The sequence below is a fragment of the Trachemys scripta genome, chromosome 18, assembly GCF_013100865.1.
Source record: "Trachemys scripta elegans isolate TJP31775 chromosome 18, CAS_Tse_1.0, whole genome shotgun sequence".
Classification (NCBI taxonomy): Eukaryota; Metazoa; Chordata; order Testudines; family Emydidae; genus Trachemys; species Trachemys scripta.
The window spans coordinates 8,181,761-8,470,118 of NC_048315.1; the positions used below are offsets into that span (position 1 = coordinate 8,181,761).

At 43.2% G+C, this 288,358-nt stretch overlaps 5 protein-coding genes and 1 long non-coding RNA gene across 36 annotated transcripts in view; 4 read left to right on the forward strand and 2 right to left on the reverse strand.

Annotated features, from left to right (window-relative positions):
* The first annotated feature begins 3,166 nt into the window (after positions 1-3,166).
* VEZF1 (vascular endothelial zinc finger 1) lies at positions 3,167-19,443 on the forward strand. 5 transcript variants are annotated; one of them, XM_034752386.1, is made up of 7 exons: positions 3,167-3,438; positions 9,498-10,303; positions 10,963-11,026; positions 12,054-12,237; positions 13,898-14,038; positions 16,300-16,344; positions 16,656-19,443. In XM_034752386.1, exons 1-7 carry the CDS (start codon positions 3,406-3,408, stop codon positions 17,081-17,083), a joined length of 1,701 nt encoding a protein of 566 aa, XP_034608277.1. In that variant the 5' UTR covers positions 3,167-3,405; the 3' UTR covers positions 17,084-19,443. The 5 variants fall into 5 exon arrangements, with proteins under 5 accessions (XP_034608277.1, XP_034608279.1, XP_034608280.1 ...); XM_034752388.1 differs by having other exon boundaries at positions 3,168-3,438; positions 9,498-10,216; XM_034752389.1 differs by having other exon boundaries at positions 3,172-3,438; positions 9,498-10,195.
* An 8,627-nt stretch (positions 19,444-28,070) lies between these two features.
* On the forward strand, positions 28,071-145,439 carry CUEDC1 (CUE domain containing 1). 7 transcript variants are annotated; one of them, XM_034752491.1, is made up of 13 exons: positions 28,071-28,197; positions 52,199-52,360; positions 54,013-54,096; positions 111,985-112,619; positions 119,806-119,933; positions 127,038-127,164; positions 129,363-129,546; positions 132,950-133,033; positions 135,295-135,381; positions 137,612-137,705; positions 138,751-138,809; positions 140,160-140,230; positions 141,066-145,439. In XM_034752491.1, exons 4-12 carry the CDS (start codon positions 112,329-112,331, stop codon positions 140,225-140,227), a joined length of 1,122 nt encoding a protein of 373 aa, XP_034608382.1. In that variant the 5' UTR covers positions 28,071-28,197; positions 52,199-52,360; positions 54,013-54,096; positions 111,985-112,328; the 3' UTR covers positions 140,228-140,230; positions 141,066-145,439. The 7 variants fall into 7 exon arrangements, with proteins under 7 accessions (XP_034608382.1, XP_034608378.1, XP_034608383.1 ...); XM_034752487.1 differs by lacking the exon at positions 54,013-54,096 and adding an exon at positions 99,956-100,055; XM_034752490.1 differs by lacking the exons at positions 28,071-28,197; positions 54,013-54,096 and adding exons at positions 49,532-49,548; positions 99,956-100,055.
* A 10,373-nt stretch (positions 145,440-155,812) lies between these two features.
* Positions 155,813-160,015, forward strand: MRPS23 (mitochondrial ribosomal protein S23). The gene is made up of 5 exons (XM_034752644.1): positions 155,813-155,944; positions 156,559-156,735; positions 158,050-158,127; positions 158,236-158,359; positions 159,526-160,015. The coding sequence occupies exons 1-5, from the start codon at positions 155,901-155,903 to the stop codon at positions 159,676-159,678; spliced, it is 576 nt and encodes a 191-aa protein (XP_034608535.1). The 5' UTR covers positions 155,813-155,900; the 3' UTR covers positions 159,679-160,015.
* Positions 160,016-162,447: 2,432 nt separating this feature from the next.
* CCDC182 (coiled-coil domain containing 182) overlaps positions 162,448-288,358 on the forward strand; it is a 129,969-nt gene continuing 4,058 nt past the window's right edge. The window contains exons 1-9 of one of the 10 annotated variants that reach the window (XR_004643430.1): positions 162,463-162,589; positions 165,215-165,596; positions 165,700-165,810; positions 261,475-261,570; positions 261,676-262,308; positions 274,654-274,712; positions 276,286-276,363; positions 283,055-285,609; positions 287,541-287,588. Coding sequence is in view for 2 of the 10 variants with exons in the window: in XM_034752642.1 (XP_034608533.1) it covers positions 206,172-206,310; positions 261,475-261,570; positions 274,654-274,712; positions 276,286-276,363; positions 283,055-283,267 (585 nt within the window). In the remaining 8 variants the exon portion in view is untranslated. Of the gene's footprint in view, positions 162,590-165,214; positions 165,597-165,699; positions 165,811-174,315; positions 174,397-206,110; positions 206,311-211,774; positions 215,760-253,602; positions 253,642-254,778; positions 255,233-261,474; positions 261,571-261,675; positions 262,309-274,653; positions 274,713-276,285; positions 276,364-283,054; positions 285,610-287,540; positions 287,589-288,358 lie in introns of those variants that run through there. The other 9 variants (XR_004643426.1, XR_004643424.1, XR_004643429.1 and 6 more) reach the window with 9 other exon arrangements.
* Positions 265,940-269,130, reverse strand: LOC117867520. The gene is made up of 3 exons (XR_004643432.1): positions 268,869-269,130; positions 267,579-267,668; positions 265,940-267,060 (listed from the first exon to the last, which is right to left on the reverse strand). It is a non-coding gene; the product is annotated as an uncharacterized LOC117867520 (long non-coding RNA).
* The window catches only part of MSI2 (musashi RNA binding protein 2), a 388,856-nt gene continuing 376,966 nt past the window's right edge, over positions 276,469-288,358 (reverse strand). For 7 of the 12 annotated variants that reach the window (XM_034752631.1, XM_034752630.1, XM_034752635.1 and 4 more), the window contains 3 exons: positions 286,674-286,882; positions 284,846-284,923; positions 276,469-281,161 (listed from right to left, as the gene is read on the reverse strand). In XM_034752631.1, coding sequence (XP_034608522.1) covers positions 284,882-284,923; positions 286,674-286,882 — 251 coding nt within the window. In that variant the 3' untranslated portion in view covers positions 276,469-281,161; positions 284,846-284,881. The remainder of the gene's footprint in view (positions 281,162-284,845; positions 284,924-286,673; positions 286,883-288,358) is intronic. The other 5 variants (XM_034752638.1, XM_034752632.1, XM_034752637.1 and 2 more) reach the window with 2 other exon arrangements.

Genomic DNA, 288,358 nt, shown 5'->3' on the forward strand with positions numbered 1-288,358 from the left:
TGCTGCTTTATTTCAGCAGGGATGATGTGTAAACATGTAGATAATTGCTAAGGGAGGGGGTGAGAGGAAGAGAACTTGTGTGCTCAGTTTGGTTTTTAACAAAAAGGGGATGGGGGACATTAATTAAAAATGGCCTTTCTAGCTCCCAAGCATATTTGACTTTCCTGAGTGGTGCATCTCATGGCTTGAAAAGGCTAAGTGTGAAAATGAGCATTCACTTGGCATTTTGTGTTCCGTAAACAAGGCTGTTTAGCACAGACCAGCCAGAGAAGATCAAGTCATCCACGTCTTGACAAAAAAATCTGTACTGTAAGAGTCCATAGTGGGCTACTCTCTTTAGAGACTTGTATTTTCAAAAAGCATACTAGGCTTTTAAATATAAAAATGCACATCTCTAGCACTTTCTGTCCAAGGATAATAAAGTGTTACAGCAGTGATCAACCCCAAGTGGTCAAAAGTAAGTCAAGTCCCCAAATATCAAGAGACTGGCTTTAAAAATCATGGGTTTTTTTAAATAATGAATGTTGGCTTCTTTTTATTTGCCTTCTAGTTTTGAGCCTTTTAGGGTTAATGTTTTCACGCTTTTCTCCGCAACCACATGGTCTAGGAACTATTTTTACATAAGAATCTGTGCTTTCATTAAATCAATTGACTCCAGGAGCTGGGTCTTTAAGAACAACCGCAAATATTACCAGATTTTGTGATAAAATTGCAAGACTGAATCAACAGAATTAGTTACAGCTCACCATGTTTGCATAAAGTGGGGAAATATTTCCATTTTACAGAGGGCAGAGAAACAGCATACTACAGAAACTAGGTGATTTGCCCAAGGTCCCACAAATCAATGGCAGAGATGGGAACAGAGCCTGGGTCTCCCTCAGTCTACGGACTAGATATCTATCCTTTCTAGATACTCTCCCCTCCCCTATTGTGAACAGTGAAACATTAGCAGTGAAATATTACTGTCAGGGAAGTCTGTGTGTCTTTGGATTAAACATATGTAACTTAATTTTTATGAGAAAAAAACAGGTTTTCAATATGTGTGTGTGTGTGTGTGTGTGTTGCTGGTGGGGGAATAGCATGGAAAACCTACTATGCTGGGGCCCTCTTGAGCCCTCCTTACTGAGACCAAGCTCCCAAGGAATCAGTGGTAACAAGCCTGCATTTCTTATACACCAATTGTGGTCTCCCTTCCTAAAGCATGAATGCAAGAAGCTGATGGATCTTGTACTCATTGTGCACCCAAGACTCCAAATCACTGGGATCTTGGCCCGAGTAAAGAGGATTGACTAGGGCTAACCCAGGAGGGTTTTGCAACTCAATTCCCAATTTCTTGGGAAACTGTCCTGTTCTGTAAAGTGCCACGTACAGTGGGTATCCTTTAAAAAAATCCATTCGCTGTGCTTCAATATTTGACTTTACCACTGTATTTGTGGTATTTCCTGCACTTAATGGGGAAACACTGTAAATGTACAACAGCCATCTGTGATGTCTGTAACGGTGCCGACTACACTTTCTGTGCTTTTGTTTAGAGAAGGAACATGCATACAAATAAGAGCAACTAAAGTAAGCAAAGGCAGAGAGCAGTAAGCTCAATGCAACAGTTAGGTCCCAAACCTACTAACACTTATGTATGTACTTAATGTGACTGCTCATGGATTTAAAGATGAACACATACTTAAGGGGTTGTGGGATTGTGGCATTAATTTGCATCTAGATGATGCATTAGAGATGCCTTGGCTACAAACGAGCCTAGTAAGTTAAGTGCTTTAATACATATATCAAGAAAATATAAATCTCATGGGAGGTGGGTGCACTTTGGATAATCCAGAGAAATTGCACTGGAAAACAGATAAGGGGCACAACCCTCTTTTAAAATAGCATTAGACTACCTACCTTTTGAAGAAATAAAGGACCGGCTTTGCAAAGGTGTGGTCATCCTAAGAAAATGCTTGGGGTGGAAGTTGGGAAGAAAAGGGGGGACTAGGAATGGAAATATAGAACCCCTGCAGTCATGATGGAGATTGCATCTGCAGCTGCAGAGGAAAAAGTTAAAGGGGGATTTCAAGCCACCCCCAGTGGCTGTACCTATGCAGCTATATGAAAAATGCATGTTGAAGTTTGTTTGAGCAACACAACCCACAATGTTCTATTAGTGGAACCATAGCATACATGTGTGTGTCAGATGATAACCAATTGAACGATTATTGCGGAAATACCGACCCAAGACTGTTAGCTTGATGTGGGACTTTGTGATGCTAACAACACGAAATAAGAGATGGCCCTCAAAATAAGCCACAGGTGGCCTCAGTAGATAAGAGGGAGCATTGGATGGTGAAGTGAAGCTGAACTAAAAGTGTAGCACTTTTTAAAAAATTATGATTATGTCCAGGTTTTGAATGGAAACAGACATGATACTGCATCAACAGGCCAGTCTGGATGTTGTTGGGGGGGGAAACACCCCTAACTTGTTGGTGTCATCCCTCCTTTGACATATTTATGATGATATGCAGGTTTCACATGGAAACAGGTACACCTTGCACAATTTCCGTGAGCTGCCCTGGATGCCATCATTTGGGATAAAATTGTCTGCCGCTTTGCCCAGGGTTGTATATGCCCCCCCCTCCTTTCTCTCCCTGCTGCTTCTCTATTTTTAAAGGGGTTTTACTTAAGAGTTAAAACATTTGTTTAAAGATGCTGACATCATGCCTGGGAAGCGCGTGCTGCAGAATCTCCACCTGCTGGTGCAGGTGCTGCAGGGAGGAGCAGGTTCGCCCCCCCCCCAAAAAAAAACTTTTACATTTTCCTAATTAATGATGGATTTGTTTATTGTTTCCCTCCGATCTATTTATGATAGCAGGAGGAAGGGGTCATGGCTGGGTTTTTTTTGGGGGGGGGGGAGAGGAGGGGATGCTCCTTCCCCCTCCCCATATGCCCTGGGGGGAGGGGGGACAGGAGGTGACCAGCCCTGGACACTCTCCTCTCTCTCCTCCATCTTCTCTCCCGAGCTCAGCTTCCCCAGCTTGGGACGGTCCCATTGGTAGGGCCGCGGGGGGGACGGGCCAGGCTCCGGGCGCCATTGGGCTCCGGCAAGCGGCTGGAAGCGGCGTCCCCCCCCGCGGCGCCCGCGTGCCAAGCCGGGTGGATTCACCCCCGCGAGCTGCGGGGCGCCCGCGCTCCTCTGCAGGGCTAGGGCGGGCGGCGCTCCCCGCTCCCGCCTCCCCCGCTCCCGCAGTGGTGCGGCCCGGAGGTTAGCGGAAGCGGCCGCTCGGCGCTGCCATGTTGAGCCGCCGCCGCCGCCGCTTTGTTGTCGGCTCCATGTAGCTGGGGCCCGGGGGAGGGAGGGGGGATCGAGCCGGAGTCGCCGCCGCCGACCAGGCCGCCGAGGCCCGGGAAGTCCCCGCCATGGAGGCCAACTGGACCGCGTTCCTCTTCCAGGTGAGGCCGCGGGGAGGCCGGACCCCCCCTTCCCTCACCGGCCGGGGCCACTCCGTCCCCGGGCAGCGGCCGCAGCGCAGCGCGCGGTTTCCAGCTAGGCCAGTGGGCTGTCAGTCAGCGCGGCCGCCCGGCCTCCCTCTCCCCCCCACCCCCCCCGGCCGGCGGGGGAGGGGGGAGCCGCGGGGGGAGAGGGGATCCCGCGCTATAGCGCTGTGCTGGGCCGGCTATAGCGCGCCTGGCTAAGCAGCCTGCCCCCGCTCCTTGCAGCGGCGGGGCATTCATGGGGACGGAGCGGGGGGGGCGTCTCGGTTTTTTTTTCCCCCAAAAAATTGTTGCCCTCCCCATTTTTTTTTTTTTGTAAAAATGTTTTGCCGATATTTTTACCCTTTGTTGCAAATCATCATCATCATCATTGTGGGGTTCCCCCTCCCCCAAAAAAAACCCACCTCGGTGGAGCACACACTGTGCATGGGAGAGAATAAATTAATCCCTCTTGAAACAGCCGGCCTCGGTGACGGACGAGGGATGTTGTCTTAATTTAAAATAGGGTTTAATTTAAAATAGGGAGTGGGAGATGGATTTTCCTAAGAACTGAGTACTGAAGAGAATAGTAAGAAAAAACACAGAAGGGGAGAGTAATCCCTCCACTTGCACACTGAGTCACTGGTTTTGTCTGTCTTCAAGACAGCCCTAATGCTCAAAAATACAATACAAAGTTTGTATAATACCGAAAAGGAAACTGTAAAATACCCCAAAACTCTCTTGCTCTCCTGTTTGTGGACTATAACCTGGATCCTTCACTCACTGGCTTCTTCTCTAAAACCTTCTGCCACTTTGTAGCTTGAAAATGTGAAATATGTAATTGCAGCCCCCCCCCCCCTTCCCCCGAGGGGGAAAAAAAGCCACACACATCACCTTGTGCAAAGAGGATTATTTTACCTTGAAAATTACAAACCTGGACCTCTTGCTTACTCCTTGTCCTGGCTGGCTTTTTTTAAAACAACAAAAATATGACATTTGCTTGAAAACCTGAATGGAATGAATAAATCTGTAAAGAGAATGCAACGTTTCTTTTTAAAGGAAAAATAATAGTCTTGCAAGGACTAAGAGATGAGTCACTCACTTGGGTGCTCTGCCTCTGAAAACACGCTTAGAATGTTCTCTTAAGAAGAAAACAAATCTAACAGTCAGAGCTATTGCAAATTCAAACTGTATATACAAACTCTTATTTCGTATTAAATCTTTTTGTATTCATTTGTACAACAGATATGATACTATAAGATATAGTTCCATATAAGTGCCAGTGATGACACACGCAGTTTGGATAAGGATTTATAATTTTTCTCACTCTAGTGGGAAGTTGTGATTTGAACATAGATAAACTTCTTAGTAAAGTTCTCTCATTCTAGGGCCACCTCCCTTTCTTGAGTTAGTAGTTATTCTGTCTCTCCTCAATATACGGCACTCTATCTTTAAATATATTTTCAAGAACAACTAATCTTAGTGTGGAGTCTTATAGTTTATTTTATGGCTCTGTCTTTTCACAGATATTAAGCATCATTAATTTAGTTGCTTCGTTGTTTTTTTTGTTGTAAGTGCAATGTACTTTTGAAATACTGACATCAAACTTTTTAGTTTGTTTTTGTGGTAGGTATTTCTTCATTTGATTAAGGATTCAGCAGTTTACCTTCTCAAAAATATAATTAATGGTGCATAACTAGTGAGCATCTTTGTAAAGATTTGACATGGAAATTCCTTCCTCTTCCGTCCTTCCAGATAATAAAGCTTTAAAACCTTGTAATGACTGTTTAGTAGGTCTTGAGTCATTTTTTATAAAACAAATGCTTTACATACTGTTTATCCTAATGTACCTAAACATAGTGGTGATTGGGGAAGTTATAAGTAGTATCTTCTTGTTACTACCCCATCCCACCAAAACAAGAACAGATCATTAATAGACTCATAATTTAAAATCCATTTCACAAATCTGCACCTTTATTTTTGTTTGGTAACTGTTAAATATCAAATACTGTGCTGATAATATAGAGAGGCAATGTTTACTTCACATGGTTTTCAATTGTGACATCTGTAGAGGAATTTTTTAAATAATTAAAGGGAATATTTAAAACCCTGTGTGGATAACTGTAATTCTTAGCCAGTTGGTGTTGGGGAAATGATTAAATGTCTTAATTTTAGTTTTAATGGCAATTAAATGTGTACAGTGAATTTTTATTCCCCTTTCATAATAAAGATATTGATCATGTTTAGGTGTTACTTGATTAATTTTACCTTTTGAAATGTAGATTATACTGAATAAGCAACTTCAGTTCATTTTTTTTTTTTTTTTTTTTTTTTTTATTAGTTTTCTAGCACATGCATATTTTGAAAACCACTTTGTACCCGCCTGGAAAGTGAAAGTTGTATCTGTTAATGTTAGGAGAAATCATCCCTCAAACAGGGCATTCAAGATATGACTCACTAATGCTAATTTGCTGTTCTGACATGAAGGCTCCAGTGCAAAAATCTCTTAGCCTCTGGCACTGGAAGTTCACAATGCCACATCCTATCACCTTGGGTCATGAAATACAGTTTTTATTTTGTTTGCTATCCTCCTGGAATGAAAGTTTGCTTAGTGAGAGAAATGCTATATTTTGCATGGAAGACTTTTTTTCCAGGCAATCAAAACATCACAAATGTTGACTTGACATTAATGCTAAGTCAAGTAAAACAGTGAATAAATATGACTTGCAAAAGGCAAGCAGCAGGTGCTGTTTCATTGTGTGCATTCCCTCCTATAACAGCAAGGGGAAAAAATACAGCCTGATCCCTCTTTAGAAAGCTTAATATAGAGAATCCTTGGAAACTGAGGAATGCTGCTTGTTGCAGACAGGTTTTGTTAAAAAGGCAATATTGGTAATAACGGTGGAGTATCTGAGAGCCAAGGTAAGCAGCTTTATATAAGAGATGGTTTCATAGCAGACAGCCTTATGAATACATTGTTTCATGTCAGACATTTATACTGGTACAACAGAAATAATTGTATTACCTTGCAGTGCTAATGGTTCTTTAAGGCTTAAAAATGTCCTTAGACTGTATAAGTTTGAACCTTGTCCAAAGGATTTGGACTCCCTATTATCCGATCTGCTAGCTCTCCCTTTGAAATTGTATATCTTGAGCTATCTTAGGATATTAACCACTTGTACTCTGTGTGAAAACACATTTACTATGGCCTGGCTGGAAAAGGCTCTGAACAGAAAGCTCCAATTAAGTGTCTGATTCTGTTGACCAAGATTTTTAAATCTTGTGCAAAGGCAACTGGAAAAAAAAAATTAAAATTGTACTGTTATCAGTACATGAAATGTTCTTGAACTTGTGTTTTATATTGTACCCATTTCGGCATCTATATGTATTACACATCAGCAAGCATCAGTTTATAAAACAGGAGAAAGTAAAATAATACAAAATATCACTTAGGTCATGCAAAAGCTTGATGGGAAAAATGAGCCTCATGCTGTGCTCTAAGTCAGTGGTTGTCAACCTTTCCAGACGACGGGACCCCTTTCAGGAGTCTGATTTGTTTTGCCAACCCCCAAGTTTCACCTCAGTTAAAAACTACTTGCTTACAAAATCAGACATAAAAATACAGAAGTGTCACAGCACACTATTACTGAAAAATTGCTGACTTTCTAATTTTTACCAGATAATTATAAAACAAATAAATTGGACTATAAATATTGTACTTGCAGTTCAGTGTATAGCTTATGGAGCAGAATAAACAAGACATTGTCTTTATGAAATTTTAGCCTGAACTGACTTCACTAGTGCTTTTTATGTAGCCTGTTATAAAACTGGGCAAATATCTAGATGAGTTGAGATACTCCTGGAAGACCTCTATGTACCCCCAGGAGTACGTGTACCCCTGGTTGAGAACCAGTGCTCTGTTAGCAAACTCAGGCTCTGAGGGAGTTCCACACTTGCACCATTTTCCAAGAATACCCTTTCTCCCATCTTCAAGAATGCATGTTTAGGGTTTAACTGAGGCACCTTGGTATGTCCACACTTAGCCTAGTAACACTCAACATATTTGTTGCATCCAAAGTTTCTGAATAGACCTAAAAAGTACAGGGAGGTGGACCAGTCACCCTAACTGCTTGTAGTAATCAAAGCAAGTAATGCCATGGACTTTCACACAGAACAGCTTGAGCTAAGCTGTGAACTAGTCTCCCACCAAATAGTATGGGAGTGTTGCAGAGCGGGCATTCTCATCCACATGGGCTAAGACTTGTGTGCACTTTCAACCCATTTTCAAAGAACACCATTATGGTCTGAAGTTTCAGGGTTTGTGAATATGGGAAGACAAAGTGAGTACATGAGCATCCTGAATGAATGTAGTGTTGCATGGAAGTCTTAAAACTCCTACTTAGATGTACTTAATATTGTAGTCATTGCTTCTGGTTATTGATGTGCTGTAGAGACAAAAGAAGGAAGGCTTGGATGCCACCAAAATAGAAAGTCACAGATTGCTTCTGTAAATAGTAAAGTCTTCAAAGGGCTTTAAGCAATTGGCTATTGGGTAAAGCTGAAAGGATATGAATTTGAATGTGCTTAATAATGGTACAATCCTGATTCAAAATGAAAGCTGACAGTCCTGTAGGCTCCAAATCATTACCTAGTTTTAGTCAACCTGCAAAGTCCCAAATGTGGCAAGACCACGTAAAATGAGGTACATATCACTTAATAAAGGAAAGCACAGAGGAGTAGTTTTGGAAAGATGTGGCATTAATAAAAATACAAGTTTAAATAAAATCAGGTTCATGCCACAGGCCTGTTTTGTTGCACTGCTGTAACTAAATCGATTTTATAACTGATCTAGTTATACTGGTGCAAAGCCCTACTATAGATACCCTTAAACTGATTTAAATCATGCTTATAATTATTTGGCTTAATGTTACTTTAAGCTAAATAATGTTAAGCATGGTTTAAACCAGTTTGAGTGTCTTTAGTAGGGCTTTGCACCAGTTTAACTAGATCCATTTTAAATTTAATTACAGAAGTACAAGTTGTCCAATATAAACACCCTGCACCATGTCTGCTACCAGCCTCAGGTAGGAGAGGGTACTGGTAAGTAGAGGGATGTTCATTGTGGTATGATAGCAGAGATTTTTCTAGTGCTGCCCTCAGAGATGCAGCAGTCCAGGTTTGTCAGCATTTATCAGTTTAAATTTTTTGTTTTGTTTTAAGAATAACTTCTGTTGCAAGTCGATGCTCCAGAAATCACCAGATTCCTACCAGTGCTTATTGACTAGCCCCTCTCTTTTGTGAAAGACTTGGTGATAAAGAGAAAAGAAACTTGTCTTTATTCTCATCAGTTTCCATAAACAAAGAGCACGATAGAGCATCTTAGCCATTGTGTTAATGCCATGGGAAACTATTAAATATATAACTATAAATCTAGCATGTAACAGTTCTTGAAACAAATTATTTAAATGCAGTTCCAGCACTGACAAAGTAGTGCAAAGAGAGGGATTCAAGTAAGATGTCTCATTTCTTCCTGGTTCACTGTGGCTGCAGTTTAATTTTTACAGGGTTTTTAAATGTAACCATCCACCAGGCTGATGTTAACACTTGTCTGGCACATTGGTCAACCCCTTCAGTACATCCTTAATCTGCCATCACAGATCTGGTATATTCTCCATATGATCACTTTTATGTAGGGAGTGTCATTGAGATAGAAATCAAGCAATATGTTAAAAGGCCTGACGAATACCTGGTAATTTGCTATAAGAAATGTTGCCCTCAGGATATTTAAAAATTGTTTCATGTGATTTGCACTTTCCTACACCTATGTACTGCAGAGTCTGTGCATAACACATGGATTTAAATGTAAGTGGTTTATCCAATCAGCAAACCATTGTAGTGAGACTTGTATAATTTCTTGCACTTGTTAGTTCAGTGACTTTTTGGTCTAAAATTTGCTTTCCTTTGCCTGTAAATGTTCTCAGCATGTCAAAGCGAGCGCCCTCCAACAGAAATTCTGAAGTGTGAATGTTTGATTTTAGGCACATGAAGCCTCACATCACCAACAGCAGGCAGCACAGAACAGTTTGCTGCCCCTCCTGAGCTCCGCCGTTGAGCCACCCGATCAGAAGCCGATTCTACCCTTACCAATAACCCAGAAACCTCAGCCTGCACCAGAAACATTAAAAGATGCTATTGTTGGGATTAAAAAGGAAAAACCTAAAACCTCCTTTGTATGCACCTACTGCAGCAAAGCTTTCAGGGACAGCTACCATTTGAGGCGCCACGAGTCCTGCCACACAGGGATAAAGTTAGTGTCACGGCCAAAGAAAACTCCCACCACAATGGTGCCCCTAATCTCCACTATTGCTGGCGACAACAGCCGAACTTCATTGGTTTCAACTATCGCAGGCATCCTGTCAACGGTCACTACATCTTCCTCTGCCACCAACCCCAGCAGTAGTGCTGGTGCAACAGCCATGGCTGTGACTCAGACGGTGAAGAAGCCCAGCAAGCCTGTTAAGAAGAACCATGCTTGTGAGATGTGTGGAAAAGCCTTCCGGGATGTGTACCACCTCAACCGGCATAAGCTATCCCACTCAGATGAAAAACCTTTTGAATGTCCAATTTGTAATCAGCGCTTCAAGAGGAAGGACCGCATGACCTATCATGTGAGGTCTCATGAAGGTGGCATCACCAAACCATACACCTGTGGTGTTTGTGGAAAAGGCTTCTCGAGGTACCATGTAGAAAATCCCAGGCGAGCTCAAGTATTGGCTTTTCGTAATCAAGAAGGGTTAAACTATCATAGCAAGGGGCTAGGAGAACCAGACATCTTAGAAGATTGGTGAGGGGATAAAGAGCCTTGTTTACTTAGGGTGTGGGTCTCAATCTAAGACTATTTGATCATGACTAAAAGTTGTCACTGTTTTATGGTTATTCAATGTTCTGAAATGACCTGATGGCCTCAATCCAGGTCACAGTGGAAAGGTGTCCGCATCACCATTGGTGCTAGCTGGACCCCTTGTTAGCAGTCTTTGTAGGGGTCAAAGATTGAATGGGGCATGGAGACTGATCTGTCATCTTGCCTTTAACATAACCCCTTCCAGATCAAGATTGAGGTTCATTGGCAGAGCAGTGTGGGGGAGCTTGCATTGCTGCTGGCTGTGCTGTATCTGTTCTGTGACTAGAACGAACGTCAATCTCTAGGACTGTTAATGCAACTCCTTTTTACAAGTACTAAAAATTCACTAACTGTAGCACTTCCAGGTGTATAATAGACACATGGCTGAGTTTTAAACTTTGCTGGCTGGGTCCTAGTGTAATCATTTTTGCATTATTCTAGCAGCGGGTTGTTTTATAGGTAAGGGGAGATTTTTTTTGTCCTTGAAAGGGAGGTGGGCTGCAAATGGCAATCAATGCAATATTCAGTGCTGCTCGCCAAAGAATCCTTGCCGTCTATTTGTAACGGTACATGTTCTGTTCTGTACCTTTGTTCTTTCACAGGCCTGATCACTTAAGCTGTCATGTCAAACACGTTCACTCGACAGAGAGACCCTTCAAATGCCAAGTAAGGGTTAACATGATTTATTAACAGCATAAGTTTTATTGTACAGTTAGTCAATGTCAACTGAGTATTTCACCAAGGACTGTGTTGATTTACCTAGTTCCCTTGAATGCAAGGTTTGGAATATGGCTCTGTCCACGCTGCTTGTAGTTAGTTGGTGTTGTAGTTAGGATACCAGTGTAGAAGCAGCTTAAGATGATGGTGTGCCTACCATTTGTAAGATTAGAGGCTTATTTGCTCCTTGAAGAATATTCCCAAAACCCTATTGTTCGTTAAGTTTGCCTTTAAAAACAGTGTGACTAAATCCTCAAATTGACATTGATTGCTGAAGTAATGTGTAGGATTTGTTTAGCAATGCTTATAGGCAAAGGTGGTTATGAAAATAGAGTATTTTGCTTGAAATTGAAAGGAAATTGTCATGGTGAAAGTAAGTTGAAGATTAAAAACAAGAGGCAGAACTTGACTAGTGTTGAACAATCAACTCTTCTATGGTTTCGCTTGGAATCATCCATGCACGTTCCAACCTGTCTCTAGTGACTCCTCATATTATAAGTAAATGCTTTGAATTAAAAGAATAGCTCTAAAGAAATGCTTTGTTTTCCCTTTCCTGATTTTTGGATTGGAACTAAACTGAGTAATAAAAAATAATCATAACCAGAAATATACAGTGAAGCCTGTATAAGAGACACCCTTGTCTACTGTAGGTATTTATAAGCTATCTATCACTTAGGTATGCAAGACAATCTTTTATTTTAAGAAATTGCTCCAAAGTAGGCCCAGTAGTATAGAGTATTCTTCTGTTCCACACTTATCAGAAGACCATTTCCATTAAGCAATTAGATTATGTTCCGTCTCTTAAGTGGTAGCTTGAGATAGGCTTCACTGTAAATCCATGTAAAATCAAAAGGTTTGTCAACATGCCTAAGGTATGGTAGCACCTAGAAAATAAAATATACTTTTAAATGGGCCATGTGGTCCCCAGTGGAATAAGATGGTCTACACTTAAAAAATGCTGTTGTCCTTCATCTAGACATGCACTGCTGCCTTTGCCACCAAAGACAGACTGCGGACACACATGGTGCGCCATGAAGGAAAGGTATCGTGTAATATCTGTGGTAAACTTCTGAGTGCAGCGTATATCACCAGCCACTTAAAGACACATGGGCAGAGCCAAAGTATCAACTGTAATACCTGTAAACAAGGCATCAGTAAAAGTAGGTGAACGTTTTAAAAACACTTCAGTAAATGTATTCTAAACATTTTGCAACATGAGTTGCCTTTGACTTTCTTAAAATGTAAAATACACCTGTGACTCAGTTTAGGTGTTTGCATCTATCAGAGAATAGATCTTTGAAAATGGATTCTTCATGAAAAACTTCAGATCGGGGGTATGTGGAACTGGTCTGGAACTAGGAGTATTGTCTTATCTCTTAGCGGAATGCCCTGAAGTGAGAGAAAATAGTTCTTCACTTTTAAGTATGAAGATCCTAATATCTTTGTCTTTCAACTTATGAGTACAATTGGATACATCCTGAATTACTTCCTTAACCGCAAAAAAATAAATAAATCAAAAGGGTGGGTGGGAGGGAGTGTCCAGGAGTTTAAATCAGTAACAGAATGTGTGTAGATTTAAAAATGACACATTTGCCTTTTATAGCAAAATATTTGAAAACTTGGCAAGTCTTCTGTTCAGGATTTCGAGCTTGATCTAAAGCTCAGTGAAGCCAAAGACTCCCACTGATTTCCATGAGCTTTGGATCAAGGCTGTCAGTGTTTTTTCCTTGAAGCATTGGACAAAACAAGCACTTCAAGCAAAGCATTTTCCTGCATTGCCTGATGCGTTTTGGGCATTGGTGATATTTGGCCTATGATGTACAGGAGATCAGACTAGACGATTGTAATTCTGGCCTTAAAATCTGTGAATATCCTCAGCAGAAATGTTGAATCCTGAACTTTGGAGTGGCAAGTAAGTGAAGGAGAGACTGGCTTGCTCTCTCAAAAGTATATGAAATTTAAATCTACACATCATGTTGGTGATTTAGGCTGGGATTTTCAAAGGAGTCTAAAGGAGTTGGGTGTCTAACCCCTCTAGGTTCTTTTGAAAATTCCATCCTTAAAACATTCAAACAGTGTTTTGCCTTTTAGTTCATATTTAATGTGTTCTTTTATTCCCAGAAGTTTGAGGACAGTTGGAATATCTAGTAAGCATGACAAATATTTACTAAATTGGATATGGAAAATAAAATTAAAATGTGAATTATTTTTGGAGTAGGGGTTGTTGGAGTCTGTCCTCGTTCCCACAGTACCAACTACTTTGCCTTTCATTGTCAGTTCAGTGACCCTAAACAGCTCGCGGGAGGTATTATGGGACTCACAAAAGGCAGAGATGAAAGTGGCAGGAGCAGCAATGTGGCCAGGGAGTAAATAACTATTTTCTGATGTGAAGGTGAACTAAAAATGTTTTTAATTTTGATTTCAAGAAGGGGTGAGAGGTCTTTCTTTAAGTAATTAGTGCTGTGTTTTCACACAACTTGACTCAGCTGCCTCCTTGAGATCTCTGGGAATTTGATCTGTATGAGTACCATAGAAGCCATTTCATTTTAAAGTCCTGTATTTCATTCTCTTTGTTTATCATCCTTGAGATGTCACTCACTCTGAAAGAGAAATCAGGCAGTTGATAGCTTGCACTTCTCTAGATCTTAGAGAGGTAATTTTACTGAAATACAGCACTAATTAAATGTTTTTAAACACTATCTTTCTCTTTTCAAGATTCTGAACATGTTTTTAACTTAAACAAAAGCCTTCATCCTTTCAGTAGAAAGGAGCATACATTTCCAAGGTGAATTTGTGTGTGTTTTTACTTGACTGGCGTAGCATGCATGAGCGAGGAGACCAGCAACCAGAAGCAGCAGCAACAGCAGCAGCAGCAACAACAACAACATGTAACAAACTGGCCTGGAAAGCAGGTAGAGACACTGAGATTATGGGAAGAAGCGGTCAAAGCAAGGAAGAAAGGTAAAACAAAATAACATAATCTATTATATTGATGTACTTGGTTTTTTTTAAACTCTAATCTGTTTTACAAAAAAAATGTTAGAGAATGTGAAATGGCAAAAATTGACACATGAAAATTAATTCTTGGTCATAAAAATAAAAGCTAAAAAAAATCGGTGATAACCTTATGTAACATTCACTTAAATGATCTTCTTTACTACTTATCTTCAATCAGATTCTGCCCTTGAATGTGCACATAAGCCTCCTTTTGCAGTTAATGGGAGCTGTGCCTGTACTCAAAGGCAGAGTTTGGCCTTTGATTTCTGTGTGATTTCTGGACCTTGTTTAAAACATCAACCAGTTGTTAGATCTCACACATACACGTTTTTTGTGTAGACATCAGTTTCCGTTTAAACACTTTTCATATCCCCTCTTCATATCCCTGTTCTTCTTTCCCATTTTATTTCATTCACTTATACCCATCGCATAACTGTATTTGTCCAAAGTCTGGTGAAATTCATACTCCCTTTTTTTCCATTGCTTGGTGTCCTTCTAATTACAAAATTAACTAGATTATAGTCACTATTGCCAAGATACTGCTCACTTCTACCTATCCTATTGTATTGAAAGTTGAATAGTGCCCTTTTGTTGTTCACTGTGCCTGCTGTGTAAGGAATAGATTGCTTCAGTTTAGTGTCTCATTTGGAGTGTAGTTTGAAATCTCCAGTTACCTCTAGTTTATTCTTTTCACAACCCTTTGGTTTCTAATTTCTGTCATGTGGCTCCCTCTGATTAAATGTTTTATGATGAATTCCTGCTGTCTATTTATTCCTTTTAATTAACTCTTAATTTTGAACAATAAATATTCTCCACCCATCTTTCCCCTCAGGCTCCTCACAATTCCTCCATATTCTATCAGTTATTCCAGTCCTCTCTTTCTGGACAAGGCAGCTAGCTCCCTTTCTGATTGTTGCTGCCACAAAGATTTTTCTAATTCAATGATAGGTTGTTTAGAAACAGCCTAACCTTTTTTCTTATAAACAGTGATAACTGAAAACTATTAGAATTTACCTGGTTAGTGCTCCAATGCTATGGGGATGAAAGACTTAGGAAAACCAGAGTGAGGCTTGTTCTACTCATTCTCTTCTATATCTTGTTTCTACTTCTTTCTTTCTTACCATATGTATCTGTCAAAGTGCTTTTTACAAAAACAATTATATTAAGAAGAGGGTGAGGGGCACTGAGGTGGGGGTGGGAAAAGTATTGTGCCAAGTTTTTCAATAAGAGTCAAACTGATACTGTTTAGTGAAACCTGTGGCGCTCGAAGAGCACCCCTGATATCTAGGGAGAGGATGGGAGGGTGTCATGTCTAAAGAAATCACTCTGTTTGGAAGATGAAACTAGACCAGTCAGTTCCATTCTTGTTCATGGTCCTTTTCATGCTGGTTCTCATTAATTAGCACCACATGTTGTGTTGGTTTTGCAATACCACAGGGGAATTTTTAAATTGAACAGTTTATTTAATTTCAGGTATTTGTTGTTATAATTGTTTTAAATCCCCCCCCCACACTTTTTTCCCCTCCGAACCTGAACAATCAACAGTGACCCTCAAATGGGGCTAATGTAAAAGAAAACACTCTCTTAATACATTTGAATAGCCTGCATGGCAAGGGTGGACTCTTGGCTCTTAGTTTACTTCTTGAAATATGGATATAGACTGAGCTTAGTGTCCTACTCTACAAATGTGAAGCAAGGCACATTTTTAAAAATGCCATAACATTGATATGGAATATATTTTTTCGGTTTCTTTAGCAGTCATCCCTTTCTTTTATCCGCGTCCACCAACCCGCTTCTGTTTTTGGAGCGTTGTTCTATGGCTAACCAGCAGGTGGTGCTGATATCTAATGGAGTCATCTGCCTCTTCCATGGAGCCTGGCTGTATCTTCTCCACAAAGTGTCCAGCCCTTGCTAGACCCAACTGGGAACAGACCCAGGATCCTCCATCTCAGGGCAGGGTCCTCTTGGTTCTTGCCTGTTCAGCCATAGTCTCTGTTGCGAAACAAAGTAAAATATTGGTGTGGAATTGTAGTTAATGTAAAAGCTGAGGAGATAATGGGGGTTATAAGATCTACTGACTGGGTATACTTGAAAATTGCTAAGATAAACTTACCACGATCAGTGGAACAATTTAGCGGAAATAATTAAGACTGAAATAAGCAGGTAAACATTGAAATTAGCTTTGCTTATCAGTCCCTAATAATGACTTTTTAAAACCTTCACAGAATGTCAATTCACCTTTGAGAAGGCTATAGAGTACGTACCATTCGGTATGTACACTCTCTTCTCTACTTATAATGTTCCTCTTGAGAGGATTTTTCTGATTTGTACAATACTGTTTTTGTGAACATCAAAACCCTCTTTATAAGACAACCTCACTTGACTTCTCAGGAAAGAATTTTGAATTCAAATGAGCTGCATGAAAGTTATATTTATTGTAGGCTGTAGAATGTTAACAGTTAATTTTCTTTAGAAAATATTAGTAAGTTATTCCAGAATTTGTTCTTGTTTTTTTTTTTTAAATCTTGTCCATGTTTTTTTATGTGTTAAAACTTTTTGTCTTTTTATGTCTCATTTTTAGAAGCTGCTAACTTGTGCCAAACCTCCACTGCTGCTACTACGCCTGTGACTCTTACTACTCCATTCAATATAACGTCCTCTGTGGCTTCTGGGACTATCACAAACCCAGTCACAGTGGCAGCTGCAATGAGCATGAGAAGTCCAGTAAATGTATCAAGTGCAGTTAATATATCCAGTCCGATGAACCTAGGGCATCCTGTAACTATAACAAGTCCATTATCCATGACATCTCCATTAACGCTCACAACACCGGTCAATTTACCTACCCCAGTAACTGCTCCAGTGAATATAGCGCATCCAGTCACTATAACATCTCCTATGAATCTCCAAACACCAATGACGTTAGCAGGTCCATTAAATATAGCAATGAGACCGGTAGAGAGCATGCCTTTCCTGCCTCAAGCCTTGCCCACGTCTCCTCCTTGGTAAAGAATCTGTAAACAGTATTAAAGGGGATTAAAACTGAATCCTTACCAGCAGGTTTTTTAGTTGTTGTTAATAATAATAATAATAATAATAATAATGTTAATAATGTAATAATAAAGTCAAACTAAATAACTGGCTTAATGTGCACCAGTTAAAGACCCTAATAGCATCTTTCCCTGTTGATTTGGCTCATCGTGTTCAAACTAGAGTTTGTAATTTATCACTTTGTTTAAAGCAAGTTTTACCGTTAGCTGACTATGATGATGTTGAAATAGGACAGGTGGTTACTTGCCACAGTTTAAAAACCAGTCATTAAAAATCAGCATTACTGTTTTATCCCAGAAATTATAAACTAGGAAATGATTTTAATCCAAACACTAGCAAAGACCCCTCCATATGCTTGACAGGGTGGATGGCTAATTTTAACTTGCCAGTTCTAAATCCACTGATTCAGAGCTAGTGTAGTATCTTTGTCTGTGTTAATGTTTTTTTTATGAGTAAATGCATTACAATGTTGTCATTTTTAATGCATTTTGGAGAAAATATGCATTTTACCTTTGGGAATATGGTAATTTCAGGCAGCATTCCCTATGGGAAAGGTGATACCAGCTCTGATATGCAAAGCATATGATAACTTATCATTCTAACTTCAACATATAATAGGGATTGTGACCTGATATTTGGAGATGTAAATATTACCCAAAATATTACCCTAAGGAAACGTAGCATTGTAGTCAACTTTTTTTTTTTTTTTTTTTAAACTGTTAATGTTTGGTAAGAAACAGCCATGGCTGACAGAAGAGGAGTTGAAATGTGTGTAAACATGGTCTCTAAACAGTCAAAACCCTTGGGACTCTTATCTAGGAGCAAAAGGATGCTTTGAATCTTATAAAATATTGCTTTAAGCTGGAAGACTCTGGAAGCGCTGGGGTGTGATGTATATGCCCTCTCTCTCCCAATCAGAACCTGTTGATGTTGCAGCAGGGGACAGACGTGTTAGTTGTTCACTAGAAGTTTTTGTCTTATATTAAATTGTATACAGTTTTTATTCTAACCACTAACTAGGTAGGATGACCCTTCAGGACAAGCCAAGAGCGTCTTTAATTTCTCCCGTATTTCTTAATCAAGTGTTGTGCAGATCTGTTCAACTTTGTAAATATTTTCAAACATCATCATTTTTACTTTATTCTTCTATTGTGTTAACACATTTCTATCAATTTGTGGTGTTTGTGGCATGACAGTCTGAGCTGTCCAGCCCAGAAGTACTCCACAAATGGTTACACATGTTGAAACTACATGTGCTTTTTATTTCTTAGACTGTTTATCTGTACATAAAGTAGAAAGCAAAATATAGGGAAACAGATATACTTTTTAGACTATCATGTCACATATTCACATTTTTAAAACTTTGTTTAAAAAAGACACCCTAAAACCAAGACTCTACGTTTAAAAAAAAAAGAAAAAGAAAAATGTAAAGAGTTGAGCTGTTTTTATCTTAATGAAGTTGAAAGCAATGGAGATTAGTGTGTACACATCTTACAGAATCCTAGCAGGATTGACTAGTCAAAATGGACTGCTTCCGTTGATACCCTGCCATGTCAGTACAAGCAGCAAATACCAGATTTCTAGGTCAGGTGACAGGTATCTGTTTCATTATGCGAAATCGTTCTAGGGGCTTGGACTACATAGTAAAACAAAAAAATAGAACTTAGTGTAAAATAATTTTATAAATGATCTTTTGTACTTTAGGACATCAAATTGTACAACTTTTGTATATATAAAAGCTTAGGAACTTTCTGTTTAGCAGAAAGGAAACACATTCCTACACTTTTAATGTATATGTTTGTTATAATGTCCATGTAAACATATGCCCTATGTTTGTGCCTTTTAATTAGTTTGTCTCAATAAACAAAAATGTAGAGAAGAATATGTAGCTATGACTTTGTTACCACTGTTTTTACTCCAACAGTACAAAGATCTTTGTTTTCCACAGTAGAGCATTGCATGCAGACAGCTACATGAGTTAAACTGATGTGGCCAAAGTGAGGCATGTAATCAAATGCAGCCCAGCAAAATCTGTCACTATCTCTCCTTAGCAGCCTAATCGTGATCAAGCATTGCATGCTGGGATATGTAGTCTCCAAGCCCTACACCTTTGTATTACAGATGAAAGTGATATCAACTTGCACCATTTTTACAAACTAGGTACAGCCTTCTAGCACCTGGCAAGCTGCTACTGTGACTCTCAGTTGGGTGAAGTTTGGGAGTCCCTGAGCTTAAAAAAAATAAAAGCATTAAACAATATGGAAATGTGTACTAGAAATGGTTATGAATTAATTATATAATAAACAACTGTGAGACTTCATTGTATGTTGTCAATTAAGGTAATATTCAGAATGAATCTTTCAGTCCGCTTCTGTGCCCTGACAGTCACATTTCAGTTCTTACAGAGGAACAAACTCATTAAACACATATAAGGAAATTCCCCATTGTGCTAGAGAATGGATGTTTCTTGAATAATTCTGAAACCACTAACCATACTGCTCTTAGCAGAAAGTACACCTGAAGAGGCAAAGGGTATTGTCTTTCCCTTTTTTATTTTAACTGGCTCAGCTCAAAGTTATCTGATTTACATCTAAAAGGCTGCATTAACTAATCTTCAACCTGTCTCATTCTTAATTGGGTAAACCGTTTGATTTTTACTGAATACAAATTGTTCTCCTAAGGTGTGCTTCTCCACTGTCCCTATTCTGACAATTTTACTTGTATGGCCATCTCACAGAATAATTTATCAAAAGTAGTTTGAAATAAAGTTAACTAATTACACTTCATGGATTGCATCCTACCTTTAACTAAATCAGTTCATCTAAAGTATAGAAAGATAACAAGGTCAGCCACTGTAAATATGTGATGTACTATGGATGGATGGCTTATGGGGCAACTTGAGCCATTTCACTGCTGGTCTAACTTTATTTTAAATGACAAAGGCACAGTGGAAATTGTTAATCCGGAGCAGCCATCTAGATTTGTTCTCGAGTTAAAATTTCTATACAGTTTATATTTAGACTAGTTAGGAATTAAGGAATTGTTATGCTAAATAATGCCCTTGGCTTATCTAAGCCAATATCTTGTTTCTAAAGTAGTTAGCATTCCCCATGCCTCAGAGGAAGGTGCAAGAGCTATGCAGTAGGCAGATAGGGGATAATCTGCCTCCTAATTGTGATTGTGAGAGAGTGACTAACCCTGAAGCATGAGGTTTTTTATCCCTTGCAAACTTTCTGTGAAATCCGGGCTCCTCTGAAGTCTGTGTTAAAACTCCCATTGACTTCAGTGGGGCCAGGATTTCACTTTATTTGCATTAAATACTGTCCTAACTGGATATTCTTATCTGTATAAACATCCAATCCTTTGAATCTTGCTAAATTCTGGGCCTTGGTGCCATCCTCTTGTTCACCTTGACAGTTTGTCTATTAATGCAACCCAGTGAAAGTGATGTCACCTGAGTTCTTTCAGGGTCTGTCTGCCTGGTTCATCACCAGATATGACATGTCTTATTTTTTAGAATGAATAATACATGGATGATGGTGTCAGAGGGAACATGTTAAAGGGTGGGATTTCATAAGCACTTGGCAGTGAACTAATGGCTTCTGGGGACTAAAACTGTCTTCAATCGAATTCTCAGAATGGCTTCTCCCAGAATTCAGATCTAATCAGTGACCTGCAAAATCCTCTGCATGCAAGAAGGGCTAATGTGTTAGTAGGCTCACCTGTGATTTTAGAAGCTATGTTAAGTGAAAGTAAATATTTATGGCAGAGGCTATGGTGGGAATCAGCTAAACCAGCATGCCTTGGAACTTAGCCCTGTTTTTCTTGTGCATTCAGAACTATAGACTTCAATGGCAATTTTGGGTAAGCAGATAATTTAGGATTTGGCCTTTCTGTAGAACAATACCTGCTACAACAAGTAATCAGCATGGTTTTTGTTTTTAATAGAGTGTGGATCATCCTCCCTACGTGTAAATAAGTAAACCAATCTTCTACTTTATACACTTACTAAAGTCAGCTTGAAGTAATTGTGGGGCAAAGATCGATGAGTTAAATCCTGCTCACTTTGAGTCACGTGAGTAAAGTAAACAGCATTAGCATTCTGTTAAAAAGTGTCATTCTGACTCATCTACTTGTACCAGTATTCTCTTCAATCAAGGGGTAGCTAAGACAGAACTGGAACAATACGCCCAGTGTAGTGCTATTAATAACAAAACAAAATCTTCATCAGTAGTTTACCTTACTGTAGAAATACATTATTTGTATATAATGTCATATGTTTAATATGTGCTCAGTAATAGATAAAATATTATATTATGTCTGTGTCAAAGAGCTTAAAATCCGTTGGCATAAGACAGCAACCCAGCAAAATAACATAGCTAGCAACAGCACTTTCTATACTTGGAATCTTTGTTTGTGATGATCTATCTTTAAGCACACTATGCTTTTCTATAGCATCTTCCATCCCAATATCTCAAAAGTCCTTTCTCGTTAATTAAGCACTATAGCCTCACGCAAACATGGGCTGGTAGTACCCCTTTTTACAGATGGGGAAATGAAGGCATAGGGAAGCAAGTTGACTTGCCCAAGTTCACTGTGCCAAAACTGTAAAAGACTTTGAACAAGTAACAGTCTCAAAAGCAGGAAAACCCACTAACTGAAAAGAACGTGATTTGCTCTGCGTGCAGATTTTGACTTTGCAATTTAGGGGATGTTATTCCTCAAAAAATACACTCTCTCTCTCTCTCTCTGCAATTCAGTTGTCAGTGCACCATTTAGGCTCTGTAAGGTCAGATGAGGATGGATGGTGAAGTACAACATTTCAGGTGTGGAGCAATTCTAGGAAGGAGGGCAGTTTGCTGAAAACTTGAACTGACTTCTGCATTTTCTTCAACTAGTGTGTTTACAAAGATAGTGTGATCATAAAAACAGCTGAACACATCCTTAAACACCTCAGTGCCTGGAACACTCCAGTTCTAATCTTGGCTCTGGATGCGTGGGGCAAATTACTTCATCTGTCTGCACCTGTCTCCCTATCTGTAGAATGGGGATAATAATATTAGTCGCTAGGGCTGGTTAAAATTGGGAATGCTGCTCTGCAATAAATAAATATACATTTTTCATTAACTGATTTTTGAGTGGTGTAGCATTTTTAATATCACAATTTGCTTTTTCTATTAAATGATTTGAAATTAAAGGGAAAAGGGGGGAAGGAAACCTCAATCCAAAATGTTAATTTTTATTTGTTTAAAATTCCATGGAGATTGAATCAAAATGAATTTTGTTCATTTTGGATAATGTTATCAAAAATTCTGAAATGTTTGATTTATATGCACTTTATAATATTATTCAAAGAGCCACATTTCATTTAAAAAACAAACAAAAAAAAAACTATTTTATTAGCCCTATTACCTTACTCCCAAAAGTTCTATGAAGGCTGGTTAAAGGGGTTGATTTCCCCCCTCCATTTAGCCAATGTAATATCATGGCACTTGAATGATATCCCCCCAGTTTACACTGGTGTACATGAGAGGAGAATCAAACAGAATGCTTCTAAAGTGCTTGCATTGTGTGGCAGTACAGTCCCAAGATATTAGCGAGACAAGGTGGATGAGGTAATCTTTTACTGGATCAACTTCTGTTTGTGAGAGACAAGATTTCATACATTCTAAGGCCAGAAGGGACCATTATAATCATCTTGTTTGACCTATATAGCAAAGGCCATAGAACTTCCCCACAATAATTCCTAGAGCAGATCTTTTAGAAAAACATCCAAGCTTAATTTAAAAATTGTCAGTGATGGAGAATCCACCACAACCCCTGGCAAATTGTTCCAATTGTTTTGGGCTTACACCGATCTGAAGAAGAGCTCTGTGTATGCTCAAAAGCTTATTTCTTTCTTCAACAGAAGTTGGTCCAATAAAAGATATTCCCTCGCCCACTTTGTCTCCCTAAAGTTCTTGAAAGATAGAAGGTGGGGAACGCTGTGTTAAAGACAGTAAAACATTAGGGCCTCAGTCTGAAAACACACACAGACAACTTTACTCATGTGAGTAGTACCATTAAACTCAGTGAGATTATCCATGTAGGTAAAGATACTTTGGTGCTTAAGTGTTTGCAACGGTGGGGCCTTGGATTGTAACCATTCTGGTATGAAAATAAGGACAGAGATGGTGTCTTCTTTTATGTTTAGCACGAGGGTCTGATCCTAATTGGGGCTTCTAGGCACTATTGAAATTATGAATAATGAATTGAAGCAATAACAGCCCAAGAAACAATGAAGAGAATCAATATTTTAATGCTAATTTGCTTGGTGTGTCGAGGTCTGAAGTCATAAAATATGTTGGTGCTACCTGAGGAAATAAGGGTACAGACATGAGAGATATTTTATACCTGATCAGTCTGACAAAAGATAGCCTTCAGAATTTTTCCTCCACCTGGATTAAAAGAATATTTTTCTATCTCTGCAGTACAAATCAAATAACATTTGGCCAATACTGAACATCTAAAAAGGAACTCTTTAAATAGAGTAATTGATTTTTCTTTTACAATAAATATTTTTACAAGTGTGGCAAAGAAGAGACCTTCATTATATTTGTGTTTTTGTTAACAGGGTTTTATTATAAAAAAAACAAAAACAAACTTTAGCCATTAGAATCAAGGTAGAGTGAAGGAGTTGCTCATTGATTTAAATGGGAGTTAGATATATAAATACCTTTGAGATCTGTGTCCTAGTGATTGGAACCTACTAAACTCTCAGTTCTCTGGGAAAAGGACTTTATGGAATGCACATCAGCAAGCACATTAGTGGTGCTAATTTATAACAACAGAGCAGGTGATTGGGAGTCAGGACTCCTGAGTTCTGTTTCCAAATTCCAAATTGATTTGCTCTGTGATTTTAGGGACAAGTTACTTAGAGCCAGATATTGAAAAGAGCTCAGGGCCTCATTTTCAAGTGCTCAGCACCTGCAATTGGAACTAGATTTTAAAAAGAAGTGCTCCCATATCAGTTCCTAAAAAATAGCCAGATTTTAAAAAATTCTTAGCATCCAATAGGCAGAACTGTTGGAAATCTGGCCACTTATTTTGATGTCTAAATGGCAGCTGAGCTCTCTTGAAAAATCTGACCTCAGTTTTGGGTGCTGAACCCTTCTGAAAACTCTGACACTTAAAAATGGACCTACTATCCACTGCCTGGAAATACTGTAAGAATACTCCCTCGCTTCCCTGTCTGTAGAAATAAAAACTGAATAGTTACTAAGGGCTGAGTTTTCAGAGAGGGGAGAATGGAGAGGGTTTGCTCAGCACTTTCTGAAAATCAGGCCCCTGTAAGGTCTTAAGTTGAACACTTAAGATCACTAATCTCTTTGTCAATGTAGGACTCTATTTTAACCCTAATATTAGCCATTTCAGATTGTAAAAAATGTTTAACCAATTTATGTGGTCAGTGTAATCTTTAGAGTACATCTTGCTTTGTAAGGAATATGTGATTTTTTTCAGAGAGAAAATAATACCCCAGTTACAGCACATTTTAGAGTCATGCTTGAATCCTTGACAGCTGTTACATAAAATCATACACATTCCATGTTTAATATGTGAGCTCCCTTTTCAAACCATTGTCCTATTAGTTTGATCTGTTTAGATTAAAATGCACTCACAGAATTCCTTAGAGTTTTATATTTCTCACTCCCATCATTGTAAGTGATCAGTGTCGTTAACAGCTAATCCTAATGCAACAGGGACACTGATGCACACAGCAACAGTATAATATTACTAGCATAAAGTTCCATCAGGCAGTTCCAAAGCAGCAAACAAGAGGTCAGCCAATGGCTTACTGCAAACGCATTAAAATGTCAAAGATAGTGCTCAAGCTGGTCTGCATTTAACTTGGTAAAGTTAAATATTTATAGCAACATGTACTTGACAATTTTAAAAGTTATAGAAACACTCTCACTAACGTTTCCGTTATTGATGCCTATTCCCAAGTATTCACAGTAGAGCGTTATGTATTTTTATCCAGGCTACAGTTTGCTTAGCTGCTAAACAAAGGTGAAAAATCGCACTGGGGTGAAAGTGACCTCTGTGCAAAGGGCCATGATATAAGATCCTTGTGTCCTTACATTCCCAAGGTAGGACTAATCAGTGCATAGATTCTGTGTTGGTCTTTCTGCACAAGAATGAATTTCACCCACCAGACCAATGCACTGCTTAAGACCTTATCAAATCTGCTTCCAGAAGGGGGGTTAATGCAGAGAAATTACCCCAAACCTACCTTTCATGTGATGGTGGAATTCTGACAAGATGCTCTTGGGAGCCCCTCGAGATCCCCTCCAGTACTGGTATGGAACTAATATTATTATTAATCGTCAGGTTTATTACAGTGATGCCTAAGGGCCAGCCAAGGACCAGGCCCTGTGCTGGGCACTGTACAAACACAGAATAGTAGGCTTTCTATTATAACCAGGTGCTCAGACACTTTGGTGATGGGAACCATATAAGAATCTTGGTAGATAGCTAATTTGGTACCTCGGTGTCTGGTTCAGTGCCACCTGCCCAGATACAGTGCTAATGGGCACATGACCAAATTATTCAGGGCCAGATCCAGCTCCCGTTAATGACAATGGGAGTTTGCCACTAAATAGAAATAAGAAGTACTGTATATCATTGTTTTCTGTCACATATTCTTTCCACATACATATAATGCACGACTCTCAACAAGAATATATATCACAAAACCATTCCTGCCTCCATTTTTGTGACTTATTTGTAAAGTTACTAGTCAACATGTCCAGCCTTGATTGATACAGAGGGTCATGTACAATCTTTGGCTGTCCCATGCACATCTCCTATTGCTATGCAACAGGATCAAGGATGCTATAAGGATAAGACATACACACACACTTTTTAAATGTACCCTTCCAAGTTGAGTTCTTTTAATATAGACCAGGATATTACTTTATAAAGTTAATCATACTAAAAACACAGTAAAATTCTCCAATTATATCCTGCAACCATTGTCCCTTATGTTATAAGCATGGGCTAAGCAGGGGCAAAGAAGTGTCATACTTGGATGGGAGACCTTTAAGGAACTACTAGGTGCTGCAAGAAGTAGTGTTGATGACTCAGTAGCTGGGGCACTCTGCCCCTGAATCAGTGCTAAGCAAATGTTCCAGCACAGGTCATTGAGGAGCTTTATATCTAGATGTGAAACCAAGGTCTTAACCACTTGTCATCAAGGATATCATTCTGTCCTTTGGTAAAGAGGACAAGTTGTGTATATTCTACTTAAGTTTCCCCTGTAATTTGTTAGAAAAAATCACTTCCTGTCCTAAACTGTTATGATGTTGATGGGAGCTGTCAAAAACACTGCCAAGTTACACACCAGAGATGACACCTTTTTATCTGTGGTTGAAGTGATCCTTTATTATAGACTGCATCTCACATGAAGCCCTTAGGATGAGGGGGAGGAACTGTCCTCTTCTTTATTCTATATCCATGCCATGTTGGTGCTCAGGAAAGCTAGTTGCGTTTGTAAAGGGGATGTCTATAAATTAGGTAACACTTCTTTGATGATTTTCAAGACCTCCACACCCCTCGTTAATACTGAAACAAACATGCAAAATTAAGGACCCTCCTCCCCCAATACTTTATGTAATTTACGGACAATCCCAAAGTGTGTTGGGAGCCTTCAGGAGAAAAAGTGCTATGCCAACATAAGCTCATTCCCAGAATGTTGTTGAGACAAATTCTATTCAGGGCCTTAGACCCTACCTATTGCTATGGTAACTGACAACCTAGAATTTACCTGACCCTTCTAGAGAAGCTTCTGTACTGGATTCCATAGTCTCTTCAGCATTAGCACCACAGTACATGGTGGAGCATTACTCCGAGCAGCAACCAGGCATTCTAAATATTGGGCCATGGGGCATCACCATAATATAAATATTTACACCTCTGCTTCTTAAAAGGTATGTTCCACATTCAGCATAGGCCAAATGTAAATGCTCTTCTGATCCTAGTCAGTAGGTACATTGTGCACATTATTTTAAATTCTCTGGCCCTTTCTAGTCCCTTTAGCTTCTGTTTCCTGCCACTGCACGTAAAGGTCACTATCAAGAAAGGAAACAGGAGGTACTCTTCTGGTGGAATTCTATTGCAGTGGTTCTCAACTGTTCCCACACTGGGATCCTCCCCCATTCCCTTTTCCATAGGGGGCCTCCCCACTCTGGTGAACTCCTCACACTTTGCAGGGCGGAAGGCTGTGCAGTTCTGAATCTCTGAAGCCTGGCTGAGAACTCTCCTCAATTTCAGGGGCCTGCTTTTGGGGATGCATTTGGCTCATTGTGTTTTCCCCAAGTCACTAGGGTACAACCACGTCCCCTGCCATACAAACACTTGCTCTCAGGTACAGGGGTGAGACAACAGCTGGTGCTTTGCAATGGGTCCTGGGAGCCTGAATTTTAATCGAGACACTGACTCCACTCTGTGACCTTGGGCAAGTTGCTTAACCTCGGTCTCCTTCAGTTCCCCCTCCTGTGCCCTGCCCCAGGGGGTTCCCTCATGGCTAGAGACCCGGCACTGGGCGGTGCATTGGTCCCACCAAGTCTGGCCTGAGGAAATCCCAGGGCTCTTGCCCATGGATGCTGCGCCTGTCTCTACCCCCCCGCCCCCGCTAGCTCAGTCCCACCGGCGGGCCGGGCACGAGGAGCTCGTTTGCACTTCAGGCAGCTAGCCGCTAGGAAGCCGCCGGGCTCGCGTTTCCCTCCCGTGCTGGAGCCTGAGCAGAGCCCCTGCCATTTCCGAGGCGCCCCCCTCTCCATTCCCCCCCTCCCCCCCCCCCCCGCCACCCGCACTCGCGGCTGCGTGAGGGGCGCTCGGAGCCGGACTGCCCGGAGGCGAACTCCCGCGGAGCTCGCGACCGCGCGCGCGCGCCGCCCCCCCCCCCGCCGCCTCAACGGCTCCCGGGGCAGCGCCCGCCCCCTCAGCCCCCCTCCAGCTGCGGGCGGCGCGGAGCCCGCCTCTGCCCCCGCGCCCTCGCCAGCAGCCCGGGGAGCAGCCGCCGCGGCAGCCGGGTAAGGAAGCGGCAGGAATTGTCCGTCCCGTGCCGGGGGGCGGGGAGCGGAGCTACCTTTGTGCGGCCGGGGCAGCCCCGGCTGGAGCTGGAGCCGGACCCTGCGCGGCCGCCCCCGCCCGTGCCAGCCCGCTCGGCCGGGCAGTGCCCAGGCAACGCTCCCGCGGCTGCGAGCGGGCGGGCGGAGCCGGGCAGAGGCCCTCACCGGGCTGGGCTCTCCCCGCCGGGCGGATTTCCCGGAGGGGGGGTTCCAGGCTATCCGCGCCTGGCCAGGGTGGGATGGGAAAGGGAGCGGGGGGAGGGCAAGGGGCATGGCTGGGGAGGGGGGGGGACTTCTTCCCATGCTAGGGCGCTGTGGCACCTTTCCAGTCCTCCGGATCACGGGCTCCGTCTCTAGCCACATCCCCCGCTTAGCTGGATCCATGTGTGAGCGTTTCCTCCTCCTTCCCCTAGGACCCTTTTGGGGTGGGGGGTGTTCTGTGGGACAGACAGCAGCCAACGGGGGGGGGGGGGTCTGTGAGTGAACCCCGGGACTCTTTGTCATTCTCTTTCCAAGCAGAAGAATCTCCCCCCACCCCCAAATCGCCACACTCCTTCTCTGGAGCCTTCCTAAGGTTAGCCTGGCTTTATTTACAGGTTGTTGTTAAGCTGTGTGTCTCATTTCCCAAAGCCCCTTTCCTTTGTGTTGTTTCAAAATATTCTTCTTATTATTTTTTGCAAAGATCCAAAAAAAAGTTGAATGACTGGAAATCAAGTCCAAAAACCTGTAGCAGGATTTGGTGTTTTGGCTCCGTAGGCTGTATAGTTTTATAGCCTGGGCTGTTTGTTTTAATAGATGGCAGAAGAGGAATGAGGCATGTTTATGGAGGGGAAGACGTTGTGTTGTTCATTGTTGATATGGCTTAAAGGCTTAAGTCCATTAAAATCAACGGATCAAAAAATCTGTCCATTTTCCATCACCTGGGACCAATACTTTACCAATGGGATTTCTGGACGATTGCCCCTTAGTAAATACAGGAGTTCAAACATGCACCCAATGGCAAACTGACTTATTCATATTTATTTTGTTTGTTTTAGAGCTGTACTTTTATGGCCCAAATAGTTTCTAATTGTCTGAATCACCCTAAGCCAATCAGAATGCTGTGTTTTGGTACTGGTATCATAGTGCTGTTCACATTTGTCTATCAGACAAAGTGACACACCATTAACCATATGTTAGGTAGAATATAAATAAAGTAATTGCTGTAGGATAAATGTATGCCACTCTAAAAATATATGCTCAAGTTGCTGTCAAATGCTTTTGATGAGTTACTTTGCCTTTGCCATGATGTTTATTGAGTGATATGAAACCATTATTCTGCAATGTAGTTATATTCCATAGACCTATGTCAATGAAGTTGTTCTCATCCAATCAGGTCACCAGATGGTTGACCTATATATCTGTATTCAAAACCAAAATTTTAGCAACTAAAATGTGAGGTATTCAGGAAAAAAAATTACAGTGGAAGTCTTGTAGTAGATATATGAAGATAGTTTTTCATAGAATGACTTGGCTCTTAGCTTCAGTTCACTCGAGCTAAATTTCCATTTTGTACAATGTACTGAAACTGTTTGGGACTTTGATAAAAGTTAAAGATGGAAAAGAACTAAAATATTATGTTAATTTGTCTACCCTTCACTGCATAGGATTGTTTTCCTATGGTATCTTACCTAGCGGCTTCTAGATTTGTTTTCAGACCCCCCCACCCCCATTTGAGTAGTTACACTGAGGCCAGAGGACTATTCACATGACTAAGGCACACAGCATAGGGTCCTAGATCTTAGACTTATGGGTGTAATTTTTAATATGCACCTGTGGGAAAGGTTTCTTTTTGACAGGCTGAGCCACGGGAGTCTATTCTCTCAGATGATCAAAATTTACCTTTCTTTATAGATATAAAAAGTGCTGATGGTGTACCTAGGATCATACCAAACACAATGTAGAGGTAGTTCCTACCTGGAAGGAGAGAATTAGAATAGATAGGGTGAACTGAGCAGCTCAGAAGGGCTTAAGAATGGCTAGGATGTTTATATCCTGCAGTGGTCTACAGTAAGCTGTGTTGTTTGGGACTGGCACACTAATTATTGTTGGCACTTACTGCATTGCTGTTTGTTATTTCAAGCAATTAGTGCCCCCTACATGTTTGCATTCATTTATTTTTGCATAAAATAAAACAAAAGAAAAAATCAACATCATGGCAGTGGTGAAAGTAAATGCTTCTGTGATAGTAAGCAGACTCCGGGCATGGTCTGTATCGTCCTCTGTATTTGGACAGAGCCTGGCACAATGGGGCCCTGATCCTGATTAGGGCCTTCTGGTGGTACTCTAATAAAATTAATAATTTTGTGCATTTGGAGATTGGCTGCTGCTTCTCAGCTCCTCCAGGGTTTGCAGTTGCAAAGCATTTACCGCCTTTCTAGTACCCATTCCTCTCCCAGAAACCTATTCTCACTGGTGGAGGTGCTGTGCATACTACATATAGCTATATACAGCTAGCTTGGCCGTACTTTTTGGGCCAGCTCCCACCAGATTCCACTACCAGCTTCCCGCAGGGGGTGCAGGCATTGGTTGCTCAAACAGCGTAGTGATGGAACACAGTATAAATGTAGACTAGGAAATGGGAGGTTTTCTAGCAGCCAACCACACACTGTCTCCTGCTGTAGCTGGCTCCTTCCTCTTTGACAAGGAGCATGTGAGGGGACAGAGTCTGGGGTCTAGGTCATTTCAGGGGGTGTTGCTTTTAATTGCCCCCAGTTTGGTTCCTTTGTGTCTCTTGCTACAGGGGAGCTCTGTCTGCTGAACTGAGAATGTTATATGCTCATCTTTAATCTGAATAGATCATTCTAGCAGTTGTGGTGAGACCTTAAAAGTGATCACCTCTAATGCTAGGAAGTGGGAATGAAGCACTTCCCAATAACAGTCACTGGGAGTGCTGTCCTCCCCTGCTTTCCCAGGTTCGTAGGGTGCAAATGTTTGGAGATTAGAAAAATCCTCTAATTGTAGGCAGAGCTGGTAATGCTGTCTTCTGTTGAGGTTACTTGACATTTCCCATTACCATACCCTGTTTTCAGTTACATAGAGCTTTTCCAAACTTTAACTATTTGTGCTAAAATTTTACATGCTGGGTGCCTGTCTCTGGCTCATTTGTTTTTAGAAAATTTCAGTCACAACAGTACAGCCATTTCCAAGAATGAGGCAAACCACATATTTTCCCTTCGCTTACGTTAAAAAAACTCTGGAGATCTTTTCTTTGAACAGCTCTAGGGTTCCAATACTTTGGAGCAGCAGCTTGAAATTTAGCAGGGGGATGACCTTTGTATCAGGGATGTGCCTTTTGCCATCTCCGTGAAAATCCACCCAAATTTGACCAAGTTCCCAAATAGAGACTTCTTTGATGTTAGCAGCCAAAATCACAGAAGATTCCATCCTCACTGAGCCTCTTGCAGCTTCTATGTGTGACTGTGCATGGATCATCCCCAGAGACTGTCTGAACATGCTCCAGCCTGTAAGGCCTACAGGCAAAGCCAGACTTTCCCTGTAATGGCTGCTCCCAGCTCCACTGGGAGCTGGGTGGGGCTGGCCCTGGGAGCTGAGGGCAAGGAGCCTGTCTCTCCTGTGCCCTCTCTGACACTTAGGCATGTGGAGAAGGAAGCTGTGTGAGTCAAATGCAAAGGGGACAAAAGCCATACAAGTGAGGAAGGAAAGGAGTTGATTGGGATAAGGAGTCTGGGACTGGAGAATTGGTGAGAGAAACTGGGCAGGGTGAAAGGGAGGCTGGAATTGGGAGCTAGGGAGGGAAGACTGGGACTGTGATCCAGTGAGGGGAAATGGGGAGGAGAGGATTTCAGTGCTTGCAGCAGTCTGAGAAAAATGTGAGGGAGCTGTCACAATCTGGGAGCAGTAACTTTGTTAGAACAGTCTTTAAGGTGCACTCCTCAGTCACCTTCAGCTTGACTCTTAATGGTTTTTGTGTTTTTTTTTTTGTTTTTGGCCAGGTCTTTGACTCTTTGTGACCCCCTCCCCATGCTCACACTTTAAACACAGTGGGACTGAGAGCCACTTGGCTGGTGGTAACACTGAGATCAGATAATTAGCTGGGGGGGGGAGAGAAGAGACTGGGACTGGCTGGACAAGGAGACTGGGACTAGGAACCAGTAAGGGGAGCATGGACGGGGGAAAATCTGACAAGGAGTTGGGCTGTGGGGAGAGAACTGGGACTGGCTGGGCAGAGAGACTGGGACATGGAGCCAGGGAAAGGGAAGCTGGGGAGGGCATTGAGGGGGAGACTGTTATTAGATGAGGAGCCCAGGGCAGAAGACTAGGAGCCTTGGGGGTTGAGAGGAGATAAGAGACAATAGGATAAGACGGGGGTGGGAGGATTGTGACTAGCTGGGCAGGGAGCCTGAGACTGGGATTGGGTAGGCAAGGAGCCAAAGATGGGGAAGAGACAGGACTGGAATGGGCAGCTTGGATGGGACTGGGTAGAAGGGTTTAAACTTGTGGGGGAATGGACAGAAGAGTCTCTGCTTTCTATTACATTCCCCTCCAGAGTCCAGAATGGAACCTAAGACTCCTGAGTCTCACCATACTTCTGCTGTCAGCCAATATCTGAGAAATCCACTGGCAAAGTGTGTATCTCCTCTCCCTCTAATGTTGGCCCACACAGAGGATGATTACCTACTGCTGCTATCAGTTACTCCATTAGCGCAAGTGGCAGAAGTCTGTGCAGTGGATCTAAAGGTTCTAACTCTGATGGTGACCCATGTGGGTGTCAATATGATGCCATATTTATGGCTTTTGCGTTTCTTAAAAATCTAGTAATTGACACGCACACAAGAACCTATATTAAAAGAACATTATTAAGGTTCCAAAGTCAAGCATTCAAAAGTTAGGGAATGCCAGAATTAAGTTGCCCCCTTGTGCATATACATTATGATACAGTCTTTAATTACATGATCACATACTCTTTTGTCCACAGTCTCTTAACACAGTTTTGTGTGGAATACATACATTAATTACAGTGAAAAGGTCAATTTCTGCAGCATATAGCTCTGCCGTAAACAGCATGCAATCTAAATAGGCAAGACAAAGGGCTAGAGGGCTAACAGAGGCACAGGGTGGGGAAGTGACTTGCCCAACTACGATCACACAATAAGTGAGTGGCAGAACCCAGAACTGATTCCCAATCCATTGCCCTAACTACTGGGTCACACTGCCTCTCTTGTATATAAGTATGATTGCTGGAGTAGGAGGCCAGCACAGGCTAAACCATTTGCTTCTGTTTTGAGAGAGTGAAGTGCTGTGCACTTTGCGTGACTCTCTATCTTGTGTTGACTTCCCGTGCAGTTGGCATAGGGTGTTAAAAATTAGTTGGACCAACTTGTTGTGACCTGTGTCCCCTTCCTGGCTATCTCCAAGCACACCCTCTGTGGTCTCAGATTTCATGCCTTTACCTATCTCAGGGTGGAGTTGTGCAATTCTTTCATTCCTAGATTGGGCCCTGGCTTACAGTATCCTGTGTATTCACTGCTTTTACCCTGCAGGTCCAACTGAGTTTGGGCACCTGCAGTTCTTCCCTTTGGGAGTCGCTGACCAGTGGCATACAGTGGCCAGACAGTCCCCTTAAACCAAAGCACTGTTTATTTTAGCAGTTAGAGAGAGAGGATTTTAAAACAACAGTTTACATGCATGTCTGTCTAACTTAGAGCCATACCATCTCCTGATGGCGAAGTAGGCAGGCCTAGCTTCTCCAGACACCTCAGCAAAGTCTCACTCTGTTTTCCCCCGAAGGTTCCTTTTAAACCCTGCTATAGTTCTTTTGTGTTCCTTGGCTCTGTCCTTGTGGTGCAAACCAGTTCTGGAGGTTAGCTGGAGAGGAGGCAAAAATCATCAAAGCTAATATCCTGGCATTGTTCCTTAACAGCTCTTACGTTTTTGCTGAGAGGTGGCTATCCTGAGCCATTTTTATCCTTGCATTTGCCTGTTTTCCTAGACAGTCCTGCATTGCGGTAACTCAGTAGATTCATGTAATAAACACTTAGGTAACCAGGCCAATATACAGCATTCATAAACTACAGAGCAACTCCAAATTCATCACAGAGGGATAAATGGAGGATAAGAGGAGTCTTAGGAAATCCTTTTAATTTTTATTTTTGGGGGGTGTTTAAATTAAAACATTGTACAGGTTTGGGATTTTTCTATCTAATAGTCCAAGTTGGTACCACCTGTCATTATTTAAAAAAATAATTCTTTGAGAGGGACAGTAGGACTGAGCATGCTCATTAAGATCTGTAACCCTTCCTATTGATTTCCATTCTGTCAGAACACACGATAGGCTCAGAACACACATAACTCTTGCTGTAACCTGGTTTGTGCTTTTATTGGCGCAATATCCAGAGGGTCTTGATGCTTATTTTAAGCGTATTGTTGAGTTGCCAATCAGTTATCTCCCAGGCTTTGCTTTTAAATCAGGGTTCACAAAAGTGTCTTTGGGGCAACAATTGGAACTGCAAAGAAGTGTGAGCTAGTTGGTTAGTTTGTATTGGTTCTAATTACTGCTTTCTCATGCTATTGTTGTGTAGCAGGTCAATGTAAATGATCAATTATATGCAAAATTGTCTATGCAATTCTTTTAGTTGAAGCTTTTGAAACGTGCTGGGATGGAGACTTGAATTGTGTGTCTCAAGCCTGGAAACATATGCCATAGAGATTCTGTGCTGTACTATGACTTTAGTGGTCTCTCTTGCTGTGTCTGTAGTACAGAATTTTGGAGTTGCCAGCACCTCCCACTCTTGCAGTACCCCACTTGGAAGATCTTCAGGATCGGGGGTGCCGTGCACCACCCTGGGAGCAGCCAGGAGAACAAATTGTGACAGAGTTACAGTTCCATCCTTGCTGTCGCCTTGCTGTGGGAGGGAGGAAGTAATTTCACCCCTTTTCATGGAACGGTTTGCTCCCTGCTGTGTGCCCAGGCAGCTCCTTTGGCCAGCGAGTGGGGGAGGAGGTGGAGCCAGGCTCCTTCCATTCACTGCCCACTCTCTTACAGTGGGAGCATCAGGCAAGTAGCCTCTGTTCTCCTTCTCCCCACCCACATGCAGGGCCAGCACGGTGCTTCCACTAGGCAACCCTAGGCAGTCGCCTAGGGCGGCAGGATTTGGGGGGCAGCATTTTGCCTCCCTCGGTGGAAATTCGGCGGTGGGGGGTTCTTCCGCTCCGGGTCTTCAGCAGAAATTCAGTGGCGGGTCATTCACTCACTCTGGGCCCCGCCGCCGAAGTGCCCCAAAGACATGGAGCGGAAGGATCCCCGCCGCCGAATGCTCAGAGGAGGAGCGCTGCTGCTTAGGGTGGCAAAAACCCTGGTGCCGGCGCTCCTGCCCACATGGCCAGAGTCACAACCTCAGCAGACTTCACTCCCTGCCTGGCTGAATAAGGGCTGTGACATTCTATTCTGTAGAGATTGAGGAGTTCCAGTTTCACGCTAAGGCTGTATCTACACTGCGAGCTAGCAATGTGATTTGTGGCTTATATAGACGTACCTGAGCTAGCTCTCATTGAGCTAGTGAGCTACAAATAGTAGTGTAGCTGCAGTATGGGTTAGCAGCGCTGAGTACGTCCCCACGGGTTTCAGGCAGGTTTGTACTTGGGGCATCTAGACCATGCTGCCACTGCCCATGCTGTCATGGCATGAGTATGCCTACATGGGCTGGGTATCATATCCCTAGCTCATAGGGACATAGCTTAAGTGTGTTAAGGCCTGATCCAATAGGAGTTGAAATCCAATTGCAAGATCAGGCTCGTAATGTGCATTCCAGTAATGCTTCCAGTCCTGTACCTACTGTGTGCATGGAATACCCATGGAGCTCAGCATAGGAGCTGCCTGAGGAGTGGCTGCAGAATTGGGGCTGTAGTATCAATAAATAAAGCTTTTCATGCGTAACCATTCCCCTCCATGGATTAGGTGCAGATTTCAAAGGGTATACGGTTATGTGGAGCGCCCTACCAAATTCACAGTCCATTTTGGTCAATTTCACGGTCATAGGATATTTAAAAATAAAAAATTTCATGATTTCAGCTATTTAAATCTGAAATTTCACGGTGTTGTAATTGTAGGGGTCCTAACCCAAAAAGGGGTTGTGGGGGGCTCGCAAGGATATTGTAGGGGGGGTTGCGGTACTGCTACCCTTATTTCTGTGGTGCTGCTGGCATTGATGCTGCCTTCAGAGCTGGGCAGCTGGAGAGCGGTGGCTGCTGGCCAGGAGCCCAGCTCTGAAGGCAGAGCCACTGCCAGCAGCAGCAGCACAGAAGTAAGGATGGCATGGTATTGCCACCCTTCCCTCAGAGCTGGGTGCCCGGCCAACAGCCACTGCTCTCCAGCTGCCTGGTTCTGAAGGTAGCGCAGAAGTAAGGGTGGCAATACTGCGACCCCTCTAAAATAACCTTGTGACCTCCCTGCAACTTTCTTTTGGGTCAGGACCCCCAATTTGAGAAACGCTGGTCTCCCTTGTGAAATCTGTATAGTATAGGGTGAAAAGCATACAGAAGTCCATATTTCATGGGTGGAGACCAGATTTCACGGTCCGTGACGTGTTTTTCATGGCCATGAATTTGGTAGGGCCCTAGTTATGTGGATAGAATTATTTTTCTGGTAGTTTCTCAGACTGCTGTGAAGTCTTTATGTTGTGAACACAGTTCTGTTATTTTACTGGGATTTAAGAGAATAATGCATTTTAAACCAATGAAATCTTAGTTAAGAACATCCTGGAGTTTAGCTTAAAAAATGTGACACGGATCCTTTGCATGCCAAAGTATTTGTGGTTAACCCTTGAGCTCTGGAACTATTTCTATTTAGAAAGGTCTTGGACTTGATGTAGAACAACATAATTAAAAGATTTTTTGGAGATGACATACACATGAAACTGACCAGCAAATCATTGCAATGATGTTTGTCTTCATTTCCCCCTAAACTGGCCTCATTTATGTTTTTGGCTCTCAGCAAAAAATTATACCAGCAGATTAGCCAATTGATAAACTACCTCTGAGAAAATGTTTGAGAACAAACATTTCCTTCAAAAAATGTCAACGGCCAGTTGGGTGCATGCATTGCATGGCTAAATTTTTTTTTTTTTTGAAATATCCACTTTTTTAAAAAAAAAAAAGCTCGCAAAATTACAACACCTTCTAACAATGAAAACACAGCATTCTGCTGTTACCAATAAGAATAAGAGTAGGGGGACCAACTGGTAAATATGCCTTTAATAAAATAAGGATTAGGGAGCTCCTGCTGCTCCTGGGAAAATTGAAAAAGTACAATGCTTAAAACAGCCTGGGTTTGCCACTGGGATGTGCTGAGCATCCTCCAAGATGCTCAATGCCATGAATGCTAGTGAGGATTGAAGATAGTCAACACCTCAGAGGATCAGACCACAAATAACTGTTTTCTGCCCTTCTTACATATCTGTTCCCATCATTGCTAGTTTAGCAAATTAGGATATGGCTATTTTGAAAAGATAGCTCTGGCTATTCAGTGTATCCCCCACTGAAAATAAGGCTTTGTCTTTACTGCCAGTAAAAAAGTTACTTTTATGTGCACTTGCTATCTCTCTCTAAAATCCTACTGGAGACAAGATGCAGCTCCACCTGTGGTTAACTTCACCCAGCTACCCTTTGATTAAAAATTATCATGCCTTGTCTCCCCAGGGATTTTACAGTAGGATGAACTAGCATGCATTTGCTAACTTGCGGTAAAAATGCACCTTTTTCAGCCATGACGACAAAGATTAGTTTCAGAGGTATACATTAATTTCTCTAAATAGTCCATGTGACTAATATAACCTGAAATTGGCTCCTGACTCCTTTATGATTCCTCTCTAATCTAAACTATCTAGGTGCTATTATGGCCTGCATTACCATAGTATTTGAGTGTCCCAGAAGTATTCCTTCTCACACGCCACTGCAGGGAACGTGACAGCACCCAGAAGGTGTTAGATGCCTTAAAGCAGGGGTTCTCAAACTGGGGGTCAGGACCCCTCAAGGGGTCGCGAGGCTATTACATGGGGGTCGCAAGCTGTCAGCCTCCACCCCAAACCCCACTTTGCATCCTGCATTTATAATGGTGTTAAATATATAAAAAAGCGTTTTTAATTTATAAGGGGGGTCGCACTTAGAGGCTTGCTATGTGAAAGGGGTCACCAGTACTGCCTTATAGAATGTAAAATGGATCAGTTCCCATCTAGGCCAGTTTATACTGAATTAAGAGTAAAATCTGTGTTCCATGACATAAATGGAATGCACTGCTGCTTAAACCCCCTTCAGTGCTCATGTGAGCTATACCTGGCGATGCCAGTAAGTGAATTCTTCTGGTGACGTGTGTGTGTGTAAGGTGAAGCCAGCGCTTCTGCAGAATCAAAGCTGTAAACACCAATCCTTTCACTGGACAGCTTGTGTGTTTTGTTCAAAGCCTGAATACAGTTTTGCAGGTTTTTAAAAGAATTTTAGTGTTCCTTGCATGGTGTAAGACCCAAGTTTGATGCCAGAATATTTTGCTGGTTGCTTTCTGCTCAGGAAGCTTATACAAGGTTATCTAGTCCAGGGGAGTTCTCGAGGTCCCTTCCAGTCCTATACTTCTATGAAACTGGAGGGAATTCAGAGAAGAGCAATAGAGATCATTAAGGCTAAGAAGCCTGAACTGAGGAAAGTTTGACAGGAGGGTAAATGTGTTACTTGCCAAATGATAATTAAAGCACCCATTGTGTTTGGAAATGGACCGATGGCTCTTGACAGTGGCTATTAACAATAGGGTTCCCTGAATCAGTGCTGAAAATGGTTTGCAGAAAGCATTAGTAGGGTTCCAACGAGCTGCCATTGTGCTTTCTCCAGCTATGCTGGTCTTGTATCTGCTAGGAGTGGTTTCACAGGATCCATTGCTGACAGTTGTCATCAGTTGACCAGTTGCCTCGTTAAGAGTTAGTTTTTTTGAGGTAAGAATAATCTTCAGAGTGGTAGCCGTGTTAGTCTGTATCAGCGAAAACAACTAGGAGTCCTTGTGGCACCTTACAGACTAACAAATTTATTTGGGCATAAGCTTTCATGGGCTAAAACCCACTTCATCAGATACATGGAGTGGAAAATACAGTAGGCAGGTATAGATACACAGCACATGAAAAAATGGGAGTTGCCTTACCAAGTGGGGGGTCAGTGCTAACAAGTCAATTCAGTTAAGGTGGAAGTGGCCTATTCTCAACAATTGACAAGAAGGGGTGAATACCAAGAGAGGGAAAATCATTTTTGTAGTGCTAATGAGGTCAAGAAGTCTGAGTCTGACTCCAACGAGAAACTGCAGAACTGGAATTAATTTGCAAACTGGACACCATTAAATTAGGCCTGAGTAAAGACTGGGAGTGGACTAATTTCCCTCTGCTGATACTCACACCTTCTTGTCAACTGTTTGAAATGGGCCATCTTGATTGCATTAGCTTTGTGAGCTTTTGCAGGCCTCGCTCCTGGTCTGGAGGAGGGGTGAGTGAGGATTTCCATCTCTGTCCTGTTAAGTCCTTTGTCTCCCTTCAGAATTTGCCAGGCGTGCTGCATCCAGTTTGGTGGCTTTATTATGCACACCTCCCTTCTAAGGATGGGACTCAAGACCATCCATTTGTCTTAAGTAACGTCCATCAGAAGGATGACAGCGTTCTGTCGCTACCATCTTGAACAGCATTTCAATCAGTGACCTCAAGGGTGGGCGAAATGGTTCAAATGGTCCAGAAGTTCCCAGAGCTCAGCTGCATTCGGGTGCCCTGAGTAACACTTCTCACATATGGTTCCAATTAGGATAAAATATCCAAATCAGGTTAAGTGCCTCATGGTGTGAAAATATTGAGCGAGGCGAAGACAGATGTAAAGATTCTGCAAAGGCAATTTGGGGGGATTGAGCTGCACAAAGAATTGATGCATTATATTCTCTCCTAAGGGAGACAGAGAAAATTTAGTCAATAAAATCTGACATTTCTTCGTGTCCACAGCTCTGAACACTTCTGTAATGGCTGCAGATATTTGCACTGTCTTTTCAGCCAGATGTCTTTGCTGGCTGTTTTTATCATAAAGATCTGCAGAATAATGTCTTAAATCCAAAATAAATTAAAGGCGTCACCTCATTAGTGATTCTGATTTTTTTTTTTAAACTGGGATTGACCGTTAGCTTCATGCCTTCTCCTGAGCTCAAATCGAGCAGTAACGTAACCAGTTCTGCCAGCTCAAATCTCAGCAAGGTTTAATTTAAATCTAATTAGCTGAGCATGTGGTAAGGTTGTCATAGCATGCTCCGACGATCTTATTGTCCGTGAGTATGGAATTCTGCCCAAGTTAAGGCTTCTTTATGTGGCAGGTAGTTTGAATGTGCCACAGCAGTGATAGCTATTCATTTATACAGTTTGGAACATACTTTGTATTTTATAATGTTAAGATCAAGCCTCCCCCCTCCTAAAAAATGGCATCAGTATTAAGGCCTTCTCTATATACACAAGTTGTACCTCTATAACTATCCCAGGATAGTTAATGTGGTACAACAACCCCTCGTATAGACACAGTTATACTGGTCTATAAGAGCTTATACTGGTATAGCTATTCCCATAGGGAAGGGAAATAAAGGTATGAAGAACCTTTATACTGGTATAACTGTCCACACTAGGGCTAGGTCTACACTATCCGCCTGAATTGGCGGGTAGAAATCGACCTCCGACAATTGATCCCCGAATCGACGCTCTTACTCCACCAGCGGAGGTGGGAGTAAGTGCTGTCGACGGGAAGCCGCAGAAGTCTATTTTGCTGCTGTCCCTACAGCGGGGTAAGTCGGCTGCGATACGTCGAATTTGGGTATCTTAAATCGACCCCCCCTGTAGTGAAGACCTGCCCTAGGGGTTGTACTGGTATAACTGTATAGAGTATATAGAGTAGAGAATATAGAATTGTGATTGGTTACCAATACTCAGAAACTGAAATATCTGTACTGATACAAAATCTCTCCAGACCAGGCCTAAAATATATAATGTAACAAAGAACAAAACTTCCCTAATTTATGCTGATTGTAGCAAGGGCCTTTTATGAAAGAATTTCAGTATTTGTACTGACAATGTGTATTTATTTCAGCTTATATAGTTCACCTGTCATTCGACCCTGAGCATGTCACTTCTTGCCTAAGTGCCTTTATTTCCCCTCCCACCATTAGTCAGGGTAGGCAGGTCCCTACCCTTCGAACACCTAGGCTGTGTGTTCACTGTGAAGAGGTGTGTTTTTACATGGAGATAGCAATCCCGATATGAAACCCTAGTGGAGACAAAGCACAAATAGATTTTACCTCAGTGTTGTTAGATGAGGTCGACCCTATGTACCATGTGGGGCTTACTTATGTGTATCTCTATCCCTGCAGTAGCAAGGATTGACCCCTGTACTGCTCTTGTACATGGCAGGTTCTCTTTGGCTTACAGGAACAGTGGAAAGTAACTGACCACGGTCATATCAGATCATTGCTGTTCCTGCTGTTACCGAGGGGTTATGTGTAGAAGCAGCAGCAAAAGCATGATCCCTCCCCATGAGGCCTTTCCAGAGGGAAAATAGCTCAAAACAGCAATTCCTATGCCCATTTTGAAAAACCCTCCAATTTTCAAGTTGTCTTCACCTGATTTGCTGCATCTTCCACAGGAGCCAGCCATTAGATGTCTCACTCTCCAATTCTGACCTGCAGAAAATGTGAACCATTGACCTACAGTTGAAAGGTTCTGTGTCCCATTATTGATTGTCTCAAGCCATCTGCCATTCCCCATCAAAAAAGATCAAGCTATAGCGAGGGCCTGTCTACATTGCCCCACAGTTCAGATGATGGGGATGTGACTAGCAGTGTGCACCGAAGTGCTGCGCTGTAACTCCCCACTGTGGATGCTGCGGGTGTAAACCAAAAGGTTCCTAGTTTGCGTTAACGTAGGACTGCATTAATGCGAATGGGGAACCTTTTATTTCGTGCCCGCTGCGTCCAGGTGGGGGAGTTACAGCAGTGTGCACAGGTTTTCACACCCGTGTAATCCCAACTGTGAGGCAGCGTAGATATAGTCTAGATGCAGTTCCGGCATTCCCTCTCCCTCCTTTTCTCATCGGTCATTCATTCCATCATGAAATTCAAACTGCTATACTTTGCTGCACGGATTTATATAACTGGAAAACAAAAATGATAAAGCATTATGAGGACATCTTCTCATCAGTTAGATCAGCCTTCGTCTAGCCTGGTATCTAGTACCTTTACATTTCAAAGGCTTTCTCTAAGCAAATCGTTAAGAATTTGTAATGAAAACTGGATAAAAATGCATTTGCTCCTGCCGAAAGGTATTGTTCACAGATTTATATAAAAATTCTTGCCAAGTGGGAGGAGAGGCATTTTTAATAGCTGAGCGAGATCCTCAGATGTTCCTCAAAAGTTGGAGGGCGTTACAATAAAGGTGACTGGTCCAATTCATAGTTTGGGGGTGGGGGCAGAGGTGGGAAGGGGGTATATATAACTCTTACTGAAGGGTGCTCATCATCTATGATGGGATCAAAGAGCCTGATCCAAAGCCCATTGAGGTCAATGGAAAGACTCCTGTTGACTTCAGTGGGTACGGTGGATTGGGCCCTGAATGCATTCCAGCATTTTACATGGAGGAAAAAAGACCATTGAAAGCTCTGCTAATTACCTATAAAATTGTGGGGCTGTTGCTTGATTTTGTGTTTGCGCCTGAGGGGACATTAATCCTCTTTGGAAAATCAGCTGCATTTTTTTTTTTCCAGCAGGTGAACTTTAGAAAATATGCTCTTCAACTGGCAGCAAAAGCCTGGCATGGATTTCTTTTTCTTTTCCCTTTAATCAAAGGTTATATTGATGCATTACAGAAGAGGGATTTAGTGTTTCAACATTTGTCCTTGCAGTAATTCAAGCTGAGCAGTGCTTTGTGGCAAAGCTGGTTGCCATGGTGAGTCTTTGCTTCAGCAGCCTAAACATTCAGACTAAAAGGAGCCTTGTCTCTAGTGGTGAACTATTCCATGCTCTCTCCAACCCATAGTCAATTCGAACTGCATATAGGTAATTAAGACTTTTAGCTGGCTAAAGGCCTTCAAAGACATAGGTTGCTGTTTAAGGGGTTCTTGTGCATTTTTGAAGGCTGGTCCTTAAAGAAAAGTCCTCTAGAACTTAATAGTGATGAATTTGAATTGAATGTTATAAAGAATTTCTACAGTTCTGTAGAAATTACTCTAAAACCCTACAGGGCCTAGATTATCTAACATTAGGCTTTCATATTTGACAAAGTCCTTATTTAGGCATCCAAGAAAACAGTCTAATTTCCAAAAGGGTGGAATGCTTGGCAGCTTCTCTTAAGTCAGTCCTTCTGAAAATCTGCCTGCTTGCTTAGGTGCCTAGATATGGATTTAGCCAAACTTTAGGTGCCCACGCTGTTTTTTTTTTCTTTTTCTTTCTTTTCCTTTTTTCTTGGAACAAAACTAGTAACCTGAAGGACTTGGACATCTCCCTTTAGCTCCTTTGTAAAAAACCCATTAAAAAAACAACAACTCTGCTATAGAATTTAGTAGAAAATGAGGTTCTTTCTGTAGGATTTTTAAAAACCATCCTCTTATTTTACAGCAGAGTTTGAGTGCTCTGTTAAGTTTGGATTTATTTGGATAGAATTTATGGAAAGGTGATCTTTTTGTGGCAGGTTAAATGACTTTTTCCTGAAAGCTGTTGACATTAAGAGCTTCTAGGACATTGGGTTAGGAGGTATCTTTATTTCATACTGTCTCTATTTATTTGTTTTGATTGATGAACTTCTCAATAGGTGCCCATCACATGATATTGACTCCCATTATGCACATTGTTACATTATATCAGTGACTGCTGATCCCAGTTGAAAGAACAGATAAACACCCACCAGCAAACATAATTATAAAATAACACTTCTCCATTTCCACCCAGCAAATGTATTAATTCCCTCAGCCCTCCTTGTTGGGTCTTTTGCTCTTTAAACTACAAATGTAATATGAAGGAACTACAGGAGCCCAATAGCATCCAAATAACCATATGTACTGAATATACACAATATGCAAGGACTAGGTAATATAACTGTGGGAAATGGTTTTTCCTTTCTGTGAAAAAATTTGAAATTTTTCCCATCCCAAATTGAGACAAAAATTCAATCTTCAAAATTTTCACAAATAGAAAATCTGAATTTGTTTTGGATTGGGTCAATTAAAGCATTTTGCATTCAACCTTTTAAACATTTATTTTTATTTTTTATTTTTACTAGAAATCAACTTTAATTTCAAAGCAGCTTTTAATTTTGTACCAAGAAATAGAACTTAAAAAAAAAAAAAAAAAAAAAAAAAAAAAAGGTCCAAACAGGATGTGTTGACCATTCGAACATAAGAATGGCCATACTGGGTCAGACCGAAGGTCTATTCTGTCTTCTGACAGCGGCCAATGCCAGGTGCCCCAGAGGGAATGAACAGAACAGGCAGTCGTCACCAAGTGATCCATCCCCTGCCGCCCATTCCCAGCCTCTGGCAAATAGAAGCCAGGGACACCCTCCCTGCCCATCTTGGGTAACCTTGGCTGACCATTGCTAACCTTTTTCTTCTAAAAATTTTTTGAAACAGGAAATTTTAAACCTGTACTTTCCTGTGAACAGTTTTGGTTTTGATGAATTAACATTTTCTGACAAAAAATCCATTTTGTTAAAATGACATACTGCTGCTCTGATTGAATTTTGGCAGCTTCTAAAATAGAAGATGGTGAATACCACTATATGGCTCACTAACTATTTAAAGGGATATTACCTATTCTTGTCCACTACATTCCTCCCCATAAGCCTGGGTTTTGCAATGTCTTCAGCAATTTGAGAATCTGATGCCCTTGTTGGGTGAGGAGCTCTGTTTCTCTGTTGCTTCGATCAGTATATTGTTGGGTGCCTTGGATTTAAAAATATTTTAACAAAACACTTTAACTTTTAAAAACAAAATCCTGATAATAAACAAATAGTTTTAATTGTTTGCTTTGGACATATTTCTCCTTCTACTGCCAATAGCGTCAGTGGAAGACGAGTGCTCCAATAACATCTTGTTTTGAAAAAGATACATTTAGAAATGAGCTACAAACCATCCAATTGGCTGAATATTATTAGTGACTTATCTGTGTATTTACATAATACTGCATTATTTCTGGGTGACCCAGATCTCTGATTATTGATATGTTGGCATGGAATTTGCCAGAGTTTGATTCTACATGCAGCATAGAAGCAAACAGACTGATTTTCTTTTAACTTGATGAGTGAGACCTAACATCCCATAGGGAGCTGCATTTCTGCTCTCCTTTATATATTCGGATGTTGAAGGAGAAAACAGAATTCTGGATTTAGGCCTTAGTGTTGGAAATTTCTACCATTCTGTTAGTTAAATGAGGTATTTACATGGCCCCCTTACTGCAGTATCTGAGCATCTTACGCAGATTTATGAAAGTATCCATGCAATGCCCCTTTGTGCCCCGAAAAACCCAAGGCACAATTAGGTTATGTAAATATTTCTGCAAATTCCTACAGAGCTTCAAGTCCCTGGCAAGTTGTCATTAGGCTCTTGGGGTCTCAGAGATCAGAGCACAGGCTCTGACATGGTAGCAGAATCCTAATTATACATATAAAATGATGGGGTCTAAATTAACTATTACCACTCATAAAAAGATCTTGGAGTCATTGTGGATAGTTCTCTGAAAATGCACGGGGTGCAGCGGCAGTCAAAAAAGCAAACAGAATGTTGGGAATCCTTAAGAAAGGAATAGCTAATAAGACAGAAAATATCATATTGCCTCTATATAAATCCATGGTACGCCCACATCTTGAATGCTGCATGCAGATGTGGTTGCCCCATCTCAAAAAAAGATATACTGGAATTGGAAAATGTTCAGAAAAGGGCAACAAAAATGATTAGGGGTATGGAATGGCTGCCATATGAGGAGAGATTAATAAGACTGGGACTTTTCAGCTTGGAAAAAAGATGACTAAGGGGGAGAATATGGAAACAAAAGGAAGTATTTTTTCACACTGCACACAGCCAACCTGTGGAACTCCTTGCTAATAGGGCTCAAAAAAGAACTAAATACGTTCATGGAAGATAGGTCCATCAATGGCTAGTAGCCAGGATGGACAGGGATGATGTCTCTAGCCCCTGTTTGCCAGAAGCTGGGAATGGGCAACAGGATGGATCACTTGATGATTACCTGTTCTGTTCATTCCCTCTGGGGCACCTGGCATTGGTCACTGTTGGAAGGCAGAACACTGGGCTAGATGGACCTTTGGTCTGACCCAGTATGGTCGTTCTTATGTTCTCCCTTCTCCCCCAGTTGGGAGCAATGGTGATGATCCTTAGGGTTCCAGCTACCTGGTGTGGGGAGCTAATGTTTGCTTTATGCAGTTGTTTGAAATGGTCTTTATTGAGCTTTGCAAGCAGTGCAAAGAAAATGGGTCAAAAAGGCACAAATGGAAGTAGTGATATTTACAGCACAGTTGTGAGTCATGGGTGGTGATTGTATGGTTTTAAGACTGAGTACAGGTTGAAAGGGGAAGTGATTTGCCCAAGGTCACACAGGAAGTTGGTGGCAGTCAAGGCTGGAACACAGGTTTCCTATTGCCAGCCCCCTGTGGTCAATCTGCTAGACCAGTGGTCTCCAAACTTTTTTGATCGCGCACCCCTATCCTTAAAATTTTTTTGAGCACGCACCCCCTGCCGCACTGAAGCAAAAAAAAAAAGCCACTCGAACTCCTACCTGATGAAGCAAAAAAAACCCCACCCCTCCTGCCAGGCACCCAAGGATCCTCTTGCTAGACCACATCTGCGCAGAAAGCCACCCTAACTACCTTGTGCTTACTAGAGGCTAATCAACAGTGGGTAGTAGATGGCTCTGGGCCATAACTGTGCCTCAGGCCTCAGTTGTCTATACAGACTGTAGTAAGAGGAAGACACAGACATTGGATAACTTGAATATTTCCTTCCATAACTGTCACAGTGTAAGAGACAATGTGTGGCCAGACCGCAGGACATAAGAGAGAGATTAGAGTAGTGTGCTGTACATAAAAAGGCTCTAGGACGTACCAGTAAGAGGACAGGGCTACATCAGAAGGCTGCATAGATGGGGAAAGCCAGTTCCCTGCATTGCAAGGAAGGATCAAATGGATCAGAGCTTTCCCCAGCCACCTGGAGTTCAGTTCCTGTGATGTGCCAAATGACCTTAACCCCAAAGGACTTCATTGTTAGTTGAGGCTGTTCAGTACCTTGCAGAGTGGGACCAGATGAAGGTACCAAAACACACTTTCAAAAGTGCTGCCTGCAGGAGAAAAGAGGGATTTCCTGAATAAAAGGTTAGAGAGAGACTGGGTTTTCTCTGTCTTCTTATAGTTCTCATCAGCCTTATTGTCCTTTCACATTCCCTCTTTGATTTCTTGCTAGCTACAACTTTGTTTTACTAGATGTTCTTTTCTTAATGCACATTTTAAAATCTAATTAATATGCTTTACAGTGAATGTTCTGAGTGCATTATGAATGTCTTGGAGATTCTTGAACAAATGTAATCTTTGTGTTAGGGATTTTGTGTCCTCCGGTCATCTCATCTTTTTGAGACATGCGAGCATCTTTGAAATGCGGGGCAAGAAGCAAAGTTTTCAAAGAATACACATTCTTCTGTGGGTCTGCTTTGTACAACACATTTTCCCACATGAATAATGAAGCTCAATATTTTCCAGATTGCATGTGAAACATAAGAATTAGGGTAGGATTGGCAAGACACAAGCAATTTAGGAGCACAGATCTCACTGAAGATCAATGGGGTAGATTTTCAAAGGCACAAAAGGGAGTTAGGCACCTAGCTGACACTTGTGTCTTTGAAAATCTCACCCAAAAGGGCTTGTGGGTGGGATTTTCAAAAGTGCTCAAGTCCCATGGGCACAAAACCCAATGGGATTTGTGCTTCTAGATCACCAGGGTGCTTTTGGAAGGTGACTCCAACATTCAATCTGAGATCAAGATACAGGAGTTTCATAGAAAACTGAGATGCCTGCTACACTTGTATTTGTTTTGCTCAGCCTGATTTTTCACCTTTATAAATGTTCTCCCTGTTTATCAGACCTAGGCTATCCCAGTGATGTTTCCACAGGGCTTAAAACATTGAAGACATCCTCCAATGTTTTGGGTCATTGGTTTCAATGACCCGGGGGTATGTACTACTTCACCCTTCCATAACACCTTTCAGCTGAGCAACTTAAAACCCCTGATAGATATGGTGAATAGATCCTCACCATCACTCAGTGAGATAGGCCACGATAATTATTCCTGTTGTGCTGATAGGAAAACGGAGGCACCAAGAGGCTGAGTGTAGTGCCCAGGATCACACAGCAATCCTGCTATTTTATGGTTGCAGAGCACTGTTCATCCCTAAGTGCTTCCCAAACCATGAGTAAAATTCACCCCTGCACAGAGGGCCCACGGAAGCGTACGCATTACTTAGGTCCCATCTCTTCGGAGAAGTTCGTTGGTTGAAAACCTCTCAGTATTGAGAGCAAATGCATGGGGATTGAATACAGGAGCCCTGAGTTGAAGTCTAGTGCTCAGACCCCCAAACCATGCTTCTCATTCCTATATTCCCTCACAACAGCTTCTTCCCTTTCAAGAGTGCTCCCAAGCCTATCTTCCCTTGGAAGGCTTCCAGATTCCGGCTAGTTTCTCCTTCCTGAGCTTTGAACTCTCAGGTGCTGCGTGTGAAGCGGGTCAGCACCTGCCCTCGGCGAGGGAGGAGAGCAAGTGTTTCAGGGAAGTCCAAAGTGTCCAGATCAGTGTTTGGAGAAGCTGCGTCTTGTTGGCATCACCCTGTTTCTTTCGTGAGGGCGACTCTGGTATGGACTAGTGTGTGTGTGTGTGCGTGTGTGTGAGTGATATTTTCAGTGCTTGAAAACTCATGAGAAGCTTTTTCTTCCCTTTCTTGTATGCAAGTGTCATAAACTTCTAGCGAATTTCAGTTCTACCAGTTTATCCGCTGGGCTTGTAGGTGTATTGAGGTTGAGCAAGGACTTAGCTGTGTAAATAATGGGGTATTTCAGTTTTTTATAAGCAGTCACTCATGTAGTAATTTTATTGATTATTTTTCCTTTCTCCCCCTAATTAGGTTTCTCAGCAACAAACAGTTTTGTTTAAATCAAAACAGATCCTTAAAAAAACAACAACAATATTGCAAACCTTAATCTGAGCACTGGTGAAAAGTTTCAGGTGAACGGCCCTGGAGGGTAAAGTCCTACATATCAGGAGAAGAGGGATCTGTAAGTGTGGCCCCTGAAATTGCCCTGCCATTAGGTGCAACCAGGCAATTCAGTCTACATTCGATCTTTGGCCTCTGTGCTTACAGTGCCAAGTCAGTGAGGGTGGGGAGCAGTTCACGCCAGTTGAGATGACGGTTTATGTGGTGTGGCCATTTATCCACTGGGAGCCAAACTGAATTGGCCAAAGTCATTTTGCCTAGCTCACTGACCTGGCTGGATTTGAGCCAGTGACCTAGAGGTGAAAGACACACAGACCCAGATCCTCCAGGGTACTTAGGCATTTAATTCTCATTAAAACCATTGAGATTTAGGAGCCTAAATTCCATGAGGATCTGGGCCACACACTCTCTCTCATTCTAGGTCAGGCACGAGTTATTGGGCTAGCTGCAAGAATTACTAGATGAAATTGTATGGCCCATGTTACACAGGAGGTTGTACTAGGTAATCTTATGGTCCCTTCTGGCCTTAAAATCTGAGAGTCCCATTCAATGCTGTAGGTACTTTTCATGTATTCTTTTCACCTGCTCCTTGTGAAAATGGGGGCAGCGGGATGGGCGCCCAAAGTACTGCTGGAGGGTCAGATACAGCCAATGGATTCCTAAAACGCGACTGCTGGCCTCTCTCTCCCTGTAAGCACAAGGCGAGGGCTAAGGTGATAAATAAACTGCAGCCTTTCATCCCTCTGCCTCGGAATACTTTCTCTTCCTTTATCTGGGAGATTACAAGCCCCAGCAGGTATTAGCACTGTGTTTATTTGCCATTCTCAACTCTCTGTCCTTAGGCGCAGCCTCCCAGCATCTGGCAAGTTGCCATCACACCGCTCAGTGTCACATTTTGGTGTAAAAGTCCCTGGGATCTTTTTCCGTGAAAGCTGTAAAGCTTTGGCCACCAAGATAATTCCATTCGGCATGAAAAGAACTGGGGGAGGGCGAGATTCGATGCATCCTTGGCCCAAATGCAGTCAGAAATGAAGTTCTTGCAAACCCCTGGGAGTGTTGCCGGCTAGTTATAGCATGTGTTAATTATAGCTCCCACTGCTGAAGGATTGGGTGGAGAAACTGTGTGTCTAGAAAAGCACTCAGGGCCTGCCTTTTTCCAGAGGTGGACTTCAGCTGCAGTTGAGTGCTCTGCACCTTTGACAAGCAGCAAGCCCAGAACATCTAAACAAGGGAGGGGGGAAGGGAGAGATAGCAGGATTCTAGAAAGAACTGCCTTTAAAGTGATATTATTTGTTAATTAACTTTCTTCCTTGCTAGTGTCCTGGCTTTGTTGCTAACTAGCAGTGAATGATAATAGAAAGTCATGGGGAGAGAATTCAGAGTAACAGCCATGTTAGTCTGTATCCGCAAAAAGAAGAACAGGAGTACTTGTGGCACCTTAGAGACTAACAAATTTATTAGAGCATAAGCTTTCGTGGACTACAGCCCACTTCTTCGGATGTATATGCATCGAAAGCTTATGCTCTAATAAATTTGTTAGTCTCTAAGGTGCCACAAGTACTCCTGTTCTTCTTTTTATGGGGAGAGAAGCCAGTTTCCCATCCCAGTGCTGTGAATGATAGGGGTGGGCAGCCTGGAAATGCCCAATAATGGGGCTTTCTCGCTTTAGATTTGACTGTTAAGGATAAGGTTGTGGGGATTCTAGGGTGACCAGAGAGCAAGTGTGAAAAATCGGGACGGGGGTGGGGAGTAATAGGCACTCATAGAAGACAAAGCCTCAAATATCAGGACTGTTGACTATGGCTTGATCTAGCTAGTGCTAGACAAGGGCCTTGAGTCTATAGAGACTGCTCATGCGCATAAGTGCAGGATGAAGGCCTAGGTTAACATAACATAAGATCGGCCATACTGGGTCAGACGAAAGATCCATCTAGCCCAGTATCCTATAAAATCGGGACATCTGGTCACCCTAGGGGATTCTCCTAGGGCTGCTCCTTAATTCCCCCTGCTGCTAACTCCTCAGTCTGCTTAAGAGAGAGGGTGAGGGAAGGAGAGGGGGAGAGGAAAGTGCTGGATGTTGACGGAAATGTTTTTAGATACCTTGGGTTAGCAAAATGGACCCAAGCCACAGAACCTGGACCCAGGTCTAAGATCAGATAATGGGACCCCACCACCAGGATATAATTCGGGGGCGTTTGGAAACCCAGCTTTTTCTGTGTGGCTTGATCTAGCCCTTTAGAAATGTCCACTAAAACAGCAAGATGAACTTTGTCTGCCTAGTTCTTCCTGTTGTGTGTCTCTCCTCATTGCATTTTATCAGCTGCTGAAGAAGGCAAGGAGCTGTTTCCTTGGGAGTCAATGTATTGGGTGCTCCAGTAAACTAGAGAGGAAGCTAATCCCGCCCACTGTGTCGCATCCACCCCTGACTGCTCTGTCTTAGCATCCTCTGGGCAATTAATGTGCTATGCTGGCCATTAGACGTAATCTGAGCCCGGGCTAGGAGCCAGGAATGCCTGAGTTTCAATCACTGGTCCAGCGCTGGCTCTCCCTGTGACCTTGCACAGGTCACTTAGCCCCCAGTTTCCCAACTATACAATGGGGATAATTGCCTCTGTGTTGTGATGGTTAATATTTATAAATGTTGCAACTTTCCCCATGTAGGCATCATCAGCAGGGTTTGAACTGAGAAACTTCAGCACCAAACCAGAGATCTTGGCCACTTGATCCGAAGGAGTAACTCCATCAGCTGGGAGCAGTAGCAGGCAGTTATCCTCTGTGGATCAGCTACAGAGGGGGAGGAATGTGAAACACACTGAACAATGGGTAACATTAAGTTATTACCTAGTAGTTAAAAATGAATGCCTTTGGGTACCATAACTTTTCCTTGTTCCCTGTATCCAGCTTATAGGCACACCTGTATCAGGGCAGTTAAGATGCAAACCAAAGAGCGCAGAATACGAGGAGGCTGTCCAGAATTCTAATCAAAGAACGAATTACAAGCTCTGACATGCAGTCTTTTAAACTAACATCTTGCATACCTAAGCCACAGCAAACCTGGGATTTTCAAAAGTACTCAGTGTTGGCCAAACTGCAGTTCTATAGAAGTCAGTCAGAGCAGAGTTAGACCAGTGCTTAGTGTGTTTGAAAGTCCTGCCTCTAGTGGACAAGAACTGGCTGTTGTCTGGTGGAGATGGGTGGGAAATCATTTTGTAGGCCTGACCACAATTGCTAGAGCCAGCTGTGAGGCAGGCCGGTGAAGTTAGCTTCCCCATCCCTCTCTAGCAATGCAATGCTTCGCTAAGCTACCTCCTGTGCTGTCAGTGCTGAGCAGACACTGCCAGTGGTGCTGAGCTGTGTGCTGGGTTTGAAATGTACTCTCCTATCCACTCTGGGCTAGAGCCGCCTACGCCTTTTGGAGCCAGTAGTGCAGATCACCTCACTCTCCTGTCTCCAGCAGTTCTGCAATATTTCAATCACCCTGCCTTAACCCCACCTAGTTCATTTGTTCAGAGAAACAGTAGGCGCTCAGGACAAATCGGAGCAGGGGAAGGATGGGAGGTGATGAGTTAAGGGCTATGCGTGTGTGAGCTCTGGTGTTGCCTCTAGAATTTCTGATGCTTTAATAAAAGTTAGATTAGAATCTTACAATCGCAGCGCTGAACACTGTGTGTTTGTCTGTGTGTCATTTTGCTTGTGTCAGGGACTCTTTCCTCATGTGGGTTTTCCCCTTCTGTTAGTGGTCTACCTGTTGCGGCGATTTGACGCAGATGCGCTGTCGCTTAGCCACAACAGGAAGAGCATGTGGTAGTGAAGAGCTGCAGCAGCTCAATTGCTTTTTCACGCTGTGGTGCAGAAGTTGGCGAGAGAAGAGCTGAGCCTCTGACTCACCTAGTGTGGCACCTGTTTTGGGCAGCGTGAATGATGAAACAACCTTCTCTTCCTGAGATGAATGTAATGTGCAGAGGCTGGGTATGAGTAGCTGTGTGAGCTGGTGGGCTGAACCACCAGCTGGGGAAGGGAAAATTGTGCTCCAAGCAATGGCACCACTTCATTCCCTTTGCTCAGGATTTTTCTTGACCTTAGAAACCAAGATTCAGAACAAAGTGTCCCACTTGGTGTTGCGGCCCTTCAGGGCCTTGTCTGGCCCTTGTTTCCAGCCCCTCAGAGCCCTCAGGTTTCTTCACAGTCCTTATAACCCTTCTTCCAGGGCTTCCTGGCTGAATTTTCATTACAGCCAGCTCCTGCTTCCTGCCCTGACAGGTGTTGAGAGCGCTTTCCCTGACTCTGGGTCCCGCCCATCTGCTGCTGTGCCCAGGAGGCCGGAAGCTTTATGTGTGGTTCCCTCTAGGGCGTGTGGCTGGGAGCAGGCATGGGAGCTGCAACTACAGCTCCAGTTTCAAAGGGCTGCAGAAGGTGTACTGAGATGTGCACATGCTCCAAGGCCCTGTTACGAGTCCCTATTCCATTAATTTCAGTGGGAGTCTCAAGCATGAAGCCACTGCAGGATTGGACCCACAGAGAGTCAGACTTCTCAGTTGGGCAAATACAAGACCACTTCTGTAAGTCTTTGGGAAGCACATTGGCTTGAAGTAGAATTCCTATTTAGATGTGAGATTTCAACTTGGTGATTGTGCTATCTGTGTGCTGGGACTGTATGTTCAAGATGAAGGCTTTGCTGCAAACTAATCTTGGCTATACCTAGCTGTAGAAAAGGCAGTGCCCTTACATTGTTATGGGGAAAGGGTGTCCACACCAAAGTCCATGCTACAATTCAATGTGGGCAATGGCATTTTGCTTGCTCAAAATAGTCTCCTTTCTAATTTAAACTGGGGAAGTGTATCAGTATTTTTCCGCTTCTCTGTGGGCTATTAAACAGCTACCATTTTCCACCCCAGAAGTGGCTGCACTTCATGGCAAGTGAGTGAACGCTGTATAGTCTATAAATTCAGTCTGTAAATTGCCTGAGATCCTTCTGGATTAAAGGTGCTGGACAAACATACATTTATTGTCTCTGATGCAGTTTGTCGTGTATGAATTCATCTCACATATCTTCCCCCAGACTGTCTTTGCATCTCGTTCTAGCCCAGTCATTGTGGAATTAATGTTGTTATTTATTTTGGGGAAAGGCCTGGGTAGGTAATTCATGTAGGTGGCCAGTATTTTAAATTCCAAGGGCGGACGGCACAATGCAGGAACATTCCACTTGGTTCTAACCTTGTTGCCTGATGAACTTGCAGAGACAGCAGCTGCATGACGATGTCTCTTCACCAGCACGCTGCTTGCCTACCAGCTCATTGCTTTCTCGGTACTTGCTATGCTGCTCTTTGCCCTAAGAGAGCCCAATTCACAGACATAATCAGCTCAGCAGTTACCTGAAACTGCATCCCAGTGCTGTTCTCTTTGCCGTGCCTAGAGCAGTCTATGTATGCTGGAGAGTTTGAGCCACCAATGTGCAATAACTTCTTTGTGCTGACTTTAAACGTAGCTTGTGTTAGCTGGTTAATTCATAAAGGCCATTGCACTCTTTATTTCTTTGGTTCTTGCTTGTTTTTAAATATTGCATGGCATGTATGGATAAGAACATAGAACATAATAACATAAGAATGGCCACACTGGGTCAGACCAAAGGTCCATCCAGCCCAGTATCCTGTCTACTGACCGTGACCAATGCCAGGTGTCCCAGAGGGAGTGAACCTAACAGGTAATGATCAAGTGATCTCTCTCCCGCCATCCATCTCCATCCTCCTGACAAACAGAGGCTAGGGACACCATTCCTTACCCATCCTGGCTAATAGCTATTAATGGACTTAAACTCCATGAATTTATCTAGTTCTCTTTTAAACCCTGTTATAGTCCTAGCCTTCACAGCCTCCTCAGGCAGGGAGTTCCACAGGTTGACTGTGCACCATGTGAAGAAGAACTTCCTTTTATTTGTTTTAAACCTGCTGCCCATTAATTTCATTTGGTGGCCCCTAGTTCTTATATTATGGGAACAAGTAAATAACTTTTCCTTATTCACTTTCTCCACACCACTCATGATTTTATATACCTCTATCATATCCCCCTTAGTCTCCTCTTTTCCAAGCTGAAAAGTCCTATTTCTGTTCTGTAGAATAATTCCAACAAGAAAATATCACTGAGATAAAAAGCTCCTTGCAGGGAGTATGTGTTTAAATTTTGCTCAGATGTATGTGAGACATCCAGGTTTAGCAGTTAGGAGCAGGGCATTGGGAATCTTCCCCCATCTCTTCCCCCGTTTCCTGTTCCTACTTTGATTGTGAGCTTTTTGGGGCAAGGACTGTCTTTTTGTTAATGCATTTGTACAGCACCTAGCACAATGGGACCCTGGTCCCTGAGGGCCTACAGCAATATAAATAATTACATACTAATAACAGTTATTGGCTTGCCCACTGATTGTCAGTGTTCTCTTTGCAACCCTAGGGAAAATATTCTGTACCTAAGATTCTCCATTTGTGAAACTATTTAAGGCTTAGTTGCTTTGAGATCTTTGGATTACAGGGGCTATACAAATGCAAAGTATTCATATTTTTAGTACATCAGTTCACAGTGATTCCCCACTCCAATCTGAAATTCTCAGACTGTGTAAATTGGTTCATCTCCATTGAAGTTAATGGAGTTGTGCCAATTTGTACTAGCAGAGAATTTGGCCTTCTGTTTCATGTATGCTTTGCATGCAAAGGCTTTGGGGTAAAGCTGTAGAGCTGCTCTTTACTCTCCCATGGCCAGGAGATGCATGTTTGAGTCCCAGTCCTGTTCCCCCTGCAGGAAGCATGCTCTACTCCTGGGGGAAAAGTCAGTAGTGATCCAGGTCTGATGCAGTATGTGACCTACTTATGGGGTTATTGCATGGAGAAAAAGCGATGCAAAGCTCTGCGCTTAAGAGGATTTATACGAAGTACAGCTGTGTGGTCTTTGGAAGCAAGCAACCAAGTACAGAATGACAGCATTTCCTGAGCAAGGCTATAAAACAGCTTATTGGTACCAGAGCTTTTTCCAATTGGGATGTTCTGTTGTGTGACAGACAAAACTACTTGATGGTTTGCAGTGAGGAAGGGCAAGATACACACCAAATTGTTATACCTTAACCACAAACCCCTTAGAGATGAACTCGCCTACCCAAGCTCAGGAGCAAAGCAGCTGGGCTTTAGTAGTGGGAGTTTTGTTAGCTTGTTTCGTTCTTGATTAGTAAAACACCAGTGCCGTGGCCAGTCCTGAGCAATCGACTGCCAGCCTTGTAAACCAATACAGCTGGAGAGTATCTCTGAACAGTATATTGTATTTAGTTGTCCATATGTATGGCTATAAAGGGAGTGCCTGCTTGCCAAAAACAGGGGAGATGGATGAACACTCTTATTTCCCTTGCTGAACTTGAACTCTTTTGTGTCTGGGAATTTCCTAATGCAGCACTTTGCAAAGAGTTGCCTACCCCATCTACATACTGTCTGTCTATCCGGGGTATTCCTGTGGCCCCATCACTGTACATTTGAGCATCTCACAGTCTTTAATGTATTTATTCGGACAACACCCTGTGAGATAGGGCAGTGCCGTTATCGCCATTTTACAGACGGGGAACTGAGGCACAGCAAGACCCAGGGTATGTCCTCACTGCAGAGTTACTTCAGGTGATTGGCACTGGGTACCAGCTTGAATGTAAGCAGTGGTCAGGCTTTAGCCTATAGTCCAGGATGGGTGTTGTGTTTCAAGCACCACCACATTTGAGTGAGAGAGTTTGTGTGTGTGGGAGCCAGGTTAGGGGCAACACCTGAGTGAGCCCCCGTTAACTGCAGTGAAGACAAGCCCCCGTGACTCATGCAGGGTTACCCAGGAAACCTGTGGCAAAGTAGACCAGAACCCAGCTTCCCAAAGTCCTCAGTTAGTGCCATAAGCCTAGACCATCCTTCCACCACATGTAGATTCCAAAGCCAGAAGGGACCACCATTACTCTGTCCTCTTGTTTAACACAGGCCCCAGAACTTCCCCCAAATAATTCCTAGAGCAGATCTGTTAGAAAAACATCCAAGCTTCATTTAATAATTGTCAGTGATGGAGAAGCCACCACAACCCTTGGGAAATTGTTCCAATGGTTACTTACTCACTGTTAAAAATTTATGCCTTACTTCCAGTCTGAGTTTGTCTAGCTTCAACTTCCAGCCATTGGATCGTGTTATACTTTTGTCTGCTAGATTGAAGAGCCCATTATTAAATATTTGTTCCCCGTGTAGATACTCATAGACTGTAATCAAGTCACTCCTTAACCTTCTCTTTGTTAAGCTAAATAATTTGCGCTCTTTGACTCTGTCACTAAGGCATGTTGTCTAATCCTTTAATCATTCTTGTGTCTCTTCTCTGAACCCTCTTCAATTTATCAACATCTTGAATTGTGGGTGCCAGAACTGCACACTGTATTCCAGCGGTGGTTGCACCAATGCCAAATACAGAGGTAAAATAAGCTCTCTACTCCTACTTGACATTCACCAGTTTACACATCCAAGGATTGCATTAGCTCTTTTGGCCCCAGCTTACACACAACACAGAGGATAATGGTGTCCCTGACCTGAAGAGTTCACTGGCAACAGAGCACAACTGGCACTTGCACCTGAAATCAGTTTTGCTCGAGTATGCCTTCCAAAACCAATGCAGAGTGCCCTCTATTGGAGGTGCAGGGGGAGAATCTACAGAGGTTGACTGTGTTATCTGAAGCTGTGCTGCTTATGGGAAAAATCTGGATGCATATCCAGTATTTTCGTGAGCAACTATAGTAGGAATAGAAAACTGTTGATGAAAGATGATGGAGATTAATTGCTTGCTCCTTCAGTGCAAACCTCTACACTAGACAGGTCCCCTGGGCATGCAACTTGCATTATAATCATCAGGTATTCTACATGCCGATGACTTGCTGATCAGGCTAGTGTCTCCTGCATTGCAACAGGAGCCCTGGATGCAACTCTAGCATTGACTATGTGTATTTACATTCGCTAATACAATCCCCCTGGCTTCAGATGAAGGCTGGATGTGGGAACTGGTATGGGGAAGAGTGAAGGACTAATTGTTGTGCGGCCGGCACATCCCTCGGCTCGCACTGCTTCCCGCAGCCCCCATTGGCCTGGAGCGGCGAACCGTGGCCAGTGGGAGCCGGGATTGGCCGAACCTACAGACGCAGCAGGTAAACAAACCGGCCCGGACCGCCAGGGGCTTTCCCTGAACAAGCGGCGGCCCGACTTTGAGAAGCCCTGATCTATAGCATAAAATCTCCCGTAAACTCTGGTGGTGTTTGTGTCCAGACACTGCCCTTTACAGGATCAGGCCATCATGTCTTAAACCTGCAGGCCATGGTGGCGTGCTATTTGGGGTCCTGGGATGGGGACATCTCCCTGCAGCATGAGCTCGCTCCATCCGTCCATCCTTTAAAAGACTACTGAAAAGGGGGCGCTCTCTTTTAGGACTTGTCTTCGCTGGTGGATTGCCACATGTTTTAGCCCGAGTGTTTTCATTAACTCAACCCCTTTCCACACACAAACCCATCAGTCGTCATGTGCAACGATGATAGTGCCATGATCAGAGGCGTATGGTAAGCTCTTTGGGCAGGGTGCATCTTTTTGCTTTGTGTTTGTACAGCACCTAGCACCATGGGGTCCCGGCCCATGAATAGAACTTCCAGGGCGCTACCTCAATACAAAGAATAGTATAGGGCATACTGCAAGCAAGCTTGCCTGGTTGCTAATGCAGCCTTTCCAGTGTGGACACAGGTTAGCGCTGCAACACAACCTTCGAGGGCTGGTCAAGCCTGATCCTACAGGGGGACTGAGTGCTCTCAACTCCCATTGGCTTGTGGCTCAGCTGCAATAAGATTACAATAGGGCCATAATAATGGTATGTAATGTTGCTGCTGAATTGTGCTGCTCTTTTAGCACTGGGAAAGTCAGCACAAATTAATTTGAGTAACTAATTAATTAAAATAAACACCAACTTCTGAATGTATCGGAGCCCAATCTCTGTTTCCTGGGTGGGGTGAGAACAACAGCCCTATCTTGTTCTCTGCCCCTCCCCCGTCCCCCCGCTTTATTTATGGTGGGAAGAAAAAGCGACTCTAACTTTCATGCTCCCCATAGTATATTTATTTGAGCTCCAAGGCAAATGAGTAGGAGTGCTGCCCCTTTAATTAATGTTCCCTTTGGAGACAGCTGGTGCAATTCCTTTCCTTTTAAGTCCACTTTCATTTGCACATGGCTTAGTGATCTGCCATTCTTGCAAACATGGAGGCTCTTGGAGTTCCCGCCTCCCACATGGCATAGGGTTCCTCTTGTATTTCTATTTATCAGCAGCCATGTGACAAGTAATGAGGAGCACTCTCCTTTTGATAAGGGATCTCAGAGGGATTGCAGGCCTGGGGAGCCACAGCTGTCTTCTCGCAGAAAGCAGAGTAGCTTATTACTAAATATTCCATGATTTCATTTGTTTCCTCTGTTACTTGAAGCCTATTAAAGTCTAATGGGTTTCAATTTGGACATCAGAAAATATAGTCCAAATAGGAGAGACCTTTTTTATAGCTGCAATAAACTTGGTAGGGAAACTGCATTCATTTTTAATACATACTTTCCTTGAATACAGAGCAATTCCCAGTCATTTTCTATCCTTTCAGTGTGTGGAAAGAGCTTAGTCGTTTCTGCCTTCCTTGATATGGTTCTCCACCCCCTCCCCCTTTTCTCAGCATGTCAGGAAAACTTTTTCTCACTCTGAAAACTTTGCAGAAAATTGGCTATTTGCTTTTGTGCACTGGATTTTCAATAAAGACCGAGAACTGAAGCAATTATTTTTTTTAAAGAGAATGACTTTGAAGAAGCAGAGTCAAATCCTCACAAAGGCCACGGTGTCTCATGCTGAAATTTGTTTGTTTTTTCTTTCCTGACAAATCTGCATTTTCTTTTTGGCAAAGATAATTTTATAGAGATTATTTGCAGTCATTTGTACTGCTATCCCCAAAAATCATCACTTGAGGGGGCGGGTGCAATATCATGGCTTAAAATATCAAGACTCTTTTTTGCAAAGTCATGATATTTTTGGATTCTCTTTATTTTTGTGTTGGAGCCCTGAGGAGTCATGTTTTTAAGTAAAAGGGTAGGATTGATTAATTTAAGCAGGAGACACTAGTAGTGATGAGAGGAAGGATGGGCTAGGGCAGGGGTTCTCAAACTTCATTGCACCATGACCCTCTTCTGACAACGAAGTTACTACATGATCCCAGTGGGATGTGGGGGGGAGAGGAGGCTGGAGTCCGAGCCCCACTACCCTGGGTGGAGGTGGAGCTTGGGCTTCAGCTTCAGCCCTGGGTCCCAGCAAGTCTAATGCTGGCCCAGGTGACCCCATTAAAATGGGGTTTGGACTGCTGGTCTAGGGGTTAGGGCGGTAACCTATTAGCCTGGGACTTAGGAGACCCAGGGGTCAGTTCTCTGTTCTGACAAACTTCCTATGTGATCTTGGGCAAGTCACTTAGTCTCTGTGCCTCAGTTCCCCCTCTCTACAACGGAAATAATAGCCCTGCCCAGGCCTCAGAGGGGTGTTGTGAGAATAAATCCATTAAGGTTATAAGGTTGCTCAGATACTGTGGTAATGGGGGCCAGATAAGTTCCTAGATACTAGATTAGTTATAGGTCAGTTTATAAAATGATGACCGGTACAGAGAAGATAAAGTGGATGCCTCTCTTTTTATAATAGGAGAACAAGGGGACACTCAATTCAAATAAAAAGGCAACAAATGTAAAGCTCTTTTTACATCACTCCTAATTAATCAGTGGAACTCACTCCTTCAAGATGCCATTGAGGCAAGGAGCCTAGTAGGGCTTAAAAAGGATTAGACATTCATATGAAAAATAAGAATATCCTCAATATTAGGGTGACTACAGGTTTACATGGGATACCAAATCCTAATGCTTCAGGAAATAAACTAACCACTAAGTGCTTGGGGTTAGGAAATTTTTTCCCCCATGACTGGGTTATTGCAAAATACTCTGTTAATGGGGAGTCTTATGTCTCTACTGAAGCATCTGGTACTGTCTACTGTCGGTCACAGGATACCAGAGTAGATGGATCATTAGTCCGTTCTCGGATAGCAATTTCCATCTTCCAGCCTCCAAAGTGGTATATAGTAAAATTGGTCTTAAGCAGTGTTACGTCTGTTTTCCTGCAGTAGTTTAGAGCACAAGAGTGTTTAAGCCTAATGCAGCTTCTTCACAGTGACAGTGTTTTTGCCCCTGCAATAAAATGTTATGCACAATTCTGCAATGCTGAGGGAAAGGACCAAAATCTCAGATTTGAGCCTTCGCCGCTGAAAGATTAGGCAAGGCTGAGTTGCCGGAACCTGCAATGTGTGTATAGAAACTTCGCTTAAGTCAATCCACCTGCATTTAAGTTCTGGATCTCGCAAACTTCAGATGATGTGTAGAAAGAAAATCTTTTCCCAGAGAGGAAAATTCTTCTCTCTGTTCAATGGCAATCAGAGAATGTTGATAACCGTAGCCTCTACAGAGTGGGCTATGGGGCCGTTTTGTCTTTATAATACATCTTTACCCCAATATAACGCGACCCGATATAACATGAATTTGGATATAACACGGTAAAGCAGCGCTCCGGGGAAGCAGGGCTGCGCACTCCTGCTGATCAAAGCAAGTTCGATATAACGCGGTTTCACCTATAACATGGTAAGATTTTTTTGGCTCCCAAGGACAGCGTTATATCGGGGTAGAGGTGTATTCTTTTTTAGTGCAGGTTATCCTCTTTGCATTACGAAGCAAAGAAATACTGTGAAATTCACACCAATGCCCTGTAAAAACTCTGTATTAAGGACCTGAGCCCAAGCTTATTGAAGTCAATGGAAAGATTCCCATTGACTCCTAGGGGTGTTGGAACAGGGCATAAGGCCCAAATCCTCAAAAGTGTTTCAGTGCCAAACTCCCATTGAAATCACTGAAGTCAATGGGAGTTAGGTACTTAAATGCCTTTGAGGATCTGGACCCAAGTCCTTTAGAGCCTTTTGTGGGCTCTTTTGCACTAGGATGAAATTCACCATCAAACTCAAAAAAATCTAAAAACGTCTTTGAATCCCCACATTGAGTGGCAATGTGTATGAGATGAACGTACGTATTCTGCACTGTCCTTTGACCTTGCCACAAAAGTAGCTGGGTCCAAGAGGACGTGAAGGAAGTAGGATGAAGGACGGAAAAAGAAAAAGAACAAAGGGAGAATGTAAAAAGGATGGACGTCTGGGATCTTCCCTTTTGGTACCTGGGAGGACATTGTAGTTTCCCTTTCTCATCTGTTGTTGTTCTAGCTGAAAAATAGGCCGTTTCACAATCTGGCCTCCAATTCAGCAAAAACCACCTGCAGATGGAAATTGGGCATCTTCCAATAACAGCTGAGCAGATTCTTCAGGGGTTGCAGCCACTTATGCCATCCACTCAGCCAATGCTAATTGACAGTAATTGTCACATATATATTTACTACCTCTATTTTCAAATATTGAAATAATTATCTTATGTCAACCAAACAATGTGTGCATGTGCATAATTTGTTGCTAGCCAAGTACATGTGGAATGGCAGAAAGTGGTGCCCTTAAAATAACTTTGTTTTGCAATGTAACATGCTCATCTTTATCTGACATCTTTTCTTCAGTCAGAAGATAGTTTAAGATGATGTTTAAAAAAAAAAGTGAACAGAGCTTGAGCATAGAAGTTTCTGGTTATCAGGGAATAACGTACAGATTATCGAGGGTGCAAAGTTTGGTTTAAGATCAGGTGGCATAAGGAATACATAATCTGCAATATCCTCGATTGGGGGTAAAAGGTGATGGGTCAAAGTACAGGCATTGAGATACGAGGGTATGAAGTTCATAGAGTGGCTATGTTCGGGTGTGGAGTATAATGAGTGGATATGATGATGAGGATAGATTGACCCTCATTTGGTGAGATTTAATGTTCAGGGAGTTTATGGAGTTCCAGTTCATATGATCCAACGGAGAAGGTCACTTGGCCCCTTTCTTGTAGTGGGAGAACAATGTCGCTCTGGCTCATGCCTCCTGGTACTGTCGGTGGCCGATGATGTGCTCGATGTCCCTGGACCATTGGATGGTGTCTGAGACCATGTACTAACCTGCTTTCTAGCTGCTGTATTCTTGCATTTGCAAATGGCTTTTATTATTCCAAGGGGCTGCCTCTATATCCCTTAATAGTCCCCGTTTAAGCGAAGCCCAGCCAGGACACATGGGTGTCTGTGCCAGCTGTGTCTGTCTATTGAGATGCTGCTGCCTGTGCTCCTGGCATTTCCTTTCAGCTCTGTCTGGTTTTATTGCTAGAAAATGAGCTCTGACTTTGGGAAATGATATTTCTTCCTTCTGTCTGACAGCTTGTCAATTTCTCATTTGCTACTCTGTCCCTCTTGAAAGGCCACATTGAGGCAGGGATAGAGAGCAGGCCTTTATTAACTAAGGCAAATGGATGCATTTAAGTGTGTGTTTAATTATACATACCTGTTTTAAAGGTTCTTTTGCTGTCTGGTCACATGAAAGCAAATTTCTAACTGACTAGAAATAAGAAAATAGTTAGATCGTCTCTGGAGAATGAAGCATGTCCCATCTGTTAGATAAGTTGCAGTGATATTCAGTCTTGAAGTGGATTTTAACATTTTACCTAATAATAGAGTCAATTATAACAATGTCTTCTTTTTCCCAATATTTTTATGCGGTAGTTTACAGTTGACATAAGTGTAACATCCCCAGAATATGTAAATATCCTTCGGAACATTTAAGGTATGGTGTGCTCATTCTTGATCAGGCATAGCAGCACCTTCAAACCTTATTTTTCTTCATTCTTATGTCAAAGCTAGAGGTACCTGGATATTTCTGGCTCTCTGTTATTAGGTGGAATTACTTTGGAAGCTTGCATTTCTTAAAATTAGATCAAGCAGTGAAATCCAACGTTTTGAACTGGTTCGCTCCCTGCAAACCTTGTCCCTGAATGCTTTATGGGGCTATAAAACTTGGTTAGAAAGTGAGTGATGAGAAAACAAAGGAAGAGCAGGTACAGGGAAGTGACAAAAATTGTTTTCACAGGGGATTTGAAATGAGATGGAGAGTTGATGGAAAAAGCTGTTGCACCAAGAGTATCCAGATTGTGTGAAGGGACAGAGTAGAAACGAGCGAGACAAATGGGGAGATCAGAGAGGGGAATATAGAAATACTTATGTGGACTGGATCTTGCAATGGAGGAAGTGGTGTCAGTGGAGTGTGGGGGATAATGCAGTTGTGCTGTTTACATGGTTGTGGAGGCAGGCTGCAGCTTACTCCACTTGCTGGACTGTAGAGCTGGGATTTACGGAGACAATAGAGGAGTGGCAGTGCAGGTTCGGATGAAGATTCCAGTGGGAATTAAGGGAGTGACGTACCTGGATAACAATGCAATGCATAGGTGAATGAAAACCGTTTTAGTCAAGATTTCTGTGGTAGTACTAGAAACGGCAGTATTCTCTTGGAAATGCAGATGTAGCAGTGGTTTTGTTATCCTGTAGTGACTAAGTCCATTATACTAGCACTGTTTGGAGTTGTTGCCCATGGTCGAGGAAACAGATGTGCTCATGAACTCCCCTAATATACATTTGGGACTTGTTCTCCATTTAACAGGGTTTCTTCCCTCTAAGATTTTAGGGAAAGATAGGGACAAGCCTCCCAATGGTACAAATGCAGCCTAGGTGGTATAAATTTAGAAGCTTAACAAAAATGCAGTTTATTTTGTTATTAGTTATGACTAAGATCGAGGTGATTGGAGAGAGGAAGGCAGAAAGGGAATGGAAAAGAATGTGTGTTTGCTTTCCTGTCCCACAACTATCTAAAGCGGTCCCACGGTACTCATTTGGCATCCTTGCACATAGATACAACTTGTATCGATGCCAGCCTTTCCCCCATGCTGCCCCTTATGCATGGCAGGAGCTCCCTGTAAACACTCGCAGAACCACCTCATTGTCCTCCTATAAATCCCTCCTTAAAACTGACCTCTGCTGTGATGCCTTCAGAAAGCTCGGCTGCTGGTGTGCTGGGAACACAACCTATCATGCTGACCAATATTGTCTCGTTGTTTCCTTGTGCTCTCCCTCTGTTTGTTGTATTGACCTATTATATCTCATCTTATACTCCAACTATAAGTTTTTTGGAGCTGGGACCATCTTTTTGTTCTGTGTATGTACAGTGTCTGGCACAATGGATCCTCTAGACACTACCGCAATACAAATAGTAAATAATCATGTCAACATTTAGGCCTGTTCTAAATTGTGAACTACCATTGGCTGACAGCAGCCTTTGCTCTGGGTTGGCCTGAATATCTGGACAGCAATGCATTGTGAATTATATGTGGAAATTAATTATGCTAATTAAAAATTAAATGGAAGTGTGATGGGGTTTTGGGGAAGACCTTATCCTTACTCAGTGGCCGGCCATAATAAATCAGTGCAGGAGGTGGTGGAGGCAGCAGCAGCATTATTGTTTGTTTGTGTCTAGGCTGAACCCAGAGAGTTCAGGCGTCTGTCAAAATGAGACAATGGAAGGAAGCCATCAGCTCCTCTTGCCATTGAGAAATCTCATAATCTTCTAGCCTTAATCTCATCTATGTGAGGTCGGCCCATCGAGTCCTTCTTCTCCATTCTAGTCTGTCTTGAAGCAGTTCCTCGTAAACTCCTCGCTAATCACATCCTTTTGTATGATAGTTTTAGGTCTTCCAACCCTTCTCTTACCCTCCACTTCTAAGTTTAACACTCTGTTTCCTATATATTCTTCTGATCATCTTTTCATGTGTCAAAATCATGTAACCCTGGACTCTTCAACTTTTCTATAATTAGTACCACCTTCAGACTTGCCCTAATCTATTGTGCCTTTTATTTATTTTTGCAATTTGTCCAAGCTGTGCTTCCAAGTTTGAAAAGGGTTTTAGAGCCTATTTGAACATCACACTGACTTTAAATCCAGGTTAATCTCTCCATATATTTTCCATGTACAATTCTGGTCCGTTGTGTCGGGATGCCAACAGAAACAGAGCAAACTTTAAACTACAACTTTTAGTGAACTGTAGCTTTACCCTCTAAGGCTTGGTCTACACTAAACCCCCCAAATCGAACTAAGGTACGCAACTTCAGCTACGTGAATAACGTAGCTGAAGTCGACGTACCTTAGTTCGAACTTACCACGGTCCAGACGCGGCAGGCAGGCTCCCCCGTCGACTCCGCGTACTCCTCGCGGCGAGCAGGATTACCGGAGTCGACGGGGAGCACTTCTGAGTTCGATTTATCGCGTCCAGACAAGACGCGATAAATCGAACCCAGAAGTTCGATTGCCTGCCGCCGAACCAGCGCGTAAGTATAGACAAGCCCTTAGAGCCCAAATGTACCAGAAGATGTAATATCCCTTTTTTTCAAGGTTCATTGGAAACATTTCTGTTTCTGTGGAGAATGGATATCTGACCTATTGGTGTTTAATTAAATATCCATCACCAGGAAGTTTAGTTTTCCAAGGAGATTCTCCTCCACTGAGCCATGTCACACTGTGTGAGGGAGAATAAAAGAGGAGGGCTATTTAAAATAAGATGCTGTGTCACTGCATAGCAAGAATACAACACACACTTACCGTAGCTGTACCTAGATGTCAGTTCAGTGCATTCACTGGATTGCACGTGTGCCAGTCAAATGCCTTACTGGCTTTGAGACTGAATTACTCAATTTTTTTCTTTCTATCTGCGGTTTCAAGTGATACCAACTTATAAGTGTGATCCTTGCAAGCTAAGTAGGGCCATATCAGGTTTGTACTTAGACGGAAGACTTGTACAGGAAACACCTAAAGGCTGCAGAAGTGGTGTTGGTGACACACTGTTAATCTCTGAGTCATACCTAAACAGTCCCCTCGCAAGTGTATTAAGGTGTGCTGTACTGCTGGAGGTGTCCTCTTTCAGATGGGACTTAAAGGTGAACTGCTAGTGTCTTTTTTTTTTTAATTGGGTTTATGCCATCTTTTGTTTCTTCATGATGTATAAAGAAGTCCCGAACGATGGGAAGGAAAGGAAGGGGTGGAGTTTTTGTTTTTGTTCTGAGAAAGTATTTCTTTCTCTCCCTCCCCTCACCCTTCTTGTGGTTTCCTTTAGAAATACCAGGAATATCAAGCCCGAACTTGAACATCTACACTGCAATTTTATAGCCCCGCAGCCCGAGCCCAAGTCAGCTGAGACGGGCGTTTTACTGCATAGTAGACATACCCTTAGACATGGTGCAGCCATGTGGGCAAGAGACTTAATTTTTGTTTTAAAGCCTAGAATCTGGAGCACAGAATGGCATCCTTGGCTGCACATCCACTTATCTTCTCTCACATATCACTCAGCCCGATCCCTGCTGCATCTCCACCTCACCAAAGAAATCTCCAAACTGCAAATATGACGACAAAAATGCAGGATCTGAAAGATATTTAACATTCAAACTTCTCCACCACCTGTGTCGCTTTGTGTGCCCCCCCCCCCTCGACCAAGAGTGAGTTGCGCTTTCTAAACAAAAATGGTTTATGCAGTACACACGGCCAGAAAACCAAAATTGTTCTCTTCTTTGACTGCGGTTTCAGTGACCTGAACTAAGCGGTTGCAACACTCTGCCCAGTGATTACCTTTAAATCTTTTTATCAGATCTTAATGGACAGGGGCCTGTCCTGGTAAATAATTTACAATGCCCATGAGTGTGGTTTTTACTCTACTAATTTTGTTTCCATAGAAACTTGTGCAATCTTTCTGCTCTATGTTGCCTTAGGCAAATCAGTAATGATTTTTTGCACATTAAGTGGAGGGCCCTTAGACTCTGAAGGCAGGAGAATAACAATCAGAGATGTTTGTAATTGCAAACCATTTAGGTGCTGCAGTATAATACATAGTGTCTTTCCTATGCTGATGGCTTAAGACTGCATCTTAGTACTCGTGGTGTGGTGGTAAATGTGTGTGAGGGTTTTTGTGTAAGCTGCCAGGGTCTGTTAAAATTGTTGGTGTATTTACATGAGTGTGTTGGATATTTTTGTCCAGGCCAACCAGTGCAGCAGTCCTGCTGGCATGTTTGTTTGAAACAGCAACTTGCTTCATTATAGGCTCAACTCTTTTAAGTGCTAAACAGCTTTTGGTGGGGCGGCTGAGTGCCATCAGCTCCCAGTGAAGTATAGGATTGAGCCCCATATCTGTTTTCCAAGCCGTGCACATGTGTATGTTTTTTTGTTTGTTTGTTTGTTTTTGGGTTTGATTTAGATAACTTCAGATTAAGGAAATGACGTATAAAGAAAGAAGAAATAGAAAGTCTTCTTCATGTGAAAGACTCTAATCCCATGTCTGCACTTAAAAGGTTTGCTGCTATAACTATCCTCACAAAATGTCCTAGAACAGATGCCAATATAGCTTATACCAGCTCCCTGAGTGAAGTAAACTATACCAGCAAAAGCACTTTTTTGCCAGTATAACTGCATCTCCCCTGGGGCTTTTGTCAGAGTACCTATGTTGGCACAAGCTGCATCTCTAGCTGATGTTGAGATGCCAGCAAAACTTATAGATTCATAGATTCTAGGACTGGAAGGGACCTCGAGAGGTCGTCGAGTCCAGTCCCCTGCCCGCATGGCAGGACCAAATACTGTCTAGACCATCCCTGATAGACATTTATCTAACCTACTCTTAAATATCTCCAGAGATGGAGATTCCACAACCTCCATAGGCAATTTATTCCAGTGTTTACCCACCCTGACAGTTAGTAACTTTTTCCTAATGTCCAACCTAGACCTCCCTTGCTGCAGTTTAAACCCATTGCTTCTTGTTCTATCCTTAGAGGCTAAGGTGAACAAGTTTTCTCCCTCCTCCTTATGACACCCTTTTAAATACCTGAAAACTGCTATCATGTCCCCTCTCAGTCTTCTCTTTTCCAAACTAAACAAACCCAATTCTTTCAGCCTTCCTTCATAGGTCATGTTCTCAAGACCTTTAATCATTCTTGTTGCTCTTCTCTGGACCCTTTCCAATTTCTCCACATCTTTTTTAAAATGCGGTGCCCAGAACTGGACACAATACTCCAGCTGAGGCCTAACCAGAGCAGAGTAGAGCGGAAGAATGACTTCTCGTGTCTTGCTCACAAACTTGTAACTAATGACTTCTCGTGTCTTGCTCACAAACTTACTAACTTGTTAGTATAGACCAGGCCTAACGTTCTGGATCTGAATTGAAACCCAAGAGAGCAGGTGGGAAACCTCCTGCATGTTAAAAGGAGCAATGCAGAGTAAAAGGGATGACATTCCTTCTTGGTTATGCAGCTACTTATGCTGTAAGGCCCAGCATGAGAAGCTGCAGTTCTTTGATAAAATAGGCACTCTGACGCCCATCACCACTGTATCAATCTGAAGGAGCATAGAAATGTTAACAGGAGTTCAGTTACCCAGAGTTAACTCTGTGCTGTCGCCCACCTGGCCATGACTTATTTTGAGCGTGGTCCTCTCCGAACTCAAGCCAAGATGGTTCTTTAAGTTTCAAACAGTTTTGACAAATTTTAACTTGTAATTATACCAACCAGGGGAAAGTAGTCTTTTGTGCTTCCTGGTCATTATTATTATTTGGACCTGTTCTTGCAAAATCACCCCATCTTTGTTATTTTGAAGGCAAGGAGGACCTGATCTTGCAAAGTGGTGAGCGTTCACAGCTCCATTGATTTCAGCAAGAGTTGCCAAGGGTAAGCCAAGTAATTCCTTATTTACCTGCTCAACAAAAAACTACAGGGAAACAGTCCTTTACTCTCTAGATCCAGTAAGTCATTTCCATCTCCAGTTTCTGAGGCTCTTGATTTGAAATGGCAAATTAACATTTGAGAATCAGCCAAGATAATTAGCCCTAGAAGAGTTTGGGTGTTAAGTATTACAGATTTCCCTTGCCCCCACAGTGGATTATCTTTCATTTTCTCCTACACTTTAGCAGTTGCTGACCAAGTCTAATCTGAAAATTGCCCCAGAGGTGATCCCTATATTTATTCTGACCTTCATTATTGGCTCCCAAGGGTGCTGATTACCTCTGTCTCTAAAGAATGATTTTCTTTTATTTTACACATGGCTTCTTGTTACTTTTGTCTTTGGAACCAGTGAGGTTTTATGCTGGAACGTAGCACAAAAGAAGAGGGATAAGTATTTAAAGATGAGCTTGTGTGACATATGGCACAGGGACTTTGCATTACAACTGCATCTGGGTTTCCCCAAATAGGAACTAGCTTTAAGTACTTGGTTATACAACTGCCTGCAAACCACTGGCTTTGCAATGTGGTGTGTCTGAGTAAAAGCCACAGCATATGTGGGTCTTTATACTGAGCTCAATCCTGAACACTGATGAATATGAAGCGTTAGCGTGTTTCAGATATTAGACAGTGGTGTCCGAATCCAGTTTAAACTAAACAAACAATTCTTTGAGAACTGGTGGAATATAATATACAGGGAAAGGTCCAATCAGCAAATGGCTGCTGCATCTTATTTATGGTTTGTATGATTTAGGAATAATGATGGAATAGTAGCTGAATGCCATGGAATAGGAGGAGATTTTGCACTTAGGTGAAAGGATTTAAAGTATTATATGAGGCTGAGCACTTTCAATACATCCAAAGCTTTTTCAAGGCTGACAAACTCCCTTATATGGATGGTGAGTGTTATACCTGGCTAAACTGAGGCACAGTTAAGTGACTTGCCTAAGGTCTTGCAGTGAGGCAGAGACAGGAATAGAATCCAGGAGTCTAGACTTGCAATCCAGTGCTCTAGCCACTAGACGACACTCTGCCCTAGGGATGCTGGAAGGTGTTGCTGCTGTGTGATGTGCCATGTGGATCTGCAGTCTGTCTCGCTACCTGCTCTGCATTGCATGTTACTTTGCTAATTAGATTGGATGGTAAGATATCTGACTTCTGGAGCCTTAGGCAAATGGTTCAATGACTGCTTTCCCTTCAGCAAAGAATGCCTGCTCACCCCTTCGAAAAGCGATATGTTAGGTATAAGGTACAATGGAGATAATATCCCCATAGTATTTTTCGTAGACCTAGAGGTTTTCCCAGTTGCCTTGGTCCAGAATTTTCTCTTCCTGCTTCCCCACCATTCTCCTACGTGCTGCCTCAGAGGTGGATGTGTTTCAGTGGTGCTGTGTGTGTGTACAGTTTATGAAACACTGTGAGAACCTTTAGGAAGAGATTCCCTATGTCCATACAAAATGTTATTGCTGCAGGGTAATTGCTTATGACAGAAATGGTGGTTTCCCAATTTTGAATCCTGAATGCCTCTTTGGACTCTTCTGGGCTCAAAGAAGGATTTTTATAAGTGAGCCTGCAGATATGAATGGAAGAGTAAGCTGCAGTAAGAAAGCATTCTAGAGCAGCATGTGACATATGAGCAATAACTGGCTTTGAAGTGATTACAAAAAACAGGATCGCTGTTTGACTGTGCATGCCACAGTCATAGGAACATAGGGTTTCTATACTATATCAGACCAGCTGTGCATCTAGTCTTAGTACCTTGTTTCTAACAGAGGCCAGTATAAGCTGCTTCAGAGGACAATGCAAGAAATCCTGCAGTAGGCAGCTATGGGATAACTTGCCCCCATGGAAAGTTTCTTCCTGATCTCTCTGAATTTAGAAATTGGCTTATGCCCTGAAGCAGTATGGTTCATCTCCCTTCCAAAACTCTTGTGTTTTGTTTTTGTTTTTTCTTTTAAATCCCTAATATAACCACTCTGGATATTCTTGTTATTCATATAACATCCTATGTTTTTCTGAACCTCACTAATCTCCTGGTCTCAAAAGATGTCTTGTGGCAATGAGTCCCAACTGGCTAATTGTGCCTCGAGTCCCCTCCTCCCCCAGTACTTATCAATTAACTCCCAACTCTGGCAGAATCTCAATGGATTTGCACACAAGGGGTGTGTGTGTGTGTGTGTGTGTGTGTGTGTGTTTTTTAAGTAACCAGCTGTGACATTGCTTTGCGGTGCAGAAGAATTCTAGTTCCCCAAAATGACTCTTGGGAGATACTTTATACAGAACAGTATCTAGTCTCCTTATTGTAAATTGTAATGAAATTTGTCTCCTGCTTTGAGGCCTTTGGGCTCACAGAAATGTGTGCCTACCACACAGATATTCAAGATGATTCCCCTCTGCCCCTCAAAATGAACATAAGAATGGCCGTACTGGATCAGACCAAGGGTCCATCCAGCCCAGTATCCTGTCTACTTACAGTGGCCAATGCCAGGTGCCCCAGAAGAAGTGAATCTAACAGGTAATGATCAAGTGATCTCTCTCCTACCGTCCATGACCACACTCCGACAAACAGAGGCTAGGAACACCATTCCTTACCCATCCTGGCTAATAGCCATTAATGGACTTAACCTTCATGAATTTATCCAGGTCTCTTTTAAACCTTGTTGTAGTCCTAGCCTTCACAACCTCCTCAGGCAAGGAGTTCCACAAGTTGACTGTGTGCTGTATGAAGAAAATGGTGGTCCTTCAGAGTAACCAGCTGCAGCCTGCTGGTTCTCTCTGTTGTCCTTGGTCTTTAGGAGCAGTGTTGAAATGTTTTAGCTTCACAAACATTTCATTTTCAATGTGTTAAATCTGAGAACTCATGGTCTGCTGCTCTGACCTGTCTGCCTACATTATTTTTACTATACACACAATGTGAATGGAGCATGCAGCACACAATTTACAATACAATAGAACCATTACCTACAAATAAAGAATAACAGAGAAGATAGTTACTGAAAACTGTTAGAGTAAATCATTTATAAATGATATTGTCATATAATAATAGCACTTACCCACTGCTCTTCATCAGTAGATCTATAAGAGTAGTCAGTATCATTATTCCTCAGATTGGGAAACTGAGGCACAGAGACTTGCCCAGGGTTACCCAACAGGCCAATGGCAGAGCTAGGACTAGAACGCAGGTCTCCTGAGTCCTAGTCAGAGATCTTTTATTCACTCTCATTTAAGGTTTCGCGTGCCAGTAATACATTTTAACAGTTTTAGAAGGTCTCTTTCTATAAGTCTATAATATATAACTAAACTATTGTTGTATATAAAGTAAATAAGGTTTTTAAAATGTTTAAGAAGCTTCATTTCAAATTTAATTAAAATGCAGAGCCCCCCGGACCAGTGGCCAGGACCTGGGCAGTGTGAGTGCCACTGAAAATCAGCTCGTGTGCTGCCTTTGGCACGCGTGCCATAGGTTGCCTACCCCTGGCTTAGGAGAATGTTGCAGTGGTGGTGGATGAATTCCCCCATCTGTGCAAGAGCAGCATGGCCCAAGGGAAATATGAATGAATTGTCCCTGAATTCATACCCTGAATTAATTATTTCTCTGCATGATCTTAATTGAGGGCTTAATACTGCAGGGTTCTGTAGTGGGAGTTAAGGTCACTCAGTACCTTGCAGGATGCGCTCCAGGACTGGTAATCACCTTGGGTTTGGTTTTGCTTATAACCCCACTGAAGTTACCTTGCATAAGATCAGCACTGGGTCCCGTCTGAACATAGTTATTAATGTAAATAAACAAAAGGGGCCATATGGGCTAGTGCTCAGCATCCATGTGTCTTGGAGGTATTTGGAAAGCTGTGCAGCCTCTGCCTGCCATCAAATTTCAAAGACCTCCTGCGGGGGCGGAGGGGAGGGGTGTGAGAATTCACAGCACAAAAAGCACACACTTGAGGAAGTGAAACGAACAACTACAAAACTGTGCCAGGAAAGGAGGATCACTGGGATGGGAATGGTCAATGTTTAGTAGCCTTTGATTGTGGCCAAGAGTGACAGCGTGTGATGTTGTCTGTGTAAATCAGTCAGGACTGTTGTCCATTAAGAAGCTTATAATGGACTGTTAGTGACTCACGTTAGTGTCATTGGTTTTTGTTTTCATAAGGCTTTGTCAAGAACATGACTTAAAGGCTGCTTTTGAAGAAAAAGCTTTTTTCCCCTGCTGTCCCATCTCTCTTTTGTGAGGAAGGATGCGCTGGGGAAAATGGAGATTTTCAAGCGATAGGAATGAGTCCTTGAAAACCCTAGTTCCTTTCAATTAAACTGCTTCCACTATCGCTTAACTAGATTCTAGGACAAGGTGTCTCGTTAAATTTCTGTGCTTTGCAGTTAATAAGCGTTCCGCTTGTAATTTGGAAATGCTTGCTTCCTGCTGATTTTGACTCCATAAGGCAATGGCTCTGGAGAAACAAGTGTGTGTGTGCCTTGGGAAGGAATAGCCGCGCCAGCTGTCCATTGCATTTAATGTTCCAGCTGTGCCCTTGAGTTCAGTGGCATATTTAGGAAATTCGTACAGAAATAACCCAGGCCTAAGCAGTGTTACCCAAGGATTTTCATGGCTGGGGATTGGCTGGTTTTGATCACGTGCTCCTGCATTTAACTGTTTGCCTGCTGCATTCTTTGCATCATGCTGCACTTCTGGATGGTTGGTTTGGTTTGCCCTCTGTGCTGACGTGGAATGCACAGTACAGTGAGTTCTACTGTTGTGTGTGCCATGTTTCAGGCTGCGTTGAGGGCCTAATGCAAAGCCCATTGAGCAGCATGGCAAGGCTCCTATTGATTTCAGTAGGCTCTAGATCAGACCCTGATGTAGCACCTTTCCTCCAAGGACCTGTAAGTGTTTTACCAAAGCATGCATTAAACCTCACAGCACCCCATCAGGTGTGTACATACTATTTCTCCCATGTTACAGATGGGTAACTGAGGCACAGGGAGGTTAAGTGACTTACCCGCAGGTTGGTAGTACATCCAAGAATAGAAACAGCAGCCCTGATTCCCAGTCCTCTGTACTAACCCCTCGAGGGCACTTCTTCCTGCTCTTCTCATGCAGACTGACACTGTCCTGTGCACATCTGGGAACAGCAGCTGTCCCACAAGTGTCAGCAGTCAGGAGTGCTACCTGCTCCTGCTGTTGCCACAGGGTTTAAAAAAAATGACAGCAGCAAAGCTAAGCCTACAACCAAAGCAAGAAAAACGGGGGCAAGGCTGCCTCCTGGTGGGCTCACTGGAGCACTGCGGTGCATCATCCCTGTGTCCTGATACAGCACTTTTGGTATACCATGACTGGGAGGAAGTGGTAAAGGCACTTTGGCTGCTAGGCCCTAACAGCTCAAACATCCAGTGGGCCCCAGTAAGTACTTCAATGACCACCTCCCTGCCTTGCTTCTCTCCAGCTATCCTTCCAGCTGCCACAGAGCACTGACCCCCAGAGCAGGCCAGCGTATTCCCCACAGCAGTTAGGAGAATGCTGCTGGAAGGCATATTGGTCAGGGTCCTGGACTAGCACAGGTGGAATGTCTGCTGGGTGGAATGTCAGCCCTGCCAAGGGCATGTGCTTGTGCTATGGCCTCCATGGGGCGGCACTGCCCTCCAAAGTGCATGTGATGTACTGGTGGCTAACAGAAATCTTGTTTGTGATCAAGTAGAAGAGTCATGTTTTTTCCTGGAGGGGAAAGTCCCAAGTTCTGTTCCCCTGCTCCTGTGTTAGGGGAGTGTGGCACAGCTGGCCACTGAACTGTCTTTGTAGGTGGCTGTTTTTGAAGAGCACTGGCGCCGGAGTCTCTTTAGGTTCTGATTTAAAGAAAGCGTGGGAATTCAGTCATCTGCGTGCCCGTGTCACAGCTGCCTGTTCCGTGCGGTGCAGTTCTCAAGGGTGGCATAGAAAAGAGAAGAATACAATGAAAGAGGGGTGTGTGTGTGTATACACCACTGCCCACTGTGCAGGATGCATTTAGGACCTCTCAGCTGTGTATCATAGGCCCTATACTGCTAAGAGCTGAAAGATTCCCATTATCCTTACACTACGGTATTCTACAGTAACGATCCAAAACGCTACCCTACAGCAATGTACTGTAGTGATCTGTGCAATCACTGTACCATTACTACAATATTGTTTTTTTGTAGGATTAGCTCCAGGGGCAGGGACCTGTTTTTGGGGACAGGAGCATCAGCGTTCCACCCCATGCTGCCCTCCTGCTGTGGCGCATAGGGACAATTACGTGGGGCCGCAGTTATTTTTGGGAGTTGGCTGAAAAGGTAGACGATCACCTTCTGTGTTGAAAGGTAAGAGTCTCGTAGTTGGTGAGAGTGCGGGGCAGAGCTGCAGGCTGCAATTAACAGCAAGCTCTGGTTTCAGGTTAGCTGTTTTAATAAAGCAAAAGTCAGATAATTTAATCACTAAATGTAAGGTCTCTTTGCTTTGATTAGAAGAATGATGCCACATCTGTGAAGTTCCTTTAAGACCAGGAATTCCTTGTGGTAGAGCTCTTTGGCTTGTTCTGCATTTCTGTCATCTTTTCCTCATGTGTGGTGTTCAATGCGCTCCATGTTTATTTGACTTGTAAAATAGGCTGGAAACTTAAACTGATTTCAGATGGAGACAAATGCATTTTGATGTCAGCAAGGAAAGCCAGAGGAGAAAAGGTCTCTCTTTAGTCACCTGGCAGAAGGATTTTATATCTGCATCTTTGCTTAAGGCAACCTCTTGCATTTAATTTATTTTACATTGACACGAGGTAGATTTTTTACAGAGATTCATTTAAATTATACAAAGGGATACTGGGTTACTCTTATCACTCACACTTGCTTGACCTATTTTTTTTTTTTTAAATCCCTTCTTGGAAACCTCATTTCATGTTTGAATTCCCTCAACTATTTTAGGAATGTCAGCCTACCAAGATCAAATTACCTTTGATGAAACACATGCAAAGTAGCCTTACAGGGCAAGGAACTTTTTGATTAAGTACCTGTGCTATCTCATTAATATAGACTTAGTTTAGAACTAGGGCTGCAACTCTGCCATGGCAAATACGTGTGAAAACCATAGATTAGTCATGGTAAAAGTACCAAAGGCCAGACATTTTGTGGTGGTTAATCACCCTTGCTCATGGGATCAGTCTACCTTTAAATGTAATTTCTTTTATAGCGGTATGTGGGTTTTTTTTTTTTTTTTTTGGTAGGGCTTGTTTGTGGACCAAATTTGGTCCTGATGTAAGCAGGGTGCAATTCCCCCTTGGACATCTGTGTATCCTCCTCCGATATGATACCAAGGCCCTGATCCTGTAGTCAACTCCATACAGGGCCCTGTGCACGTTTGGCGCCTCATTGCAGAAACAGGGCCTAAGTTTCCAAGCCTGGGTGATGGGGAAGATAGGAAAATTTCCAACAGTGATAGAGAGAGGGAGGACTTAGGGTGGGGGGAGGTGAGTTTAGTTTAGCCTTACGCTTGAGTTGGATTTGGCTCAGTGACTTTTAGTTGAGTTAAATTGCTTTATAAACCTACTGGGTGCTGTGCAGAGCTGACATCTGTTCATCCCACAATGGCCTGCCATAAATCTGTCTCTGAAAAACTGAGTGGTTTAATTGGGAAGAGTTGGAGACAGCTTTATGAGTGACAAATGCCTGGGATGGAGCAGCACCTTCAGTGGTGCTCATTGTTTTTGTTGCCACAATCACTCTTTTCATTTTTAAATTTAATTTGAATGCCAGAGAATCCAAACTAGAATAATCTTGTTGGGCAAAATTCCTTGGTCTTTAACTGTTGAAATATCTGATATCAGGTGAATCCAGGACTTAGGAGAAAGGGAAGGAAACTTTTTTTGTTTGTAAGGTCAAAAATATAAACAAATTGCTACATTTCCTAATATAGAGAGACATATCTAACGCTTTAGACCAGAATTTCCAAAGGAGCCTAAAGCACGCAGTGGATTTGCCATCACTTGAAGTCTTTAAATCAAGACTGGATCTCTTTTAAAAAGATATGTTATAGTTCAAAGCATGATTATTGGGCTGGATGCCAAAACTGTTGGCTGGGGTTCTTTGGCCTGTGTTATGCATATACTTGGCAGAATTAGATTTTAATTTTTTTAAATTATTTTGACAGGTATATAGATGTTTGTTTGTGGGAAATTATGGAATTGGGTAGACAATCATTTAATGAGAGTAGACATTGAGAGTCAAAAAAGTTAAAACTTTATAAACAAAGCACAAATTGTCAACATCACACATTAAAATATACCAAGTAAATACAGTATCCTTAAATCAACACATCATACTTGTTTTTAATGTTCATTTGCTAGTCCATTTGTAATAAGTCCAAAGTCAAAATTCCTGAATTTTGACTCTAATAAGTTCTCAAGCAGCATTTTTCTTTGCCTATCTGTAAATTTTGATTGTCATGGATAGAAATATTTTTTCTTTGGTTTGTGTATGTATTGTGAAATCAATGTTTACTGACATTTAGCAATAAAAATATTATCCTTTGAAGCCTAGTTATGCTGGAGGTCAGGCTAGATGATAATAATGTCCTTTCAGGCCGTGGAATCTTTGAATCTGTCAAGGCTATAAATACCCAAATTTCACTGGAAGTTGGGTGCCTACCACCCTCAGACCCCTTTAAAAAAATCCTGCCTTCTCTTTTAAAACTCGGTGTATAAAATATATTAAATACCCTCTTGCAACACCACTTGTTATGTAGGTAAGATTAGTGAGCCATAAAACTCTGAACTATTGTTACAAAGATACAGCTGGCGAGGGGGGCTGGGGTGCACGCATGACTGTGCACGTGTACTGCCCTCTACTGGTTGGAACTGAAACTTCACAACTGTGTCATAGGCCCTGAATCACTAAAAATTATAGGAGAGTCTACTTTTTCCTCAAGTGTTTTGGGAACCAGAAGCATCTAAGTTCTTTCTCTGCTGTTACCATGAAGTGCTGAGTGATGGTAAGGTGTGGCATAGAGACAGTTGTGAAGTCTTAGGTATCTGTGGATCTGTTGCAGTGTCATAATGGGTAGAGAAGAGCAGGGCACAAGAGCAAACACTGGGAAGTGGATGCTTCTCATGGAGGAACTTAGTATTTTTACTCAGAAAGCAAAGAATAGGTGATTGCCCCCATTTTGGTCATCTCTCCACTCTGGCAAAGGTTTCAGAGCTAGGAATGAAGAGTTAACAGGATTTGGCAACAGTCTAGATTGTGGGAGATGGAGAGAGATGAGTCTAACATGCCAAGTTTGCATGCTTGGGTGATGTGCAGGGCAGAGAGATTTCCAGAAGTGACAGAGAGGGGTGGGCTTGGGGAGGTTAGCTTTCACCATGTTGAATTTGAGCTGGCAGCAGGACGCACAGGAAGAAATGTGAAGGAAGAGCACTAGGGATGAGACTCTGTCTAGGAGAGGAAAAGGCTTGTGGTAGAGCACAGAAATAGTAATAGAAGTCATGAGAACTAGTGTGCCCCCCCCCCCCAACAACAAGGTAGGAAGAAAGGAGGGAGGGGACTAGAGACAACCCCAGGAGCACTAGCGATATTCTTTGGAGTTTAATGTATTGATCTGGGATTTTAAACCTACAACCTACACGTACAGGGTAAGGCAAAACCTCCCCCATCCTCCCAAACAATCCCCTAAAACATGTAATGAGAACTGTGCTTAATTAAATTGGGATTGGGCTTTTATTTAAGGAAAATCAGCCCCCTGCCCCATAACTAGTGTTGAAGCCACATTTGCTTTGTAATGTATCAAGTAAGGGTACGTCTTCACTACCCGCCGTATCGGCGGGTAGCAATCGATTTATCTGGGATCGATATATCGCGTCTCGTTAAGACGCGATATATTGATCTCCGAGTGCGCTCACCGTCGACTCCGGAACTCCACCAGAGGGAGCGGCAGTAGTGCAGTCGACGGGGGAGCCGCGGCCGTTGATCCCGCGCCGTGTGGATCCCAGGTAATTCGATCCAAGATACTTCGACTTCAGTTGCATATCTTAGATCGATCCCCCCCCCAGTGTAGACCAGTCCTTAGTGTTTGATTTCACCCCCAACCCATTTTTTTAGGCTTAAAAGTGTGTTAGTGTTCACTTCCAAATGATGACAGAACTGTAGGATCCTCCTACCACTTGAACCGCTTTTACGTTGAGCCCATGTTCCTATCACAGATGGCTTGCTGAAGAATGTTAGGTGCTTTCCAACCCGCTCTCCAAGAGGTGTGCCACATTGCTGGCATTCTTCTTCTGTTGCCTAGTGCTAAGATAAGTACCATCGGTATTGTTGGGCCTGCTGATGACTCCATACCACTAGATTTCAGCAGAGGCTCAGGGTCGAGAAAATCTGTTCTGTGTGTACTTCTTGTTTTCAAGCTTTCAAGCAACAGATTGCCTGCTCCAGTGCTGGGAGCTAACACTAACTTAATTAACATCACAGCATTGTTTTTGTTTTATAAACACAGCCATTCTAATTGGACGGAAGTGTGGGTAGGAGAACCCCTTCTAATTGCTGGTTAGGAACATATTGGGAAAACCGCAGAGGCGGGGACCTTACGAAAGTTGAGTTGCCTGTTGCTGTGTTCAGTGATGACTGCCGGCTGCTCAGATTTCTAATAGTACTTGGCACTTTACATATTGCCTCTTTATCTTCAGAACACGTTCAGCACCTGCACCCTCTGAAGCAGGCAAGTGGGATTAGACAGGTAAACTGAGGCAGACAAGTTCAGTGCCTTGCCCACAGTGGCAGAGGAAGCCAATGCCAGAGCTGAGATTAGAACCAGCTTCCAACCCTATGGTCCAGTCACTGCAGCTTTACAGCTTATTCTGTTTTATATGTCCCCCATTACTGTAGTGTCTGAGCGCCTTTCATGTGTATTTAATAGAACACCTTTTAATGTATTCGTCCTCACAACATCTCTGTGAGGCAGGGCAGTGCTACCCCCCCATTTACAGATGGAAAACGGAGTCATAGAGAAACTCAGCGACTTGCCCATCGTCAAGCAGGAAGTCTGTGGCAGCGCAGGGAATTTTAACCCAGGTCTCCAGTGCTTAATTTGTGCCACAGCTTGCCAGGGCTGAGCCCTGGCATCTCTAGGCTTGGCAGTTCGTAGCCTCGGCACCTCTGGCCTTGGTGCATAAGTTATGAATATAAAAACGTTGCTTGAGCCCCGGCACCTCTTAAATTACAAATTAAGCCTGCAGGTCTCCCAAGTCCAAGGCTGGTGTCCTGACCACTTGCCCATCCTTCCTCTCTTTTAGCATGGTTACAATGATAAAAAATTTGCATCTCTGCAGAAATTACTGGAGTGCTGCATGCTTTCCTTCCTTGCGTTTACGTTGCAGTAGCATTCAGAAGTCTCCAGCCAGGAGTGGGGCCCCATTGCACTGGGACACTGTGCAAAAATACAATAGATAAGACCATCTCCACTGCATAGCTGAAGAGGAGGGTGTAGCATAGAGAGGGAAGGATTACAGGTAGAAGCACATATGGTTATGTAGACCGTTAATTGCCACCTGCCTAGCCATTCCAGTCAGGCAGTTTGCTGTAAGGCTTCTGGTATGGACAAGTCTTGTCCTGAATGGACCCTACTAGAACTCCCCTGCAAGTGTGGGCATGTCCCCGCCAGCATGACCTCATGCGCATGCCCTGTGGAGGACGCCATTTAGCTCTACCAAATGGTGCTCCCCAGGCAGCGTCTTGCTGTGCGGAGGACACCATTTTGATAACCAAATGGCATCCTCCATACTGCCAAAGTGCTGGTATGCTGTTCTGGTGCGATCTGGCCCCACTGCAGCACAGCCTTAGGAGGGCAGGGTTGTCATTGTGCTGAAATTGCCTGAGAATAGGTAGGTCTCAGCAAAGGCAAAATGTGGAGGGGGCAGGTTGGAAGAAGAGGGGGAGGAGATTATGGCAGAAGCAGCTGATGGAAGCTGGTCTCATTGGCACTGAGGGAAGGAGGTTTCATTAGTAGGGAGTAATGCAGCAGGAAGGCAGAGTTGTAGGAAAGAGATCTTTATTGAGCGTGCACAGAGGCTTGTGTTAAATGCTGAGGGCTGCATTTGTTTGGTAGTAGCCTGGCCGTAGCTTGCAACCCTGAGCCCTTGGTGTCACACCCAGCTAGGTTCCTTCTGAAACCTGATCCTCTTTCCCCATTCATCGTACTATAAAGGGGTGAGCAATGGCATGGAGAAGGATATGAGAGTGGGGGGTGAATAGGGAGGAGCTAAATTGTGAAGGACATTGGAGATACAGAGCAAGCAGGCACTGTGTTTGGAGATCTGGATTAAATTCCTAGTTCTGCCACAGACGTGCTCAGTGACCTAGGGCATGTAGCTTGCTCTGCCTGAGTTTTTCATCTGTAAAAAGAGGTAATGATACCTCATTTCTCCCATCCTGTGTCTGTCTTATCTATTTGGACTGTAAGTTCTTCAGGGCAGCGACTTTCTCTTGCTTTGTACTAGGCACTGTATATATGTAATAGGACCCTAATCTTGGCTGAGACCTCTAGGCGAAATCAGGGGAAGGAGACATGACTGTAGCAGCAATACAAAACTTTTGGGAATTAAGGGCCAGATTTTTATAAGTATTTAGGTGCCTAACTCATGGGATTGAGGCATCTAGATATCTTAAAAAATAAGGCCATATGTACCTAGTGAGAGAAATCTGTTTCTGCAGGGTCCGCACAAAAAAACAAGCCAAGCTGGTGAACACAGAGTGGCTTGCTGATGTCTCGGTTATGGTTTCCCCTGTGTGCTCGGGTATAAGATGGGATAAAGTAAATAAATTTAAAGCTGATTTCATGTTAGGAGGTTTTTTGCCCCACAGTGGTACAGCCAATATTCTTATTTTACTCCATGCCTGGCAGGCAGCCAGCAAAGGGCATTCTATATCTCTCTGGCTACATAGTTTCTATAAGCTCTTCCTCCAAAAGGGGTGAAAGACCATAGGAGAGGGTGTGTGAGGGCTCACAGTTCTTCACACCCACCTCCTTCCTAACCACTGAATCTTGCTAGAGAACAAAGATCCCTGTCCAGCATTCCCCGTTAAATTAATTTCTACTCTCATTGCTTCCTGCTGCTGCCATGTCCAGTTCGTTTTCATTCGGGATGAGGAGGTGGGAGAAATCAGAACTGTTAAACCCAATAAATGAAGATCTCCCCACTTGTTTTGGACCTGTTTTTGCTGCCACAGTGATTCTGAGCAGGTGTGGAGCAAGGAGCTGAGCTCTTCCTGGCTATCCGTGGAGATCAGGTGGTTTTGGTCAATAACGAGTACTTTCAGACGCTTCCTGGATTTTGACTTTGCTGGAGCAGAATGTGCAGGTTATTTTGTTTTCCCTGCTAATAACATCTGGGGATTGTGGTGTGAAGTGCTCTCAACATTAATGTAGGGAGGAAGGCATGTCAGGTGAATGCTTAATAGTCCTTGGTGAGAAAGAGAGAATGGAGCAGCATGTGTGGATGGAATGCCTCATTTGGCTTTGTGTGCATGTATGTGAGAGAGAATGGAGCTATTAGCATAGAATAGTGGGGGCTCACCATCTCTCTCTTCTTTGAGTCCTCCTGGACTGTGTTCTCCCTCTGCTGTAGTCAGCCTCACACTCCTGGTTGTGCCTTTATACAAGATGAAATCAAAGGAGAAGAATGGTCTTCTGAGTAAAGTATTGGCCGGAGACTGGGGAGATATCCAGCTGTACCACAGACTCCTTCTGTAGCCATGGGCCACTCACTTAATCTGTCTGTGCCTCTGTCCCCTGGGAGAATACTTTCCTTCTCCCACCCTATGTCTGTCATATCCATTTAGGTGGTTCTTGCCCTGAAGAGCTTACAGTCCCTTTGTGCAGAGCCCATCAGAATGGAGCCCCAATCTGGTTTGGGGTGTAGGTGCTCGTTTAATGCTCAGAATAAATCCTGCCAGCCTGGCTGGTTTTAATGTACATTTTTTATTTACACATACCTTAAACTGTGTTTTGCTTAATGCTTGCAACATTTCCTGTATGATCGTTCTGCTGAAATCATAGAGCAAATTTAGTCATGGTTAATTTGGAATTCCTGGTGGTCCTGGTAGGGATCTTCTACTGTTAGGTCATTTGGGCATGTGAAATATCAAGAGAGATCAGGATCTTTGTTGTACTGAGAGTAAATTGGGTACTTTCTGAAGGCATGCTGATAGCTCCCTTAACACTCAGGCTGGAAGATGCAGCCCTCGCACATTGTTCCCATAAGCAGCTGTATGCAGATTTATGTTGTGATGCAAGCTGTATTTCACTTCATTCTGGTACACATTCTAAATCTGTTTGCTTGTCTCCTTAATCTCTCCCACTCAGAAACACACACACGCACTCCATTGACCAGAATTGCTTTACAGTTTTCAATAATCATCTGTATTTTCTCCTTTGCCCTGGTCTGAGCTTTACATGATAAGTTCTGGTAAGATTCTGTAATTTATTTTTTGCAAAGGTGTGTGCACGATATGGATTCTTGAACAGGGTATCCTTTCACTTTTAAAATGATTGCTTTTTACTTTTAAAAAGGGCTTAAACCCTGCATTTTTAATATACGATGGAAAGAGCATTAACAGAGATCCTCTTGTACTTATTTTGTTTCCATGAAAAAGGATTTGATAGCAAGCAGTTTTCCCAGACTGCAAAACCTGGTATTTGTGCATGCACATTGTTCTGAGGTGAAACTGAAAAATAAGAGAGGATATTTTAGAAAGATTAATAGGATACAAAGGCTAGATCCTCTGCTTTACTCCCATGAAATGTACATTTTTAATTTGGTAGAGGAAAGTGCTATAATTTTTGCTTACAATCAGTTAGTTTTTAAACCTAATTTTAATTGTATTATAAATGCTGCTGTGCTAAAACTTGGTACTGTTAGTTCCTTCATAAGAAAACCATTTTATAAGAGTCTGGGAGATGGGAGAGCATTCTAAACAGTTTTGCGTAAGCTGGGTTGTGTTTTTTTTTTATCAATGGTTTAGCACATCCAGTCTAAAGAGAGGTTGTCTGATAGTTTACACCCAAACTGTAGATTGTCGAATTTAAAAAAAAACAAACACACAACAATCTTATTCATGGAAATGTTTTCAGAATTTTATTTAAATTATGATTGGATGTTTTAAACAGATATTTATAAAAGATGCTCTAGTAGGACTACAAGTTATTGGGTGCAATGCAGTTATCACGGGGTAAAATCTCTGGCCTACCAAATTCATGACCATGAAAAATGTGAAATATGGTATCTCCCCCTGAAATCTGGTCTTTTGTGTGCTTTTACCTTATGCTATACAGATTTCATGGTGGGAGACCAACGTTTCTCAAATTGGGGGTCCTGACACAAAAGGGAGTTCCACCCTTACTTCTGTGCTGCCTTCAGAGCTAGGCAGCCAGAGAGTGGCAGCTGTTGGCCAGGTGCCCAGCTCTGAAGGCAACGTGGACGCCAGCAGCAGTGCAGAAGTAAGGGTAGCAGTACCGCAACCTTGTGACCACCCCACAATTCCTTTTTGGGTCAGGACCCCTACAATTACTATACCCTGAAATTTCAAATTTAAGTAGTTGAAATCATGAAATTTACAATTTTTAAAATCCTCTGACCATGAAATTGACTAAAATGGGCTGTGAATTTGATAGGGCCCTATCTATGATGCACAGATGGTCACTATAGATCATCATCATATTCCCTTCTGGTCTTAAAAATCTATGAAAACAGGGAGGGGAATTTTTTGTTTGGGTTTAAATACAGTGTTTTACAGCCCAACCATTGTGCTATTGCATGCGGTGAGACAGACTGTATTAGAGTGGGCGGACAGGACTATCTTCATTGTCCAAAGAGAGAGGGATACAGAAAGGAAACAAATGGTGAAAAGAAAATTAGATGTATGGTTTAATAAAAAAAAAAAAAATCCATAGAATAGGCAAATATTTTTAATTGGCCAGTGTCTCTCCAAAAATATTCTTGTATTCTGGACTTTTCTTCCTTCCGTGGTTGCTTTTCATTCTGCCACAAAGACAAGGGATGTACAATTAGGCCCTGATCTGGAATTATGCATGTGAGTATTCCCATTACATTCACAGGCATAAATCTTTGTAGGATTGAGGCCTTAGTTAAGAACTCCTTTGCTTCTGGCCCTGTCCATCCATCTTTATTTACATTCCTCCGTGCCCCTGCCTGACTGGATATATAAACATGGGATCAGTTAGACCTTGCTTTTTGGTCCTAGAATGAAATGGAATGTATATGGGGCTAGAAGCTCATTGTTGCCAGGAGAACTGAATGTTTCCTAAATGCTGTGTATGAGCACTCCATACCAGCCATATGTTCTCCTAGCCTGGAAAGGATCCTTGAAAGCACATCTTCAGATGTGCCTCGGTAACACCATCCCAACCTTTATGCAGCACAGGCAGCTTGTCAAAGGTGACAGTGGGCATGACCTGTCACCTGTGCATCTGTAAATAAGGACTGCAGACATACTTTGATTCTTTCTCTGGTCCTATTCAACGTCTACATGCAGCCACTAGATGACTAGTCGGAGGACATAGATTCAAGCACCAGCAATATGCAGGTGACATATAGCTCTATCCTTCACCACATACAACTATACCACTGCCACCAAGGTGGCCCAGTGCTTGTGAGATCCGCTCATGGATGAAGAACAGCTCAGGTTCATCTTCATCCAGCAAGACAGAGGCGATGCTGGTGGGCAGAGGAAAGGACTTTGAAGAGTTTTCAGCCACGATGCAGTCTCCTGTGGTTGAAGGTGCCCATAATTGGTCAGTTCAGTATATGGCTTAGGATTGCTCCTGGATTCTTTGCTGAAACTAATCTCTTAATAGCAGCACCCACAAGTACTGCTTTTTGCCATCCCCAGTTGGCTGGGGAACTCCATCCCATCCTAGTTAACAATGACTTGGCATTAGTTATAGATGCGTTGTCATCTCCCGCAATGCAGTATATTTGGGCATGAAGCCATCAGCCCTTAGGAAACTTCAGGTTGTACGGAACACTGCAGCATGTATCCCCAGCAATATAGGCTGTCACAAACCCATCAAACCTGCCTTCTGCTCTCGATTCAGTATTCCATGGGAAGCCAGCATAAAGTTCATGCACTTGGTCCTTATCCTGGGCCCAGGCCATTGAAGATATCAAAAAGACTGCCTAAAGCTCCAGAATAAGGATGGGGGTCATCAGCTCCATTCCTCCAGCACCATGGCACTTTGTACCAGAAGGGTAAAACTCATCTGTGCCAGAGACACAGCTTACTTGAGGGCAGATCTGGCACTGTGGAACAAACTCCCCCAATTACTTGGTGCCATGACAAAGTTCCCCATCTTCTGCTCCAGGTGCAAGGTGAACGTCTCTGACTGAGCTTTTCTAACACACACACAGAGCGGCTTGGACATTTGAAAAGCAAATTCCAAAACCCTACCCAAAACAAAGCACTACGCTGCACGCACAGTTCTCCCCACGGGGTGGGGGAGAGTGAGAACAAATCACATGCAACAGATGTTAGTTGTGTTGCTTATGCAAGGTGTTCAGATATCCTGGTGATGAGGGCAGTATAAGAACCCATGTAGAATAAAATAGAACCACAATCTTCTCAGGTCATATACACTCAAGCCATACATCTACATGGTTCTGGGCGACCCCCATCCTTCTAGCACTATGACCTGCTTCCTTGCTCCTCTGCCAACGACAGTGTGCTGTTGAGCCTTCCGATAGGGTTCAGAGAACATCTAGGCAGAGTTGTTTCTCAGCATTTACTTACCCTGTCTTTTCTATCCTCCACTCTGTAAAGTTGCTTTTGGCCATGGCTCCTCCCTCCTTTCATATGACCATTCCCATGGTTTCCATAGTGCATGGAAAGCTGTGCTGCTGAGTGGAGCAAGAATGGAATGTCCTGTAGTACCCAGCGCCCTGATGATACCACCTCTGCAGAGAGCCTTGTCAAGGTCCACAGTGGTAATCAACCATATTGCCACTTGATGTGATAGAAACAACCGAGCTTACTGTGCTAATGGGTGCTGTTAGGGCTCTGTACCATTTACAGTGGGCCTCTGTTCTGTGCTGACATTATTTAATCGTATGGTGACTGCAGAGAGTGTTGGATAGTAAGGTCTGAATTCCACCACTTCTTCAGGGGGTGGGTGAAGCCTAAAAGCAGTTTAAAAGCTGCTGGTGTCTGATGCCCCAGAGAGGCTGGTGGATGACGAAGCAGCAGTAAGAGGACTCTGTGAGCAGGGGGAATCTGCATCGTCCTTTATGCCACAGAGGAGAACTCAGCAACAGGTTAATATGTCTCACTTCAGCAGGTGAGCATGTGGGTGAGCCAGGGATTATAGTAAGTGGATCTCTGTATAGAGACAATTTAGTTATGGAACTGTTACACCCGTTTGTTTGTTTTTCTTTGCGTAAATCTCAGGCAGCCATTTTGTGTTCACTTCAGTGCAGGAAGGACATGTACTGTGCCCTCTCTTCTGGAGACTTTACTTTTGCTCTGTCTTGTCTGGTTGTTCTTTGATCTGAGACAAGAGTCATTCCAGTAGATGGCTCTTTGTGTACGGCTAACCATAACTGTGTTTAGTGCAGATCCAGGCAACTACAAAATGGTTTTGAGGGGTGCAGCTAGGGATGGGGTTACTCCAGAAACCTGAACTCTTGCATTTTCTGACGATTGTGTGGTTAAAATTGTAGCCTCAATGTTATGCTAATGAATGTTTTTTGCACTTGATATAAAATCTAAGATACAAATCGTAATAAGATGCTACCTGGCTTGTACACTTCCTGTTGGATGGGATAAAATCAAAGCCTTACAATTCCCCGTCCTCAGAGGTCCAAACTGGGCAGATTACTCCAAAGCAGGCTGCTGAAAGACTGTTAAATGTTGCACATTATGGGTATGTCTCCCTCTTTGCAGGGGAAAAAACCTATCGTCTTGCTGTCATTGCAAAGAGAGTCTGTTTCAGCTCCTACACTGGAGGAGTATAATGTGTTTGGGAAGCCTGTTATTTCTTATCCCCTTAACTGCTTAATGTGTCAGAGGGTAGCCATATCCTAGTCTGCACCAGACAAATTTACGTTTGCAGACATCTGTGTAAGCAGCATCGTACGTCTCAGATTCTATAATTAAAATGGCCCTTGTGTTCTCCCACCCTTTAAACATTGGGATGTGATGATCTGTCTTTCATTCCCTTTTAATTGCTGAAGAAGTCAGGATTGGAGGTAGGAGAGAGAATTTTTTTAAAGCATTGAATGAGGAGTACATGCCACTTGCACTGCTCCTTCCTATTGGGAAGCAGTGTAGTTTAATAGTTAGAGCATGGGGCTGGAATTCAGCATTGAGCTGTGTTTCTGACATGCTATGTGACCTTGATGACATATCATTTCACCTCTCTCTATCTGTAAAATGTGGATAACATCTACCTCTAAAGGAGGCTAAATTAATGTTTGCAGAAAATGCTTTGAAATCCTGCAGTGCTGCTGTAAGTGCAAAGCACTATTACATTATTATAAAGTACACAGGACAACATGATGGTTAAATACACATGAATGAAAGCTCAGAGCTGCTGCGTCATTGACTCAGGGCCTCAGATGCAAAGATAAGCAGGCTGCATGTTCCTTTGCTAGCTGGAGAAGAGTGAGTTATGTTACTGATGGAACAGACTCCCCTGTGACTTATTTAGGAAATTCCTATCCGTAAAATTCAACGTGTCACTTGGGAAGCCACAGACAAGTCTCAACGCTGCTGCCTGAGTCAAATAGCCTGTCTTCACTAGAGAAATAAGTAGCGTTTAACACAGAGTTGTACTACAGTGGATATCTAACGTGTTGTAAAGACTTTACAAATGATCATGCCAAGCACAGCAAACCATCTAGAGGAGGAGAAAAAAATGTATTCCTTGGTTGGGAAGATATTGACTGTTGCTGACCTGTGGCACAAATAGGATATTGGGGTGCGCTGGGGGGTAAGGAGAGAATTTCCCTGGCTTTCCTGCTAAATCCCAACATCTCATAAGAGGAGCAGTTGTAATAAATTGAAAAATATTGGCAATGGGCCCGATCCAAAACCCATTGAAGTCAACAAGACTCTTTCCATTGACGTTGTATCAGCTCTTAGAGTATTCCAGTATAGCAGTAAGGGTCTGATCCTGGAAATGCTCTCAACTCCTACAGAGAAAAGATCAGCTACTTTGGGTTAGCAATGTAACTCGCAAAGCTTGTGGATGATATAGAATGCAGCAAGAACATAGAAAGTCTACGTGTGCCTGGATAAGGCTGATGAAATGGACGTTGTCCCAGTAACTAACCCGTTACATTTGTAAATAGCACAGTTGCTGTTGGAACATATTTGCGGAGATAACTTACAAGTATAATATGGCAGTAGAAGAGGGAAAAAGGCTGGCCTCATTTCGCTGAGTTTAAGCGATTCCATCTGTTGTCTGAGCTGCAGCGGATGCTTGGGACTGGAATGTTCTTATTTGCCCTTAAAGCCAAGACTTTTCCCTGTGTTTGGAGGCCCGTAAACAGTTGGTCACACCTCTATTACAGCTGTTCCCTTGCTTCATCTAGGCTACTACACCCTGTCCCCTCTCCCCCTCGAGCTGAGTGACTGTTTTTCCAGGGTGAAATTACCAGCTTAGCAGACCAGCCAAGATAATTAACTGCTCACATATGGCATTCTGGACATCTGAAATCTTGATTTTGGAGAGTGAAGTCATTCATGTATGCACAACTTGGAGGCTTTAAGCACTGTGTTTGGCCTCTTCCTTTCATCACACCAATTTCCAGTCCACCAAGGGGTAACTTCTGAGGCCCTTCTGAAAGTTAATCACATTTATCCTAGTCTGGAGCTGGCATTTGAAATATTGGCTCTGTCCCTTTTTATTCTTTATGGAATTGTAATTTATCCTTAAATAGACAACTGAAAGTTCCAGGGTCAGCCTCCTCCTTCAAATGTAGTCAGATGTTGAGGATCTAATCCCAGGAGGTATTAACCAGCCTCATCTCCCAAAGATAAAGATCAGCTATGTAGAGTCAACGTAACTCTCACACACTGGATAAGTTCACAACTCTGCAGTGTAATTCCACAACTCAAATAACGTGTATGTGGAGAACATGTGCCTTCAAACCAAGGAAGTCTTATCTCTCCTCCATTTAGTGTCAGTAATTAAGGACTTCTTTATGGTTCAGTCAGTCACGCTCTTGGCTCCATTTCAGAATGCTGTGGGTTTGAGTTCTGCACCAGGACTCTACAATCCAATACTCGCTCTGCAAGGCATTAGTAGGAGAGAGCCCTTTGCTGTTCCATCTGCTGTGCTTTGAGGTTCCTTCTGCTTTCCTCTGGTGAGAGCTCACCAGGTAAAAATGGAAGATCCTTTCTCCCCATTTCACAGGAGCGCAGAATAGGTGTGCTAGATGATCCATAAATCAGTAAAATAGATGTCACCAATGTGATCTTAGCCTATGCCCCTGCCCCCTGTTCTTAGTAAAATGGGTTGGGTGTGTGAGCATAATGGCTGTCACATTGGCGTGGCTCTCTCAAACATGAGCTGCTCTGCCAATAATGCCTGTTGCAAAGCTTTGTTTTCGGGAGCCCAGTGCTGCTTTTCCCTCAGGTATCCAGCTGGGCCTGAGCAAGTGCTCGGAATGATGTCTCACCCTGCTTCCTGCCGGCTCTTCCCTTACAAAACCTTGAAGCAGGATGCACCCACAAACTCGGCAAAACTGAGGAACGAATCATGTTCTCCTTCAGATAAGTGAAAGGAAAGGAGGTGGTGCCTGGGGAAATTGAGGGAGGTGGAAATGGAATATACTGCTTACTTCCCTTCCCTTTGAGAAATACCATTGCTTTGCTTTTGTTTCCATGAGGTCTCTCACCTTGTTCATCTTCCTGATTTATCACAAACTCCTCCACCCTCCCAGATCCATAATAGATGTATCAGAATTTTAAAACCAAAACATGAGAGGAAGGAGGCTGACTTTGAAAATTCTGACCCATATCTAAGCTTCCTTCAAAGCTGGGGTGTGTTTGCCAACGGCTTCAAGCTGTTAGGAAATCCATTCAAGACAATTGAAATATCGGCTGTGTAGAAGACCAAACAGCGGCCTAGAGATGAGTGCTTTTCAATTGCCAATCAGGTCCAAGGATGATTCTTGAAGGCCCCATCTGAATAGCAAAACCAGCCACATCTGTATGTGGACTGTGAAAAATGGTCACGGTTCTGTTGTGGTAGAATGATACATATGCTGATGCATGGGCCTTTAGCCTGGTTATTATGAGACAGTGACGATCTAGCCTATTTCTGTGTCAACACTAGGCATTGTTTCTAAAAATATCCAACTGTTCTTGGGCTCTTCCCTCTTCCATCACAGTAGTGAGGAGTCTGCATTCAAAAAGTAACTGTTAATGTTATTGAAAATGCACAAAGCAGGAGAGAATTCAGCTCATTCTCCTTTAGCTATGTTGGCTCTTCAGGACTAACAGGAGTAAACAGTAGCTCCAATCATGGACCATTGTGGTAGGTCCTCTATACACAGACTTTGCCAATGAAGCTAGCAGAGAGGACTCCCAGACACCTCCTCTGTAGCGTAAAAAGGGACCATGGCTGTGTAAACCTTTTACTAATTGCAGTTTAAAATATTCTGTTTGGCCAGCCTAGCAGCCTGGGTTTCTTTTGCCAGATGTGTGAAACATGCTGCATAGCACTGGCAGACACAGAGATCTGGGCTTACCAAATCTCCTGAGAGCAGGGGGGAAAAACCCCAAACATATTTGTTGAATATGCTTTTATTAATCTCACATGAAGATAAAGGCTCCTCCCCTCTACCCCCGGGCTTTCTTGGTAAACTCTACCTTTTCAGTTTAACAAATTATCTCCAACTCGGTTGTATTTTTGCCAACATCTCTGTGGAGTGCCAGTTGTTACTGCCAACGCATTGTGTGTCTTCTCTAAGGAAGAATGTGACTGGAGACTGAGTATAAACTAGCAGAGAACCAGTAAATATGGCCTCTGTGAGGCAGGACTGGAGAATAGAACCAGGACTTCTGTGTTCTACTTACAGCTGTCTCTTCCTGTGTGACATCCCGCAAACTGCTTAACTTCTCTGAGCCGTGGTTCACCGATCTGTAAAATGGTTATTAAAATACTTTAGAGGGTTGTTGGAATGATTAGTTAATGTTTGCACATTGCTTCAAAATCCCTTGCTGAAAGGGGCAACAGAAATGAAGTGCTATTAACACGCTTAAATTTTCTTTAATTGCTCTTCCCAGTGCCAGGTCTCTCTGCAAAAACATACACTAGGTGAACCTATCCGTGGATTACTCTGATCAGTTTCTAAGCCCTACTTTATGGTGACAATGAGAATATCTTTTGCTTATCATGTTGGTCAGTAATACACAGCGAGGTGGCGCGTTACTTGATGGGCACAGTGGGCCAAATTGTGCCATCAGTTAAATGTGTGCAGCCCTGCTGTCATCAGTCAGAGGGTAAATGAGACCATAGTTTTGCTCTGCCTCAGTACACCAGCTAGTTCCTGGGCCTTTTATTAATACAAAAGAGGAATGCCAGTTTCCCAGTTGCAGTTACTTAGAATTTTGCTGCCTGTGGAAGCTCAGCCCCAGGGTCAATTTCAAATATATTAAAGCTAATGTTTAAAATCAAATTTACACAAGTTAAGAAGGAAGATACTGTACATCTGGGGTCAGGCTTAAGTTATGAGAGGTTACAAGTATTGGGTATAAGGTTCACAAGATACATACATAGCACATAACCAGCATAGACCCAGATTGGGGTGCGGGAGTTTTTAAAGCATCCATGAATAAGTGATCTCGGGTAAGCCACCCATTACTACTATTTAAGTACTCCAAACACTAGTAGGGTGGTCTAATCAGATCTCTTCTGCTGCGAAGGAATCCATGCTGTTTTCTGTGGAATGCAGCTTGAAAAGTGATGTCTAAGTGCTGGAGTTGTTTTGACTGTACTAATGATCTTATAAGCAGACCCTGTAAAAATCCCCATCCTGAGTAGCTTAGTACGTTGGGCAACTTAATGCCTTGTATTTGTGAAGAGTTTGGAGTGCAGTACATCTTTCGTAGTCCAGAAAGCGTGGAATAGTTTTGTGTTCAGGATCTGTAAAAAACGACAAAGAGTCCTGTGGTACCTTATAGACTAACAGACGTATTGGAGTTGATCTTCAAATTATGGGGACATTGCTGCTGACATTGGAATGAGATTGAAAGGGAAATGGAGATGTTAGGCCAACCAAATGGACAGAAACACATGGGCAGTCTCAGGTAGGTTTGGTACATGGCCCTAGTCTCCCTGGGACAGTACTGATGCAATGCCTTATCCTGGTGCTTCAGGGTGCAGTGCTTCTTTTTCCTATGAAAATTAAGACCACAGTCTTAATCACTTCTCGTCATTTGAAGATGCTACAGTTCTTTCCCTGGAGGGTATGGGAATTAGTCATAGTGGCCAGCCAAATTCCAGCTGGTGTGATTGCTTTCTGCTTGCCATAAAACTCCGTAGGGGCCTGGTCCAAAGCCCATCGTAGGACTCCCCTTGACTTCAGTGGGTTTTGGGTCAGGCCATAGAGTTTCAACAGAATGCAGAATTCTTTGTTTCCTGTTCTAACACTGCATAGTGCTGCCATGGGCTGTTCAACATCTGCCACCTTTCACTATGGACATGGCTGAATTTCACCGAAGAGAGCAGTTCTTACATATAGGAGCTGTATTTTGTAAACGTGTGTTGTGTGCCTTTGGGATGGAAAGTGAGGTATTAATGTAAGATTTGATTGCTGATAATTGTCACAATACTTAATTTGTATGGCTGCCAAACGAGCAGGTATCTCAGCAGTTGCCCAAGGGAAAGACAGGTACCAATAACTAGTGGTTCTGCTTTACCTTAATGAGCAGAATTGAACTGAATGTTATTAGATTTAAACTTGCAAGAGTGCCAGCCCTTAGGAATGCGATTGCACATATGATCAGCATCTGTTAATGTCAGGAGTAGGGGAGAGCCGGAAGTGTTCATGGTGAACTTGCACAAGGTTACAATATTGTGTTTTTCACACCTTGTAAACCATTTTAAAACAGCACCTGCCAAGCCCAACTTTTGGGGCCCATCTGTATAATCCGGTAATAGTCCTGAGAAGAAAACGTGGCAACCATTTAAACCTTAATGAATTCAAACAGGCAGCCATGCACTAATTTATTCTTGTGCAACAGAAGCTGCCTATGGTCAGTTTATCATCAGATATTTGGAGAGCAACCAGCACGTTGCTATATTTCAGTGTGTGAAACTGAGCTCGCCCCATCTTGTCCAGTGGTATCAAAAGATGACACTGAAGGCTGCTTGAGCCAGGATTGTTGCTACTGTATTCTCCCTCTGATTACACATACACAACACAACTTCAAGCCTGGGCTTGGATGAAATAAGTCAGTGAAAAAGCAACTATTGTATGTGCGTGTGTGTATCTGTTACTTTTTTCTTTTCTTAAGGCTCAGTTTAATTTCATCAGCAGAACATAAAACACCTAGCAATTTAAAAAAAATACTTTTTCTTCATGCTGATATTGGTGGATTTGCCTCACAGCGTGTACTGTTGTTAAAATTAATTTTACAGGCAAATGTAAAGACTAAGGAATGTCTTGCAAATATCTGTAGGTGGTACGTAGAGATAGAAGAAGCTTATATCTAGAAATGAACCCACACAACCTGAAAAAGCTCCAACTGGTACAGACATTCAGCAGCCTGTTGTTTAGCACCACAGGTCCCCAGGAACATATTGCCTCGGCACTCAGCTTGCTGCACTGGTTCTCCGTTCAATGCAGAATCCAAATTAAAGTCTCTGTTTTGATATGTATAGCCCTGTGTGGCACTGAGTCTAGCAGTATCAGAGAACTCCCCTCCATCCATGACCTGCCATGACAGCTGCATTCCCCTGGAACAGTAAAGTTGCCTACCAAGAGAGGGAGACTTAGGAGTTCTGGAGCAAGAACTTTCAGAGCAGCTGGACCTAGACTGTGGAACTCCCTCCCAAAAGAGATAAGAAGAGGCACAGAATGAAGCACTCACGGAATTAAGTGCAAAACTAATTCATATTTCTTTGACTTCAGTAACTTCTACTCCCACATGTATATTATATACACACTTGTATGTATAGAAATTATGATATTGTTGTTAATTCTGTTTTTAAATACTATCTATCTGAAGGTCCCCCATTACCGTAGTATCTGAGTACCTCACAATCCTTAATGTGGTCATCCTCGCAGCACTCTTGTGAGGCATGTACGTGTTTGGAAGACATTTGGATAATCCAGCAACAGAGCCACATAAATACCCAGATAGAGGATTAAAATTGTAGTGCTTTGTGAGCTAGATGCAAGCACACGCTCTTTGACACAAGCAGAACCTCATGCCTCCCAAGCAGCCTGTCAGTCTATCAGGCAGATCTGTGTTTGGGCATTTTCTAGAATAACTTCTTTTCTTCCCCCCTCGAGATTTTTCACATGAAAGTTCTTATATAAGAGCAAATGATTATTATTTATTATTGCAGCTAGAAATCCTGTGGGTATTATGCAGTTGGTTTGATTGTAGAATAACAGCATTAGAAAATGATTGTGTTGACTCTGCTCGGTTTGAATATGCAGCTATTAAAAGAGAGAGTTTCTTTCCTGTGTTGTGATAACTTACTTCCGGGTTCCACATCAACACCAGTTCCATGCAGGAAGGCAGTAGCAACATCTTGTCAACCTGTGGTAGTGAATTTGGTCTCACAACAGCAAGAGGGGCAAACAAAATGTGCTGGATTGTGTCATGATCCTTAGCCCCACTCCTGAACCAGAGATCATGCATTGTCTGCTTGCTAGAACAATTTACCTGTTGGATTTTAAAACCAATGAAGTGCTCAGGAAAGGATAGTAGGTTTTATCTTGTTAATACAGAGAGATGCTATCCTCTCTCCCTTGCGCCCCAGAGTATTAAAATGACCCCCTAGAACAAAGTGCATGAAAATGTTTGCGAGATCTAACCCTGCTGTGATTTCACCATTTGAACAGCACTTGCAATATAAATCTCTGGGATCATAATATTGCGTTGTGCTATATGGCAACAAGCTTGAGAATGGAGGGCGCTTTCCATTTGCATGGTAATGAACCATTCTCTTCCAAGGGGTGTCAAAAACAATTGAATTAGCTAATGAGATCTTACTCGAACCATCTGCCAGTCCCCTTCCCTTTCCTTGGGTGGAATGCAGTGCTGTGACAAATAAATGGACCTGTTTGGAAGGAATTGTGATTTTCTGTATTCCTTTGATCAGTGTGATACTTGCTGTAATATCACTTCTCAGGTTTTCTGTACAGGGAGGGCGGGGGTAAAAGGAACTGGTATGGTTGTGACCTGTCAAGTGTGTAGCTTTGGGTATCTAGCAGTGCCAACCCCAAGCATTCAGAAAATCATGAGATGGGCTTAAAAGTCATGAGGGTTTTTTTAAAAAAAAAAAATCAAAAGTGGATTCTATTTTGTTTGTCTTCTTTATTTACCAAGGATCATGCTTGCAAACTGCGCTGTGCAGCCAGGAGGGAGAGAAACTGACACGGTTTCATCTTTCCCGTTTTAAATTGGCTCCAGGAACTGGAGCTATAAGAAGAATACCAAGTTAGAGACTAGCCTAGCAAGATATAGGGGAAGCAAAAGGCATCAGGTGTCTATTTTGGCATTTTACTGAAAGCTTTATCTTCTGGAGTCATGTGATATTATGTGAGGTGATAAATAATATAGGATAATCCTTTCCTGGGAGCAAGGGGCAAATGAAAAACAGAGGCAGGCTCTGAGCAGCCATGAGACTGAACTCTGAGAGTGTGTGTGTGTGTGTGCTACACACACACCCCTGAGTACTATATGCTGCCTTCCTGTAATCTATATAATAGGATTCCAGGATTGCCACTCTGTGTGTCATTTTAGAATGTCTGCTGAGTCAGTGTGAAGCAATAGAAATAGCTACAAGCATGGCTGAGAGCTCTTTTTGTTCAAAATATCACCAGGTTCAGTCATCACCGGGATTCACAGTCCGTTACCCAGTTTTTAAGTTCTAAGCTGTTTTGACTTTATGAATTACACCCATGTGGTATATAGTTACAGTAAGGCGTGTATCTTTGCCAGGCCAAAAGTCTTAGACCATTGTGATAACAGAGGTAACTCAGCCAATCACCATCCTTGCTCTACAGCTATCTTGCATGCAACAATTTCAATGGTTATATGAAGGAAGCTGCACAAAAGATAGATTTCTTGGCCCAACCGCCACCCCTGTGCTAGTCTTCTTAAGGTCCAGGACTCCACTATTTATGACATCTGGTCTAAATGCAAACATAGCTTAGATTTGACAGTTCCCATGGAAAGGGTGGATGCTGACCAGTGTTCTGCCCTCCAGGAGGCTCACTGCCCGGCCCCTCCCGAAGTCCCCAAAGGGACTTACGCTTGGCCTGCTGTACCTGGGTGAATGTTGCCCTTAATGTATAGTTTAGGAACATGAGGTCTGACTTTGATCTCACTGAGACCAGTGTAAATCAGGATTAACTCCCCTGAAGTCAACGTGTACGTGAAAAGAGAAATTGGCTCAGAGCCTCATCTTAAGAAGCAAGTGCAGCATTTAAAGGTTACTTGGCTTTTGAGGCAGTACTGGTCTAGCTTGGGAAGAAACAGGCAAGTATTAAATAGGGGTGAGGCTCCTTTGGTTCCCGCTCCCCTGCTCTTTGGGATGCGGGGCAGGAGACTGGCGATCTTATATGTCCCTCTTTGGGCTACATCAGCTGGTGTGGTGTTGCTTTTGTGGCTTTGTTTTGCTGGCAGAGTAGTATGCAGGGGCTTCCATCCCCTCTGGAGCTCTGGGCACGCCCCCTTCGTGCTGCGACACAGTTTGAAGCTCATCCAGCTACTCAACCAAAAGTGGGTGGGGTGAGGGATGGTAGGAAAAGTTTGTTGAGAGCAGGCTAACGTGGAGGCTTTTGAAGCTTGGGGATATTGTCTGTTGCCTTTGCCCCTGCACTTTGATGTGACAGAACAGTTCCTCGTGCTCTGGGTTGCTGCTCCAATGGTTAGAGCAGAAGACTTGGAGTCAGGGCCCTTGTCTCTGCCACTGACTCACCATGTGGCCTTGGGCAAGTTGATTAGCCTTTCTTAGTCTCAGTTTCCCCACCTGTGAATGGCTGTAAGAACATGTACCTCATGAGCTAATCGCTGTTAGTAAAGCATTCTGAGATAGCGGGATGAAATATGCTATGGAACTACAAAGTATTATTGTTGGGCTAAATTCATCCCTGGAGTAACCCCATTGACTCCAATGGTAAATTCTATCCCATTAAGTCTAATCAGGGTCCATTCATAGTACCCTCCTTCACCAGGTTAATGAAACCTTATGTAAAAACCCTCACAGGTTTATTTTCTCTCCTGATCCAAAGATATTTCCATGGGTTTGTTTTGGTATATTAAGTACTGTTTTGGGGATTTGGGGGCAAGAGAGGTTTTTTTCCAATGTTTCACAGATTTCTCTCTTACCATTCTGCCCAGGTGTTCAACCCTGTTGTACTGTGAACATGAGCTGAGATGTGTCCCGCCCCCTTAGCACGTGGATGTCTTTGTGAACTCCATTTCTTCTCCAGTGCATTTGGTATGTTTCATCTCCCTCTCCTCTGAGTGCCCTCTGCCTTTCCTGACTGGCAAACGCAAAAGCCCGCGTGACTGGAGGCTGAGAGATGGTGAAAATGAGCTGTCTCACTTCCCCGCCACTTCAGACGGCCTGCAGGGCCATCACAGATGCTCTCGCTCTGCATTATTGAAGCTCTCATTCGTCAGCACATAGTGGCACTTAGAGTCAGATGCAAACAGCCCCAGGAGAATTGTTTGTTCTTTGGCGAGCTAGAAAAACTGGTTCCCCGGCACTTTTAGACATTCCCATAATTGAATATAATTTGCCATTAGATTAATATCTCTCCACTGTTCACTAATGAGTCTGGGATATAGCTGTCCCCAACCTCAGCTTCTTTGTGATGCTAAGGCTCTGGAGGGTTCATAGGTAATGCATAATTTGTCCATACTGTTCTCTGAGTCAGCTTAACAGGCTGGATACAGTGACCTATAGGCCAGGTTCTTTACTGCCAAGTAGGACATATCTGGGGGAGGAAGGGAGTGTAGGAGGCAGTACTGTCTAATGATTAGCACTTAGGTATCTGGGAGCCATGACTCCTGGGTTCCACTGCTGTCTTTGTCACTGACTCTTTTGGTGATGTAATTCCTGTGTGCCTTGCTTTCTCTGCCTGTAAAATAGGGATATAATAAAAGTTTGTAAAGAATTTTTGAGGTCCTGAAACGATTGGACAATGGGTAGATAAGAGTTACAGTCCTGATGTTACAAATGGGTAGCCTAAGGCATAGAGAAGCTAAGGCTGAGCTAAGGCATAGTGGGATTAATTTTAATGGGATTTGGGTGTCCAAATCCCCTAAGGTGAATTTTAAAATCTCAGCCCACATGACTTGTCCATGGTGAGACAGTGGAACAGAACTCGGGAGTTCTGACTTTCAGTACCTAGCTCTAGCTACCAAATAATATCACACCATATGATTTCCGGCATCACAAACTGAAGCATTTGAGTACCTAAAAACGTCCACTTTCTACATCTGAATGTTTCCATTGAAGCTGTAAAAATCTATACTGCTTATTGCGCGTTGTTTTCCAGCTGTTCAGTGAGTGTGTTTTTTCTTTTATTCGTTCCATTATTTTACACGAGAAAGCAGTTAGACAGGTTGGTAATGGACAAGAGCGCTCATCTTTACTTTTTGGAAAATCAGCATAACCTTTGACTTTCTCTAACCTCCTGACATTTCCCCAGTGCTTCATTGACTTTACAAAAATAATGATCAGTAGTCCAGTAATTCTAACAACCTCTGATTGCTGTCATCCAGTCTAGCTGGTTTGTATTCAATATTTCCAAGTATTCCTTTACTGTACTTGCTCCTTAACAAGAAATACAAAGAAGACTGTCAACAAACAAGCGATATAAAGAAGTGTCAACAAACAGAATATGAGGAAATACCCCAAAATAACTATTGGTAAAGGTAAAGATCTCACCTACCTCATAGAGAGTTTGTGATCTTAAATTAATCCGTGTCTGTAAAGTGGTTTGAAATTCTCTGATAACAGGTACTGTTGAAGTGCACGGGCTAATAAAGAAAGATATTTTAATGGATTTACAGTAAATTAACCATGATTATCATCACTGCAAATTGTGGCCCCGTACATATATAAACTTAGGGGCACATGAGGGAAAAGGCACAGATCTGTGGTTAAAATGTATCATCTCTGCTCTGTCTAATACTTCTCTTCAAAGGCATCACTGACAGACTGAAACAGACTTCACAGCAAATTTTTTCCAAACTACAGTGTATTGTGTCATCCATGGTTTTGGAAATAGCTGAATACCGCAATCCCTTAGTGTTGTTCAAACCAAGACATGCTGTAGAGCCTTGTTGACGTATAGCATATTGTACACATACCTAATTTTAAAAATATTCTGACCAGAATCAGTCTGTTACTGCACTTAGACATGCTATGCACTGTGGACTATAATTTAGATGAATTGTCCCAGTCTCCCATATCATGTTGACTAACAGCTCCCTTGGAAAGGAATAATTGATATTTGAACAAGCTGACTTGGTCTCTCGCTGACATGGGGCCTGATTTTGAGTAGTGCTGAGCACCCAACTGAAATCAGTGAAATCAGGGACCTCTGGCACAATGTAAATAATTTATCTGAGCACCGATAGTATTAGGCATGCAGCAATTCATAGATTCTAGGGCCAGAAAGGACCATTGTTGTCATTTAGTCTGACCTCTTGTATAGCACAGGCCATAGAAGTTCCCCAAAATAATTCCCCCCTGCAATACCATACAGGTTAGAAGGGTAGTGAGTAGGGTTTGTTTTATCCTACCTCTATTTACTAAATGACCTTTTACAGTTGCATCAGGCATAGCATCTTTTAAACAAGGCTAAACCTCATAATTTACTGCTATTTTTAAAGGATACTAAATTAGATCCCCCTGTATGACAAAGACAGATAATATCAACTGGCTTTGTTTAAGATACATTTAAAATAAAGAGTTTACCACTGGGCCCCTTTTTACAGAAACACGCTCAGAAAGACAATTTTTAAAAAATTCAGAGAAGGTACTTCACTTTAAGCATATGCTACAGTGTCATTGACTGCACTGGAACTTAAACACGTGCTTAGGCTCCTTCCTGAACAGGAACATTTTCCTAAGCTGGGGGCTAAATACTGACATGAATGGGAGTTGTGTCCTAGTAAGGAATGTGTGAATCCTGAGGTCTCTGTCCTACAAGTTGTTCCATGTGGGCAGACTGTGGCCACAAATGTTGGGGATCAGAGATTTAGTAAGAACATGGGATTTGGCCCAGTGTATGAAGACACATGTATGGCAAGCAATTGACTAGATGATTCTAAGCAGTGGCTAGTGTGGTCTGAATGTACCTTCAAGTGACATATTCATATGCGTTTTGCCATGGCGTATAAACCAAGCTGTAGATTTCCCTTGTCTCCAAAGAGCAGACTAACACCCAATCAATGGAGGTCGCTTGCTCTTTCTTTGTGTGGTTCTAGGTGCTTAAAATTCCACTTGTCCTGTAGGATGAATTCCATTGACAACCACTAAGTTCTGGTAAGCAAACAACCAAAAAAGATACTCTTTTATAGAATGTTTGGAATATTGAGGTTCTAAGACTGTAGCAATTGCATTTTTGTCTTTACAAAGCTGTTCTTTATAATAAGCTGCCATGTTTTAGAATGGCCTTCTTTGTGTCTCATGGGGTGATCAGAATAGCACACAAGATCCCTTGCAGAATTCCAACAGTTTAACCACAAGTGTCGGTAGGGTCATTGCTAGATTCCTGTTGTTCCCTGGTCAGAGGTTAGTAATCAGTTCATGAAGAAGAGGCTTCCACCAATTCATTTTTTTTCTGAGGTGGGTTTAAAGAGACTCTGTTATTACTTTTTCCTTTCTTTCACCAACATCAGGAAAGCATAATGATCATGTGTTGGCTTATAATGTGAATTGACATGATACCATCAGCCTAGCAGGTGGGAGCACCAATGAGATATTTTGTTGTTGTTTGACTTGAGAGATCAAAGTGTTCGTAGCACTTTGTGTAGTTACTACATCATAGCTGATATCCTGGCTCGCCACTGCTTTTATTTCTCTTTAGTATTCATTACTTTTGGAAACATCTGTAATAGGTATTTTTATCTAATCAGCACATTAGGTTTTCTGGACTGCACTCAATCTCTTTGTGACTGTTTTGGTAGTTTAAAATAAAATGTAAGTGTGAAGGGGAGCCAGGGGCCAGAATGTAACACTGCAAATGTATGTTTCCTCACCGGTTACCACGGTTTCTCTGACAAAGGAATTCCACTCTCTTGCGATTATGCACCATGGTACTTTGCTGTTTTCTGGAGTCAGATAATTAGATGGTGAAGCAGGACAGGCCTCTTAGTAACTGCTACATGTTGAACAGGTTAACAACCAAACATGCAGGCCTGGGTTCTGTCTACAGTTACATGACTTAATGCCTTTGAATGAACAAGGGGAAAGAAATATGGTCTAGTGGCTAATGCAGGGAAATGGAAGGCATAAGGACTGGGTTTCATTCCTGGCTCTGCCCGAGATCACACAGTGAGTCTGTATCAAGTCCCTTAAACTTTTTACCTCAGTTTCCCCATATGCAAAATACTTGAGATGTAATGCTTGTCATTTGTCAAGCTCTTTTCAGTTTTTGGGTAGAAGTTGCAAAGTATATGCTAAGCCCTGTAAGATGCTGAGTGGCTCTTAACTCTCATTGAAATTAACATCACAATCTCTCTGTTCTCTGCCATGAACCCTAGAAAAAAACTTGACAACAAGTAGTCTGCTAGTGTATCATGCTGACTATATTGTTGCATTGTTTCCCTCTCAGACTATTTGTATGAATCTGTTGTCTCTTGTACTATTTACATTGTTAGGTGTTTGGCTCGGAGACTGTCTTTTTGTTCTGAGTTTGTAGAGTACCTAGCACAGTGGGGTCCTGGTCTATTAATAATAATTAATATGCGTGTCATAATTTTAGGTCCCAATCCTGCAGTTGGATCAGTGTGGGTGCAGGCAATCCTCCTACATGGTTCTAGTTGCAGGACCTCGGCCTTGGTTTGTAAAGGCAACAAATTAGTTTAGGTTAGATTTAGGGCAACAGTCTGAGGAGAGATTATCCATAGAAAAATAAAATCCAAACAGGGACCTTCCTTCTCAAAGAATTAGTGGAAAAGTGTCCTATATATCCAGCATAAATCAGCAACATTAACAAGGCTGAATGCTCTTGTTTTCGTACCATAGGTGGAAGACTAATTGATAAATCTGACGGAATGTGAGAAATGAAAAAATCCCAGCATGTTAAATTCAAAAAGCAGGAGGAATTCCAGCAGAAGAATACATTTGTGAAATGTCACAGTTAACGCATGTCTGGCTTTGCCCAGTAATAAGTGCTTTCCCATGTAGAAAAGTTTGTTCACAGTAAGCACATCTCTCTCCAAAGATTTGTGCAGGATACAGCTCGTATTGCTAAAGGGTAGGTGCTTTGGTGTGAGATTCAGTGATCACTGGCTGACCTATCAGACACTGGGTGAGGACATGGTTTGTACTGCTGTCTGCACTGATGACCGGAACAACTTTACAACAAAACATCCTCCTTACTTTCCCTGCATAAACCCTGATTTTCAGAGCCCTGCTGTTAACCTGCTATATTGGGCCAGAACTCAGGGAAGGTTTGGGGGTAGGTTAGGGAGGGCAGGTTGGTTGGGAGCAGAACTTGACTGAGTAGTAATGTGTTACAGGAAGTTCTACTGATATTCCTCATGAGTCATATTGGCACCTCCCTGTCCTTTTATATTATGTTTGGAGAGAGGCAAGGGACCCGGAGCTGGGAGATCCAGGTTCTGTTTCCAACCTTGCCATTGGGCAAGTCACTTTCCCTTCTCCATGTTTCCTGCTTCCCCAGCCAGCCCACCCACCTTACCCCTACACACTGACTGCCTGCTGGATGGGAACCCACAACTCCCTACAACCACCAACTATTTGGAGATATAGAAGTATCGCATTTGTCATTGGATGCCAAAGACAGCAAGGCCCCCACTACCCTGAATTCGGTGTTGGAAAATGTGTCTTCTCCCCGCAGCCCACCCCCAATATGGATCGTGTCACACAACTACAGTGCTAGATGTCAAGGCCAGGCTGGGGGCGGCCAACATGCACTGGTCAGTTATCAAGCTGTGATAAGAAGATATGTCATGGAGTTAGGGTCGAGCCAAGTGAGGGTATTAGGAAGTTGGGGTCAGGCACTGAGTTGCAGGCAGGAGACATGTAATGGAATTGGGGTTGAGCCAGGTCAGGATACCAGGAAGTCAGGGTCAGGCACCAGGTTAAAGACCGAAAGCAAGTAGTGGACGAACTGGGGTCAGGAGCCAGAGTCTAAGGTTCATGGTAATGCAAGGTCTGGAGCAGAAGCGGATAGTCTTCATAGTTGCTCAGACAGTATTTAGTTTTACAGGGCCAGCCAGCAGAAACCCAGCATGAGCTCCAAATGGCAATGTGTAAGTGTTGGTAGCCCAGAACCTCGATGGTCCCAGATTCTAGTCCCACAGGTGCTTAGACTAGAGCAGCGGTTCTCGAACTTTAGCGATGCGAGGACCCCCATTTTGCTTTAAAATTTTTCAGGGACCTCCAAGCCAACCCGCTCAGCCCCAAGCACCACCCCCACTCCACCCATTTCCCCAAGTCCCCGCCCCACCTCTTCCTGCCCCCCGCTCTCTCCATTCCCCCCTCCATCCATCACTCGCTCTCCCCCACCCTCACTCACTTTCAGTAGGCTGGAGCAGGGGGTTGGGATACAGGAGGGCGTGTGGGCTTTAGGAGGCAGTTGCGGTGCAGGTGGGTGTGGAGGGTGCAGGCTTTGTGAGGGAGTTTGGGTGCGGGAGGGGGTGCAGGCTCTGGCTGGGCAGCGCTTATCTCTGACAGCTCCTGAAAGCAACTGGCACATCTCTCTGGCTGCAGCTCCACGTGCTGTCCCTTCCTGCAAGCACTGCCCCCGCAGCTCCCATTGGCCAGAAACTGTGGCCAATGGGAGCTGCAGAGTTGGCACTTGGGGTGGGGACAGCGTGCGGAGACCCCCCCACACCAGGGGCCACAGGGACATGCCAGCCGCTTCCGGGAGCGGCGCAGGGCCAGGGCAGGCAGGGAGCCTGCCTTAGACCCGCTGCGTGGCTGAACTTTTAGCTCCTAAAATCTCCTGGTTTGGCTTCAGTAACATCCGGGAGATAGAGGGAACGGTAGGAGACGAGGGAGGTGGAGGAGTTGATCAGTGTGGCCCGTGGACCCCTTGGGGAGTACCCTCGGGCACCCCCAGGGGTCCACAGACCCCAGTTTGAGAAACGCTGCACTAGAGCCTTCCTTATGCCGTGTGTTCTAATGTCCTGTCTATGCTGCAAACATCGCTGAATTGAAGGACCATTTACCGCATGGTGGTTAAATGGTGCAAGGCTGGCCATATTTGCGGATACAGTTAAAACATGGTTCGGTCCAATCTGCGTTGCAGTACAAATCCATATGTAACTGTATCAGAGGACAACCATGCAACAGTGCCCTTGCCCCCCAACATGGTTGCTGTTATAATGTAGACATGTTCTCAGTTGGAACCATGTTTACATTGAGTTTATGCTTGGCTCCCTAATGCTGATAAGAGCTAGTGGAGGTGGGGCACAGAGTGTATTATTGTGCTAGGATTAGGTGTTCGTCTGAGGAGGGGGTGGATGAACGCATATAAACAAAGATCCCATTTTTTTCATTGAAGAGGGAGGATGGTCTTATGGCTAAGGTGCTGGACTGGGCCTCCCAAAAAGGTTCAATTCTGTGCTCTGCCACAGACTTCTTAGGTGATTTTGGGCAAGTCATTTAATTTCTGTGCCTCCTGTTCCTTAACCGTAAAATGGGAACAGTGCTGTTCCTGACTCCCACTCCCTCTTTGTCTTGTTCCTTTAGGTCAGTGGTTCTCAACCTATTTACCATTGTGGGCTGCATATGTAGCTTTCTATGTGTTATGTGGGCCACATCCATGCAATATATATACTACCTGTATGGCCCTGAGGATGTCACATGGGCCACCACTGTTTGCTGATTGGTCCACAAGCGGCCTGCAGCCCGCAGGTTGAGAATCACTGATTTAGACTGTAAACTCTTTGGAGCAGGGACAGCCTCTCAGTGTGTGTATATACAACGCTTAGCACAATGAGGCCCTCTAGGCACTATCGTAATACAAATAATTAGGGTTGTCAAATGATTAAAAAAATTAACCGCGATTAATTACGATATTAAAAAAATTTATCACAATTGATCACAGTTTTCATTGCACTGTTAAACAGTAATAGTATATATATGAATTTAAATGTATTGTAAATATTTTTGGATGTTTTTCTACATTTTCAAAATATATTGATTTCAATTACAATGCAGAATACAAAATAAGACAGAAAAAAAGGGGGACATGGGTGCACCCTAGCATGCTTACTGAACAGAGTGCTCCCATGAGGCATCAGTTACAGAACAGGGCATTGTTTTGAAAAGAGACTTCAAACAGAAGTGCAAAATTAAGTGCATCCATCTAATGTTTCTGCTGGGCTTAGTACAGTTCCCTGGAGGGATCTCTACTGCATTGTCATTGTTCTTTGCTTGGATACTGGGCTACTCTGTGCAGCCTATTAAATTGTTTAGAATAACTCAAGGTGTAAAAGCCTGAAGCTTTATTGCTAACATGAATTGGTTAGTATAAGGAACATAACTTTCATGCATAATACATACACATGATAATCAAACAGTTATGCATGGGTGACTTAGGAGGTTATTGCTCTGCCTAATGGTTTTGAATCTGATTACATGATGTTTTGCTAAGGTCCTTCTGACATTTTTATTTTAAAATAATTTGATTTGGGTTCTTTAGTAATTAAATACAATTTCTGGAACAGTTGTCTTGAATTCTCCAACTGCCAATTAAGAAAAAGCCTTTGAAAATGTATATTATGGACCAAAATTGTCCTTGGTGTAAATCTATTAATCAGTGAAGTTAATCTAGAGATGAATTTGGCCCTGTGTCTCCAAATGAAAGGCAGGAGATATATAATCTGTTTATGGTAGGGCTGTCAAGTGATTAAAATATTAATCACGATTAATCGCGCAATTAATCATGCTGTTAAACAATAATAGAATACTATTTATATAAATATTTTTGGAGGTTTTCCACATTTTCAAATATATTGATTTCAAATACAACACAGAATACAAAGTGTACAGTGCTCACTTTGTTTATTTTTATTGTAAATATTTGCACTATAAAAATAAAAGAAATAGTATTTTTCAATTCACTTAATACAAGTACTGTAGTGTAATCTCTTTTATCATGAAAGTTGAACTTACAAATGTAAAATTATGTACAAAAAATAAATGCATTCAAAAACAAAACAATTAAAAACTTTAGAGCCTACAAGTCCACTCAGTCCTACTTCTTGTTCAGCCAATCACTCAGACAAACAAGTTTTGCAGGAGATAATACTGCCCACTTCTTGTTTACAATATTACCTGAAAGTGAGAACAGGCGTTCACTTGGCATTGTTGTAGCCAGCGTTGCAAAATATTTATGTGCCAAATGTGCTAAAGATTCATATGTCCATGCTGAGATTCTGCTCAATAACGATCCAAAGCAGTGCAGACCACCGCATGTTCATTTTCATCATCTGAGTCAGATGCTACCAGCAGAATGCTGATTTTCTTTTTTGATGGTTTGGGTTTCTATAGTTTCTGCATTGGAGTGTTGCTCTTTTAAGACATCTGAAAGCATGCTCCACACCCTGTCCCAGTCAGATTTTGGAAGGCACTTCAGATTCTTAAATCTTGGGTCGAGCGCTGTAGCTATCTTTAGAAATCTCACACTCGTACCTTCTTTGCGTTTTGTCAAATTTGCAGTGAAAGTGTTCTTAAAACGAACAACATGCTGGGTCATCATCCGAGACAGCTATAACATGAAATATATAGCAGAATGCAGGTAAAACACAGAGCAGGAGACATACAATTCTCCCCCACGGAGTTCAGTCACAAATTTAATTAACGCATTATTTTTTTAAGGAGCGTCATCAGCATGGAAGCATGTCCTTTGGAATGGTGGCCAAAGCATGAAGGGACATATGAATGTTTAGCATAACTGACATGTAAATATCTTGTAATGGCGGGTACAAAAGTGCCATGTGAACGTCTGTTCTCACTTTCAGGTGACATTGTAAATAAGTGGGCAGCATTATCTCCCGTAAATGTAAACAAACTTGTTTCTCTTAGTGTATGGCTGCACAGGAAGTAGGACTGAGTGGACTTGTAGGTTCTGAAGTTTTACATTGTTTTGTTTTTTGAGTACAGTTATGTAACCAAAAAAATTCTACATTTGTAAGTTGCGCTTTCACGATAAAGAGATTGCACTATAGTACTTGTAGGAGGTGAATTGAAAAATACTATTTATTTTGTTCATCATTTTTATAGTGCAAATAAAAATAATATAAAGTGAGGACTGTACACTTTGTATTCTGTGTTGTAATGGAAATCAATATATTTGAAAATGTAGAAAAACATCAAAAATATTTAATAAATTTCAATTGGTATTCTATTGTTTATTAGTGCGATTAAAACTCTGATTAATCGCGATTAACTTTTTTGAGTTAACTGTGATTAATTGACAGTCCTAGTTTATGTTTTAAAGTGAATTTCGATCTTGGATTTGGTGACTTTTCCCAATGTTTGATTTGCCATGTTTGCAAAGTGTTTATCTGCTGTACTGAAATTGCCGAAGTTGGTTTTACTTGCTTTCTGTGTTTAGAGAAACACTTAATTATTTATAAATAATAACACTGCAATTGGAGATTTTGAATGGTTTTATTTAGATTGTAACTCTTTGGGGTAGAAAATGCTGCTGTTGTTGTTGTTTATTCAGATGGTAAGCCCTTTGAGGCAGAGGCCATCTTTTTGTTCTGTGTTTGTACAGTGCCTAGGACATCAGAGTCCCAAGTCCATGACTGATTGGGGTTTCTGTGTGCTACTGTAATATGAATAACAATGAATGATTGGCTCCACAGGTTTTTTTTTTCTGGACACGGTCTCTTGGAAGTTATCATATTCCTTTGATTAGGGAATCCAATACTTCCTTTTTAAAAAGCCAACTAACCTCCTCCCCTTAGAGCTGTTATTCCCATGAATTTCTAATGTACAAGGGAGGGATTTATTAAAGAGGAATTTATAACCACGCCAGAAGATAGATATGATGACTTGGAAAGGGGAGTAAGGCAATGTGTTATCCAAATTGTGGTGACGCCAGTTCCTTTTGTGGTTCTTGTTCTGAATTAGAACACTGAACTGCTCTTTCTCAGTAGCAAATCCAAGTGACTGTGTTTATACAAATGTTTGACAGTTCTAAAATCTCTCTCTGAAGCTCCCTCTGCAGAAAACTGCTCATTTCCGTAAGTGCCATATAAACACGTCTGCTTAGTCGCTGTGAAATGTTAATAAATATTTGAAAATACAGCGTTGTGCTGTTTAGGGAGAATGTGTGGCTTAGTGGTTAGAATGGCACTGGAAGCCAGGACTTGACAGACACAAAAACACAATTGTGGTCTGCCTAGTCATGCTTTTCCTCCCAGCTTAGGAGGTAAAAGTATATTTCTCTGTCTACTGATGCCCATTACCATGGTATCTACGTACCAGTTGTATTTCTTTGCCTGGAGAGATGCGTCCAAAGTTTTGGCAGACCTAGGCCCCATTTCCAGCTTTGTTTCACCCTGCTTGGTACTTGAGATAAGTCTCCTTATTATCTGTACTTAATGTGGCTAAGGTAGAATGTAGAATTAGTTTAATATATGCAGCGTCCTAGTCTATCCAGGGAACTGTCTCCTGCCTTAGACCTTGTGACAGGATAATAAGTAATTAACAGCTAATAGGTACAAACAGTCTTTAGCAACTGTGACACTGTTTGTTAAGCTCCATGGCCTTGCTACTGGCCAAGCAGAATAAACATACGTAGTGTAAATGACCTATGTGTGCTGTGAATGGAGCTGGTCAGACCTGAAGGGTTTTTTTTTTGTTTTGTTTTTTTTTAAATGGTGGTGTTTTCCTGTAGAGGGTTGGAAAACACACCCATTTTCACTTTTTCCCCCTCCTTCCCACTCCCCACTTATTTTTTAAATCAAAATTTTTATCTGAAACATTCTTGACATTTTTTTGAAATGTTTCATTTACTGAAAACCATATTCTCTCTCTCTCTCAATGATTTCAAGATAATTTTTGACAAACTTCCTGAAATATTTAGAGGGAAGTCCATGTCTTTTCACCAAAAAGCCCTTCTTTCTATTAAAAAAAAATGTTCTGATCTGTTTTCCCCACGATTCTGTTCCAAGTGTGTTTTGTTTCTTGTTCCCAGGTTACATTATGCTCCAGTGTCTCAGGAGTCTGTCGTGTTGCTGAAGACGTGTCCTGCACAGGACCCCAGTGGAGAACTGCTTGGAACCAGGCCCCTCCATGTTGGCACAACAATTCCTGCTCTTCTGCTGAGGCATCCCGGATGTCTCCCCTTTGTGTGCTGGATTACTGGGCAGTAGCGTTAAAGGATGGCTATGTAGCTTCTTGACCACAAAGCTGGCAGGCGGCACCCTCCCCTCCCACCTCTTCCTCACCTAGGATTTATAGTTTCTTTCTTCCTTTTCTTTTTTAATTTCTAAAGTAGGTTTTAAAAGATTAAACATTTTTCAAAAACAGCTCTCAAAAATGACAAGCCTGTTCCGGCGGAGCAGCAGCAATGGCAGCTCAAGGAACAGCTCTTCCGCCCAGGAACTCAACAACAGCCGGCCCACCAGGCAGGTGCGACGGCTGGAGTTCAACCAGGCCATGGAGGATTTCAAGACTATGTTCCCCAATATGGATTATGACATTATTGAATGTGTTTTGAGGGCTAACAATGGAGCTGTGGATGCCACCATTGACCAGCTCTTACAGATGAATTTAGACGGCAGCGGTTATGATGACAGCTCGGACTCAGATGACAGTATTCCCGCAGAGGTAACATTCATTACCCCCGCTTCTTGCATGGGTTGGGGGCTTTGTTCACTGGCATCCAGGAAAAGGATCGGAGTTCTTGTCTATAGACAGGAACTATGTGGTTGGACTCCTGGGTTCTGTTATCGGCGTTTCCTGTGTGACCTTGGGCAAGCAATTTAGCCTCAATATATTTCAGTTTCCCCACCTGTACAGTGATTATAATACTATCCCGCTTTACAATGTGGCTTTATTAACCAGTGTTTTAAAGCATCATGACATCCTCAGATGAAAGACGCTGTATTAGGCTCCAATTCAGCAAAGCATTTGAGCACACACTTAACTTTTAAGCATGTGAGTAGTCCCACTGAAATCATGTGCCTATGTTCAAATACATTGACTTCACACATTTAAACTTCCGGTTCAGTATAAATACAATGAAGTCAATAAGACTACTCACGTGCTTGACAATTATGTACGTGTTTCCTGTATCAGGGCCTGAGTGCGGAGCATTGCACTTCATTCTTTGAGTTGCATTCTCTCTCTCTCTCTCTCTATTTAGGAAGTGTCTGTTCATTCAAGAAATGTACATGTGTATATTATACCGGTATAATGATCCATACCCAGATAGTGTATTAATTAAAGAGGTCTCTTTTCTCATGTCATATTTGCTGCTAGATTTTACCTTCAGTGTATTCTGAATTTTTAGGTTGTCCCTCAAGAGCTAGATGGATTGGTAGTGGAATATAAACATTCTTTTTTACCTTTGTGATTGGTTCAACTGCAGCTTGGATGGGTGATCACCAAAGCTGATTGCATTTGGCAGCCCTTGCATTGCTTATATGCCATGAGAAGGTGCAGTTAGAGTGCCTGGTCCAATAGCACTGGGGCTGAGGGCAAGAAACATCACCACAGTTTGGCCCTACATTTAGAACTGAGTTAACTGAGTCTTTGTCACTAAAGAGGAAGGAAGGAAACAAATCTTTTGAGTAAGAATTCGTCATATTTCCTTAGTTTTCAGAGCAGAAGAGTCTCGGCTTTGCAATGCTATTGTCACAGGAAATGTCAGCAACAACTATTTAACACATTCTCTGTATTCAGTTCTATGCTCTTTCATTTCTGTGTTCCTCATGTACCTTGAGATTGAAGAGTGGCTATGATCAGAATTTCTTTGCTGTAAGCAGGACAGATGCAAGATCTGATAAAGAGAAGGTAAAACATTGAAGCAAAGTATCTAGAAACAGCATAGCTAATACTTAATGACCTAGAAGGAAACCAAGGTGGTGAAATGAGGATGCATCTAAATGTTATGAGGGGTCTAGTTTGCTCTTAATGTATGTTTACAGCTGTCCCTCCCCCCCGTGTGGGCATGAAGTGTGTGAGTTCTCCATTGCTCAGTGTGTGTTATATACCTTTCTCTGTGTCTTATTTACAGAGGATGTGAGTCCGTTACAGTCCCCAGTTATAGAGCCTGTCTCTTCACCTTGAGCTGTAGATACTCATGTTTCAGGTCTGGCATTCCCTGGTTCAATCCCTGGTGTCAGCCAAGATAGTGGCCATCACATGTACATATAAAGTCTCACTTGGTGAGTTCCCTGTGCTGGCCATCCCTTTCCTATGTCTGCTGATGAGATAAACAGCAGTATGTTCCTATGTTCATAATAAAAATGAAACAAAGTTAAAATTCTGACTCCCAACACTTACTTTCTTTAACCTCTTAGTAGAAAATGATGACACAAGTGCATGAGGGAGAGGATGGAGAAAGGAAATTCCATGGGGAATCCATTTAGTTTGTGTCATTAGCCAGAGTGAGCAGATTTCCAGTCCATAACTGGATGGATGATGGGTAGGACCCAGGGTATCAAGAGAAAATCAGAGATCTACTGAAAAGGAAGTGTTTATTGAAAAAAAACCAAAACAGCTATTAACTGAAGATACAGACAGACTTCCATACAGCTTGATTTCCAGCTTTGTCTACTTTGTTTACCAGGGAACATGCTCCATCTGGAACTTCGTGCAAACACACAGACACATCTAGTGGTCTTCATATGTTCACTTCCAGTTATACTATTGTAACATATGGTGAGGTGCAGAAACTATGTCAAAGTAGTTTAAGAAGGAATTCTCTGGGTCTGAATGAACTAGAACCCTCATATCAGAGTGGAAACTGTGCATGTAACTCTCACTCATTGGAATGAAAAGTTATTCTGCAAACAAGTAACTTTTTAAGGCATGTTGAGTGGCAAAATGCAAAGGCACATGGCTGATAACTTCAGTTGCGCTTTCTGATAGTGTAACCACTCACTCTATTTTGATGAGCTTTGTTTCATAGGAACAAAAAGTAGGAAGAAAAAAACAGTGGGTGGGTGGGTAGGAAAAGTAAGAGCAGAGAGTTCTACCTGCAAAAGCTGATAAGGACAGACTGTGTGTCAGGCTTAGCAAAGTGGGCAGCTGGAAACTGGCTTCAGATTACAAGAGGCTCTTCGACTATTTATGGATTAAAAACAACCTGACAAAACAAGGATTTCTAAGAAGAGAATTGTGGCTTCTAATGTCAAGGCAATGGGATCTTGCAGGTGCTGGGGGGTCTAATTTCTTCTAATTGGAGTCATGCAATCAGGAGGGAGCTGTATTTTTGTGACTTGGGCCTAGATCCTTGTTAACCATATCATTCTGTCTGCTGTAGGCAGCATGAGCACCATCCTCCTCCTTCCCTTCCTCCTCCTGTCTCCAGTTGTATTGTGCCTGCATTAGGTATCAAGAAAGCAGGCTGTGTTCTGCAAATTGTCTACTTCTAAAAAGAAAATGTTCTCATTCTTGGATTCTTCTTCTTGGTCTTTCCAGTGGTGATTCCACCGTCGGGTCACCTGGGACGTTGCCCCACATAGAAAAAATATCTACGTAAAATAAATATCCCTGCCTTTCTTTCACAGTTACCCTTGGATCTTCCAGATGAAGTCCATGGGGAAACCCTAGAACATGGACTGTTTTCAGCAGGGCCTCCAAAGCCAGAGGGCATGCACACTTCAGTGAACAAGCTAGAAGCAACAGCCAAAGCCTGGGGGGCACTTTTAAAAGTGCCCTTTCTGAGTGCATGTGCCCCTGAGGAGAATTGCAGAGGATTACATACCTAAGATTTGCACCTGGAGCTGCCACTGGTGCACATTCACCTCCAGCCCCCCGCCCCCCCCAAGGAACTGCATAGACATCTAACAACATGATGTGTCATGGTGATATTTATAGCAAAGTAACACTGACAAGTGATTAAAGCAGGGGACTGGGAATTCATACTCCTGGGAATTCATACTTAGATCTGCTACTGACATCACTGTATGACCTTGGGCTGTGAACACAGACCCTGTGAAGATGGCCGCAGTGCACTGAACTGATTTTAAATGCCTAAACTACATTTAGGCATTCCTGTGTCCTGTGTTGAAACACCTAACTGATTAAGGGGTTTAAATCTCATTTTCAAAAGGGATTTGGACACTTAGGAGCCAAAATCCCATTGACAGTCAATGGGCCTCTTACCTACTTCACATGGAGAAGTTGGAAGACTCAATTAGTGCTAGTTTGGCAATGTAAGATCCTCTAATGTAAAGTGCAAATTGTTTATTAACAACAATCCAGGACTCCTCATCATACCCACTGATATTACACAGCAATTTGCTGGTGAGCAAAGTGTATTTCTTTTTATAGCTAATTTTGTGGTTGAAATTAGGGCCTGTGGAAAAGGAAGGTCTTCTACCCTTAGCCCTATCCCAACAATAGTGCAAGCAGGCACTGTTCAGGCTCTTCTCCTACATACTACAGCCAGCGCCCCTCGAATCGTGATCTGTAGCACCTCCTGCTATTCCCATCCTGGTTCCTGCATTGCTCAGTCAATGTATCTCAATCCTGAGCGCCCGCCCTCCTCCCCATTTTATTCCAGTCGTGGGTGTTTCCTGAAGAGAACCATCCATCACAAGAGTGAGAGATGTCAATGCTTAGTGTCTCATTTATCCTCAGACTCATTTTCATATGTGATCTCAATCCATATTTCCACAGGGGAGAGGCTCCAGCAGTAACCCAGCTGCTGCACCTATTAAGAAACTACCAAACTACAAGTATCAGAGGGGTAGCCATGTTAGTTTGGATCTGTAAAAAGTGGAAGAGTCCTGTGGCACCTTAAAGACTAACAGATGTATTGGAGCATAAGCTTTCGTGGGTGAATACCCACTTCGTCACGCATGTGTCTGACGAAGCGGGTATTCATCCATGAAAGCTTATGCTCCAATACGTCTGTTAGTATTTAAGGTGCCACAGGACTCTGTACCAAACTACAGTAGCTCAGAACAGTAAATAGGTCTCTAAACCACAAGAGCCCAATTCTAGTGACACAGGGGGCACCTCTCTGTACGTAGAATGTGACCCCAGCTCGTGAAGATAAGTCATCACTATGGAATTTTACGTAGGGCTTGTCTGCACTTAAAAACACTGCAGCGGCACAGCAGTAGTGCTTCAGCGAAGATGCTACATATGCTGATGGGAGGGCTTCTCCAGCTGGCGTAGGTACTCCACCTCCCCAAGAGGTGCTAGTGCTGTCTACATCAGGGGTTAGGATGGTTTAACTGGATTGTCCACACCCCTGAGTGTCATGTTATACTGACCTCATTTCCTAGTGTAGACCAGGCCTTAGGGTATGTCTGCACTACAGGTGCTACAGCGGAAGCATGGCATCTACACTGCTGTAGCATTGTAGTGTAGACACTACAGGGATGGAATGAGCTTTTTTTTTTTTGCTATAGCAAACCACCCTCTTGAGAGACGGTCGTTAGGTCAATGGAAGTGTTCTAGCAATGTCTATACTGGTTCTTGGGTTGGCTTAACTATGTCTCTGAGATGTGAATTTTTCACACCCCTGAGCCATGTAGTTAGGTTGAGCTAAATTTTAGGCATAGAGGAGGCCTCACATTCTGTAGCTTGTTCTGCAAAGGAGCACTAAATGAACTGAGTCATTAGCAGCCAGTAACTGTTTAAGAGCCACTCCCAAGTGCATGTGAGTTGTCAACGTATGCAGCGCTCTGGGTTTTGTAAAGTAGGTCAGGCAATGGGTCAGTCTGGAGGCCAGTCAGTAAAATATGCAAGAAGTTCAGAAGCAGGTTGCAGTTTGATTAGTGAGGCAGACACACATTCGAGTGCATGGTTCAGTCAGTGAAATATGCAGCTAGATCAGTTTGTTTTAAAAGGCACTTGAGGTCTGAGCCAAAACCTCACTGAGTCAGAGGAAAGACTTCCATTGACTTCAGACAGCTTTGGATCAGGCCCTTCGTGAAGTCTGTTCCTGGAGGGCATCGTGGGGATGGGAACCGAGATGCTTTAGGGCTTGCCTACACTTGTGAGTTACTGCGCTGTAAAGCCTCCCCCAGCGCTGTAACTCACTCCCCGTCCACACTGGCAGGGCACTTGCAGCGCTGTATCTCCCTGGGTACACCGCTGCAGGTACTCCACTTCCCCGAGAAGCATAAGAGATACAGTGGAGTGGCTACAACTCTCCCCTGTGAGTGTGTACCAGGAATCAACCTGGCAGCGCTGTACTGATCACTTTGTCAAGTGGCCAATCCTCTCCATTGTTGTGAAAGGCGGCAGGAATGCTGAAGTGCCGGTTTCAAAGCTCGTACCACAGACAAAAAGCAAACAGTTTGCTGTTTGCTTTGAGTGAGAGAATGAATGAGCAGGGGGCCGGGAGTTCGGAACTTGCAAAATAGAGTACTGACACGCTCCAGAAAACACTCTCTCTCCCCCCACATGCCCTGTCACACTCCACCCCACACCCCCGTTTTGAAAAGCACGTTGCAGCCACATGAATGCTGGGATAGCTGCCCATAATGCACCGCTACAAATGTTGCAAGTGTGGCCACGCCATTGCACTGGCAGCTGGCACTGTGGACAGACTGCAGCGCTTTTCCCTACTCAGCTGTATGAAGACAGGTTTACCTCACAGCGCTGTACAGCTGCAAGTGTAGCCAAGGCCTTAGTCTTCAGGGGCAGCTCATAAGTGACATCACTGCTGGTGAGAGATGCAGAAAGCTAGGATCAAATTAAAGACAGTCACCGGAAGCATCAACTTTTAGAGGAGGTCAAGAAGCAGCTCCTTGCCTGATCATGTTCCTCCCCCGAGAGATTACAGAGGAGTTGGGCACCTAACAGAGAAAAATAAACCTGTGTTTAAAATCAGTTCAGTGCACTGTGGCCATCTTCGCGGGGTCTGTGTTCACAGCGCAGGACTGCATGTGCAGAGCAATGCAGAGGTGTGGAGAACTCACTTACTTCCCACCATTTGGGGTGTGAACTGCAGACTCTCCCTATGCTGTGAGGAGAGGGAGTTACAAGGGAGAGAGATAAAGGCAACACCAGGAATGACTGCACTGTGCAGCACTGAAGGCCACAGTCAGCAGCCTGCCAGGAGTTGCCATGCCAACTGCTTGATCCTGGAAGGTGATCACTTTTCTCATAGAAGTCAGAAGTTGCTGAGGGAGGGATTTATTTTCAAAAATCACCTAAGTGTGCAAAGTTCATGTCTTTCAGTGGCACTGGTGTGCCTAAGTGAGGTGCTTTTGAGAATCCAACCCTGAGTGCTTAGCACCTTTCAAGATTGGGACTCTGATTTGCGCAGGAATTGTTGCACACTCTTAAAAACCAAAATGAAATGCACCCGGCCCTATCTGCTGGTGCTTGTACAGTATCTGCTTTGCTTGTTTAGTTTCACCAGTGATTAATACTATAGCTGATCAGCTGAGGCCCCTGAGTCCTAGTGTCCTACTACAACTACAACATGTGTGATGGGAGAGATGTTATCCCTGCCCCTTCCTTCAAGGAGCAGAGATGATGTGTATTCAGCTAGCCATTTTTCCATTAGGTGGTCAAGATGTCTCTGATAACTACAAGTTTCCCACCCACTGATTTATTACAATGTGTCTTAAAGGGACACTGCTGGGTTTGGCAGCCCCACATTAGCTTGCTGTAAAGTATGTGATGGGCCTGATTCTGGTCCCATGTTGACATTACACCAGTGCAGCTCCATGGACATCTATAGAGTTGCTCCTGATTTACACCTGTGTATGTGAGAGGAGAGGATCAGGCCTCCCTAGGCATGTCTTGCATTGTCCAAGCTCTCCTCTGCTGACCCGTGGCTGGTCTCTTATTCGCTCTCCTTCATTTATTTGTGTAGATTTTGGAGCGGACGCTGGAACCAGACAGTTCGGATGAAGAGCCTCCTCCTGTCTACTCACCCCCTGCCTATGATATGCATGTCTTTGACCGGCAGTATCCACAAGCTCCACCGAGCCCCCCTCCCAGGTAAGAGCCACGGTGTGGAGTCCACCCAGCATGAGTCCACTGCCTCGCAGGAAAGAGCCAGGAGCAAGCTTGTTCTGGGTTACCGTAATGGGGAGCCTCTAGTGTTGGGGTCACACTCTGAATCTCTGAAAGGACACTGTTGGGGTGGAGCAAGTGCATTTCAAGATGTTTATCTCACTGCCTGTAGTTTCCTTTTATAGACTGGAGTGGATTTGTTTCCTTAACAAAAGGTTTTGTCTCCCACCCATATACAAGTGTGCTTGGGAATGCCAGGCTATGCATGTTGGCTTGCTGCTATGGGGATAGTTGGGAGGGCCGGGCCACATAGGCTGGCGCATTGCTGAGCTTGAAATGGTAGTGAATCAAATCCACAGGATTAGGAACACCAGTTCATAAAAATGAAGCAAGCTAGTAGGTAACAGAAACATCAGGCTGCTTTCTTTTGGGGCTAGTGATGATGTTGTGTACACTGCCTTGTGGAGGAGGCACTGGTGACTAAGAAGTGCGAAGCACTAGTGATGGGGATTCTGATAGCTCCAGGAACCTCGCCTCCTCAGTGGGGATGTTTACGACAGGAGGGCAAAAATTGGAACCATTTATCTTTGAGCCTGATCTTTGCAGGAGGGGCAGGGTGGGTCTGGATCTAAACCGCACCAGATGCAAAATCAAAACCCGGATGAGCAAAGTTTAGTGCAATTGCAGCACAAATTTTTTCACCCTTCCTGTAGTCAGTAGATTTTGATGGAATGTTCCACCAGAAGGTGTGAAAGACTGTCCTGCAGCCTACTCCCTCAGGATAAAAAGCTTAGCATGAATGGAAAAGAACCATCCTTTCTCCTGTATTGCTAATTAGATGGGCTTGCACACCATTCAATACACTGTCCTTGCTGCTGTCTGCCATATTTTCTATTTCACCATGTTGCTTTGGCCAGAGGTTGAGTGTTTTTGAAGGGCAGATGCGCCAGACACATTCCGAGGCGGCACAAATGGCTTCACTGCGTTTTGGCTGGCCTCTTGTGGGGTCGGCTGGTGAGAGTTAATTAAGATTGGGTGAGATAAAGCCAGAGGGGATGAATGAAGATCACAGCTGGGTGAAAATGTCTGCAAGGCTGTAGAAACCCAACAGCTGAAAGGCCCAGAAAATAATTCGTGGATTGAATGGAATGTCAAAAATTAGCTAAAAGAGGTGAGCTGTTGTTTCATCTAAACAACAGCAGGTGGTTTCTCTCATTGAGCCTGTTGCTATTCATCACTGAAAACAAAGAGATTTTATAGTCAGAAAATCTAGAGTAACAGAGATGGTGGCTATAGAAATTGCACACATGTCTTTAAATGTAGACAGCCCACTGCATTCCTCAGGCACTAAAGCCAGACTTCATTCATTGTTCAATATGTCCTAGCAATCAGTTGTCACATACTCAGGAGTAAAATTTGACCATAACCTGACATGCTGCGCTTGCTGGGAACACCCGAAAATTAAGATCTCTTCCTGTATCACCTTGATGCAAAAACTATCGGGAACCTCCTGGGGAGCAGACCCTTTGGTCCTTCATAGATCTGACTCTGGTGTTTGCTCCAGCTGAAAACTGCTCTATGGTCTGGGGTGAAGCTGCTACGCTTAGGTTGTCTACATGGAACTACAAAGAGTCTGGTGGCACCTTAAAGACTAACAGATTTATTTGGGCATAAGCTTTCGTGAGTAAAAACCTCACTGGAACTGAATTTGGCCACTTGTATTATTAGTGGCTGTTTGAATTATATTGCAGTCTGTGTTAGGGCAAGTTGTTCTGGCAGACCTTCGACAAGATGCCATGACTGTCAAGTCTGCCTGGAGAGCTGTGACAGGTGAAAATCAACCGATTACATTTCCGGGTAACTGATGCCCCATTTTCAAACAGGAAACAACTTGCAGCGCCAACTCCAAGTTCTGCTTACATTCAAGGGAGGAATTCCACTCCTGCAGATGGGTGTGAGAGACAGTGGCTGATCTCTTGACACTCCTTTGCCAAAGCAGCTCACCCGCTGGTTCTTACAGAGTGGAAGCATCGGTGGGAGAGAGAGTCTAACACACTGAGTAAATTCAGGAGTCCATCACTGCACCTGCCTCCTTGTCCACTGAATCGTAGATCCTGGACCAGCCTCAACAGGGTACGCTCTGGCTCATCCAGAGTAGCCGCAACCATAGACAGGCACGCATTTCCTCCATGTGCTGTGACTGTGGAGCAGGATTGCAGACAATAACTCATGTGGTGGAAGTGTGCCCAACCCAACATCTGGAGGGTGGTTTACCCCTTGCCTCCTATGATACAGAGGCTATGCTTTGCTTACGAACCTGGACTGAGCTCTGTCATCTGCATATGAGAGGAGGAGGAGCAATCGCTAAATTGTACTGTGGATTAGATGAGCTTATAGTGAACTGGCCAGTAGGTATGTTCAAGTTGTAATAGTTGTCCACTGACCTAGTAGATATGGTGGAATCAAAAGTGCTAAATGGTGTAATGAGCCCTATACTGCTGAGACTCATTGAGATTCTCCCTTAGCTCGGCTGGAAGAGGCTTGGTCTTCTGGAGCAAGAGGATCCAAATTTTATCCCTCTTGTTGCCGTGATGTTCTGAGTGGCCGTGGGATGTGTATCACTGTGACAGCTGGGGAGTTCCAGCTGGTCCGGGATTTGATAAATTTTCATAGAGCATAAGGCCAGAAGGGATCACTAGATCATCTGAATATCATAGGCCATTAAACTTCATACATTTACCCCTGCATTGAGCCCAGTAATTTTGCTTGGCTAAAGCCTATCTTCCAAAAGGCATCCAGACTTAATCTGAAGACTCAAACCACCACTTCCCTTGGTAGTTTGTTCAAACTTACTGCTAAAAGTGGCCTGTTTTCTAACTGAAATTTATCTGGCTTCCGCTTCCAACCATTGTTTCTTATTCTGCCTTTCTGACCTAGATGAAAAAGCCCTTTTGTAGCTGGTATTTCTCCCTGTGAAGGCACTTAAATATATATTACATTTGTGGTGTCTTTTCTGTCTCTAGTTTCCATTATTCTGTGATATACTAAGAGGCTATCCAGTGCATCTAGGCTAGAAAAGCTTAGTTTTCCCCATAAAGCATAATACTGACATATATATATATGTGTGTGTGTGTATGTATATATATATATATATATATATAATAGAGATGATCAAATAGCTTATCAGTGCAACCACACACCTGTTTGCTATATACTGTAACTCTGAAATCGCCTTTTTGGAATACCAGTGGCTGTCCTCCTGGGGTTCCGCACAGAGATGCCAGCACATTACTGACCTGAGGGCAGCCTTGACAATTGGCAGAGAGCCCGAGGGCTGCGCCTGGTTTGTACAAAATGGATTTATCCAGCTAGCTCATCTTTCACCGTGAAGGCGGCACGGGGCACGCTGGTTTTGACCCAGTATTGTGTGCTGGGATCTGTAGTTGGGTTGGCCCTTCTCTGCTGGTTCAATAAGATCTGCAGCTGCTAAGGAGGCTGGCTTAGGAGAAGCAGGCTCCCCTAGAGAGTGTGGCTGTGAAGGGTCAAGTGATGCAATTCACTGATGTAGAATTGTCCTGGGGGTGGAGGGAGAAATATGCTCTCCCTGTTCCTTTAGTCAAACCCAAACACTACTTGATTCTTCTCTGGCTGATTCCTGCTGTCCCTCTGGCGCCTCTGCAGGATGGGTACAGTCAGAATTTGAAAGGGAAGTTCCAAAGTGGGAGTTGCCTGGGAAGAGGCTTTTATTTGTTTTCTTCCCCGTGTGTAAGTAGTAATGAAGACATGAACATTCACACGCAATCATCATCGCCTCCTACCACCTCTGCTGACTTTTATGCTTCACTGCAAGCCCTGAAAATAAAATCCACAGCTCCTGAGCTGTTAGAGAAAGCAATAAGTTCTTTCCACGTCAGCACGAAATCTGCCAGAGTGGAGCTCTTCACCTCCCACCTCCCTCCTCATCTCTTCTGCCCCCTGCCAGCTTTGTGCCTTCTTTCAAGCTGCCCTGTACTCCTCTCAATTAACGTACACCGGGCCCCCGCTGCCCCTCCAGCTTCAAACAGCTCCTGGAAACCTGACAACTAAGAGCATCCAGACTCCGCTCTGCGTTTGTTCTCAGCGTTCTGCCTGCCTCCCGGTGCCTGTGCGTTGTTAGCTCTTCAGGACAAGGATTCAGTTCTTTGAGCAGTGCATCTTGCTTTGGGTAAAGCACCTTGTATGCTGACTTTGATCAATAAATAATAACTTCTCCTGGGAGGCTGTTAATTGGGGAAATCCTTGACACAGAGGCCAAGCCTGTCCCACATGTGGGGAGATTTGGAATTTGGGGTGGGAGGGGAGGAGATGAAGATCCCAGAAGAAACTCCCTCCCCCTGAAAATGCAAAATAAAAGAAGCCAATTTCAAACTCCCAGAAATGCAGGCAGCACCACTCTAGCAGTGGGTTCGATTAGGCTGTGGAATAGCCTCCCCAAGGAAATGGGGTCCAGTGCTCAGGGCGTTTAAAACTAAGCATTAGGAAAGATACAACCGGGGGACAGTCCTGGTCGTGGTGACCTAATGGGTCTCTTCTGTGTCTGCGTTCTGTGATTCTGGGGAATGCTCTGGCAAATAGCCCCATCAGAACTCCAGAAAGAATTGACCAGTGCAAATGAAAGCATTAACAGACTGATAGGCAAGAAATGGCTGAGCAGGAAGGTCCCATGTCACATTATCCGAGTGTACATATAGGGGAAGATAGAAGAAATGGTGAGCAAGGCATGGTCTGTGCACCCAGAATGTGATAAAGGGCTGAGGATACAGGCTACCCATGTACCCAGACTGCCTGCTGTGATGGGTTAGATCACGGAAACCCCCTTGGGACTGCCATCTGATGTGTTGAGACTACCTCTGAGCCCGTTTTCCCTGACAGGAAACCTTGCCTTGTTTGAGCCAGACACGCTTGCCTGCTGCAAACACAGGCCCTCGGTCTGAACAACATCCCCAAAAAGCTGCAGGCTTAACTGAAAACAGCTTAAGAAGTGTTCCTGTCTCCAACACCCAGAGGCCCAGTTCCTAATGGGGTCCAAACCCCAAATAAATCCATTTTACCCTGTATAAAGCTTATATGGGATAAACTCATAAATTGTTTGCCCTCTATAACACTGATAAAGAGGTATGCACAGCTGTCCCGTTCCCCCCCCCCCCCCCGCATTAATACATACTCTGGGTTAATTAATAAGTAAAAAGTGATTTTATTAAATACAAAAAGTAGGATTTAGGTGGTTCCAAGTAATAACAGACAGAACAAAGTGAATTACCAAGCAAAATAAAATAAAACATGCAAGTCTTAACTTACAGTAAGAAAGTGATTACAGATAAAATCTCACCCTCAGATGTTTCAATAAGCTTCTATCACAGACTGGATGCCTTCCTAGTCTGGGCACAGTCCTTTCCTCTGGTACAGCCCTTGTTCCAGCTCAGGTGGTAGCTAGGGGATTTCTCGTGATTGTTGCCCCCTTTGTTCTGTTCCACTGCCTTATATATCTTTTGCACAAGGCGGGAATCCTTTGTCCCTCTCTGGGTTCCCACCCCTCCTTCTAAATGGAAAAGCACCGGGTTAAAGATGGATTCCAGTTCAGGTGACATGATCACGTCACTGTAAGACTCCAAGCCCTCATTCCTCCCAGCCTGACTGACAGGAAGGCCTGCAAGCAAACAGAGCCATCCACTGTCAATTGTCCTGGTTGATGGGAGCCATCAAGATTCCAAACCACCATTAATGGCCCACACTTTGCATAACTACAATAGGACCTCAGAGTTGTATTTCATATTTTTAGTTTCAGATACAAGAGTGATACATTTATACAAATAGGATGACCACACTCAGTAGATTATAAGCTTTGTAATGATATCTTACAAGAGACCTTTTGCATGAGGCATATTCCAGTTACATTATATTCACACTCATTAGCATATTTTCATAAAATCGTATAGAGCGCAACGTCACACCTGCCATCCGCATACAGCACTGATAGTGATGCCTATGGTGCTGTCAATTCACATTCACAGGTTCCATTTGCAGCCTGTGTTCTTCACCCATTGCTGACAGATTTGACATGCCAAAGAATCGGCTGCAACTTCCAGCCTTACAGCAATTCAGTGGTAGGTTTAGCACAGAGCCGGTCAAAGGACTTCTTGGTTAGTGATGTGCCTTCTGCTCTGTAGTGGCCATTACAACACTGCAGGGGTCACTTCCATTTGGCTCTTGAACTTCACCCTCTGGCCAAATCTAACCGTCAGCAGTTACCCCACAGGGGCTTGTTTTCCATCCTCTTTCAACAGGACTGAAACAGACAAAACTTCACTTTATGTTATCCTTAAAGGTTGCCAGACCCAGTCACACCACTTGGCTTATCAAGTCTTGTATCCTGCCTCAGCTCTGGCCCTATGCCTGAGGGTTTTAAGGAAGCAAACACTGCCCTTCTCTTCTCTTCCTCCCCTCCGCAAAGGAACGCTCCAGGGCAGTTATGCAATGCTGCACTTTGTGGGGTTGAGTGGGTGTGATTTACATAGTTAAGGCATAACCCGCTCAGTGTTGCCAACACCAACACAATATTTGGTGATTTTCTTAAACCTCAGCTCCTTGTGTCATTATCTGAGAATCTTGAGTAACAAAACAAAGTGTCAGGTTTCAGAGTAGCAGCCGTGTTAGTCTGTATCCGCAAAAAGAACAGGAGTACTTGTGGCACCTTAGAGACTAACAAATTTATTAGAGCATAAGGAAACAAAGTGTAAATGTCCAGCAGAGGAAAGTTTGAAAACGTGATGACACCAAAAGGCTCAAAAACTCCACGGCAAATAAAAAGAACCCCAAATTAGTTACTTTAAAAAAAAATTTAAATCAAGCTTGTGATTTTGGGGGGGAAAGGAGATGATGGCTGATGTGATTTTTTGAATGCTTGAGGTGGGCCCTCAATTCCTAGTCAAGTCAGTGGGAATCGAGGGCACTCATACCTTGAGGAGCTGGGTTCTTAGAGTTTGCAGAGTGAGCCAGAATGCTGAAATGATTGCTTTCTCATCTCGGTGTCTTTTTTTCCATGGCCTACAGGATTGATGTACCCAATTCGAGTGGCCCTCAGGTGCACAGACGGTACAGGAACTGGAATCCACCATTACTAGGCAACCTTCCTGATGATTTCCTTCGCATTCTACCCCAGCAGATGGACAGTGTGCAGGTGGGCGGAGAATATGTTCAACTATATAGCACCTAGACTCCTTATGGTGACAAGTTCAAATCCTAGCAGGGCTGGTTCTGTCCTTCATCTTTCTGAAGTAGATTCACTGAGCAGTGCATAGATTACCATGAAGGGGCATTTCCAGTGAAAACCTAGTGATGCTGTGAGATTAAATTCATCCCAAAATGTAAGATGTGCCAAAATCAAATTTTTTACAAACCTCTAGAAATATCAGAACTTAAAATTCAGCTATCAGCCTTCTCCTATAGGGTTTACAACCCTAACTTTGCAGCAGGTGTGGCCTTTTAAGTATAGACAAGCCCTCTGGCTTCCAAGATGCATCATGGCAATTTTCATAGGAGTAGGCATTTGACTGGGCGTCCCTGCCCAAAATTTTCCTTGTCCCCCTCTATTATACAATATGTTGCAGACTGGCTGGCTGCTGCCCTCCTACCCCAGAGGTAAGCTTCATTTTAATGGTGCCATATAAATTAGGGTATGTGAACTGCCTTTGGACTTCAGCATCAATACTTCCTTAGCATGGTCCTAAAACTCTATAGCTGGGCATCTCACAGGGTATCAATTTATGCATCTTGACAGAGCTGCAATAGGGAGTTGTCTCCTGCAAGAAGCAAGAATGACCACTGAGCGAACTACTCTCAGACCTAAATGCAAAGCTTATTTCTTCCACTTAGCTTTCCCACAGTATTTTCTCTGCCCACCCAACTCCCATGTATATAAACAAGCAAACAAACCCAGACCTTAAGATGTCTCTCCTTTAGGCTAGGAAAGGCGAGACAGAAAATGCAATGAAGGGGGCCAAATTGTAAGTACCCAGTTAGACAGCTAGATTCTTCCCTTCCCTTTTGGCTCCGAAGGCACTTCTGCCCCAGTTTCATAAATTATTGCCCTGGAGCTTCATCTTCTCAGGCTATATTACCTTTCTGGGAATTGAAAGCTGCCTGTTCACTGGGCTCTGGGGGAAGAGATGTCCTGGTGCCTTTTTCCTTCCTCAGGAATTGTAGGCTATTGCTTTTTATGGCCCTCTGAGACCAGATACAAATCAGATAAATATGGTAGGCAAGGTGAGATTGCTACTGGATGGAATGTTTCTCCTCCTTCCTATTTTGCATGCACAGATACATGCACGAGCAGGGAAATGAGATATAGAGGATGTTAGGATTTGTCTCAGATAGTGGAATTTGTCAGATGGTAAATTGCATTTTCAGCCCTTAGCTGGGGAAAATAAAAGCTGTGCCACTTCGGCTTCCCTCAGTGAGAGGCTTTGCACTTCTCCCCATGTCAAAGCCAGGTTCAGCCCTGGTTTGATGTTGATTTAGCCATCAGAAGAACGCTGATGATTAATTCTTGTATTTAAAGTGAGGCTCTGACTATAAAAGTAGTTTCATGGGATCATTGTGACTTTCTGATTTCCAGATTAGATGTTCTCAGATTCCAAGTTAAAAAGAAAAAAACACAACCTTTTTCTCCCCAATAGCCAGCCCTGCTGACTTAGCCTGAGATCTGAGCGTCAAGCTGGGTACTTTCCTTTTCACTAGCAATACTAGCAATAAAGCCGGGCCAAACTAAGCCCTCATTGACTCCCATGGTGTAGCCTGATTGCCTTCAGTAAGTTTGCACATGTGTAATTGATTGGAACGTGGTAAATACTTCTATTGATGATGCTCAAGGAGGAAGAGAATCTAGCTCACTATCCCACAGCTGAGTTGGCTCTGCTAGGCTGGCTGAGAAATACAGCCAAGGAAAAATGTATGCACCATATAGTCAGCATATCTGCTGCTGATTTTGCTTGGGAGCAAATATGCTGGGGAAGAGAGTGCCTTTTTCACAGTTGCTTTTCCCAGTAGAGATTTTCACTTTAACCAAGATCAGGGTTGAAGCCCTTTGGTAAGGCTGAATTACAGAGGGGAGTACAGCCTGCTGTTGACCAAACTGTGCTGATTCTGTTGATAGATGGGGACCTTTAATCTTCAATATTGATATTCCAGCACCTTTCACAAGAGTTAAAACCTTGATTCAGCAAAGCACTTATGCTTCAGTGTCATTGAAGTCATTGGGACTTAAACACAGGCTCAAGTGCTTTGTTGAATCCCGGCTTATAGTCACACACACTGGTTACTGTAATGAGCTGCTCAGGGCCTTCATTGACTCTTCCTTTATGTCACACGCTTGTCCAGAGTTCACAAAGTTGCCATCAGACTGTGCCGGGCGAGGGCAGCCAGAGATCCCAGGGCACGTTGGACCAAGAGAGGAAGTGGAAACAGTACCTGGAAGATGAGCGAATTGCGCTCTTCTTACAGAACGAAGAGTTCATGAAGGAGCTCCAGAGGAACCGGGATTTTCTCCTGGCCCTTGAGAGAGGTGATAAGCCATTTCAGAGACTTCTGTGTATGCTTTTCATGTGCTTGAATTCCTCCTTTGCTGCAACTTCCAGCCCTTAGGTCTCATTTTCCATTGCCCTACACCTTGTGTCATCATTTACATCAATACAAAATGAGTGAAAAATGCAACTACAGCACAATGGCAACGTTTTCCTCCCATGTTGCACTTCTGCTGCATTGGTGTAAATAACCTGAGGGTGCAGTGCTATGGAGACTCAGACCCATTGGAAGCTGATGGCAGGGGCACTTTCTGTTCCTGCTAGCCTGGCTTGGGAGTCTTGCTCATGGGTCTCCTAACTCTGCAAAGTCCTTCCATCTTCCCCACCAGTTAATACTCCTTTCATGACCATCAGACCTATAGAAGCATTGGGTGAAATCCTGGCAAAACTCCCCTTGACTTCCGTGAGGCCACGAATTTCATCTATTGTCCTCTGATCCCTCCTCCCACCTCTTCCGAAAGACCTAGACAAAACACTCCATCAGCTGTGATTGGTCTCCAAAGGTTGGGCTTTATCATTACATCCTTGTTCCCCCTCCGCCGATATTGCTGTTTTGATTATTTCCCTTTTAACCCTCCCTGCCTACAAAAAGGATAATTCTACTAGGGTTTGGTATATGATCACCTCACTCTTTTAGCATTGTAACCTCTGTCACTGTAAAATACTGCTGGGTTTCCCAGAACTTCTCACCACCTTCTGTCTAGCGTCTCTTGCTAGCTGTTCTCAGCAGCTTTTCTGGTGACACTACAAGGAGAAGTTCAGTGGTTTTGGTGACTTGAGGTCTCTTGAATTATGTGCCAGCCCCTTGCCAGTTCCTCTCTGCTCTGTCACTTTAATTCTGAACACACAGGCTAATATATTCCCATCTGGCTTATCTCACCAATCATGGTATTTGTCACTCACAGGTCTCACTCTTGGTTTGGGAAAGCTCATCCTAATGCCTTAATTTAAATGCTCAGCCTCCTGTCCATCACAGCCAGAAAATCAGCTGCTCACTTACGATTTTCATTTTCTCTCCTTTGCCATGGTAAGACTAGCATTTTCCAGCCTGCTTCTCTAATCTCTGTCATTAAAACATGGGTGGTGCATGAAGCTTAGGTGAATGAATAGAAACCACAAAATACAACACAGTGTCGCTCCTAGATGGTGATTAAGGGCCATGTGATACATTTCATTCATTGTGCATCTTAGACTGCCTTGCCTACAGCTCCACCTTGAATCATCTGCCCCAGGCCTGCTCCAATGTTCTGAACCTCTGAGCAGCTTTGGACAGACAGCATTCTTTGTTTTCAAAAAGCAGTTCAACAGAGAAATATTTCCATCTTTCCATGAACAACTGGGATTGTCCCTCAGTGTTACACTAGCCCTATGTGTTGGATTGCCACTGTTACTTCTTCTGAGAGGTTTCAACTGGTGCCTTATACTATTGATTGAATACATATATAGTGAATATATGTTCAGTATATATAACATAAGTAGAGAGAGGTGCACATGCTGAGTTAACTTGGCTACTGGTACCTCAGGCTTTACCTTGCCTGACTTTTTACTGAACATTGCAGTAACACAACTTTCTATACAAAATAAATGCACGCACACACACACTGTCCAACAGGTCCACCCAGCCTTTGAAATACTCTTTCTGGAGCAGTGTTCTTCAAGTGAGACTACAGCCCAGTGGGTTTTGCACCTCTCAAAGATGTTCATACCCACTGTGCTCTAGCTGTCTGATCCTTTCAGAGGAACAGTTGTAAAGGAAATGGGATTGCATTTGTTGCTTGACTGCCTTGTATGTTGGTTTTGAAGGGGTCTGAGTTTATACTCTGGGGATTGGGATGTGGAGGCACAAAGTTACCACCAATTAGCTTTATGCTTTACATGTGCAGAACTCTAGCATTCGGAGCCTGCGGCAGTGTTGGGGGCACAGTTCACTTCCTCTCTTGATTTCTCAAGCATTGTGATTTCTCAAGCACTTTTCCTCTGAGGCAGAGGGACACAGTGGAGAGAGCATGTGCTATCCAGCGCAGCAAAAAGACTGAAAAGCACTTGCCCAGTTTTCTTGTGCTATCACTTATTGCCAGCTGGGATCCCGCTCCTCAACAGAACAGCAGACAGCACTTCAGACCGCGTTTGCTCACTTTGCTGACAGATGGAACCCAGAACAAAGCAAACCAGGCTGGGACTGCAAACTTGAAGCAGGCAGCATTGAGGTCTAGCTTAACTGCACTGCTTCAAAACAAAGCTGCACATTTGGGATCCAGATCTCAAATGCCCCCATAGTTTTAGATTAGGAAAGAGCCTTCAGCCCAAGGGTCTTTATTCAGCCTCACTATAAAGAGAGGTGCTTATCTGCAAAATCTGACCCTGGATCTTGATTTAACATACCCAGCATTAGCAGGTGTGTTGATCTGGGGTTGTGATATGTCTTTGAATCCATTTTTTCAGAAGCATGAATATCCTCTTCTGACGCCATCAGAGATGCATGCAGTTAACAGACACGAGGATTATTACCCATTAGTTTTTAATCTTTGCCTGACAAGAGTTGTCAGCTTTTGAAAGTAAAACCATACATGCCAATTTCTTTAAGTGTATTTCATCGTGCTGGTGACACACCAAGTTTCTGAAAATGCTCTCACAAATCATACCTCATTAAGTCCAGTCACAATATATGGCAATTAATTTCAGCTCACGCTATACTTTGGGCCTGATTGTCCGGAGTGCTGATCACCTGCAAGTTCCTATTGACCTCAGATGGAGTCGGGGTACTCAGCATTTCTGACAATCAGGATGCTCTTAATTGGGTGCCCACATGTGGATTTAGATGTCTGCCATTTAGAAACCTAAGGCTGAGCATTTTTTGCCTTAGTTGATTATATTAGGATGGTCACATTTTTGTGCTATTTCTTTTCCATTCAAAAACCCAGCCTCTGGGTGAAGCAGATGCTTGCTTAGTGATTTGGATTCAACTGAGCCCAGCCAGCCCAATTGACTTCCTGTTTTTAACCATGCTATTGATGGGTCTCAGTCCCGACTCCCGGCTATCCAGCCCCACAGTGTGGTCCCTGTAGGGATCAGGCACACTGGCAGAGCAGTGTGGGGAAGCTGGCTCTACTGCCGTCCAGGCTGTACCTACCCTGTGGATGGAGGACTTCAGCCTTCTGGGCTGTCAGTTCTGCCCCTTTCATAAACCATCAAAACAAATTTAAGATTAAGAAAAAAAATTTCCCCTGCTCCTGCCCCAGACTCCCTTCCTCATTCCAGACCTTGTTACACTGAAGCTGTAAAACACCCTTGGCAGTGAGTGCAATGTAATGCCTGGCTAGGTCGAGGAGAATGGAATAAATGATTCAGGGTTCCAGGGCTGATTGAATGTTTTTTATTTTTCAGATCGACTGAAGTATGAGTCAAAAAAATCCAAGTCGACCAGTGTTGCCGTCAGTAACGATTTCAGCTTTTCTTCTATACAACCAGGTAATTTACAAGCCGTGCATGAGCATATGATCACAGAGATCTCCTGGCAGCTGCTCTCGTATTTCTAAGGCTTCTGCCATTGCGTTGTCTGCAGAGGGCCACGCTGCGGGTAGGTCTTCGCTGAAAAAAAAAGGTGTATTCTAACTCAAATTAGCCAGCTTGGGTTAAAATAGCAGTAAAGATGTGCCAGCTTGGGTAGCAGCTCGAGTTCAGCCCCAGGCTGCTTTATCAGTTTTAAGTCGAGCTGCTAACCCAAGTTAAAAGCTAAGCTGCCGTATCTTTACTGCTGTTTTAACCAGAGTGAAGAACACACCTTTTTTGCAGTGGAGACATACCTTGTGACATGAATGGCAGAGGGTGAAAACCTTCCTTTTGTTGGCTATTGACACCAAGCCCTTTCTCCTCTCCAAAATGTCCTATGTTTGGGGCTGGAAAGGAATTCTCCCCCTGGGGGTATAGGCAGGGACGTTGCGGGAGACTTCTGATGACTGTAAAAATAGTGTGATGTGAGTAGAAGTTATGGGGGAGATTTTCAGAGGCACAAAGGGAAGTTGGGCCAGCCAGTGGGAGTTGAGCCCCTAACTCTTGTCTTTGCTTGGAAAATCTCCCCCTTACGTTTCCTATCCTGCAGCAGAGAATTTCTGTTTTCTCTCAGTTGCCGGAGCTGCTGGGAATGGGCAAAATGACCCAGAAAAGGGTGGCACACCTTTGCTAGCCTCTTTGCTACTTCCCCTTACCTACATGACACTGTATTAATAGCGCCTGCGTTATCACAATCCCTCAGCACTCGCAAAGCTTAGGTTCCAGTCAGGTTGCAATAAGGAAACAGTAAGATGCCGTTTTCTACTCCGCTCTCTCTTCTGCCCTAGGCCTAGAGTCCAGCACATGCCTCGAGCTTTGATCAAATGAAACTTGGAAACCATCATTGCTTCTTCACTGGCCCAGGGCTAAAAGAGTCCTCATCATTCCCCTTCCTAGTCCTTTTCTCTCTTGCCACGCATGGCTATGTAGATTTTGCTTGGGAGTGGAGGTAGAATGAAGAGAACTCTGATCTAGTTCCCAAGTATAACAAAACATGCCCTTGTCTAGCCCAGGAGCCGGGGATCATGCCTTGCAGGCATACCAACTATCTGAGTAATCTTGATTAACCTTAGGGACTGCATAGCAGCTGCCCCCAAAGGACAGAATTAGCATTGGTGTCTGTCAGTATCTTCATCTACAGAGCAGGACACAGCGAATGGAGCTATTCATCGAGGCTTGACGTGACGATTTTGGCTAAGGTTACGGAATTTCAATTGTGCCCAGATTTGATAAACGGGGTGGGAAACACAAGGATACGATTAACAAGGAGCTGTGACTCACCCAGATCAGCTGCCTGCACTAGTACAGCTGAGACTTCTAAACTTTCTCCATTCTTAATTAACTGTCTGTGTCATCATGGTAATGCGAATGATCTTGGAGCATGATCTAATAACCAACTGAGAAATAAAATTAGCAGATTGGGTGACTTGGAATCACTTTCTCTCAAAGAAGCAAGAGGCTTTTTGTTCAGCTTTTTTTTTTTTTTTTTTTTTTTTTTGTATGAACAGACATTGATGGATGGGGCCTGATTCTGCAGGGCCTTGAACTTTGTGTAGTCATTTTGCTTTCACTCCTGTGCATCCATTGTGCACAGGAGTGAAAGCTGCCAGGTCAGAGTGGTAGCACCTACAGCTGCTCTGCATTCATTCTGCACAGGTAGCAAAGTTGTAGAGCACTGGAGATTCAAGCCCACAGGCAGGCAGAAATCACCCATCGCTCTGTTGAAATCAACAGAGCCACAGCTGTAATCTCTTATCTGTAACCCTTTTAAAGGGAGGACTGTACTGGAAGCAACTGAATGTGGAGGGTCACTTTGATCCCAAGAGGCCTAGGTAGCACTGTACCTGCTGACCTCCATCCCATCTCCCGCCCAATCTCCCGTCCCCCAGAATCCAGCCTTGTCTGCATCTCACCTGGCTTGTCTCATTGAGACAGAACAGACTATCCCTTTGTGCACTAGGAACTGCTGGTAATTTCTCCCTGGTCTCCATCTTTTATGTGTGCTCTTTTCTTACTCTGTCTTATTCAGACCAGGACAGAGATGCTTACCAGCTGCTTTGTGGCAGGGCCACTGTTTCACTGGAGCTGGAATTGGGTCAATGATGATGATTCAGCTTAGATTCTCCGCACACCCTGCTCCACCCCTACAAACCTCAAGTGACCAGATTTTTGCATTTCAGGTGACATAGCCCCTGTAACCAGCGAGGCCAGCAGTGCTGTGTCTGAAGATGCCTTATTCAGGGACAAATTGAAACACATGGGAAAATGTGAGTTTGTTTCTAGGTTCCATATTGGCAGAGGGACGGCTGCATGGCAGTAGGTGGGCAGGCGGAGGAGGTGAAGCAGCAAGGATTCTTTAGCACTGAATCTAGTGCTAAGGCATTTTTCTGCTAAAGCACTCTGCATGCATGTGTGTGTGTGTATGCATGTGCAAGCCAGTACCTGGGTATGCACAGATCTGCGAAGATACAGGATTCTTACCTCCCCTCCAAGCCTCAGAAGTTATTCATGTTTGTCAAGCCACCCCATGATTCTAACAGGGCAAGGCACATTTAGCTGGGAGTTGAGCTTTTGATTAGAAGGGGCTTTAATGCGTTGTGCTACGTAAGGCTGCATTAAGCCTGGCGAAGATGAACTAGGAGTATCAAATAGGGAAATCCAAATTGCACTAATCCATCTCCAAAGCCTGGAGCAGATTGGGGTTTGATTTCCATTTGCCTTCTGTAATCCTGGACTTCTGGGTCCTCTGCCCCACACTCTGCGCCCATCTGTGCTTTCCTTCTGCCCTGGGTGCAGCCCTGGTCAGAGATGGACCAACCTCCCTGTGCCAGTTGTTTCAAACTTATGAGAGAGCTTGGTTTTGAGGAAGCTGCCATGGTAGCAATACTGGGTGGGAGATGCGTGTCTGACTCCTGGTCTCCTGCTGCCTGTCCAGTGAGTGCCTAGGTGTTGCATTCTGGGTAACCTCAGCAATGTTGTTGATGGGCTTCACAGGAATCCCCCAACCACACTAGCCATGCTAGGCTCATTGCCCTGTTTCTTTCCCAGGCTCACCTCAGTGCAGTGCTGTGCCAGGAATGCCCTCTGCATCCCGAGTCACCAAGCCACTCCCCTTTCCTCAGCACATGCCTTTTCTGGACTCATTCCTCCCACAGTGCCAACAGGAAGGGCGTTAATAAGAAAAGCAAAACTTCAAGATGTTCCTTCCTCTGAGCTTCCCAGCACTTTAATAATAATTGCCTTCCCATAGTACCTGGGAGCCCCTGTCACAGACCAGACCCCGACTGTGCTAAGTGCTGTACAAACAAGAACAAAGGGACAGTCCCTGTCCCCAAAAGCTTCCATTCTAGCCTTGCCTTCCATGTCTCTCTCTCTCCCAGACCGTACGCTCATTGGGGCAGGGACGGTCTTGTACAGCACTGAGGACTTTATCAGCACTTAGCCCCATCTGTCTAGGCTGGGGATGAAAGTGGGGATGATACCAGATCTCCAGCAAGCAAATGGGTTAAAACAGTAAAGAGGAGGCCATGCTGTAGGCTCCATCGCTCATGAAGAGGGGGAGCAGCACTGCTTCCTGAATGAGTTTGTTCTTCAAGTGGAATCGGTTTTTCTTTTCTTCCCACCCCACCCCAAAAGATGACAGATGCGGCTTGGATGGATTTTCTCTGCCACTCGCAGGCAGATCAGTTAGGAGTCTCCTCCAGTAGACAAAGGCGATGAGTGGGGTTTTGCCATATATAGGTGCTGAAACTGGCTAAATTGCTCAGGCTGCTCTGACATCAGATCTGGCATGCTCCTTCGTGCTGCAAGCCTGTGTGTATGCCTGTCTTTGATGTATGTATTGGAGGGCATGACTCTGTAACATGCATTGGATTGGGCTTCCTGGGAATAGAAGCAAATCCTTTCTAGCTTCTGTTTAAATAATAAAATAGAGGCTAGAGAAGGAGGGATTAATAGAGACTCTTCCCACTTTTTTTCTTTCTTTCCAGCAAGCCACAGGCTACTCTCCGGTTGTAAAATAAATTGGGCACCTCATGCAGTTTTGACTGACTCATGGGCCACAGTTTACTTGAGCTTTGTTTAGTGGGGGGGGGGGGGGAGGGAGAGAGGGAATTTGGCTTAGTCATGGATGAAGAATGTCATGGAAATCACAATCAGAAAGTCTGAATAGTCAGACCTTTTGTGTAGTCAATTGAATCCTTCCTGCGGGGATCAAATTATATTCTTTCTGATCATTGAAACTAGTCCGAGTGCCTGGAAAGGTTTATCGGTCCTTGGTTTCCTAAGGCTAAGCAGTAAGGCATTGTGCATTCTGCATTCAAGCAGGCAAATTCATCTTGGTTCAGTCATCCCCTGCCCTGCAGCATGTAGAGGGTGAATCAAAGCCCCATCATCCCAAATGGATGGCATGGGAACTGGGCATCTATCATACTTGTTTGCTATCCACTTTTGATGGCTGATTAAGAGCAAGCCATTCACCTGCCTGTTTCCTTTCAGCTACACGCAAGAAGCTGTTTGAACTTGCCAGGGCTTTCTCAGAGAAGACCAAGATGAAGAAGTCAAAAAGAAAACACTTACTGAAGCATCAGGTGTATCCTTTCAGCATGTGACGCTGTCATCCCACCCCTTGATCACTCTGAGCTTCCCGGGGATGAGTCCCAGCTCCCACAACTTGGAACAAAACTCTGCTGCAGAGGGCTCGAACGAGGCCTATGCCGGGATTCTCCACCTTGGGGTCATAGAAAAGGTTAGGGGGACACAACCATTCTGACCATCCCATATTTCTCAATGGGGGAGGGGGAATTTTAACAGGATGGGTGGAAGGAGGATCCTGGAGGGAGGATCCTGGCATAGGGAAGAGGTTTCCTGGTATAGACAAGGTGGGGAATCACTGGTCTATGCACTACTTAAATCTCACTTAAGCCCTGAAACTAGGGCAAAGATTTGTGCATGTGGAAGGGAGCTATAGCTCAGGGAGAAAACGATGTCAGTAACCAAAAGGTACATGTTTGCAGCCTTCATGATCCAAGCCACAGCGAACATTCACGGCTCATCATGTATGCAAGTTTGGATCCAGCTCTGAACTTCCCTGAAGTCGTGGTGTGTTTGGAGCTGATATTCTGGTTTGAGCCCAGCTAAGAGGATTCATTTGTTGCTGAAGCCCCCTTGAAACTGTATTTTGTGGGCGGAGTTTCTCTAGTGGCATGTTAATTTCAAAAGCACATGTGCTAAATAATTATCATGCCAGTCCTAGGACACTGCTCAATACCAGTGATGCAAGAGAAACAGTGCTGGCGACTCATCCATCAGCTCTTCCTCCCCTTCTTTTCCATTTTCATTTTAGCTGTTACAAGGATAAAGACCTAGAGGTAAAAGAGCTTTGTTATCCCCAGATTCCTCTCCTTAGGGTGGCTGCGTTAATACTGTCCAAAGTATGTTGCCTTGGTACCTGAGTGCCACTGTCATGGCCTCCCTGATCTGTTATGACCCGGATCTCATGCCAGAAAGCAGCAGAATGCAACTGGAAACATACCTGGGAACCACCTCCAACCCTTGGAGTCAATTGTGATGGGCTGTTTGCAAGTCTGTGACTTACATCCCAGTCTGTCGAACATTTTCCTTAACAGAGAGTGCAGGATGGGGACAGCAGCTTCCACAGCTAATCTTCTCGATGACGTTGAAGGACACTCGTGCGGTAAGACAATGCTTGTTTCTGCTAGAGAGCAAGTCTCCAGCTGATTTGCCCACTGCTGTGGTTTGTGGGGGTATGTGACCCCAAATAGCAGGGGCTGCACACCAAAAATCGAGCTTTCTTGCAGATTCCTTTCTGCCTGTGACGCTAGCTGTTCAGAATTTGTTCCCTGAGTCGCCCTTTCCTAACGCAAAGAGCTAGCAGGCCTGGCCCATCCCTGTGGCTAATGTAGAGTGAAACAGGAATGGGGGAGCTCTCTCTGCACCAGGAACAACATGGGGGAGCTCCCCCCTAAGCCAGAGACAGGATGAGGAACTCCCCCCACTTTTTAGCCAGGCTCCTCTCATCTCTCTTCATTTCAAACCTTGTACTGTACAACGGATACTTCTCCACCCGTGTGTTAACTCACCAAGGTATATGAATGAGGTTTGCGGTGAGCAGGCCCTTCCTCCTGGTCCCTTCCCCCATGTGTTCTGGCTGTTCAGTCCCCTGTTCTCTGTTAGTTCAGCTCCTCATCAGATGACGGGATCACCAAGCAAAATGAAGTAGGGCCTCCTTCCCCAAGGGCCTGGAACACCCTCTGTAGGTTCGGGTGGGTAACGCTCGCCGTGGCTTTGCAACAGGCATGCATAGATTTAACACAAGGGTTCTCAAACTGGGGGTCGGGACCCTTCAGGGGGTCATGAGGTTATTACATGGGGGGGTCGCGAGCTGTCAGCCTCCATCCCAAACACCGCTTTACCTCCAGCATTTATAATGGTGTTAAATATATAAAAAAGTGTTTTTAATGTATAAGGGGGGGTCGCACTCAGAGGCTTGCTGTGTGAAAGGGATCACCAGTACAAAAGTCTGAGAACCCCTGATTTAACGGAAATGTAACCCGGAGGTGAAAGGTGTTGCATCAGCAGCCCCGAGACCTGAAGTCCACTATTTGTCTATAGGACAGCACATCAGCAGTGGCCTCTTCCCCGACCCAGGAAAAGCACCACAAGGGGTGAGCGGGGGTACAGTCTCCATAGCCCAGTCACACCAAGGTCCATCTGCTGAGGCAGCCAACCAAGGTGCCAGCTGCACAAGTGGGCACTCATGCAGTAGGAAATGGGCTGATACCCACCTACTCATTTCACGTAGGACATTGAACTGCCATTTAACAGTAGTGGCTTTGTTCACTGCTAGCCTGGGGCAGGTTTGAACCAACCAGTGACCCAAGAATGACAGCCACCCATATCCTTCTGTAATTCCCAGCCCCTTCCAGTCCCCTGACACTGCTGCAGTTTTCCCACCCCAGCTCGTTTAGATATGGGAAGGATCTCCTGGAGTTCTGACCACACAGGTCTGTCTCATGTCTTTCAGATGAGGATTTCCAAGCAAGAAGGCAGCAGCTACACGAGGAAGAGGAGAGGCCGAAAGAAGGACAATAAATGGTAAGAAGTGTTTGGGGAGTAATGTGCAGATAGTTACAGGAATCAGTTCAGCTATCCTGTTGCAAGCCCATCGCCACCCCCTTCCCCACCCCCATGAGTTGAGTGATGTAGATTAGACCATTGGGCCAATGGACAAAGTGCCAGCCTAAGAAAATTCAAATGACCCGTTGCATGCTGTCATGGAGAAAACAAGTAGCTTGAGCTTTTTACCCCTGGTGCTCCAATGCAAAGTTGGATTCAGCTGTTTGTTCTTCCCTGGCTTTCCCAGGATGGATTACTTCCTCTTGTTTCAGCTACAGCTGATAGCACCGGCCCCACAACATCCTTGATGACTTAGGGTGAAAATCACAGTGCCTCAGAGAGGATGTGTGGAGTTTTGTGCTGTGTGTTAAGGATCTAGGTAGGTCTTTGTGCATAAAACCTTGCACATGGGACTTGCATTGGGGTGAATGTCACCCACAGGGACTTATTCTGCCATTGTTGTTCACACGTCTGCCCCTTCAGCCCCATTAATAGCTGCTGTGTGGATAGCAACAGGTACTTTGACCTTTGTACTGAAGAATGTAAGAGAAACTGTTGGGCCAATTCTTCCCTGTTGTTTGCCCTCCATGAAGAACATATGTGGGTGGACTCAGCATGAGGTTACTGATGAAAACCATGCAGAGGCTCCAGTATTCATGCCTGCCTCTTACTGAACTTTGATGCACAGGGAATCCTTATGGGTTTGTTTAAAAACATCCAGTGCACAGTGACAGGCTTTGTTTCAGCACCGTGAGTGAAGCAACTTTGACTGAATACACTTCTTCCTCTCCCCCGCCCTGTCCTTCTCTTCTAGATCCCAGATCCATTGCCTGAACTGGGCTTTATTTGTTAAAGTCTTAAGAAGAAGATGGCTGCAAAGAAAAAACAATTTCCTTGGCTCCCCCCACTATCATCCTCTTCTGAAGTACAAGTATTAAAGTGAGGCACAATTTTCTCTTCCCAGCGGGTTTGAAAACACCTCTTTCCTATCCAGCAAATCCAGCCAAAAATCAGCAGCTGATCTGAATTTTTCTCAGTCACTGCAGTGAAGATAACGGATTTCAAGCTTGTGGGAATAATGGCCTATCCCCCACCCTCTTTGATATAAACATGGTTTGGATATGAATTAAAAACAATAATAACACTACATTGAACAGCTGGGCTCTGGCTTGCCCATTTTTAAACATATCACTGTAGCAATCTGATGTAACTTTACGCACATAAAAAAAGACCTGAAAAATGTTGTTTATTGTTATTGTTACTAAGAGTTAATAAGCCAGGATCCAGATCAGGTAATAGGCAGGATAATATAAATTGTCTTTTTAAAAAGAAACGGCCTTCTCCTGGGCATCTCACATTGAATTAAACCTTTGCCTCAGGCATTGATAAAAATGCCTTGAACTAGACACCAAGCTGGGGCCAGTTTCTCCTCCAATGTACCACTTTCTCTAGCTTTGTGCTGCTGCTCTTGTGATATTATGGTACCTTTACAGAGCAGGAATGGGGGGTAGGGGAGGGCTGAATTTCAAAGCTGTTTAGTTCTCACTGCTGATCTCTGAATTAGAACATATCCCACGGGTTCTCATTTGGATTGTTCATGACAGTTGGCTGCTCCCTATGTAACAGGCAATGAGTTTTGGCGGTGTAGAAACACTTACCAGATTAGATGGGAGGGGATTGTAGATGGGGGCCTTATTTGATTCACCTCTGAGTTTGCACATCATAGGCTAAATCCTGCTTAATGTGAGTCTCACAGTTGACTTCAGGGGGATCAGAATTTGGCCTCAAGTTGAGACATGAGTGGGTTTTCTCTAGCTGAGCCCACATGGGCTATGGGCACAGACCTGAGAGCAGTTCTCATAACATGAAATGAAGAGGAGATTGGTTCAGAGCTCGCCGATCAATGTGAGGATGACATCCCTCCTCCAGGAGAGCGTTTGGAATCTGTTGGAACATTGTAGAGATTAAAAGTAATGCTCAAATCATTGGAATTGAAATGGACACTGTCAGGCTAAAAAAAATAATTGAAAATGAATTCCTTCCCTATGCTACTAACAGCAGTGTCAATAACTGAAATAACTCCCCCCAAGCAAGTTTTCTTTTCTGCATCAATACTGTCTATTTACTTCTCAGCTTGGGCAGAGAGAATAGACTAGTCCGTCTCACTTTCTGGGTCCCATGCAATAGCACAAGCGCTGCAACGTTTGGGTTGCAAAAGCAGCAGGAAGACGCACCGATCCAAGCAATCAGTCCAACAAAAACCTGTTTTCATTGCCTTTCTATTAGGCTTTGTAACAAAAGCCCACATTGCAGGCTTAAACTCCCTGACAGGCTCCTTTCAAAATCTGCTGGAGAATCTGTATGCCTTTGAAGCGTGTGCCAAGACTGATTCTTTTTAAAAGTTGCTGAGCATGAGGCTCTTGTTCCATGCACCTGGCATTCAATCAAGCTACTCAATGGAAACACGAAGGCAGTGGTGGGTTTCCTCGTCTGGGCCTGAGTAATTTGATACACTGTTCAGAACTAGTAGGGATGAGCAAGAGTGGATTCAGGCACACACAGCGCTTCCTTTCAGTGCAGAAGGACTTTGAGTCTGTGTGGCATGGAGTTTCAAGAGGTTCCTGATGAAAGGGTCCATGTGTCTATTGCTGAAGTGACACGTCCTCCTGGCAGAACGTGATTTGGATACTACACTAACACCTCAACTGTTGCTATAGTGCCCACGACCTCCCAGTGAGAACATGAGCTGCTACAAACCCCGAACAGTACAGTGGGCAAGTGCATGCAGGCTTGAATCGGGAGGTGGACAGCAGCCATGCCTCGGGATCCCAGCAACTTTTGAGGTTCTCAAACACTAAAGACCCTCTAAAGACTCAAATCCCCCCCCACCCCCACCCAGAGCCTGTTTTTGGTGTCTGTTCCTTTAAAAAAATAAAAGGGAGAGGAGCATCAATGAGTCTTTTGGTAAAACCTCCTGAGTGGCAGGAGAAATTTGCCTGCTCCAGGGACTAGGACAGTTTCAAGTGAGGTCATCCGTGCTCAGACAAGAATTCAGTGGCTTGGAAGCTTCTGCAGCACGCAGGATATGAGGTTCCTGGAATATGCTTTCGAGGCTGTTCAGAGAAAGGAAGCGACTAAGGGCCTGATATTGAGAGCTGCCAGGCACCCACTGGCCCCTTTGAAGTCAGTGGGCGCTATATTGCTCAGCATCACTCAGGGTAAGGCCTCAAGTGTGTGTGTGTGTGTGTGTGTACATGTACATACGTATTGGTTGCTAAGGGTGAAGCTGGAGCACTACCACTGGAAACAGAGGGGCTTTTGGAGGAGGAGGAGGGACTTTTATCCCCAGCCTTAGAATTGGAAGGTCTGTTTCTCCCCCACCCTCCTTTTCCTATCCTCAGTTGGCTCCTACTTTAATAAGTGCTTGGCTGTTTCTCCCTCTCCTAAAGCAGCTCTGCATATTTGGAAGAAAATCAAGCTTGGAATCAGATCAGCTTGTAAAAGTTCCAACTCCTCTTGGCTACTGAGGGCTTAACTTTGAGATAAGTTTCCATGAATGCAAAAAGGCACCAGCGGCCGAACAAACAGAAGCTCAGACTCTTGCTGGTAGGAAACTGCTGCCTGTCCCAGCAGAAACTTATTTTTATAAGACCTCTTGGTCTCCAGGAAGTGCTTTGTGGATTGGGGGGGAGGAGAGGGGAAAAATACAAATGCACCTGTCCCTCAGGACACACGTGTTGTATGTCAGCAGCTGCCCTGCTGCTAAATTAGTGCTAGGCTTATTGAAATCTTTTACTCCTTGGTCTCTCTCTAGAAATCAGGTTGTTATAGCACAACCTTATGGAGTCATGTTAACTAACAGTGTGTTAACAGTCACTATAGACAAGGACAAGGTGTGCTTAACATTTCATCATCTAATCATGGGTAAATCCGACTAGAACCATAGGGTTAACCACGGCCAGCTGACACAATGCCTAGCACAACTTCTCCCTCTCTATGCTGACTTCTAAGACATCGTGTTAGTTAACATAGCTCCCCAAGGTCGTCATCTTAATGCAATCTCAGGCTATATCTACACTTAAAAGCCTGCAGCAGCATAGCTGCGGCACAGCTGGAGACTAGCCCAGAGGCGGCTTATTGCCTCATTGTTCTATTAGGGCCAATCTGGAGATGTACTGAACACATCTGTGAGGTGCTGAGCACCCTCTATTCCAGTGGTTCTCAACCTGTGGTCGGGTCTTCAGACTGCGTCTAAGGGGTCCGCGAAAGACTTAGACTGAAAACTATGTATACACACAATAGATTTCCAAAGGGGTCTGCACCTCCATTCAAAATTGTTTAGGGATCTGTAAATGAAAAAAGGTTGAGAACCACTGCTCTACTCTCTTCAAAGTCAGTTGGAGGTTTGAGTGCTCAGAACCCCCCAGGACAGAGCCCATACTGAGATGTGACACTCCCCTGACCCACATTGTAGGCATATAAAAAGCCAGACAGAGTAAAGAGTATTTGGTGGTTTTTAGAAACTTAGCATTGTAGTGAATGGGAGGAGAATAATATTGTTACAGGACTTCCTTGAACTGCATTTGATATGCAGAGGGGGTGGGTTTCACATCTTTCTGGCTTTGTTTAGACTAGGATCTAAAGGTAGGTGTGGTGTTAGCATGTGGTAGCTAACAAGTGCTAGCTACTAAATGTCTAGTGTAGACAAGGCAGTGTATATGTTAACTTGCATAATTTAGCATGTGTTAACAGAATACACTGCCTTGCCTATGCAGGTCTTTTAGGACGTGCTAGCTAATGTGTTCTAACAATGCACCTTTAGATCCTAGTCGTGACGCAGTCGTTCTGAATAATGTAACCCTGTAGCCATTTCCAAATGTCCCGGGGGCGCCAAATACCATTGTAATGGAGGAGAAAGGGTGATTTTTTTTTGTTTTCCTTTTTAAAAATTCAGGTCTAACAAGTGGAAAGGCCACAAAGACAGGCTTGACAGCTGAAATGCATTTCTTCTAGAAAAATGTACAATACTCAGTGATGTTTGTATCGCTTCTATACGAAATGGTTTAAAAACCAAAAAAGACTTGTGACGTTTGTGAGTGTTGCTATTTTAGAACTTATTTCTATGAGTATTTTTTTCTTAAAGATGTTTAATAGTAATTCATATAATAAAGTCATGTCGTACTCTTAATGCCTTGGTTTTCTTTGCTTTTGATTTTTTACAGACATGAAAAAAAAATGTGAAACTGAGAATCGAATTAAACACATTTTTCTTTCATCTCAGTTCTGGACACTGCTCTCAATGGCTCATCTGTTACCGAAAGAGTAGCTCTTCTAAGTGAGGGATCTTATTGCCTCATTCGTGATGACTGTGTAGTGCACAATCCAGTAGGCGGCACCAAAGAAACAGGAAGAAAGACTTCTCTGAACAGCCCGACTGCCATAGCAGAGCTCCAACAAGCTCTTGTCAAAGTGATCTGAACTACAGTTGGTCAGCAAATGGCTTTTTCCTGCCCCCCACTGAAATTTTTAGACTGTAACTCCCATGATGCACCACAGTTTCGCCTCATGGAGACTAGAAGCAGTGCATCCTGGCCATCCCTGGCTGTGGTGCATCATGGGAGATGTAGTCTGTATGGGAAGCCTGGCCCATAGAAAATCAGGGACATGAAGTAACAACATTACAACTCCCAAGAGGCACTGAGGTAACCTATCCAAACTGAAATATTTCATTTTATTTTTAAATTGAACATCTGAAAAAAAAAAATGTCCACAAAAACCAGATGCTTTTCATGTAAAACTATTTCAGTGGTTCTCAACCTATTTACCATTGTGGGCTGCATATGCAGCTCTCTGTGTATTATGTGGGCCGCATCCACCCAATATATATACTACCTGTATGGCCCTGAGGATGTCACAGCTGCAGCTGTGTGCTGAATGAGCCGCGGGTTGAGAACCACTGCTTTATTTTATTGAAAATCCAATTCTCTGTTAAAAATAAAAAGGCTTAGATGGAAATTTTTTCATCCGGTCCTAAATTGAATGCCTGGCCAGCTAATGGGGGATGGGGGGAGGGGGGGGTTATAAACTTTAACACGAAATTTTGACTCAAAATCACCCCTTTTTACAGTACAGGAGATCATAAACCCAAGGAAAGCTTTTCCTGGAAATGTGATCCCTGTCATAAGCAGCTCTCCATCCTCTTCCTCCTGCAGAAAGACTCAGAATGCTTTGCCACTGGACCTTGCAAGAGCAGCAGATTGGTGCAGGGAGAGCTAATGTTAGTTGTGGTAGTCACGGACTTGTCATGACTCAAGAACACCTTTTGTGACGGGGCTCAGATCATGGATCAAGAAGAAAATTTTGAAGCTTTATTATGAGGGGGAAAGAGCTTGAGGAATTCTGAATCAAACAAGTGTAGCTTCTGACCCAACTGCCCGCTGTCAAGTCCTGCAATATATCTGTCTCCGTCTTTGGTATGGAGGGGAGCTTCTGGCAGTGACTGCAGGATCAAGAGGAAGCAACATGTCCTGAGACCTGTTCCTTCTGTGGGCAGCCCCTCCATATCAAACATGCATTGACCTACTTCAAGCTTCTAGCAAGTTACCAGTGCAACCCTCGCTTGGACCAAAGATTCTAAGGCAGGATTTAGAGGTGAGTGAAGGGGCTTTGTCTCTGATCGTTCATCACAGCCTGGCAGGCAGCATCACACCCTGGCTCTGTGCAAAGCCCATCTACATGAGTTTTGCACAGGCTGTTGTAAGAGTCAGGCAGGCCCATTGACTTTAAGGAATTATTTCCCTAGTAAATGAGTGATCCTGGCAGTTGCATTCTAGTATATAGGGCATGTACCATTCACACCCTTTCCTCTGACATATGTAGGCATTTAAGACTTGATCCAATGCAAGTCATTCCATTGAGTTCAGTGGGCATTAGATGGAACTCTTAGCCAGTGAAATCAATATCAGATCTTCTGTAGCTGGGCTTTATTTATGAACAAGAATTGCTCACCCAGGCCGCTCAGGGACAGTTGTGACATCAGATGTGTGTGTGTAAGTTCACAGCACATCTACAGTCAGCTATATTAATGTGGAACTGCATTTTATCAAAAATACAGTGTTACCCACGTAATACTGAAAAGAAGAAGTCTCTTGGGACGAAGTGCGTGCAGTTTCTTTAAACTGTTTCGTTGTCTGGAATACACCAACTCCTCCATGTCTGTCAAACGTACATTCAGGCTCCTTCACATTGTCTTCTAGTGGGAAGGGAATACATTTATTATAAGGTATTATTACTGAAATATGTGTTCTTAATTTTCAACACCACATATTTCCACTCACTGGCTGGATCAGTATGTCTCAAAATGCGAAACGTTATTGAAGTAGACAATTTAAAGCGAGGTGGAGCTTGTGAATCTCACTTCCTCAGAGTCAGTGGCAGCATCTTCGCCTTTTCCCAGTGTGTGCTTTGAGTTCTGACACCTAACATCTCCTAAAATTTTGAAGTGGAATCTGGGCAAAACAGACAGTTTTGGCAATGCTGTTGTGCAAATCCACCATGATTCTGGTGCTTTGCCATAAATTTGCCACATTGCTCAAAACTGGGCCTAGGAATGCCTTGTAAGTTGCACAGTTCTGGTCTGTGTCAAGTTTGGGATAAAGCCTGAAATCAGGCAAGTTGTGATTACAGGGGCCAGATCTTCAACTGGCGTATGTAAATCAACATAGCTTATCAATGGAGCTTTGCTGCTATACAGCAGTTGAGGTTCTGGCCCACTTTGTTGAGGAAGATTTTTGCCTGGCTCAGGTAATCAGATAAGTGCGCCTATAAAGATGACGAATGAATGGCCAGAACCAAACACATGATGAGAAAAAATGAATCTAACGTTATGAGGCTGTCTGATTCTGAACTTGACAACTTTTCACAGTTTGGCCTCTGTTCAGAAGGCCTAAATCAATGCTGCATCTTTGATGAATTATTTTTGGGATGAGTAGAGAGGCAGGCATTGCTCTTACTTTTCATGCCTTCATATGCATCTTTTTAAGTCAGCCATTGCAGGCCGCAATACAGTAGGTGCATTGGTACACCGCTGCAGGCTTTAATGCTGACTTATTAGCGTTCACTGGCCTTTAAGACAACACTAGCCTCTTATTCTTGCTCTGGAAGGATGCTCTTGTATTTAAGGTGCAGGATAAATAGACTGCTCCAGACCTAACTGTAGCCAATTAGTTAGGAGCCCTGAGCTCCCTTCCTGAGTGATACTGGCACTTAGATACCACAGTGATAGGACCATACAGGTTCTGGATAGACTCAACCAGTCACTGGATCATTCTGCTTTTGTAACTAGGGGAGAATTATCAGCCTGAGAGGTGCTTTAAGCCAATGTTTGAGTTCCCCCAACACAGGCATGGATTAGCACTTGCAGAGGGGACCATGGGTTGAGAGCGCTGTCCTAACAGAGCTCTCTGTTAATTTCCTCTGAAGCACCTGGCATTGCCTACTGTCAGAAGACAGGATGCTGGGCTAGATGGACCATTGGTCTGACTCAGTAGGGCCGTTCTTATGTTCCTGCTCTTGCCTTCCATGGTGTATTATCCTGTTTGCCTCCTCTGATCTTGCCTTCATTTCCCTGAACTACAGCTGGGTGCTCTGCTGATTTCCATTTGTGTTAGCCCTCCCCACCTCCCTTTGCTGTTAAAGATGTTGGTTCCTCACCAGGACTGGGATTCTGTTGCCTTGCAGTGGCCAATCCGTGAATTGCACAAGGATGATTATTTATTTTTGGACAGGCCTTTAGCTAAGACTGCAGCCACGCAGCAAGGACCCCATGGATGGAGACAGGGCAAGCTTCTCTAGGAAGGGAGATGGTGATGCAGTTTCCATTGCCTGGATTCTACCTACAGAGCAGTAAGGGGGTCAGTTTTTAATATGTTGCTGTTTTATGATGTGACTTGTCCTCTAGGAAGTAGTCTTGAGGCACCCGCTCATTTCACACCAGCCCCTGCACAACAGTGGAGCTTTCAGTCACTGGCAGGGATGCACCCTAACTGCTGATGGAGAGGTTTGCAGTCTCTTGAGCTGTACAATGGCACATTGTGGGGTGAAATTCTGGCTCCACTGAAATCACTAGTGTGGGGCCAGGATTGTACCCAAACCTCCAGCTTTAAAGAACATTAACTAATTCTCCACAGTGGGCTGCGAGAACTGATCCTTCTGCTTATTGTCCTTTGGATTGCTACAGAAAATCCAAGCCTTTTGGTGCCCCTGCCCAGCCAGCCAGCAGAATTCAACTCCCAGCTTCTCTCCCCATTGGAGACTTAACCCCAACTTGTATAGCAACCCATGCAAACAGACCTGCCTTGCAGCCTACTCTCAAAGCCACCAGCCCAGCGGTATTTTGGAGCAGCAGGGAGAAGCAGATGCCAAAGCTGAGGGTCCCTTGCAGTGAATGCTCTGCCCAAAAACTTAGGAGGAGAGAAGGCGGTCTGCAAAGAAACACCCTTAAGTTCAGTCTGTAAACCAACAGGCAGCCAGTGCAGATCGTGTGTGTAAGATTCACCTAAATGTTTTGTATCTAAAGACAGTTGCTGTTATTAGTTCAGAGTTTATTACTGCTCGAAAGAACTTCCAAGGCTTGGAGCTGTGGATAGAGCCGAGGCCTCTACAACAGGGGGTCCTGGTTCTGCTACTGACTGGCTGCATGGCCGTGCCCAGATCACTTCTCGTCTCTCTGCCTGGGTTTTCCCTCTGTACAGCTGCTAAAATAAAGGTCCCTGAACTCACGAGTGAGTTGTGAAGCCGCCTTCCCGAGAAAGTGCTTTTAGATCCTTGGATGCAAAGTGCTAGACAAAGTATTTATGACCTTAATTGTAAAAAGCATGAGAGGCTGAAAATCTGAAAGCTTCAGCTGAAAAAGTGAAGGCAAACTTCCAATTGCAGCAAGTAATTTTCATCATTAACCCACCAACACTGCAGTTATAAATAGTGGGAAACTGGAGCTTTGCAAATGAGTTTCAAGGGTTAGTGCCTGCTAACTCCTTAGTGTGGCCATGAATGCAGTCCTGGACAGCAAGCTGTAGTTTCCTTTTTAATTCTCTGTCTCTAATGGGGGAAGTTTGTTCCTCTGCCAAGAATGAAGTGAGATGATAAAATGGTCCCCAACTAAAACTCTGCATCCAAATCACTCTAAACACGAAGGCGGTTTTGGATCGGGATCCAAATTTTGTTGCTTGAGGACAATCTCTAAGGTAGATTTATTGCCTCTTGTGTTTATAATATTTGAAGATGGATTGAATGTCTTGTGTCTGAAATTAGCATGTGTATTTTTCACATTGACCAATCCGTAATTAGAGGGGAACAGAGGAATGTAGCTAATAAATACAGATTACTTCTTGATCTCTGTTTCTTGGAAGTCAGGTTCATGGAAATACTGTAACAGTGAGAAGGTTATTTATGCACAGCAAATAACCTTGGTGTTGCTGTGAAATCCATAAATGAAATGAAATTAAATTAAAATAAGAAAATCAGGCTGGGTGAGCCAGTATCTGACAGGTTAAACATTACATCTGCTGCCACATGGTGGAAACATAAGGTACCACCTGTCCTGAAGAAAATACCCCCTAATAGCCAGGCCTGATTCTCCGTGGACTAGCCCCTGGGGTGGTTATTTTGTACATGTGCAAAGAGCGTGTGAAATGCTACTATTTGATATCCTTTCTCACCCTCTTCGCACAAGGGTAAGTGACCACGCAAGCTGCAGAGCAACCGAGAACCTGGCCTTTTAGTTTAGATCCCCAGGCTTAACCATTGTCCAAAGTTGTCCTTAAACTGGAGCATTGAACAACTGTCCTCAACTGTAATAACAGAGAGGTGTGGCCTGTAGAATACACAGGTCCTTGTATGTGCTACTCTAGCTTGATCCTAGCAGTGAAGTAGGTGGGCCTTTGTGGACATAATGGTCCCTTCTGGCCTTTCCTACCAATGACTCTCTGACTCCGTAGGTCTCACCTCTATAATGCAACAAAGACAAGAACAGCCTCTGGCTACGCTGGAGCCTCTGATTCAGTTATTTACCCTCTCCAGGCCTCAGTTTCTCTCTCTGTAATAGGGGACTTACCGGTGTCCTAGGACAGGGTAAGTGTTAATAAACATATAGCTGAGTGCACTGAGACCCTCATATGGAGGGAACCATGTAGCTAGGGTACATGCAAAGTATTATTTGGAGGGGGGAGTGTGAAGTGAGAGAGCAGGAGGAAGTGAGCTGCAGCCTCAGCAAGGCTACATGATTCTGAAGCCATCTGGGCTTTATTCTTAGGCATATGGTATGAGCTTAAGGACTTTAATTTGTGTAAGTTGCCAGACATATGGATGCTGTACTCTCGCGCACTCAGATGTGCTTTCTTCCTAAGGGAAAAATTTAGTGCCTGTCACAGTTACTGTTCATTCACTCTCTCATCCTTTTGAAAGAAATAGATAAAAATTATACGGGTGTCCCTCTTCCCAGGATCGTACCTGCCCCTCAGCTTGGATGTCCTTCATCATCCACCAGCTGAGATAGGAGTCTGACCAGGCTAAGGCAAAACAGATTAAACAAATCAATCATAAACGAGGTGTGTCCAACAGGCCTTGCTACATTTTTACATGTGTTTGGTGGGTGTAATGTGGTTACGACTGTTGGCTTCAAGTCTGGGATTTTGCTATCAACATTCTAGACCCAGACACTTCATTATCTTCACTGACAATAATTCTTAAGGCCAAGAGTTTTGGAAGTATGAGCCTAACGCTATACTTAGGCATCCAAATAAGTGGCCTGAGCTGCCTGTCACGGTGTAAGGGTAACTGCACCTATATCCCCTGCCTCCATGGTCCACTCCAGGAGTGCCCAGTCTGGTCTCAGGTTTCTAGCCATCACCTGTCTCTAGGTAGGGACCCTTGTCCCACTCCCCTCTGGCTGGGGTTTTTAAGGCTGCACAGCCCTCTGCCTTACACTGTAATATCCTCAGCAAGCCAGTGGTGCCTAAAGGCCAGTACCTGAGCTTTGCTTTCTCCCCCAGGGCTATGAACAGCATACTGCCAGCAGTTACAAGTTACCACCCAGCTCTTTCTAAGCAAGCATCTTTATTCCTAAGGTAAAAGCATTTCAGAGAAACCATAATGAAAACAATACACAGAATTACTCACACACTACACCTGCCAGGAATTACCCATCAGCTTATGGGGTCCTAGTAGGCCAAAGTCTTCCCAACCCTTTTGCAAGGGTTGGGGCCCTTGGACAGAAGGTCTTGTCTGTTTGCTGGATCAAAAAGAAAACCCCGTGTCACTTCAAGCTCATCCTTTTATACCACAAGCCCTTTTCTTTGTCTCCTAGTCTCTGGAAAACCCACCTTGAAACAGTATATGCAGACCAGTCTGGAGGCGGTATCTCTCTAGAGTTCTCAGTGACTCACCTTCATCAACCCCCTCTGTTTTTTTGTTCCTGTAGCAGCTTGATAACCCTCCCGATGGAGTAGAACAAAATCATACATAAACCATTCATAACTAACTATTGTACAAAGCTATTTCATGGGATTGCAATATCGGTCATGCTACCCACTCAGGAGCTCGCATTGATTTCAAGTGTTGAACATCGGGCGCTCAGCCCTTTTTGAAAATGAGGCCATAAAACGGAGGATGAGATTATCCAAAGTGTTCAGCGTCAGCCGAACTCTGAAATCAGTGGAGCTCCCTATGGGCTTATGGCTGTATCTGCACCCATCTCGGTGCAGGGACTAAAAATTGCACCAACCCATTTTCACTTCTAAATTTTGACATACCTGGTGCTGCTGATTTTGTGATTGCAAACAATCCATCTCTCCCTGTTTCTCATGCAGATTCAAGTGTGTGTGAAAAATCACAAGTGCAACTTTAGGGGCTGGGCCTCTGAAAATTTGCTGCATTTGATTTCCTTTGACATATCCTCTTTTAACCATCAAGCATTCAGGGGACAAGCTGAATAGCCTAAGGAAATGGCAGTTACCAGGCATTGCTGGCAATAGATAACATACTGGAATAGTGCAACACTTAGTGTAATGTTCAGTCATTCATATGACTGTGCCTGGGTTCCTCACTGAATGAATTGCCATTGCCAAAGAAATCGCCCTACTTTGTAAGAATGATTTATTTGCAGCACACAATGCTTGGTTCTCAAAGACAGTGTTGTAATAGCCAAGGGAGTCACTTCCTCCCCCCCCCCAAATGAAAGACACTGTTTAGATATTAAAGCTCTTTTTGTGGAATGGAAGGGTGATCAAGGCAAGGCAAGGTGCGACTGAAATTATATTCCCTGCCGGAGATATTTCGGGATGTTTAATCATAGCGCAAAATGTAATTAGAAACAAATCACAACGTTGACTGAGCAACGAGCCACAGTCGGGCTATTTTTAGACTGCTAGAGAAATTCCCACTTAATACATGCTGTCCTAGTAGTGCTGATTGCATTTGTCCTCCCATGTCCTTTTCTATGTGTGTGACTGGCATAGTATTTGAGCCCTTGCCTTTATAAATATTTCAGTATTGGGCCTTTGAGGCTTTCTATATTTTTTGATATTTTGATTTGAGTGTATGTGAAAGTTGCTGCCTTGATGGTACCGAGAATGAAATATTCTCCTTAGGAATATGGTAGTGCGTAGGCAACAATGCTGTGAACTTCCCCCATAATGGCCCCCTAGGCATGCCTTATCCCTGATGTGGAGGAACCACCCTGGGGGGGAAGAAGGAAAAGGAGGAGGAAGAGGAAGGGTGTTAAGCCCATTCCATCTATGGCTTCTTTTCTGAGGGTGCCCAAAAAGTTGCCAATTAAAAATGATTGGGTGGAAGTTTTATGATGTAGACACCTGGCTGCTAGGAACTAGCATAAGACTAGTATCAGAGGGGTTGCCATGTTAGTCTAGATCTGTAAAAAGCAACAGAGAGTTCTGGGGCACCTTTAAGACTAACAGATGTATTAGAGCATAAGCTTTCGTGGGTGAATGCCCACTTCGTCGGATGCATTCACCCACGAAAGCTTATGCTCCAATACATCTGTTAGTCTTAAAGGTGCCCCAGGACACTCTGTTGCTTTTAGCATAAGACTGCCAACTCATTTCACAATGGCCCATCAAATGACAGGAATTTTCTGTTCCTGTCATGCTGAGCTGGATTTGAACCTGCAACCTCAGCGTAAAAGGTTCACGAGTTCTCCAGTCCCATGAAATCGTATCAGCTCATATGTAGAGGGGCTGCAAAGCTGGCAGAGCTCCTCTTGGGAATATCCCTGTTCACAAGGGTTCCAAAACAGCCCTGTGTCAGACCCCTTGCTGCCCTCAGTATAGTAGCATGCAGGGAGCATAGGGCTATGTTGTGGGACAATGTGACCACTAGCTCCAGCTAATCGGAGCTGCTCCTTCTGGAGCTATTCTACTTTGCACATGGGGCCATTCTGCTGCCGGGTCAGCACAGACTCTATCATGTCTTCCCTTGGGTTCCTACACTGAATTCAGCTTAGCCAGAATTAGGGATCATCTTTTCTGAGAGCAGCCCAGTCCTTTTACAATGGCAGTTGGAACCCACTCGTAGAAGCCCCCAGGGAACGTCCAACTGCCCTCCATCCTTTCTGTTACTACTCAGTAGTCCTCCATGCTCCAGCTGATCTTTCTGCCCAGAGTTTGAGCCTGCTCTGATGAAGGGATTAGTTTAAAGAGCTTGTGTGTGCAGGCTCCGAAATCCTGTGCGCACAGGATCAGAAATTGTGTCTAGGCACATGCATAGGATCTGAAATCGTGTTAAGGATCAGAAATCTTGTCATATCAAATGGGCTTCTGCTCAGCTGGGATCATTTAAAACAGGGTTGGCATGTGAGTGAGGAGATTTCCTGGGGAAGCAGAAGGGGTTGGCACACATGACCATCCCCAAATGCCACATGGCATCCACGGGAGCTGCGCCTGGGTCGTGCCGGCCTCTGAGGTTGGCCTGGAGGTGTCTTTGTGGCATGTCAATGCACTGCTAGGGTTGCCAACCCTCCAGGATTGCCCTAGACTCTCCAGGAATTAAGGATGAATCTTTAATTAAAGATGATGTCGTGTGATGAAACCTCAGGCTCTAGGAATACGTCCAACCATAACGCAACCCTGTGCCCCACAGGGCGCGAGGCTGGGTGGGCGCCCTGCAGGCTCAGTGCCTCCATGCCCAGAGCACAGGGGGCAGCAGCACACGCTTGGGGGCCATGCCCGTGCAGGGGTGTGGGTGCCTGGGTGACAGCCTGCCACGGCATGGGGTGCCTCAGACCTGGGGCTGTCTCTTTAAATAAGGGATCGCAGCAGCCTCCCCATCCGGACCCCATCGGTTGGGGGAGCTCGTGGAATTCCCCCAGCAGGACTCTGGCATCGGCTGCTTCTGCCTGGCTCATTAATCCGCCTCGGGCTCTGCTCGGCCATCGGCTGCCTCTACCTGGCTCCTGGAGCCGTCTCGGGAATCCACTCGGCCGTAGGCTGTATGGGCCTGGCACCAGCTCGGTCATCCGGCCGGCCGCTCACTTCCGCTTCCGGGTGAAAGGGCGGGCCGGGGCCTGCTGGCGGGGAGGCGGTTGTTAGGAACCGCGGTTGCTAGGGGCGGCCTAGGGCGGACGTGGGGAGGCAGCATGGCGGGGAGCCGGCTGGAGAAGCTGGGGACTGTGTTCACCCGGTACGGGGTCACCGGGGGCGGGGCTGGGGACGTTCCCTGGGGGCTTCTACGAGCGGGTTCCAACTGCCTGGGGTGTGAGGGGGCAGGTTCTTCCCCGCCCCGCTGCCAGGCGGTCTGGCCTGCGGGGCCCCTGTTGGCGGGCTCCACCTCCCTCCCCCGTGTGGGGAAAGGTGCTGTTCCCTCGGGGGGGGGGTCTTTTAGGGTCGGGGAGGTGCCCCCTGAAACTGATGTATGTGTGTGTGTGTGTGTGTGGGAAGGGGGGGAATAGTGTGTGTGTAGTGTCTCTGGGGGGGGGGGTACTGTGTGTGTCGGGAGGGGCTATAGGAGGGCAGGTGCCCCTGAAACTGATGTGTGTGCAAGGGAAGAGGGGATAGCGTGGTGGGGATGGGGGGAGATTGTGTGTGTGGGGGGGAGGGCAATATTGTGTGTGTGTGGGGGGGGTACTGTGTGTGTCAGTAGGGGCTATAGGAGGGCAGGTGCCCCGGCACTGCCCAGTGCAGTGCAGGTTCCTATGGGCAGGCTGTGTCCCTTCTCTCTTGGGCCTTTCAGCGGGCCTGATTTTCACCTTGTTCCCAGCTCATGTTCTTCCTGCTCCCTCTGCATCTCTCTCCCAGGACACGGGATCTGCTGCGTTCTAGGGTGCTGGCTGAGGCTCAGAAGCCCTTGTGGTTTGATGTGTATGCCGCTTTCCCTCCGCTGAGGGAGCCCGTCTACCGGGAGCCCGGTCAGCGTTATGGCAAAGTGAAGGATGTCATCCCTCCCATTCTGTACCAAGAGGATGAGATCCGAGCGTGAGTTGTGCCGTAGCCTTCCATCTCTTTCAAGTTTTCCTGTAGTACAGTCACAGTAGTATCTACACCGGGGGTGGCCAAACCATGGCTCATGCAGCTCTTTTACAGTTAAAGTGCGACTCGTGGAGACCCCCACACTCTCCTCCCATTCTTCACCTACTGGGAGTGTGGGGGAAGAAGCTCGGGACCTCTGCATTGTGGTGGGGTAGGGACTTCTGCCCAGTGGGGAGGAGGGTCTCGGGACTTCAGCCACATGGGGCGTGCCTGCTGGGCCTTGGGGCTTCAGCAGGAGTGGGGCAGGTGCCTCCTGCGGGGCTGAAACTCCAAGCTCCAGCATGCGAGCCCCGGCTCTCAAACTTCTGAAGATTGTCATATTCCACTCAGAGTGTCCGTGAGTTCTGATCTATGCCCTGAAACACCCAGGAGAGGTTTCAGTTTCCCTTTGAAATTTGCAGTACACTGCAGAGGGTGGCACTAACAGCTATCCAGCAGATGTACCTAGCTGTCACATCTTACTAGAGCCATTGCTCCTGTGTGTAACTTATTTATTTGTTTAGAATTTTTAAAAGTGTCTCTTTCATGTTTAAAATGATAGATTAGGAGAAAAATACAACTGCTCTTTAATCATTGTTTACCTCTGGGATATTTAATTAACTCTTATGTGCTTAGCTGTTCATTTGTACAATAGGGAAATTGTTGCCCATGATCCTTCAGTCTTGTGTATGTGTTTATAATCACTGAAGTAGACCTGAAATCCATCACTTTAGATCAAGGCTGGTTTACAGTGGGAAACAGGCATCTACAGCACCACTTCAACCACCTGGAGCTCTTGTGAAGCGCTTTGTGTCAACAGAATGCTTGTAACAGTTCAGTGTTCAAGAACTAGTATAGTTGCATTTATTCTGAGTATCAGTGGCCACAGGTTCTTGTTTATAACAGGTTACTGGGAGCAAGGGCCACCCAGGTTCTATCCCTGTCATGGTTATTAATTTGTTGCGTGACCGTTGGCAAGTCATTTTACCTTTCTGTGCTTCAGTTAACCCATCTTTTTAAAAAGTGATAATATTTCTGTGCCTCACAGGTGTGTAGAATGGTTTAAAAAGTGCGTGTTAAAGTACTTTTGAGATACTTGAATGAAAAACAGTATGTAAATGTAAAATATAGTGAGTGGGAAGAGTAGTTAGGGAAATCATCTTTGTTCTATCCGAAACTAACTGTTCTCTGGCTTTACAAGTTCATTAACTTCTCTGCCAGAACTTATCACCTATACACGGATTAATGAGAAATTCAAACTGTGTTTATTTTATTGAATAGGACATTTTATGAAGCATATGGGAATGATCCAAAAGCCTTTGAACTGTCACAATTAAACTTTAAATCCACCTGCCAGAGGTAAGCTCCATGTTAGAATTAAGTTAGAATTAGGTCTTCAGTTTGTTTAATTAATGGAATAAAATGTTTTGTTACTGTTTGGTAAGTAACAAACATCTTGAATTCTAGGTTTGTTGAGAAATTCTATGAACTGCAAAAAGAAGGAAAAATTGAGCCGGAAAAATTGTTTGAAGAAACAGGAAAGCAGCTTTTAGCAGAGGGGATCGGTCTGCGAAGAAAAAGAACAGCAAATGTATGCACTATTTAAAAAACAACAACTCAGAAAGGTGGCTGATAAATGGATACAGAACCACTTTTTAGGTCACTAGTTTATATGCATCCCAGGTCATTAGTGACAAAGGCATTACTGTTTTATGGCACCTGGGTGTCTACATAAATTGACAGGAATTGGGCCCCCTTCTTGAAAGTTTCAGCAGAAAAGTCAAGAATTGAGTTAGACCTGGAGAGTTAACTCCCCTCTCTGCCATAGAAGTGGTCATACCATGTCAAGGTTGAGGTACATTTCTGGGACAGAGAATGCACTGTGGCTGAAAGGAGGATTTCAATCTCCAGATCTGTCAAGCCAGTACCTTTCACAAACAGTGAATGTAAAGAACGATAAGGGCTATTCTGTCACTTTGAAGTATACATTGACATATTAATCTGCTTCAGGGGAAAATATTTTCACTGTTCTTAATTTATAAAAAATATTTCTCCTATAAAGGTGGTCCTAATGTGTCAATTCCTAATACATTAAGTGCCTGCAGTGCTTGTAAAAGGTAGCAGTGTTGAAATAAATGATCTTTGTGGTACAGAATGTATATGCTTATAAGAATATTCTATTAGCATATACATTCTTATGGCAGTATGCATGATATTGTTATAGAATACAACATATACTATATAACTGGGATATAATTGTGACTGGTAAACTGAGCACCAGCACTGTTTTTTCCGCTGCAAAAGTTGCTGAGGAGGAAGAAAGACGTGGTTCAAGTTAAAGTGTAGTAGGAAGAAGAATTGTTGCTGGGTGAAGAAAAGTTGGAAAGATGAGAAATTCAGTTTAGTTGTGACCTTTCTCTCTCTCTCTCTCTCTCTCCCTCTCTTTCTCTTCCCTACCCCTTCCCCTCCCTCCCCCACCGTCTTTCCCAGATCACTGACAGGTGGCAACCCCTTTCCACTTACATTTTATGCTTCTCACATTTAGTGTCTTGAATCTCCTCATACCTTAACTCAGACTAAGATGATAGTAAATTATAGTCTTGATGCTTTATTTCTTCAAGTGTCTATGCATTGGGCTTTTCTGGGGCACACACTGGGACCACAGCTTTCTAATTGACTTTTCATGAAACCCTTGGGGGGAAAGTCAGCACTCTTTGTAGCTGTACTTTATGGTGATCATCTTCCTGTAAACTGTAGGTAGCACAATGGACTCGTCAAGAGGCCAAAATCAGGGATCTTGTGGAAGAAATGAATCTTCAAACCATGTTGGAGGAGAGACAGGAACAGAAGCAAGACCAGGAGGACCATCTCAAATCAACAGACGTGAAGAAGGAAAATCCCTTGTCCTAACAGTTCTATGTTTGTCAGCATTATTGTCTTGGCACGTGTCGTAACATGTTTATAGCCTCTGAACTGTTGAATGCCAATCGTCCAAACTGTACAGACTCTTTGACGAGAAGATATTTACTCAAGGGAGGCACAGTTTAGTTGTCCAGCATTGATGCCTGTGACCCTGTGCAGGACACTTAACTCTTCTGCCTCAATTCCACATTTGTCAAGTAGGAATAATTCTTTACATTACAAAGGTCTTGAGGATTCTTTTTCTGAATTGCGCCCCGAGATGAAAAATGTATTAGAGATAATAATGGCTTAGACAATTAAACATTTTCATTAAACTTACACCTTCCTCAAGTGTGTCATTTCTTTGTTGCGGTGGGGCTTATCTTCTCTCGTCGGATAGGATGAATGGTTTTGTGACTGTCTCATCATTGTTACATAAGCAATTCTTCTTTTACTGTAGAAGTGGTGTATGCTTTGTAGCCTTATCTGCTGAAATATCTGCATAAAACAGCGACTGTCATCTTTTAACTTTTAGTAGAGAAGGCCTACTCTTTAACTGTATATATTGAACAGGGCATCTGTTTGGCTTCTAGTTACATTCTTCTACTTCACTACTTTCTTTATTCATATTCTGCTAAACCATAACAATACCCATAAATGTAATCTTGCAATGGGCCCTTGCTGTAACTCTGTAAGGCAGTTGATAATCATCTGTGAAGTAAAAGGTCCTGATTACACATAGTTATTTGAAGAAGACAGAGGCATGAGCTTTTAGTGAAATAGCCTGGGAAAGAGGAGTCTCTTGGCTTTGGGGGTGGGAGGTGGGGAAGAGAGAAATTATGAACACAACTATGGACTGGTACTGAAGATTAACCAATTAGCTAACAATTGTATTCAGAAAATGTCTGTTCAATATTTGTTAACGTCCCCTGTTTACAATTAGGGGTTTTGTGTTTCAATGTAAACCAAAAACAATGACTCAAACACCTATCCTATGTATTTTAACAATCAGTTTAAAACAAATATTAGACATCCCCCCCCCCCCCCTCTTCCCTAGAAAATGGCAAGATTCCTTTAAAGGGATTTTCAATGGGTTTCATGCCTAGGTAATCTATGCTTTTTCCTGTTAATATTCTATGTGTTTCAGTTCACTGTCACCTGTAGCAGCAGTACCATAAGCATTTTTTTTCTCATATGATGACTGTGTGTACTTTGGCAACACAGGATGCAAACAGGAAATGGGGTTTAAAATGCTTTTGAGTGTAAACTCTTGTATGTTTCATTTCTTTTGAAAAAACTGCATTTTGCTCAAATTGATGTAGCCACAGTAGAATGGTGAAACTACACCAAGAATTTTCAGCACTGCTCCCCCCACCACTGTTCTCCTGTAAAGTTAGATGGCATAGTTGTAAAAAATTACACTAACATTTCTATGGTGGTTACTGCTAGGCCACTTGCTAGTATAAACAGCTGAGAAGGTCATGGGTTCATCAAGAGAGGGACCAATAGTTCTGCATCTCCTGCAATGCAGTGTTGTCTCCATTGTCCTGGTCTGGACCCTTGTCAAGATGTTTATGGAGACAGTTTATTTTGAATATTCTCCCCTTTGCATTTATTATTGTGGAAGATGTTCCTCAGCTGTAAATAATTAGATGCAGTTTCCAAACAAAAACAAATTAGTGTGAAAGGAAAGGAGTCATGAAGTGAAATCACATATAACTATTCATCTGTTCGATTACATGATCTCCTGTTTAGTCTCTATTGGTTACTTCTATAACAAATTGCTATACTTAGAAATGAGAGGAAGTTTTTTCTTTTCAAACTGCTGCTATAGCAAGGTCCAGCCTTTATTTACTCAAGCTTTGCTCTCTGCCCCATCCATCCTTCTAAACCAGCATGAGCAATAAAGATGTCTGAGTGCAAATTCAGGGCTAGATTAAAACCTCTCAATCTGCCCTGAGTATGTAGTTATATGGCCCCAGGACCAGACAGGAGAAGCAATGAAGACTCGGAGTCAATATTTCTCCCCCACTTCTCTGGGGGAGAGGGGAAATTATGTTAGCCCATTTTGAGGAGCAGTCTATTCCCACTGTGCCCCTGACCAGCTGCTCTGGCCACTCAGTGGAGGGAGGGGAGCCAAGGTCTCTCTCATTTCCTGCCTCCTCTGCCTCATCTTCCCCCCCCCCCCCCATTTGCTCACAGTAGGGAGTAGCCGGTGAGTAGTCCTGGCTCTCTTCCCCATGATTAGAATCACAATCCGAGGAGGAGATTAAGGGAGGCATTACTTCCCTTTTCTCCCCTGCATGACTGAATAATGGCTATAACTCTCCAGCCCCTACCAATCAGTTTTGATAAGTATACATAAGAAAGGATCTTTTACAACATAATACTATACATAAGAAAGGATCTCTTCTGTACTGTTGCTGCGTTAGATTAGTAGTGCTACATGTAGCCCAAACTTGATTTATAAACTAAACTGCTGTGACATGGAAGATAGAAAGGCGATGTGTATGATAACAGTGTCATTTGGCTGTCAGATTTGTGATCAGTGACATTTGACACTGTGCCATATTCCAATATCATGTAGCCATAGGTCGGCAGCTGTATAATTCAGTGGAGTGCATGTGTGCTATTATTCTGAAGTGGGTAATATGGCCCAATTAACTGGAAAGATTAGAAATGTATAAGTGAGTGCACATGTTAAATGAGCAGGCAGGGGTCAGGTCTCCCTGGTGATGAGGGAGGTAGTAGGCCCTCGCATGGCATAGATAGGGAAATTGCTTTTAGGTAGCTTGCAGTGTAAAAATAGCCTTTGGAGTCTATAGCAGTTTGTTGGCTGACCTCCATATTGAGGATGCTTCCAGCTGAGACAAGCAGTTGGGGTTGTTCTACTGCACTGAAGATTTGTTCGGGCTGATAGGTAATGGGGAATTGGGGCCATCAGTAAAAGACATGAAGTTAAGTATTCTATACAATCAAGAGAAAATACTGCTGAGAACAGAGCTCCATTTTTTATACGTAACACTTGATGGATGCATTTGCCGTGTTCAGACTCAAACGTCAGTCACTGTGACCTTAGAGAAGCTCAACTATTTTAATTAAAAGGTTCTAAACGAAAGCCTGGGGTGAGCTATTTATTATTTATCAAGCATTTACCTTCCAGCAGTTAGCAAAAGGTCAGTAGCTTCATCCAAAGCTTTGGGTTTTTGTTAGGAGCTTAGATGAAAAAGATACGCAATCAATCACTCCTACTTTGGGCATGTGTGTATGCAGGTCACTACTAATAATTATTTTGGCTTTTAGGACTTTGTACCACCAACATGTGCAGTGAGCGTGTGTCCCTTACTGAGGTATATTTCCACAAAAATAAACACCGGCTTGTGATTACGGTTGGTAATGAGATATTGATTGTTTGCAAATGTCGCTGTGGAAAGCTTGGTTGGCATCTATCATGTTCTCTTGGCTTCTATCCACTAGATGGAGCTGAAGCATTTTCACTATTTACAGGGGTCTAGGTTTAGGTCAGCTTCCTTTTATACCATTGCAAGTTTTGAGAGAGTCTGAATGAGTGAACAGTGGAAGTTTCAGAGAATCTAGGGATCCAAAGGAGCGAAGTCCCCATAAGCACGTCCGTTTATTTTATTGCACAGTAGACAGATGGGTGAAGGGGAGGAAAACTAATTTTTTGGTACTTCTATTAGTGAATACATGCAACAGTGACAATGTTTCCTCTCTCATATCTCTCCTCTCACTTCTTCATGTATTTTCATTATATTCCTCATTGCCTGAGAGCCTTAATTAGTGTGCATAAAATAATTTCAGATACACAGATGAAAATTGCTGTTCATATGCATTGTACTAATATGAACACTGGCCCTGCCTTTTTATTTTTGTTACTGCAGTCTCATACTAGCACCGAAAAGCAAAACATCCATCAAAAAGAAACCCCCTGTGTTTCCTAGGATCTGGTGTCTGTAGGGATATTTAACTGTTATAATCAGAACTGCAGATGATGTAATAATAGAGGTTCTAGCTAAACTTGGACATAAGAAGCTAAACTGCATTGTCTGATCCACTTAATCTACCGCCTAACAACTGTGGTGTTCTGAGAAAGGCCTCCCCTGGTTTTGTGTAAAAGGAGCAGATGTGACCTTGTCATTTGCCCTTCACAGGACAAAATCATGCATTCAAATAATTTCCTTATGCCTGGCAAACCTGGCTTCCGGTATTGTGACACTCATTAATGACTGGAGCCAGGCTTTAGCTGCCTCGGAATCCTACACCCCATTATAGAGCAGCCATCTGACCTTTGCTGAGCTAAATTGCTGACCTCTTTCTTCCTGAAAGCTAACCAGAGGGAGTTCATGTAGCAACCCATCTGCCTGCCATGCTCCACCATGGCTGCTGAGCTACTTTAAGTAACAGTATATGCCTATGTGTTGATTACTAGGCTCTTCGCTCCTAGCGGCATCCAGAAATCCTATTTTCAGGCAATAGGAACTGTGGATGCTCTGCCTCTCTGACAGTAAGGTTCCAGGTTTCTCGAATTGGGTACCCAATGCCACTGGCCATGCTTGAAATTTTTGGCCTGTGGGACTTGCCCAAGGTCACACAGGAAGTCATTAGCAGAGCCTGGATTAGAACCTAAAATCCTGACTCCCAACATCTCCCGCTTTAATAACTTGACCACACCCTCCCTAGAATGGACGTTGCATCCAGGTTGCTAGTTTGCTATAATGGTATTAGCAATAAGGTAAGTGATGCAAATATACTGAAGGTGAAGGTCTAGCACTATGCCAGGAAGGGAGATTTCTGTATGTCCACACTGACTGCAAATGCATTGAGTCTGCTACTGAACCCCATTTTCTATCTTGGACAATGGCATGTTTTGTGTACTATGTTACAACTGAGTCTCGCGCTGATGATGTATTCTAGATAAATCAATCATCAGAATTAAGCCTTTTAGAGGTATACACTATTACCCAAAGGGTGGTATCATCCAGGAAAGAACTAGCCCAAGGTGGATTCATGCAGCCTGTATAAACTGGAGGGGCTCCATTGACATTAATGGGATTAGCTGCATAAATTGTAGGGCAGGCCATGAATTTGGGCAGCTTCTTGATATAATAGGCAATTGTCCCTGATTTACAGATGAGGAAAGTGAGGCACAAACATTGAAGTAATGTGTGTGAGGTTGCACAGCGAGGTAAAGGCAGTGAATAGAACCCTACAATTCTAATTTCTCATCCCCTGCATTCACCCACTAGACAAAGCTAGACTGCGTTGGAGCTTGGATATGCCTTAGTCAGCAGTAACACATCTCTAACTATATTATTAGGCACATGCTGGAAGATTAAATACCATCCATGCTATCCCACAGTGAGGTCAGTGGAAGTAAGAATTACAGGAGCAGGTCCTAGATTTGGGACACCCAAAACAATTCACCAGCTCTGCTGAACACCAGCTGATCAGGCCTTGCCAGCTCCAAGTTTTACAGAGAGGTGGGTAATAAGTTATTTAATGTCGTCTTTTTTTTTTTTTTTAGATAAAGCTATGAATAGGAACCCCAAATACTGGAACTCCAGCACTCATTACAACCAATATAGCATTGTAGTAAAATGCTGTTCTTTTTCAACTGGCCTCTACATATTCTCACTTGTGAGATTGGGGCTTCCTGGTGCTGAGCTGCGGAATCTTCTAGAGAGCTGGGTCTGTTGGAGCTTTAGTTTCCTGTGGGGTGGTGAAGGTGTCTCATTCTTCCTATACAACGTCTTCTAAAAGATACGGTGAGATTTCCCAAAGGGTACGAGGGCCTTTGTTACCCAGGAGCACGACAATCTTATAACTTGGCGCTTCCTTTGCACCCCTGGAATTTAGATAGGTTTATCAGTGTAAATTGCTGGCTCTCCCTCAGGGACAGGATTTGGGTACGTTTTCTTTCTTTCTTTCTGATTAGGGCCTACACCTGCAGGCCTTTGACAGTTAGGAGGGCTAGGCGCATGAGCTGGTCATTTTACACTCATTTGCCAGGAAAGCGGTGGTGGCAGCAGAGGCAGCTCTCTGAGGAACTGTCGACCCAAGGAAAACTGGAGTCTGAGGCTTCTGTATGTGTGATGTCCACACCTGGAATGAGAACACCAAGTAAGTGGCTTTATTAACACCTACTTCTCAGGAGAGCTTTGCTTCAGCTCCGTGCCCCACTGCTTCTTAGCAATGCCCTCTCTAATGGCATCTGTTATGTACAATGAGCATATTTTTTTAAAGAATATCATTTGAACAGTAGGGTTCATAGAATCATATCATAAAATGTCAGGGTTGGAAGGGATCTCAGGAGATCTAGTCCAATCCCCTGCTCAAAGCAGGACCAAACCCCAGACAGATTTTTGCCCCCGATCCCTAAATGGCCCCCTCAAGGATTGAACTCACAACCCTGGGTTTAGCAGGCCAATGCTCAAACCACTGAGCTAAAATATTAAACATTGCTTCTGTAGCACTGGGGATTTACATGGTACAGTATAAGACATGGCACAATGTGCTAATTAGCATTATAAACTTCCATCGAGTAAGAAACATTCCCTGCCCCAAAGGGCTAAGTTTAAAATAAACAAGACATGGGACAACAGTTCTGGGAAGGGAGAGTGGGGAGAGATTATTGATACCAATCCTGAAAGAATTGGATTAGTAAACAACTGAAGGTTGAGAGGTTGGGGTTTGTTTTTCAGAACCTTTTTGGTCAGGTTTTAATTGTTGTGAAACCAAAACTTGGGGTGGCTCAGATCTCAGTTCAGTTCACCCAGACTCTACACATTTTGGGATTTGCATAACCTGGCCTACATAGCCAGCGATCCAAGACGGTTGAGTCTAGTTCCCCTTGTTGCCTCTAGTTTGACATAGGGTCTGTGGTTTGGTAGCAGAGAGCAAGGGTTTAGTTTCTGTCCGTGGAAAGGTTGGCACTCTACTGTCCAGTGATATTGGAAACCAGTCAATCTTTACCGTTACCCAGTGAAATTCATCCAGTGCAGCACAAGCCCTTAGGCAACACTTAAGCCCGCAAAAGAGGGTGTAAGTGGGACTTAAGTGGTGCAAAGGCCTTGTGCTGGCTCCTCTGCACAGGAGTGAATTTCACTTACGGTTACTGCATGATAACTAGGGCTATGTGGGGAACCTGATAGCGAATTATTTTCATCTAGATAACTGTGAGCTGAGTCTTTGTTTTAATGAATGGGGCCTAGTTGCGAAGTGATTCGGGGAATGGTGTAAAAGGGGGATGTTGTGTTGTGTCCCAGTTAATGGGGGTTCATTAAATCAGAGCTCTAAGAGCTAATGCTGGGGAATGTAAGAGCTTTACTGATCCAGTCTGCACTGCCAGGGCACTCACACTTCCCTGACTAAACCTCCACAGTCCTGATCCAGCAAGTACTAGGCTCCATGTTAAAAGCCGGGCTGGATTCTCGAGCCCTGTCTTTTTTGGTTGCTCCTTCTGTTCAGGGATCTGGAAATCTCCCCAGGATATGAGTGACCTGAGAGTGTCTCCCACTGTTTTGAGGCACCCATGCATAAGGAGTGTTTTGGAGGGTACCCACAGGAGCTCAAGCAACTCTGCTGTCCTCATCTTGGCCTGTTTCCCTGTGCTGCTGCTTGTATGCACATTCCAAGCTCATTCTGATGTGGGCTAATGCTATTATCCTCCAGAAATTAAAATGAAGACTGAACCTATAATGTTTCACTGGGAGGGAATTGGGGTTATATATTCCTGTGTAGAGCAGCATTCTATTTCAGTCATAGCATTTAATTATGATTGGTATGTTAGTGCCCACCAGAGCATAACAAATTGTCATTATGTTATTCTGCTGAGTCTAATTTAATTGGCAAGTTGTCACAAAAGCAATTATCCGTCATTTATTTTGTTGCCATAACCACATCTTGGAGAGCACCTGCTGTCTGAAGTGGCGAGGCTCTGCAGTCTCTTGGTCCTGGATTTCTTCCACTTGTCTGACACAAAGACACTGTTTCCTCCTCTTATTTAAAAATAACCTAATTTCCTATTGTGGTCTCATGAATTCTCATGTGTGAGACTGGAAATGCCAAAGGAAATTCATGGTGCAGGTAGCAAGATGCTGAGATGCTCTGTCTGCCTTTAAAAGGGAGAGAGGTGCTTTGCAGCACAGACGTGATCACTTCTGCACCTCTGGGTTGTCTACCTACCAAGGGATTTATTTCTAGAGGGGTGAGGCTGGGCAGCATGGCCTCATGGTTACAGAAATGGACTGGGATTCAGGACTCTGGGAGTCTATTCCTGGTAGACTGGGCTACAGTAATTTATACCAGCTGAGGATCTGGCTTACAGTACAATTTTGGTCTTAACCTTGCTGTGATTCAATTCTACCCATCTGTTAAATGGGTATAAAAATGCTTACCTATCTCACAGGGGGTCTGGGGACTCCTGCTCGGAGATTCTCAGATGAAAGGAAATATATGCTGTGCAAAAAGTTACTATAAGCTTGGAACTGAGGGGTCTCAGTGCTGTATATATTGGCTAGAAAGGCGTGATTAAATGATATGGTATGGCACATGCCTGGCTCTGCCCACGTACAGGTACATGGGCTGCTGTCTGAGAACTCAACAACCTCCCTGTCCTGACAGTGTCTAATTCTGCTTTAACCAACTGGTCCTGACTCCTGCTTATTCGTTCCCTCACACTGCCTTAAATCAGGAGGAACTCCATTGAGGCCACAGCCGCATTCTCTGTTGCCTTGCACCCAGTGTGATCCCTTGTACCAGTGCAAAGTGGCTGTAAAACACTAAACCCAAAGGAGTTCTGCTACCCAAACCCTGGTGTAAGAAAGAATCAGACTGAATTGTTTTAGTTGTGCATTTGTAATTGCAGATGTTGTGGCTAATCCATAGGGTCACTGGAACGACAGCGGTAGGAGAATTGCCAGACCATTCCTACCACGTTGAGCATAGGAGGTGCCAGGAAGTGAGTCATCCCAGGGAAAACAATTAATCTGCTCTGTAGAGAGAACGCTCTGTGGAGCTCCAGCAGGGGACCTAGTGTCCATGTGGTGTGTAAGGGAGAGGCATAAATTATAGAGGCTTGCCCCTAGCTCGTGATTCAGGATCGGATTTGTATTATGTGAGTAAATCATAGTCTGATGAATAAGTCATGGGACTAGACTCTCTCTTTGGTTTTGAAAAAGTCAAAATGAAATAATGAGCGAACTGGATGTTTGGAGATAGCAAATTCTGAGTCGGCAATAAATAAAACCCTCAGCTTTTTTATAAATCATGCTGGGGAGATACAGACACAAGATTACAGTAAAAACCATGAGTTTATTTCAGATTTGTTTAAAATATAGAGTCCTTAATATCTGAAGATGATACAAAGATGGGGGTGGGGTGGGGGGTGGTAGAGGGCGAGAGAGTGGTTCAGAGAACCAGTAAAGGTATATGGAGCTTTTCACTTGTAAGTTGAATCCATCCCAGCATTGAACAGGATGAAAATCGTTACCATCTAGCCTGTGTGAATTGAGTTTGGTGGAGTCAGCCAAGTACCTTGAGGACATATGTCCACCTCGCAGAAACCTGCCACGTTTGACATCCTTGTTGTCAGTCCCAATAAACTAAGTGGGTCGTGAGACCAGAACTGTTCTCCCACCATTGTGAGTTGTTCCTTCAGAGCTGAAGCCCATTAGCAAAGCAATTTGAGAAAGCTGTACTGATGCCGTTCATACTGTACCTGGTCTCTGGCTCATCAGAGGACTTCAGTCTCCAGAGCTGTCAATCTGGCTAGTTTCATGCGCCATACCTCCAGTGTGGCTCCATCTATCTCATGGATTTTAAATCGGCTGGCTAGTTTCAGGAGCACTAAATTAACTGGAAATCAACATCAAACACACCGAGAAATTAGTTGGGGAACTTTTTAATAAGCAACTCTCTCATAAGTTTTCTGGGGTCCCATAAAGTGTAGAAGGCTGGCAGGTGAAGATTAGTTTTTTTTACCTAGCAGCTTGGTCTGGTCAAAGCACTATGAGACTTTTTTTCAGAGACCAGTCCAAAATTGCAGCGATTATCCTTCCTGAGATGATAGGGCTACATGGTAGTTTACCCCTTAGCTTTCAGGGGAATGGTACCCAAAATCATTGCAACACCAAAACAGCTTTCCAGGAGCTTGAGGACTGCAACTGATTGACATACATTTTTAAATAAAAAGAAGATGCATTTTAATGTCTGCGTTTCCCTTTGTACCCTCCCCATCCTATCCGCCCTCCATTGGTGGTCCCTTCCTCTTCTGTAGCTTGGATTAGTTGGCTAAAATGGAAAGATGGACTTACAGTTAAAACAGAGGGACTGGGTTTTGTCCCTGGTTCGGCTACACACGCTGGGCAAGTCATTTTGCCTCTCTGTGCCTCATTTTGCCTGTCTGTAAAATGGGACAATGATAGCTGCTTCACAGGGACGTTGTGAGGTTAAACTCATCAGTATTTGTAAAGCAGTGTGCGTTCCCTGGATGGAAGACACTATATAATTGGAAAGGGTCATTAAGGCTTAACTATAACTTTTCCTTGTAGTTGTATCTTCCTTGATTGAAGAATAGAGACCTGTGTGTTTCAGTTCAACAGCAATAAAAACCTGCCTTTTGTCAGGCACTGACCTCACCTTTCATGGTTAGAGAGAGGGGTTCGTTTTAAGGTTCTTCAGGGTGTGCTGGTGCCACTCCCACTTGCCAGTATCACCAGCATCTTACCAGTTTTTCCTCCAACAGTGTAATCAGCAAGGGAACCAAATGATGAGGCCCTTGTAGGGACACACGTGCTATCAACTGGCTGTGTCTGTGCACAGCCGACGTCACTCAGTACTCCGTGGAGACACTTCCAAAGTATCCAGCCCTCTTGGGCATGAGTGAGACCCAGGAAATGACAGTGGCGGCTGTTAGTGTATATAAAGCCATTGTGCAGGGGGAGACTTGGAAACACCCAGACATCTGGCTAAACGAAGGGCCGATTAGGTGAGGCTGCCTGCGTTTCAGCACTGAAGTAATCAAGGGCAGTAGGTAGAAAAGCATAATGCGCAGAAGTCACCTGTGAACATCCTGGGTCAGATTTAGCCCTGTGGCAACTCCACAAAAGTCAAAGGTGTTACTCCTAGGCCAGGAGTGTATTTGGCCCCATCTATTTAAAGAGATACAAATGGTTTGTGATGTAGTGATGGCTGCTTTGGAGGTAGTATAATCAAGTAGGTAGAGCAGAGAACAGGAGAGCCAAGACTTCTAAATTCTATTCCCTCCTCTACCACTTGCTCACCTTGTTTTCTCTGTGCCTCAGTTTACCTGTATACCATATGAAACAAGAAAGCTTAATGAATGAATGTTTGCCAACTGCTTTCAAGGCCTCACATGGAAGTATTGTTATCATAATCTGTGGCAAAAACCATTGCTGAGAATTTGTTTCAAAGTGAAGTTTTGTGTATTGGTTTCCCTTAATTTGTGTGTATGTGTGAGTGTGGGGGGGGGAGGGGAAGGGTTAATCTTTATTTTTATTAAAGATCATAGAGGTTTGCAGAAAAAAAGAGGAAGAATATCAAGGTTACAGTCTAATGCTTCTTCATACATTGCTTGCAGTAAAGGAAAAACTGGCTCTATTTGAACGGGTTTGGCCATTTTTAACCGTAATTCCACTCTGGCCAGTGTTTTATGATAAAAATAATGAACGCTTTGAATATCAGTCAATATTTCTGTACCACGAAAGGGACAGTCGTAGGTGGAATGAGAGACGAGCCTCCACAGACAATAATTTGTCTTGACAGGTCAGTTCCACTGTTGCTGAGCTGGAAAAAATTGATTATGGGAAATACACATTCTCTGTCCCCAAATTATGTTCCCTCTAATATTAGGAGAAATAATAATTAATAATGGGGCAGTGGCTGTCCATTAGTATCTGTACAGCACAACAGGGCCCAGGTCCTAATTTGGACCTTTGGTCACTTCCATAATATAAATGGTGCTCTGCTAACTCCTTTTGTCACAGCATCTCAAACAATTAATTAAGCTTTACAGACTATTAATTAAGCTTCATAGCAGCCCCTTCTGGGAAATAGTGTACAGAGGGGGGAACTGAAGCACTGAGTGGCTAAGTGACTCACCCCAGGTTGCACGGTTAGTCAGTTGCGGAAATAGGAATAGAACTCAGGCATTCATATGAGCTCAGAACTGGGCAGTGTCAATTCTGAGTGCACGTGTGCCCCCACAAAAGCAATTTCACATAAGACAGAGCAAGCTGGATCTAAACTAGGAACGAAGACACAAGGAGTTCTTCCCCCTAAACACTGAGCTTGCCAGCTCCTCCCCACCGAGTTCAGCACTTTCAAACAGTATCACTGTCACCCAAGAGCACACGGAGACCTTAGTAAATGAGTAAGTGGAGCCAAGGAGAGTTTTCCCACGTTTCCTGAGCTGGGGTGACAGTTAGGATGGGGAGATTAAGAACGGCCATCTGCTCGTCTGTCTCTGGACCACGGGTGTTATGCATGCAGACATTTACTAATCTCTTCCCTGCTTCGTCCTGACTGCACACATAAAGACAGTCAACGCTGAGTTCTTTTGGAAGGGAGGAAAAAGAAAACCACACACACACTGCAGTTAAGGGGGAAATAACACCAATTTGAACAAACCAATTTCTTTTTCCTAGTGAGTCACTCAGTCTAGAATTCCCCAGCTCCCCGCCCTGGAAAATTACCAGTTTCCTGAATGCGTGCAGATCTCACTGCAACTCTTATTAAAATCCATCATTGCAACTGTTGGCTATCGGAAAGCTAGCGAGGCTCTGTCCACTCCCTGTGCTCCATGATGGAACACAGAGCACCCTTTCTTCACATCCACCACTCGTGAAGGCCAATCGCCTGAGCTCATGTTCAATGGGGATGTCGTGAGTGGCTGATGTTATTGTAAATGAGGTCACTGCCGCACAATGTGCCTTTCTCCTATTCATTGTCTGTGGAGGGGCCTGGCTGAGTCATCCTCTGCCACTAGATGTTTGCGAGCAAACAACATTGATTTTGGAGATGCAGGGGGCAAACAGGGCTCGGGGATGTAGTTTTTATTCAGTACGTGGGGACAAAGCTTAGCCCCTTGCCCTCGGAGGGTGTAGGAGTTGCTGATGACAGCAAAGCTGATGCGGTATTGTAATGCCAGGTGCGGCTGGAAATGGGTGATTCACACTGGGCTCCACTGAAGCTCCCCCCATATGGAAGAGGGCTTTTGGGAGGGGGAAGGCCCACATCTCCATGACTGAGAGATAATGTGCGAGTGAAAGATCTTATGGCCCAGAGGTCTAATACTTATTATTATTGTCTATTTGCAGTATAGTAACACCTAGAGGCCTTAACTGATATAGGGCCCCCAGAGTGCTAGGCGCTGTACAAACTCATAGGGAGTAACAGTCCTTACTCTGAATAGCTTAGACTCTAAATAGATGAGACAGACCAAGGGTAGAAGGAGAAAAGAGAAATCACAAGTGAAGTGACTTGCCCAACGTCACACACCATGTTGGTGGCTAAGCTGGGAATACAATTCAGGTCTCCGGACTCCCAGCCCAGGGCCCTGCCTAGATTTTCAAGTGCAGATTCACCCACAACATATTGACATTTTTGCATACAAACTCAGGTAACTTGCATGCCCAGCTGTGCGCTTGCACATACAGTTATATGATTGATGCATGCAGTGTGTGTGATTTTGCTTACCTAAAGGGTTACACTTGAGGCCACATCACTCCGCTTACTAAGCAGGGCTGGATCTAGGCACCAGCGCTCCAAGCATGTGCTTGGGGCAGCACTTTCCAAGGGGCGGCGCTCCAGCTCCTTTGGGGGGGGGGCGCGCAAAAAGCCGGGAGCCGGCCCTGAGTAGAGGTGAGTTGCGGCAGTGGGGGGCATGGGGAGGGCTGCAGGAAGTAACCCCGGGGGGGCAGAGGAACCGCTCCACACTGCCGCAGCTCACCTCCGCTCCGCCTGCTCCCCTGAGCGCGCTGCTGCTCCACTTCTCCCCCCTCCCTCCCAGGCTTGCCTGGGAGGGAGGAGTAGGAAGGGAAAGGGGCGCGCCTGGGGGAGGAGGCAGGGCCGGGGATTTGGGGAAGGGGTTGGAATGGGGCATGGAAGGGGCAGAGTTGGGTCGGGGCTGGGGGAGCGCAGGAAATTTTTTTTGCTTGGGGCGGCAAAAAATTTGGAGCCGGCCCTGTTACTAAGATGGTGCACATGTTGAGGCCCTGTATTCCAGAGTCCAAGAAAGAAGGAATTGTGGGACTTGCTTATGAAATTATGAGAATTTGATCTCTTCTTCCACAATTCCCCGTGACACCCTCAATGCCTTTTAAAATATCCTGAAACGGGCTGTTGTGGGAGCTGTCCCAGGAGCTGTGAGTTATATACCCAGAGGACATTGCACCTGAAACAATTTAAAACAGCACTAGAATAGACCTGGGGCTGCCATGCAGAGCACCTTTGGCTGGCTCACCATGGCTAGAGCGAGTGCACTAAATCATTTGTGCTTAATTCAGTTGTCGCCACCTGTTTTTTACAATTCTATAATGTAGACACAACTTCAGTGCCAAATTTCCCTTCTTTACCCACCTCCCCTTTTTTTGGGCTAACTTTCAGGTTTGGCTCAGTTTGTGTTTCCTATTCATGCATGCGATTGTGCCAACTGTCTACCAAATTGAGACTCCCAGTCTCCTGAAGGTATGTAAATATGCACACGCTGTATATTATATATTGGCACAGAGCTGGAGGCAGCCCCCATTGCCACATATTCAGATTCACTGTCCCAGATTTCATTCATTTGTCCCTGAAAATCTTGCCAGCAGACAAAGGGGAGTTTGAGATTAGTGCTCAAGGAGTTAATGAAGACAATCAGATCTGCTACAGTGTTTGACTTAGATTATCATTATCATCCTTCCTCTGCGGTTTGCCCATGAAGTAGAGAGGATGCTCCCAGCCTTTTCAAATCCAGGCTCCTGCAGTTAAAAAGGAGAAAAAAAAAAAAACAGAATAGAAGCTCATCTTTTTTTTTTTTTTAAGAGATTAAAATATTTACATATTTACAGGTATCTGGTATTTTTCTCCACTGGAATGCACAGACTAGATGAAAGCCAACAAACATCTGTAAGCATTTACAGCACTACAAAGGAACAATCAAGTTTCGACTAGTGTTTGTCAGGTCTCTGGCATAACTAGAAATGACTAAAAAGTGACAAAGAGTCCTCTGGCACCTTATAGACTAACAGACGTATTGGAGCATAAGCTTTCGTGGGTGAATACCCACTTCGTCAGATGCATGCTTATGCTCCAATATGTCCGTTAGTCTATAAGGTGCCACAGGACTCTGTCGCTTTTTACAGATCCAGACTAACACGGCTACCCCTCTGATACTAGAAATGACTAGGCTCACATCCTAGTTACAGTGCTAAGCTGTCCCTTCTGATAGCTGGGACCTGCGCTGAGCACAACTGTGGATGCAGGGAGCAGGGAATGGATGGAGCGTTGGATTAGTAAACAGACTATAGGACTCTTCGCTTCTTGGCCACTAATTCAGATAGTGTCTAGGTTGATAGAGATCCAGGGTGAAATCCTGACCACGTTAAAGTCAATGGGAGCTTTGCCATTGATTTCAACGAAACCAGGATTTCACCTCAAAAGACCAGTAGTGACTGAGTGATCTATATGGAATGAGTTTGGTGGCACTCAATCTAGCTCCCAGATGGGGAGGTCTCGATACATAAACTACCCCTATAGTTGGCACTGATGGGCTGCCTGGTTCACTGTTTTAGCAGAGAAGCCAAAGACTGAGGAACAGATTCAGGGCTGTGCCTCTTGGGACAAGGGACAAAGGTGGTCCTGTAAGCCCCCTCTGCACGCTCTGGATTCTGAAGCAGTCCCTTACATAAGTTAAAGCGGCCGAAGGGAAGAAGTATTCTCTCCAATTTACAAATAGGGAGCTCAGGCACAGGAAGTAAGTTCCTTGCTCAAGGTCACACAGGAAATCTGTGTCAAGGCTGGGAAATGAATCCATGTCTCCTGAGTCCCAAGCCAGGGCCTTAACCACAGTCCGCCTGTCTGTCTTACGGTCTCTCTCCATTGCAGTTGGGAGGTGTAATTCCCAGCTCTGGCAGACAGATCGGCGTGGCTGAGACGACATGAGTGGCGACTCATGCTAGCCACCCGAGTTCGTACCTAGCATCTTGGAGAGGATTGCACTCAGGACAGCTAACTCGCCCCGCTGCTCATTCCGCCACAGCCACGCTGCTATTTTTAGCATGCTAGCGTGATCAGAGCGAACGTGCGTACGTTTACCCAAGCCGGGAATTACCGAGCTGCAGCGTAGCCACACCTGTCGAGTTTTATACTGCCACCCAGAACCACAGTGTCTGAGTGCCTTACTAATAACAAAGTTCCTTGTGGCCTTCATGGCATCTCTGACACTATTTGTTTTGTAAGGAAGGCAGTTGGGGGAAGAGAGGGGTTGGGGAATAAAAAGAGTGTTCGAATTGTGAGTGTCATTTGTGGTGAAAGGACTTCTCAAAAAGGAAAGCTTTGCAATGTATTGTGCAGGTGGTCAGACTCTGGATTTGCCTGATCTCCTCAGGGAATTTGTTCCATAGCCAGATCCCCTCAATTGAAAATGTGTGTCCCCAGCTCTCTCACCCTTTGTCATAGGCTTTGTGATCTGCATTGTGCCCGAGGAGCGCAGCTGTTGTGCAGATTCATAGATCAAAATGTGGTATTCAATGTAGTTGGCACTTGATCCATTAATTACGCTGGCCCAGACCATCCAGCCTTCCTTAAAGAGTATAACAAAAAATCCCAAAGACCACAAACCAAATTGGCAATTATTTCAATATATGATTCCACCTTCCTGAGGCACCAGGCTAGTATTTTCCACTGATTCTGTCTGAGTGTCTAGGACTAGAAGAAACGGCGCTCCCAGCAGCACTTTCCAAGTGCCTTTCTCCCCCCCCCCACCCTTATTCTCTCTCTCATTATTTTTATTTCCCCCTGCCCTTTGCCTGGCATCCATAGAAGGACCACAAGTAGAAGAGTAATAGAGAGAGACATCAGTATCCCGGGGCAAAGAGCTGCTGTTTAATTTAGTGACGAATGGGTCTTAAATGCAGCCTCACAGCCAATGCACACAGGTGCTGTACACGTGAAGAGAAAACTCAGAACTAGGGCAGTGCCAGTCAGATATTTGTGTAAGTGATTTATCTGTGAAGTTCCTAGGGAGGGTGAGCCACATAAAGATCTTGAAGCTACTGAGTGTGATAAATAACTCATTGTAATGTATTATTTAGCAAATTATAATGAAAAGCAGAAAACAGATATTGAGGAGAGGACAAATATGTTCCCTTGCTGGCAAGTTATTGACTGTTTGGAGCCAGGAAACAGATATTTAAGAGGGTTTAGGAAATTCCATGGCTCCCCTTATGAATAAATCACTGATCTGTAGACATATTTATTGGGAACCCCACTGCCATGCTTAATTCCGGGGGACTGGATGGCTCAGATAAATGGTAATGGGCTAGAGAGCTTTTCATCTCTAGCTTTCTGATTTAATCCAGCTCTGATTGAAAGTTGTATCCATCTGGTGGCTTATGTGAAATGAGGTTGGTGGTCTCAGCCCCTCTCCTGGTGGACAGGGCTCTGCATCACTAAAATCACCACCAAAGCTAGCACCAATTTGCAGTTTCAGCAGAGGCCAAGGACCATTGAGTGAAGTTTCCCCTAGAGGTGGTCTTCCCAGCTTGGGGTTGAGGCTTATTGGTGGGGAAGCTTGCACTGGTGCTCTCTGTACTGTTGACAGAGAGAAGACTTCAGCTTCCAGGGGTATCGGTCCCACACCTTTTGTGATTGCTAAATTCTATTTATAAAGTGCTACACACAATCCTGCATTTAAATAGGCTGTGTAAAGACTGGGGAGGAAGGAAGAGAATGTTGGGAAAAGACAGTGACACAAGGAAAGGCATAAAGATACAACCAGAATAAGGATTTTCTCCATTTTTCCTAGGTACTCTTTCATAGTGAATATTAATGGGATTTTGAGATAATGGGTATTTTAATGAAAACTGAAATTTGCATGTAATATCCCAGTGATTTTTGAGAGACGTGAAAGGTCATGTATTTCATAGCAGACAAGATTGGTGGGTATTTTTTAAAAAGCTTTTTACTTAAAAAAAAAAAAAAGAGTGCCAAGAATTGTTTGCATTCTGCAGAAAGAGAGAAAAGAAACCTTTTGTTAGCTTCTTACGTGGGAACGTACCAGCATGTCAAAACCCTAGCTAGCATGACTGAATATTCATTCTTAAAGTCTGAAGCTGTAGACTATCAAATCCTAGAACCAGAGAGGTTATAAATTAAAGAGACTTATTATACCATGTAATCTACCCCACCCAGTGTCAAAGCAGGATTGTTCTCTTATTAATAATTAGTTGGCATCAATATATTGGACTCAACCTTTTAGTGAATTTTTTCCAAGATTCCCACTGTAGACTAATTGAAAGTCACAGAGTAATTGACTGTAGACTAATTGAAAGTTTTCAAATGAAACTCAACATGCCATATTAAATTACTATCTCAGTTTTTCACACCCAATTTTTTGGCATACACAAAATCCGCTCCTGCATATGGCACTTGCATGTGCAAATCACACGGCAAGGAACATAAATATAAATATCTAGGTATATTTATTTTTTGTGTGTTTTCATTTGCCAAGGAGCTATTTATGGGTCTGAAACAACAAGAGTTCAGATCTTCTCATGGTATACTTCCTCCCTCCAGGAGGTGAGATGCCATTAGATGACCAAACTCAATTGATTTGGGCCCCAGAATGCCTCCCTGAGGCATTTAAAAATCCCATATAAAATATATACACTGTAAATACACACAATAATACTTTGGATTTTCCATCTGAGAATTTCAACATGCTTCAACATTAACCAATTAAGATTTTGTAACCACTGTGGCATAGCGTGCTAATTTCCTCCTTCCCATGTGGAGAAACAGAGTCACAGAGACATCAAGTGACTTGCCCATGGACACACAGTAAATCAGTGGCACAGCAGAACACCTGACTTGCTGTCCCGCTGTAATCACTGGAGTCCCTTCACTTCTTATCAGAACTTATCAATTGGAATGGGCAATTGCAGGCTGCGGAACCCAAATCTTAGGGTTTTGCAGGAACATAAACTTGGGTTGGCAAAGTCAGAAGCTGCTTTTGAAAAGCTGGCCAGTAATGTTCAGAACAAAATGTTTGCCTATCTGCTCTGTGTGTGTGTGTGTGAATACATGATAGAATTCTCTTTTTGTTCACTGATATCTTACTGATGCTTTAAAAATGTTAGTACAGTCAAAAATAAGCAGGCCAATTACCTCTTTTACTTTAAAGTCCTGTTCAAAAGAAGATACTGTGGGCTGGGGATGGAGCATCATACCCTAGTACAGGGGTAGTCAATAAGTGGGGAAAATCTGGACCGTCAGATGCTATTAAACGGACTCCAAAATCTTTGTATTTATTTATTTATCATCATCATCATTATTGCAGTGTGAAAAATGTTTCTCTGGAGTCTAGATTTTGACTAAACCTTGACCAAGAAATTTGGCCTTGACCAAAAATAATGGACTATCCCTACCCATGTACTTTGCTGTTGGTATCGATGACAGAATCTAGCCTAGAAGTGAAAGATATGTAGCTGAATGCTGCCAGTGAAGCAGACCATTCTTTCTCTCATCAAACCTCTACCAACAATAAATCCGTCCATTTCAGGTTTGGCAGTCCCAGTACTTAGGTTCCTTGAGCCTGTGCAGAACATTTGCCAGCAGGGGGTGCTGTTTTCACACTAGTTGATCTGTCAGAGTCCAGCAAGATTGTGGTGTTCAGACAGTGCTGATATGAAAATAGAAATAACAAGAAGACAGCTTTATTTTAGCTAGGGCTTTTTATTTGCTTGCTCCCCAGTCAGATCATGGGGATGATGAAGCTGTTATTAGGGATGATGTTTCCCATGGCATCTCAGACTCCATTTCCACTCTTCATTGCAGAGACATTTAAACTTTTGTGGTCTAGGGGGGAAAATGTTCTCGTATTTGTGACCTCTCTGGAAATTCAAGGGGCGAATAAGAGGAATTAGCCAAGGCCGGGGAGGATGGGAGGACTGAAGTCTGGTGGAGAGGGCACCACTGGAAGCAATGTACTCAGAGCCCCATCCTTTTGAAAATACATGAAAAGCTCAGTGCCCTCAAAGGGTTAACAAGCAACAGCCAAGTGCAGACGGCCCACATGCAAACTTTCTCGTCATGGTGCAGTTATTGGATTGTAGGCACCATGATGATGTCAGAGAGGGCAGTCGTGGGGTTAACCCCTTCAGCACCCTTCAGGCTGCAGCAGATATAAGAAGAGAGAGGACCCTTGCAAAGTCCCTTGTGAGCTGATGCTGGACTCGCTTGCCATTTCTCAGTCGGCTGCAGTTCTCGCTCCCTGCAGTTTTGCCTTTAAAGCAAAGGCGTTACCAGCTGGACTTGGGAGGGCAGGAAAGGAAAGTGAGGGCTGTACTGGGGAAGGACAAAGAAGCCCAAATGTCTTGGGACTTTTATACACACACTCATAAATGTCATTCATGACGTGATGGCTTCTGCACAGCTGTCTGTTTCATGTGACTGCTTAGTGTCGGCAGGGACGCCACATGGCACACCAGCAGAGCTGACAGCCTGTGAGACAGAAAGAAGCCGCCTTAACTCTTTCAGACCTTTCCAGAAGGGAAGTCAGTTAATGGGATATTTGGATAGAATAACAGGATATTTCCACCCCCATCCTCACCACTCTTCTTTTTGGTTATTTGTCTCGTTTAAAAAGAAAAATGTTCCCCCCCTCCATGTAAATTCACTCCTTTCCCATCCACTCACACATATCTAGACTAAGTTCTGGTTTCCTTTGGGCAATCAGTGCTCGGCAAAAGCTCTTGTATTATTACCTAGAGATCCCCAGCTGCTGGAATGGCCCCTTGGAGTCAGAGGCAGCCAGGTGCAAATTAGAGTAGTCCTGAGGCTGCTCTATGTTGCCATGCGGGGGAGGGGTTAAACTGGCCCCCGACTGGTTCCAAGAGAAGGGGAACTGCAGAGATGGTGTAGATCCACTTTTATCCCCATCCCTTTGAACTTGGGCTGTGCCCACATGTGAACACTTCCTCCTTGTGGTGTTCGATTTGAGTGTAAGCATGGCACAGACAGGGCAGTCTGGGCTGGGATTGTTAGGAAGAGGGTTGGAACCAGAGTGGCTTCCTTCTTTCTGGGTGGAAATTGGCTGGAGTGAGCTGCACTTTAACCCTTGGCTGTAACAGCCCTTTCCTTTGGATTGTGGGTGTGGGAAGCCCTGCTGTGTTTGTGTGGGCCCTTCAGTGGCTAGGACACTCTTCCCAGGCACTTTCCTGCTGCACAATAAAGCCCCCAGTATAGCAGAGTTTAAACTCTGCCTCTACATGCTCAAACCGTACCAACTCTGACTGGCCTGCCATGGAACCTTACAGAAAGGATCATGTCAGAGCCACCACGCTGTTCTCAAAAGGAGTTGTTAGTTTCATGTTCTAGCTGGCCACATCGCTAGTGCCCCGGGGCCTGTTTTACTGCATATGCTCCAAATCCCACTGGAGTGACTCTCATTGGCTTCAGTGGGCCTGATCCAAAGCCCACTGAAGCCTCTGACTCCAGTAAAATGTATATTTTTACTGCCTATCCCTCGGGCCCGGGCATAGACAGTGAAACAGTTGTACACTTTTGCCGTGTTATAGTTCACAATTACAGTGTTTGCTTAATAAACAGGTGGGAGAAAACAAGAAATAGAGAGCCCAGGCCCATAAGCCTGATGACTGAATCCTCTCCTGAGCCAAGAGTCTGAGTCAGAAGGGAATATTCCAGCAAATCTTCCTCTCTGACTCAGAGCCTCAGTGGGAATCTGTCCCCATCGAAGTTCCTGGCAGTGATAATGAGTCCAGCAGAGCCTCCCGCTGGTGGCACCACCCACTGTGCTGTTGATGAATTACACCCTGCACTCCAGCAGTGGCAGCAGCACTCGGAAACGCTCTGTAAAGGGTGGCTGATAGTGGGTGTGTGATTAGGAGAAAGAGACAGAGGAGGCAGCACGGTCTTAGTGGACCAAGCATGGGACTGTGAGCCAGGATCTCCAATCCCAGCTCAGAGGTGGCTTTGGGCAGGTCACTGAAAATTTGTGTCTGCTTCTTCATCTGTAAAGCAGGGATAGTGATACTCAACAGACTCACAGGGGTAATTAGGGTGACCTAATGGTGATGGTTGTCCACTGCTTTGAAGGTGTAAAACACTAATAAGTAACATGGTAACCATTAATTAGTCACCAATTACCCCACACTAGTATCTGAGATATCATACTTGTGTTCTCTTCTTAGCAGAGGAAAGTACTGCTGGATCACAGACACCAGAGTGTGGTAAACATGGATATGTTAATGGCAACACCCATATTATTAGAACAATAGTAGCCAGAAATGGAAACGTTCATCTGCTCATACTACTTCAAATTTAGGATACAGTCTTCTAATCTCTCTCTCTCTCTCTTTCTTTTTTCATCCTTTCCTTTCTCCCTCTTTGTGGCCTAGTATGCAGAAAGCTCTCCTGGGCCGCTGATTTTTGCATCCACAAAAAATTGCTCATGCATTTTTATAGCATGTAGACATTTGACAACTACTTGATTTGTGCCCACAGTCACTTAAGTGCTAGAAAATTAATCCACATTATTTGGCCTCTGCAGTTAGTTGCAGGTGCAAGATCAGAGGCTGCTTCTGAAAATCAGGGAGTGGTTGGAATCATTTAAACCCTTACAAATACAGGCTGGCAAAATGTCATTCCGCCCTTCTTTTCTACTGCCCATCTGAGAGTCACGCTCAGCATAACAGCATTTTACTCTATTAGCCTTTAGGCTGTTCCCCTACTCCTTAACCCAGAGCAAATTCAACTCCAGTCTGGATCATCTAATTGACATTCGCAAATGAGATGACGTTGGGGAAGGGTGATGGGTTTCCCTCTCTCTTGCTGCTCCCAATGTCAGTCAAATTGATTAGCAGGAAAACTGCTTGTGTGCACGGCCTGCTCCCGCTGTCAATCTGAGGGATGCTAACTACGCCCAGCAAAAATGAAAACAAACAGGGATTTGACCTGCTGGCTTAGACCTTCCCATACAGTGAACCCCTTTAAACTCAAGATGGCTGCTTATTAAGAGGAACACATACGAGTCCATTTCATTTTATTTTGAACTCCTATCCAATTATTTTTTCTCTTTCTCTAGCTGCATAGTGGAGTCTAAGAAACAAAGGCGTGGAATAGAATGGGAACATTCTAGTAAGGCCTGCCTATGCTCATGTTTACTGCAGAGCTGAATAGCCCCTGGGATCAGGGGCTAGAGGGGAGCCCCTGAATGCTGCTCCCTTTCTCTTGAAGGATGGTCTTGTGTTTGGGGCTCTGGACTGAGACGCAGGAGACCTGCATTCAGTTCCCAGCTCTGCCCCAGACTCCCTGGGGACCTGGGGCAAGCAGCTTAGTCTCTCAGTGCCTCAATTCCCCATCTGTGAAACTGGGGAGATTAATGATGCTTCTCTACTTCACAGGGGGTTGCTTGCGAGGATGAATTCATTATGAGGAGCTTGGATGTTATGATGATGGGGGCCATACAAGTAACTAAATAGATACACAGCTTCCAGAAAGTAGGGAAATGGGAAATTGCATCAAATACAGTTAGGATTCTCCCTCATCAGAATTCAAACCAAACATTTTTAATGTTTCTTCCTGGTTCCAGCTGGATTTGAAAATGAAAGTGATGAAATGCCACAAATGAGGCTGTTAATTCTGGAAAAAGACAAAAGAACACCAGGTGTTTTCTTGGCTTTGTATTTATAAAACCTCATCCATTGGGTTTTGGTTTTGCAGAACTAAAATCAAACCCAGGGATAGTTCTGATCCAAGTTCTACTTAGCTGATCCTTCCAAAGTTCAGGATGACACTGATAAAAGAGTCTAGCCTGGACCCCTCTTCAGATCTCAAGGTATCTGCAATGAGATTTATGAGATATTAAACACATGGGCTATTCATGCTCCCCGGTATGTACGTGTGTATCCATCCATCACTGTGATATGCTCATCTTCCTCTCTGTGATCTCTTATGATTTTTATTGTTTCTTTAACCAGTTTATGTAGCAAGCTCTGAGAGTCAGAGACCATAGGCCAAATTCAGACCTGAAAGTATCGGGGCAAAATTCCAGTTAAACAGGGTTGCAAGTCAATCAAATAAGTGGTGTAAGTGGTAAAGTAATGTAACTTGCACTGATTTGTCATTCATGGGGTGTGCAAAATGAGTGTAACTTATGCAGGTTGATGTGGGAGGGAGCAGGAAAAAGAAGTGATGCAATGGGAACGTGTGCGTGTGAGGTTTTATTCAATTATAAGGTGCTTTGAGATCTTCAGACTGCAGGTGTTATAGAAGTGCAAAAGCTGGACACATTGGCTGCTGCCCTCACATCTGTCTTTATAAATATCCTCTTCAGTTGGTTGGAATGCAAACTCTTTTATCATAGACATAGTTAGAGATGCCCACTCTTCTGTTTCAAAAAGCTGGGCATATAGAGACCAGCCAGTCAAATATATGAAGCAGTTGATACACAGAGCTCCAGCTTTGCTGCATTCAGTGATTTTGAGCAGCATTCAAGGGCAAAGTGTGGATCACAAACTCCCGGGGAGAGATTATATTAGTCATCTCTCAAACCATCATTTGATGCAAAATGAGAAATTATCTTGTTATGTCATGGTATCTTATCATCCCCAACTGGTGTGAACACAGCAAAAGGAGAAGGTTGGGTGCCACCGGCGAGGGTCTCTGGCATCTGACTGAAGAGCGAAGAGCTATGGGGAGGGGAGGAAGAGAGAGAAGGTCTCTTAGTAGTTTGAAGCATTGAGAGTCAGAACATCGGACTCTCCCCCCGCCCTCCCTTATACAGCATTTGACAGCACCACAGCAGGCCTCGCCTGCTCAGATCTAAACTGTTCATATTTCTTCTTGTGAACGAGTCTACGGGAGGCAGATGTGTCTGTAATGGGAAATGTTCGCAGGTGACTGCATGTGGACATGCTGAGCCTCTGTCAGGGCTGGGAAATGAGCAACGGATACTCCAGAAGAGAGGTTGAGATGTACAGCGTACGCCGTTCTCCTGTGTCTCATCAGGCAATGCAGCTCGCTTCAAGTTCAAAGCTGCGACCTTGGCATCCACTTGAGCTCACTAGTGTAGCATTCTTCGTGGGGGAGGGAGGAAAGCGGAGAGTGATTTAATGGCTCAGAAGTTAAAAAATGTGTAAAAGATTTTTACGTGTAGATTAAGAGACTGGGTGTCTCCTCAGTGGGATCCAGGTATCTTTCACCTCTAGGTCACTGGTCTGAGTTGAGCCCAGTCAATAGTGACCAAAATGTCTCAAGTCACCCTGAGGGTAGCTGGGCCTATGCTGTGGTTTACAGCTTTTCATTTCCTTGGGGCAGATTATTTGATGGCGACTGGTATGTTCTTTTTTATTATTATTATTCATCTTTATTAACCCATGGCTGCATCTCTCTACCTGCTGGGTTCATACCCAGGGCCGGCTCTAGGCACCAGCAAAACAAGCTGGTGCTTGGGGTGGCACATTTTTAGGGGCGGCATGGCCAGCGCCAGAATGCCACCCCTGCCGCCCCTAAAAATGTACCCCGGCCGCCCTAGTTCACCTCCGCTGCTGCTGCCGCTCGCGTGCCACGGCGCGCGAAACAGCTGATTTGGGCGCCGCTGCTCGCCCTCCCTCCCAGGCTCTCAAACCTGGGAGGGATGGGGAGATCCCGAGTGGCCGCGGCACGCGCCGCTTCTCCCCCTCCCGCCTAGGCTTGAGAGCCTGGGGGGAGGAGGCAGGGCTGGGGATTTGGGGAAGGGGCAGAGTTGAGGCGGGGCCGGGAGGTGGGTAAAATGGGGGGGGGATGGCGGCCAAAATTGATTTTGCTTGGGGCGGCAAAAATCCTAGAGCCGGCCCTGTTCATACCTCTACCGTGGGGTGAGTGGGCCAACGAAGCGGACAGTCTGCATGCTAATTGCTGCTACTGCCTACCCTCCTGCCTCTCGGGGGTTAAACACCCTGGTTCTATATGTTGTTTAGGAAGAACTTGAATCAGGGCTGGGGTTCAGGATCAGCAGCATGGTTATAATAAAATTTCAGTTTAACTGACCCCATGAAATTTTCACTGTCTTGTGCCATACCCTGATGGGATGCAGAAAAAAGGGCATTTTTCTATTTAGCTGTAACCCAGATAAAATATATTGGGATTTGGCCCCAGGAATTTGAATCTGTCCACTCCTGATATAAGTGGGTGTGATTCCATTGACGTAAATGAACCCACTTACATTGGGTCTGCTTTTGATTTTAAGAGAAGAAGGATAGTTTTCAGGCTAAGGCACTAGGCTGGGATTCAGGAGACTTGGGTTTAGTTCTTGGCCCAGACTTCCTGTGTAACCTTAGGCAAGTCACTTAATCTCTTTGTACTTCTTTGTTCTCCACCAGTCCTTCCTACCTCACAGAGGTGGTAGGTGGCTAAATTCACTATTGTCTTTACTTAGACAGAATGGTGATGGCAGCCATATAAGGCCTGGTCTACACTAGAAAATTAGGTCAGCATAACAATATCGCTCGGGGGGGGTGAAAAATCCACCCCCCTGAGCGTCATAGTTAAACCAACATAATCCCCAGTGTAGACAATGCTAGGTCAAGGGGATTCTCCCGCTGACCTAGCTACCGCCTCTCGGGGAAGTGGGTGTCTACACCAATAGAAGACCCCCTCCCGTTGGCATAGGTAGCCTCTATACTGAAGCAGCGCAGCTGCATCACTGCAGTGTTTTAAGTGTAAGCAATCCCTTAGAAACTAGACAGATAGATAGATGGGGCAAAACTTCTAACTACAAAAAATAATTAAATCAATCCTTGCAAATCTTTCTTGGACCTTGGAGGTGCCATCTTTGCTCAGAAGGCATCCAAGAACATTTCTACTTCAGTAGACTGTAAAATACATTTCACCTTGAAATAAGTAGGTGCTGGGTTTAAACAATGAGCTTACAGCCCATGACAAACACAGTACTTCAAAGTTCTGCCTTTGACTTGGATGCTGTCCTATCAAAATGATCTGTGGATTACCACCAGTTGGGTTTATTGGCAGCAAAGATAATGTAGATATTTTCGGTTGTACAGAGGAAGAAAAGATAAGGGGGAGGAAGAGCCAGTAGAGAACTTGACTGAGTGACTAAGATAAATTTACTGTACTGCAGGAAATCGAAATGTGAAATAAAGATCTCAAATAACTGAAATATTTAAAAAGATAGAGAAGTTAGGTGCACGTGCTAGCCATTCCAAGCAAGTCAGTTCCTGGCCAGATGGTCCTTTATCAATCCATCACCAAGCTGGACTGAACATTATAAAAGAGAATAGAGTGGAAGAAGAATTGAAATAGAAACTAACCATTAAATGAAACTGAAAGACAGGTTTCCTACACAAAATATAAATTGGATTATAATTAACAAGAGAGAGACAGGACGTTTTGCTTTTTGTGTATTTTGCTTCTCCTTCCCTTTTAGTCAAAAATTTTCTCTCACGCTGAGATACAGCCAGTGGTAAGGTGACTTCAGCCTTTCCCCAGGTTAAGGAACCCTGCCTGTGAGGCATCTTATCTTGTCTTTCCCTGGAATGCAGCTACAGTATAGCAAGAAGGAGCAAGGACTACATGCCTAAGCATTCCTTGCATTTGGCTGTCGCTTAGCACTGAGTGGGACAGTGGAAACATGAGGGGCTTCAGTGCCTGACAAACGAGTTGTCTCATCCATACACTGACAAGTCACCTTCCCAACTGTCATTAGGAGCCCGGCTGTGACACTGCTGCATGGTTACCGATTGCATTTCTCTATCATTACAAGCTGTAAGGCCAGCAGCAAGAGCTGTTATCCTCCAAAGGGGCAGTGACCCTTCTCTCTTCCTTCTCTTCAAAGTAAAGGGTTAATGATCCTTAAGGAAAGCAAACCCACCATTCCGGACTGCAAAAAACAAAGCACCAGTGTTGATCAGGTTACTTTAATACAGTATAATGTTCTACATTTGCATCCTGATTTTGATGACCAAGGATTCAGACTCAGCCTGCATCCTTTTTCCCCCCTTACCCTCTCCTTTCAGCGTCCCCTCTCGCCCCTGTGTTTGTCTCTGTTTATCTAATCTGCTCCCAATAATGTGCCTGCCCCACAAAACAAAACAAACAAAACACCCCCAAAATCACTGAACTAACATGACATTTGCAGACCATCACATTATTCATTTTGCTTGTATGTTGCATCCTTTCCCCCCCCCACCCTTTGTCTTGTCTATTGTAAACTCTTCACAGCATGCCCTTTCTCTTATTTCTACCACCCCTGTCACAATGGTGCCTTGATCCCTAGGCACTACCGTAATACAACATAAGAATGGCCGTACTGGGTCAGATCACTGGTCCATCTAACCCATTATCTGACAGTGGCCAGTGCCAGGTGCTTCCGGCAATTGGAGTTTAGGGACACCTGGAGCATGAAGTTGTGTTCCTGACCATCTTGGCCAATAGCTATTGGTGGACCTATCCTCCATGAACTTATCGGATGCTTTTTCTAACCCATTTATAATTTTGACCTTCCCTTGGCAATGAGTTCCACAGGTGGACTGTACATTGTGTGAAGTGCTTCCTTTTGTTGTAAACCTACTACCTATTAAATACCAATTCTTAATACAAATAATAACAATAATGCCTGGAATAAAACAAGCAAGTTTTCCAATGAGGAAAAGGAAGGGAACAATTGCCAATTTTTCACTATATATTGGTGACAATAGTTTCTCAGACCTCTGAAAAGAGAGGCATTGAAAAGAAATCAGCCCCACTCAATACAAGTAGGTAGGTTTAACAGCTAGCTATTGTATCTAATATCTAACAATATAGGTGTCTTTGTCACATGTATAAATTCCATCAACTAAGTGCTAATCATGTTAGACAAGGCATGATATATTCCTAGGGGCCATTTGCTGCTGCATAGATCAGTTTGAGTTTCATACCAGGCTAATTGTCAGATATTTGCAAACTCTCCTATCCAGCATCTACTTTTTATTGCTGCCACAATATCCCACTTCCCATTAACATTCCCTTAATAATCTACATAACCTACTGGAAATTTAATCCAGGGAAATCCAGGCTCTTTCTTATATCGGTTCCTGGCAAAATAATTAGGAAGGCGCACACACTCTACTGCAACTCGCAGATATATTTTCCCTCGCTAGTCTTAATCATACTCAGTGCTTAGCACCCTTAGAAGTTGATAGGCGTGCAGAGGGCACTCTGCACCTCAGAGGGCCAGGTCCAGCTTGTCTTTCCCTGTCCATGTTGTCCTTTTCCAGGTATTAAGCCTTGCAATTATGTGTCTAATAGAGAAGTAGCAATGGCTGCTTTCTGTGCACAGCTCTTGGAACAACGTTGTTCAGTTATTAGAGCTGCTACTGTGGGCAGCTCCCACATGTCTTTATAGTGGACTCCAGCAAAATGGCAGCTGTTTGTTTATTTTTTTGTAACTGCTTGATCAGAGCGGTGGTTTAAAAAAACAATATAGATTCCACTGGGATTAGCAGGGGGATTAGGAGTAAACTGGGCCCTGAGTCACAAAAATTGCATCAGCAATTGCAACAGCACCTTTCTTCCAGCCCCCCAGGCTCTAAGTGTGCTCCTGACTTTATCCCACTCCTGAGCCCTTGCTCTTCCTCCCAAGAGGCAGCCCTCTGAGCATGAGTCCGCTCCAGCAGGCAGCTGGTCAGCAGTTGTCAGCCGTGCTGGGCTGCACCGTCTGCCTGCTGCTTTGCTCATACTCACTGCATCACCCTGGCCCTCTGGGAGCAGAGCCCAGATCCCAGGTTTCATGAATCCATTCATCCAAGTGCTGCTTTGATACGTTAATCTAAACATTGTTGAGACACAAGGAATTTCTTGGTCTCCATCTTCTGCTCTGTGTCTAATATCTTTGTGTATCACTATCACAGTTGCTGGGGCCTGAGGAGCGATATTAAAAAAGTAAAATAAAAGGCATCCATCTCCGTCCCCCACTTGGAATGTCTTGCAAAGTAAGTTGCATAACTTCTATACTGTGCAAAATTCTGCTTCCTTTCAACTTATCCAGAGGGGCAAAGGGAGGGGATCTATGACTTCCTAAAAAGAGAGAGCATCCCACTTGGGAAGCTCTGCCTGCATCAACTCTAACTCCCCCTCAGGATAGCATTGTCCACACCCCTTCTGGCCCGCCATCCCATCCATAGGTACATATATGGTTCCCAATTCCGAAGTATCTGAACATTTCACAGTCTTTAATGTATTTATCCTCACAGGTTCTACTATTCCTGGTTTACAGATGGGGAACTGAGGCCAGATTTTTAATACTATTTAGGCAGATCAGTGCCAGTGGGACTTTAAAAAAGCACCCAGGTGCTTAACTCCCATTGACTTCAGTGGGAGTTAGGTCCCTAGGTTCTGTTAAGCATTCCACGACGTGCCCATCTGCACCTTTAGACAACTAAATATCTTTGCAGATCTGGCCTCAAGTGACACAGAAAGTCTGTAGCAGAGCAGGGAATTGAACATGGGTCAGTTCAGATTGAACTCAGCACTTCCAAGCTCCTAGGCAGCCAGTGCCTCATTTAGCCCATTAATTTCTTTTTACTATATTCCTTTTTTTCTCTCCTTACATCCATCCGCCATCAGGTTAGAGTGTGTAGGCCAATTCCTCAGCTGGTACAAACCACTGTGAAATCAATGGAGCTGCACAGATTTAGACCAACTGAGGATTGGGCCCAATGTTTCTACTTGTAGGTCTAGTAGCCTGATTCTGAGATGTGCTGAACATCCCCCATTCACACTGAAGTCAAGTGAAGTGACAGGTTTCCAGAACCTTTCAGGAGTAAGCCCTACTCTCCTTCTCAACATTTTGTCAGAGATTTGAAGTATAACGTGGAAGAATGATGCTGGGTTACAGAAACTCCATTCTGTGTACATGACATTTGACTCTCTCATAAATGTCTAGAGAATTCCATTGAGTGTGATACCTCATTGTTTATCCTGCACGTACCTATAACACTTCAGCAAAGCAGGAATGAGTAATCACTTAAATTGTTGCAAACATTCTGTTGACAAGTTCTGGGTTCTGTATGTTCCGGGTGCCTAACCCTCTAATAAGAGATCTAATATAAGTCCTGTTCTAATTCCTCATCTAATTCACTTTTTCCTTAGGACTTTCTAGGATATTATTAGGATTTTGATAGAGAAACATCTGCATTTCCAAACCAATACTTATTAAGGGCCTGATGTTTTCCATTTAAGTATATTGCAAAACTGCCCCTGACTTCAGCAGGAGCAGCATTGGGTCCTGTGTCTTGAAAATGTCCTTTAGAAACCTAAATGCAGAAGTGCAAGAGTTTTAAAATGTTTCTTATTCTGGTCCATTTGATTTTGAAGCGGTGAAAGGGACACTGTTAATTCTGTTAAACCCAGTATTTAGGATTCCAAAATATAAATAAAAGATTTCATGAAGTGTTTTCAGTTTAAATGAAAATAGATTTGGGTTGGATTTAAAATTTCTTTTGGGGTTCTCGAAGTTCAAAATTACAAAACTGATTACTAATACATGAGAAGCCTGAAAGTAAAACTGAGTAAAACTAAAAATGAAATGGACCGGTTTAGTTTACCATCCAAGATGAGTGAATGGCAACAGCAAATCGCTAGCAGACATGGTGAGAAGTAAAGTTATTTTCTAAAATTATTTTCAGTTTTAATAATCTGAGATGTAATTAATAATACAAGCAAGGCTTTTATAAAAACACATGATGCCTATTCTGATATTGGCCCTGGCCTCAAAATGTTTATTGGAGGGAGCGTTACTCAGTAATTTCAGCAAGAGATTGGAATCAGGACTCCTGGGTTCCATTCGAAGCTCTGATTCACTGGGTGACCATGGGCAATCTCTTTGTGCCTCAGTTTCCCTATCTAAAATTTTCCATTGCCTCTACTGAGTACTTTGAAACTCAATTAACATTTGTAAAGAGCTTGGAGGATCTCAGATTGATCTATTCTAGTCCATCTAATCCATCTTTGTGTTTATACTCTGCTCATCACCGTAGTATCTGAGTGTATTTCTATAAAACAAAAGGTTTTATAGAAATACAAAAAAACCCCATCTATCTGTCCTGGTGTACAAAGACTAACATGTCACCATGCAAAATGCCTACATGGCGTATCTTTTGAAATGAGACAACTTTAAAAATGTCCAAGTTAAAGAAATGGATGCTTGGTGGGACATCGCTACTTATCATTATCTTCATCACTAAAAATTACCCAACATGCTGGAATTGGATTTAAGAACGAAGTATCAGTATAAATGCACTGAGGGAACTAGAGCTTTTCGAGTCATGCTGGTGAGCTGCCTGATAGCCTTTGGATTTCAGAAATTAGGCAAACAGAGCTAGCATGCTGATCCAACATATTAATTGTTTGTTAACCTTTGCATAACCTTTAGAAAATCTTTGGTTGTGTGAATTCAGAGCCCAGAGTACACTTAGTTACTCCCAGGATACAAATGAATGTTCACTTGGGGTTAAGATTCTCAGGCTTCAGTAATAGTAGGGCTGGAAGAGGGCGGTGGAGAGTGAAGGATGCATACAAAATGTGGCATATACATCAATATCCTTCGAAAGTATCCATCTACAAACTATATGCACTAGAGAGTTTGATCTAAGTATAAAGAAGTAGGATCCATTAAACAAGGCTGATGCAGGTTTCTGTCCATAAATGCTTGTAGTCAGTCTGTCCTTTCCAAGCAGGCAGACTTTCACCCTCTGTTTGCCGGCTTATGCATTCTTTCCATCTACACTTCCATTAGCTTCCACCTAGATAGAACCGAATCCTCAGCAGGTGTAAATAGGTGTAGCTTCATTGACTTCGATGGAGCTATATAGGGTTCCACCAGATGGAGATCTGGTCCATGTTGTCCAACCTTCACTTCTGCCTATGTGTATTTTCCTATTTGAATCTCTCATTGCCTCCTGGCCTGGGCATATCCTGTGTCAGTCAAGCAGAATTCAGGACCAATCAAGTCATAGCAGTGCTGGTTGAATCAACCACTGAAAAATAGCCTCTGTTGAATTTTCTGAATGGTAAATTCCTACTTGTTTTTGAATTCTGGAGAACAAAAGGTTCAGCCCAGATCTGTTTACGTGAGAGTTTGGCTGTTTCCCTATAATAGTTTGGTGCACTTGTAACCCACACGCTTTCTGGGTGTGGTGTTCTGTCCCATCTAGTGGTACCGAGACCACTTAGAGAGCAATTGATGAGTCTGCCCTACAGCCTTAGCTAACAGGGAGTTGGCTTTTAGCTCATGCTGTAGAGGCTCATGGACTAAGCTCCAGAGGTCCCAGGTTTGATCCTGCCCGTTGGGTTACACACTCTTTACTAACGCTCCATCCACATTTAATTATTGCAACATGCCTTACACTTAGACAAGCTGATCTCTCACTATTTGGCTTTGATGGTCCTATGCTCTCCATTAATGAGTAACATCTTCTTTGTAACCAACTGGTTGGTATATGTGTTTCTGGTACAAGTGTCTCCTACTGGAGGGAATCAGATCCTATCATTTGTACAGGTTCCCTCTGCTGGCTGAGGTAATGGAGGCGCTCTGTTTGGTCACTGGGTAGATGCTTGCAGTTTTGGAGATGAAGGCCATTAGTACTGTAATGATATTCCATCTCACATTTATATCTTACCTTCCAAAGCTAGGAATCTCTTCATCTAAGCAGCTGTTAAACACCAGACGTTGACTCCGTGTAGCCATTTAGGAGGGGAAGTGAAAGATCTCACGTCCAATTGAAACTGCAGGAAAATATTAATGAGTACAGCTGGTTGGAACATTTTTTTTTCCTGGGGAAAATTTAAACTTTTTAAATGAAAATCTGTGAAAACACTAAAACTGTAAAATTTTCAGCTGAAAATTGATACAGTTTTGGTTTGGAAGTTTTCAATTTTCTGCTGAAGAAGCTACAATTTTCAAGGAAAGCAGACACTTTTCATGAACATTTTTATTCAGCTGAAAACCCAATTTTCCTGTTTTTTTTTTTTTTTTAAGTTTGGAACATTTTCAACCAGCTGAATGAGGCTGAATGTTATTACCCAAAGTGAAATTTGGCCTGGATATCGGTGTTAACATTCCAGTGAGAAGTGTTATGCAATATCTAAAGCCCACAAGTGGCTACGATCTCAGTTTTATTTCTCATCTGAATAATGGCACTTCCCACAGCATAGTGCGCTGTGGGACATTGGGGTAGATACTGACTGACAAAAATGCAGTCCATCAAAAATGCTATCTGCTAAAGCAAAGTTGTCTATTACTTTCATCCTCTTACCATTGTCTTCACTTATTCTCTTCCTCACTGTGCTTACTCTATGAAGTACGAGGGTCACTCGTTCTTAGCCATTATTATAATTATTATTCCTTAGCACTGTACAAAATATAGAAGAAGACAAAGTCCTTGCCCAAATGAGCTTACAGGTTAAGCCAGTCCTTGGAAAGTGGATGCTACTAATCTACCCCTTGTTTTTCTGCTAGCTCCCATCATGTTGGAGGCAATCACAGCTCTGCACTGCCACCAGATTGTCTTGTCCATTCCAATGATCTTTAACTCCTCTTTTCACTGAACGCTCACAAAGACTTTCTCATCATCCAGTTGTATTGCAGGTTTTTTTCCCATTTTATTGCTTTGCAGTCCCTGGATTCCGTTCAGTCACATCTCATCATGCCTTTTCTCAAGCCATTTGTACACCCTGCTTTTTCTGATGCCATCAAATTTAGTTGTAGCTTCACTTCCGAGCTACCATCTGTCACATGATAACCAGAAGTTATTTGAGAATTGGGTTGAGCCTTTAGAATCCTGGGTGAATGCAAATGATAATCTTCGTGTGCACCGTGTGAAGTGAGCTTTCCAAATGTATGACTGGTCGGCCTTTTTAAGAGTTGAAGATCACAGCTTAGGAAATTGGAAAGACAATTTCCCCTTGATTTGCAATAAGATCTTAGGTTTGACCTGGCACCTTGATGTGCACACAACTGTATTACATGAAAAATAAAAAAAAAATATAGAGGGCATAGGTAAGGTTGTTGTGGGACTGTCTGTTAATAATGTTCATGTGTAGATGTTTGTGAGAAATGTATGAACTATAAGAGTATTTGATTCTTTACCTACATTATCTTAGTATTTTCTTTTTTTTTTTTTAAAAAAAAAGGTAAGGTGGGGTTGGGTTTTTTTTTTTTGCATATAACATTCTTGGTGTCTATTTTTTGGTTATATTTATGGTATTTATTATAATAAGCTTATCTTTAAGTTAGCAGTTCTTCTTTTGCCTGGGGTTGTAAATTAGAAATGGGCCAATTTTGGTGTGAGGGGAAAAAGTGGGATTGGAATTCCGGATCTTAATGTTGACGCTTAGGCTCATGTCTAATGTGTATGTATCTATTCTATGCACTCACCAGATTTTAAAAATCTAGAGACATTTGCTGCTTTACTTCTCCACTTACATTCACTGTAACCGTGCCGCATTAACCCACTGGCTAATGGATCAAATGAGGGAGGAAAAATGCAGGTGCATGATTTTTGTCAGCAAAAGTTCACATTTGTACGCACAGAATGCTATTTCAATGCAAGCAAATAGGAACATATCTGAGTGAAATGGGTGAGTTCATTCTGTTGTGTCCTGTTTGGAAATTTGGCCCTAACAGTTCTGCAGCATTATAGCAAAGAATCTCTCAATAAAGAAAGCCATCAAATCCCCTTCAGCAGCCTCCTTATTTGTAGTTAGGGGCAAGCTGGGGTATAAATCTACCTCTCACTAGCTGATGCACAGCAACTGTCCATATGGACCCTGCTGCTGCGCAATAAAAGTTCCCTTGTGCACTTTATCTACTCCTGTTTCAAAGCAGAGTAGATCAAAGTGCACTACAGAACTTTTAGTGCATAGTAGCAGGGTCCCCCTGGACACTTACTACGTAGCAGGTTCCAGATTGCCGTGAACTAAATGTTCATATAAATAAGCCCTCAGTCGGCTACTCAAACTTCTACTAAGCCTTCACACCAACTATGTCTAGATGCTTTCCTTCCATAGTGGCTGGAACTAGGCATGCTGGAGGTGCTGCTGCACCCCTGGCTTGAAGTGGTTTCCATCACATACACGGTTTACAGTTTGGTTCAATGTTTCTCAGCACCCCCACTATAAAAATTGTTCCAGCGCCCCTGGTTCCTTCTGACATTCCTTGTCTTTAGTGGGTGCCTCATATATCTGTCCCTGTCCCCTATACATCCTTTAATACCTTCCACCATCTTATGATATGTCTTCACTACAGAGTGAACTTGGGGTCTTACCTGGGTGTTGCCCCTAATTCCCTTTACATCCACACACAAAACCCTCTCACCTAAGTTAATTGGTGCTTTCAAACTGGGCTAGCTAGGGTGCTGCTTTCACTTGGGCTGGTAACTCACTGACTTTGCAGTGAGGATGCAGTCTCAGCCATTCGATTGCTGAAGGTCCTCAACTGACTTCCCACATTTTCCCCCATGTGTCCAGAAGGCCAGACAAATTCTCCCACAATTCACTGGGAAAGAATCAGAGAGTGGCTCAGTTTACTGCAGCACAAAGAATCATGGGATGTGTCCCCAGAGATCCTAGGGACGCATGCATGTGAGTGCAATGTCAGTGAGGACACACTAATTTGAGTGTGACTTTGCAGCGTGGCTGCTTACACCTGGGTTAGGCTAATCTGGGCACTGATCACCCAAGTTAACTCTGGAGTGAAGACATACACTGTGTGTACTTAAATACATGCTTAAGTCCTTTGCTGAATTGGGCTCTCACTGAGGGCATCTGTTTTTCTTTGTGCAGGAGAATTAAACTCAGAGTGGATATCATCTATTAATAAGGCTGCCAGTATCCTAGTCAGTGCCTGAGCTCATCATTTTTCTATATATGAGCAATTAAACTGCACCAGGAGGCCAGTGTCTTTATATCATCACCTAATGACAGTGCAAAACTATTCAGGGGAAGGAAGAAAAAAATCCACATCCATATTTATTTGGCAAAGTTATCACCTTCTATTCGAAGCCCCAACTTATAAAATTTCTGGCCAATTTCCAATTCAGATCTGTTTTTCAAGACTGGAAAACAGCTGTAGTGCCCTTTGTATTATACTTCTGGAATGAAATGCCATTTTAAAGCTATAAATGAACTCACAACTATATTAAGAAAAAACGGTCTCCTTTCTTTGTAGCAGTCAGGGATACCTTTGATCCTGCTGTTAGGTTCCTCTTTAAAAAAATATTATTTCCAGCATCACACACTCGCCTGTCAGATTACATTTTTTATTGTACTAAAACAAAAAGCCATCTGGAGCTCCCTGCGTTCTGCTGTCGGTATTGGTGAGTGGCAGCATGTCCTTTCTCCAAGCCCTGGTGCTTCCATCACTCCCAAGGTCTTTTTTTTTTTTTATCCCCAGTCCCTGGCGTTCATCCCCTCATCCTCTAAGTCACTTTAATTCTTGATTGTGTTTCTTTGGTCTCGGTGCCTTTACCTTAGGCTTCCAATCCCTCGGCCGCACGCTTCCCAGGGTAGCAGCGTAACTAGAAAGTGAAGAACAATATGGGCTGTCAGCTTTTATTAAACATTTGGGAAAATCCATTGCTATTTCAGGTAACTGTATATGTTCAGTCAAACACCTCATTTACCAACTTCTTCATTTTATTTCATAATCCCTAAGGTCCCTCTTTAGGCTTTCAATACTTTTCTCAGCCCCCAGATTTTAACTGACGCTATTTATCTTTTTCTCCCCCTTTCACCCTTCTCCAAATAGTAGCTAAACAAAACATATGTAATGGAGAATGGTTGGATTGTCAGGTTTCATAAAATACCTTAGGAATCTGTAGCTGCTTCGAAGTGTCTACATCAGCTCTGCTTGGCCTTCCATAACTGAGCTAACAAGATATCTCAAGGATATTCTGGCTAAGTGTTTGTAACATAAGCAGCTAGCTAAGAGGAAGATGGCTGGGTGGGTGAAGCACACAGCTCTTTCTCTTAAGGACCTGCGTTTGAAATTCTGCATGTGGCATAAGATGAGTTTGTTAGTCTCAGTGTGATCTAGTGCTTAGAGCACAAAAATGGGAACTGGGATTCCAGGCTTCTCTTCTAGGCTCCGCCCCTCCCCCACTATGTGCCTTTGGGCAAGTCATCCAGCTTATCCGTGCCTCAGTTTCCTAGACTGTAAAATGGGGATACAATGCAGCCTCAGTTATCTGAACTTCATTTTCCCAAAACTCTGTTGAACTAAACAGGATCAGCCCTTCAATGAACGGACTGTTGATTATCCAAAATTATTTCATGGTATTCAGAAAATGGATACCGTACTGTCACAGTGCTTGCCTATTTCCTCAGAGTGCAAGAAGTGAGAGGTGTTTGAAGATCTTTCCAGGGAAGATACTGTATTAGTGCAGAGCATTACTAGTATTCTATCAATAACCTGCAGCAATTCATATCATTGATAAACTCAGGAATGGCCATCTCTTTTAGTGAAATGCTTGTGGCAGAGGAGTAGTGACAGGTGGATAGACTAAGCTCATTTCATAGTCTGAGTCACCTTTATGAATCCACCTTTAGCAGCTCTGAATTCTTGGGGTAAAAAGGCTTTAGTGATATTGACTCCAGACTCCCAGAGCCACAGAAAGCAAGGAAAGGACAGAATAGCAGAGTGTGGTTCACCACAATGAGTAGTGGTCGGATTGTTGCCACACATGGCCTATATGTAATGTGTATAATGTGCAGCATATATACCCACTGCCAAAGTTGCCACTGCCTCTGCCTCTGACAGATATGAGATGATGCTTTGTATGCTACATAGGCTTACAGTTTTCTAACTTCACCAGAAATATCAGTCAGGTATCTACTGCTCTGGAGAAGGTCCAGTTCACCTCCACGAGCATCAAGAATAAAGATTTAGTGGGTGGCAGCTTTTTCACATGTCAAGGAACATACCCGAACAATGAAGAGATTAGACAAGTCAGCCTAGTAGTTATAAATGTGTTAGTCTCTAAGGTGTCACAAGGACGCCTCGTTGTTTTTCCTAGTAGTTGAGTACACTTTCCTTTTGTTGAATGTGCCTTTTGCTTTGGTGTGCTGTGCAGTCAGCATCTGGACACTACCATGACCAACGCGATCTAAATAACTAAGAGAGAAATAGGATTTGATCGTCTTCAGTTCTGTCCCTGAATATCACCTCAGGGTCATGAGTAGCAAGAATTCACCTGCCACCTCAGACTGGCTAGTATGACTGCTTCACCCTGAATAGGTGCAGGCAGCCAGGTTCAGTGCTCGTGAAGGGCAGAAGCCCTCCCCTGGCGAGCCTGGGCCTTTTTGGATACCAGCTGACATCAACACAGAGAAATGCTAGTGCTGCAACAATTTGCACTTTGTCTCAGGCCTCTGGGGAACACAGAGTTCATGTTCCAGTGATGCTCCTGTCTGAAGTTTTTCAAGCACAATTACTTCCCACTGCACTTTCTACTGCAGGCTACTTTCCCCTCCTCCAAACAGACCCTGTCTTTAAAATGTACTTCTCTACACCTCCCCCTCTCCCCAAATTAGAAGTGTTTGAAATCTTGATCTGAATGTTGTGCCTTGAGTCCATCTCTGATAGTAATATAACCCCCCCCCCCCCCCCCCCCCGTGTGTGTATCATTATCCTCACTATTAGGATGTGAAATGGAGGCAAAGAGAGGAAATTCAACCCCAATTCATGTTGCCATGTGAGTACCCTAAAAGAAATTCCTACCAAGAAATGTGGGTGCTTATTTATCCCTTTATCTTTGCAACTCTTCAGTCCAGGTGAATATTTCTTTACCATTTGTACTGCGAGAAGCGGGTGAGTGAGAGAAAAAGGAAAGGAAAAATATTACTATCTTCTATCTCCTAAAACCCAGTAACTAGACTTTGACACTTCTCTGCCACTTCATCATCACAAAGCCCCAGCTCTCTGAAGATTAATTGATGTAGGCCACTCAACCTATTTTCAAATCCCGCTCAGTCACCATTTAAAACCCTCTGATTTATTTTTTTTGATAAAGTCACCAAGGCTTTTTATGGATTCTCAAATGATTGTCCGGCTTGACAAATTGGATTCTTAAAGCTGATTCTTTAGAGAAAAGGATGTGGTTTGACAAGACAAGAAACAGCTCATCTTTGAGACAGGAGGATAAATAAATAAAAAAAAAATCCTATTCTTCCACTCCAGTGTTACTCAATGGGTGTCCGGCTTGTCACTGATAATCTTATCTTTCTATGATAGGTAAGGAACAGGACAATGGAGCCCTAACCAGGCTGTAGGTCTGATAGGCCTCTGATTAATAGGACTGTCCAATAAGCGCACAGCTTTTGGGAAGATGATTAATGACATTTGATATGAACTTTGACCCCTCCCCCCGGCGAACAACACACTGAGAAGCGAGGTGCAAATAGATGGCACAATCTGCCAACCGTGATTGATTGATTCCCACCTCCCTTTTGTGTGTCTGTTGGAAATAGCAGGGTCTCACCTCTGACTGGGACTGCAGCTCTTAAAGCCACATTGTTCCAGAGCGACTCAGATGTCATTCCCAATGGAATTTTTGTTGCCAAGCCCCAAACTCCACCCTCCACCAGCATCCCAGTATAGACCAAATCATCCTGGCCTTTGAGAACTGCTAATTCAAATGCAAATGAAAGGCTGGACTGGGTTCTTGTGTTTAGCCAGAGGATGCCAAAAACTAATTTCTGTTAAACAGGGAGGGACCTAATGGACCAAAGTTTCAAAGCTCCTAAATTGAACGTGCATGATTTGCATGCACATCTGTTTGCGAAGGCAAATGAGGTACTTATATGCATGGTTGCCCATTTTTTGTAGTCAGTGTCCCTATGGATGCACCAGTGTAAAGGGTGCATGTGAAGATGCAGTCAGAAAGTCACATCCTGGAGAGCAATGGCCCTGCTGCAAGGAGCCTGTAACTAAGGATTCCATCTTGCAAAATGATCAATGGCTTCAGCCGGAGTTGGGGCTGCTTAGCACCTCACAGACTGGGTCTTATATTATGGATAATACAGACGAAGGGGTGGTTGAGAAGGTGGGGGACGATGCATGATGAAACTCACGTGAATTGCTTTGTTTGGCACACATCCTGTTAGTTGTGGAGTTTTTTGTTAGATGAGTTGTATATTAGGAGTACAAGGTCAGGCACGAGAACAGGAACAGATGATAGAGAAGAGGACATTAGCGGTGAGCATAACGCTGAAAGAAGTATGTTTTAAGGAGGGTGTTGTAGGAGGAAAGCCTCAGCTTGCTCAGTGCTGGTGGAGGAGGTAGTCTGAAGAGTTGCACAGGACTATGAAGCTGAAAAGGGCTGGTGAGACATGCCAGGAAAAAGGAAGTGAAGGGGAAAACAAAGAAAATGAGCTACATTCTCCAAAGTTACTAGCAATTTGGGGAGCCCAACTCGAGACACCTTCAAGGGGCTTGATTTTCAGAATGTTTTGAGCCCCTGCTCTCTAAAAATCAGACCCTTTAAAATGTCTCAAGTTGGGCATCCAAAAGTGGAGGTACCCCAACTCACTAGTCACTTTTGAAAATGTAGCCCAATGAGTATAACGTGTACATGTAGAAGATCATGGAAGTTAAAGATAGGCGAGAGCTCTTACGTCATTGTGTCCGCCCTCTTGATATTTGGGATAGTGGCCCCTGACAGAGGATGCCTAACATATGCCTAACATATGCCTAACATATGAGCCCTCTAAACTGTGCCCTCAAAATGTGTGTGCATAAAACTGCTCACTGGGAAGAGAAGCACCCCTTAGGGGTGGGATGAAGCTTAGTGATTTAATATTTATAAAGTGCTTTGGGTAAGTGCAAAATCTGATAATCAGTCTGAAAATGGAGCTGAGTCTCTCTGCCCTTGCAGAGCGTGAGGGATGGTGTGAACACCATGCTGCTTTAAAAGCCCAGAGTGCAGTCAGCTCTGTCCCTCGATTACTTCCTACAAAGATGGAGGACACAGTGACAGGAGAACTTCCAATCAAAGCCTTGTCTTGGGGCTGGTGGAGGACAGGCTGGTTTTGCTTCTCTTCTTGAAGATAAAGTTCAGAGAAACCTGAAACCACCATCCAGGACAGGCATTGACCAGTAGTTCACCTCTAGTTCTGCGAAGTAATCGTGTGAAGGTGGTCTCACTCCTGCAAGACCACCCTATGCTTCAGCAGGTGTTCTGGGTAGAATCATGCCCATGGCATTTTTATTGAGGCTACAAGGAGGCAGGAAGGTAGGTGTCAAGAAAAAGGATTTTGGCACATCAGTGCCTCAACATTAATTCTAACATAGGCTTAAAGCAGTCAGTCATCTTGGGCAGGGCAAGATATTATCTGCTTTCATTTAAATAATGTCTTAATTTTAGGTTGTATCTTTTCATTTTGTAATTGACTATCTTTACTTTGAGTAATTCACACTTAGCCGCATCTCTGAGTAACAGAAGTGTATCAGACCAGTCCTCACCTGTATGTACTTTGTGTTGTATGATATTTTACTTATTTATTATTATTGTTATTATTTTATTTTATTATGATGACCAATTTGTCCCTGTGGCAGAAGGACCTCATTTTCTCGTCTGCAATAAAGAGAACTCTCCATGTTGTTTTCAAAACCATTAAGGCTTTGAAAAGTCCTCTGATTTTTTTTTTTTTGTACCAGAAAGCCTACAGGGCTTCAGAAGAAAATGCTGACACAGGTCGGCTAATGCAGAAGGAGCACAGACCCCCCTGCTGTGTCTTACTGAATTGCAAATGGAGCTTCAGACTAAGGAATGAGTCATTTGCTTGTTAGAAAACATACGCACAGCGCTGAGGATCTGGAAGCAGATTTTAGTGCCACTGATCTCTGGCTGTGGTCAGATTTTTGTTGTTGTCTTCCTGTCAGCCAAGCATTGTTTCTTGGAGGCAGATATCCATTGACATAAAACGCAAACACGACTTCCTGGAGAAAGGCAAAAATAGATAGTGTGTTGGCTAAATTCAGTTGGGGACATTGTTTACTAATGACTTCGGCCTTTCATCATCGTGGTCATCATCACTCAATTCAGAGACAGTGCATGAGCTTTCAGGGACAACAATGCAGCTAACAATGAGAACTATTGTATATTTATATGGTACCACTCATCCCAGAGGATCCCCAAGTGCTAAGCACACAGGATTTATCTTCTCCACTACTGAAATGTAGCCACCTGGGGGGGTGAGAGTAGTAGCCAACTGGTGCTGAGCAGTCGGGGACATGGGAAATGCTGGCGGGGACATGAAAAGTGCCCTGGAATTTTTAATATCCACAGAAAGCAGGTGTAACCCACTGGTGACTGTATGTTCTGGGCTCCCCTTTGTGCTGATCAACAGAGGATATCAGTTGTTACAGCCCACAGGTCCAGATCTTTAGTTCAAGATCTAGCGGCTGATGGTTTTAGCTCTGGAGGTCCCGGTTCAATCTCTGGTGTATCGGCTAAGATGGCAATCGTCACACAGGGAGGACCTAAGTTTTTAAGGTGCCAAACTAAAGACCCACACATAGTAAACTGCAGAGAGCATGAATGTATTTGCTTCAGAAGGAGGGAGGACCGAGTCGATCGTGCTGAGATATGATGCAGGTCTAGGAAAGCTGGGTATTTCAAACCATTAAATCATCCCCTTCTGAACTTAAAGCTACAAACCATATACAAACCCCTTGGCTCTTCAGAGAAAACCCACATAAAGGCCCAGAAATCTGTTCTTTTTCCCTAAGAATTTAAGGACTCTAATCTAAGAATCCGGTGCTGCTAACTCAGAAAAACCTCCGTGGATTTCCGATTTTTTTTTTCTTGTGGCTTTTTGTGGCATTGCTGAATGAGAGGGAGGAACACCTCTTACAGATTACTGCCATCAGCAGCTGCATATGGTCATTTAATATTTATTTATGGCCCTCTAATACCATCCACAGATGCTGTTTGTGGTCACTGGAGCTGCACAGTCATAGTGGAAATGGGGAGAATCTCCTGATTTTACATGGCTGGTTGAGGTTTCATCTCAGATATGTTTAATTGCTGGACACACAGTTCAGCCCGCTGGGAGATTTAATTAGAAGTATGGGGAATTTATTTATAGAATGATGGAAACAGATGGTCTGTCTTTGAGCCAGACAGGTAGATTCAAGGGTTGTGGGTCCAGTCCTGTTCAGGGTTGACTTAGGATCATAGTTAAAGTCTTGTCCATGATGATATTGACTAGGAGTGATGCTCATTTCTCAAAAAGTCAACGGGCTCTCAACATCCTTTTGGTGTTCCTTGACCCCCACGAATGCTCCAAAATAAGGTATTTTCTTTCTGATCTCCACACAACCAGAGGGTTCTTTAATCTGATACCTTGTAATAAAGCCTTTGTAGATGTCCCTGCTCCTTGGAAACGCATTGAGATTACCATATGGCTGGGGAATATGGAGGCTACATTTGTGATGTGATGCTAATTAATTGGTAACTTTATCTGCCCTGTCTGTATTTTTCAAAAACAAGAAAATGCTGTTTATTAAGCCCTTGTTAAAGTGCCATTGTAAACAGAAAAGTGTTTCTGTAAAAACAGCATTATGGAGTTCCCTGTTTATTCTCTCTCATGGTCTTCCACATCAAATTTACTCAGTTTGCAAATCAAAAGATGCAAAAAGGTTCCTAGCTTCCATTACTGCATTGTTGATGCACTAGGCAGCATAGATGCCAGTTCATTTTCCCCTATCTGCATTAGCTCTGCAACTCTAATGGGGTAAGTGCTTGTTTTGTTAGTAAATTAAGTGCTGTGACTTGAGGACATGCAGGGAGCAGATATGGGAAATAAGGAGGTGCCATTTTCACATAGTCATTTTCCCAATTACAGCTGCAGCTTTAATTATAATACTCTGCACTTCTGTGGCACCTTCCATCTTAAGATCTTAAAGTGCTTTAAAAACTATGGAATACTGAATGAGAATGAGTCTTTATAGTAGGTAAGGAAGTGTTATTATCCCCATTTTATAGATGGGGAAGTTGAGGCACAAAGGAGGACTATGCCAAGGAATACAGCAAATCTGGGAATAGAACCCAAACCTTATGACACCTCACCCTGTACTTTGGTCACAAGAACGTCTTTCCCCTCTCTTCTGTGTTAAGTAGACAGACAGACAGCTTTGGAGTCTGGGGACTGAATAATAATTATTGACTATCAAAGTAATCTTACTCTTCTGTGCTGTGTAAGGATCTCCCCGTTATCAATAACCCTTTCTAATAACGGATCATGTGCATTAACGCTTCTACTTGTCCAGAAATTCCCAGTGGTTCATTACTCATCACATGAGCAGGGCCGGCTCCAGGCACCAGCACAGCAAGCAGGTGCTTGGGGTGGCAAAAACCCTGGAGCCGGCCCTGCACATGAGTACTCTTCATCTTATGTTTCCCAGGTGAGCTGAGTGGAAATGGCTGGAGCTGTAAAGTACCGATTTCTGGAAGCAGTAATCCAGTGGCCTGCAAGTTAAGTAACTTGGGAAGGATGTGATTTTTTTTTTTAAGTCCACATAATTCATGTTGACATCCCAACAGGCAGAAATTGTCTTCCACTGTGCTACAAAGAAGTTTAGTTTTATGTTACTCAGAGTAATATTACGGCAGCTCCAGGCTAGTAAGGGCCCACAAAATTGTTCTGCTCAGACCTTTGTCTGCAGGTAGTTCAATGACTCCTTCCTGTACTACCTGGCGTAGAGCAGAGAAAATGAAATTTACAGAACACTCCTTGGCCCAGACTGTGCCCTATTTCACTGGTGTAAATCCAGAGTAATTCTTTTGACTTTAGTGAAATTATGCTGGATTTACACTGGCTTACTTTAGAGCAGAATGCGGCAGACTGTTGGCAAATATTATATGGTCCCACAAAGACGTCCTATGTATTTTAATTAAAATGCTAGCAGGGGTGTGTTTGTGGTTGATGGATTACATTAATCTGAGTTTTAAAAGTTGTAATACTGAGGAATGTGGAGCCTGAATGACCCCTTACCATTTTCCCAAAGAATATTTAATCATTAGCCTCTAGAGGAACGTCAGAGCTCTAGAACAAGGGAAAAGAGAGGGAAGGGGGCAGGCCAAAGGGAGAGTGTGAATGTGTATGGGGGGGGCGGGGGGAACACATGTTTGAGATCTGAAAGGAAACTAGGCCAGAAAAATGCAGCAGATTGTTTCTAAAAGGAAGATACAAGAGGCTTTGATATGGATATGTTCACTGCCTTGCAAAGACACAGCACTGGAGAAGCTCTTTATCAGTGTCAAATTATGACAAATGACATTGGGGGAAAGTCACAGGGCTGCGGAATGTTGTCGCAGCTGCAACACCTTGGAAATTATACAGGTATTTTTACTGTTCCATGCCTTGGGGTTCCATTTCAGCCTTAATTAATCACAGAGAAAAGGGATTGTTGTTTTCTCTATTCTTTTTAAGTTCGTTTTGTAGCACAGCACATAGCAGCTAGGATGGGTGGGGGAATTACACGTGGACACATTTGGGGAAGATAATGCCCCATCCTTAACAAGCATAAAAATGTAGTATTGCCTTGGTGACAAGAGTAATTACAAAATGTGTCATCTGCCCTCATGTCGAGAGAAGTGCAACACAAAAGCAAAATCGGAGGGGGGCGGGGGGAAGTAAGCAACAGCAATCAAACAAGGGCAATAAAAGCTCGGGACATTTCCTGGGCTGTTTTGCTGGAGGGTATAAATGGTACAAACCAGTGTACTGATTAAAAAAAAAAAAAATCAAGCCAGAGTTTCTTAACATTACCTCCAGTTTCTTTTTTAAGAGTTCCCTTGAAGCCTTGTCTATATAAATGTTGAATTATATGGTTCTTTGACTCTTTACTAGAAATTGCTCTGAATTACATTTTTTATATAATCTGTTTCATTTCCACCATTCTGCCATATCTCACAGAGGAATATCTGTAACTGTCAACTGGCACATTCTTCTGTTGCTAGACTGCTGTGCTGTGTCTTCTAATAAAGCTGCCCTCTGTTCCACTACAGGGCAGTAATCTGTAATGAAAATTTTATGTGAGTGGTTAGGAAATGGGGTTTGAATCTGGGTATTATGCATGAGTTTCATATTATTCTAGGCATATATACAGTATTTGGGGGTTTAAAAAATAAAAGGGATTGTTTCCCACCAACTGTATTTTTATTGGAACTCCATCATAGAAACGTAGGGCTGGAAGTACCTCTAATAGAGGCATGTGAAATATGTGTAGCCAAGCCCTCAACCCATATGAAACTTTCCTAGTTTGATTATAAACTCAAAATTAAGAAATATGCCTTTCAGAAAGGTTCAATGAACTCTCCAGTGACCTTAGTAGAGATGGTTGTGTCAAAATTACCTCCCCTTTTGGTACTCTTGCTTCCCATATACATTAGATCCTTTAAGAACATAAGAAAGGCCGTACCGGGTCAGACCAAAGGTCCATCTAGCCCAGTATCCTGTCTACCGACAGTGGCCAATGCCAGGCGCCCCAGAGGGAGTGAACCTAACAGGCAATGATCAAGTGATCTCTCTCCTGCCATCCATCTCCATCCTCTGACAAACAGAGGCTAGGGACACCATTCCTTACCTGTCCTGGCTAATAGCCATTAATGGACTTAACCATCATGAATTTATCCAGTTCTCTTTTAAACTCTGTTATAGTCCTAGCCTTCACAACCTTCTCAGGTAAGGAGTTCCACAAGTTGACTGTGCGCTGCGTGAAGAAGAACTTCCTTTTATTTGTTTTAAACCTGCTGCCTATTAATTTCATTTGATGACCCCTAGTTCTTGTATTATGGGAATAAGTAAATAGCTTTTCCTTACCCACTTTCTCCACATCACTCATGATTTTATATACCTCTGTCATATCCCCCCTTAGTCTCCTCTATTCCAAACTGAAGAGTCCTAGCCTCTTTAATCTGTCCTCATATGGGACCCGTTCCAAACCCTTAATCATTTTAGTTGCCCTTTTCTGAACCTTTTCTAGTGCCAGTATATCTTTTTTGAGTTGAGGAGACCACATCTGTACGCAGTATTCGAGATGAGGGCGTACCATCGATTTATATAAGGGCAATAATATATTCTCAGTCTTATTCTCTATCCCCTTTTTAATGATTCCTAACATCCTGTTTGCTTTTTTGACCACCTCTGCACACTGCGTGGACATTTTCAGAGAACTATCCACGATTACTCCAAGATCTTTTTCCTGACTTGTTGTAGCTAAATTAGCCCCCATCATATTGTATGTATAGTTGGGGTTATTTTTTCCAATGTGCATTACTTTACATTTATCCACATTAAATTTCATTTGCCATTTTGTTGCCCAATCACTTAGTTTTGTGAGATCTTTTTGAAGTTCTTCACAGTCTGCTTTGGACTTAACTATCTTAGCAGTTTAGTATCATCTGCAAACTTTGCCACCTCACTGTTTACCCCGTTCTCCAGAACTAACTAACATTCCCCCTCTCCTCCACATATCACATATCAGATCATGTTATATATATGTGATCCTGTTCTGTGAATTCTTCTTCACCCAACTAGTGTATCTTATAATGTTCAAAGTGCTTGGGTCTCCATGGATACTTGGAGAACTGAGGATGTTGGTAATCCTGAGTATGAATCTGATTCTCCTCTGACTTACGTGATGTTAATAAGGGATAACTTTATTGAAGTCAATGTTCATCTTTCAACCAAGGTTCTCGAAGGACTTTAGAAAAGCCTGAAATCACTTGTTGGAGGTAGGTATTCCTATTTTACAGATGTATAAACTGAGGCACATTGGAATGAAATGACTTGTCCAATGTCACATGAGTCAGTGGCAGAGATGGAAGTAGAACCAGACATCCTGACGCCCATTCATTTTCACTAACCTCTAGACTGACTTCCCTATGTCTCTCTCTTCTGTATATAAATATCCATATCAGCATCCACTCCTACTCCTCTAGGCAGGGAGTAATGAAGCAGGGGTGATCTTGCAAGGAAGCCAAATATAAATGATGATACATTTTTATGTTCATTTTTGATTCCTTGAAAATCCTGTGGGAGAGTGTGGAGTTGTGTTGGAGAATCTAGCATTTCCCCATTCACACAGCAGATGTGCCGGAGTTGTTGTGTGTTGGTTTTGTAACAACAACACTGTGCATGTTTTATAGACATTTTTGTGGCATTTAGAAAAGCCATAATATCTGAACCCCTCCTAAATGCTATTGAAATTATTCTTACACCCTGTGAAGTGGGGAAGTAGTATCCCTATTTTAGGAGGGGAAACTGAGGCAGAGAGATTCAATTACTTGCTCAAGATCGCACAGGAAATCTGTGGCAGAGATGCAAAGAGAACCTACATCTCCAGACTCACAATTATTCGCTTAACCACAAGACCATTCTTCCTCCATTCTCTTCCATTGTAGCCCTTCCATCCAAGGCATTCTAAGCACTTTACATTCATTCATAAATTCCACACAACATCCCTGTGAACAGGGTGGGTATTATAAATATGTTCCCCTTTTTATTAATTATTTTTTATATCCCCCAAAGAGAATGAAGACTGTGCACTTTCTTCACTTACCAGCAGGTGCCCCTGCAGTCAGTGGGAATGAATAGACAGACCACGGGAATGTCATGGTTGTTATTATTACTTTTAACATTTGTAAGGGTGCGGGGGGCCGGCAGGAACTATTGAACCCCAAACACACCACGCAGAAGTACTGTCTGTACCAAATGGCATTTCTTTTCTTTGCCCTGAACACACATTGAATGCTTGTACAGTTCACATGCTTTCCAGGGTGTTTCTCTGATAGAAGGATAGAAATTATTTTGTTTTGTTGTTGTTTTTGGGTTTGAAAGCAACCTGGTCCTTCATCAGACGATGGTAAACCCTGGAGCCCTAATATGATACTGCAGCTTTAATTACTTAGCCATGTGCTGTCATCATTTTCATGGAAACGGACAGTGTATGGGGTTATAGCCTCTTAAAGTTCTTTGACCAAAGCAGTGAGTGCAAGCACAAATGAGGTTACTTGAATGTGCTCGAGGTTTTATCTGGAAGAAAGACATCTTGGGCCTTCCCCTTTCCTCCACTAGCTATATTTGGCTCTTCCTACTTAAGATTCTTTCAATACCCTCCTTTTCCCCCTCTTGATCAAAACAAGGACCATGCCCGAGATATTTTCTAGGAGGAGTGAAAGTGTATTTTTAAAGTTTGATTGCACAGTTGTGTTTTCCAGGGCATGAGTTCTACCTTCACGTTCCCCTTAGAGTGTTGAAGGATCAATCAAAATGAAATTAAACAGACAGAGCTACAGCATACTCGCTTTTCCTAATGTAGAGAACACAAGTCCACCTTTGATCTATGGAGAAAAAAAAGTGCTATCTCGGCACTGATGTCACCAGAGAACTATATTTAGGATCTTAATAAACCAAAACCAAAACCCCACATGGTTTACAAATAGTTAAAGTTGTCTCAGTGCCAAATGAACCCCCACAAATCCTGTCGTATGAAACTAATCATTAAAAAGAATATTAGTTACTCTTTGCTGAGGACTTTGAAGATGTAGAGTGCCATATATGGGCCTAATCCAAAACCTGTTGAAATCAATGGGAATCTTTTCAGAGACTTCAGTGGGCTTTGGATCAGGCCCTGTAAGAGCTCTGCGTTGTTAATACCATTATTGTATTTCATGATGCTGATGTAATCAGAACTTTCTTCTAGGTCCCGGTCCATACAAGAGGAGCTTTGCTCCCATATGGAGTCTCGCTGACAACAATAGGAGGTCAAGGAGGAATAAGGGTTGACCCTTAGGGTGGCTCAGGATGAGTCCTAATATGGGGGGGAGCAGGGGGGGAGGGCAGATTACCCGATAACTGCCTACTGAAGTGTTTGGTACTGGCCACTATTAGAGATAGGCTAATGAGTAGATAGGTCTCAGGTCTAATCCAGTCTGTTGTTCCCATGGCCTGTGCAGATCCCTTTGCAGAACTAGGGACTTCATTTAGTTGCTGTTGGCACTGGGTTTTAAAAATGCGAATGGCTAGGCATTGTTATTATGTTCTCTTCCATAATGCGTATGTTCTCAGAGGGTTATGACAGGTGAAACCCCTATTCTATGAACTCTGATTTGAGAAAACGCTATTTCATTCCCAAATGCTTTTTTGTCCCCTTCATCTGAGATTAGGTTACTGTACCTTCTCTTGAGCTTACCAAAGCTTTTGGTGTCACCCAAGTCTTATGCAAAATCGAGGTTCTAATGTATTTCAGAGCCATGCGGTAACAAGAGGGCTAAATTTAATGAGGATCGCTGTGGGATTAGACTTTTCAAGCAGAAGCAAAATTCAGCATTATTATTATTCCTGCCACCAATGAGACAGAGGAATAGCTTAGTGTGATACACTGGGGTATAACTAGGCCTAATGGGATGAAACTAAGAAAAGAACATTTAGACTCAGTATCAGGAAATTTCTGGCAGTGAGCTGTATTAGGCTGTGAAATAGTCCTTAGGGAAGCAGTGGAAACCCTGTTGCTTGGGTGTTTTAGAACTAAACTGGGCAAAATACTAGAAAAGGTGCTATAGACTAGAGAACAATCCTGTGCTAGTGGGGAGGTAGCCTGCAGGATCTAATAGGTGTGTTCTGCCTTTAACTTCTGTGATTCTCTGATAATGTATATCTAGCATCATATGGTGCTTTAAAGAAACAAGGCAGATTCTGATTTGCGCACAGTCAAGAATAACTCCACTCATTTCGATTTAAACCAGTGTACATGTCTGACACCAGACTCTGGCTCCCAGTTTAACAGTGTTTTGCTCAACAGGCCTGCAGTATGTAAATGAACTAAGGCCACCAGTGTTACAGTTGGCTGAGGTCACAATCCCATGCCTTGGTCCACCTGTCCTTCATCATTGCCCTGACAGGAGGACTTCTGGGAATGTGATGGAGGACACATCAGCTTGAGGGACTCACTCCTGGTACCACTGACTCACAACTGCTTTTCACCCTGCTACTTCAGATGGCAAACCAGATCCAATCGTTCTTGGAGACGAGCACAATGGCACTGTGTAAAGAAGAGACTATTCCGATGACCCTGGACATGCTGACAAGTAAAAAAGTGGAGACAAATAATCCTCAAGCCAGATGCCTTCTCTCGACACTGGCATCGGCCATGTGCAGCCAACATGCATCAGACGTGGAAAAACTGCGGCAAGAACTGAAAAACGTACAGAGGGACATGAAGGATTTCAAGCAAGAGGTGACAAAGATGATCTGTAAAATAGAGGGCACCCTCAGCTACATGATGGACGTGGTAACAAAACTTGAAACCAGAAGCAACCACATGGAGCAGCGGCTGAGGGAAGAAGAAGACAGAGGCATAGTACGGAACAAAGTACTCACATTCTTGCTGCCGAGGGAGAAAGAACTGCGGGAGAAATGTGCTGATCTAGAGAGGAGGCTTTGGAGGAAAAATGTCTAGGTATATAAATCCTGAACGACAAAGGGGAAAAATAATAGTGTCGTACCTGAGAACTGCTCTGGACTCACAAGCAAGACTGATCTTTGAATACTAAGTGTAAGAGCTGAGCAGTTATGCCAAAACCCTCGCTATTTGGAAACCAAGCTATAAAAAGAGGGTCTTTATACCATTCATGATTTTATATACCACTTCTTCGTTTGCTGTCTAAACTAAATTGTCCTGATCTTTTCACTCTCTCCTCAGACAGAAGACTGTCCATTACTTTATTTTGTTGCCCTTCTCTGCGCCCTTTCCCATTTCTGCCACTGCTGCTAATGAGAGTTGGGGGCATTTGGAACCTGAAAGGATCAGGCCTTATACATTTAGTGTTCTGCTGACATCACAAAACAGGAGTGATCTGTGTCCTCAGATCCACCCCTTTGGAGGTGATGTGTGTGTAGAGTCATGTGGGGCCTAATTTAAAGCCTACTGACCTCAACAGACATACTCCCAGTGACTACATTGGGCTCTGGAGCGTGCCTTTTACTCCCAGTTACCCGTGCCTCATCTCTGTAATGCAGCAACTGACGCTGCATTATTGAGTTCAGTGACACATGCATGTAGAGGAGGAGAGAATTTAACCCTATAGAACAAGGGGGGCTTTGGTGCTAGTACAGGAAGTAACCTCTTTTCCCCAGCTCTGATTTCTCTTCCATCCTCCTATACGTTATTCCTTCTTGTTGTCTCAGACGACATTGTCTGGCCCCAGTCTCTTCCTCTGAGTTTCCCATAATAGCATATAAAACATACAAAAATAACTCCAGTGTTGCTCATTTTCCCCCTCAATTCCAGAATAAATAGAAAAAGAAAATTTAAAAAGGCAGCAGCAGCAATGGAACAGATCACAGATGGTAATTTTTTTTTGGTAACACAATTTCTCTCTAAAGTTTTTTTTCCCTTTGACTCTGCGCAGGCTCCATTCCTTTCCATGCTCTCCCCCCCGGTCAGTGTGAATGGTGCTGATGATGATCTTATGGATATTGATTCCATCTCACAAAAATGTGTTGCAGCAAAGGGAATTCACCCTGGTGACCTTCAGCTCGCTCTCTGCTAGGAATCAGTGACGCACAAACAAATGGCAAAAGCCATATTGACTGTGGGGGAAAGGGAAAATATTTGCTGGTCTCATTTTATGGGATATTGGACAAATCTAGTTAGATCCAAGTATCCTATAAAATAAAAAACCTTATTTCCAGAATTTATCATCACGTCTCCAGTACCCTTTTATGTAAAGAAAGGGTCTGAGTTCACATTTTCTTATTATTAATGGAGGGGAAAGGGAATCTTGTAGTTGAAGAATAGATTTGGGAGTCTGAGGATCTGGATTCTGGTTCTGGTACTGCATGACCTTGGATAAGTTACTTAACTTCTCTGTGCCTCAGTTTCCCCATATGTAAAACACACCCCTTCATAGGGGTGTTGTGAGACTCAGTTAAGCCTCACAATCCCTAAATGGAAGGCTCTATAGACAGGAAATTTTATGGTACTGTAAAATAAAATATCTGGTATGCATATAGCTATATGTGTGTTAGCTGCAACATCCAGGTCTGAATCCAAACTCTTCCAAAGTTTGAGGGGGATTTAATCAAGAGTTCTGACTTAGGCCCATTTTTCCTGTAATTTTAATAGTTACAGATGAATCAGACTTTAAGCTGTCTGAACTGTCTGCCTCAAACTTTGTGGGTTTGGATATAATGGAAACCCTTCCTTTCCAGATCACAACCGACTCTGGGAATTGATTAACAAACCCCAAATGACCATGTTTTTGCCCTATCTCTTCATCAGATCCTTTTCCTTACTCATATAAAACAACCTATATTAATTATGTCTCCTTTCATCGTGGAGAATTTCAAACAACGTTGCAAACTGTGTCTCCAATCCTATAAGTGAATTCATGTGGACAGATCCCTGTACAGAGTCCCACTGAAGTTAGTGGGGACCTCTGCACACATCCCAGGGCAAGATCAGGGCATAAATACATACAGTAACAGTAAAATGCAGCCACATCTGGGGTGTAGTGTGGTAGTCAGTGCACTGCACAACAGTGTGTGGAGGGGAAATTTTAGCCAAAGCCACCAGCTGAAACCCTTCCTGTAACAGAAATTGCCATAGGATCATTAATCTCTCTGCAAAGGCTTTGGTTTTTAGGTCTTAGGAAAAAGTCCCTCACATCTCATATTGTAAAATGCATGGACCTGAGGTTATGTACCTCAGGAGGATGAAGGGCTGAGTCAGAGTGCATGGATTCAAGCCGATGTTTCTAGGAAGTCTAGGTGTTTCCAACCTGCACATACACATTTTCTATTTAGATTTGTGTTGTACCAATGTGGGCTGACTCACAGGATAACAGCAGGAAGATATTGTCCTGAACTGGGGAAAAAATTTTGGTGCTATCTTGTAAAGTCCCTGAAACCAAAGACTGACAATGAGATGCACAATGGAGGGAGCTGTTTGCTGGCCTCAGCCTTAACCCTGCAATATGGGGCATGCAGGCAGACCCCTATGCTGAAGTCAGTGGGGTCTGTGAGGGTATACGTCTCTACCCTCATCCATTACACTGCAGGATCAGGCCCAATGTTTGTCACTGCTTTTGCCCTCTGGCCTGGTAGGTTTCTGCTTTATTTTTTCCCTCTGGATTTGGTAAGGAATGAAGTGTATAATGAGGCAGTATAATAAGTACATATTAATTTTCTCCATTTGCCTGTAGTGACCCCCGTCTGTTCCAGCCCCTGTACAGTGTTTTCATCATCATCATTATTACTTTAGAAAAAACAATTAAATTTCACAAGATGGAAAAACAATGGGCATTTTTCTAATTCACCTTCAGCCTTCTCATGTCTGTTGCTCCAAATGCACCAGGACTCAGTATTCTGATCAGGAGGGGTTTCAGGGGGAGTTAAGATGTCTTCAAATTGACTGTGGGGGCTGCCATGTAAAATTCGGGGCAGGGTGTGTGTGACCAAATTAAACTGGACAGTGCAGCTAAACAGGGATTCCTTTAACTGGGGCTGCTCTAATGGCTGGGGCAATGCACTACACATGTGCACATCAAGGCAGGTGGCTGCAGCTGTGTATGTAGCTGGCTTGAAGCAGGCAGGGAACCAGCTTCTAGCTAATTCTCTGCTCCTAACTCAAGTGGGAGGGTGTAAGGCAGCCGTATGGCCTACTTTGGGGATCACTGAACTCAGCACTGCAGAGAGGAGCTGGCCTGGAGGCCCTGGCTTCCCTAGAGTTTGGAGAATCATGCTGGGTAAGTAAGGGACTGCATGAGGGGAAGGAAGAAATGAAATGTGGGCAGGGTTTGGGGTCTAAGAAAATGGCACCTGGGGAGGGAGGGGTGAGTCAATGGAACCCAAGGGGAGGAGGAGTTGTTATTTGGGCAGAGCCCAGAGTGTATGGAGATTTGCTGGGGCTGTGCAGAGTGTGAATATTGGGTGGCAGAGCAGGGACTAGGAGCAGGACTCTGAGCTGGTGTATTGACTGGCCTGGAAGCCCTCTTTCTCCCACCCCTGCCCTATGTGGATTGAGAAGGGAAATATATAAGGGGTTGCTTTAGACCCATCCCCCTTCCTTATCACCATAAGGCAGTAGAGAGGAAAGGAAGGGAGAGATGCTGGAGGGGTGGAAATGGAAGAGGTGGAGAGAGACTGAGCTGGGGAGGCAGGATCCAGGGAGGAAGGGAGCTGGGAAGGGGAAGAGAGTTTTTATTTACCTCAGTGTTTGGAGTATAGGCTGTAATGCAGTGGGGTTTCCCTCTACTCTCACTGTTGCAGTGAGAGCAGTCAGTGGGGTTCTCTTGTGATTGCTTAAGAGAACGGTTTAAAAAACTTTTCAAGTGACTGTGTATTTCAAATAACATCCCCTCATGTATTCTCAATAGTGAAAGAGTTTGACTTGAGATGGGAGGGATGGCGCTTCCTGCATAGCAGAAACTATCCCCAGCTCTCAAGTACTTGTGAAGAACCACAGCTGTTGTCTTTGAAAGGCATCAGATTGTATCAGACAGGCTGGATTTTCAAAGAAGGCTACCAGGGCAGGATGCCCTCTTATTTGATTTCCATGAAAGTTTGTTTTTTCTGTGGTTCTCCATCTCTCCCCAGAATAATTCAAAGACTATTTTCACCATCTGATGGATTAAGATGTAGCATTTGCATTTGGATCCAGGCTAAATTCAGGCTGAGGCTTAGAATTAGGATTTGAGGGTGAGCAGGGCAAGGGTTTGCTGGTGCCAAAATCTCAGCCCTAAAAGTGCATCTGAACCCTCTCTGGAAAATAGCCTCTCCGTGCTTGAAAATAAACCTGTAGAGATGGATTTGGAAGCAGGGGCTTGAATTTGATACTTGCTACAGTTCTCCTTCACCCCCATCTCTCCAAACAGGGGAGGAGGGGTTATTTCTGATTGTAACATTGGTGGTGCAGGGTCTAGATATTGTGTCCCACAAGAGAAACAAGGCACTCTGAGGCCTCTTCAGATTATGAGGTTCAGATGCTCCCTTATTCACATGTGAAGCCCTCTGGAACTCTGATGTCAACTGACACAGGTACTCAGCCTATCTGAATGATGTTTGAATTGTGGCCCAGAGGCTATGCACGCTATTGCCTGAGAGATCCTGAGACAGTGACCACTTAGCTCTTCCTTTGTATAATGACCAGTCCACCCACCAAAATCACAGAACCCTTCCTTACCTCCACTTTACCTGGACGGGAAAGAAGTTAGGCTGACGCAGGCTTATTTGTCACCAGCATGATCATTTTCACTTCTGATTGTATGTAGATGAGCTTCCAGGCTTACTTATTCCTATTTGAATTTAACACATCTATGCTAAACATACCATATTAGACCTCTCCAGGGTGGATCAATATTTAATGCAGAATTTACAAAGATTGACTTGAGGACGCGTTTAAAATTGGAGTATTAGCCGCAGGTGGCAATTTCTGAGATGCAGCAGCAGAGTTTGATTATTTAGTGAGGTGGCATTTTGCAAATTTAAAATAATATTTAGGAATGTGGGGCTGGCTGCAGTGATCTCGCTTCTGAAACTGTTAACTCTTCGATTGTTTTGTTTATATTCTGTATTAAACAATGACGCACAATTAATTATTTATCTGCCATGTATGATTGGTCCAGATCCTCTCCTGGCCATTGCATTGCTCACCTTAGGTTAAGAGGTGGTTTGGGCAGCTCTGAAATGAAAAACAACTCAATGTACCTAGCTTTTCTGTAGCGCTTTTTATCTGATCTCAAAGCACTTTGCAGACAGGTAATAAGTATCATTAGCACCATTTTACAAAGGGGAAAAGAGGCACAGAAGGGTGAAGTGATTTGCCTAACGTCACCTAGCAGGTCAGTGGCAGAGTGAGGACTAGAATAAAGATATCTCAGATCCCAGCCCTAGCTCCCACTCCTGTGCGTAAGCTCTGTGTCTAACTATGGCAGCCGGCCAATGCTACATGCATATGGTTTCCCATTGTCCCCTCCTGGGAATTTGGTAGAGTCTAATCCAAAAGATTTGTTTAAATGTCAAAGGCTTGGCTTTATAAATGCTACAGATGATAAGCTTGTATCATATACAATATGATCTTCACTGAATTGCACTGACTGGAGAGAGAATTTTCTGGAGTCCAATGAACTCCATCCCCAAATCTACTCTAGCGGTGAAACATAAGTTAAAAGCGTTAAATCATTTGAACAAATTTCATTAGCTGATCAAAAACTCTGTGGATGGGGTGTTATTTTTTGCCCCCTCTTGAGGTTTTCCTTTTGAAAACCGTAATTCTTTTTCCAGTAAGTAATATCTGTATGGCGCTTTGAATATATACCTCGTTAAAAGCGACAGAGTCCTGTGTCACCTTATAGACTAACAGAAGTATTGGAGCATAAGCTTTCGTGGGTGAAAGTTAAGTATTCCTGCTAATAGTAGTAAAAGCAGGAGTTGCCCCATAGAAAATGGGTTTGTGATGTTCCAGAAACAGACTTGAGATTTTGCTCTGTGGAGAATCTATATGCAAGAGAAAACTAATATGTATGTATGTGCATAGTACGGATATTACTGAGGTATATGCATATGGGGCGCTATCTATATCTTAATACTTTATATATATCAGGCTAATATATTTGCAGCCAGCACATATTTTTATTGTTACTTGGCATTCTCTGTGTCATTTTGTTATTAGAATCTTTGAGAATTGGACCTGTCTTCTCTTCCCCTCAACCCCATAAGTTCTTGCTGTGATCTATTAATCTTTACTAAAGCAATGAGACTTGGATAGGATATTATGCATACACACAATGCGCGCACACATGCTAATCAAATTGCTGTTTTATCTTGGCTTGGTAGGGCTGTGTGAGCTACATTAATAAGAGCTGACAGATTTGAAATGGCTGATCCTAAATTGATTCAGATTGTGAATGCAGCAATCACTAGAGCGACGAGGCCATGGGATTGAATACAGTGACTTTCCAGTTTATGGTCTGGAGCCTTTTTATCTAAAGATGTAAAGGACAGCTCCAACTAAATCCAAAGAGTGACTTTTCTGTCCAGAGTACTGCAGGCAGTAAGTTCTCCCCATGTCACACCCCTGCATACTTCTAAATCTGAATTGATTTTACTTATACAGCAGAAAAAGAAACTCCACAGCATAGGATTGTTAGAAACCACAAATGGTGGTACCTTCTACTTGTGTACATATGGTATCTACAGCTCTCATGAGTATGTGAGATCAAGACATGAATCGGTGGCCTGAGAATTCTCATGCTGGGAGATAGGACGGCTTGTGGATCTGCCCAGTTCTCTGGGTGACCTGGGAAAATCACTGAGCCTATTTCTGTTTTCCCATCTGTAAAATGAACGTGGCAATAACATTCTCCTCACAGGGGATGGCAGGAAACGGGGTGCGGTTGTGAGCATTACTGTTTGTACAGTTATTTGAAGATGAGCCAATTTCACGGCCCATCTTCAAATAACTGTACAAAGTTAGGTAAAATGATTGACCTTCATGTCAAGTTATGATTCCACCCAGTAGGGGGCGACAGTGAATATACCCTCTCTCTGGTATGTGTGCTTGCTTTCTCTTGACCTCACCACCATTACAGCCAATTTTTGCCTGCTCTTGGTGTGAGTCTGGTGATATTTGGTGCTTTTTCAAGCCCATGGAGTCACGTGACACACATCAGATTTCATTGAAAAAAAAAAAAAGTAAGTTTCTAGCTCTCATGATTACAGAGAAAAGTATGAAAATGTGACAGAGTGCACTCTTAATGCTCAAAAAGCAGAAGGCAAATAAAAGAACTCAGGCTTATTATTTTTAAGTTAATTTCATGACTTTGGGAGCCTGACTCATGATTTTTATTTTTATTTTTCAATGCTTGGGGCTGGCAACACTGTACACAACATTAAATCCACTCACTTATTGTAAATAGAATGCCTCCTAGTCTATTATCAGCACCCCTGCAGGTCTGCAAATACATTTAAATAAATGATCCATTAAATACATTTCTTATGGGGGAAAAGATCCTGGTAAATACTTGTACTATGGGGGGAAAATGATCTTTTTTCTTATTTAATTGTTCTACTAAGATGTTGCTCATTTTTTGTATAGCTATAAAAATTAAAGGCAGTTTGTTTCATATATGGGGATAGAGCACAACATATGGTAGTGACAGAGGTGTTCATAAATATGAATGTTTTTGTATTTTAAAAAAGGATGAAACATGTTGCTAACAAACAAATTGTCTGTTATTCAGAACGCCAATTATTCCCACTGGAAAACAGAGCATGCACATCCCCCAACAGGTGTACTGTCACTGAGACCCCGCTTCATGAATATGGAATGACAATTAGATGTTTTATTTAAAGCTTTGATCGCCTAAGGAAAAAAGTCCATTTATTTTCCTAAATAGTCTGGTTTCTCCCAACGTTGCAGGTGACTTGTTACTACTCTCTGTGAGTTGAAAGAAACTGAAATAGCCAAGTGCTACCTTGGTAAAACACAACTCGGTCTAAATCGAGACAGGAAAGGATGCTCTTGTGGTTAGGCTGGGACTCAGGCCATCTTGGTTCAGTTTCTGGCTGTGCCATGGAGTGAATCAGTTGATCTATATGTGCTCTGTTTTGGGGATACTAATACTTTTGTTCTCTGACCCTGGTCTAGCTTTCCTATTTATATAGGAAGCTCTTTGGGACATGGATTATGTTTGTACAGTACCTAGCACAATGGGGCACTGATCTGTGGGTCTTTTAGATGTAATATACTAATTTGCTCTTTATTATTTATAACTGGTTTCTCCTGCATACACCTTGATTTCTAGAGCACTTTAATCTTTGACCTATCTATGCCTCTACATGTGACTGTCGTGTAAATGTTACATAATAAAACACCCATGTAATTCAAGAAACCAGGTTAGACCATAGTTATGCCATGTAACCAACAGAGAGAGTGGAGCATGGGAAAGTGTGTTTAAATAAAGAAACTGATAAAAACTTAGACCTTACTTTATTCACTGGAGCAAGGAAGTTACAAATTTTGCTCTTTAATAATAATAATACTTATATTTTCTATCTAGAGCAGCCTCCAGGCTCTCCAAGCACTTTGCAGACACTAATGACTCAAGCCGAAAACACTCCAGAGGCATTATCTCCATTTCACTGGTAGGGAAGCTGAGGCATGAAGAGATAAAGCCCCTTGTGCAAGGGCATGTGATTTACCGGCGGAGCTGGGAATAGAATCCAGGAGTCCTGACCCCGGTCCCTGGCTCAGGCTAGTAGAAGTCAACACTTCCTCTTAAGGAGTGACCTGGATGGATACCGAAGGGATGGAGGGTCTGTTCTGTCACTAAAAAGCTGGTAGCTACAATGCAGAGCAGTTAAAGGCTGGGAGCAGGGGAATTCTCCCCTCCTCGCCCTCCCGGGATGATACAGAGGACAGCAGAGGGAGGAAACAATGCTCATCAATTTGGGGCCATATAGTAAGGGGTGACTGTGATCAGCTGTAACTTACAGGCTGACTCTGGGTTCCCCTGAAACCAGCAGCTAATGGAATCCGTACTTGTGGGACCATGGCTGTGATTTGGTATGGCAGATCCTTTGTATCTTTGGGTACGTGTATACTGCCGCTGGTAGTGTGCCTCCCTGCCTGGCTAGACAGAAATGCACTCGTTCTACTCTAGCTAGCGCTCTAAAAATAAAAGTTGACCCAGGTGGTTGGACAAGCTTGCACTCAGGCAGCTAGCCTGTGCCACCGCCCGGGTGGCAATGTCCATGCTGCTATTTTTCAAGTGCTAGCTGGAGAAGAGCAGGTGTCTGCCTACCCAGGGTAGGAACGCTCCCTGCTGTAATGTAGATATACCTTTTGGTTCATAAAACATAACAAATGTGAAAAAATATACCTCAAAATTGAAGTATAAATGTGACAAGTGTTATGATTAAGGTTGGTCTTCAGCTCCAAACACTTATCCTATTATATTACTGCGTAAATCAGCCACTTAAAATTTCCGCTTTCCTATACTATATGTCTTGTATGAACCTGGAAAATGTTGGGCACGAGGCATGGGTGATCTCTTTTAAGTAAGATGAGTTATACGCTGATAAAGATCATTTCAATAGCAGGGCTTGGATAGTTATATGAATGCACACATGGAGCTGCACTCAATACTAGCAGGGGAAGTGAACACGACAGATCATTTTACATGCTGCTCATACATCATATGGGGATAGATAATATGAATCTGGATAAACAAGCCATTTTAAAGGCCTTTTGTAGTAGTAATTTGCATTTCTGTAGCACTTTTCATCTGAGATACTAGAGTGATTTACAGCATTGGATAATTAAAACTCCCAGGACTCTGTGAAATAGTGTGTGTTTTTATACCCATCTAACACATGGGCAAATTGAGGCAAATATATACAATCTTTTTTTACCCATGCTCACAAAGCCAGTTGATACCTAGATAAATTAGGTTACCCCTAGATTGGGGCCAAAGTTTGCAAAAATAGGAACTTGGAGTTGAGTTCCGAAGTCTGTATTTCGGCACATAAATAAATGGCTTCCCCTCCCACCCCGAAGTGCCAAGTACTCAGCATCTCCCATAACTTGTTTACTTCAAAATGATTCCAGCGACCTGGATCGGGTCTGATCCATGGCTCCATCTGGTTTTAAAACTGGTTGGAATTTTTGTAGCAACTTTCCTAGTGTCGAGCAGGGCCTGTGTCAGAATCATGCATGAGCCAGGAGTTGGAAATGGGGATGAGTGGAGGGGCCTGTTGAGGCAGAACATGGGATGGGCTGAGTTCCTTCCAGGCTTCCACTCTGGTTTTGCGATGGGACTTGCATATGCATCAAACTCCGAACCCATGCCTAATTTTGGGGGTTGTCTGTTAGGGACAAGTTGAAATAAGACCCTTCCCATGCACTATCCCATCCCCCACCTTCCCCAGCACTTAAGCCAAGCATGAACCACGAGACCTTCAGAGTCTTAATGAAGCTCCACAAAAGTCATTATTTTAAATTTTCCTCCGAGCTTGTAGGACCAGAAGCGAAAGTGCCCAGGTAGCACTCCTTCCTGTTCATGGCAGCACTGTTAGATCAGCCAGGTCAGCCCAACCATCAGGTTTTGAGAGATCCCAATCCATTCGGTGCGTGGTATCTGTAGATCTGGGCTTCGGCTGCATATTGCACTTCTCCTTAGGTCCCAGAGCCTTGGATCAGGACCGTGTTCAAAGGGCACCTTGAGTCAACAGGGTGTCGTTAACTGGCAAGCAGTGTAATGCGTGGCTGATTGCTGCCACCACAGGAATCGGGGAGGGGGAGATGCTGTCTGGATCTATGCTGCCACTTTCAACCTCTTGGCCACATTATAATTTGACCCTAAGAGAAGGGTGAGTTGGTGCAGCTGCTGCAAGTCCGATGATTCCAGCCTGCACCATGCATGCCATCTGCAGGGGATGTTTTTTGGGAGTGACCCGAGTTTAAGATGGATCTGGATATTTTTATTTGCTATAACCAACCAGCAGGCCTGATCCTGTGAGTTGCTGATCATCCCACAAGTTCCCTTCGACTGTGTGTCCTAGGCATTGAGCACTCTGGGAGATCTGGGCCTTTATTTGTACCTTGCATTCCGTCTGCTAGAACAGATTATGCTTTATGTATTTGAGCAGTAAGTATGACTGATTCATTCTCTCTACTCCCCAGCCTACTTTCCCTTGGGACACTTTTGGAAACAAGATGTGGCATCTCAATGAGTCTATTGTACAGCTTAAATGTTAAACAAAGAAATATATTCCATGTGCTTTGTATATAAACAGAACTCGGATTACATTTCAATCACCCTATAAGATGAAGTGCCTCTCCTGTCATGTCTCTCTTTAAAATAAGATTTCCCGCGATTCCCCTCGTACAATACAGCAATAACCACTTTGCGTGGCAATAAAACAGCGCAGCGATGAAAGGAGGGAATATGCAATTCATATGCAGGGCTCCTCTTGCTTCGCCGCCACCACCCTCAACTTCCCTAGTTTGCGCTTCCCATTAATACTTTCCCTCTGTAGATCTGAAAACCCTGTATAAACGGAGATAATTTTTGACAGATGAGCAAACTGAAGCCCAGAGGCATAAAGCTTGCTCCAGCTCCCATTGAAGTCAGTGGAAAGATTGCGGTTGACTTCAATGAGAGTTGGTTCAGGCCACACATGACTTGGCCCAAGTGAGTCAGCAGCAGAACTGGGAATAGAATTCCACTCTCTAGGCTCCCGGTCTTGGGCTCTGTCCACTAGACTGCAATATCTTGTAGGCGTGAGTCAGGCTGATGCCATTTGGGGAGGTTTAATCAGTAAAACTACTGAAGGTTGTATCTTTTGACCTTAGAAAACTGGCCTGGCAAGCAGACTGGGTGAAGGCATGCAGAGCTCTCTTTCACATTTGGGTCTCTGTAGTTTGAATGCAGACCAGGTTGGTGGTAGCTGAAAGTTGTTACCTATTGCACAGCTGCTCAGTGGCCTCATTCCATTGATTGTAGAGCGGGGTCCATATCACAGCTGGCCGTCCCAGCAGTGAGACCGGGGACTACATTGCTTTCCTCACAGAGGCGGGTGCTGCGAGTCAGGACTGAGGCACAACATGAGCTTGCACTGCTGCTATCTGTGCTGTCCCTGGTTTTGGGACTACAGTATTTAAGTTCTCAGGGCTGCTCGTTAGAGAGAGATTTATGCTTGTATCTGTAATTTTCACTCCATGCATCTGAAGAAGTGGGTTTTTTTACCCACGAAAGCTTTTGCCCAAATAAATCTGTTCGATTTAAGGTGCCACCGGCCTCCTCATTGTTTTTGTGGGTACAGACTAACACAGCTACCCCTCTGATACGTTGGAGAAAGGTGATCTTGTGGCCACCCCTCTGGATTGGGAATTGGGACACGGTTCAAATCCCACCTAGGGCTAGTACCTTAATCTCTCCGTTCCCCATCTGTAAAATGGAGATAACGGTGCATCATTTCTCCTGCCCTGTGACTTGTCTGTTTAGATTGCAAGCTGATTGGGACTGGGGTTTTCTATGTTACTACGTTTGTTTAGCACCTACGCTGGTGGGGCCCTGGTCTTGGTTGGGACCTCTGCCAGCCCTGTTAGTAATATTTCATAGTACAGTAGCACCTAGTCTGATTCTTTGTGCCAGCACAGAGCGAACAAGAGAAGTGTCATTCCGCCATAACAGACATTTCTCCAACTAAGTTGTGGCTCACTGGGTATTCCAGCAGATGCTTTATTAGTTTAATACTCCTGAGAGTGCATGAGGCTCCTATCAGCGATAGAAACATCAGGGTCCTCGTGGAAAAAAATCTGAGCACTTCATTGTCGAGTGGCTGATTTGGTAATATCCGTCATCAATGAAAATGGTCGTCACCCTCAGCTGGCACGTCTGACTATTGGAGATTCGTTACTTTCACTCGGATAAATGCGCTTGCAGCTGTATTTCTTGTGGAGCTGCATTGATCTACTGTGGCCAGTTAGCTTTAATCCGAGGTATTGCATTCCCTATGGAGATTCCCCAAGGCTATATCCGCTACCCGCTTCTGACAGCTGAATGTGACAGTTAGAATTACCTCAGCAGCACAATCAAATGGCGATTCTCCCAGCACCCAGCCGCTAACCTATGCGTGCATACCCTGTTTGTTTCATTTCTAATTAAGCAGTAATATTTCCTGTCTGGATTGCTAAATGTGCCGCTCCTGAGACTGGCTGCAAGGAAATGTTATAAACGGAAACAAGCAATAGAAGTTCCCTTTCTTTTTGATTCCCGTGATAAACTGTTCTATACAGGTATTAGACCTGTCCTCAGGCTGTGCTCAGTGCAATGCAAGAGAACATAGAGACCAATTCATAAAAAAAATACCATTTGCCCAGCGTTTCCACTGACCTTACTAGGAAAGGGGAGGGAGAGCGAGCAGCCAGTGCATTTTCCTCCAGCTGCCCCCTTCCCTCACTAAGTTGTTAAGGTACATGCTTTCACCCTGTGCAGAGACCTCTCTGCTGCCTGTTCAGAGGGTCTGAGAACAGAATGGCTGAAGAATGTTTCCCATGTTCCAGAGATCAAAGAAAGCAAACTGGGAGAGGAAAGGAGTGGGGTGTGGAGAGGTTTGGTAAAACAAGAAGGTGCATTGTTGAAGGGACTGGAGGGTAGCCTTCACCAGGGCAAAGCCTTTATTCTAAAAGCAAGGGGCTGGGTGGAGTTTGTCTTTGTAGACCCAGCAAAGGTGTGGGCAGCTTGTGGGGCTTGTCGTGTCCCTCGAGGTAGAGCAGACTGGGCTCTGTTAAAACGAATGCAAAGAAGATTCTGTATTGGGGCTGCTGGACACAGACTGGCCTGTGGTTCTGTTTGCATCTCTAGCCCTCAGACTGACTGATATGACAATGTTGCCACACAGGCTCTACTTAAGTTCTGTGATGGGGACTGTGATTACATTATGGGGCCCAGGAAGGTTGAGGCCTTGACATGGGGCAGCCACTACAAGAAGGGATGGGCCTGGATGCATGCTGGTAGAGTGGGGAACCATACATTTGGCTCCTGTATTCAGCCCTGCTTGTGCTTCCCCTTGTTAGAGGTTCCTTTCCGTGCGCAGAGTTTTTATGTGACCGTCCCTCTCTTTCGGGTACTGGGGCTAGACAAGGCTGTTTCAAGATAGATGTATGTGAGCTAGAAATGACACAGAAAGAATGACCGGCCTCCAGCCTATATAGTGTGTATTTTTGTGTGTCAAAGATCTGGTGTGTGGTTTATTGTCACATCTGTTCTAATGAATGTCGTCCGCACACCTGCCAGATCTAAAAGCTAGCTTTCAAGCCTCACTGAGAGGCAGGGAGGGAAAGCCTGGGCAGTCTGCAGGATTTCTTTTTGCTTGTTACAAAGCAGATATCGAGGACGACTGTCAACACCTGTTTGCATGTCTTTCTCCTCATGTGGCCAGCCTTTTGTTGTTTAAAATAGACTTTAATAGCTTTTTAAAAAATAAATTGAAGACTGTTAGTATCAGGGGAAGATGGGTGTTTTTAATCTCACTTAGACTGCTGTTTATGCTGTAATGAAATTGAAATAGCAGCAGGATGCAATGTGCTGTATCATGGCAAAGCTTCAGCTGTGTAAATAGTCTTACAGGGGAAAAAATTTTAATGAAGGAAAGAAATGGACTAGGTAGGTCAAGATCGTGAGTCTGATGCTTCCTAGTGCCGAGTGGGCAAAATATCTGACATGCTTGTTACATGTGCTCATTTTGAAATGTCTTCCCTGTTGTTGTCTGGGGATCTGGCAATATTAAAAGAATTGGCCAGAAATTAAATACTGAAATTACCCACGAGTATAGCCCAATAAACTATTACCACTTTGACTGCTAGTAGCTCCTAAATGCAGCAACAGGGAACGCGGTCAGGACAAGTTTGAACCCCAGCTTATATTTCAGAAAACAAGCAAACAAATAAATTAATCTAACACCCATAGAAATGTTCACATGACTTTATTTTTGTTAATTGCAATAGAAATTATTTTGGTTAAAATAACAAAACCAATAGGCAAACATTTCCCTTGTCTGAAAGGATGTTCAGAGTGGTTTGGTCCTGTCTGCACTTACAGTGAGACCTCTTTCAGTGCTGGTTCCGCTGCACCATTTACTGACACATGTTGTCAGAGATCAGGGTAAGTACAACTTTTGTTTTTATTTTAGTGAACTGTGTGCAAGCAAAGACAACCACGCGCAATCAAAGAGCCATGAATTTACCTAGGCAATCATGTTTAGTAAAAAATATGTGGTGAGTGCCATGCAGCTACCCCACAAATCTTGTGAGCTGGAACCATCCTGGGGCCAGCTATGGTCACTGACGTGCCTCTAATGGAATGGGCTTTTCACATGACATTCAAATGACAGCCCCACTAAAGAACAATACTGGGAAATGCAGGCAAACAGTCACTTTTGATGTGGTTACCAGCCTGACCTAATATGCTGAAGTTGAAAGAAACAAAAATCTGGATGGACTTTAATGGGTTTTGTCTGCTCCAACTAGAACCCAACGGACCCTTAGCTTGTGGAAAAACACCTTCCAAGTGTGTTAACAAAAGTTGAAGTGAAAAACGTGGGCTGGATGATTGAAGTGGAACTTCAGCAGTACTTTAAAAAGGAGTTTTGCGAGTGTATATGTGAGCTTTGAAGTTGGGCACACAGGCCTTCCTTTAGTTCAAGGACTCATAAGGGCCAAAGCATGTTCTCCCTCATGCATGCAAATCAGCCAAAGTGCATGCATGTGTGGAGCTGAACAGAATTTGGCTTGGAATCCGTACAGGTAAAAATTTTATGCTGAATCTGAATCTAGCCACATTCAGAGTCTTGATACCCGTCTCTTTACATAAGACCTCTTTTCCCCCCACCCCTGTAGTGAAGCTAGGGAGTAGTATGACTTTTTTTTCCTGAAAGACTGTCAAAGTGCCTGATTCAGCTACGGAAGCACCTAAAAAGAGGGCGGTGTGCTGGAGAAGTGACTTTGGTGTTAGTTCTTCGAGTTTTCTCTGCATATTCTCACTCTTGGGATAGGTGCCAACTGGTGCCATTGATCAGCCTTCTACTAGCACTGCCTAGTCAACCAATTGTGTGCACTCCCTGCCCCACCATCAGGCTCTAAGGGCACGGCAATAAATAGGGTGCCGGCAGTTACTGCCTCAGTTCCTTCCAACTGCTGACACACATGTACCTGAGCCTTCTCTGAATCAAGATCCTTTAGATAGTTAGGATAAGTGCCTGGCTGTTGTTTTGTATAGTTAGCATTAGAGTTGTTATGGTGGATCTGAAGATCAAAAATCATGGATTTAAGAGCTGTACATTGTCTAGCAATCTTCCCAGATTCTGAGGTCAGTGCTCACTGCCTAAAATGCTTGGGGGACAGACATTCTCCTTCGCATTGCTCCTTTTTGTAGCTCTTTCACCCCACGAGCCAGAAAAGAGAGGGAAAACCGACTCCAAGCCCTCCTTCTACAAGAATCCTTATCTACCAGATCCAAGGCTTCGAAGGCATTACAAGATGCCTGGCTCAGCTCTGAGCCCTTCCGGTTCCAAAAAGACTTTGGTACGTGGACCAAGGGCCTCAGTGCCAAGCTCCAGTTCAAAAGAGACTGAGCACTCGGTAGCAACGTCATCTGATCCGATACCACAGAGGGCACTGGTGTTGAGGAAATCAGGCAGAGATGATCCATCTTCTATGCCAGGCACTTCCATAGTACCAAAGTCCTCAGTTCCAAGAAGCAAAAACAAAACAGTCTTCTTCCGGAGATTCATCTGAGTTGTCGGATCATGGTTGGATGGATCAGGGATACACCGAGTGAATCTCTAAGTCCATCAAGCAAGTTCTTCAATTGGTCCAAAGAATTCTGTGGATGTGGGTGTCATACTGACACCAGGGGCAGTTAATGCTGGAGACATAAGAGTGTCTTCAGAACTATAGTTTTAGATTCTGGTTGATTCCGCAACAGTGAAGAGGAAATTGGGTATGGATCAGTCTTTTCATTCTCGCAAGAAAAGGAAATCTGATGAGCTGTTGGTAGTGTCGCCTTCACCTCCCAGGACACCTTCAGGTTCACCTAGGAGAACAATGTCTTTGATGTCAGTGTTGAGAATACAAACTTCGCCAATTAATTTCATTATCAGATTTGGGCTCGGATCTGCATTCGGAGGAGCATCTGGATGCAATGGAAAATCTGGAACTGCAATCCCAGAGACTTCCAATGGACAAAAACTATTACAAATACAGGTATCCTGGCTCTGACACATTACTGGACTGGCCAAAGTGGTAGGAATGGCGAGTGAAGAGGAGGTGGAAGTTCCTCTACAAACTGATGTTTCCCAAGACCAAATATCTATATGTGAATTGTTTCCAGATGAGAATGTTGGAGTAGCATCAGCTCCGTCTTGACTGGAAGATACCATTCATTTCTAGGAATTTGTCAACGGAATGATTTGACATTAAAATTACCGTCAGTTTAGTGAGAAGAAACTGCATATCCTGTTTTTGATATACTGGGAAACACTTCTACAAGTAAAGGTTCTCTGCCCCTTTTGGAAGGGCTATGGCAATCCTCCCAATTAATATAGAATATTCCTTCTTGTCCTCCACTAGCAAACAAGGCTGATGAGCTTTACCATATTCCATAGGAGGGGATTTCTTTCTCCTCTGCCTAACTCTATAGTAGTGACTGCAACAGTTCAAAGATCAGGAGGTATATGGTCTACTCCCACTAATAGAGATGGGAGAAAACTAGACTCTTTTGGGAAGAAAACTGTTCTCTTCTCCTTCCTTAAACATGAGAATAGCTAATTATCTAGCAGTCATGGCTAGATATCAGTTCCACCTCTGGGACTAAATCTTTGTTGACCAAAAACCTATCTGAAGGACACGCAAGACTCCCTAATGCTGTCATTAAGGAGGGTCAAAATCTGAAGCAAGCATTAATGGCGTCTTTTTTGATATCTCAGATACTACTTCAAGGTCAGTAACTCTCAGAAGACATGCCTGGTTGCATTCTTCTAATCTTCCACAGGAGAAGTCTAAAGTTGAGGACCTTATCTTTGAAGGTGATGGTTTATTTAGTTCAAGAACTGATTATTTATTGGGGGGGGGAAATTAAAGGAACGAGATCTATAGATGGATCTCTGGGTCTTTTACAGCCTTTCAAAAGGAGTTTGTCTACACCATTTTTAAGATACCAAAGACAGTCTTATCCCCCTTCTTCTTGTCGTCTTATTTTAACAAAGGAAGACATCACTACCAACAGCAACAATCTTCTGCTTCTCAATCAGACAAGAGATGGCCATTTTAAGCCCAAAATGAAGCAAAAGGATTTGCTTAACACCACTTCTTTGCCTACAATTAGATTGTAGTTTGATGTAGTGTTCGAGAGCAAGCAAACCAATCTTGAATTCTATTTCCCTTACGTTTAAGCCAATGTTATGAGTGGCTGAAGATCACCATGGACAGGTGGGTGTTGGATACTATAAAGAACGTTGTACTATCTAGTTTGATATCCTCCCTCCAAATCAACCTCCCCCTTCCTCCCTTTCAGGGACCCCTTTCACAAGGTGCAGTTAAAAATAGAGATCAATTCTCTGCTAACAGAAGGTGCTATTGCGGAGGTTCCAATAAACCTGAGGAAATCAAGCATTCTGTTCTTGCTGTTTTCTAATTCCAAAGAAAGATGGAGGTCTTCGTCCAACCTTAGATCAAAGGAAGCTAAACATGTACCCTCAAAGGGTGTTTCACAATGTTAGTGCTAGGATCCATTATTTCTTCCCTATCCTTTCTAGATTGGTTTGCTGCTCTCAGTCTCTAAAAAGCTTATTTTCATATTTCTGTAGCTCATCACACAGGAAATACTTTCGTCTTGCCACTGGGCAGGACCCTTTCTGGGGGATAGGGAGTGTGGGGGCAAACGGGAGCCTCCCGGCTGGGCTCTGGTGGGGGCGGGGGAAGGGGGCAGAGAAATGAACTGGGTTGTCATAGGGGTTTCTTTAACTCTCTCTACGCCTGGGGGAATTTTTGTATGTCTGTATTGTTACAGACATATTGCTGACAGATATTTTTAAATAAACTACCAAAATAATTGAAACTGGTGTAATTATGTAGTGTTATTTTGACAAATAAAATGTGCAGAATTTAAAAATATTGTGCGCAGAATTTTTATTTTTAGGCGCCAAAATTCCCCCAGGAGTACAGAGTCCTATCTTCTAGAGGCTCCACATTAGCTGTGTAAAGAACTGAAGTGGTAACCATCGGTGTCCTGATTTATAGCCACGCCCTCAGAACGTGCTTGGAGCCTGAGGGCGGGGAGAGTGCGCGAGCAGTTGACCAGGCAGTGCTAGTAGAAAGCTGCACAGTTCAATGGCATTGGCCGGCGCATATCCCAAGAGTGGGAATATGCAAAGTCCCTCCTGAAGAACCTCAGTTACAAGTAAATAACCTTCATTTCATTTACAGGACACCTAGCTACTATGGCAGTCCGTGCACTAGATCAGATTCCCGATTGGACAGATATTAAAATAGCTGAGAGGTCTGTGTGTGAGACCGATTGGGACCTATCTGTTCACTGCCACATGAGTTGGCAAACCTCTTCCATTCAATGCAATCTGCCTGCTAGTGACGTAGGCTTGGGAGCAGCCTGGAGGATTCTGTGAAGCTGGTGGATAGTTGTGCTGTCTCCCTCCACTTGGAAAAACTGCACTGTGAATGTCATGGTTTACATTAGAATGTAGCTCTGATTATACTTCTAAAAATATACAGCATGTCTCCCTCCTCCCAGGGCAGGGCAGGGGACTTCTCAGCGCCCTAAAGGGAGGGGGAGTGTTCAACATAAGGGAACAGCTGACAAGTGTGAGAATAAAGGCTTTCAGAAATTAAGCTTATTGCCCCCCTTTTGAATGTGATTAGGGCTAAAGGTCTTCTTTGTTCATTTAACACTTCCTATCCTAAATCATTTGTTTGGATTTTTTTAGGCAATAATACTGTATCCTCCACCTTCTTAATCTCTGCTGAACCTCCAAGAAAGCTCCTTTTGTCTGATTAAGGGTTGTCAGAATGATTGATGTATTCTTGCAGGATGGAGGTGAGTCCTCTCGTCTTGACAGTTCAGTTTGATAGCCAAGTTGAAACTGACCCTTGCTGACATTCTCATCTTAAAATATCTGTGTTTTTCATAGCCCAGATAATATAGTGCTGTAGCTCTGGAAGGCAAGGGCTTCACTCTGGGGATGGCAACAGATGATTCTCCGCAGCGTAACAATGGATGTCATGTGATGGTCAAAGGACCGTGAAACCCAAGAAATCCTGATCAAAACAGTGTTCTGTCAGATCCATAGATAACATACCTACCACTGTCTGGGTTCTTGGTGCTATCCATACAGTATGTTTTTTATTTACATTATGCACAAATTGATAGAGATCCCTGTGTGCGTTTTCTGCTTTCTAGGATTTTTTTGCCAACAGTTTATAAGAAATTTTAAAATTGAACAAATACAAAGTAGCAAGTTGTTAAAATATAATACATTGTACTTCTGTAGCACCTCTTTAAACTGAAGTGCTTCGAGGTGTTTTATAAGCAGTCTCTCAACACTCCTGTAGTAGGTTTGAGTGGGTTTTATAGATATAGAATATTATCCCTGTTTTTTTTTTTTTAGATGGAGAAAATGAGGCACAGAGAGGCCAAGTGACTTGTTCAGTCAGTCAGCATTAGAGCTAGGCTTAGCCCCAGCTCTCCTGACTCATCTAGACAGAAGGCTAGATGTTCAAAAGGGATTAGTGATTTGGGGGGGGGGCTTCAATTTTTGGGGGCTCAGCTCCAGACACTTTAAAAGGGGATGGATTTTCAAAAAGTGCTGAGCGTGCACCCTATGAAAACCAGGCTCCTTTAAAGTGTCTCCCGTCAGGCCCCCAAAATCTGAGGCACCCAAAAATCTCTAGCCACTGTTGAAAATCATGGCCATGCTGCCCAGTCTTTAGAACTTTGATGTGAGGCTCACTTAATTAAAAATGAATTTTTAAAAATAAAGAAGAGAGAAATGCTGTGGCTGACTAGTGGATAACGTGGATTAATTGGCTCTGCTATTTTGGATTGCACCAAAAAAAAAAAAATTGAATCATTTTATTTAGGATGTTCCGGTCTGCAAAACTCTATCAGGTCAATGATCCATGAGCTTCGGTCAAACCAAGAAGGAAGACCTTGATACAACAGGCCATAAGGGGTCTGAAGCAGTGATGGGCAAACAGTAAAAGGTTCAGGAGTTTGTTTGGCTAATGTTACTCGTCAGTTATATGGTGGCTTTCATCCAAGGATCTCTGAATGCCTGACTGAGGGGGAAGAGGGAGCAGGTGAATCATTCTTATTGTACAGATGGAGGAACTGAGGTACAGAGGTGAAGTGACTTGTTCAAGGTCATACAGCAAATGTGAGACAGAGCTGGGAAAAGAACCATGGAGTTCTGTCTGCTTCTCCTACCAGTAGATCAAATTGCACATACATAGGCAGGAAGGATATAAAGCCAAATCTTTATTGTAAACCTTTACTTGGCTTGTATGCTTTTGGGGTGGGGTGGGGGGGCTCGTGCTGTCTTTTTTGTTACTGGTTTGTACAATGCCTCACATGGTAGGGCTCCAATCCCTGATTGGGGCTACCACAGTGCCAACCTGCTTTGTCCTCCCCCCTAAAAAGGGCACATAGGGCACTGGCATAGGGTTTGAGAGACCTAGGCTCGATTTCCAGCTTACCACAGACTTCCTGTGTGACCTTGGGCAAGTCACTTAGTATACGCAGTGCCTCAGTTCCCCATCTGTAAAAATGGGGATCAAACTTCCTGCCTATGGATACCAAGGTGTTGTGAGGATAAATATATTAATGTTGTTGAACTGCTCAGATACTGCACTGATGATAGGTGGTATTTATTAATCCAGTGGCCCCGATGCCTTCACTCTCCTCCAAATCCTTTTTAAGAATTCCCTCTTGGTTACTTTTTCACCATTAATCACACTCCATTGCCATCTACTTCTGCTCTCCTCCCTGATTTTATTCATATAACAAATGAAAACAACTGGGACGAACAAGCTTATGCAACCAAACAAATTACATGATCTCATTTCTTGTGTTCTTCCCCCCTCCTCCCAGTGTTGTCTGTCAGACTCTGCTGTGTATTGTATCTAATTCAGATGGTAAAATACTCTGAACGAAGAAGCTGCTCTTATTTTGTAAAGTGCTGAATGTTCCTGTGGCACAGCGTGATCCTGAGTGCAGACCTTTGTTTTCACCATTTGGGTCTGCAGAATTCAACTGGAAGTCTCATGAAAAGAGGCTTTCTTGTGAGGTTTTCAGTACCTCCCAGGTCGCTGGTATTTCAGTGCTTCTGGAAGGACGGAAAACGAAAATGAATGCAAGTAAGCTAGCTAGATTTGGAGAGGCGGCATAGGCCAGTGGCTAGGGCACAAATTGGGAGTAAAATTTTCAAAAGCGTCCAAGTGACTTTAGGAGTGTAAGCCCCATTGAAAATCAGTTGAACGTAGGGCCTTAAGTCACTCAGGCACTATTGAAAATGTTACTCCAGGACTCGAGACATCAGGATCCTAATTCTACTACTAGTGTGCTGCGTCCCTTCCCTGGGCCTCTATTTCTCTTCCCACGCTTTGTCTGGCTCGTCTGTTTAGATTTCAAGCTCTCCAGGGCAGAACCTGCCTCTTACTATGTGGATGTCCAGTGTTACCTCTATGAGATTGCATAAAGGTTTGGTCTGGGTTCTCGTTTGATCTGTCCCTTCTTAACAGGAAGACATACTACTTTGTACCATCCATATAGGCTCAAAGTTCAATATTGATGCTGTGCGCTGCAGGCAGGGTTGGGGACAGTCAGATAGGACAATGTGGCATGGTGGGGGGGGGGGGGTGGAGGGGTTAGTCCTTATAAGAGGTTTACATACTTCAGGAGGTGGAGGTTATAAAAGAAAAGGTTATAGGCTAGTTCTCTGGGAGCTGCTGAAGGAGACAGTTTGAGTAGGCAGAGTTATTATGGGAGGTGGAAGCTAGGATATATTTTCACACTTCTATTAGTGTGCACTAATGTCACCTAACACTGTATTTGTTAGTCTGAATACTTGTGTCCTGTATCAATATATACTTGAATCAAACTAAATAAACCGTGTAGGCAGGCTGGATTGTTCAGGGGGTAGTTGGTGTGCTTTTCACTTCTAGGTCATCATTTTGAATCCAGCCCAGATCTGTAGTGAGTGTGAATTTCTTTGTCTTGGTGGTTTGGCCTATATGATATGGATTCGGTAGTCTTGGTCTATGTAATGAAACACGCCATAATGGGCATTAATTGGAATCCTTTGTTGACGGTCCCAAGAGTTAGACCAAAAACTGAATGGGCATGAAGACTTAACAACCCTCTTAACAACAGATGGCCATTCCTGGTCAGAGTTGATAATTTGTAGTTAGTTCTATTATTGTAGAGCCAAGAGGCTCCAACAGAGATCAAGTCTCCATTGTGGTAAGCACTGTACAAAAACATAGCTTTTGATACGGTCCACTTGACAGACTCATAAGCAAACTAGGAAAACGTGGTCTTGATGAATATATGATAAGTTAGGTTCAAAACTGTTTGAAAGACCGTATTCAGAGTAATTATCTAGTCATTTACAATCAAACTGGGAGAATTGTATCTACTAGTGAGGTCCTGTGAAGGTCAGTCCTGGGTCTGGTTCTATTCAGTTATTCATTTAATGAGTTGGATAATAGAGTGGAGAGTATGATTTTAAAATTTGCTGATGACACCAAGCTGGGAGGCCTTGTAAGCACTCTGGAGAACAAGATTAGAATTCAGAATGATCTTGACAAATTGGAGAATTGGTCTGAAATCAACAAGATGAAATTCAATAAAGATAAGTGCAAAGTACTTCAGTTAGGAAGGAGAAATCAAATGCATAACTACAAAATGGGGAATAACTGGCAAAGTGATATTACTGTGGAAAAGGATCTGGAAGTTACAGTGGATCATGAATGACTCAAAAATGTGATGCAGTTGCAAAAAAGTCTAATCTCATTCTGGGGAGAATTAACAGGAGTGTTGTATGTAAGACAAAGAAAGTAATTGTTCTGCTCTACTCAGCACAGGTGAAGTCTCAGCTGGAATTCTGTGTACAATTCTGGCCACCACAATTTAGGAAAGATGGACAAATGGGAGAGAGTCCAGAGGAGAGGAACAAAAATGATAAAGGTTTAGAAAACCTGACCTGTGAGAGGTTAAAAAACTGGACATGTTTAATCTTGAGAAAAGAAGACTTCTAACAGTCATCAAATATGCTAAGGGCTGTTATAAAGAGGGTGGTGATCAAGTGGTTCTCCATGTGCGCTGAAGGTAGAACAAGAAGTAATGGGCTTAATCTGCACCAAGGGAGATTTAGGTTCGATATTAGGAAAAGCTTTCTAATTATAAGGGTAGTTAAGCTCTGGAAGAGGCGGGAGGTTGTGGAATCCAGATGACTGGAGGTTTTTAAGAACAAGTTAGACAAACACCTGTCAGGGATGGTTTAGGTTTACTTGGTCCTACCTCAGCGCAGGGGGCTGGACTTGACGACCTCTCGAGCTCCCTTCTAGCCGTACATTTCTATGATTCTAGAGCTAGAGATGGTCTGCTCTGAAGAGTTTGCAGGCTAACTAGATGGGAGATAAAGGGTGTGGGAAAGGGGAGTAGTTTTGTCTCCAATGTGTAGACAGGGAACTGAGGCACAGAGTGACTAAGGCTGAGGCAGATTTCCTAAATCCCATTTCAGTGTCTTAACCCCCAAAACCTCTCCATCCTTCTTCCATAAGATGGAGACAACTTGGACAGACAGTGCCATCCCATCTGACTGTATGGGTGAACAGAGGATTTCAGACCACAGGGCTGTGAATCTGACACTAAAATAAAATAATTTCACATACATAAGTAGTAACTCTATAATTTTTAGTCCTCAGCATATATTTCCTTAGGACCATTTTTTTCCTACTGAAATAAAAAGAAAATTTTACATTTCATTGCAGGGTTGCACTTGTGGATGCAGCATCACCACTGGATTTAGATCCTTAGCGGTGTGTGCAGCGCCCTAGCAAGTTAAGCCAACTATGTATGTGTCCTCGCTTCTAGCGCTGTTTAGGTGTTACAAGTGCGTGTCTGGCTCGTACACTTCTCTGGAAAACGCTGAGCCTCATCCTGGCAACATGCAATTACATGTTTTTCCTCCGTTTCACTAGTTGAACCCTCTTGAATTTGGAGCACCTATAGTGCTCACCTTCAGGCTAGTAGTACGTGCGGCACATTACCAAACGACTGGGGAATTGCAACATGAGCGGCAACACCCCAAAGGGGCACAGATTAGACTATTATTTGTATTATACGAATATTGTACAAGTATTGTTTCACTGGACAGTATTCTGGCTCTTAATTATTTCAAAAGGTATGAACCGAGAATTTCAATTAGGAGAAGCAATGGAAGAACCCTAGAAATATTCTAAATTACCATTCAGAAGGGCTGTGTGTAGGAGTACAATAACGCTGGTTTAATGCGGTTTGATGGGTACTGTAGCTTGCCCCCGGTTGAGTGCCCTGCTGTTGCCTCTTGACTAGAATTGTGCAAAGCTCTTTGTAAATCTGAAAGCCGGTGAAACCTGCCTGTTTTGTCTCATCTGAAACTCAGGCGTGACTGGGGAAGCCCGAGGTCTAGGGTGTTAGGGAGGTGAATGTGGTGGTTTCACATGTATATTCGCTGAAACTGGGCAAAATTTGGCTGCTACTTTTGATTTTGATTGTTTGAATGAATCATAAAAACTCTGGCAAGGAAACCCAGCTGGATCAGTCTCCCCAAAAAGGGTTTACACAAACCACTGGCCATGCTTAATCCAGCTCTGTGTGTTGTCTTTGTAGGCTTGGATCTTTCCCCTATTACCTTTTCTGGTAAGGCTTAGGTAGGAGTTCTCACAACATCAGGTGGCCTGCCACTGCTCCTTGCCTACTATCTATATGGTGGTTCTTGTGTTTTGTCCTGGAGGAACTTTATGATGCTCAGACCACAGCACTAGGTACATCTGCTTGGCTCACATTTGGTTTTCCTCTTCCCCAGCTACTGGCTAGGATCCTGTGTGAGTCTGTAAGACTGTTCAGTCTGGAATATCACAGTAAACTGGAGACAGGCTCAAGCCTACCAGATCTGAACTGCCTCACAGTGCTTCAGAACAATGGGGAATCCCCGTATGCTGGACTGGGTCAGCCATTTAATATTTAGTTGACAAAATGCATCCATACCATGCAGAGTATGACTCTCTCTCAATGTGAAAACTCAGTAGGAGAACAGAATGTAACACAGCCAACTTGGGAATGACAGTGATTATTTTTGTGAAGAGGGTTCTTGCTGTTCTTTTATTGTAAAAACACCTGTGAGCCATAACATGACTAAGAGGGGAATACGATGTACAAAAAAAAGGGGGGGGGAATCCTACCTAAGTCTTGGAAAGCTACAAATAATGCGCTGCGAGACTGAACAACTGAGATGAAAAATAATTGCACTCCTATTTTTCTCCAGCTTTTCTTATCAATGACTTTATCACCTTTTGGTTTTATTTTACACCTTATTTAGACTTTACTGTAATCCCTGCTATTTCACCATTGACACCTCCTTAATACCTTGTCTGACACCTCCGGCTAATGCCCAGGCCCTTATATAATACAGAAAAGCTCTGGTGGGGCTGGGCGGGGGGAAGGAAAGAAATTATTCACTGCTCAGCATCTGAGAATAACAACAATTGAGAGGGAAGGGTTGGGGTGAACTTTCCCTGTGTAGCTGAACTTTGATATCTAGCCACATTCGTCCATATTCAGCCATTTCTTATTGTTTAAAGCTTGGAAGGCAAGTGTTATGCTGAGAAAGACAGGATTTATTGTGTGGGAGAAACTGCAAACTATAAAAGCTCAACTTAGTGAACTGAAGCAAATTAATTCCTCTTACTTAGATACATCGCACCAAGTTCAACCCAATTCAGAGATTTCATCCTCTCCACAGTTCATGCTGGTGTTAGCAGATTTAATGCCAAATCTATTTCATTCCTTAAGCATCAGTTGTCGCTAGATTAAAGTCTTTCCAGCCTGCCCCAACTCTCTGTCCTCCATTCAGCCAGTTTTGCCTCCATCCTATCTCAACTTGATTCGCTGGTTCCCCCTTCAACCCAGTTCAACTTTGTACTATGGCTTGCTAAATGATTGGCTTTCAGAAATGCTGCATTACCGTGGTCGGCGTAGGAGGACCAAAGCCTATTGTCCTGCATCTGTTATATTAGGATCTTTGCCCACTGCTGTAAATTAACTCTGACTGTCCCCTTTGGGACTTGATCCTGCACATTGCAGGCAAGGAATATCTATCTATACACAGATGCAAGGTGAGCATTAAAGAAGTCATCCTGCTTCTGCATTAATAAGAATGCTGCTTGAAGATCTCAAATTACTCCTCCCTCCTAGCTGGAGTGAGGGTGTGGAGTAGATGCCCTTTCTCCACCGATGACCCATCCTTTTTAATCTTGTACACTTATGAGCCCAGGAGTGGCTGCACAGGGGACTTGAAACTTGCTCACTGCGTGGGGCTGTGCCTAAGGCTTGTTAACTTTTCTCGCTCCTATGAACAGCTTCCACCGGAACGCAATGACTTTGGGTAAGGACATGCAGGAGGAAGTCCGGTTTCATTTCCTCCTACCTTCTATCACTGTTAGGTGTTGGCACACTTCTGAATTCTGAAGAGTTGAGGAAGACTTTGTATCCATTAAACTCATCAGTCCTCTATTCCAGGCCCGTTGTTCTGGTCCTTGGTTTTCCCCATATTTGAGGATTATGCCTTTCAAATCTGATAATCTTCATTCATCTTTCCCACTGGAATCTGAGCTAGAACCTTTCATACCAATCTGTGGCCTTATGTGTACACAGAGATGAATCATGACCTTAACCATATGTATGAATGTAATGCCACTGTGCTCCAAAAACAAAGGCCTCTTCTGTAAGGCTCTCCATGAGCTGACATCAGTACGAGATCTAGAGGCTGATCAGCCTTCTGCGGCTCTGAACTGGATCTGAACTTCCCCAAACTTCAAGGGGTACTTTGGACACGTGGTTTTGGTTGAGGACTACCGCTAACTAGATCTTACTATACTGTCTTCAGGCCACAGCTATGAGAAGGCAGGATGGTTACCAGATGACAAATATTTGGGCAGTAGTGAACAATGTCTGCCCAGTGGGCTGTGCTACTGGCATGAGTACTGCTGCATCGTCAGTAGTTTCCACCATGATAGCTCCTTTCTTTGAATGATCTTCAGCAGGCTTTGTAAAGTTGCCAAGACGTGGAAGAAGTCACATTGCAGCCCAACCACTAGAGATAACGCAGCACTACATATTTTTTGCTATGATTTCCAAGCCTAAAGACTATTGCTACATTACCTAGATTTAACTACCCATTACACAAACTATATCTCTGAAGTGAGGGATATGGCAGCTTTATTATAAGTTTATTACATGCTAATTCAAGCAAATAAATTTGCTCCAGCTGTGGAGCAAAGGAGATTAATAACCTCGAAGATCACTTTGCTGCTTTGATGAGTTTCTTGAACAGAGTGGAGTATATTTAGGAAGAGCAACTAGATTAGTCAAAACCCCCTTTAATTATTAGTGACACTGTGCAAACTGCTTCATAGGAGTGGAATACCAACTACTTAACTCCCTGACCTTATTATTCAAATAAACACTTCTTATTATAGCAACATGACTTGCTCGTCAACACATCAAATCAGCTGCCTCAGTGGTGGATTTAAATGTCCCCTCTGTGTCAGGAGAGAGCATATGGACTTCATTAAGAGTATAATAGCCTTAAAGTTGCAGTCCCCCTTTTTTTTTAGTGATAATTTAAGGGTCATTACGTGCTATGGAATGTACAGAATAGTGCACTTAAAATAGTCTAAACAGCTTTCACATTCCTGTGCCTGGGGTGTTTTTTTTTTTATACAGGTTTCTATTCCAAAGTCTGTTTAAAATTTCTGAGCCTATGTTCATAGAATCATAGAATATCAGGGTTGGAAGGGACCTCAGGAGGTCATCTAGTCCAACCCCCTGCTCAAAGCAGGACCAATTCCCAACTAAATCATCCCAGCCAGGGCTTTGTCAAGCCTCACCTTAAAAACCTCTAAGGAAAGAGATTCCACCACCTCCCTAGGTAACCCATTCCAGTGCTTCACCACCCTCCTAGTGAAAAAGTTTTCCCTAATATCCAACCTAAACCTTCCCCACTGCAACTTGAGACCATTACTCCTTGTTCTGTCATCTGGTACCACTGAGAACAGTCTAGATCCATCTTCTTTGGAACCCCCTTTCAGGTAGTTGAAAGCCGCTATCAAATCCCCCCTTATTCTTCTCTTCTGCAGACTAAACAATCCCAGTTCCCTCAGCCTCTCCTCATAAGTCATGTGCTCCAGCCCCCTAATCATTTTTGTTGCCCTCCGCTGGACTCACTCCAATTTTTCCACATCCTTCTTGTAGTGTGGGGCCCAAACTGGACACAGTACTCCAGATGAGGCCTCACCAATGTTGAATAGAGGGGAACGATCACGTCCCTCGATCTGCTGGCAATGTCCCTACTTATACAGCCCAAAATGCCGTTAGCCTTCTTGGCAACAAGGGCACACTGTTGACTCATATCCAGCTTCTCGTCCACTGTAACCCCTAGGTCCTTTTCTGCAGAATTGTTTCCTAGCCATTCGGTTCCCTAGTCTATAACAGTGAATGGGATTCTTCCGTCTTAAGTGCAGGACTCTGCACTTCTCCTTGTTGAACCTCATCAGATTTCTTTTGGCCCAATCCTCTAATTTGTCTAGGTCCCTCTGTATCGTATCCCTACCCTCCAGTGTATCTACCGCTCCTCCCAGTTTAGTGTCATCTGCAAACTTGCTGAGAGTGCAGTCCACGCCATCCTCCAGATCAATAATGAAAATATTGAACAAAACCGGCCCCAGGACCGACCCTTGGGGCACTCCGCTTGAAACCGGCTGTTGCACTAGGGTGTTAAGCCAGGACCTTTTGAATTTACTTGTGTCAGTGGTAATACTTAAAAATCTTCTTTAGAGAGAAGGTTACATTTTTTTGTAAAATATGTATGTGCATATGGGTATTTAGTTTATTCTTCCTATTGACATTAGCGAATGGGAAGAAAAGTAACACGTTTTGAAATATGCAATTGTTTGCTCATCGTCTTGGATTGTAAATGGTGTGTGTGTGTAAAGATTAAAGCTGGTCAAAGGATTTTTTGGGACCAGCTTTTTTGGTCACAATATGGAGTTTTGTGAAAATAGTTCATTTTCAACATAAACATTTTTTATTTTCATCAAAATGGTGTGTGTGAAAATAACGAATTTCCCAGCCAGCTTTAGTAAAGATGTTATAGTAGTCTTAGTGCAGTTGAATTGAAATTTCCGCTTGACTTCTAGGTTTTAGTCTCTCTGCCACTTTAAGTTGCATTGGGCAGCCGACTTGTAGTACGTTCGACTTTCAAACTGTTGTTTGGGTTTTAAGCGCAGATGAATTTTTTTTAAGAAGAAAAAACATTTTTCTCTGCATTGGAGGACTGTAGAGCTAAAAAACACCTATACTGTTTGTATTTTCTTTTTTAGGCAAGAAATAGTTAAAAAAAATAACATAGGGTCTAATGAACAGAGCAGTGAACTGGAAAGAAGGACACTCAGCTTCTATTTATGGCTCTGCCACTGATTCTCTGTGATGCCGTGGCCAGATCACTTAATCTTGTTCGTTTGTTGCCATTTTATTAACCTAGGGAAGCGATTTGTGATTATGTTTGGGCCTGAATTAGCAGGATACCAGTACCATTCTGAAACAGAAATCCTGTTTTCCCCCTTTGAGCAGAAGTATCCCATGTTTGTCCCAAATGAAGTAAAGTTATCGGATTTCTCAGGAGTAATAAAATGTCATCTGCAGGAGCTTTGTGTGCCCTTAAACTACACTGACTGTCCTTGATCCTGATGGATAGTAATCATCAATGGTTCCAGTGAAGCAGAGAGAGAACACAAAACAGCAGACCTGGTTTGTGTCGCTGGTTACTTCTCTTTCTTCATGATAGTCTGATTTACCCACTGACTTAATGAAACATAGCATGGTTACAGAATTCTCCATGAGACCAGAAAGCAAACCTGAGGAGATGTTCACAGTGTCTGAGAACCTACTGATGTCACTTCCGGAAAGAAGATGAATAAAACCTTGTCAGTCTTTGGGGATGCTGCTGCAGTGTCAAGATGATGCCAAAAAAATCCATGTCAATGCAGAGTTGACGACAGCCTAACCTCAGACTGAAACGGACCAAACTGCTAGTCTATGGCAGGAAAACAAAGGAAATACAACTTGTCTCTTACTATTGTTGTAATTGTTACCCTGCATAGAGTTCCCACAGCTGCAAATGACAGTTCCATGGGTAGAATATGCCTTTAAGCACTGCCCAGTGCAAAAATTCTAACCTAGGACTGAATAGCATTGGGGGGAGGGAGAGCTCAGTGGTTTGAGCATTGGCCTGCTAAACCCAGGGTTGTGAGTTCAATCCTTGAGGGGGCCACTTAGGGATCTGGAGCAAAATCAGTACTTGGTCCTGCTAGTGAAGGCAGGGGGCTGGACTCAATGACCTTTCAGGTTCCCTTCTAGTTCTATGAGATAGGTCTATCGCCATATATTATTATTAGCATCCTTTATTCATCTGAGCTGTGCCTGAGTTTTGCAGACTGTATTGTCTTCATATAGCGTTTGTGCCAAGGGTGAAAATAAAGCTTACAAACTGGGAATATAACTATAATATCCAGTGACACTTGGATTATGCTGCAAACTCCAGAGTTGGACCAGCTTCCACTGAAAGATGATTTAGAGATCCCCTGGATGAATTTCATGCAGACCTGGGGCCAGTTCATGGGTTTTGCATAAAAAAACTGAAGAGGCTTAGGTTGTTGATGCCAAGCCTGCTGAAACTCGAGAGTTACCACCTGAGTTTCACTCAAACCTAAAATAGAAATTCCAAGGACAGAGGAATGTGAACCCAGGTGGATCAAACATGAAGAAACATTCATCTGAATCCTGTCCAGAGGGAATCCCGCATTTCTCTCCAAGCTAGAGATGGGACTACATCCAAGTTTGGGCTTGGAGCTCTTCAAGCCCACTCAGTTGGGTGGATTGATATTCGAGTATCTGATCCAGACCCCCTGGAACTGGGGTAAGTTCAGATTGAGATCTGAACTTCATGGCTTGTGTCTATCGCTCTTCGGGCTGATCTGAACAAAGAGGAGTTAGAAGGTGCCACTTGTGCGTATTCATGAACCATTACCTACTGAAACTGGCTTTATGTGTGCAGTGTATTCCAGTGATGAAGTTGAAGGGCGAGTGAATTTTCCTGCCCTTGTGATTCTTGCTTAGTGTTCTCCTTTATTCACTCTGTCTCCCCCCCCCCCCCCCCCCCCCCCCCCCCCCCCCTCCTCCCCTCAAACAGCTTCTATTGTATGGCAGAGCAAGCAAAAATGATGTGTTAAATACAGCCTAGACTGAAGCTCTGAATCAAATCAATTCTTTTTTGATTCCCTGAGCTTTTGAATTTTCAGCCCTGCTGAAGGCTTGTTAGCCGAAGAATAGGGCTGAAGGAGCAATCCCTTTGTATCACTATTGACTCAATTATTTTGCCTCTTGATTTTCTATGAAACAGGCCAGAATGCCGGGCTGATACGCTGATTGCTAATGGCAGAGCATTGTTAAGCGTCATGTTTGAAGGCTCTAAGTGGAATACCTTCATCATTTTAGTATTGGCTGCATTTGGGGGCCTAGTTTTATTTTGATTGATACAAACTGTAATGCACAGAAGGATGTGCAGGACAAGCTTTTAACCATGAGCTGCAAGAAATAAACACTGCTATGTTGTAAGCTGGTATCACAACGAAAGGTCGCACTTTGTCACTCCATGTCTGTGTTACATCGGTGACCTTACTTTGTTTGACCTAGTTGCGATAATATGCCCAAAGTCACATGACACTCCAAAGAGCCAATGAGCTTAATCTCCAGAGCGTATCTGATCAATAAACCCAGCACAGGGTATTCCGCAGAGGTTGCATTTACACAATGTCATTGGCTATCAATACTGACAGATGTATGCATGTTCTTAATATTGAAGTGTGCTGTCAGTTACAGAATTACTAACGCTACAGCTGCTGCCTCCGCTGAATGGTCCTAGCGATATACTCAGTTCAATGGCAACTGTTCCATTAAGTCGCAAACTTGATACACGCGGGCCTCCTACTGACAAAGCTGCAAGGGATGCCGCTGGGTGCCAGTTTCCTCACATGATTCTGCAAGGGGCTGCGGGCCCTCATTGAGTACTTCACGGTGGATGATCATCTATAGACAGTGCTTCTAAAATACAAAGTATTTATACACAGAGTTGGGAACAAGCATATAAAACCCAAAGCAGTAAGTGCTCAGTAGGGACAGGTGATATAGTGCTCTTAGACTGTTTTGAGATTTAAAAATAGTTCTTCAAACTGGATTGCTGGGAAAAGGAGGGGAGAGAGAGAGTGCATTTAGTTGCTGCAATAAAATGTCTTTGGTTTAAGCTTCAGTCTGTATATCCAGCGGCATATGGAGTGTACATACATGAGCCGGTGTTATAGCTTTGTGTTCCCAAGAAATTAATGGTGTCAAGTTCAAACTGCCTGGCCCCAGGGTGCACACTATACTTCACAGCAATTGCAGAATGAAGGAGCAAGGATGTTGTTATAAACCCCCATGGGGACTACTGGGAATCGGGTGCAGTCTATTAAAATAGGGTAACTGAATCAGAAGTTCAAGCCTGATGGGAAGGGGAGAAGGACTGCATTACAAAACCAGTCATTAAAAGCCAGGCACTTTTATACTGCAATTCTGTTAAGAAACTGCTAGTCTTAGGATTCTGTGTACTGTACCATAAGTGGTTGGGTTTCCATGATCCCTTTTTTCCCCCTCAGTTACTGTCCCTTCCCCTGTTATTTTCTCAAGTCTTCCCCTACTCTTTGCCCAGGACATTCTCCCTTTATTTAGGTCCAGTTCTACTCTTGGGTAGACACCAACAATTCCCACCGAAATCGAGAGGAGTTGCATGCTCATATCTGAGGGCCTTAGAACATTATTATATCGCTATAAGAGTACACATCACTTCTACAACAGAAAACCTGGGAGGCAGCTTGGTCCACTGGACTACATGTGGGATAAGCTAGAAACTTCCAGGTTCTAATCCCTACCTCTACCACCCACTCACTGCATAACCTTGGTCAAGTCACTTAAACTCTGTGCTTCCATCAGCAAAAATGGATAAAGAAGGAGAGCGCAAATCACAAACATTTGGGACAGTTCGGATCTGGGGATTTGGCTGAGACCCACTGTTTAAAAGTGAGTGAGTAGTGTTTTCTTCATTTCACTCAGTGGTGTCAGTGAAGTAAGGTGTAGAAAGTTCTTTGGATCCTTGGAGGAAAGATGCTGTAGAAGAACAAAATATTTGTATACTGCTTTGAAGATGTGAAACCCTATACAAATGCTAAGCATTTTATTATTGGGGGGGGGGGTGTCCTCAAACATACTGCAAATAAGAAAAAGCCAAAATACTTTCCTCTATTTTTTTAGTATTACTGTTGTTTATATTACATCAGTGCCCCCAAAATGTTAGGTGCTATCTAGAGGTAGAAGAAGACACAACCCCTGCCCAGAAGAGCTTACCATCTAACTGAACAAAATTGAGACCTAGGATGCAAGAAAGTGGGTAGGTTGCTGATTTAATATTTTAGCACCCGGTGAGTAGAAAATATAAATACAAACCTGGAGTATTGAGGGATGTTTAGGAAAAATGTCTGGAGGATTTTTAGCACATAGTTACGGAGCTTTCTTAGACTAGAGAGTCCTTAGTCTTCCCAGCAGTGTACACAATAGACTGTAAGAGCGCCTGTGGAATCACTATAATTGATTGTGCCTATGACACGTTGATTAATGAAGCCTCTCCATGGAGTGCACACTGACACTGCACTGGGAAACGTGGGACCTGTACACTTCAATCCAGACTGTGCAGGCTCCAAAAATCTGTGGATTTGCAGGAGCAGATCTTAAATTTGAAATTACTAAAGTGTAACTAAGACACCCTGTGTTCTAGTGGTTAGGGCACTGGACGGGGACTTGAGAGAGCTGGAGTCTGTTCCCACTGCTGGCCTCTCCTGTGCCTCTGTTTCCCCTCCCATCCTTATTCTGTCTTGCGTATTTAGATTGTAAAGGATAAGTGGCAGGGACTCTTGCTATGCATCTGTACAGCACCTAGCAAGACAAGAGTCCCACTGTGCCCGAGGCCTCTAGGCATTACTGTAATGCTAATAATGTGTGATACCCTGGCTCTGTTGAAATCAGCGAGGCCAGGATTTCACCCAGTATGTCTGTTTCCTCCATGTTGAGAAACCTGTATCAGTTACTCGCACCATAGCCAACAGAGGGAACTAAGGAAAACATGAGCGAGCGGCTTTTGTCTTGATCTGGATGAGTGATTTTCATCTATTAGTGAAAAAGAGCAAAGCCGAGGCTAGAAGACTGACTTCTGGGGGAAAGGTGAAGCCTTGCACCTCCAGAGTATTGCCTTCACCCAGGAAATCATTTTAAAAACCTCACTGGGAGTAACCGTTTTTAATTTGGCGTAATGTTAGGGGAACGTAAACCACTTACTTAAAAATATTATCAGTCTGATATCTGAAGATGTGATCGCCACGTCTCTGCACTGACCCTTTTATATACTGTCCCACCACAATTAAATACCATCACAGAGGTGACTGTTTTGATCTTACTAATTTATGTAAACATTTAACACACAATACACATGGGAGGAGTGGGTTGCCACGGGGACTCTGAAAAATACCCACTAGCCTCTTCCAACCAGCTGCTTCTGGATGGCACTGGAGATAGAAATGAGAGACGTGGCTGGGATTCTCAAAGGAGCTTGAGATGTAGGGGCTCACAATTCACTTAGGCCTCTTTGCAAATCCCAGCCTGTATGATGGAGCATTTGAAGGCCCTGGTCTTGCAAACTGCTCCACAGGACGGGTCCCCTGTTTGAAGTCAGTAGTGGTCTGCAGGGGCACGGGGATCTGTCTGTACAGAGCATCTGTTCGGATTGAGGTTTCATGTTACACAGACTTGACGTGTAACGAAGGTGGAATTGTACATTGCTGTTTCTGCTTCTTTCTTCATTGATTTCGTAACTCCCTGCCCACGTCGGGAACAGCCAAGCCCGTTTTTGTTTCTTGGATTTATAGCGTGCTGAGCATTCTTGATGTAAATCTGTCTGCTCCATAGCAAAATGTTACAGTTGCCAGTTTAAAAACAAACAAGCAACATGCCAGGTAGAAATCCTGGCAGGAGATGCGGGAAACTTTTTTACAAGATGGGAAAGAGGAGTTAAACAAAATTCTTTGTAGTTTTAACAAACACAGATTCTCAACGAAATACATGTACAGACTGAAAATCGATGCATGTTCAAACGAAATGCATTCCTCCTTCACTTGCCTGCAGAGACTCTCCGCTCAGGGTTCTGTGTTTGCCTGTTACCTAGACCAGCGCCAATATCTAAAGCCATGTAAGGAATGCATTCGTGACGATAGCTGCTCCTACGGTAACACAGAGGCCTGAAGACCCGAACTTGGCTTTTTAGCAGGAACTGAAATGTTGGTCACATCTTTTTAAGACCATGCTATGTGTAAAATTGAGCATCTGATGCACTCGTTTCTTAGCTTAGAGCCAGGATAAGCGATAGTATTTAAGTGTCATTGGGTGGCTGGGACCTGTAAATAAAGTAGGTCCGGCTCCCCTGTGCCAGGACAGGTGCTCCTGTTTGACCAGTTAAGAGGACAGGACAGCATCTCTGGGCTTTATAGAATCAGGGAGAGACCTAGTGAGTTCCAGTGTGTCCGAGTAGGCTGGTTCAGCCAGGAAGGGTAGGTGGGAGCTGCTGGAGACTAGAGGGATTGGAGGAGGTCCTGGAAAGAAGCAGAAGGTGCTTCTTGGGGGAAGGCTGAAGGCAAGGAGAGCGGCAGAGAGGCTGTCGGGAGGTCCCTGTTGGAAGAGCAGAGTTGCACTCCAGTTGGAAGGGCTGGGTCAGCAGTCCTGGTACGTGGACAGGAGAGGACACAGAGAGAGTCCCGGCATGATTGAAGGCCGCTGTGTGGCATGTGGGGCATCGAGGGACGAGACGTCTTGAGTTTTAATGACTGCTTGGACTGGGCTGAGAAATGGACTACATGTTTGGGACTTCTGTTGTGGACTATTTGGACTATGTTGTAATAAACCAGCCCCCAAGAGGGGTAGTACGGAGACAAGAAAACCTGAATTGAAGTTATTGGCTCACTGGAGAGGGGAAACTCAGGGAGCTCTGGTGATGCTATGGCTTGCCGACAGAGTAATCCAGTCGGGATGGCCCTATGACACTATGATGCATAGGCTAGGACTCTCACTGGGACAGCTAAGGGCCAGAGCAGGCGTGTGTCAGGAGCAGGGAATCGGTTGCCCTCTGCAACTTCTAAACTGTATGTTCATGGCAATGTAGAAAGTGGGACATGCAAGCAGGCTATCTGAAGCCATACTACCTGCTGCTCTTATACCATAGGCTAAGCATTGTAGGGCTGGGTCAGCACTTGGGTGGGAGAACTCTGAGGATTCTGTAGGTGGTATTGGTGATGCTCTCCTCTGTATTCAGTCCTGACCTAATGACCAAACATTAAGTGAGGATGTCTGTGCTGCTGTGGCTGTCCTCTGTCAGATAAGGCACAAAACCAAGCTCTTCCCCACTTGAGTCATTGAAGACTCCCTGGTACTTTTAATAGTAGTAAAGGAGTTCTGGCCAACTTCCAGTTCAGGTGATTACATTCTGCCTCCCTAAATTACATCAGTAGATTCCGTTAGTTCTAGTGATGGTTCTTCACTTCCTTTCCTAAATTGTTTTGTAGTGCGGCTGTGCGCTGTTAAAAAATTTACTCAGTTTCGTTCTAGAGCGGTAAATGAAATGGATATCTAATTATCCCCAAAAGGAACACACAGACTTTTATAAAATGTGCTAAAATGAATGTAAATTCATCAAGATGAGTGGATGAATCTCTTGCCTCATGCTTCTCAGATGCTTGGGAAATTGCATCCCTGCTTTCATCCAGTCCGTGTGTGCGCGCGGAGGGATGGTATCCCAATTTGTCCATGGTTTGTGGTAATACAAACAAAAAGAGAGTGAGAGAGAGAGAACTGTCTACAGAACAGCCTACCAAGAAGGAGAAGCATTGCAGGGTAAATTTAGCCTTCTATTTCAGTAACACTTGAAAACACCTTCAGTGCAGCGCTGTCAGGGTGAAAAAACAAAAATCAATATGAAATGATGATTTTGATTGGACCCATTTTCAAAGCTGTCAGGAGTTGCAAGTGAAGTGCAGTAACCAGCAAGGAAAAACACTTTTATTCAGCCTCTTAAAGGGTCCCACTTTCTGCAAGATGCAACTGTTTTGCAAGATGGGAGTGGGGGGTGGAGAAAACGTTAATCTTTGAGTGAAAGGACTTTAAAAAAAAACCACTCCCCCTCTCCCCCAAATCATACTTTTCATTTTACTAAAAAAAAAAAAAGCTGCATCTCCCCAAAACCATGTTATTTTAAATGACATAGCACGTCAGTTGTTGACTGCCTGGCCCAGCTTGGAGGCAGTAGGCAATGCTGTGAGGAAAGCGTGGTATTATAGTTGTCTTATAGTGGTGTATCTTTCCCCCCACGCCCTCCCCCCAACTGCAAGGCTGCCTAGTGCTTTCAGACTTTGGCATTGCCAAGATTGCTTGGCTACAAGGTATAAACCTGTCCCATGGAGCAGGTAGTTTAGGAAGATTTCATTGTACAGTCAGAAGAGAAGCGTTGCCAAATAGATGAGCTCAGAACCCATGGGGTCAGCCCTGATTGGATTCCCCAGCTGGGTTACGTGTCTAGAAACTACAGGAGTACTTATCACGAGGGCAGGCTAGACATCCTAATTAGCCTTGAGTATTGAGCCAAATGGAAGCGTAGAGACTTTAACTGAGTAGCCCTAAGACAAGGGCCGATGTATTAACTTTAAAAGAACCCAGGCTCAGTTTATCCAGTTTGACAAACCATACAGTACATCTTTTTAAAATTACAGTGGTGTCAGAGACAGCAGCAACTGCCTCTTTTTGACACTTTCCTATTTTCCAATAGAGATGCAGACTTCAGTGCCCTTGTCACATTGGTTATCAAGTAGTTTTAAAGAATCAAATAAACCTAGTATTGGTTTCTCACTTGGCAACCTTGAGTTAAGTCTGAACATGTTATCTTCTGAAGAGCAAAATTGCCATAGTTTATCATTAAAATTATTCCTTACCCCCTTGTATATCAGTACAAGGCAGGCATGTTGAAGAAAAGAGGAGCAGAGGGAATCTCTATGTAGGTTGTTATTCATATAGAATGAGAGATAGTAGGTTTAGAGCAATGGGAATATGGATGTTCTTGATGCTCAAGTCAGTCCGGACAAAATGTTTTTCAGGTGAGAACTTGCATGCACCAAGACATGCAAAGTGCTACTTCTGGTTGAGTAGCATCTTCTTCCTACATGATGAGTAAAAGAAGCAATTAAGGGCTTCCACTTTTTTTTGTTAATCAACTCTGTATCCCAGAAGAAATCACTACTAATTTTAAACATTGGACTTGCCATCTAGTCAGTGCTCTTTCCGCAGGAACAGTCTAACTCTTATAATCTATGCATTACCTAGGACAGTGGTTCTCAACCTTTGCAGACTACTGTTCCCCTTTCAAGAGTCTGTCTTGTGTACCCCCAAGTTTCACCTCGCTTACAAAAGCAGACATAAGAATACAGAAGTGTCACAGCAGACTCTTACTGAAAAACTGCTGACTCTCATTTTTGCCATATAATTATAAAATGAATTGGAATATAAATATTGTGCTTACATTTCAGCGTATAGAGCAGTATAAACAAGTCATTGTCTGTATGAAATTTTAGTTTGTTTTGACTTTGGGGCTTTTAAGTAGCCTGTTGTAAAACTCGGCAAATATCTAGATGAGTTGACGTATCCCCTGGAAGACCTCTGCGTACCCCCAAGGGTACGTGTACCCCTGTTTCAGAACAACTGCCGTAGGAGATTGAATTGTAACACATTCTTGGCCACCTGTAATCCTTCAATTATTACTGAGCTGCACAACATGGCCTTTCGGAACTTGACACTGATAGTGGGCATGGACTCTGGATCTTCCTGCCTGGTGAAACACCGGCCCCTAGCACTTGAACAAAAGGAGAATCTCCCTTGTCAATTAGCAGTATAGGGCAAAAATGATGCAAAGGGAAGCAGTTTTGATTCCATCCAGCAGCAAGCAGTGGTACACACACGCATGATCAGGTCCCTCCCATAGTAGGACATATTGCTGTAATGGAGAGGAAGCATTACAGCTCAACGGGATAAATAAATTACCTAGGATCACCCTTTTTAAAATATATGTACTGCAGGGGACTAAGAGAAGGAAGAAAATTAATATAGCAACTAAATAAAATTATGTGCACTAAATGTGCAAGCTAATTACAAATCTTTATTGTCAGGGTTATAGTTTACTTAAAGAAACCACAACAGTCCCAGAAGAGATATACACTCCTACATGAAAGAGGAAGCAGGAAAGCTGAGGAAGAAGAAAGTGTGGTTTAATGGCAAGAATCTGGAGGTTATTTGAGTCCAACATATGTCTGTCAGAAAAGGAAAATCCAACCAAAGTGAAGCCCTAGAAAAGAGTAAAAGCTCTGGCTGGTAAAACGCAAAATGGAAATGATTGATTAAGGCTAAGGAAATTTTGAAGAGCAAGTGATCAAAGACACTTGCAGAACTGCTGATTATTTGTGTAAATCAGAAGCAGACAGAATCAGTTGGTCCACTGGGCTGTTGGGGAGCCATGAAGGAGGACACTTACATTTCAGAGAATTAAATGACTTTTTCTCTGTAGGACAAAAGAAGGCACGTTCTTCCCAAGCAGTCTGCTCAGGTGAGTAGTCCCAATGACACTGACTTTAAGGGTTTGCAAGGTTGGGTCTGTAAATGCTCCTCAAAATATTGGACCTAAGCAAATAGACTAATGTTTAGTGATTACCCATCTATATCCAGGTAAGCTGGCTAAAGCTCTCTGAACTCCTATCTTGTCCTTATCTCATATCTTAATGGGAGTTACGCCGGGGGACCAATTTGACCCACTAAAATACTGAATGTAAGCCCTATGAAGAAAAGCAATGAACAGAGACCAACTACTGAAATCTTTATTCTGACTGTTAGAATATTCTCTCCCCCCCCCCGATGTTTATTTAAACTAAATTTGATTGCATACTTGGTATGTGAGAGCTCTTTAGGTTTCATTCACTGCTGTGTTTTAAATAAGTGGAAAATAAAAGATTAAATGCTCATGTGAAATCAAGACACCAAGGTGCCCCATAATGACTGCAGAGATAATCGCCCCAAATTAACTAGACAATATCCACACAAACACTAAAACCTTTTAAATTATAGGGAGATGGGGGGGGGAGGGGGAGAGTAGTTTATTACACCTTTAGCATTAATGAATATTTCACTTATGGGTAACAGCATGGCAAGCATACTGGTCCTGTTAACATCTGTGAAATGATGAATATTGCTAACAGTGTCATTTTCTATTTAGAAAACAATGAGTAAAGGATTTCATTATAAAGGTTTAAAAATAGACACTGTATTTATGGTTCCAGGGACTTGATGCCTACGTCAATGTTCACAAACAAAGCCAAGCGAATATGTTTTCATGCAGCGAAGGAGGGGGGAGAGTCAGAACACTGAAGAACTTAACAGCTTTACGATAAATCTTCAGGAAATTCAAACAGCCATTAATGTTTGTAGACATTTTAAGTGATGATTTCATAATCGCTCCAATCTATCTGTGGCTTGCTATAGATGAGGGTCGTTTGGTTAATGTACGTTTCAGTCTTCATTGCCTTTTAACTAGTTTTTAATCAGTAATTATTACCGAGCTGGAATGGTATGCATACTCCTTTTTGCTCTCTCCCCGGAAGAGTGCCAGTCAATATGTCATGTCAATTAGTGTGCGATGCGTGGGCTGGCAGGAAGCGCTAGAACTGTTGCTGGCAAAGGGCAGCTGGATAACTAGCCTGTCTGATCAGCTTCACAAAAAATCTCCCCCCAACATCACCATTTGCAGTAATCAGGGTGTTTGGGGATACAGGGCCACCGTGACTCTAGATTACATAAAAAAAGGGAAATCTATGGAGATGGGTTTATTTGCAGCTAAGTGTTGTCAAATTCTGTTGAAGGCAGGGTGCAGACATAATGTTGCCCGCCGCTTTCTTGCTCTTATGGCTTGTTTTAGTAGAATGAGTGATGTTTAAAAATGTGTTAGCTAGTCACAGACCTCCCCCTCCCAAGGCATAACTAGTGGACAATTGTTTCTCACAGAAAAAATGGCATTTAGTCAGAGAAGGCATTAGTCAGAGAAGAGATTCAGTGGCATGTCAATGGTGGTGTACCTAATATGCCAAATGGAATTGCATCACAACTGACAACTGGTATTTCTGCAAGATCTAAACTTCTACATTCAGGTAACGTTAAAAATTCTGTTTTATCTTTTAACACCGACATCTGGTAACTCCCATTTTAATCGTACAGGTTGTATGTCTCCTTTGTAAATGGGTAGCATGCACTCTTGGCCTTTTATATTTAGGCCGGGGTGGGAGAGAGCTTATACCACAGTCCAAGTGGTCCTTCCTGGCTATTAGTTGCAATTATCCTTACCAAATTAGAGTATATTTTCTTAGTTTGATACTGTAATATAGTGGTTTTCAACCTGTGGTCTGCAGACTCCTGGGGGTCCACAGACTATAGCTAAGGGGTCTGCGAAAGGTTATCGTTCCCATAGAGCAGTGGTTTTCAACTTGTGGTCCGCAGACCCCTGGGAGTCTGCAGACTAAGATTTCCAAAGGGGTCTGCATCTCCATTCACAATTTTTAGGAGTCCGCAAATGAAAAAAGGTTGAAAACCGCGGCTGTAGTATGTTTAGATAGCCCATGGAGGGTGGGGACATCTGAAAATGTATAGGCAGGACACACAGAACTGATGGATGCCAGGGGGTAAAATTCACAGTGCCTGACTTGCAGAGATGCTAGGTAGCCGTAGTTCCCATCAACTTCAACTGGACTTTTGGAGGCTTAGTACCTCCTGAACATCAGGTCCTTAGTTTGTAAGCTCTGTGGGGCTGACACTGTTGTTTTGTTCTATGTCTGATTTTAGTGCCTAGCAGAATGAGGGGCTGGGCCATGACGGGACCTCCTAGCTGCTAGCACAATAATCATAATATATCTGATCCAGAACAGCATAGGCACTGCCTGTCTTGAGCAGTCTGCATTGTACAAAGCTCAACTAGAGATACAAAGAGAGTGGAGGAGAGATCTGAGAGAAGTCTGCTTTGTACCTTTGCTGGGCTGAGCGTGTATATGAGTGGTTAGTGGATGGTTGGATGGTATTTCTGTATAACTGTATCCATGCTGCAGGACACTTGTAATAAATTCTTATCTGTTCACCAGTGCATGGGCACTCTTGAATCACATCCTCTGTTATATTTGGAAGAACTTTAGTTATAAAATGTTTTAAAGGTGTTTGATCCTGTCAGCTCTTTAGCAATGGAGCCAGCGTCTATGTTACAATGGAAAGTTAACCTATGTGGTGGGCAACTTTTAACTATCTAAGCCCAGAAATGTTCTCATCCCTACCACTATGCTCATAACATTTGCAGGTGTGTTTTCAATAGAGACTTCAGCCGAGCATTCCCTGCTCCTGTAGATTCAGGTTAGAGGGAATGGAGTTTTTTGTAGAAGGGGGAAAGGGAGTTGGTGCATTTTGGCAGGTGTTCTGTTTGTACCAGTGTCTCCTGCTAATCCTGTAGCTGTTTCCTCCATCTGTGAAAAGGGGAAGGATGTTATGTGCCCTCTTAAGAATATTTTCAGACTTTCCCCCTCTGAAGTGCCCCAAAGGATGAGCGCAGAAAAGCCTAGAATGGTTCTCTTGTGTGATAACCCTACTGAGGAACTGCCCATTAATGAGAAACTGAGAATAGGGAATAAAGCACCCAGAGCCGCTTAGGTTTTAACAAAGAGAAAAGCAATTCCATTGCAACTTCTACAACGTTGATATTAGCAATCCCATGTGATTGTTTGGTTTTTATTATTATTATTTTGTTGAATGTAGTGCTTATGAAAGGCACCAGGGGGTCAAGGTTTTTGAAGGTGTTTTGAAGAGATTTCAATAGGAGTTATGTGCCTAGAGGGATTTTCAAAAGCACCTACATGCCTTTAAATGTCTGGCCCTGAGTTAACAACCCCAGAAGATAGGCCTGTGTTTATCCAGAGGGTAGGTACTGTCCAGGCAGTGGGAGTGCAAGCTTCAGCCCAGACCTGGAGAGAGAAGTTGGGCTTGTGGTTAAAGCACCAATCACAAGTCAGATGATTGGAGTTCATTTTCCAGCTCTTCCACACCCATCCTGTGTGACCATGGGTAAGACTGCTCTGTGCCTCTGTTTACCATCTGTAAAACTGAGACTGTGATTCCCTACCTCACAGGATAAGTTAGTATCTGTGAGATACTTTGATACTACAGTGACATGGGCCATATAAGTACCTAAATGCACACTTCTAGGGATGAGGAGATAGTTTTCCTATGGACCACTTTAATCCTGGCTTCTCTGTGGAGGATGCTAATGAGGGTTCCTGTTTGTGCCAATTGTGGATGTCTGACTATTAAGGTCTATACTACAGCGTTCTGCTGGCACGGCTAGGTTGGTCAGGGGTGTGAAGAGGTGTGAGCCCTGACTGACTTGGCTGTACCAGCTGAATCCCCTAGCGTAGATGCAGCTATACTGACCAAACTGGACTCTTACCAGTAGACTTTGTTTTGCTCCGGTGTGTGTGTGTGTGTGATCTTATTATACTAGTAAAAAGTGCAGCTTTGTTGGTAAGAGTGCTCTGTTTGTACAGTACACATGATTTTAGGCACTGAACTGAGATCACCAACTCATCTCAGACAGGCCAGCAAACACCAATTGCATATTAGAAGCTTCAATCCCACTGGTCCTGTATTGTCGTGTTGGTGAACCAGAGGTAGAAGGCTCCGGATCTCATTGCCATCCCCTTCAGCCCGCTCTCCATTTCCTGTAGGATTTTTCCGATGCTACAGTTATACCAGCACTGATTTTTAGAAAGCCAAATAGTGAAACAAAATCAGACTACACATAACCTACGTGTTCTTACTAGTTAGAAATGCTGTTAATGCCACGTTATGTGCAAGATTAGCTTGTACATCACGTATTTTTTCCCTTGTGCTTGGCCTTGCAGTGATATCCTGCTTGATTGTTTCTGGCTTTTGCTAACATAGAAATGTGTGTGTAAGAGAGAGCTGTTCAGTATGTAAGCTGGGAGTTGAAAAGCAAGGCACATAAATCAAGGTTCATATAAGACCCAAAATCTGACCTACCTTTTTTTCTATTTGCAAAGTCCATGTAACTTATAATGGGGCTGAGACCTCCAGGTGCTACCACATTACAAATAATTTAATAGTAATAATTCTCAGAGCCATAATAAGGGCTTCCAAGATGCAGATGTGGTGGTTAGGTACTAGACCTGTCCATGGGGATTGTTCAGCGTGTTGATCCCGGAATCTCTGTTTCTATTGCATTCATAGGTTAAAAAGAAAGAGAGCAGATGGAGTTGCATGGCTAAAGAAGGCAGAACTAGCTTGAGCAATGAAGACCGATTGTTGAACCTCCCTCCTCCCCCCACCTCATTTTGTCCCTTCCACCCAAAAAAATCTCAAAACACACACACTTTTCGGGAGGTTCAAAAAATGTGACTGACTGTTTCCATTTTCCTGCCTGATTCTGGCTGGGATTAGAAGTAGCAATAGATATTTCTAACCTGGCTGGGAGTAGAAAGCCTGTTGGGCTCAAGATTTGCAGCATAAATATTCTAGCCAAGTTTATGATTTGAATCTTTGCATGGTCCTGAATGACCTCCCAGCCCTGTTTTTCCTCCTGGGATGTGTCTCTTTTCTTTGGTATATTCTAGCTGTCATTTTATTTAATGAAAGGCCAGAGAAGTAGCTGGGTGCCCATTTTGTACAATGGTATTGCTGTTTATGGACTATGTTTGCATCTTGGGGCCCTCTTGGATTTTTGAGGGTGCAGTTCTGCTTTGATGGCCAACTTTTTCAGCTGATTTGGCTCCTCTTAGAATTGTCCGCTGGGCGCCTCCCTTCTCGGGTACATGAGCCCGTTATTGACGCCCACAATAGCGTTTGAATTATGAACAGGCAATGGAGAAAGCAGCAGCTGTGCACACCTCTTGAGTGTTTTATGTGGTGAGACACATGCACAATACAGATTAATCCCATGGAAGTGAGCTACAGGATTGGACGATGATCTGGCAGTCTGAAGCTGTGCATGGTGCGAAGGGCTAGTCGCTAGCACTAGGATGGAAGAGATGGATGAACTCCTCAGTACTAACATTAAATGTGGATTAAAAAAAATCAACTTTTTTTTAAAAAGAGAGCTAGCGAGAATCCTTATGGTGCTATTGCCACAATACACAAGAAACAAAATCTGTGAAAGATGACACAAACAGCTTTGGTACAGAAAAAGGATCTGTTTACAGCAACATGTCTGTCAGCACAAGAGGAAGCCCTCCTTCTGGCCTTTACAGATGGCTTTCCCAATACACAATAATAAATTTACAAGACAACAAAAAAACACACTGCTTTAAAATGTAAATAAGTGGCAGCTCTAATTATTTAAATTGACTAAAGGAGCAACTAGTTGTTTACAGAGATGCTAGGCAGGAATTCCTTCTAGGTCAAGGTTTTCATAAATAGACTACACCGGTTTCCATTAATATCACAAGTGCAGAGGGCTCTGTCTGTGTATCACTACAGCACCACCTCCTGATTATGCACATAAGTGGAGCACGTGTTTGCCCAAAGTTAGGTGTTTGGACAATTGGACAATTGCACATGCTCCGATAAGCTTAACATCGCATATTGTCATCTATTGAGCAAGACATTCATGTCACGCTCATTACTATGTTATCCAAGCAATGTTGCAACCTCACCCATTCAAAAATCATGGGTTTGGCTTAAAATACATGGACAATATATAAAAAAAGAAAAAGCTGGGTCCTTTTTCACTTCTGATTTTTGATGTTTTTAGTGTGCACTTTGGTCATGTTTCCAAGGTTTTGTTTGCAGGCATGAGGGCTAGAAATGTACTTTTTAAAAATTAAAACCGAAAATTCTAACACAATCCCATGAATCCAGGAGCTGGGGCTTTACGAAAAAACACAGATATTACAAGGCTCACAATTAAATTGTGTGGGGTGGCAATGCTGAGTGCCCTATAAATATTAAAAGTATTGCAAATACGGAAATCTGTGTGGGGTTCTGATCTATCTGTGCAAATACCCTGGTCCTTATTCACTCTCCTGCAACGTGGGAAGGCTCTCAGCAGCAGCAGTGGCACTTGAGCTGTCTGCAGACTTGGGGCCTTATCTAATGCTGAAATCAAAGAGGCCACTGTATTGGTTTCCTCTCAGTTCATATTCAGAAGGTAACCTTTGCAAGCAAAAGGGCTAGAACTGTAATTTAAAAAAAAAAAAAAAAAAAAAAAAAAAAAAAGCTGAGATTCTGTGGAAGTTGATGGCACTTGCCTGGGAAAGCTGCCAACTCCCCACGGGTGAGTGCGCAAGAGGATTTGTCAAGCCTGGCAAATAGCCTAATTATACAATTAACTGATAGGCAATTAACCAGGGTAAAAACGCAGGCAATCTGATGGGGTCAGATTAAGACTGTGAGATTTCTACTGGAGACGGGCAAAATGAAGGGTGGCTAGGATTGGCTTTGCAAAACACGAAAAACAAAATTTGGGATGGTCTGGAGCCAGGTCCCATTTTCTCTGAGTTAGAGATGGGCCCTACTTCAGAGATGGTATGGAACTAGTTATCTGAGTGTTCCAATATGGGGTCTCGGTTTGAGACTCCAGCACATCTCTAGAGTGGGCTAAAGTCCAGTTTGGACTTGCCGCTACTCTGAACCACCAAAATTTGTTGAGGGGTGTGTGGAGGTGGGGGTGTATTTGTGATAGATTGTCCTAGCTTAGTTCTATTTTTCATTCTTCTTTGCATAAGCAGATTGTGCAGTTAAACATTCCATTAGTGTATATCTTCTCCCTCCTACTCAACAGCCCAAACCCTAATGTCCTTTGCCCCCTACCCCACATCTGGCAGTAAAGCACTGGCCCCGTTAGAGTTAGTCTTAAACTACTCCGTGGCAGGTAAGTAATACGGTGTCTTATGCCACACTGTTAAAAACATATACATAGTTCTGTGATCTGTGCAGAAGATGGTAAACAAGGTGTTGGGGGGGAAAAAAACAAACTAAAAGCCCCTGCATATTTTTTGAGGTTGGAACTATATCTTCAAAAAAGATGTGTGTGCTGGTAAACTCTTTTTCAGTTAAAAAAAAAAAAAAACTTAACGAGGCCAGCCCTTTTCATGGGCATGCTCGGGTGACAGCAAGACAAAGCATCTGTGGGTTCACGGCAAAATAGCAGTGTCTGAGTGGCACAGCTGCTGTTACCATAAAAGAAAACAAACCCAGGGCCCTTTGTACAAAGGGCTTTTCTTTTTGTAAAGTCTCGAATAAGTGTTTCCCTTTCAAGGGAGCATAGACAAAATGGCTTCAAGAAGATTTTTTTTTCATAGACACTGAAAAGAAACTTTTATTTTTTTTTTTGTTCCCTCTGCAGACAAGAAATTAGCAAGAAGTAGATTCAAGTGTTGGACACCAGCCTTTATCCTGTTGGATCCTTATCTGCAGCTAATTACAGTTCACTGCACTAGAGGTAAATAGCAGAGAAATCACTTTTTTATGCTGATTTAAAAATGAGGTCAAATATTAGTGCCCTTTGCAGATGGCTAACTTATTACAAGCATCTCTCTATTTACAGGACTTGACATTACCTTGTGACCAAAAAGCACATACCATGTGCTCTTTAGATTTAGAGACTACTATATGTTCATATATGTTTGAACACAGAATTAATACCCTTGTATGTTATCACTACACTATTTGGCTGCTGAGATGAAAATCTATGATAATACATATCTAGGACCACTCATGGATGTTCATTGCAGTATGAATGGTAGGGTTTGGAGACATTATGGAGCCATGGGCAGCATGGGGAAGCTTGCTGCTGAACCTGTTCTGTCGAGAAATATAGGGCTTCAGTCTTCAGGGTTTCCAATGTCGCTTTCGCAACAGCCAAATTCCTGTAGCTGTAGAGGACACAATAAAGATCTTTATGACTCTGGCTGACAAGGTCTGTGGTCTAGAAGTAATGTTATGGATGCCAACTGCAGCGATGACTCCTCCTCTCACATTGGCCACTACAAAGCTGCCAGATGACTGACTCTGTCATTACTACACGTGGGCCAGAACCGTAGCACTTTGTCCAAAAGCCCCACTGACTCTGGGTCCAAATCTGAGCTTGGATTAGGCCAGTATCCAGGACCAGGTCATCTACAGCTCACACCAACGCCAATGGAATTAAAGCGAAGGCTGGCAAGGAGTGGGGGAAATGGTGAGAACTCTCCTCTTCATATTTCAGTGTAGGTCTGAAATCGGTACTCATCTAGTCTGGATTTTAACCAGTGACTTACAATGGAGGTGAAAGGTTTCATCTCCTATTGCCATTCACCTGAGTGATCTCCTGCGTCAACGTGTGCATGGTATAATGTAGATCACTGCTCTCTCAGATGTATTTTTGCCAAGAACTACCTGGTTTGTTGGTTGTATGTTTTCAATCCATTTTGTGGGTTATGTGTGTGTCTCCTCCTAGACCTGGTCTAAATGTAAAAAAGTTTTACTGGCATAACTATGTTGAGAAGGGGTGTACTTTTTTTTTTTTTTTTTTTTTTTTTTAAACTGGCATAGAATACGCTGGTAAAAGCCTTAGTGTAGACACAGTTATACTGGTATGAGACACTTTATACCAGTATAGTTTAATTTACTGAACAGAAATAAGCTATACTGGTATAAGCATTCTTTTTACTGTGTCTTGCCTGTGGAAGGGGGAGAGGGTTGCCCTTTTAAACTATGCTGGCAGGCTTAAAACAGCAAAACTTTTGAGTATAGACAAGGCCCGATGCAAATGGTGGCAGGAGTCAGGGGGAAATCTGTCTTCCTAGTCCCTTTTGGGTGATCATTTTATTCCTTGAAGCAGAGAGTTGAGAGTATCCCTTCATGCTGGTGCAGCTGCAGATTTAGTTGCTATACATACGAATATAAATGTCTGTTTGCCCCAATAATATCATGCCTCAATGAGTTCCACAGGTGAAATGCACTTGCTATTTAAACAATCATTGAAACACTATTTTAAAACAAAAGTATTCCGTTTTTATGCACTTTCAATTTGAAGGTGGCAGTTATTGGTAGGACCATTGAAGAAGGCTGGCACTTCATTTTCGTCAGGTTTGTGAGTCTGTTTGTTCAGAAAACTTTAAGTTGAAAGTTGATCTGAAAAATTAAATGCCCTTGGGGAAATAATTAGGCCAAATTACAGCTGCTAAACGAGCACAATGCGGAGGGTGGCACGTGTAATGCTTGCAGTTGCTCTGTCTGTGCACTGCAGAGTCTTCTGTAATCAATATGCTGTAGAACAAATGAGCTTTAAAAACTCTCTATTTTATTATTATTCTTAATAATAAGGAGGCCCTTGAAAATATCCATGAAAGGAGATGCTTAAGCTCATAATTAATAAACCCTGGCTGGGTTTCTGCTGCCAAATAGCAACCTTGAGAAGTCTGGGGGACATATCTTCATCCAGACAGCAGAGGGTGCTTGTGTGTGTTGCAGATGAATAAGGCAGTATAGTAAAAATATTTTTATACAGCTAATGCAATTTGAGATAACGTCTTTTGTTCTTTTAGCTTGGGAGTGTGGGAAAAGGCTGCCGAAAGTCATGCTTTAGAAAAAGTGAGGCAAGTGGCTAACCTTTCCTTACAGAGCTGGGCCCAGCAGAATTCAGCTCTGAAATACCACAATACAGGGGCAGTGCCTCTTTTCCTCTGCTTTGCTAGGTCTTTCTTTTCCCCCCTCCCTTTGTCCTGTGGGTTAGGAGAAGGAATTGCTATCTTATATCAGAACAACAGCCCTGTTAAGGCTGGTGGCCTATGCTGGAGCTTTCTGCTGAGAAAACTTGGAAATCAGATTTGGAGAAATGTCAGGTCAGCTTCACAGATAAATCCATTTGCTTAATGGATAATAATCTTGCACAAGAACAAAGAGTGGAACAGAATTTTAAAAAATCCCCCAAACCCATAAGGTTTTATACTTGACCACTGACCTTGCTATCAGGTTCAACAATAGTCTTTTGGTCTTGTGCCTTTACCTAGCTTACTTAATCATCTTTCAGAATCCATTGTTGCCTTGGCACATATGTTTTTGGGTTTTTCAAAGATAGGAATAAAATCACTTGATCTTCCAGATTTTAATGGGTTTTTCTGTACTCTAATTCCCACACTCAGTCTTTCAAAAACACAAATTTACCATAAGCCCTCATCATATAAACACTTTACGCTTGGTAATGGGGCCCTGTTCATTGCTTGGGATTGTTAACTCTGGAGATGATTGATTGATTGGCAGGTTAAATGTCAATATTATTAACCATTTGTTTCAGCAGCTCTCCAACTAATGTAAGGGACTCTTCACACAGAGAAGGCTTCAGGTTTTAAAGAGAAGAGCATATCTAACTATTTTCTAGTATGGGACTGACTTTTTGGTCCTCTGAGATAGGTAAGGGAGAGCGGCCACCTGTGGGTACTGGAGGATTTGAGAGGGGGGATGAAAGATCTTGGAGGTGAGGTAGGATTTAATAACAGTCAAGAAATGAGTGAAAGTTCACTTTACCCAACTCTATTCCATAGAGACACATAATTTGCTCTGAGTTCACGTGCCCCTCCAAAATCCCACAAATACTCCCACAGAATCAGAGCAAAAAAATCTATGGAATTTGGCAAAGTTTTCCACTGGTTATCAATGATCACTGGGAAGAATCTGTGCTGGGCCCCAGTGTGTGGCTCCAGCCCACCTGATCAGCTGACCTGATCAACTCTCCACTATCCTCTCCAAGTTCAATGTACAGTTCTTCTCTGATTATATGTTGCTAAGAGTAAGTGTAAGATGTGTGCGTGCCCATGTGCTCTCGATTGGAGATCTTAGCTAGCAGTGTCCGCAAGTCCAAACCTGCACACTACACCTCCTTGTGCTCCTATGCAAGGGCCAGAGGCAAGCGGAAACCTACCATTCCAGTTTATTCTCAGCCACCCTCAGGTTGAGACAGTTCAGTGGTATCCACTATGTTGGGAGTGATTGTTCTTTTAGTTTTACTACTTCTAGTTTGAATTTTGTTTTATTCCCTTTAAGCACACTTGTGCTTTCAGAGGAGCAGGGTTTCCCTCCTCAAACTTCTTTTTCATTGCTCTCAGCTGTTCTATCCCTAACTTTCCTCGTTGGGCTATGCCAAGGACTCCAGGCTTCAAGCCTCTCTGCTTTTCAACTCTCTCTGGGGGTGTTTCTTGAGGAGGAGAGTCTGTCCACAATCAACAGGTGCCCTCACCGCTCCTGAAATGCAGAAGCAGTAGCTTCAGGGCATGCTGAGGGTTAAGAGGCAGAGCTCTCGGGTGTGGGGAAGGGGGGGGGAGAAGTTATTTCCCAGCTGGACTCCATGTTCAGACCCACTACACCATGAAAAAGATACTGAAACACTGTGGCGTAGTTATAGAAGAGTTGCCTCTTTCAGCGCATTTGTGAAGAGGGCATAACGTAGCGGTCTCACCAGCATAGACTCCAGTTCTGCCTGCAGGGTGTTTCTCCTTAACCGTGATGCTCCAGATGTGCTGAAAGGGGTCCGAGATATGGAAGGGAACAAATGCAAGTTTCCACTTGTTAGTAAATGGTTCCCAGTGGCAAGTAGGCACAGATAGTTCTGTATTGACTACATAAAAAGGGGGTGGGTGGGAGTGTGCCAAGTGGGAAAAACCACAGGTGTTAGAGATGGCAGAATACCAGCAAGAACTCCAACGAAAATCTGGACCTGGGATCAGAATTTGTGCACAGGCACTTCCTCCACGTGCGCTGGAGATACCGGCGCAGAAAGCACAGAGACAGCCAAAGGTAATATATTCTTATTTATTATTTGTATTACTAGAGTACCTGGTAGTACGCCAGGACCCCACTGTGCTAGGCACTGTACAAATAGAGCTTACCACCGAAGTATAAGGCAAGAGGCCACAAATGATACAATGCAGACAGCCAGGGGAGTACTGGAAAGCAATGAGACAGTATTGGTCAGTGTGGTGGGCAGTGGTCTCTGCACACCAGCTGCTTAACTATTGTCAAGTTTTTGGTAAGCATTACAGCAAGGGAGAGTTTGAAGGAGGAGAACAAGGTAGCTTTGCAGATGTTTAAAGACCGTGCCTCCCATGGGTGTGGAGCAGTGTGGAAGAAAGCGTGGAAAGACTTGTGTGGAAATTTAACAAATGCATGATCATAGAAGATTAGGGTTGGAAGAGACCTCAGGAGGTCATCTAGTCCAATCCCCAGCTCAAAGCAGGACCAACCCCAACTATGGAGGGGCTGACTTCATGGCTAATCTGAAGTGGGAGTTGACATCTTGATAGTGAATGAGAGATAGCATGGGGATTGGCTGTGAAGGGCCCTGAAAGTGAAGACAAGTAGCTTATGTTTGATGTGATAGAGAAGGGGGAGGCAGTGGAGGGATGCAAAGAGGTCAGTGTTATGCTCAAAGATGGGCTAAGAAAATGTCAGTCCAGTAGCACAGGGACTTCCCAATCCTATAGCCACATGCTCCCTGTGGTGGTCTCCTTATCTTGGGGTCTCCCAAATTTCAAGACCATTCCTGCTTGAAATCCTTTCTGTCTAGACTCGAGGTATAGATGAGAGGTGTCCTTATTAGCCAGATCCTCTAAACCGCTGGAGCAGCTTTTTGGTTTAGTGAATAGTTAATTTGTACTGTCAGTACAATCCAGCCAGTGATTTCACTAGAGAAATTGCCTTTGCTGTAGGGAGTGCGCTATTGAAGCAAGAGATCAGCCCTAGAGGAACCACTGGTGTCCATGTTAGTCTGCCTTTAGATGAGTTTCTTCTCCACTGTAGTGCAGGATAGCACCATCAGAGCTAAGTTAGCTCTCTGAGGAGAGGGGTGTGCAGGAAAGACTATGGGTAAGAGGGAGAATAAGATTCTTTCTTCAGATTGTTCCTCTTAGTTGAATTCTTTCTTCTCCACTGAACTCCTGCATCTCCAAAGGTCCCACTGAATACAAAATAATGGTTAGACAAAATGATAAATTAGCTAGGGAGGAGAGGAAACCATGCTGGGTAAAATGAGAACCAGCCAGAATCTTCCCTCCAAACTAACCCCTTTACTGAGTTTTCGATTAAAAATTAGGTTATTTGTAGAACAAACCTCTACACATCTGGATTCTGGCTAAGATTGGTAGTGAAAGAAGCAAAATATCTTGGGAGAAACTGTTTGATGCCTCGGGCAGGTGTAATTTGAGGTGAAGGGGGATGAAACCAGGCTCTAACAGGTTGATTTTTAAAAACTGGCTGTTTGAAGCTGCTGGGCTGTTTAGAAGATTACAATAAGTCCCAGCACAATGGATTAGTGAGCAGGTGATGTGGTTATAGAATTTACATATCACATGCCTCTCTCATTAGAACATGGATATTATCTCCACAAACTGCATGTGTACAATACATAGATGTCTGGGGGTTGTCTATAGAAGACATGTATAATAAAGAAATATGTATGTATAAGCGTACACTCACTCTGATATAAACAATTCCCACACCTATCAGCAGAATGTAGCTCGATCCTTTTTTATACATATATCAAACCCAACTCCAGCACAGGTTGCACTGCAAAAAAAATCAAAGAGCTGTGACTGCCTTTTTAAACCCATTGTTACTTCTCAGCCATAAATGTTTATGACAGGAGGAAAAGGAAGTAAATCACATTTATATCACTTGTTTTCTTTATCAGGGAACTAATTTGACAGGAAGGGAAATTTTTGCTTATTTTACAACTCTGGCTTTGGCTGCGATTTGATTTCAGTAGCTGGGAGGCGAACACGAAATCTTATTTTTATTTCAGAGTCGGTATAAAAATTTACATTTTGACAGACGCCCAATAGCATTTTAGTGCCGCTCTAGCAAGCCTCCAGGCATTTCACAAAACACATAACCCAACATATAATACACTCATAATTCACTAATGTTTGCTGAATGACAGGGTTAAGTGGCTGCTATTCCCGGCCTCCCACCACACTAATGTACTCCAGACCGGGGCTCCTTTTCTTCTGGATTGAAGTCAAATTGTTTCCTGCAGTCTGGATATGGCAGCGTCTTCCACAAAGAATAAACAGTACTTCCTAAATTATTTTCATTTGTTTTTTCTAATCTAATTTTTCCCTTGGTGCTTCACTAATCATCAATGCCATTAAGGGGCTGATGTGTTGACTGCTTTCCAGAGACAAGTCTATCCTGCATCCAGCAGCGAGCTGACCTTCAGCATCAAAAACTCAGAGTTGAGATCATCTAGTTAGCAGACTGAATTCTGACTGCCTTCCAGGTGGCCCAACTGCTCTTATAATTCTCCACATCCTGCTGCCACTCATTACTGGAGTATTGGTACCTGCTCTGGGCAACAATACTGCCAAACTACCTGGAAGAAAAGGTATTGCTCTGCTCTCATTCCTCCTGTAAAAGGGGAGCTGTGAACTTCCCTTTGCAGTTCTGAAGGGTCTATTAAAGGGAAGAGAATCCTTCCTTTTTGTTTCTCATGCACTCTATCACAGCAAGGATTTTACAAAATACTGGATCTGAGCTGAAACTAGGACTTGGACTCTCATATACCAGTGCAGAGCTGGAGCAACTATTAGTCAATGGAATTACTTCAGTTTTATGTTAGTGTAACTAACTTCCAGTGCCTCCTGATCAGTGCTGGTGCTAGCCTGTTGGGGGCCCTAAGTAGGAATATTTTTGCCCCTCCTACACACACTAATAATTAAGAGGTGGCTCCCTTGAGCTGCTTGGGGCTATAGCAAAGCGCAAGCTCACCCCTGCAGTGCCTCCTGCTGGTCGTCCTCAGGAATTAGCTCTTCGACCCAGGAGTGCCCTCTGCAGGCCGGTGATCCATGGGCCGTTGGCCCCCATGTCCCTCCCAGGACCCCAGTGCCCTTATCTCAGGGTTCTGCCTCCTGCAGTCTTACTAGGTTTCCCCACTCCAGGGGAAACCCCACTCCCTATCCCCATGTTGCCTCAGTCTACTGCCAGTCTCTGTTTAAGCCCCATGCCCTGGGGCGGACTGTAGTCTATCAGCCAATCATCACAGGCAACAAGGGGTTTGGACTGGCTGCCTTTACCCACCCTGCGGCTGCCCTACTGCAAGTCCAATACCTAGGAGGCAGAGAATAGGCCTCCCTCTAGGTCCCCTGGGTGAGTTCCCTAGCAGCCAGGCCTGTCTCCCTCTGGCTTCCCTGACCACTTTATAAGGCCCAGTTCCTTAGTTTGGGGTGTGGCCCCAGGTGCAGCCACTTCCCCCAATCAGCCAGGGTTTTACCTTGCCCAGCCCCAGCCCCCTGCAGGGCTTTTTCAACTGCTACAGGGGCCCTAAGCAATTGCTTAGTCTGCTTATGCCTAACGCCAGCTCTGCCTCTGATATTGTGGTGATGAGGGACATATAACAACCTATACTGAATTACATATACGAAATGATATTAAAAAACATTATTTAAAAAAAAAATCAAGCAATCGAAAGTTAAGAAATGCTAGGGTTACCATATTTTGTGCCTCCAAATGGAGGACACTCCCCGGAGCCCCGCCCCAACTCCGCCCCCTCCCAGAGTCTCCGCCCCCTCCCCTGCTTCCCGCGAACATTTGAGTTGCGGGAAGCCTGTAGCAGGTAAGGGGCAGTGTGGGGGGAGGAGGCGCGGCCCAGGCTGGCCCCCGGCGGCCCGGCGCGACCCCGGCCCGGCACCAAGCCCCCAGCCCCGCACCACCGACCCCAGACAAAGAGGCCCTGGCCGAGCCCTCCCGATTTTCCTGGACATGCCCGGCTTTTGGGGATTTCCCCCCGGACGGGGGGATTTGAGCCCCCCCCAAAAGCTGGACATGTCCGGGAAAATCCGGACGTATGGTAACCCTAAGAAATGCTAGAATTCAGGCTGCCTCTGCAAGCTTAATTCAACCCCCTTGTCCACATACTTTACAGGCTTTAATTACATGGCCGCATACTGCCTTTTTCTATTGTTGACAATGGGGCATTAGAGCCCCTGATTCGATGCTGGTAGGCACATGGCCTAGGCTTTGTAGGGCCGTCTGTGAAGTAACTTGTATATACAGTCCCGGTCAGTTCCTTCCTCGCTTAGGCCAATCCTGCGTTTCAGGGTGTGGCGAATCCCTCTCTGGTCCTATTTATTGCCACTGTGAACTTAGCATTCGTTGCGTGGGGTGGGAGATTGAATTCCCTCACTGCCATCTGTTCTCTGGCCCCAGAGATGGATTGGACTGCGGCTGAGCTGAGGGGCAGGCTGTGGCCAGGGGGAATAGGGCCCTTTGAGGCCACATGAATTGTATAGGCTCAAGGCTACCACTTATGCATTCGCTGTATATTTGTTTCTTGGACCCATATAACCCTTTTCGCCATTGTTTTCACTGATCGACAACTAGAGGTTAACTATCTAATCAGTCCAAAACTGCCAGTCACCAGGTGATATTTCAGTGAGTGCCAGCAGCACCATCTGGGCATCAGCAACCAGCACTGCCCAGCTATAACTCTTGCTTTCTGCATCAGTTGAAGAGACGATTATGTATCTGCCTCGAAAGCCCCTTGTGGTATAAAACCCAAGGAGAGCATTTTCCTCATGGTGTTGAGCTGAGAGGGACCGAGGAGTGCTGGCTCCACGTGTACCTGATGCTATCTGCATAGAAGGTCTCTTGTCCACATGCACGGGGCATTGGAGGGGGGGTATTTCAATAATGCTTCAGGAAAAGAAAGGCACCTATTGACCACCTAGTTCTGTGAGCCAGGGTTGGTACAGTTCTTACCAGCAAAACACTGCTGCTTTCTTTATCTGCTCTTTAAGTGGAGGTCTGAGGAGTTCAGGGTTTCTTTCTAAGTCTGGAATTGGAATAGCATTCCCTCTGCTTTGGGCCCTTTGGCCAAGGGCCAGGTATGGAATTTGGGGCTGGGCTTTGTAAAGAGATGCATTTCCCTTGGCAAAGTGGGGGGGGGGGGCTCCCTTCCTTTTTCCCCCCACCTTAAATTATTCCTGCAAATGTCCAGCGCTGAATGTGGTCACAACTTTTTGTGATTAAAATGCCCACTGTTTTTTACCTGGGGTGCATGCAACGTAACGGCAGCACCTTGCACGGACATAAAGTTTCAACCACAAACTTCACCCCTTCTGCTTATTGATGATGAGACGACTGAGGTACAGAGGTGATGCCCAAGGTCAGTGGCTGTACCAGGTGTACTCGCTGCACTAGAACATGCTGCCCCATGTAAGTGCGAAGTCTTTCCTATTGCTTTGCTTGCTGCTCTGGTGGAAGCTAGTGCCATCCTGGATAAAACTTCATGAATATTGAAGGAAAAATGTTGGCTCTGCTCCACTCCAACAGCAAAAATAAAACCTCTGGTGGAATATGTTAGCTGTTAACAGGGTGTGAAGCCAGACAATGCATGTTGGTCCTAATGAGAAAAATAAACAGCAAGCATGTGTATGTTACTTAGGAACGAAGCTAACCATCTTGGTAGCATATTGTCAACCGCTACCCTGACGCAAAATCGGATTAGTAGAGTCAGTGAGATGACAAGTTAACAGCAGCGGTTTATTTTTTATGGGGACTCTGGAAGTCAGCCAACTACAGGAGATTGAGAGACAGAGAGTGTGTGTGTGTGTGTGTGTGTGTGTGAGAGAGAGAGAGCGAGAGAGAGAAAACTTTTATCCCTTCACACTTTTTCCATGGGGGGGCGGTCTCACTGTCAATGGAGCAAATAGTTTGTGAAAGTGGATAGAATGCATAATGGCATCAGATGGGGGAGCCAATAAATACAACTGGTGGTAAAAGTGTTTTCACTAGATTATTTTGATGGGGTTGCAATGAAGTAAATAACTTCATGAGTAGCCTTTAATTATTTTTATAGCTTAAAGCTTCAAAAAGACCCTCCAACACTGTGCTATGCTAGTAACTATAGAAAAGGGGTTAATGATTGCACTGGAAGCTATATGGGTAAGTATCAAGATAAAGTTCTTGGGCCACAAAGCATTTAGCACGTGGCTGGTATTATACAAAGAAATAATAGATTTGTAGACAAAATGGTAAAGACCAATTATTGTAAGTTACCTTGTACACCTCTCTGGAATACCTCTGAACATCTACACATTGGTATAGCATAAGTTTTAAGGAGGAGAATGAAAATAGAAGAAGGTAGCCTTTATTGTTCATTTAGTAGTGTTAGGGAAGCACAAGTCATAGTCCCATAGCTAAGGTGGAGTTGTTTTGGATTCTGCTGCTTTGATACGTAGGTAGAATACAGCGTATTCTCCAAACTTAGAATACTTCCTCTTTAAGGACAGAATGGATGTTCTGAGAACTTACAAGTAAAGATGTTAGTTGGAGTTACAATTAATTTAAAATGGGGTCCTCTAAAATTATTTAACACCATGTGCGAAGTATCATTTTGGGCCATTATTCATAACTGAAAATTTCTTCTTCAAAAGAGGCTGCCAAGTAATGTCCTTCTGCAGAGAATTCCATAAAGAACTGCCTTCTTTCAAAATGCCCGCTGTCTCCTAATTTTCAGTGGGAGTGAAGCTATCATCAGGGAGTAGCCCTGCACAGTTTGAGGGTCACCATCATTCCTGGATTCCCTTCTATTAAAAACCAGATTCATTTTCCTCCTCCTCCTCTCTGTAGGCCAGCAGGGCTCTTATTCCCCAAATAAATAATTACATCTGGCTTTACAAGGGGAAACTCCCAGCCGCTACCACCCAATTCAGTAATTAGGTGCCTGGACCCTGGAGACAATGTACATGTAAGGTGTGTGTGTGGGGGGGGATAGGGGGCAGGTGGGAGGGGGCAACAGGGCGAGAAGAGGGGGAGGGGGGCATTTGGGATGTGCAGGGCTGCAGCGGCCAGAGAAAGAGGCGACTTGCCCCGGCTTGGGGGCTGCGGCTGCCGGGGAGAGAGCCCCCTCCATCCCAGCCCCAGCTTGGGGGCTGCCCTGGTGGGGGAGAGGGGACACATCCATCACATTAGAAAGGTAAGATGACTGATATTAAAATATGAGTTGTGTGCTTTTATTTGTAGAACAAAAAAGGTGATTAAGTTTTTTTTTTTTTTAATATAGCGCTTTTATCCAAAGTGCTTTACAATAGTTAGCTAATGGTACAAACAACATTTGGAAAGATCATTAAGTGGTCTGCCGAGACCCTCAGCAAATTTCAAGTGGTCTGTGAAAAGTTTGAGACCCACGAGCCTAGATCAATTTTAAATTGATTTAGTTAATCTGGTGCACTTTTAAAGAGGTTTGACTATAGCTCATAGTTTGTAAAGTGCCAAAAAAGTGCAGGTATCTTCATGAAGAGGTCATACAATGCATTACGTGGTTATTATCTATTTAGAGGGCTTTGTTTAAAAATCAATTCTTTTGTGTATTTCTGATCTAGAATATTATAGCACCTTGTTTTCTTCATTGTATTGTAAAGTCTGAAAGACACTGCAATTTTCTTTTGTCACTTTCTACCAGTGTTCTTTATTGTTCTTCCTATTGATCCTGGTGGCACCTCTTGTTAATACTTGTTTTAGGAGCACCATTCATCTTCTGGCTTGACTCTAGACATCACCAGTTGCACTCATGTTCACTTTTTAGAGACTCAACATCAGTGTATGCTGTTAGTGGAGAAATTCAGTGGAATTATTCTGCTAAATTAAATTGGACATTGAGGGTTTATTACTTTCTTTTTCTTTAGCTCCAGCACAGAATACATAGCATTGTGTGCCTTGAAATTCCCATTCTAGTCTCTGCGGCTCATTTACATTATAAAAATGAGATGTTACTGATGAGCAGTGTCAGCCATGGGTTCAGATTAACTGTTTCTCTGTGATAGAGAGCAGGACAAAACCAGTTCAGAAAATGCTGGTTAAAACCTGCTTAGAGCAAGTCTGCCATGGTTTTCTGAAACAGTGCAGAACCCTTTTTATTCTGGTCTGCTTTAAAGCAGCATTCAACTGAATCGGGGCTGTCACTTATCAGCAACAAGTAATTTTTCTAGTGTAGAGTAGGGCTGAAGGGTTATATTGACCACTTAGCTGCAGATTTACCATGTCTGCTTCCACAGCCTTGACACCAATCGTGCTGCAGGCCTCAGGCACTGAGACCAGCCTACTGCCATTGGCTGGCACATCGCAGGCTATGCCTTAATCAGATCTCAATTAGCAGTGCAGTGTCTTGGGTAGGCCAGTAAAGGCTACATTGCTAGGTGTCTGTTACACAATCATTTGCTCTTACAGTGTACAAGAGTCCCTCCGGTAGAGAATGAGCCTGTGCTGTCACAGCTGTTGCAATTTAAAGGCACAACTATTTACTGGGTAGTGCATTTAATGATCTAATATGTTTTAAAACTGTAACTTGCCTTTGTTATGCTTCCTTCACTTTTCTGGGCATCACACATTCTAGCGAAGAATGTTGTATGTGTCTTCTAATTCTGCTACATCTATACTTTTAGATATTCCTCTCCTCCAACGTCTCAGCCTAGACTTGCTCTTTAGGTAGTGTGTGCATCTCTGTTTGTCTGACCCTCATCAAGCTCTCCCACTTGTATTTCATCACTTCCCACAGCAGGCTTTCAGGCACTGGCCCTTGTTGGAGACAGGAGACTGGATGAGTCGTTGGATACGGTATGTCAATTTATCAATTCCTATTTTCTACCGGTGCATGCATGCATACACTCGCATTACTCCCTCCCCCAGGCAGATGAATTTTTTTCAGGCCTTGCTTTCAGAGCACTTAAGACACCTCTACACACCAAAATGACTTTAAAATAAGCCATAAACTAACAAATAGATATAAAAAGCAAAGGTTAGCGAGGAGAAAGGATAGGAAAGGAGGTAGTGTGGTTAAAGCACAAGCGTGGAGGAATGAGAACTGGGTTAGTCTCTTAGCCAGTTGCCACTCTCTTTTGCTGTGACCAAGAAATTTAACAGCTGCATTTCTTTCTCAGTTGTTAATATCCAGCTCCATAAAACACTTTGCAATCCTTGCATAAAGTATTATTATAGCAGATTCACCTTTGGAGGAAAGAAATTGTAAGAATGCTCCTGCCTATATCCAACAGACACTAAACTTCTGTTACAGAGTCAGATAAAAGCCTGGGGAAAACAGATTTTGTACACAAATCAGTTAAACTGTGTCCTTTCCAATTAGTCAAACACAATTCCTACTAAAGCACGAGAGTGAGTGAGGATAACAGATATTTTAAAATATGAAGTCTCCCTGAGGAGATGCAGATACCTATTTTAAAAAAAAAGCAGGTTAGAGGTGGGCAAAGTAATCCCCCAGAGCTTGAATTTCACAGAGCTAGGAGCATTGAGTCTGTATGTTCAACCAGAAAAATGTAATACAATCGGAATAATTTTAAAAGTGGATGCTTATGGCTTTCCTAGTCTGACCATAGTGCAATCAAACATGTAACTACTACAGGCAGAAAAATGTCCATTTTAAGTAATGGTGCTTCCTGTACATACCAACTGTATGGGGAAATCTGGCTTCCAATGGCAAATATCAATGTCTATACGTAGTGTGTGAGAGCGCTCATTCTCCCCATCTAGATCTATTTCTATACCTAGAGATCTAGCTCTACAGAAAGTCTTTTCTAGCTAGAGATTTATCATTAGGCGTAGAGATGGCCCTCTAAGCAGTAGAGCTTTTCTCTATCTATAGCCATCCACCCCATCTACAGAATCCATTGCAATCTATATACATCTATAGAGATCCTTCTCTATCTGTGAGAGCCACTGCTCTAGAGTTATCTTCACATAATTCTAGCTGTAGTGAGCTGTCTGAACCCATAGATAGCGAAAAAGACATCTTTCTCTTTCCATAGAGCTAGACAGAGGTATATCTGTATCTCTAGATGGTTTGTTGAAACCACACCAGCTCAAGGAAAAAAATCTAGATGGGTATTTGTGTATATTGTTATGTATAATTCAACTCTACCTCAACCTGCTGCAGTTTGAAATAGATACACACTACCACACTGGAGGCAGGAGCATTAGAAATACCCCTATGTAATTACTATAACTTCCCCCTTGATTAAGACTGTGTCACACAAAAGACCGTGTATCATCATTTTCTAATGTAATAGAGAAAGTGCTCTGCATTTCCCACATCTGCTCGGGAGGATACATGAACTTACATGGCATGAAGGTTGTTTTCTTGGTGATAACTAGATTTTTGTGCTCATTGTTCCAGCTAAGCACAGCAGAAAAACATACAATCAGCAACTGCCCACCTGCTTCTAATGTGTATGAAGAGTATGAACATAGTAAGGTCAGAGCAGCAGCAGCAGAAGGGGAAAAGATGATAACAAATGCTGACCCTATGGTATACACCAATACATTTCACACTCACTCATAATGAAGGGGACTCCACAACTCTGTTCAAAACAGTTTATTTTATTTTTTTGTCAGACAAACACATTGATTTCTGGACCACAGTAGAGGATGGAAACCTTTCACAAACTTATTTATTTGAAAATACAAATATAAAATTATACTTTCCACATCTGTGATGTGAGAGACCCCCATCCACATAGTATTTTACAACAGGGCTTTAGAAAGCCATACACAGAGACCTGAAAGATGCTTGATATATAGATACAGATATATGTATATGTGTGTGTATATATAGTTTAAAAAAAAAAGTCACTACCAAAGTTCTCATCAGTTCATACTAAAGTATAAAAGGAAGGGCTAGGCCTGCCACTGTGCCATAGTTTGTTTAGGTACATTTATGACCACCTGAAATGCTTAGACTTGCATTCTATTACTGATGGAATTCAGAACTCGTACAACATATAATGAATTATATTTGCTATCCACTACAGTCAAAATGACACACAGAGATCCCACACGTGGTGTCAGAGTATGTACAGAATACAGTTTTATAACATGGGTGACTCCTGCTTCTTGTCAAAGTTTTTTAGCTTTGATTTTTACACTGAAATGAAATTCTGTCAAGACAATACATTCTGATTGTTTGGAAACTTGTGAACAGATCACTTAGATTGACTTTCTTAACTACTTGTTTTTGGTAAATTTTATTACAGTATTAAAGTATTGCTTAGCTTACAGAATCTCCTCATGTAGTGTTCACACACAAAAATGGGTTTGAATTAGATTCTGTACTTATGAAACTCTACAGTGTATGTATGCAGACCCCAGAATCTGCCCGTGTGTCTTCAATGCACCGTCTCCCAAACTTACACTAACTTTCATTTTCCTGTCTCATCTGTTTTGCTTTTAAAAAACACTCAGGAAAAAAAAATCATCCATAAAAGTTCCACCCAGGAGACATTTCCACAGCATAAAAGATAACTATGAGTTAGTGTTTTTTTGTAAACAATTTCATATGCAATATCATATATAACCATGGCTGACCGTCAATAAAAATGTAATAAACAATATTGCTTTATTATAGATTGAGTGAATGGCAGAATGAAACAGGATGGTTTTTGTGGCTGAAGTCACTAGCCCTCATTCACACTAAAGATCAAAATAGCATTACAGGTTTTATAGCAGGGGGAAGAAAAAAATCCGAACACCTTTCAGGTCATTATTACCCATAATTACCCAATGATTTAAACTAATCTAGCAAGATGTGTAACATTCACCAGCTGTATACTGCTGTACAATGAAGAAAAAAATTACAGCAACAGAGCCATGCTACCTTAAAGTCCAAGCTACAAATTCAAATTAAAATGAACATTATGAAGTATAGAAAACAAAAAGGACAAATAGATTAGTCTTCATTTTAATCAAGTCAATCACAAATGAATATTATTTTTTGGGGTGGGGGGAGGAGGGTAGTTACCCTCGATACTGCAATCTCTCCAAAATTTACATTGTGTTTAGTAACAAAAGTTGTCCCACCGTATCAGCACTTTGTATCATACTGCAGGTCTACCAGAAATGGGTAGGGCGTATCCCAATCTGGACAGGGACAGGAAAACCCGTCTCTATGTTAATAGTGGACTTCATGGGGGAGTAGGAGCTATTTTTTGTTGCCCATTTGCACAACCAGGCAGGAGTCTCTCTCTGATAACTCCCAGGGTAACAGTTCTAAATGGGCAAGATCAGTTGTATCAGTGCATTCGCCACTGTGCTTGACTAAAATAAAGATGTAGCTGAACCTTTGTGCTAAAATAATTTACAAAGAAAATCCTTCGAAATGGACTTCTAAATGAGTGGGGGACTAAAGTGAACCTTAGTCTAGGTAGCCACATCAAAAACATATCAGGTTCCACAATATTTGTGCTATGGGCCACTGGGACTTTTCAAAAGGTATATAAACATCTAAAACATATTCACACAGATTATCAATTTCTTCTGAGCATTCTTAAAAAAATATTTTTTTTCTCTTAGTAAAATCATTTTAATATACCATGCCTCCCTCTTTTAAAAAATAAATTAAAAAAATCCAGTTTTGCATATCTAGCATTAGCATTTAAGGTAGTATGGCACACCCCCTTTTTAAAGTCAAGGGTGGGGATCTACAAAATGCTTTAGGAGTTTGCCAGCATTTTTAACATTGTGAGACCTTTGGTTAGTTGAAACCACATCAGATCAGCAAAAAATAAAATAAAAAGACGGGGAAAAAAGGAAGAAACTGCCCAAAATTATTAGCATTTTTGTCTTAAATAAGAGAAAGTTCTATCCTTACTGGTCCTAAATCTGAATAACTACATCTAAATTTTTAACCTTAATTACAATACACCTACCAATATGTACTAGAAGAGGAAGAGAGAAAGAGGAGGGGGAAAATTCACTACACTAGCATCAGGACAGCACTCTTACAAGATAGCCATTTTATACACTATTAACATACAACAATGATCAACAAAGAATATTCTATGAGGTGATAGGGAATGGAGAGGAAAAACAAATGGTAGTACAGTACGTCATCAACATTGACAAAATATTAATAAAAAATTCCCTGACTTATACATTGGATCTCAGGGAATTTGGTTTGTTTTTTTTATTATTTTTATTTTTTAAAGAACTGTTATTTTATTACTTGATCAAGTCTCAATATTTAAAAAGCGTCCAGCATTTTGCTTAAACCTGGTTGTTCTGAAATAAGAAAACAAAAAAACCAAAAAAACCCAACCTAAATTATTACACAAAAAAAGCATGATTTCATTTTTAAAAAACAAGAAAAACAAGGTTTTTTTTCCCATTCAGATAGCATTATGATGCCTTGCTCTACCTGGTCTATTGAATGTCTACATTAGTCTACTTGTTAGTAAAATTTACAAAAATAGGAGTGCAGCAGCTCTTTTTAACAAATGTCGCATTCAGTGTCTTATACTGGCTGTACCTAAAGTACCAAATTTATAAACGTAACAATTTAAAAAAATATTAATAAAACTTGTCAATATTACGTTAAAAAAAGAAGAAATATATCCATACTACAGTATGTTCTTAATGCCACCTACCATGTTGTACTTCTATTTTGCTGTTGCAGGCCTATTTACCAATATTAAAAAAATTAAATTAAAAAATATCCTTCATAAGTTTCCTCCCCCAACAGAGGACCATATATATAACAGCCAAATATTAAACATGTGCAAATAGGAAACTGTCAGTTTTTCCCCCTACCAGTCACAGTGCAATGATGTTTTATACTTTTTTATATTTTTTAATTCTGTTTACATCTACAATAAATTAAAATCTTCTGTCGCTTCTAGGGTGATACTTGTAGCACTGAGGTATTCCAAACAAACAAACAATAAAAAGGTTGCTTTCCTAATTTGTTAATATAGAAAATAATGGATAAAAGGTATAATGCAAGCTTTAACACTGCTCCTCCTATGGCATGTTCGACACTGAAGAGGAATCTCTTCTCTGTCAGAGCTTTATAGGACATGCAGAGCAGCTGAAATGACTGGACAGCAAGTTGATCTAATTTAAAATAATGACTAATAAAGGTGTGCTTCAAACTTTAAATACTTTAAATATTAAAATTGTAGCTTCTTTTTCAGTCTTGGGAAAAAGCCGTTCTTAAATTAAAAAATATAACTAAACTGTTACCTTTTAAGCTGTGCACATATGACTAGTTATATGCTGGTATGACGCTAGTACAGTTATAAGGTCTAACACACCTACAGAGCAAGCTAAACAGTGTTAATCTAACTCTTATGGGCCAGCTCTGGCAGTTGATCTAAACGTTTAAAACTTTTTTTCTTCCATTTAGTAGAGAAACTGCCTTAGACTGACTCCATCACAAAAATATTTTGTATTTCTCTTTCTTAATAGTTTATATGTAGTTAATGGAATTGTATTTACAGTTTTTTTTTTCAGAATTCACAATTTCAAAAAACCTTATATCACCTCTTTCAACCAAAAAAAGCACTTATAGAAAAAGAAGGACACAAAAAATTTTGCAGTCCTTACCTTATTGCCGAAAATAGATATAATTAGGTTAACAAAGACGTCACAAATCAAAAGAACGGCTAGAGATCCTGCTATTCAGCTACCCTCTCAGCTCCCATACAACGCAAACTAGAAACTTGACTTCAGCTCACCCGCTGCTCTTGCTCTACTTCTAATTCAGTGTGTGCTAAAATTCCACCTGAAAAGTTTTTACAGTTTCAGAATTGGTACCAAAAGACTGAGACTCATGTTATCATCTCAGCATCCTTTAAGCAACAACTACATAAAACAAAAGTAAAAAGGAAGGAAAAAAGAAAAGAAAACCCCTTAATATAAACAGTTACACTATGGTTAGGCTTTTACTAGATACACAAATTAGAACTACACGACTACGAGAGTATGTCAAATGCTTTGAAAAAATGTGATTCAAATAGATTTAAGAGGGGGGGGAACCCATCAAGAAAATAAAACAAAAGAGAAATGGATTATATATACATATTTTAAAAGCTGTTTTTATAGTACAGCAGATTCATGAGATGATGAGAGAGATTTTAAACAACCTAAGTCCATAGAGTGCCACCTCCAGTTTATTTATGTTATTGGTGATGATGTAGTGCTCAAAGTCTGATGATATCACCTGAACATGGGACCATTCAGAAACTTCGCCCTGTCTTGCCTGGACATCCAGATATTCTCTATAAAGGATAAAAAGAACATATAACATAACCAATTTTTTTGAGAGTAACAGAAGTTCCCAAATCTAATGGAGTTCCTCACGGGGATTATTCTGTACCTATATTTGTAAATAGCTCAGTGGAATTCCTGGGCAGGTCTTTGTATGTTATTTTGTGCAATTAATGCCACGCAGTATAACCTTGACATACAAGAGACCTGACCCAGGGATGTGCTGAGGACCAGTAGCTCTTGTTGAAGTCACTGGGAGCTCAGTGCTTTTCAGTATCAAACCCACTATTAATATGTGTAATAGGTAACATCACTTAAATACAAAAAGTGAACAGAGCTAGTCTAAACATGACCTATTCAGTTTATGTAAATAGCAGGTGATGTCGGCATGGCAAAGGGCCAATGCATGGGAACTGTGCAAAATTTTTAATATCAAAATGAGAAGCGTACTTAAACATTTGACACCTGTGTTTTGGGCCATAATCTGTTCTAAATCACATGGTGTCAATCCAGAGTGACATCATTGAAGTTTATGGGGTTACTCTGGAATGAAAAGTATAGCAGAGCAGAATTTAAGCTATCGATCTTCTCTTTCAAATACATTTACAAAGGTAAAGTAAATACCTCAGTTTCAAATTCAGTGCTCCTTTGACAAGCTCCTTTTGTACTTTTACAGGGTGGTTTTTGTTTGTTTGGTTTTTGTTCACTAATATTTGGGAACAATAAAATATTACTAGATTCATCAGAAGTACTGGAAAATCTCCTTATGCACCAGTCACAGAGTTTACCTAGCTTTATAACATGCATATTTCTAAAACTGTTCAAGTACTTTCTAGATGATAACTTTTAAATGGGTACATTTCAACCGAATGATCACTTTTATAAGTGGATGTGTAACACCTAACTCACCGATCCTGCAGACAGACAGTTTCGTATGTCAGTAATCCAACTGAGTGCAACAGGACTACTCTTCTAGGTCAATTTTTCCAGGATTGGGACAGAGGGGGGTAATTATTATTTAAACTTCACTACAGAAATGATTTTAATTATGACAAAAATAAAAAACCACTCCTGCAGTTGAGGGTCTATCTACAGTGCAGGCAGGCAGGGGTGTGATTTGCATCTCGTGTAGATGTACTCTAGCGCAGCGCCTCTCAACCTTTCCAGATGACAGGACCCCTTTCAGGAGTCTGATTTGTCTTGTGTACTCCAAGTTTCACCCCACTTAAAAACTACATGCTTACAAAATCAGACATAAAAGTGTCACACAGCACACAATTACTGAAATGTTGCTTACTTTCTCATTTATACCATATATTATAAATCTATTGGAATATAAATATTGTACTTACATTTCAGTGTATAGTATGTAGAGCAGCATAAACAAGTCATTGTCTGTATGAAATTTTAGTTGTATTGACTTTGTTAGAGCTTTTTATGTAGCCTGTTGTAAAACTAGGCAAATACCTAGATGAGCTGATGTACCACCTGGAAGATCTCTGCCTAATCCCAGTCTGAGAACCACTGCTCTAGCGAGCTTGCTACAAACAAGCAAGTGGGTTTCAGCATGGGCTGCGCAAGTGAGTACGTACACAGGCGGGCTTGTGCTGCAGTGTCCTCACTTTAGTGAGCTAGCTAGAGCACAGCTAGCACAGAAACGTCTGCACGAGCTGCAAATCACACCTGTGGCGCCGTGCAGGTGTATCCTGAGTTGTATTCCAGCAGGAGGGAGATGAGGGATATACTGGCAGACCTGAAAGCTTGCACACACAGAGTATGCAGAAGGGCTGAACTTTGACAGGAAATTCACTGCAATTCATTTTAAGTAATGTAATTTTTAAAGACCCAGTTCAAATACTATCACATCCCATTTTCAGTATCAAGATGCGATTTTTGCTTTACAGAAAGGCCTCAGCATGTGGAGAACCACTATACTAGCAGCCCCTTGTAAGCTGGAGCAGTGGAGCCTGCCCACAGATGGAAGAGGAAACCATAGTGAGATAAGTGGAAGTATATTTTGGAAGGCACTGTCACAATTACAAATTTCAAACTCAATAGTCCTTGAGAAATTAATAATACGGACAATCCCCCCCCAATCGATTTTAATTAGTAATTAGCAGTGTTAACAGCTATTTCTGTTTTTAAGTCATTAATGATTGCACTTGTAACACTGGCCAGTAAATAATGGTTACAGTTGATGTGCTGTGGTAGGTTTAAGATGATAGCAATATATTAATTTTGTTAACATTTCCTGTCTTGCGGCATTATTAGTTCAAATTACTATTTCTTTAAAAATCCCCAACATGCTTTGAACTCCATGGCTTGTCTTTATGAAGGATATGGACACAACAATCGTGAAAATATTATTAAATTAAATAGTATTATTATTAAAATATAAGCCAATTACCGTGTGTGTCTGTGTGTATACACACTCTATAATGTTACCAGAAATAACTAGGATTAAAAATGAGTGCTTGTATATTTTACTCTCCCCATAAAAATTATATTTTTATATATATAAACATTCTTAAAAATTTAAAATACACATTTATGCAGGAGATACACATGACCATTTCTTGTCATACATTAAAGGAGATCATAACATAGTAATAGTTATAAACTGATCAATGTACTATCTCTATTAGATACAAAAATCATGCAGCCCAGCATCAATGGGCGTTTTGTGGGGTGATCATGGCTTGATGGATAAGGGGTGTGTATGTGTGTGTGGGGGGGGAGGCTGTTTTTCTAGGTAGGTTTTTTTTTTTTGCATATATTGGTAGATACACATACACATTTAAGTACCCTCCACATGTATTGTAACAATCCCCCTCCCCTCTGTAATTATGATTTTAATTCCATAGATTTATTTGAAATTTAAAATGTGACTGATCAGATTTATTCCTAGCTAAGAATCAATAGAAATAAAATTTGACATTTAAATGTATTTTGTATCCGTATAGAAAAATGTAAACTACAAAGGTAAACACATGGTTTAATAGGCATAACTTTTATTTTGTATTGACTGACTTTTTAATTTACACTATTAGAGGTATAAGAATATTCATTTGCAAAAATGAATATGCCAAAAGGCCAAACAATTTTTTTTTAAACATGTAATTAACTCAAGCTCAGTTAAAAGGGTAGGAAACTGGCAGTGATCCAAATACTAAGGTAATGTCTTTAATTTAATTTGCTTAGGTTTAATTTTTTAATCTAGATAATTGCTCTATGGTTACTAGTAACAATGTTATCTCATAGCTGTAATATTTGGTACAGTACTTAATTATGAATTATGGTTTTCTTTGCAATAAAGCAACGGTGCTCACTTATTTTTAGAAAACTGCATTCATAGCAAATCCGTAATCCTCACAGCAATGCTGCCTACTGACACTTTTTCATTTGTTTCCCCAAAGACTTCTGGAATCATCATTTATTCCTTTGGGTTTTAAAGAATGCCAGCAACTGCTATAAGCTTAATAAATGTGAAAACACTAACTTTGTTGGGTTCTAGCTCCTGATTCTCTTCCAGTTTCCAACCCACAAGATTGATTTTTAAAATAAACATTTGCAAAAAGGAATGATTAAAGGCCAAGGAAAAAAGAAAGTGAAGATCAAAAGGTGTTTTCTTAATTTAAAATATATAGGGGACATAGTAGCTTAGCATAAAATACAAATGGTATATATTGTAATACCTCAAAGTGAGATGGCAACCAACCATGTGTAACGTTTCAATGGTATCCATTTGTAAAAGCCGTTGCAATCAAAGGTCCCTAAAATTGTACAATTATTAAGGTCATCAGTGTTCTATACATGGGAACAGATTATTATTTTTTTGGCAAGTAATTATCAAAGGACTTGAAAGACTGTGTTGCCAGCATGAATATGTGTTTAAGAAAGCTGTTCTCTGGTCACCACTGACTTGATGTGTTGAATTCTAATCTTATCTTTCCAAGACACTAATCTTCTCACCCCCCACCCCTCTAAATTTTCGGTTTTTTAAACATTAGGATTAGTAAATGGACAATGTTAAAAAAAATAAAGAATAAAAAAGACCCCCATGTTCTCGATAAGGTTATGGGGGGAGAGGAGGAATTAGGAGGCTGCCAATCTGCACGTCAGAGAGAAAATACTTCCTTAAAAAATGATAGTACAGACAAAACAAGATGCCAAATGTATTATTATTATTAGACAATCAGGACGTTGCAAAAGTCAAAGTGCACAAGTTTTCAAGAACAAACAGGTCTTTTTCTTTAGGCGAAAAGTGGAAATGAGGGGTGTTGTAAGTGGTGATAGATGGCAGTTTAAATTGATGTAGCTTTTGGCAGAATAATCATAATCCACATTTCAGAGCACCACTGATCCAATGAGATTGTCAAGTTACTTAAGTGACCTTACGATGGGAATGGAATCGAACAAGAATTCAGAACATTAGGGCAAAACTAGAAGGCGCAAAAAGGTATTTAAAAAATATAATGAAAACCACATTAGTTAATTTCAGGAGCTTTGTCTGCACTACATTTTTTCCCCCAACCAATTTGGCTAAAATATTAACATTACTCTCTTATTTGGTTTTGAGTAATCTTTTGAAACTGCTCTATACATCTCAGATGGAAAACACACAATGAAAAAAATCTCATTGTTTGCTTAACATTTTTTTTTCGGGTAGCTGATTTCCCATTTCAAAGACTGACAGCCACTAAACAGATTCAAACACATTCATGCTAACGCACAGAGGTAAAACAATACAATCTGAAAAACAGCATGCAAGTTTGTTAAGTAAATTTCCATTGCCTATATTAGTTAGATGATAGAACCATGAAAATATTTCCCATTGACTTGAGAAAAAAAAATAGCAGGGACTTACTTGTGACCTTCCAATTTCAAGAAATGTTAGCAATAAACTAGTTATCAACATGTTGAGCACACATTATCTCAGGCTCACTTTTCTTCTTCAATTCCATACTAAGGCTCCGATTCTGCAAACACTTGTGCATGTACTTAACTTTAAGCATGTAAATAGTCCTATTGACATGAGTAAGACTATTCATCGGTTTTAAATTAAGGACATGTATGTTTGCAGAACTGGAGATGCTAAAGCAAAGGACCACTTTCTCTTCGATAGAGATAAAGAATTGGGGCATTATACGCCGTTCGGTGCCTCAGCCTAAAATATTTGTTCTACAGAAATAGCGAGACTTAAATTTAAAATGAACAGAAACTTTAAGCATTTTTTAAAATATTACAGTTTAAAGTAATATAATGGAGGAGTAGGGGGGTCATACAAGCATTTTCAATTCCGCTTATAATTCAAGTGCCAGTGGAGTGTGCCATTTTGAAACAAGTCTATTAGTAAACTGAGCAAGTTAGACAGAATAGTATCACAAAATGGTAAAAGGCTACGTGAGCAGTGCACCACACAACTCATTTTTAATTAAAAAAAACCCCAAACCCCTCTACAAAACGGTTCCTGAACTAAATTCAAATCACCCCCGTGGAGAAGGGAAAGAAATGGTTACTTACAGCGATTCCGTGGCCAAAGCCAGAGCCTGGCTGAGGACTGGCAGCACTTATGTAATTACCAACACCGGAGTCCTGACTGGCTGTACCGTAGAGGTCTGCGACTGGCCCTGGGCTGTTAGCCCCTGGAAATCCTCCTGGCCGGGCTGGATTGGAGCCTGCCGGGGAAGCGGGTGCGCCAAAATTCGGTTGAGCACTGTAGCTATTCAAGACTGGTGTGCAGAGAATAAAGCTGGGTATGAGGCCAGAAGCTGAGCATGCACAGTTATTACAAAGCCAAACACTAGAATGAACAGCCTAGGCCCAACTTCTAACACTTAACCAAGGCCATGCGATAGGAGAGCAAGTACTGAATAATAGTCAGCCCATACTACTAAGAAGCTTGGAGCTCCAAATATATATAGATAGATATATATATATAAAAAAAACAATCATTCAACACACTACTGCAACCAGAGACCGTAGGTGCTCATTTTCACCAAATTATCACAAACTATATAGATATTTTTCAACATCTGATTTGATGCTCATGCAGTAGTAACAAGTTTTCTAGATCTGGGCACGTCGAGACAGCATTCACATCCCATGCAAACTACAAAGGAACTAGTTTTAGACTACACATTGTGTTAATATTGATATTAAAATGTTGACAGCAAATAAAGCAAATCACATCTAGTAAAATCATTTTTGGATCCATTCAATACTTTACCAAACCTCTCCCTCCCCCCCGCCCTTTTATCTGTAAGCTATATAAAGATTTCAACATCTAAAAGGTTTGTTTTTTTTAAAAAAAAATGGTATGGAATGGAACATTTTGGAGTAACTTTTTTTTTTAATTGTTATGAAGGAGATTTTTTTTTTGTTCCTTAGATTTGGAGAGCGAAGACCTCCCTCTGTCTCCAAAACTGCACAAAATAAGTAAGTGAAGATCAAAACCAAAAAAGAATTCCATAGGATCTATGACACTCACCTCCTTAAGGGGAAGTAAAAAATTTTTTTTAAGTCAGAAAAAGATGCTAACAGATAAATTTGGATCTTTAAGCATGTTAGATGATCAGATTTGGGCATTTCTCACAATCACTCTGGAATGTAAAATTTATGAGTAAAAGACTTGACTGCAAAGAGAAATGTTAGCAGGCTAGGAAGACTCAAATGGAAATAGCTTGCTGCAAGATAAACCTATGTTACTTCCAAGGTCCTTACAGAAGTGCAGAGAGACATGCCTGTATGCACCATTAAGCTCACCTATTCTCTCACAGCATCCCTTGCGAGCCAGATAAAGTTAGTGTATATACACACACACATATTTTAAACTGCTCAGTTGGTTTCAATTTCCCTCATTTAATTAGACTAGACTGAACAAGATGCTGGCAAATAAATAAGCACAGTGAAAAGACAAATAAATCAAAAAGATATGTAGTCTGGGAAGACCTCAATTAAATAAACCTTAGTTATCATTCTATTTGTAACAGTTAGCGAGGTTTGAGTTTTAGTCATCAACTCCGAAGAGGCGGGTATTTAAACACCTTTTTAAACCCCCCTAAATCTAGCAGATGGAATCCACGCCATGCCCTGAAGAGACCCATCCTTCTCAAATCTAACTGCCCAGGCTGTTCCACCTAGGTATAGCGAGACAGACTAAAAGTGAAATTTAATACTGCACAGTCATACCCAACCTTTCTTTATCT

Excerpts from the sequence above, each read along its gene's own strand:
- VEZF1 (XM_034752386.1), top strand. The coding sequence starts at position 3,406 with ATGGAGGCCAACTGGACCGCGTTCCTCTTCCAG. Across the intron at positions 10,304-10,962 it reads CCAGACATCTTAGAAGATTG|GCCTGATCACTTAAGCTGTC; the intron begins GTGAGGGGATAA and ends GTTCTTTCACAG. Across the intron at positions 12,238-13,897 it reads TAAACAAGGCATCAGTAAAA|CATGCATGAGCGAGGAGACC; the intron begins GTAGGTGAACGT and ends TGACTGGCGTAG.
- CUEDC1 (XM_034752491.1), top strand. The coding sequence starts at position 112,329 with ATGACAAGCCTGTTCCGGCGGAGCAGCAGCAATGGCAGCTCAAGGAAC. Across the intron at positions 129,547-132,949 it reads TCTCCTGGCCCTTGAGAGAG|ATCGACTGAAGTATGAGTCA; the intron begins GTGATAAGCCAT and ends TTTATTTTTCAG. Across the intron at positions 137,706-138,750 it reads CACTTACTGAAGCATCAGGT|GATGGGGACAGCAGCTTCCA; the intron begins GTATCCTTTCAG and ends CAGAGAGTGCAG.
- MRPS23 (XM_034752644.1), top strand. The coding sequence starts at position 155,901 with ATGGCGGGGAGCCGGCTGGAGAAGCTGGGGACTGTGTTCACCCG. Across the intron at positions 156,736-158,049 it reads CAAGAGGATGAGATCCGAGC|GACATTTTATGAAGCATATG; the intron begins GTGAGTTGTGCC and ends TTTATTGAATAG. Across the intron at positions 158,360-159,525 it reads GAAGAAAAAGAACAGCAAAT|GTAGCACAATGGACTCGTCA; the intron begins GTATGCACTATT and ends TGTAAACTGTAG.